Source organism: Patagioenas fasciata, chromosome 5 (genome assembly GCF_037038585.1).
Source record: "Patagioenas fasciata isolate bPatFas1 chromosome 5, bPatFas1.hap1, whole genome shotgun sequence".
NCBI classification, from domain to species: domain Eukaryota; kingdom Metazoa; phylum Chordata; class Aves; order Columbiformes; family Columbidae; genus Patagioenas; species Patagioenas fasciata.
Window position 1 is genome coordinate 58,923,231 of NC_092524.1, and position 243,793 is coordinate 59,167,023.

General features: G+C 38.9%; 2 long non-coding RNA genes across 5 annotated transcripts; both read right to left on the reverse strand.

The window, feature by feature from the left end:
• Positions 1 to 21,296: 21,296 nt before the first annotated feature.
• Positions 21,297 to 233,213, reverse strand: LOC139828137 (uncharacterized). Of its 4 annotated transcripts, XR_011739443.1 has the most exons (5): positions 232,582 to 233,213; positions 232,046 to 232,153; positions 165,701 to 165,727; positions 158,221 to 158,334; positions 157,178 to 157,236 (listed from the first exon to the last, which is right to left on the reverse strand). It is a non-coding gene; the product is annotated as an uncharacterized lncRNA (long non-coding RNA). The 4 variants fall into 4 exon arrangements; XR_011739444.1 differs by lacking the exons at positions 157,178 to 157,236; positions 158,221 to 158,334; positions 165,701 to 165,727 and adding exons at positions 21,297 to 21,444; positions 21,770 to 21,835; XR_011739442.1 differs by lacking the exons at positions 157,178 to 157,236; positions 158,221 to 158,334; positions 165,701 to 165,727 and adding exons at positions 51,139 to 51,588; positions 199,966 to 200,118.
• Positions 86,577 to 92,367, reverse strand: LOC139828025 (uncharacterized). The gene is made up of 3 exons (XR_011739191.1): positions 92,264 to 92,367; positions 88,424 to 88,526; positions 86,577 to 86,728 (listed from the first exon to the last, which is right to left on the reverse strand). It is a non-coding gene; the product is annotated as an uncharacterized lncRNA (long non-coding RNA).
• Positions 233,214 to 243,793: the final 10,580 nt, after the last annotated feature.

Consider the following 243,793-nt stretch of genomic DNA (forward strand, 5'->3'; position numbering starts at 1 on the left):
GGTTCTTTCTTGGTTCCATTTTACTCTTATCCTGTTCCTCCAAGATGCCAGGTAACTTCTGCTTGTATCATTTCCCATTTTTCCATTTTTACCTGATTTCTGAATATTGCTTCTTAATTGTAGCATAGCATTATCTGTACGACTCAACCAAGATCAGGGCACTATTGTGACACACTATATAGAACAGAGCAGAAGACAAATTACTGTCCCAAAAGCATGTAGACAAACCATAACAAAGTGAAGAGTAAGAAAGTGGGAAGATCTTTACAAGGTAGATCAGATTTGGTTAAGAGACAATCATGACTCAGGAAACAAGTCTGAGCTGGATAATAAGACCTGTTGTTTTACACCCAGAGTCTTGTGGCACAACCCCAGCCTTATCTGCTAATGTGATGTGGTAGGTTTATAAGCATCCCCAGGCTTGGCTGCATGCAGCATTATTGGAACCAAGTTTGTGAATATGCCAGCACTGACTCCAGGATTCCTCTATAACACTCCTCTGTGATTGTTTCCTCAAAAGCAGAACTGAAAGAATTCAGTTTGATAGAAACTATTTTATTCTGTTTCATATGTTTGCAGTTCCTACCTCCCAAGAATCTGTTCAGCTTGCTAAAAAAAAAAAAATGAAATTGCTACAGATGGATATTTCTTTCAATTACTGTAAAAACATGTAACAAAGCCTGTGGCATGCCAAGAACCAGGCATCAAAGCTCAAGAGCTTACATATTCTATTAAGTGGTTTAATATTGTAGAGAAGAACAGAAAAAATACAGTGTTTTGTCCCTCATGGCCTTCTTTAGAAGATCTCAGGGGACCAAAAGGTTGAAGTTTTCTTGGTCTCCCTACTCTAATATTAAACCACTTAATAGAATATGTAAGCTCTTGAGCTTTGATGCCTGGTTCTTGGCATAGCAATTACAGTTCATACTGGTTTGATGGTTTGGGGTGGTCTGTGGGAGATTATTTTCACCTCCTGTTGAGAAACCACAGGAAACACAGGCCTGGCACAGAGACGTCTTCCTTTTTGTCTTGGGGTATAGCTTGCTGCTACTTTCCCTTGCACTACTACTTGTTATCTGAAAAAACTTTTCATTCAAAGGGAATAGCTGCAGCAAAGGTAGGTGGATGGGCTCAGAGTTCGTACTCTACAACAGGGAATTTCTACTACATGGACCCATTTGGGGCTGCAGACTGAGCTACATGTACCACCAGAACTGCAAAGAGAGCTGAGCATCATCACAGACCTGAGATGTCCTGTGGCTCAGTGAAAACAGACCATCCTATATCTCAGCATGAGCTGAGCAAGAGGCCTTTTCATCATGTTCCCATCTACTAACTGACTGCTGTGCTAGGTGTACATGCTTTAGAACTGAAGGAGGGAAAAGGCACCTCAAAAACTACATTATTTTAATATATTTTTTCCAGGGACACATGTATCTAAGTTGGAACTGAGCAAGAGTAGGAAGTCCTGCTCCATGGGAAATTGTTTCAGATTTTATGGGAAAACCAGAGATGAAAAAAAATACTGAATTTGGAAATATTAGTTTTTGTTTTCTTCAGAGTCTAGCTCATTTAGGTTCATTTAAACACCAAATTGTGTTTTGCAAATGACTTTGTTGTCTTGAAGGTCTGGGACCCAGTGCTCAGATTCCACAGGATGGATCTCCAGCCATGCACCAGCCATGTGACTCCCATGTTGTGCCATATGACTCAGAAGTAAATTAGCATATTGTCAAAGGAAAAAACACTGTGTCGTGAACAGAAAAGGAGAAGCCTGGATAGTAGTCCCCAACTGTACTTCAGCAAAAATAATGTACCAATGCACTTGATTAATATGACAGAAAGGGAAATAGGGCTGCAGCCTTTACAACACATTGGCCAAGAGGGAAATCAGATATAGCAATTTATTGGTATTAAATATGGCAGATCAGATTGAAGAGGGACAGAGGAAGAGTGAAAAATAGATTGATTTGGGTAAATAAAATATTTAGTCATCAATAATTTGAGGCAGCATCTGCTATTCTCACAGAATCATCTTTACTGAAATTTCATCTCACTTTGACTGAAATTTTTTTACCCACCTCTTTCCCAAAACCAAGCTCAAGAGACTTGCTCTTAGAAGTTCTCATAATGATTTCAATACTGTGTCTTTGGACCACCTCTCCTTTTAAGGTTGGATTCTTCTCTTACTGCTTTTATATCAGTACAACTTTAGGCACTTGGACACCTAACAAAGACACAAACTGGTCTATGGCCTGAAAATATGCCAATCTCTTACAATTTTAACAGCAGGAATAGCAAGCATTTCTTAAGTTCTGCACGCCACCTTGTCTTGGTTTCAGCTGGGGTAGAGTTAATTTTCTTCCTAGTAGCTGATATAGTGCTGTTTGTTGGATATCAGCATTCTGTACAAGAATGTTAATAATACACTGATGTTTTGGTTGTTGCTAAGTAATGTTTATACCAAGTCAAGGACTTTTCAGGGAGGAGGCTGGAGATGCACAAGAGGCTGGATGGGGGCACAGCCAGGACAGCTGACCCAAACTGGCCAAAGAGATATGCCATAGCATATGGTGTCAGGTGCAGCATATAAACTAGGGAAAAGTTGGCTGGGGAAGTCATGCTCAGGAACTGGATGGATGTTGGTTGATGGGTGGTGAGACACTGCATTGTGCATCATTTGTTTTATATATTCTATTATTGTTGTTGTTATTGTCATTATTGTTATTTTCCCCTTCTGTCTTACTAAACTGTCTTTTTTTTAACTCATGAGGTTTAACTTTATTTTTCCAATTCGCTCCCCCATCACACTGGGCAGAGGGAGTGAGCAAATGGCTGTGTGTGGTGTTTAGCTGCCTGCTGGGTTAAATCACAACACCGCTCCACCAGCTCAACACTGGACTAAATGAATCTCTCTTCAAATGCTTTGTGATTGCTATAATGAAATACTCTGGCTGTGTGCTAGACATGGAAACAGGCTCTTAAGCCTTGTTTCTAATTTTGGAATGAATATTATGAGGGATTTCTATTGCTTGTTCATTTAAAATCTGATTTAATAGCAGTAGAAGAGGCTATTGAAGGAGGTCACCAAAATACTCAGCTGAGCTTTGTTAAGCCTGTTTCCCTCATTAACATGAGGGGAATTAATTGTTGTGAAGTTTCTTTCCTTTCTTCTCCCAGCTGCAGTTTAGGCCAGTTGTTAGCTTCAGTATGTATTGACTTGGAAGAGTTCTTAGCTACAGTATCGATTATATCCCACAATAAATTACATTCAGAGCTCCACACATCATCTTTAGAGCTCTTAAAAAGCTTATAGTCACATTTTCACCTGTGCCAGAAAATCTGTGTTAAAATCACAGATCACAGAATATCTGAGGTTGGAAGGAACCTCTGGAAGTCATCCAGTCCAACTTCCCTGCTCAAACAGGGCCATTTAAAACCAGTTGCCTAGGACCATGTCCAGACAGATTTTTAATATATGCAAGGTAGGAGACTCCGTAACTTCCCTGGGCAACCTGTATCAGTCATCCTCACAGTAATAATACTTCCTCATCTACAGGAGGAACCTCCTATGTTTCAGCTTGTGTCCATTGCTTCTTATCCTGTCACTAAGCATCACTGAAAAGAGTCTGGCTCTGTCCTCCATGCAACTTCCCTTCAGGTATTTACATACATTGATAAGAACTCTCTGGAGCTCTCTCTTCTTCAGGCTAAACACTCCTAGCTCTCTTGGCCTTTCTTCATAACAGAGATGCTCTAAATCTTCAACTAACTTTGTGGCCCTTTGTTGGACTGTCTCCAGTGTGTCCATGTGCCTCTTATACTGGGGAGCCCAGAACCAGGCACAGTGCTCCAGGTGTGGCCACACCAGTGCTGAATAGAGAGAAAGGACCAACTCCCTTGACCTGCTGACAATGCTTTGCTTAATGGATCTCAGGATATTGTTAACTTTCTTTGGAGCAAGGGCACACTACTGCTTCACATTCAACTTGGTGTTCATCAGCATTCCAGGTCCTTTTCTGCAAAGCTGTTTTCAGATGTGTGGGCCCCAGCATAAATTGATTCATGGGGCTGTTCCCCAAGTGCAAGACTTCACATTTCTCCTTGTTGAACTTCATGAGGTTCCTGTCAGCCCATTTTTCCAAATTGTCAGGGTCCCTCTGGATGGCAGCACAACCTTTTGCTGTTTCAGCCACCCCTCCCAGTTCTGCATCATCTGCAAACTTGCTGAGGGTACCTTCTGCCCCATTATCCAAACCATTAATGAACATGTAAAACAGGATCACAAGCTGACCTGATGCATCTATATGAATATAACCTAGTCTCCAGAAGGTCTTATTTTCCCAGGCTTACCAGCAACTGCCATGGTGACAAGGCTTCAGAAACTGGCTTACATGCACATGGCAGGTAATCCACATGGTGACTTCTGGGAAGATGTGAACCTCAGAAGATTAGGGGCACAGTCACAGTCATGCTTGGTACAAATACTTTCATGGGGTGGCTGGCAGTAGACAAATCTTTAAGCTGTCAGAAGAAGTCATAACTATTCAGAAGTTGGAAGATGAAGCCAGCTGAACAAACAGGAATCTATTTTCTTTTTTATAAATGAAGGAAATAATCTCTGAAACAACGTTGTTTGCATTAAAATGTATTTATTATACCTTTAGTTCTTCACACAAAGGTTAAATATCTGGTTAAAGGGACACTATATCTTGTTTACTTGTCACAGTATGTGTTTATATTAAGATTCAAAGAAGGGAGTTTTTCAAAGCACAGATCAATTTGGCTTTTTATCAATCTAGTTAACACACCACTGATACACAAAATATCCAAAGAGTCCTCAATGATAATGACCTATATTGTAAAATAGGAACATGAAAAAATAAAAGCTATTAGTCTGGTAGAACCTTATTCTGAAAGTTTAAAATGTTGTACAGTAAATAACAAGGATTCTTTAAACAACAAGTTTTTCTGGTTTTCAAGATAATTTAAAGTTTGACAGTGCTAAGTATGGTCATGCTGTACTAGAAGAAAAATGGAAATGAGACATTAAACGTCAGAAAAAATATTCAGTGTACACTGCAGAGTGCACTGTATTTTAATATGTTTTCTCAAGTATATCTTAAAAACCAGAAAGTTCTATGTTGTTGAGTGCTAGTACAGGTTATGATCTACTGGAAGTCTTCTAGCCATTCATGAACACTATCTCATTGTAATTACTGCTTCAGTATGTTAATGATTGAGCATAAACATTTAAAATCATAACTTAGCAGCTTTTATGCTTGCTTTACCTGCTTCTTAGACAAACTAATACCTTTTAATAAAGCTTTGCAATTCAAGATTATAGGAATTTCATGGAGAAGCCCTCAAAGCACTTTACAAATTCCATTCACAAAACCCTGTGGATAAAGATTATCCTCATTGTAGAAGATCAGTAAATTAAGAAACAGGGTTTCAATAATCCGCTTAAGGTAACTGTGGAGTACAACCCACAGTTCTTAATTTTAGCCCTTGCTCTAATCATTTCCTTTCAGATCCTCATTTATTTTTCCTAAAATAACATTTCTAACAGCAAGCGATGTTAATTTGTAAAATCTATAGAGGTAGGTTTGAAAGAAGAACCTTTGGCAAGGCAGTGTAAGATTTTCAAATAAAAGGTGAGGTTTTCAGAAACTCCTTCTGACATGCATTGGCATTTCCTAAGTAAACTGCTCCAGTTCTCTTTTCTTTCACTGTTGTATGAATAACCAACTGGACTTGTCTTGGACACTCAGTGCCACATCTGAACAGTGTGATACTGAGAAGTGCTGTCTTCCACAGCCTTCAGCAGGGTGTCCCTTCAGGTGCTGTTCAAACTGGTCAAAGATCTCTTGCAGATCCTTATCTGTCATTTCAAGTTGTGCTTTTGGCACACTTTTCTTCACTAGTTTAATAAAGAGAGGAAATGCAGCCTGTAATGTGTGCCCTTCTGTAGTGATGTCTTCATGTTCAGATCTGCTCTGCTGCAGACCTAACTTCTTACAACGGTCATTTAGCCTCAGAACTGGTATACCTTCACGAATGCAGCTCCATAGGGTAATTGCTTACCTTGTCTATGATGGGAGTCCAAACTAGTCAGCCTATACTGATGTACTCAGATGAATGAACAAAGGTTATGTTCCAGCCAGAAATACTGTTTGGTTATATGTAAGTCCCTGTCCCTTTTTGTACTCTGCTTGCTCTCCAGGCACAGATCTCATGCTCATCACCTGTCAGCTGCTACTAATTAATCCTTCTCCTGTCTCTCCTTTCAGACAGTTATTCTTAATTCAATTTATTCCATTCATGAGCATGTCTTCCACTTTTTTTGCATATCTGAGGAGAGACAATCAAGATTAAAGTCTGGCAATGTTTTACTGTCATTAAAAGTGGATTGGAGGATGGAATATCACCTTGTCTTTCCACAGCGGATCTCAGCCAACCATATATTTAAACTCACTATAGCACAATCACAGTTCAGTAATATTACCAGAGAAAAAAACTTGTGTTACGATTTGATGAGACGTAATATGCTGATCATAACACGTTTAAAAGTGTTGCAGTAGCCATACTCTGAATTATTTGCTAAGATTACACAGATATGCCAACCATAACACTGGAGATGTGGCCATTGTATTAATGCCCTAGAGTACTGTAACTTTAAGGTGTCCTCAAATAACTTGCAAAACCAGCCTAGAAAGAATAAAGATCAGATAGTGAAAAAATTTATATTACGTAAGACATCAGTATTCTTTTAGTCTAGCCTTTTTTTGTGGTTAAGCTGAAACAAAAGAATACATATTTCCAGAGAAAGGATGTAAAAGAGCAGATTTTAATGTAGAAATCCAGCAAGACTAAATGGTCCTCTTTTTTTTTTTTCTTTTTTCTTTTTTTTTTTTTTTTTGTTAGTTGCTGAAGACTTGTGCATGAATTTTTGCAGCTAATACCACATGTCCAGGAACTATCATGGGCTGAAAGACTTCAAGATTTTCTATTTAAATATCGATAGATTGCAAAATTGGTAAGGTGTTACTGAGCACTCTAAATCTGTATAGAAACCCCTAACAGCCTTATCCTACTGTTGTTGTTGCTGTTATTAGACAAAATGCTCCAAGTTCATAAGGGAATGTAGGAAAAAATAGCATTATATTCCAAGACATATCCTTTAGGAGAGGGATTCTGTCACCTACACTCTATGTAGTACCTCGCTCTCCAAATATTCCTTCTAAAATCAATCGAAATATCATATGGCCCTGACTTGACAAAACACAGAAAAGCAGTTTAAGTTAGTTAGTTTGGTTTGCCATCTTCCAGTGAGGATTTCTGGTTACATCATCAGAAGAACAATTCTGTGCTACCTCTGTGTCTGACCTCTCACATCCACACCCCCAGAGCAAAGCATATTACAGTACTGGAGTAAACACTAGTCATAACTCTGCAATCTTCACAGTCTGTATTGGTCTCATAACTTTTGAATTTTTTTCTAGTTTCTTGGGTCAGGAACGTGTTTAGTGCTGTGATACGGAGCAGCAGCAAAGTGTCCTGTTGATGATTAAAAGAACAATCCTCTGTTCATTATGTACCCTGACTCAATAACTTGCTATATCTGGTCTCCTTGACCTTGTATGAACATGTGCAAGGCTATCCTCAGTAAAGATAAGCTCACTCTGATGTCATGAACTGTACAGTAGACAAGGCATTTAAATGGTATATTCAAAACACAGATTTTTGTTGGTAGCAATATACCTGGCAGAAAGAGGACATTAGTATTTAGAAGATCTGAAAGAGGGAGACTGCATCTCTAGCAGGAGATGAAGTGCTTTGGCAGAAGGTAAATGAAGAAAGGAAATCTTTTCTTACATTAAAGATAAACTTGGGAGTTGGGAAGGAACAGAATATTGAGACCACCTAAGCTACACTAAACTGTTCTCTTGTAATTCCTCCACCCTCTAAGATGGACTGCTCGAAAATCCAATTAGTCTCTTAATAATCATGACTGTTATCTAATGATGAACAAACCATCTGCAGAAAATATTGCAATCACAGACACAGCTGTTACCATATGCTGAAACTTTCTTATGTGACCTTGGTTGCTACAGTACCCAAGAGCTGAAATAAGACTTGGAAATATTGCCAGCTTCAATTAGACTAGCAAGCTGTTCCTTTCCCAAGGCTGTTTAGGCACTTCAGCCATTAACATAAAACACAAACTAAGGAGTTATTACAAGTTTTGACTACCCATTCCTAAGCTGAAGAGGTGAGATTCTGGAAAGAATTTCAGTTCATCGTTATTAATGTGGCTAAAAATAGAAAATTCAAGTACTTTATTTCAAAAGATCCCCAATTATCTGTTGCTTCTAGAGATGGAATCTTAAGCCAGGGATGGGGGGGGGGGAGGAGGGTGGGAGCAGGAAGCAGAAAAGCCCTGGAAATGAGCTGCCTTAGGTTTATTTAGAACAAAGGCACAAAAAGGGATTTTTGGTAAAGAAGTCCAGCATGCTTTTCTTTATTTAACAGGTAGGAAGTATGTGACCTTGTGTGGGGTTTACTGTTTGTGTATCATGAAGTCTATTTCTAGCAACCTGAGACATTTTAATAAAACTAATCTTTTAAAATCTTTCCAAAATTAAACTTTCAAACATGCATTTGTAGTAAAGAGGTGCCAGCTTAATTATGTATGCCTTTGTCAAGCAGTAAATATTTTAATCATTTGGACATTTTATGGTAGCCTTTCTAATCCATGTAACCCTTTTGATATTACACCAACATCAAAATGCTGATTTCCTTGTATAAACCTTAAAAAGTCTAACAAAATAAATGTGATTTCTTAAGCCAAAAAAATATTTTGGCTTTTAATTGCTTAAATTATCTATTCAGTTTAATATAATGCAATAAAGGAATAAAAGAGATTAAGAGAATGAAGAGTATGGGTTGAATTACAATGCCTGCAAGCATTCCCAGAACTGTTTTGTTTTATAGATTGCTCATTAGCAGTTCACTGTGTGGTATCAGTATTTAAAATCCAGTTCGTCCAGTAATTTTTGTAGGGTGACTGGGCCACATGTCCTTTTTCTACTGTCAGAAACCTGAAACTAATGCAATCAGGATAATGACGCTTCTGAGTCATTTTCCATGGACATTCTCTAATATTGATTTTAAAAGTAATCTTTCTGCAAACACTTCAGTTGCTGAAATTATTCATTGCAATAGGGATACTAGACTTGCTCGTGAGATAGCCTGGTCATGATTTGTGGTTTTTTATTCCTTCTTCTATCTGCTAACAGAATTACCTTAAGTTAAAAGGACACTAAATGTATTATCACTACAACCATTTCCATGATCCACAAACATTTTATGCCACTTTGAAGGAGAAAAGGGATGGTCAATATTGAGATATGATCCGGTTTCTCAGTAAGCAGGGAAGGAAGGGAAAAATAGAAGTAACCAGTCACAGAAGTTGTGTGGCTTCTACCTCCATGACAATCTCCTTTTTGATTCAGCACATTTGTAATTCTCTTCTTTTCCTCACCTACTCAATAAACTCCCATTCTCTATTTCAGTACCCCTTTAAAGCATGTTTCAAGCCTCGCACTAAAGAAGTGCAAAACGTCTGAGCCATTCCAGACTAAGAGCTCATTCACACAATGTGGTATCTGACCTACACTTTCCAGGCCTGTGGTCCAGGGACACACTGAAAGCACTGAAGTCTGACTTACCAAAGTGTTTAACCACCTTCTTGTGTGTCCTGCTAAACAAAATAGTCCCACTCAATAAACAATTAACACAATGCTGCTAATAATATTTTATAGCAAGAGAAACCCTGACTTAGCGAGGACAATGGGAGTTTTGCTACTGCCTTTGCAAAAGGCAAGACTTTCCTCACTACAATCACAATGGAATTATGATGGCATATGCTTTAGAATGCTTGTAATTATCACTAGCTCGTATGATTAAAAAGCTCGACATATAAATCAAATTATTTACAGAGCAGTTAGAATAGTTTGTGTGTTTGCACATATGCCCACATATAACCAAGTCTACTAACACTATAATATTAAATCAACTATATATTAACCTTAAAGCTATACAAATTGGTAGTAATCTCTTACTAATACAGCAAACTCAAACTGCAGTTACTTTGTGATTGCAATTTGAGAACTCTATATCCTTACTGCACACTTTACTTACCCTGTTTGTTAGGCCTTTGCAGATATTGGTCCATGCCTTCCTCAACAGGGTCAATAAACTTCTAAATTAATAGCCATGTGAGACAGCCTAAAGTGACTTTTAATTAGAAGGGAAAGTAGTCTTGTATAATTGATTTGTATCTTCTTATGTTTTCAGGAAGGCACAAAGGAGAAAAAAGTCCCAAACTAGTTTCTAGATATAGATAGACTAGCTTTTGCCAGCACTTAGAATACAGCTGTTTAGGCTATCACAGGACTGGCATCTGAGACTAGGTAGGCCTTTTCTGACTTACGTTGCTAATTACTGTCAGTAAATATGTGTTTACTGTTGACATAAAATCTTTTTGTAATTGTTTTACACATGTGCACCTTATCAAATTCCTTTCAACAGTCTCCTAGGAGAGGAAAAAATCAAGATTGATCTATTTATTTACATTGTATGTAAAGAGTTAGGACCCTTGCTGGATGTCACTTATTTCAACAAGTAGATTTGTAGCCCTTCACGTTAGCACGTTAGAAGATAGAGATGAGAATTACAAAAGTGTTTTTTTGTTTACTTCTTTAAAACTCTTGAATGGTCTTTCTTAATAGTGTGTTCCCATCGCAATGGCACCCAATTGTTTACTCTCTGAACCTGGCATCTATGCTGCTGCCTCAGCAATCTTTCCTGTTTGGCTGTATCACAAATTTATTTCTATTTGGGTGAAAAATTGTTTCCAAATTATGTTCAGGATCTACCTTTCCTTTTTGCATATTCCCTCAAGTTCAAACATCTGTGCAAATTAGCAATGCTGAATGCTCATTAGAGCTTTCCTGCACCACCACCCCCCCCCATCCTGATTAAAACTTCTTGCATTTAGTGAAGTCTCTTATAAATTGTGGATCAAATATTCAGACCACCTATGCCACCTGGACCCAGGTCTAAGAAGAAACTTAGGCATGATGATGCTGAGGTTTGCGCCACTTAAAATCTGGGACTCCGGAGCACCGAAAACACTGAGTTAAGGGGAGACATCCGATACCAGTGTGTGACCTGGCAGGCTGCATAAAACAGTATGTCTGGAAAAGGTAAAAAATTCTGGAGCCATGTCTCAAATCCTGCCTGTCTCAGGGTGTTAAGTCTCTAACTATAAGTATAGGTTGAGTGACACCATGAAACCTGGATTCATAAATCTGAGTTTTTTAGGAATGCATGCAGGCATGAAGAGATTTAGGCTGAGAAGAGGTGTGAACATAAAGAAACCACTTTATGTGGTTCCACCTTTGCAGGGAGCACCTCTGTCATCAAAGCTGAGTGTGGAGCTGGACCAGCGCTTACAGCTCCTGTGAGGGAGCTACAACACGTTCCATCAGGGACATCTGGAAAAGGAGGCCTCAGAATCAGAGGTCAGGGAGCAAGGGCCAGGGTCCAGTACCCTCTAATAGAACAGCCCACAATGTGATTTTTTCGTTGGAGGTTGGGTGGTCTGTTCAGACGTGGTACACTTTGAGCAGCAGATTCATTTACTTTCTAAAACTACCTAGTCAAATAAAACTTTTAACACTTCAAATTGTGAAAATTAAAGTTTAAGGAAAATGTGATCAAACTTGAGTTGTGTTGTGATGCCAGATGCTTGAAATATCCCTGAATCTTTCCTTCCTTCTTTTCCCTCTGTGTGGAGACGGAAGGAATAAATGGGTTCAGAATAATACTGTAGGAGAGGTGTTATAGGCAATATAGGGGGACCGCATTCATAATTGGTTTTATATTTACCTCTAAGTTTGGAGAACAATCCCAAGAAATTTTTTGGGTGCAAATGTAGTCAATGTCAAGCAACGGGAAAGATCTATTTCACTTTTTATATGAAAAATCTCTTTAGACTCATTTTTCATCTATAAACCTAACACCTTAGACAATCTGACCTAAAAAACATACGTCTTTTAGTTCCAGGTGGCATCATTTTTCTTGACAGCCTGATTCTCACGATCCACTCTGTAGGCCACTGTTTCTTCATTTCATTTAACTGAGTGACCCTAAGGATGTTTTTAGGAAAAAAAAAAAAAAACAATTTTTAAAAAACCACAGACCATCTCTACAATATTCCCACAACTGTCTTCATTTACAAGCAACTAAAAATTAGGCTAAAGTTTGAATGTTTAATTATTACAAAATGAAAGTAAGTCTTTTCACTTGGAAGTATGGGGAGTATGTGTGGTTTCTCTCTCATTTCACAGACTAATGTATTAAACTCTACCGGTAATACATGAAGAACAATTTGAGAAACATAACCCAAAAGAACTACTGGAGATACTGTATTGGATGCAGACTGCATATCTTGGTTGCTAGGATGGATGTCTAATTTATTAATGTGTTGGAAATGTCCATGCTTCATCATTTGACTGCTCTTCCTTGGCATATCTGTTAAAAACTGAACAGAGCTGATTGTAACAGATAAGAAGCTTGTTGCTGTTACATACATGAAATTTGTCTATTAGCTGTCTTGTAGCTGAACAGACAACTGCAGTCAACATTGACTAAACTGTGAAGGTTGGCAAGGCTGCCATTGCCAGCTTAGAGGACAGAGGAAGAGACTTTTATAGGCACAATGTGAGGGAGTATTCAGATTTATTTCTTTCTTGCCACTCTGCCCATAGAGGAAAAATGGCTCTTCATTGAAAAATGAAAGTAAGAAGTGGTGATACAGTACCAGTGTAAAACCAAGAACCCAACACAAACTCTATACCTTTCTGAATCCACAAACATTTCAAGTTTAAATTCAGATGACGGTCTACTAAAAAAAGCATTTGACAGATGAAGATACTCCTATGCTGAGTCTGGCAAAGATATTGCATTGATATAATTCCTTCTTAAGGTTCTAAAGTTCAAATACTGTCCTCTTGGAAGAAAATAAGAACTCAGATATCTTTCGTTGCTCTCTTGTATTACTTGTTTCATTTTACCCTGCTCATTCAGAAACGGATTACAGTTTTCCTTCCCTTGCTTAGGAAACAGACATCTGGAACTTTAATCTTCAGCTTTGTTGTTTCAGTCTTGTCAATGAATCTCAATGAATTTTACTTTCTAGAAATATTGGTAATGCACTAGAAGTGCATCTTATTAGAACCTATTTAAAATCCTTGGGCAGTTGTTTCAGAACATATTTCCTAGAAAATAATTTTCAGACTGAAATGTAGGATTAATTAGCTTTGCAATGACCTACATAGATTGTTCAAAGTGCCTGATTGCTATCAACCACCCAAGGAAAAAACTAAGCAAATGGCACTTAGTTGATCTCATATAGGGGGCATGGAAAAAGAAAGCACAGTATTTACAAGGGAAATAAATAACATGCTATTGACATCATCTGGCAACTAATTTGAATTCATACTCAAGGGAAGAAAAAAAAAAGTATTAGAACCTGAGCATCAAGGCAACAGCAGAAAGTAAGATAACTGTCATTATTATAAACAGTAACTGTTGACAGTCTCTGTCTTATGATGATTTTATTGCTACCCCTCTGTCAAGAAATGGTACACAACTGCTGCATTTTTAGTTTATTTCTGGTCATATAGCATCTCAAATTTTTTCTCTGGCATTCTTCATATGGTTTGTAACTTTGTAAGTATTCTGAAATCTGGTCTTTTCAGTGTATTTTTATGCTATGTTGTACATTAAATAGATACTTGACTGTGTCTGGGATTCTACAATAGTATTTGTAAGTGAAGATCCCAGTATATGCAACACCTGTCCATTTTCCTTCAGCAGTGAACAATAATGGCAAAATTGCACAGTGTGGAAATGGTACGATATATGAGGATAAGGTATATCAAGTCTTTGTGTGGACTGGACTTTAGTCTCTGGTGCTGCAGGATCCTAGGAAGAAACCCTAGATAGGGTCATACTAGAAGATCGACTGTCAGGGTAGCTCTCATTGCTGCTCAGTAATAGACACAGGGCCAGAAAAATTTGTCCTTCCACCACTCAGATCAATGGCTGATGTAGCACCAGGAGGGAACAAGAAAAACCCGTGAAGGAAGAAATGGGTTTCAGAACAAACTGAATGCAAAGGTCTGAAAATCCTGCATGAGAGTGGCCACAGGCAAGCTCACAGGCTCCTTGGACAGAGACCCTCTTCAGAGTTTTTTCTTCACTATATTTGTCTCCACAATATTCTTCTCTTCACATTGAAGAGTCTCACTCCATACAGCAGCTTCTCCATCCTCCTAGTAATTTTAATTGCTCTTCTCTGTACCTTCTCTAACTCCACTATGTCCTTCTTGAGATGCAGAGTCCAGAACTGTACACAATACTCAATTCTCCTTCCTGTTGATGCCTAATTTCCTAATTTTTTTTTTTTTTTTCTTTTTCCCCCAGACTTCTGCTACACACTGAGGTGTTGGTTCTGGAGTATTTTCAGTGATGACTCCAAGAAGTCCTTCCAGAGTTGCAATCGCCTGTTCAGAGCTCACCATCATGTAAACATGGATTAGATTGCTGTTCCTTTGATGCCTAATGTGATGTTGCCAACACTGCTGAGTTGAAAACCACCACATCTTGCCTGCCCACTCATTCAGTTTGGCGAGGTCTTTCTCAGGTTCTTTACTACCAGTGGAGCATCTGATGGTCTGAGTAAAGTTTAATATCAGCTTCAAACTTGCCAATTTTCCTAGGCATTTCCTACTCCATGTCATTGATTAAGATGTTGTACAAAACTGGTATCACTCCTTTAGGGACTCTTTTTTCAATAATGAAAAACATTAGAATTGACATCTACTAAGTGCCATGTAAGATGGGCAATTCTAAGGCAGCTAGACCAGAATCTGGAGATTTTATCTAATTCTTATTGAATCCAACACGTGTGCTCCATGTGCAGCAGTGAGAAATAGTATGATACAGAACAGATCTTAGTCAGCACTGTTCAGAAGGCAATGGCTCATCTAAACAGACAATCTGAGAATTTGCAGTACATCTGTCTTCTTCCCTCATGCAGTCTGCATAACTTACTTGTTAGCATCATCACGTCCAGGACCTGAAGTTTTTTCAGATGATTGGAAGGTGCTTACAGAGTGCAGAAGATGGGCTTTGTCTAGTGACTAAATTAACAGGGAGAGTCCACGTTAGGATGGACTCTATCACCAAATTCCTTTCATTATTTTATCCTTTAACTCCACTGTACATGAAGCGTTGCTAATGCTGCACCTCTTGGGAAGTTGGAAAGCTTTGCTCCTTAACATTTGCAGAGTTCAGAGCTGAATATAAAAATGGTATTAAGTTACAAAGTAAAATCATAACACTAAATGTTTCCCTAAGAAGCCAAGTTTAAACCATATCCAAAATATGTCATCTCTCTTGAGCTTAGTGTTACATCTGTGATACCAGATACAAAAACCTTGGTAAAGCCTCTCTGAGTAACTAAGAGGCAAGCTGAAAAAGCCAAGGCCAAAGAAGATGCAAAAATTACCCAGACAAATACACAGTCTGCCTGCAATATCACAGAGACTACAAGTACTGAAAGCCTTAAGGTTGTTTTTTTGCAGCTGTTACAGGCATACAACCTGGGCAATTACTTGAAAAAGTTAGGTGGGGCATGAGAGCTTCTGTCCCAGCTGTACCTGCCTCCTTTATGACTAAAGCAAACTTTGTCTTCCTGGAAAAAAAGAGGGCAATTACCAAGAGAGAGTCACTCTGAAGTGCCAGACCCAAGGCAGTATCTGAAAGGCACCAGAATTGAGATTCTGCATTAAACACCATTAATTGGTTAGGGTTCAGAGCAGCAAACTTATTTCTGCAGGTAGGCAACAGGAGTAGCCAGCTTTTGTACACCAGCCCAGCTGAAGAAGGAACTAGGTTCTGGGTTACAGCCAACTGATCCCATTTCAAAACTGGTGTGGATGGGGGAGGTAATAATCATGAGAACAGCTATTTTTTCAGGAAGCCTGAGCACAGGCTATGAGGAAAATAAGGTCTGGCAGCAATTTAGACAACCAATGATCTCCCTAGCCTTGCAGACCAGATTTGCAGATAAAGAAAAGCTTTTAATCAATGGCAGTACAAAACTTCCTCCTACTTGGTTACAGTCTTGGAAAAACAACAGCTCAATCAGGTAGAACGCCTCTTATCTTGGAGCAGGAGGATACACAAGGACAAGCTTTATTCCAGCTCCATTTTCTGCGGTACTAATTTAGAGGACTTGAAAAAGATCTTAAAAGTTCACTCAGGAAAGCTAAGTGTTTCTGTACAATGTGTTAAATTTCGTAATAAGATGACAGGCAAGAAGAAACTGCAACTTTGTGTGGTAGAAGGAAGGCTAACTGAATGTTGTTCATTGGGAAATGTCCTAGAGGGCATGCTATGATATAAATTGTTTTATGGTATTAATAAGGAGAGAATTCAAAGGGTGATTGTTGGCAGAGGAGAACTTAACCTGGCCCAAAACTTTGAAATTAACAAAAAGTAATAGAAGCAGTACTGAAAAATTACAAGATATGTGAGCATAACACAGAGACAATCAAACTGCTTCAGTAAACAAAATATGAAGCCAGTTGGAAAGAACTTGCTCTCCTGAGGGTTGTTTCCATGTGGAGGAGCTCATTTTACATCAGGTTGTCAGCATAAAATGGCCCAATGTTGTAAGTGCCTGAAGATACAACGCTAGGCCAGAAAATGTAATGGTGACTGTCAAGCAATGTCTCAAACTGAGGGTACAGACCCTGTCAAAGCAGAGGACAACAAGGTAAATGGAGGAGGAGAAAAAGGATTAATCCTGACAGGAAGGTACATGTTCTAATACATTAAAAATTAAAGCCAGTGTTTAGACACTATGAATGGCACTGTTTAAAATAGATCTAGAGACATCGGCTGCAGCAATGAGTTTATATCTCTGACCCTGGCAAATGCCCTACCAGGTGGAGGGCTCTCTGCTTCCCCCCCACAAATACGTAAGTCTCAGTGGTCTGAAGTCCAAAGCAAAGTCTGTTATGCAGTGAGCACCCCAAAGAATTATAAGTTAATGCCTGTTATTTTATGAGCACAAGGGCACTTTTTGAAGATGCAGAACTCGTCCAGCTGCTTGTAGATTAACAATGGGAAACTGGCTGGTGTGCAAGGCCTGAGCTGAGATGGTACTAGTTCTACTAATGTTGAGGGTAGCATACGGGTGTTGGCCCTAAGTTCCCGCTGGAAGAGATTGTTACAAGCTAACTCAGCTAGATGCCAGACAAAGTTTTCTAGACAAGGAAATGAATTAACTCAAGCAGTATACAGAAATTCAAGGTAAAATGCCCATTTGAATCAAGGAGCATGGAAGAAAGCAAAGAACAAGTCAAATCCTGGGAGTTTCATGAAGCATTGTTGGCATTTCTGAATTAAATCTTCGTATTTATGGCAAAACATGGAGGAAGAGAAGGAAAAAGGAGGGGGTGAAGGACAGGAACACCATCAGTATTTAATCAAGTATCAAATACTCCAAACTTGGCAACATCCGGAACACCAAAAATAGCCGTAACAATTTTTATTGATGTATATATTGATCAACAAATGTACAGGAGAACAGCCAAGCTGATCACTGAGAGTCCTGCTGCTGTTAATGATAATGAAATGGACAATTTGCTATAGGAACATAAAAAGAAGAGGTTTTGTAGACTGTTTCAGCTATTAGCATACGTCGGTTACTGCATTTCCCCTGCTATACTGTCAAGGTTTAATTGCAAGGTGACAATAAACAGTGGCAGATGCTCTCTGTTAATCCCCACACCCTCTCCACATAGGGAAAAAAAAGTCCTTGCTAAGGAAAGGTGATAGGAAGGAAAAAGGAAGAGACACTTCAAGTTGGAAAGGTTTTAAAGGTTTTACTAATGCTACTAATAAATAGAGAAGACAATACAAAATATACAAAGCCAATCTTGAACATCCTGGGGTAGAGTTGCCCAGTGTGGAGTTGGCGTCACTCCAGTGGTGGCAGAGCTGGGAGCTGGCATGGGTCCAGCAGCTGCAGGGCAGGCACCCATAAGTCCTGGGTGCGACTTCATAGCAAACCGGAACTGGCTTCAGGGTTGCAGGGTCTCAGGCTTTGGATTTGAAGGGACAACAACCAGGGTGCTCTTCAGATGTTGACCATGGTCAAAGAGCACAAGAGCCTCGTGATCTCCCTCTTCTATAGGGTGTATGACATGTATGGGATGGAATACCCCGTCAGTTTTAGTCACCTGTCCTATCAGCCCCTCCTCGCAAATATGCCCCTCTCACAATGGAACGTGTGAAATCTTATCAGTCTTCTTGGTTGTTATAGCAATAAATCTAAACATGAGCTTCTTCAGCATTCCATTGGTCACTCTTATCAGTCTGGAACGCAGTGTCTGAAAAACATGCAGTTACCTAGAAGGTACTTAGAAGAACTTAGCTGAAAGGAAAATCCACTGAAAGAGAACTGGTCTTGTTCTTAACAAAACCAGGACATTTACTTACCCTACTTCTTTAAGTTCATCGACTTCCTGAACTGATGTTTTGATCCAGACTGACACGTTTAATTATTGTATGCCCTGTGAAGATGTTTATTAGCTTATTTTGTTTGGTTTTGAACTTATGTGAACTTTTTACCTCTACATTATCTGCCAATGAATTGTATAATGTAAGTATTTAAGATTGTGGAAGGTAATTTTAAAAACTACTTTTTTTCCATTGCTTTGAAATCTCTATGTCTCCACGCTCCTACATAGAAGGAAACGCTCCGTGGTTTTCCTACTTATTACTTCAGTGTTAATGTTTTTATAGATCTTTCCTTTCCAAACTGAAAAGTCCTTTTTTTTTGTTCTTTCTCTGTGTGAAAGTTGTTCCAAATATCTGGTTATTCTTGTTTTTCTCTATACCTTTCCTAGGTCTACTTTATCTTCATTAGTTCTAGTTCTACTGTATGGAATGACCACATCTACACACTGTATTCAAGACATGAGGCATTCAAAGCAGCATATTGATATCTCGTCTGCTCTCACAAAGTCTCTAAAGCATTTCCTCTATCATGGAAGTCAATGCCAAAATTTCAGATTACTTTTCTCCTATGCCTTCATTCTACTTAAGAGTTCCTGTTGCATCTTGATCATTTGTAAAACAGAGAAATTATCTGGCCGATACCCTCTTCACAACTTCCAAAAATTCTACAATTTATTTTTTTTCCACCTTTGCCATACTTTGCTCTTTCTTTGGTAGAATTTCTGCCCTTTTCTATGTCCCCCAATTGAATATGACTTCCACCTTTCTGGGAGGGTGTCTTTTTTAGAGCTACTTTACTCTTTAATTTGGTTATTTTATGAAGCTGTATCCATTTCTTTTTGTAGTTGGGTTTTCATTAAATGGTTCTGCTTAATTAACACTGTTTATTAACTGAAATCCTCTGATGTGGTGGTTTTAAACATTGTCCATGCAAACTATAAAACATTTGTCCTTCTAGCTCTTAGGTTCCTTTTAACTAGTTTTCTCATGGTAATGTAGTTATATTTTTAAAAAATAAAATGCTATCACGCTGCATTTTAATTTCCTAGAGTCCAGTTCAGCATATTCATATGAGAGCATATCATGGTCATTTTGCAGTATCTCTTCCATAGAAATATTTTTTTATAAATTCAGATAAAAACTAATTAGCTATAAAAAGAAGGACTTCAAGAAGAACACTTTCTATCAGAAACAAACTCCTATCTGGGTAAAGACACAGTCTACCTTTGTACAATAAGGAGTCTGTTTTTTCACTACAGGATGTAAAGATTCAGTTGTTGGTCTGTGCTCTCATTTTTGTACCTTGGGTTGACCTTAAGAAAAATAAAAAACAAAACAAAACATAACAAACAAAAAAAACCAAAAAAGACTGGCTCCAACTGCCTTAAAAATGTAAAAACATTTGGAAAAGATTCAAATATTCGAAGGCATATGACCGCAGAGAACCACTGCTGCCCCTAGACAGTAGCTGGTGAGCTACTGCCACAATGCATCAGCTGCTCTACCATAAGTTAGTCAAGAACCCAGGTGAAACAGCCCATGTAAGTTATGTCAGTCAGAATGATTGAAATAGCTAAATGTAGTTCTTTTGACTTGCAATAGTGGAGGTAGATATGTTTACCTAAAGTCAACCACCTGTACTTACTATTTTCTTACTGTCAAGGCAAAAAACTAGGTATGTCTCATCCCTGCAATCTTTTCTGGACAAAACTTTATACTCCAGCATTCCCTTTAATTTGCAGTGCAATGGTACAGAAGTAAAATTACGTGGCATACTCCCTGTCCTGATTTCAGATTTGTCACATAAAATTACATATTGGATTTTTGCCAAGGTCTCCCCTTACAGACCAAAATAAACCACAGTCTGCTATGAGTACATATTGTTCATCACTCATGATGTATTTTCTTCTTGAGTCCTGATTTTGCTGTATTGGAAAACATTGGTAACAAAGTCCATAATAAATGGAAATAATGCCTGAGTAAAAACTGCAGGAGTGCAACTTTTTCACAAGTTATATCATATACTCATTTTACATTGTCTCTCCACACAAAATGTTTCCTGACAATCTATGACATCAGGGCCAAAACTAACTTGTTTTATGGCAGCAACTGAAGCATATAATTAAAATTAAAGTCAGAAGGCTTGCAGGGACTGTCTGTTTGGAAGGAAAAAGAGACCAAGAGGTATTTGAAGATCTCCGCAAATCCATACAATGCACATCTGTGATGAAGTAAACACAGCAAGGAGCTTTTGCTCGTGACCTAAGTAGGATCAGATATGAAGGATCTGGATCTTGATGTTCTTGGTACTTGGAAATATAAGCAGAGGAAAGACTTAGTCTGTAATTCATATAATTTGAATGCTATTTAAAATATAGAACTGAAGTAAATTATAAAATTCACTGCAAATTCAATATTTTTTAAAATTCCACTTATTAACATGTTATTCAATAATTACACTGAAAACTTCGCTTTATTTATGATTAGCTAACAATTTTCTGTAACTGTCAGGTATTCATTTCATTAAAGGTGATATATCTCAGAACTTGATGGTCTAAATAAGGAATCAGCAAAACTTATAGGATTACCAAATCAAACATTTTGATCAGTGTGAATAACATGGACAATTCTTGACAAACTTCAACTTTTATTACTTGTTCTGTTGTGCAGTGGCTATAGTAGAGGGTGAGAGAAAGAAATAACCGCTCTTTACGCTGTACTACAGGATGGTTTGCACAGTGTCTTATACTGTCTTCTCTCTAGGTTCCTTCTCACCTGTTTATAAGATAAGACAAGATGTCAAGAACTTGGTCAGCTGGTGATTCAAGAAAACTTAGGTGCCTAAGTGCAAATCAAAGCCCTTCTTTGCTACTAAAAAAAAATCTGATGTTTGCCTAAATTTTACAAATCAGAAAACATATAGGATTGTACCTGTGAACATACTGAATACCTTGGCACTATACTTGATCTTTCTAGATCTCACCCAAGCATCAGTAGGGAAGCAAAAGTCCTCCAGAAAGTTCAGTCCAAATGTTAAATTCAGAATAATGTGCTAACTAGTTCTGTTTCTTCAGAAAATGCAGTTCTGGCTGCTACTTACCTGTAAAATTGAGAGAAGCGTCCTTCGATACTGATCTTCAGAACATTTATTCAGGAGGTGGGAAAGCTAGGAGCAAGCGGAATAGGAAAGAATATGAAGAACAATCGAATGTGCAAACACAGACTGGGTTAGTGAAAAGCCAGGTAGCAATTCTGTAGAATAAGAGCTAAGGGTGGGTTTGGATTACATCTGCCAGAGAAGAGAGTGAATGTGATCAGAGTAATTAGTTGTTACATATACTTCCTTGTTTCTCACAAAATCACTCTGCTGGGATAGCATCTGGTGGAATGAGACCTGAAATCTCATCTCTGAGAACAATTTAATAGGCAACTTCATATTAAACAAATGTGTAGTTCATAAGACTAACCAGCAGAGAGCAACACTATTTAAATTTGAGCTGAGCGTGATATCTTGACAAACTAATTATTACATTACTGTGCATAAAACTGTATAATGCAGTATGTTAAACGTAAGGCTCTGTTACATTAGTCACAGCCACTCAGTGCCAATGCATTCCACTGTAATGTCTAACCCAGAAAAACATGTATGCAAATCATCTGAATACTTGTTTTTAATTTGCATGATGTTGAGGAGTTCTTCTGAGGTCATAATGTATGGTAAACTTGTAAAATTAAACACAGATGTACTTTTATTTCATGCACAAAATTGAACTGCAAAGCTTTAACAGAGAATTTGCACAATTAAATTATTCCTTCTAGCCACCTGAAGTGGTCAACTGATTCAGAATAAACTCAGCTTGTGTAAGGCATACTAGGCACATAAAAACTATTTGTTTTATCTACAAGTGTTTCAATATCTGTTGGTAGAAGAAGCTTATCATTTCCATTACATGGCAGCCCCTGAAATTTCCCAGTCTGGAATTACACCAGCCGCTCTCTTGGTGTAGCCACTGGACAACAGCCATGAAAACTGTCTGTACATTTTATGCTGAGAGGATTGGTGAGGTGACCTTCTGAGCCCAGTCAGAGAGATGTAGCAGGAATGTGCCCTTCAGTGAAACTGGCATCTTAGGCAATTACTTTTCTCATACTTGCCTCAGTTTCTTTCAGCTTCCTAAAGATGTAGGGACCACCTTAAAAGCAAGTCTCCAAGCTGTATAAAGAAGGGCAGAGTAACAGGCTTTCCCAGATGATGGGAGACTCTGGCACCATGCCTATCCCAAACCACAGCGTTATACTGGAAGATAATGTGTCTGACAAGGAGTATCAGCATGTCTCAATGCTGCCAGTGAGGATTCTCTGCCATTCTCTGCCTGGGTATACATGGCAGATATTATTATATAGGGAACTGTCTTGGAACAGTTTTCAAATTTAGAATAAGAGATGTTGTCAGATGGCAGTGAATTCCCTGGCAAATGTGAAATAAGTTCTGAAGGGGGAAATCCTGAACTTTCCAAGTCACATAATACCTCAAATGTACCTTTCCCATCTCTGTTATAATTTTTTTTTGTTGTGACTCAAACAAAAGGTTAAAAAAAGGGACAGCTTATCCCTTTCAGTTTCTTTAGGAAGAAATTTGAAATTTTATATTTGCTCAGGTTCCAGAAAACAACAAAACATTGAAAAAAAAATGTGTTTAACCCACAGTGTGGTCTTCCATATACTTAGACAATTAACTTACTGCGTACCTTATATTAACACAGCACATACATCATGGTGAAGTAGAGGTAGGCAACAAACTTTCCATGAAAATCTCTCTGGTTGGCCAAATGAAATTATTTGTTCTGTTTCCATGCAGTTTCACTCACAAAGTATTTTCATAGTCTGGCTTGCAAAAAGAGATATTCACTGTAAATTTTAAATAAATATTGCTAAATATTTCCAGAAAGTAAATTAGAAATTAACACAGAGGCTTCACAGCAGCAGTCTGATCCAAGAAATTGTGCTCAGCTAGTCAGGGAAAAGGAACTGTACCACGTGTCTAGGCAAAATATTGGATCAGTTACAAATTATCAGAGTTCAAAACAAGTAGTGTACAGAAGATGTAGAGGTCAAGCACAAGTCATTTTGGTTTGTCAGATTAATTTCCCAAATCATCTGAAAGAGTATGGAGATCTTTGCAACACAAAAATGTGGTAATATCACTGAGTAAATTAGTTGCTTCTAAAGGTCCTTCAAACCTGCCTGTACTCCTGAAGTCACAGGCATGCATCACAGTGGAGAGGATGTAATACAAAGATTTAAAGCAAGAATATGGGACTTCAGTTCTCAGAGCTATCAAGACATGTAACAGCATGGAAAAGAGCTGAAGAAGTACTAATTCCTCTCTGCTTTTGTGGTCAAAGTCTGCTTGTCCTGGCATGGTTGAACACTGAAAGCTGACTGAGCTCAGGTAGTTTCCTCTCTGATCTAAAGTGCAGCAAATTATGCTTGTGGTACAAAGAGTGAGTCATATATCTTGAACATTTGCATTTATCAAACAGTTTAAAACACAACAAGTATCATATAATGCCAGAAGTCTCCTACATTGTGTATGCATGGTATAGAATACTATTAAACCAGCTTTCTCTTATAGCATCTTAATACAACATATCTTAAGTCATTCACTTCACTTGGACAATATAGTCAGTACATTTCTGTCAATACTAAATGTCACTGGCATTTGTGTCACCAGCATCCATGGAGCTGCATACTCATGAGAAAGATGACAAAGCTCCAACTGGAAACTCAAGTCAAAAGAGCAATATTCCTTGTGGAGAATGCGTGTGAGGGAACCCTCAGAAAGTAAGGTCTTCTGGCAAGAGAAGTTATGGATTAGGGACAATAGCTAAAATCACATAATTTTGAGAATGGAGACACTGTATAAGAGGCAAAAGACCCCTTTGACCTCTGGGAAGATTACTTAATCCCATCATGCCTGTTCTTGCTGGTACTCTGGCTAGTCAGATTTGTCCTTCCCAATAACAAGAAGGACTAAGGATAATGCAAAGTGAAGTGCATTTTTTCCATCTCATGCAATATCTCCTCTTGTGTTTATCCTCTTATTTTTGTAAGAGAATTATTTAAAGTAAAGAAGCAAGCACAAAACAGGCTGTGGATTCACTTCTGTGCCACATGGTGAAGTGCATTTAGCACTCCCTCCTACTTGTGCCTGAGCGCAGCACTATCCCAGCTTGCTTGATAGCTCTGTGTTGTGTCTGCTTATAAGGTAAAAATTGCTGTTAAGATCCAGCAGATTGAGTCTAGAGTATATTTATTGAACTAGCACCTCTGGGGCTAGAGAAACATTAGGTTTGCATGAGAGCATACAAAATGAAGGCATAGCCTCTCCCACATTACAGCCTGAAGATTCCAAATATGTTTTGTGATAACATGGACTTCCTACTAACCTGCATCACTGTCAGTTGCTCCTATAACATTCAGCACAGTCAAATAGATACATGTCCTCAATGGGTGCAGATGTGAGCTGAGATGAACTGTGTGAGAAAATGCATGTAGTACTAGGACATAAGAATGAGCTCCTCTGCTCCCACCATTTCACACTACATTTTTTTTCCCCTTCAGCTATTTGCTGTTCCAGGATGACTGCAAAGCCTTAGAACAACATATGCATGTCTGCATGTTAGCAATGCTACAGTATCAGCAGTTTTCACTAGAGGTGTATGCTGGCTTTCCTGCTTCCAGTAAATTGCCAGCAATTTAGAATAGTGATACTTCTGTTTCTCATACCATAACCTGTTACTAACTGGTCATTTCTATGGCTTTTAATACCATCAAGGTCTCAAGAACCACATTTGAGGAAGACATTCTGGTCCTGACAGACACACACAAGGAGATAGAATCATAGAAACATAGAATCATACAAACATTTTGGTTGTAAGAGACCCTCTAGATCATCAAGTCCAACTATAACTGTCCTGGTTTTGTTAAAAAACAAGTTTCTCTTTTAGTGAATTTGCCTGTCAGCTAAAGCCTTCCTATTAGCTGCATTTTCCTGGAGAACCAGATACATGTTTTGGTAAACATAGAAATGGAATGCAAACTTATTGATAAGCACAGATGAACATCTCGCGAGAGGGGCAACCAGAAACTGGTGACCAAGAAACTGACCAACTGTGTATAACACTCCATTCACGTGAATACCTCATATAAAAGTGGGAGATCACGAGAATCTTGTCCCTTTTCCCTTATTCCCTTCTGCTTATGACCGATATTAGGAGAGGACCTTGCTGGTCGTCCCTGCGAACCGAGCCCTAGTGAGAGACTGAATCCAGCTCTGGTTGGCTACAGAGTCTAATCCAGGACTTTGGGTGCTGGCTCTGCAGTTGCTGAGACTTACAAGATTGGTTTTGTATATTTTGTATTATTTTCTCTATTCTTATCAGTAGCATTAGTAAAACATCTTTAACTTTTCCAACTCTCTTCTCTCTGTCCTTCTTTCCCTCCCGATCGCCTGTCCTGAGTGGGAAGTGGGGAGAGGGAGGGGCAAAAGGGGGAAGTGGAGGGGAGAGGAGGTTAACAATACATCTGCCAGGGTTTTATTGTCACCCCACAATCTAAACCCTCTACAATAACCTAACTCTGGTGTGAAACCATGTTACTAAGAACCTAATCTATACAACTTTTAAACACCTCCAGGGATGGTGACTCCAACCACTTCTGTAGGCAACTTGTTCCAGTGCTTCACAACTCTTTCTGTGAAGAAATATTTCTTAATATCCAATCTGAACCTCCCCTCGTGAAACTTGAGGCCATTTCCTCTCATCCTATCATTCCTTACTTGGGAGAGGAGACCAATACCCTACAATCTCCTTTCAACAATCTTCTACAACACCTACAATCTTCTTTCACGTAGTTGTAGACACCAATAAGATCTCCCCTCAGCCTCCTTTTCTCCAGGCTAAATAGCCCCAGTTCCCTCAGCCACTCCTCATAAGACCTGTGCTCCAGATCCCTCACCAGCTTTGTTGCCCTTGTCTGAACTCACTCCAATACCTCAATGTCTTTCTGTAGTGAGGGGCACAAAAGTGAACACAGGATTCAAGGTTTGGTCTCACCAGTGCTGAGTACAGACAGACGATCTCTTCTGTGGTCCTGCTGGCCACATTATTCCTGATACACTCCAGGATGCTGTTGGCCTTTTTGGTCACCTGGGGACACTGCTGGCCCATGTTCACCCCCAGGTCCTTTACCACCAAGCAGTTTTTCAGCCACTCTTCTCCAAGCCTGTAGCATTGTCGGGGGTTGTTGTGACTCAAGTGCAGGACCTGGTAGTTGGTCTCGTTGAACCTCATAAAATTGGCCTTAGCCCATCGATCCAGCAGGCACAAATCCCTGTTGTAGAGTCTTCCTACTTTTGACCAGATCAACACTCCCACCCAGTTTGGTGTCATCACAGAATCACAGATTCACAGAATGTCAGGGATTGGAAGGGATCTCCAAGATCTTCTAGTCCAATCCCCCCGCCGGAGCAGGAACACCTAGATGAGATTACATAGGAAGGCGTCCAGGTGGGTTCTGAATGTCTCCAGAGAAGGAGACTCCACAACCCCCCTAGGCAGCCTGTTCCAGTGTTCTGTCACCCTCACTGAGAAGAATTTTCTTCTCATATTTAAGTGGAACGTCCTGTGTTCCAGTTTGTACCCATTGCCCCTTGTCTTATCACTGGTTGTCACTGAGGAGAGCCTGGCTCTATCCTCATGACACTTACCCTTTACATATTTATAAACATTAATGAGGTGACCCCTCAGTCTCCTATTCTCCAAGCTAGAGACCCAGCTCCCTCAGCCTTTCCTCATAAGGGAGATGCTCCACTCCCTTAATCATCTTTGTTGCCCTGCGCTGGACTCTCTCCAGCAGTTCCCTGTCCTTCTTGAACTGAGGGGCCCAGAACTGGACATAATATTCCAGATGTGGTCTCACCATGGCAGAGTAGAGGGGAAGGAGGACCTCTCTCGACCTACTAACCACCCCGCTTCTAGTACACCCCAGGATGCCATTGGCCTTCCTGGCCACAAGGTCACAGTGCTGGCTCACGGTCATCCTGCCATCCACCAGGACCCCCAGGTCGCTTTCCCCTACACTGCTCTCTAACAGGTCATTCCCCAACTTATACTGGTACCTGGGGTTGTTCCTGCCCTCTACACTTTCCCTTGTTAAATTTCATCAGGTTATTCCCCGCCCAGCTCTCCAGCCTGTCCAGGTCTCGCTGGATGGCAGCACAGCCTTCTGGTGTGTCAGCTACTCCTCCCAGTTTGGTGTCCTCAACAAACTTGCTGACAGTCCACTCTATGCCATCATCCAAGTAATTGATGAATATATTGAATAGTACTGGTCCCAGTACCAACCCTTGAGGGACTCCACTAGATACAGGCCTCCAACTGGATTCTGCCCCATTGACCACAACAGTATCACCCCTGCCAGCCCACCCCTTAATTCTCACCAACAGTCTCTCAACTCGCTCCTCATCCACACCTGAAGAGTACTCAATACATTGTAGTTGCCCTCTCACATAAAGAGCAACCCCACCGCCTCATGTTGCTGGTCTGTTTTTCCTGAGGGTCTACTCAATCTCATCTTCCATATCATTGATAAAGAGATTAAACAGAATTAGCCTCAATAATGAGCCCTGGGGAGCATCACTCGTGACCAGCTGCCGACTGAATTTGACTCCAGCATAACTCTTTGGGCCCAGCCATCCAGTCAGTTCTTCACCCATCAAAGAGTATACCTGTCCAAACCATGAGCTGCCAGTTTCTCCTGGAGAATGCTGTGGAAAATGGTGTCAAAGGCTCCACGGAAGCCTAGGTGCACAACATCCACAAATTTTCCCTCATCTGCTAAGCAGATCATAGACAGAGACCAGGTTGGTTAAGCAGGACCTGCCTTTCATAAACCCATGTTGACTGGGTCTGACAGCATGGTTTTCTTGTATGTACCATGTGATTGCACTCAGGATGGTCTGTTCCATGACTTTCCCTGGCACCAAGGTCAGACTGAGAGGCCTGTAATTCCCACAATCCTCCTTCCAGCCCTTCTTGTACGTGGACATCACATTTGCCAACTTTCAGTTGACTGGGACCTCCCCAGTTAGCCATGACTGCTGATAAATAATTGAAAGAAGCTTGATAAGCACCTCTGCCAGCTTCCTCAGTACCCTTGAATAGATCCCATCTGGCCCCATAGGTCTGTGTGTGTCTAAGTCATGTAGTAGGTCACTAACCATTTCTCCCTGGATTATTGGGGCTTTATTTTGCTCCCCACCCCCATCTTCCAGCTCAAGGGCCTGGGTACCCAGGTCACAACTGGTCTTACTATTAAAGACTGAGGCAAAGAAGGCATTAAGTACCTCGGCCTTTCCCTCATCCTCTGTCACCATGTTACCCCCCGCATCCACCAGAGAATGGAGATTCTCCTTACCCATCCTTTTGTTTCTGATGCATTTATAGAAGCATTTTCTGCTCCCTTTTACAGCAGTAGTCAGACTTAGTTCTAGTTGGGCTTCAGCCCTTCTAATTTTCTCCCTGCATAACTTCATGGTGTCCTTGTAGTCCTCTTGTGTAGCCTGCCCCTTCTTCCAATGGTTATAAATTCTCCTTTTATTCCCAAATTCCAGATGAAGCTCTCTATACAGCCATGTCAGTCTTCTTCCCTGCTGGCTTGTCTTCCAGCACACGGGGACAGCCTGCTCCTGCGCCTCTGAGATTTTCTTCTTGAAAAGTGACCAGCCTTCCTGGACTTTTTTGTCTTTCAGGACTGCATCCCAAGGGACTCTGCCAATCAGACTCCTAAACAGGTCAAAGTCTGCCAGCTTTCTGCTGGGTGGATACCATTACTGCCTGGTCAAGCTGTCAGAACTTCCCCACCCTTCCTGCATGCCCTTCAATGCCAAATACCTCGTCCCAGTCTGCTTGCCCACTCTGTTCAGAGAACTTGGGATGCCAGTGCTCCCCAGGCTACCTTTTATAGGTGTGGTAACCGTTGCCTCGGCAATGCCCAGGTCTCATCAGCAACTCTTGTGAAAGCTGGTGGCTCCTAGAACTGCCCTGGTGCTCCCCTGCCTCCGGAAAAGCCTCCCTGCACTGAGATCTGCTACTTTGATGCTGATCTGCTGCAGACTGGGTTGGCTCCAGAGCAGCTCCCCTCGGTGACTGACATGATTGTCATCATAGATCATCCCTCCCTGCAGGGATCTGGCAAAATCTTGACTCAGACAATCACTACTCTCAGCAGCTCAGGTCAGCTGAGTCTGGAGTGCTTGCCTGGTGGCTGAGGATGACAGCTAATCATGGTTGACCTTTTCTTTGCACATATTACAATCCAGACTCCTATATTATCTGTATAGCTATCTTTCTGCCACTCATGTCTTTCCTGGCTGCTAGATGGGATGAACTGAGGATCAGCTAGGATGAACTGGGGTATCCAGATGCAGAGATAGAGGGAAGGACTGCTGCAGTATTCTTATTTCCAGGGGAAGGCATGGACAAATCTTCTGTGAACACCTCAAAAAACACTGCTCATTACTGCTCTCTCCTGACCAACCTGCAGAAGTTCTGGGCTTTTTCTTCTTTAGGGCTACACCACCTATTTCTCGGATCTTGACCTTCACCCTGAAAGGCACCCATGCCTTAAACATAAGAGCCAAAAATACCTAAAATTAGCTATGTAAGGGAGACTATAATAGCAGGACAAGCATACAGCAATATTACCAAGAAAACTCGCTCAGCCTCCAGCAAGTTGCAGAAGCTTCCTGATCCTGATTTAGCATGGTTGTATAGCAATAAATGGGCTATTTTCCCATGAATTTGTCTAGAAGTCTTGCAGATGCATTTTCATGACTTGGGGAAGGCTCACCTGCACTTGGCCTTTTCTTGTTGAGCATGAGAAGAGGACATAAGTATAATCATATCTTCCTTGACAACACATTTCTAAGTTCTGACATTTCTAAGTTGTAGGTGAGTGAATTCTTTGGGAAATTTTCCCAGTTACACATTAGAGAAAATTTTTGAGCTGTGAGCTTTGATTTGGGAAAATTAATAGGTAAGTATCCATTATGTGAACATCCATGTAGCAAGGTAATGACCCTCGCCTGCAGAAGGGATGCTAGGCCCCAAATGAATCCACAGGAGGGCTAGAGGGCTAGTCTTCTGGAATTATGACTGTTTCAAGCTATAAAATGAAAGCATAAATTTTAAAAGTGCTTTTAATAATTTAAATAACCCCTCTTTTGGAGATTTGCTTTAACAAACATGAAAGAGTTATGAAAGCTCTCTTTGGAAGATGGCATAATTTTCAAAATCATCTCAGTGAGTACATTTCCAACAAGTTATTTTAACAGAGTTTCTAATCCATCATGTATGTTTCATGAAAAGATCTTCATCTATTATCAGATCTGTCGGGCTGAAAGCTAGCCATGGTATGCTGTGTCTTCACTGATATTCTTCAGCTGAAAGACTCAAGATAAAAGATATTATCCATACTATACGCCAAGTTCTTGAATGTCAGGGATAAAAATATAGTTTAGAAGCTACTTATTGTTACATTATGCACTCACTTTTGAAATAGTTACAACTCAAAACCCCCAAGTTAGGTAAGTTGGAATACCATCTGCTGAAAAATTTCTAAATGTTTGCCTACAAGGGAGAGAGAAGTCACTTTATGTATTTATTGAACAGAAAATGTGGCATCGCAAAGCCTATGAATTACATAGTGTTCTCCCTGAAAAATAGAATTGCATAATATGTTGTTTTACTACTGCACGTAGTAAAAAAATCATTCTTGGGTCCCAAAGCCAGAAAAAACAACACATGAAAGGACAAACTGACTACAAGTTCACTGCTTTGGATATAAAAAGGTATCTGGCATGATGAAGTCTTTTTTTGATCCATGTGTTTTTCATTTGAATTGGTTCATGTAAGGTTCTTTCAAGAAGAGGAAAAAAATGCGATAAATCTCCTTAGGAATAGAGCTGTGCAAGCTTGGGAAACTCGCTGGGCAAGCCAGCTTCTTTTGTCCGCCAAATTCTAGGGGCACAAGAGCTTAATGAGAGCTTCATTTAAATTGATGTGAAAAAATTAAACACTTTAAAGTATTGTTTTGGGACTTGCAAATCTCATGCCAGTGAAAGTCGATTATTTTGTGGCTTTGGAATTCAGCTCAATTAATTTTTTTTTTTTCTTTTCATCTGCAGGCCTCTTTTGCTATCTCTTATCTTTCTATCTGAAAAGAAACAAACTAGGAAAAACGCTGATAAGGTAGAACCCATTCCATCTGTTTTCCTCAATTTCCCTGAGTCTAGGGGAATGAACATTTAAGTGTTCACATCAGAGTTTAGATACTCTTCCCCTTTCGGGACATTTTTCTACGTGGTCTTTTGCAGGCAAGCATGAAATCATTCTGTTTGCACTCTGAGCATATGTGCATTCACTGTACGCATCCTTGGATAGAGCATGCTGCTGAGCACAAATTGATATTTTCTGTCTTTCAGCAGGGGCTTTAGTCTGGGCTCTGCACTGTGAATGCAGTAACATGGCTTCCAGTTCAGGGCTGTCATACATCCAGCTGGCTCAAGTCATGGGCAGAAAAACTTGTATTCTGCCTGCAAAAGACTATGGAGACATACTCTGATGCTCATTCACACTGGGCTTGATCTGATGCCTGCTGGAATGAATGATAGTCTTTATACTTCAATAGGTTTTGCAATAATCTTTTTTCAATGCCTTGCATGAAGTATTTATCACTCAGAACTTCTAGGGACATTAGTGGGCCTCAGGACCCTCAATATCTAGAGGCATTAATTTTTGCCATTTCAGTTCAGACACCCCTTTCACACAAAAATCAACACTCTTGTTCCAAGCAAATTTCCACTTTGGTGACAGATTTAGTGAGCATGAGCATCATCTGTCATGTCAGCGATTCTGTTGGTACCTCTACTTGGAGAACTTTGAACTCTGGTAAGTTCAAGGATGCAATTGGAGCTCACTTTGTTCGTAGTATTGCCCAATTGGAGATTACTGTACAGCAGTGCAAATAGGGCTGGCAAACAATCGGTGTGTTACATCAACCTGATGAACAGGAATATTCAGGCTTTATAAGGATAATGGTTGCTTGAAAGAGAAATGGCATCAGAAGTTAATGTATTTTTTCATAAAACAGTTTTCTCTAGTCCATTAGACGTAACACTCTCCATATGTGCTCTAACAAGGTTTAAATGACAGGCAATTAATTCTCTGTTTATTTTTACATCAAACATATGTACTCAAGCTAGAACAGAAAAGTTTAGCCTATCAGCAATGATTTTGGGGGGTTGTCAATTTTTTCATTTGGCAAAGGAAATTAAAATAAACGTCAATTGTTTTGTTTGTTTAACAACAAACAAGCAAACAAACAAACAAAACAACCCCACAAAACAAAACAAAAAACCCCTGGGATTCTGGGTTTGGGAGGAAAAAACTCACTTCCTGAAGTGGTTAATCTTGGTTTATGTTATAAACCAAGTAGAAAAACAGAACAATCTGAGCGGTAGAGGAATAGGATCAGCTGGGGTTTTTTTTGCTAAATTAAGCCTTTCTATGAGATAGGCCAATGGATATCAGCTATCTCTGGACATGAACGTGTTTGTGTCTCAAGGGAATACTATGGGTATTTTGGTGAATAAGTCAAGCTTCTGGACAGCACAACACAGACTATTTCCTACATATCGTTCCCAGGGAAACCAAACTGAAAGCCGAACTTTCCAAAGAGGAAGCAGCCATCACAAAACACTGACCAGACGTACGTGAATGTGCTTCACAGAAATACCACTTACATTTTTTTCTTTTTCTTTTTTTTTTTTTTTTAAACAGTGAATTGGTCTTTCAATCTCATTGCTTCTGCAGGTGAATTTGCCTGAATAATAAAGAACCTGCTTTTGCAACCAAATCAATTTTACATTTCTATAAACTCCACTGCAGCCAGTTCAGTAAACACAAAAATCTGTTCCCTGGATGGAGAGGCATGATGACACTGTATAAAAAGCCCAACCACACGCATTTGTCCAACTGAATTTTTACAATGAAGACATTTCTTCAAGTGAATGGCAACAAAGCAATCAAGTTCAAGCACTGTAAATTAATGTATAAATTTATTTTGTAATAACCATCCCTACCTCTGCATTAAAGCTAGCTTCTTAGATTGTATGCACTCTTACTTGTGGTACTTTCTTTTACACCACTACAAATAACTTTGAAAGCCAAGTTACGGCACTATTAGAGTCAACTCAGAATCTTTTGATCAAATAATCAAATTAAATATCAAAATGCAATTAAAAATGAAAATATTTCAGTCTACTTCCACTTTTCAGTTGAGCACGATGAAAGCATTATTATTATTTTATTTCCTCCCACTTTCTTGGGTCCTGCCATATGGCTCAGCTGATATGGATACACAATTATTGAAGCAGGTTTAACTTAGATCAAAGCATCGTGGAATTCAGGGTTTTACCACTTTCTCTGAATTTCAGAGATACTGATCCATGTTTTCTTTTCTGACCAATTGCCTTATAGTAAATTCTCAGTTTGCACAGCACTTCTTACATCCCCAAAGACATCCAACACATCACAAAGAATTACTATGCCACTTAAATTTTTCATACCCTGTCAATTCTTCATTTTCAATTAAGTTCTTATCAAGAGGCAAATAGATATTTTTTATAACCACAGTATCTAGTATTCTAGTATGTAAAGTGAACAGTAAGCTGCTGTTGCTGTTATTATTAGTTCTGTTATGTCCTAGGTACTGTGTACTTTACACAACCTTCCAAAAGAGCAGGTTCCTGTGCCCAGAGTATTTATGATTTAAAGCACAAGTTGCACCAGTTGCACCTGGAGGAACTGGAATGCCGAAGAACAGAAGAGTGGCCTTGAGAGCTCAAACATGTTGTGAGTGGGATGAATATGTATTCCTCTGCGTGACTAGCTAATTCTGTTGGCCCCAAAGTGAACAACCGGTCCCATAAGCTCTTATATTGTCCAGAAGGACTTCAGTTTGACCTGAAGTCCACAGCATACAGGCCTGCATTAAGAGGCTGACCTCCCTAGTTTGCCCTCCAAATGTACAGTGAATGGAAAGACATGGATTCCTTATGAGGAATTCAAAGCAGAATATGTCCTGAAGCACCGTCTGCAAAAGCTTTTTTGTCTTTCTGGCGATTTTAAGAGGAGTCAAGGAAAGATCCTAACTTGGGCACTTAGTGGTAAGACATTGGGGCAATGTGAATGCTGCAATGGTAAAGGGACAGGCTAGCTCTGTTGCTTCTTTGATGGCTCAGCCCATTTTTTCTATTGTACTTCCACAATCTTTACAGCAAGAGCTGTGGTCTCTCCACACCCTTCACATTTTCCAAAACTCAGGGCAGCAGAGAGTTCCGGCACCAAGGGAATAGAGGGAAGCAAAAAAAAAAAAAGAGAAAGCATGGAGAGATAACTTGAGAGGCAACTTGTGACGTTAGTGTGTGTGTTTGTCATGAGAGTTTAAATGCGGTTTGGTGTTGATATGTCTGTAGGAAGGAAGAGGCAAAATAATTGCAAAAAGGTATAACAGCAATAAGGTGATTGTGAGGGAACATAACTAAACACACATGAGGCTGCAAGTGTTGATAAAACATCGTGGAAAGGGGAAGAAAATCAGAGACATGGGAAAATGCTGGCTGATGTAGGAAGTTGAAACCAAGAATTTGACTACATAAAAAGCACATTGGGGGCTCAAGGATGTGCTGTCCTCCAGCAGGCAAAAGCCAGACACAATGGGCCTTGCTACTCAGCTTTGTGTTGCTATTACATGCTGGTTGCATTATTTCTGGCTTCATCAAGTGTTATTAACTCATCATCACCAGAGGCTGTCTTTTGGTCATGTAAAGCTTTGTTCTCTGAGCAAAGTCATTCATTGCTCATAGTTTGCCCCAAGCAGAAGAGTAATACCTTTGTGGCTGGAAGGAAGGTGCCTTTGTTGAGGAAAATGGAGCAACAACTCCATGTTAATCCTGTTGGCTCTTCTCTTATACCCCTAAGATACGTAAGTGTATATAGCTGAAAACTGAGGTCGAATGATTTCATCATTTCAAAAACTACTAGAGTTTAGGACCCAGATAAAACAACAACCCATCAGAACCTTAATTTGGTTTAAAGTGAAAAGACTGTTTAATCCTTAATTTTTCAATAAAGTTATGACCAGGATTTTTTCAACCTAAATATTTGAAATGTGTCACCAAATTGAAAAGCTTGTTCTTCACAACAGATTCTTAAGCTTTTGGAAGAGCTGCAGTTGGCATTTGGGCTAAGTTTCTGTACAGATGCACATTAAGGGTGGATTTCATTAGATGAATTAGGTGTCACTCTTTACACAAGTATTTAGAAATTAGGTATTTGTTACCTGTGATGGGGAGTGAGAAGGGGACAGCTGACACTTTGCTGGAGGAAATTCCTGGTTGACTTGTTCTGGTGCCTTTTTTTTTTTCCCCTTAATTACGTAGCAGTGCTGTTCATTTCTTGGTAAGATCCTAATGAGGAAATCAGCCTTTCATACTTCAGATGGCTCTGTGCTTTGGTCTGCCTCTTGCACTGAGTTTAGTTTCCTGTGACTCTTCTGAGAAAGCAGGTATTATCTCTTTGTGAATAAATTTTGCTTCCCTGAGATTATTTAGTTTTGTGAAGTCACTGTGCAAACTGATGGCACTCAGAAAGGATGGTCTCCAGTTTTCCTTTGTAACTTGCTCTGTACTAAACAAGACACCTTCTAGGAAGCTCATCTGTGCCCTGGGAAATATGTGAAATCTCTACCTGCTCAGATTCTTCTCACTTTCTATGAAAGGCAAGGCAGAGTCTTCTGATGGTTGTAGTTTCTCCCTTCTTACCTTGCTCCCACCCAAGGTTATTGGTAGGCTGAGCAGAGCTTGTTTCTCCTGGCTTACAGAAGTGTAGCATCAGTTCACCCTCAGAAGTTGTATGGCATGAGTGTGAGGTCCCTGTTCCAGCAAGTCAACCACAAAAGATCTGTTCAGGACATGACCACATCAGCCACTTTGCTTTGTCATAAACAGAAGAGACTGGCATCAGCTGGATGGGTGGCACAGCAGATAATGGCAGCTGCAAGCTGAATCAGAAGTACCTAGCTCTACTTTAGGCATGAAGCTGAACACAGAGCCTGACACAGTGCCACAGTCATGGTTAGTCCCCAAATGCTTTGCTCCAATTAAAAATCTCTGTCCCAGTCTCAAAGTCCATTTATTTTAGTGAATATCTGTTATGACGGGCAACTAGAGGGCACATTGTGCTGGTGTAAACAAGCCCAAGGGAAGTTTCATGCCGTGTTCCCACTATGCCCTCTTTGTTCTGCTCCCTTCTCATCTCAGGGACAGCTGTGTCCCGGGCAAAGCTTGACATTTATGTGGAAAAGCGTGGTAATTTTAGATTTCCTCATAATACGAGAATGTTGAGATCATGTCCTCCATATGACCATAAGTGTTTGTGGAGAGCAAGGCCATGGTATATGTATCCAACAGCCACTCACCCTTCCTGGTATTTTTTTACCCTGTTTATGAGTTTCAACAAAATATACCAGAAGTTTGAAGGACTCTGAAATGTCAAATGTCTCGTATGTTCTCTGAGAAAAAGGTGTTGTTAAAAGAAAAGTACTAACCATGTTAATAGCAGAACACCAAATACTAGACATCAGAAAACTTGCAGGGTTTCTCTTTCCCCTCTCCTCTATCGATGAGAGAAAAATGTACGTACGGGAAACAAAACTTCAGTCCCGCTGCTGGTTGAATTACTTTTTTCTGTAAGGCTCAGTGTAAACAAGGGTTATCTCACTGAATGCCCCTTTCAGTCTCACTTTGATATACAGACAATACTGACAGAAAAGAACTGACTGTGCAATCACCGAAACATGGGGAAAAGCATGTCAGAATGGCACCATTTTATGTCTTCTGCTCTGTTTACCAAAGCTTCAATACTATGAAGGCTCAAGACTTACACTCTTGCATATATTAATATTTTAGATTTGCATTTTCTAGAGTTTATCTTTCTGTTTCCACACCTTCTGATATACATGGTAGCAGAGGTATGAACTGAGAGTAATTTCACCTGCAGATCTCCATATATAACAGGTCACCTGGCCTTACACAGGTAACCTGACCTCCACTCTTTTGTATTCACTATTTAGAAAACTTTAGTAAGAAAGTGCATCTATCAGACCAGACAGTCATCACTGACAAATGCTAAATAGATAATATACTAAAGAACCAATAATGTTAATAATGAGTAATAGGACAATTCAGAAATAAATTAGGACTCCCACTAGATTCAGTTTGAAGCCTTAACTTGACACTGTCTCTTCTCCAGCTTGTTAAGTTGTGTCCTATTAAACGCCTAAATTTCAGTAAACTAAGAGTGACCTGGATGTTAAATTAAATATCCTACTGTCGTAAAAGGAATAGCCTTGCTCCACACTGTAAATTCTGGAAATTTCATTAATGCCTGTAGACAATATGCTTAGGTTTCACACTACGAAAAACCCAAAAAACAGACTGGAGGGTAATAGGCAACTTAATCCTTTTGTAAACTTTTATACTTTTCTAAGCCATGCTTGTGTTGCAAAACTAAATTGACCCTGAATGTAAATTTTCAAAGCATTGTAAAAATATTTGCATTTTTTTCTCCTTGTCCTTACTTTGAAGTTAACTTTAGCTTTGATCAACTCAGAGACTTATTTGCTAATAGCTGCTGGCGATAACAATGTAACATTGTCATGAATTTCCATCTTGGTCCAGTATATTGCATCAAAAATACTGCAAAGGTGATACTTTTGTATTATGCTAGATTTCTTCAAACAGGTCATGGACTTTCTGAAAGATTCTCAGTAAATAATGATCTAATTTCAGGGTAAAACTTTTAAAGATAATAGTTACACAACTTTTCACAGAGAAACAGCATCCCAGCAGCACAAATTATAACAAGTTGGTCTCAGTGCCATGCTACTCTGATTTTACAGCTCGTGGATTAGAGTTCTGGCAGATAGGTCAGCACTGGTAGTAACTCGAGCCACAGACAGAGGAAAGTGATGCTTTTCTGCAAAAGATTGTGGCTATAAAAAGGATGGAGTTCTTTGTTCACCACCATTGGGAGAAAGGGGAAAGGTTGGCTATTGAAATGATGTTTCCTTACTGCCTGACAGTAATGTGGACTCTGGCAATTCAGAAAGGTAGGGGAAAATGCATCTTGTAGAGCATGAGGAGATCTGGTCTTGAAGCACTAACTTCAGCTGCAAAGATAAATGGAAAGAGACTTTTTACAGGGGCACATACTGATAGGACAAGGGATAATGGCTTTAAACTGAAAGGGGGTAGATTTACATTAGATGTAAGGAAGAAATTCTTCATCATGAGGGTGATGAGGCATTGGAATAGGTTACCCAGAGAAGCTGTGGTTACCCTATCTCTGGAAGTGTTCAAGGCCAGGTTGGGTGGGGCTTTGAGCAACCTGGTCTAGTGGAAGGTGCCCCTGTCCATGGCAGGGGGTTGGAACTAGGTGATCTTTAAAGTACCTTCCAACCCAAACCATTATTTTATTCTGTGATTCTGGAAAAACTTCCTCTTCCTGTACCCAAATAGATCTACTAGAGAAAATACCAGAGTACAATCTCACTTTCAGATGTCTGAATGTTCTTCCTGAAGCCTTTTCTGTTTTCTTCAGACTTGTGTAGCCTTACTTTATTCAATAAAAATAGGGTAACTTATAGTCTACCCCCTGTTAAGGTCCAGGGAGAGACTTAAAAGAAGTGGGGTTGAAAAACAGCCCTTGTCCATACTGCATTGTTTGAATGGTTACTCAGCTTCCCATCTTTGACATTTGTTTCAAACATACAAGTATTTTTTAATTAAAAGAGTAAACTGAAATGTCAGATCCTTTAGATTTTCTTTTATCTTGAGTAAGCACAACTGAAATAGAAAATAGCTCTAAAAAGTTGCATAGATCTGTTACAGAGAAAGATTTCTTTATAAGGAAATTTAGAGAAAGTGAAGAATGGTAAAAAACTGTGAAGAGTAACAGTATCAAACTTTTCTATGAGACAGGAGCATGAAGAGGGAATATTAGTTAAGGAGAAAAGACAAAAATTATGTGGAGGTTTTGTTAGTGTGCAATCTCATTACAATGAGTCACAGTTGAGAAATTTTGCCTTAGAGGAGTTCTTTTGATTCATGGTAAGAAACTGGCAGGCTCTGGAATTGAAGAAAACCAAGAATTAGTAATGGAAAATACCAAAAGTTTAGAATTTCAAGTCTAGGTGATTATTCCAAATGTTCTGAATCTTGTAGCATTGTACTGTTAGGTTTCATATTAAGATGTAGGGGCGGACGGTCTGTCCCAAGAACACTGAGGTCTTTACTCCAGTACTGGAGGAAGGTGAATTATACAAGGTTGCTTTCTCAGACATATTTGTCTACCCTGTTCTTAAAAATTTGCAAGGAAGGATGTTCCATGCTGTCTCTCGTATTTTACTATGTGTTCTGATATGGGTCACTAATAAACTGTGGGGATTCTGTTAACCAGTTGCACATCCACCTTGAATGAAAAACTGCTAGACTACACTTTCATAGCTTCCTTATGTCTCATTTTCCAGCTTTGTGGATTTCTAAAATCACTCTCGCTGTCCCAAAGGTTGTCCCCCTGTTGTCACTGGGGCTAGATAAAGACAAGTGCCAGTTGCTACATCAATGGCATTGGCATTATTTTTCTTTAATTAAGGGATTGCTGACACAGGGAAATAAAAAATGAAACAAAATGTAAATAGACTAGTATGTAAACCTCAGGGAAGTAGGATGCCCTCTGAAATTAATGCAAGCATGCAGAATTGGAATGGGAACACTTGTAGCCAAAGATCCTTTCCTACTCTGGGAGGAAGTTGGGTAGCAAGGGACAACAGGGCTGGACCTTGTGTCAAGGCAATGTTGTGGGACGCAGCAGGGAGTTGCCAGTCCAAAATATCTGCCTTCTCCTACCACCCTTCCCACTAGTACTCCAGATTCCCCAAATTTAAACCTCCAAGATGCCTTGACATGTAGTTCGCAATACAGCTGAGAGTTCACACTGTACCAGCAAGTAGCACAAACACAGGGCCATGAGAAAATTACTGCTGAATTGCATGATCTACGCAAGTGTGGTATGCCCACCAACACCCAGGCGTGTGACATTCGCTTGTCATCTTTCCAGGAAAATATTTCCAACACTTTAAAGTTTCCTGCACTTATTGGAGATGCTGTTTTTTTGTGGCATTTATGTCCACTTACATAACTTCTGTAAATATGTTGCTAATTGTTGGTTTTGCTTCTTTATTCCATTTATCCAGTGCCCTTTGAGTGGTTTTAATAAAATCACATATTATGACTAACGTTCACTTGTCCCCATCAGAAAGTCCTTTTATGTGTCAAATAAAAAGTGTCTGCAAACTAGAGCCCAAGCCTTTGTTCCTTACACATCCAAGTCTCCCATCCCTCTCACTGGTATCTTGGGATTCCTTCAGGATGGGGCAAGGTGATGCTCACACTGTGCAGGCCAGGAAGGCATTGCATCCACATGGTAGCCAAATTTCTCACTCAGCTGGAACAATAATGAAGCACGGAATCCCAGTCTTCAAGATTTGCAAAGGAAATGCACTCAGAACACGCTCAGAAGCTAGAGCGTATTTGTGCATGTTTACACTGATGTAAGAAATGTATGAGAGAGGGAAAACCATGAATGGTGGATGGCTTACAGTAAACACTACTGCAGGGTTTTACAAAGAAACTACCCTTACAGATAGATTACTGCATAACTCAGCTATGTCCAAAGATCTAATTCACAAAAAATTGTATCTAACATTTTTAGTGGTAATCATTACAAAAGCAATTCTACTGAATGGTGCTAGTTTAGTGGGACCAGAAATGGCTCTGTACTGAAAAAGGCTGTTCCAGGAAAAGTTAGTCTACAAGTAGCTGATCTTTTTCATTTCCTTCATTCTCCTCTGTCTGAAGCCAAATTTGCTTGGCACTGCAGCAGCTGGCTTCCAAGATAAAGCTGTAAGATCACACACAGTCATGTCGTGGTCTTTGCGTGTTCACCAATGTCCGCAGCTTCTGTGTAATGCAGGGTTCTCTCCATAACAGCTGACAGTGACTTGACAATGCCGTGTACTTACAAAGCCTCCCCTTACACAAACCCAGACTAATTGCAGAAAGGTCACAAAGAGGAATGTATAAGTTTTAAAGACTGATGCCACCAAATCCAAGAAGTTCCTAGTACCACCCTGAGCAGTGACTGTATGTTGATCTCAGCAATGAGTTTGGCATTCTGGTCCACAGTAGAGTATTCTTATTCCAAAGAGTATCACTGCAATGTTTATATACTGATTCAAAGATGAATTGGTAACATTAGTGGACAAATTATTCTAAAATGGCTATTTCCAGCAGTTTATGTACAACATAATTCAACATATCCATCTTCTGTAGCCAATATCTATCTCACTCAACTAAATTTATAAACATCTCTGTTCACATATATACAAGGCATTTTTATATAGTTATAAAAGATTAAAATACTGAACAATACTGTACTTTTGATAAAATATTGGTGGTTGCTTTATAGAGCAATACACATTATAATGTGGAAATACACATTTTGGGGTAATTATATCTGTTTTTCCTGTGATTCATTTGAAAGATGATGCTTTAAAAACCCCGATTCTGATATTTTTGAAAAAGCAATTTAAAATACACCTCTCTGCAGAAGAGATGCAAGTTTTTTGAGTATTTGAATAAAAGGAGGTTAAAAATCAAAAGGGAAACAAAAAACATAAGGTGATTAAAAAAGAATACATACGTCTACGACAAATGTACTACTTTTGCGGCCTAGATCTCTATCTAAATACGTGGCACCTTGGAAGAAGGAGATTTCTTTCAGAAGGAAGTTTGCATGCAGGTGTGAGTCTTTCCCCAAATGCCTAATTCCCAATTTCCTTAAATGTTGTAGCATGTTTTACTTTAAAATAATGCTTGGAGGCAATAAGTAGTTCTAAAGCTAGTTAAAAGTCTGTGCTTTAGCTATTTCATTTTTAGTATTTACCCTTGTATATTCAGAAAAAATACAACAGTAAAAAGCAATCTGAAGTCAGGATGTGCTTACTATGGTATCAGAAGAAATGTAGTGAAAAGAACATAATCAGGAAGGCAAAAAGAAAAGATATAGCTTAATCCTCTGGAGAAAAAAAAAAGTAAGGGGTGGTGGGGTGAGGAGGAAAGGTGAATTCCTAGCACTCTATCAAATGAATTGTGCTTTGGGTAAGTAAGAAAACAGAGGAAAAAAAGTAAGCTGCCTTTCTTTCTCTGTTGCTGGAGTGGAAAATAACAATATCCAGGCCAGGTTTTCTGCATGGCTTTGACAGCCACCTGCACCAAAAGGAAGATGTTCTCTTTGTCTTGGCCCCAGGTAAGCTGCAAAGGCTATTTAGTTAACCTCACAAGCTAGCTTAGGAATTGGAAGAGCTAAAGAGCATCTGGAATATTATCTTATTGCTCACTTTTATTCATAACTTTGTTTCATAACTTTGTTGCAAATGCCACATTTGCATTTTTCAAGTAAATGTATTTAAGTTTTCTCTAATGTGAAACCAATTTCAAGTCGTATGACAGACATTGGCGAGACAGTCTTTCATAATTAAACTGTGCTAGTCTCACTCTTGTAATGTCCTGGACAAGGTCCAGTGTGTTAAGAGAAAAAGAGTGTGCCCCTGGCTGTGCTGTAAAGGCCAGTATGGACAGTAGCAATGTGGGTGTCTTGTGTTGAGGGTGTCAGGGCCACCAGTGAGTATGTGGCACCCATGAGTCCTCTTCACATCTGTTACTGACTGGCTGTTCAAGGCCTCTTCATGAAACAGGAGAAAATAGGAAGAACAGAGCAACTAGCCCCACAAGAAGAAAGGGAGAAATGGGGAAAAGGCCTGAAGTCAACAGGGAACACAGACAATTTACAAGAGATTATGAGAGAGCAGAGGAAAACATGAGAAGGGCAGAAGGGAAGGGTCATCCTGCACTCAGACAGGTTTGCATGAAGACAATCTAGAAAAGATTCAGAGGACATGTGGGAGACCCCTGCAGGACCAGTGTATGAGGGGTGAATATGAGGCTGACAAGCACAAATAAAGCAAAGTAGTGAAAGAAATGAAGCTCAGGTCATCTGCAGTGAAATTTTGTTGCTTTGCAGAGGATGGCATACCTTAGAAAATTTGGAGAGTTCGAGAAGTGTCTAAAAATAGGCATCAGTAATAAATTTTGGGATACATTCACAGAGAGAAGACTTATCTTGCAGGGTAGCACGTGCAACTAAGCAAATAGTTTTCTGAGGTACAGCATAATTGCTTAGAGGAGCTTGTAAAAATGTGAATAGAGATAAATGGGACAAGCTCATGCAATTTCTTCACTAGATTTCAATGTGCAGGGAAGTCACACAAAAAAGGAAGTGGAGATTGCTAAGAAACAATGAGATGATGGAAGATTTCCAGCAGAAAGAAATCATTGATATTGATTAGAATTACTATACAAGTACATAGACTGCCTCAGGAAGCATGTATAAGAATTAAAAAAAAAAAAAAAAAAAAAAATTTGAAACATACAGATAAGAAATGCAAGTAGCTTGGACAACAAAATAGAAGAGCTTTAATAATAGCATGGACTGACAAACTGGATATTAGAAAATTGGGCTAACAGTCATTACTAGAATGCAGGTTCTGGAGAATATGCACTATTCAGTGAGCATATGATCAAATTGGTAAAAACAGTAGTTAGAATTTTAAGTTAATTATGTGGTATTCTGCACTAGAACGGATGAAACAATCCCTTGGGGTCAAAAACAAACAAGAGAAGGAGGGCGAATAAGATTGTACTGCCCATGGGCCAGTACAGTGAGAGGTGTGAGAGCTCACATTAACATTACTAAAGGCAGAATTCTGACAGGGAACAGTCTCATTTTGGAAGACCTTAATTTCAAGGTAGGGTTTGGAAAGCAAGCACAGCTTTCTGCCAGGTACAGTAAAAAGGTCTGCAGTCAATTTCAAGAGGCTCTAAAGAAATATAATAAAAGCAAACACAATGCAAGCTTTTAATGACCATAGCTGAGCTCCCTCCCACAAATTTGTGAAACTAATTAGCCATTTGAGCACTCAAGAATGAGCAAGACTTCCTCAATCACAAGCCCTGACTTTCAGGGGGGAAAAAAAGTATTTAAAGAAACTGATATTTCTTAACAGAAAAAGTGAAAAGTACTAAAATGATGACTTTGCAAACCCCAGTAATTCATGGTACAGAGAGTTATCTCTTCAAGAAGCACTGTAGTAGTCATTGCCTTCAGGGGTGGGCAGCTGTTGAGGTGAAGAGCCAGAAGTCCCTTACCTTTCTCATGCCCTCCCTCAGTTCTCATTGCTCTTAGCTCACACAGCAGATACCTGGGTTGTTCAGCCTCAGTGGACACAGTGCTTGGCAGAGGCCTAATAGTCATCCCAAATAAAATAAACAGGCCTCTGTGTTGGGTGAGTAGGACAAGATTCAGCTGCTTCCTCTAAGGTGCTGCTCCTAGTGATCTTCAGACTGCCTTCATTTTTCACTATTTTTGGAGCAGGGCACTACCGTCATCCTGGTGCTCAGTGTAGAAAATGCATTTCTAAGAAAAACCATGGAGTGGCAAGACCTAAGGAAGGACTCTTTGGAAATGGAATTTTATTGAAGTAGAAAACTCTATTGACAGGAAAAATAAGGAACAGTTTAAAAATCCTTGAAAATTACATAATGCTTTCATTGTTTACTGGTTGAAGGAGGAAAATGAAAACCTTTAGGTTCCATTTTCTTTTTTTTTTTGTCTGTTCAAAGTAAAAATTAACTGCAATCTGAACTGAAGAAGGTTTGAGTAGAAAAAAAAAACAAATATAGAGATCAAAATTTTTAACCACTGGTCATACTCTGTCCTTTCCTGATTATCTGGAGGCACATCTGAAAAGAACATGGGATCTTTTTGGACTTGACTCATTTCAAGTTTGAGATGGTTGTTCAGTGATATCAGTGACTAGTTGTGCTCCTCTGTGCCAGTTACCCACTACAAAGTCAGTGAAATCAGCTGAAGTAACATTGAGATTTATCAAAGTAAAAGCTTTTAAATCACAATGCTTTACTCTTACGAAAAAAAAATGTTGGGAGAAAACTTAGTCCTTTGAAGTCGGCAGGAACTTTTGCCATGACCCTGAGTGGCAGGCTTTTATTTTTTCTCTTTTCACTGTTTCTTTTTCCTTCGTTACAGTGCCAGACCCTTCAGGTGTGCCACTGTTCTTTGTATCATCGCTCTTGCAATGAGTGTGCAACAACATCTGCAGGACACTGCCTTGCTACAACACACAAGATACAGCCTCTCCTTAGAGAAGATTACAAAGGCTTTTCAGGTGTCCTATCCTTAGTTAAGATTGCACTCCATTCACAACAAATACTCCTACACAATAAAAACATAAAAAAAGAAACTGTTATCTTCAGTGGTATACTCAGATACCATATACTGTTAATACACCTGGATGGAGGGAGGGAGCTTGCTACATTTTAAAATTAAACCAGTAACTTACCAATGGGAGGCACACCAGCAGCTCCTCAGGGAAAAGATGAGAAAACAAAACAAATATGAAATGAGGACAACAAGAATTAAACCCAAATCACTTCAGTAGGCTCATATTTCTTTCTAAAATATTTCCAAAGGCAAATATTACATATTCCTTAGACTTCTATAGCTGGTGGAGGGTGAGTCCTTTCATGGAGCTGACTGACATGGGAGTCCTATTGCTCTGTGCTGTCCGTTGAGTCACTCGTCTGTCTTACCAAATTCCTCAATTCATGACTGTCACTGATCTTACAATTACTCCTGTATGGCTAAGAGGCACAAATTCATGGGTCTTCTTTATTGTGTTTGGTCATCTTCAAATGATTTCCAGGTGAGTATCAAATTACATCCATAGATATTTATCTAGAAGATGTTCCCATACTATTTTGTGAAAGTGTTTCTTGATCCTTATCATGCAGCAAACACGTATCCGAAAGAAATGCTTTATGTTGTCTTCTGTGGTGCCCACCACACTCAACACATTCTTATTCAGTTGAAAAATAAGTGTATATAAATCCATTTTAGATTATGATCGCCATTGTAGAACCTTTAAATACCTCTGTAACTCTTTATCTCAGATTTGGCATTGTTTTCATTATTCTGAAAAAACTTTTCTCATCAGAAATTAATTTTGAAAAAGTCACGGACTTTCTGGGACTGATGTTTAAATTCCTATGTGATGAAGTTTAAAAGTTATATGATGTCTTAGAGATCACAACTGTTAAGGGAAGGGAAGGGAAGGGAAGGGAAGGGAAGGGAAGGGAAGGGAAGGGAAGGGAAGGGAAGGGAAGGGAAGGGAAGGGAAGGGAAGGGAAGGGAAGAGAAGAGAAGAGAAGAGAAGAGAAGAGAAGAGAAGAGAAGAGAAGAGAAGAGAAGAGAAGAGAAGAGAAGAGAAGAGAAGAGAAGAGAAGAGAAGAGAAGAGAAGAGAAGAGAAGAGAAGAGAAGAGAAGAGAAGAGAAGAGAAGAGAAGAGAAGAGAAGAGAAGAGGAGAAGAGAAGAGAAGAGAAGAGAAGAGAAGAGAAGAGAAGAGAAGAGAAGAGAAGAGAAGAGAAGAGAAGAGAAGAGAAGAGAAGAGAAGAGAAGAGAAGAGAAGAGAAGAGAAGAGAAGAGAAGAGAAGAGAAGAGAAGAGAAGAGAAGAGAAGAAAAGAAAAGAAAAGAAAAGAAAAGAAAAGAAAAGAAAAGAAAAGAAAAGAAAAGAAAAGAAAAGAAAAGCCCACAACAACAAAAAAAACCCACTTCACTTTAACTGGATACTTTTTCATACCAGAAAGTTTGATCACTGTGCTAATGTATTTGCTAGTGGTGGAAAATCAGGTCCTATATTCTTAGATGTGTGCTGAAGTTCCCTGAACATTTTATCTTTGGGCATTTATTTGCTTCTAAGTTTGGGCATTCTCTTGAGAATTTTTTTCTTTTTGCTTACTTCCTGGAATAAAATTGAAATTTTGACCCAGTAAGAAAGGGAAGAAATAGAGGGTTTAAAGTTTGTTATATGACAAAAGATATTACTAAAGCACAGAAATAAATGATACTCAGCTAAGTCAATCTCAATATCCCAAAGATTTATTAATGGAACATAAAGGCCAAACACATTAACTGTCCTTGAGCAAGTACTCTGAACAATCCTGTTTTCAGTTCCTGAGAAAATCAAGATGGGAATTTGTTTCTTTGCTTGAGGTAATTACATGCAAGTTTCCTACATAGAGGTTTCCTCCAGGCTATAAAACAGGCCTAAAACTGTACCTTGAACACAAAGTTTGTATGGAGTCATGTCCCTTTGTCACACAAGTCTAGAAATTTCTTAGGGTCAAGGTTTTCATGTCATGCCATCCCTATATTTAAAGTCTTGAGTTATTTAACTGTTATTTTTAATACATTCCACTTGATATGCATTTATTATATGGACGAGAGCTGACTGGCACTTCTGCTGAAAATTGTTTTGTCAGGAAATGCCCAATTAATACAAAGAAAAGCCCTTCAGTGGGAATGCCTTGTTTTCAGTAAATAAGATGTCTAGGTCATGATAGCATCCAGTTTTTCCTTCCACTTTTTGACCTGATTCATGTTGACAACAACAAAACAATAATTTGAGAATTGTCATGAAATGGGAAAATGTGGATTCTTGCCCAGCTGTAATGAACAAATTTCTCTGTTGTCATTGCCAAAATTGACAACTTTGATAATTAGGAAGGCTGTTGTATAATTTGCTGTTGGGAGTATCTGGCATCCTATCTCTACTGAAACAGGGAGAAACAAATTTCTCTCTCCAGTGGATTTGGTGGCATAAGTGTGATGACTTCAAGAATGTCAAGCATGACTGCCATAATCAAAAGTAAAGTCTTGTGGCCTTATCAAAACTAACTTTTCAGGAAGAGATCAAGCTCCACCTTACCACCAATTAAGCTTTTTGTCACAATTATGCTGCTGCAGAACTTCATTCTTCTGGTGCTGAGACAGTTCTCTCGTAATTTCAAATCTAAGTTTATAAAGCATCAATTTTTTACTTATTTTTTCTTGTTCCAAGATACAGTTTTTAAATTGTTTCTTTTCCCACCCTTTTGTTTCCCCACTCTATTGAATCACAAGAAAGCAACCTCTCCTATTGTGCTGGTTTGGGCTAGGGTAGAGTTAATTTTCTTCATTTATTAATTATTATTACTTATAGTATAATAACAATAGCATAATCCTATTAATATTATTTGTTTTGTTTTGTTTTATTCAATTATTAAACTGGTTTTATCTCAACCCACAAGTCTTCTCACTTTTACACTTTCAAATTGCCCTCCCACCTCCCTTGAGGTGGGGAGTGAATGAGTGACTGTGTGGTGCTTACTTACCAGCTGGGTTTAAACCATGACACCTATAAAATGGGATTTCCATTCCCTCAGTTACCCTTGATAATCCTTTTCTTCATTGTTTCTCTTCATCTTTCTTGAACAAAATTCTTCAGAATTGAACACAGCACTCAAACTAAGGTTTCCACAGTTGTTTCATCAATTACTTCTATATTTCTCTAACTTTTTGCAAATTCCCAATGCACCATGGTACTTTTGTCTTTTTAGTAACTGTTTTGCAGTGACAGTACACAGACCTCTTGTATTGGACTAATAATGATAAGTCTTTCTCAATATTTCTAACTGCTAAGCTCCTAGTTGCTACCAGATGTTATTATTACTGTTTCTTTACGCTATTCACTTTCATCCCATCTCTGCAGGTTCTCAAGGTCCTCTTACTCTTGAATGTGATACCATGCTGTATTTGTGATGTCTCAGCTTTGGATGATTGGGATTCTTTTTTAATACCAACCTCATATTTGTTCAAATGGAGAACCCAAACTGACAAGTTTAAACAAGATAAATTCCCAAATACACAACGTAAAACCCCAAACTTCTGTCAATGGAACTACATTTGTAACTCTTGTCAGTTTAATTGTCAACCTTTCACACGTAGCTATTATTGTCCCTCTGCAAACCAGCTTCTTACCTGCCCTACGGTTTTTGCAAAGATGCTTAAAGCCAAGGTGAGGTAGAAGACATATAGATAAAATAAATACGATACACAATGCATTAAAGTATTAGGCTAGTTTAGCGTATCCACCTTGAGTAAACTTAAATCACGTTTTATACCTTGTGCTGTTTTTTTCCAACTCTTTCAGTCCCAAAACCAATTCAAAATAGTGAATCTGCTTAGGCTAAGCAGCACATTGATGCAAATATATTCCTTCCAGAAATTAAAGAAATATCTTCGAACAGTGTTGTACTGTACTTTGTTATGTGAACACAGTGGTCCATTCAGAACTCAAGGCTCTTTCCACCTGTGGAGAGTGCATTTACATTTAGACACTTCATAGGAGAAGAATGTGGCAGTTAGGTATGTAAGTAAAAAACTGAGAGCCAAAAAGCTCAGCTTCGCTACTAGATAACTCTGGAACCATGTAAGTAGCTTGAATTAAATGGTAATTCAATAACATACCAGAAGAATTTTTAAAGTTGCACCTTTAATTCAGGACACCTTGCTCCCAAAGGAGACCTGCTAGCATTGTAATGCAAAGTCTAATGGTGCCGTGTATCCATTCTCTGGAAGAATCAACCAGAATTTATTTTCTGTTCACTTTCCCTGTGTTATATTTTTAACAGAAATTTTTCCTAGGTAGCATAATGCCATCATTTGCCTTAATTTCAAAGTATGTCTTATAAGGAGCTTTCGTTTGTTTGGAGGGGTAAGCTATGGCTGATGTGAGTTTTCCTTCACTGTACACGTTATGTTGCTAAGTGACATTTGGGAATTAATACTGCATGTTGCTCCTGTTTCTCTGAGCCAGCAGCATTTCGTTGCTATGTTCCAGATGTCAGTGTAATGAGATGTCATCCTTATAAAGATCCGCATTTGAACTGTAGGAGAATGAATGAGAGCAGTATCTTCAACAGCTTTATTGGTATCAAAACTGATACATTATTAGTTGTGAAATTCACTGGAAGCTTCTAAACAGAATTTCTCAAAGCCTTTAAGGTTTTCAGATGTTTTGAATAACAAGACCAATATAAATCTACTTTTAAAGACATATTTTCTGAAATAAACAAAAAGGGAAACTTCTCTGTCCTTTTCTTAAACTTCCTCTTTTCTTTATGAAAAATCGGTTAGTAATTCATAAAAGACATAGAATCATAGAATGGTTTGGCTTGGATGGGACATTAAAGATCATCTAGTTCTAGCTTCTTTACTATGGACAGGCACACGTTCCACTAGACCAGGTTGCTCAAAGCCCCATCCAACCTGACCTTGGACACTTCCTTGGATGGGGCATCCACAGCTTCTCTGGGCAGCCTGTTCCAGTGCCTCACCACCGTCATGACGGAGTTTCTTCCTTATATCTAAAGTAAATCTACCCTCTTGCAGTTTAAAGCCATTATCCCTTGTCCTGTCATTACATACCCTTATCAAAAGTCCCTCTCCATCTTTCCTGTAGGTCCCCTTTAGGTACTGGAAGGCTGCTATAAGGTCTCCCTGGAACCTTCTCTTCTCCAGGCTGAAGAACCCCAACTCTCTCAGCCCGTGTTCACATGAGAGGTGCTCCAGCCCTCTGATCATCTTTGAGACCCTCTCCTGGACTCACTCCAACAGGTCCATTTACTCCTTATGTTGGGGACCCCAGAGATCACACACTGCAACATAAAAATGGTATTGAGGTCAGTTACTATTTCATAACTGTGCTCTGAAAATAAGTAAGTGGTTAGATATTTTGGTCTCTCTGAAATTTCTTATATGATAACTATCTCATACTGTAAATTTGGCTTTTTACCCAGATGCAAAATATTCAATTTTTCCAACTCTTAATCAGCTTGGGACATGTATTATATCTTGTGCAATGAGCATATCCTTATATGTATTAAAAAACGTGCCTAGAGCCCAGGAACTCCAACATGTATGCTGTGATTTTTAAAATGCTCTTGTGCCAACATCATGACATAAATGTTAAATCAAACAGATGTAATTCTCCAGTATCAGTCTTTGTTTCCATTACAGCTATGATGCTACCAGAGACCCTGAATAAAGAAAAGCAAGTATCATAGAATCATAGAAAAGTCTGGGTTGAACAGGACCTTCAAAGGTCATCTAGTCCAATCCCAAGCAGAAGGGTAACCCAAAAGCAGACCAAGAGATCAAAGCATCACTCAGAGTCTTAACTGAATCTTTAGTTCCTATCGTGATATAGGAAGGGAAAAGAACTTCAAAAAGTGCCATCCTACACTCCAGTAGGTCACTTCATCCTCCTAAATACATACTGGTAATCCAGAGTCTCCTTGCTCTCAAAGTTCTGCATTAACACTATCCATTCACCATTTCACAAGAGGAGGTTCAGCTTCTCTCGGGCTTTCATATGCCATACTCCCAGTGCTTATATTCCAATATTTGCTTTTTGTCATCCACAGGTGTGTCACAGGTGTCAAAACTTTTGCTGAACTTTAGGTTCAATGCAAGAATCAGGACACTTGAATAAGTCTCAGTGAAGTTTTATGGACTTCAAAGTTTAAAATGTATGCTTAGCTTGACACCTGGAGAACAGGCCTTGTGAAGTTCATCTTACTAGTCATAAAATTCAGTATACGAATATATCACTTTTGCCAGATCAGGGCCCCTTAGCTGTAAACTAGCCGAGAATACATAACTGGGCGGAAACGTCTTCATGTGAAATGCATTGGGGAGCTTTTTTTTTCCTTGTATTGCTCTAGATCTATAACAGATGACAAACATATCCATATCTTTTTGATCACTAAAAAAAACAAATTTGTTTGTCCAAAATGTATTATAGGGCAATAAAAGTGTATTTTAAGTGTACTTCATCCAAAATCTTATCAGTAAGGAAAGTGGAATGAACCATTTGCTTCATCCTCTTTTTCTATAAAAAGTCTTGGTTTTGGAAATAAACTATGATTAAGAGAGCAAAAAGGTACATAAATTGACCAATGTAGCAGCACTGGTCAGGTTAGGGATATAGTAACAAATTCTTATTCTCCTGATCCAGTAAGAGATAAATGTTCTGTTTCCCTGGAAAAGCAACAACATAACTAAGTTCAGAGAATACAAATTAACGGTTTAGGAAGAGAGAGGGAAGAAAAGGGATTACTGAAACTGTGCTTGCAGATTAAAATACTTTTTAGTAAGGGATTGACATTGCACGGCTCACTGTATGGAGCACATCATAATTTGGTGTTACAATGCAAAGATCCAGGCTGTCTGGAGACAGTTTTTGCTTGACCTACTCTTAGGTGACTGCTAAAGCTTACTTGTTGAACACACACTAGTGAAAGTCACTGGCCAGTGTCTACTTGTTCTTATGCACAGATGTGTGTAGAGTTTCTCATGAAAAGCCTGGTTTCTTTTCTCCAGTTGCCGAGATTCTTTCCTTCTTCTAAAGGCTTCATCTTTTTAGTTACTGGTATCAACCGAAAGGTGATTTAAGTCTGGAAGTTGACCATTCTGAAGGAAATCTGAATTAACTTCTTTCCCATTGCAGGCAAGATTGGTCCCTACTTCACCCTGTTGGAGAATGAGCTCTGTTTCTTTTGAGTTTTCTGGTTTAGTGTCAATTTAATTTTGCTATTTTGTCAAAATTTCTACTTTACAACTCATTAATTGCAAGCCACAGTGCAAATAACTAACAGGTCTTGGCCAACCTCTTTGAAATATTGTGTTCTGCTGTATGGATTACCTTCTCACAGCAGTGAAGCAAACTATTAAATATGTGTAAATGCCTGTAGGCAATGACCAAGGCAGTAACGTTAGCCTATAACTGTGTTGGGTTGCTTATTTCTCTCCATGTTGCTATTTTTACAAAGGAAATGTTTAGATCTAAATCCTGACCCTTCTGTAGAGTGACTCTTGAGACTGTGGAGCTAATATGGTTCTAAGTATACTGCAAGGATTGGATGGGATAAGCAAACTATGGATGTCCTATGAAGAAACAGCATATCTTGTATATCTCGAAGGCTTAGCTCTATTAAGGTTTTGAAGAGGAAATGGTAGTCAAGAACTATCTTTTGAAAATAGCCATGGTAGACTAAAGTGACCTACACATAAATGAAACTTAAATTTATTCAGATTTTCGCACCCACTTGGAAATCTCACAAGTAACTGAGAGACTTTGGATCAGTGTTTAAGAACTGTTGCAAGCTGAACTCTGGCTAATGTGTTTTCTAGGTATAAGAGCTAATATATCATACTATATTTGAATTTTATTAATGTTATTTAAATAACCATTGGAAGAAAACACTTATAACTTGTAACTGCTATAAATATTGTTGCATTGTAAACAAATGCCCTGTTCCTAAGTATAGATGTAAATCAAGCAAGGCCCATATGAGTCAATGCAATAATAATGCCTCCACCAAACTCTAGATGGTCATTATTTTTAGAATTAAAGTTTTCCATCCCTTGAGAACCTTATTCCTACATCCTAAATCAAAATCACCAAACACATCACAACAGTTTGTTCTTTAAATATACCCTTCATTCCTTCAATACTGACAAAAAGAACATTGCTTCAAAGCTGAGCCAAAAACCAAAACAGTACATATTCCAAAAGTGAAGTGAAGGAAATAGATTCTTGTTCAGGAATTTGTCCAAGTAGAATTGAGTGCAGTACAGCTGCAACATAATAAAAAGCAACGCTGGAATCCATGACCAGCCTTCCCTCTGTGCTACAAACAATGCCAGAGCTCTTAACTCTTCAGAGACTCCTTGGGAGATGTAGCACAATGGTCAACTGGCCATTAGATCCTAGAATGCTATGTATGTGGCTATGTAAATCCTATGCAAAGCAGCTCTGCAAGAATTCCAGATGAGATCCATAGGCTGAATAAGTTGCAATAACTTAAATAAATTCAAAGATAAGGGAGATGGTCAAAGAGAGATGTAGACATCATTTTGTTTGAGTTTACAGTTCTGAAAGATAACTGTTTGGCATGTTTAGCCATAGTGCATGTCACTACACAGAACGAAATAAGATAGGCTTTCTCACTGTGAGTCTTCATAATTTATTCCTCATTTGGTGAAAATTCCCTTGAGTCATTTTAGTGTGTAATGGTAGTTATGTTCTAAGCCATTTTGAAGTAGTAAAAGAGCAAAGGAGGAAAGCAAAAGAATTTGAGGTGGAACAGCATGTTGGGTTGTTTGTTCTGTCCTTTGATTGTGCCCATTTAGTTAAGGCATCAGATGCTTTGGTTTGCTTTTCTGTAGCATGCAAATATTATGGGACAGCTACATCAAATAGGTGAATGTTTTCCTTTTATCAAAAAGACAATTAAATATGTGGCCACTCTGATATGTTCTGGGGCTAAGCTCCCCAGCACAGCTGCTGATCAAAGTCTCATGAGTGCCACAGATAATTCAGATCCCTGGTACAAGGTTGTTTTAAGTAAAATCCATTAGTTCAGTTGGTTGAATTGTTCTTAGAATTCACTTCATCTGAGGGAATGCCATATCCTTAATTTCATTTAGAAGATATTTACTGACACCTGCAACAACCTTTGGCTGCAATTTCAAGGTCCTGGTTTTGACAAGGTTTCAGGGTTTTTTTTATAAATATTTACCACAAAGGCACTTGAATGAAAGAACTTCATCATGAGGACTAAATGACTGAAGCCACATATTTAAACAATATACACTGAATGAAGGGAAGTGAGAGATGTTTTTACTACAGGCATTTATTACTCAGGTGTTCAACATAGATCTGTCATAGACAAGATAGTGTCAAAACACAGAACGCTTTCAAGTCTAGTATACATAAATGCATGGTCTTTAAATTTCAGTGGCTGGTTTTGAGCAGTTTTAATTATTTGGAAATTAGTGAAAATTTGGAGTAACATCTTTCAGCAGTTGATCACGGAAATGAAGGAATATGAAAAAAATCTTGCCTGGAGTTTATGTATCTCTGTTCATGATAAAGACAAGGCAAGATAAAACTTTGGTTTATCATTTGTTGTAGAATAGAAGTGTGATGATAGGACAAAGGGATACTAGGCTTCCTGGGAATTTGAACAGATTTCTTTTGGAACTGGTATTCATTTCTTATCCTTGAAGTGGGTTTTTGAACAGAACTCAGACCATCAAATATGTAACTCTTGCATGCAGTAACCTTACAGTTTTGTGCTTCAGAAATGTCCCTGAGTGTTGTACCTCCTACTGGTTAGACTTCTTAGATTGTCCACTCCATGGTAGCAGCCTGGAGCCGTTGCTACATGACTGCAGAGGTAAATTACATAGTTCTTAGACTAATAATGGAAGAAATATTTGAGGATGAAATAGATTGAAGTACATGAAGCTCAGCTTTAGCAGAAAATGAAGAAGTGTCCCATGTCTGCTCATTGCAATTAATACCTATCAGGTATATCTCTATTACTGTTGCTCCTGTTATTACTATTATTAATTTCATAACTATGGTTCAAAGTGATCAAAGTCACATTGTGTTTGACACAGTACCAATGAGTAACAAAGACAGCCATCCTTGTCCAAGAGAATCTATAATGTAGGACATAGTGTTCAGTAACACATTGACAAATAGACTAAATTACCTGTTGGGTGCAACGAAGTCATGGATCTAGCTGAGGGCAAGATTATGCCAGAGTGAATTGTAATTGCAAGATCAGGAGTCCAGATGATATAAAGATGTCTACATAAAGAACTCTGGTTCATGAACTTAGTTCTTTCCAAACAGGGAAAACACTTAGGCCTGAGCTTGAGGTTAACGCAACACAGAACATGTTCTGAAATTGATGGTACACCTGTGTGCTGACTTGAATTGGGAAACTCTTCTAAAGACAGACTCTGCGATTCCAATCTGAAGACAGGACAGGGACAACAGTAACAAGAAATAAATATACTGAAGGCATACTGTTTCTCTCTTTGTCAAGTGGTTCTAATTGTTAAGTTTTACCTCTGATTTTCCTGTGGCCTAGAGCAATACCAAAGACATGTTAGTAACCAATAGGTCAAGACTTCTGCCATACAGGATTTGATGATAGAATTGTCCTGGACGACAAAGAAGTCCAGGAAGGTTGGTCTCTCTTCAAGAAGGTAATCTTAGAGGCACAGAAATTGGCTGTTCCTGTGTGTCAGAAGGCAAGCCAGTCAGGAAAAAGGGCAGTCTGGCTGAACAGAGAGCTTCAGCTGGAATTCAGGAATAAAAGGAGAACTTATAACCTTTGGAATAAGGGACAGGCTACTCAAGAGGACTACAAGGATGCCATTGCCATGAAGTTATGCAAGGAGAAAACTAGAAGGGCGAAAGACCAACTAGAGCTAAGTCTTGCTACTGCTGTTAAAAACAACAAGAAATGTTTCTATACATCATCGTGCCACTGTACTCAGTGCTGGTAAGGCCCCACCTTGAATATTGTGTTTAGTTTTGGGCCCTCATAATAAGAAAGACATTGAGGTACTGGAGAGAGTGCAGAGAAGCATGATGAAGTTGATGAGGGGCTTGGAGCACAAATCTTATGAGGTAGTTGGGGCTGCTCAGCCTGGAGAAAAGGAAGCTGAGGGGAGACATCACTGTCTACAACTACTTGAAAGGAGGGTATATCATGGCCAAGTAGCAAGTGATAGGACAAGAGGAAATGGTCTCAAGTTGTGCCAGGGGATGTTCAGATTGGATATTAGGAAAAAATTCTTCATGGAAAGGCTTGTCAGGCATTGGAACTGGCTGCTCAGGGAAGTGGTGGAGTCACTATTCCTGGAGGTGTTTAAAAGGTGTTTAGACAACAGAAAGAGCTTCTTCAAATACATGGCAGATAAAACTAACACCAGAGGCAATGTTGGCCCACTTATGAAAGAGGTGGGTGCCCTGGTGACAGAAGATACAGAGAAGGCAGAGTTACTGAATGCCTTCTTTGTCTCTGTCTACACTGCCGGCAGCTGTGTTGAGGAGCCCCATACCCCTGAGATTCCAGAGGAAGTCAGGACAATGGAGGAGTTTGCCTTGGTTGTTGAGGATTGGGTTAGGGACCAATTAAGCAACCTGGACATCCTTAAATCCATGGGTCCTGATGGGATGCACCCACGGGTGCTGAGGGAGCTGGCTGAAGTCATTGCTAGGCCACTCTCCATCATCTTTGCCAAGTGTTGGGAAATGGGAGAGGTGTCTGAGGATTGCAGGAAAACAAATGTCACTCCAGTCTTCAAAAAGGGCAAGAAGGAGGACCTGGGTAACTATAGACTGGTCATCCTCACCTCCATCTCTGGAAAGGTGATAGAACAACTCATCCTTGGTGCCATCTCAAGGTATATCAAGGATAAGAGGGTCATTAGGGGCAGTCAACATGGCTTCACCAAGGGGAAGTCGTGCTTGACCAACGTCATAGCCTTTTATGAGGACATAACCAGGTGGATAGATGATGGCAAAGCAGTAGATGTGGTCTACCTTGATTTCAGTAAAGCATTTGACACAGTCTCCCACAGCATCCTCGCTGTTAAACTGAGGAAGTGTGGACTGGATGATCGGGTAGTGAGGTGGACTGCGAACTGGCTGAAGGAAAGAAGTCAGAGAGTTGTGGTCAATGAGGTAGAGTCTAGTCGGAGGCCAGTATCTAGTGGAGACCCTCAACGGTCGGTACTTGTATCAGTATTATTCAATATATTCATCAATGACTTGGAGGAGGGAGTAGAGTGCACTGTCATCAAGTTTGCTGATGACACCAAGCTGGGAGAAGTGGCTGACTCACCAGAAGGCTGTGCTGCCATCCAGCAAGATCCAGACAGGTTGGAGAATTGGGTGGGGAAAAATTTAATTAAATATAACAAGGGCAAGTGTAGAGTCTTACATCTGGGCATGAACAACCCCAGCTACCAGTATAAGTTGGCAAACAACCTGTTGGAGAGCAGTGTAGGGGAAAGGGACCTGGGGGTCCTGGTGGATGGCAGGATGATCATGAGCCAGCACTGTGCCTTTGTGGCCAGGAAAGCCACTGGCAGGGAGCGGAGCATCTTCCTTATGAGGAAAGGCTAAAGGAGCTGGGGCTCTTTAGCTTGGAGAAGAGGAGACTGAGGGGTCATCTCATTAATGTTTATAAATATGTAAAGGGTGAGTGTCACGAGGATGGAGCCAGGCTCTTCTCGGTGACAACCAATGATAAGACAAGGAGCAATGGGTGCAAACTGGAACACAAGAGGTTCCACTTAAATTTGAGAAGAAACTTCTTCACAGTGAGGGTGACAGAACACTAGAGCAGGTTTCCCAGGGGAGTTGTGGGGTCTCCTTCTCTGAAGACATTCAAAACCCGCCTGGACACATTCCTGTGTAACCTCATCTGGGTGTTCGTGCTCTGGCGGGAGGATTGGACTAGATGATCTTTTGAGGTCCCTTCCAATCCCTAACATTGTGTGATTCTGTGTGATTCTGTGATAGACAAGGTTCTTAGGGACATGGTTTAGTAGTAGAGTTAGATTATGGTTGGATTCGATGATCCTGAAGGTCTCTTCCAACCAAAATGATTCTATGATTCTACCAGAGTTAGATACAAACTGTAGGTATGACAGGCAAAGAAGGAAAGAAAGGAGGAAAAATCAGAACCCTCTTTCTCTTCAATCATGCTACACCAAATCCTATCTTGCTGTAGTACTTTGAAAGCTAGTATAAATTAGCTATAACTGTTTATGCAGCTACAGTCTACAAAACTGTTACCTTATTTAACACTTTCTGTAAAAGGTGCTGCATCATTTCTCACTTCTCTTAAGAACATTTGAAGCTGATTAAACATTTCCCTTGAGAAGCTACTTTATTTTGTATTTTAATTTATTTCACTGCATGATTAATTTGTAATCAAGACTTGTTTTGATTTTCCAAACTGTATTTTAAAACCAAACGTGAAGTAATAACTTGTGGATGGTTTGCAAAATAGTAAAAATGTGTTCCATTAAGAAAAGGGACTTATTGTGCAAATTTAATGCACCACAGAATTAACTACTCTTTGGTAAGCCTTCTGAAAGTAAAATGATCCAATCATCCCATAGTTCAAGTGTTGTGGGATGATGGTGAATATTTAGGCCCTACAAAGTCAAGAGAAATGAATGACTGTATAGGTGCAAACAATCATCTTATCTTACATAATTACCTCATACAAATCTTGACTGCAGATTTAATGTAGTTGTGCTCGCCAAATTTTTAACTTTTGGTAAATTAATCTCCTCCAAGAACACATTCTTCTTGCTTTGTTTTTAATAAAAATATATGTAAATCTCATTCCATTTAAAATTATGCAACAAAATGTCATCACATTTCTCATGGCCCTTGTCCTCTTTGGGGCTGTACACAGGCAGTGCCAAAAGTTAAAATCTCTTTTGAGATAAAAATAACGTTTATTTCATCTCATGTTAAAACAAACAAACAAACAAACAAAAACAAAAACCCCAAACAAATGAAAAACCAATAACAACTTTCAACTCTAACACTCTAACTTTTGTACAGAACTGATTCTCACCAGAAATCTAAAATCTTGGCAAGTGCATGTCTTCCAAGAATACATATTCAGTGCCATTTGTCCATTAGCCTTGCTAGAAGTGCACAAATATCGTCCCACTGAGTCACTGGGCCAACACAACATTTCAAACTGCTCCGAAGAGATAATTGACCAGCTGAAAGTGTAAGGTAATACTAGAACTGAGATTGCTCAGTAATGTGATCTCATCCTGAATGTGGGTGTTTTATTTGTCTGCTTTTTGGGGGTGGGTTGGAATGTATATAAGCCAAGATTTGATTACCAAGAACCAAGACTGGGGAGAGGGAGTAGGGAGAGAGGCCCAAAAGAGTATGTTTAAACAGAGATGAGCTGAGATCAGCCATTTTATATGACTTTCCTGTAGAGAAATCAGGAGGTTGAAAGTAGAAGAGACAGGATAGAAAAAGGTCAAGTACCCCAGTAGTATGTTTTAAACTTTTTCATTTTCTCCCATAGTATTTGGGAAGCTGAGCAAGGGCAAAGTCTTCACTGCCTTTATTTAGGTTCTCCCTGGCTTCAAAGATTGGCAAGTTCTTACTATATTTTTACAAAGCAGACTGCTTTTCAGGCAGGTTTTCTCAAGTTCTTGCTTTATGAGTTTTGGAGAAAGATTCTGGCCAGAGAAGTTCAGAAGAAAAAGTGTTTGCAGTCTTTGGAGGTTGTTAATTCCTGGAAAAACTTCTGGCAAACTCCAGCTCACCAAAATTTCACAGAAAATGTTTGTTATAATTTGACCAGTTTAAATGAGTTTCTTGTGTTGGTGTCTTTACCTAGTGGAAGTTCGAATCGTGCTTGGTTTTACACACAAAGTCAAGCAATGCTGCCAACATATACAGCCCTCTTCTCTCTGAAATATTTTATTTATTTACTCTGGAGTCTGAAGACAGCTTGGAGACAAATCTCTTGCCAGTGGTATTTGCAGTGGTATTCACAGAGTTGTCCTCTAATTTTTAGAGTCAGTTTGCACTTCTTTCTTAGACTCATGCAGAGATTCAATTTTTGGTAATAACTCTCCTAACCATGTCTGAGGTTGCCACCATTGTTCTGCATGGTCATTGACCTGGCCACCAGCCTCCTACTTTAGAAGGTTTACTAGACTGCCATGTCAAACTGCTTCATACCTAGAAAGTAAAGAGAACATAGATACTGTGAAGTCTTTCTTGAAAAATACAGATCAAGGACCTACTGCTTCACATGTCATAAGTTATTAAAAGCATGGAGGACTGGAAGAGGCATTTTGGAACATCAAATCCTCATGGGTGTTACAGAAGCAAGTTGTACATATTTCCAGGACTGCAACGGGTAACATCATGAAACTAATTAGAGTTTTGACATGGGTTGTGATCTTTTCCTTCCTACTACTGACATCTGAAAGCTCTGATCACTAGCACCGTCTTGCAGATCCCAGCTGAAATACTGCCACAGCTGGCACATTCTCATCTCTCCTTCTGTGTAGAAATAGCCTAAAGTACCTTCTTCCCTTGAGCACTGACAGAGAGGTATTAGGTCCCTCCCTCAGTCTCCATCGTACTATGATAAACATACCAATCTCATTCTTCCCACAGAGAGGCTCTCCATATAATCAACCTAACAGCCCCTTTCTGTGTGTCTTTCACTTTGAGTGGGATTTTCAGAACTGCAGTGTTTTCCAGCTGTGGCAGATTTAGTTTCTGCGCATAAAAATGAAACTATTGGTGAATTCTACATTGCAGCTATGAACCCCATAGTTTTTCATTTAGGATATGAGGAAAAATCTTCCAATTTGCCCCAGTCTGTGTGCAGCATCTAAGACAGTGCCCTTGGATGTGTTCGCAGGGCAAATGAACCATAAACAGAATCAAGAAATGGCATTCAAATCTGGCAGTTTGGCATGACCATTCTGTAACTAAGGTCCCACCCTCAAGTTCAGACCAGACCTCTATACTTCAAAAAATAATATTCATCTGCAAAAGGATGGTACAGATGTTTTGTGTGTATTTTTCTGTGTGAAGTCTAATATATGTCATATTCTGAAAAGCTCCCTATAAGGTATATTTGGATCATAAGTGGAATTGGAACTACACAAATTTCTAGAAGTAATTTGTGAAAATTAGTTAAACTGAAAAAAATCAATTTTTCTCCAAAAATTATTTAAGAACTTAAATAATAATTTTCTCTTGGCTTATAATTTCTATGAAATAAGTACCATGGCAAACAGTTTTAAATAAGCCTCACATTCAAAATAGCCTTGCCAATTTATAACAGTTGAGGATCTCCTTCTCAAACACATAATACGTTTAAAAACTTATAATCCACAACACAACAGTTCTGTACCAAGAAAATTAACTATCCACCAAAACGGAAAATAAGAAATAAGGAAAGAAAAACAAATCTGCTCTACAAGAAGAAAATGAGACATTCCTAAAGCATTTCAGGATGACCACACACCAAGTGAATTTTTTAAAAAAAAAAAAGAAAAAAGAAAAAAAAAGATGGTTGAAAATGCTGCCCCACACAAAGGATAACTCTGCTTGGCAGAATACACGACTATCTCCTTTTACTAAGAACAACTCACCAATCAGTCAACACCACTTTAACTACTTTAAGTATTTTTCCACCTTTCACAGAGTACATCAAAAGTTCAACACATACTACTAGCCAAGTAGAATATCCAGTTAGCTATATATATCCACGTATATATATATATACACACGTACAAAAACAAATGCGTATAGCATCAGTTGTTCCGTTTGACAAAAATAAAATCCAGTCATTGACAGCAGCTATATTACAATGTCCATCCCGTCCTTCATTAAATTTCTCACTTTTAAAAAGTTTCAGGTAGAAAGCTATGGAATATTTGCCTTTCCACTCTCATGTTGCCAACCACATTCATATACATCCACAAAAAATCTTCAGGCAGTTTCAGAATCATCAAAATGTACTACTGTGCAATGGTGACTGATTTGTTAGTATTTCATTTTCCCATAGATGTTCTAGTTATAATCAGAATGTAGTGAATACAGATGATATAAAAAAGGTGAAAGGATCTGGGAAAATATATATTCCTTTTCTTGAGTAAGCAAAGAAACTGAAAGAAAAAATGGGGGGGGGGGGCGGGGAGGAAAACCTGAAATATTAGAGTCATCATCTTATGCTGATTAACAGGATTTGAAGCAAAGCAATGAGACAGATTTACAGATACTTTAAAGGAAGTTCCCTCTAATTTTGGCATTCGAAAAACACACTGACTCTTTTTTGGGTATTTAACAAGAGATAGTGGGAATTTACGCTATGTGGCAAATGGAAGTAGGCATAAAGAGTTCCGACTCTGAAAGCAGGCAGTTATTTTATTTGATGAAATAAAGGAGGAAGATGTAGCAGAAGAGTATCAAGGCAGAGATACATAAAGAGATACATGAAATATCCCTATACTATGAAGTAGGGTTATTGTCTTGCTGCTGTTTCCTGAATAAACATTAGCAGAGCAAGGATGCCTTTATAGGGTCTGAGAAAAGGATACGGTATAATTTGTCAGGAAAATACAAGAGTCTGAGGAACAGACAGACTTTCTAGTAGGGTCTATGGCAATAGTACAAAGGGTAATGGTTTTAAACTAACAGAGTGTAGATTCAGACTAGATATAAGGAAGAAATTTTTTGCAATGAGGATGGTGAAGCACTGGAACAGTTTGCCTCATCCCTGGAAATATTCAAGGCCAGGCTGGACAGGGATGCAAGCAAATTCATCTAGTTGAAGGTGAACCTCCTCATTGCATGGGGGATGGACTAGCTGACTTTTCAAGGTCCCTTCCAACTCAAAAGATTCTATGATTCTATGTTAAGAGTTTCAGCAACCTGCATGGCTAGGAGGCACTATGTGTTGGAGATGCCATGTTTGTCAAATTTAGACATTGCCTGGATGTGAGGATTTAGATGATAATCAGATTAGGGATGTCAACCACATGGAAGAGTTCACAGTTAATGAGAAGAACATAGTGAGAAGGTCTGTGATGGAAATATCTATGATTCAGCCAAACAAAGTTTGAAGGATTAGTAAGTCATTCATAAAGCTGTCAGACTAAAAAGTTTATTGAGGACAAAAGGAGATAGGACAGAAATACATTGGTAGATCTGTGAATCTTCAGCAAAGAGATTACATGGGAAATTTTCATTGTAGGTGCACTTACACAAAGTCAGATGTCTTCAAATTCCTTAGCAAGCGCTGGAGTATCCTCCAGAGGATGTGTTAAAGGAATTATTAGAGAGGTAAGAGAAGCAGCCAAGGGAAGACAAACATAAGGAATCCCAGAGAGATTTTAAGGAGAGCAGAAGCAGAGAGGCCAAGAGAAGTTACAGTTACAGCAATGAGTCTTAGATCTGGCAAAGCAGATGCCATTAGATGTTGTGGAAAGAATGGTTTCATTTAAGGGCAGAGGAAGGAAGCCAGATTGGAAGAGCTCTAGGAAGAAAAAGTGTAAACAGCACATTCAGAAACCTTAGAGATGAAAGAGTGACTGCGAATGGGCCAGTAGCTAGAGATGCAAGAAGGAGTCAAAAGTGTTTTATTTATGATGTGAGAGACTTAACATATGGTAAAGTGAGCAGAACAAAGTAGAAACAGTGAAAACAACAAACCAGAGGAGACCAAGAGGTTAAGGACAGGAGTGAGGGAGAGGAGGAGAATGGACATACGGGAGATAAAGAGATAGGAAGAGAAAGGGTAAGAGGAGGCAGGCAGAATAAAGGAACTGAAAACGATAGACAAAGCATATCTGTGTCTGTGACCAGGGAGAAGAAGGAGAAATTTTTAGAATAGGGAAAGACCCCAAGCTAGCAGGAAGAGGAAAGAGAGAAAGCAGAGAGAAAGAGAGAGCAAGAAAGAAAGAAAGAAAGGAAGATCAAAGGAAAAACTTGCTAAGAACTTATTTCAAGAGAAGTTTAAGTAGGGACTTAGAGGTTGCGAGGAGATGGGTAGAACCACAGGATTAGGGTACAATTAAAATTGAGGCAGCGCAGCTGTGCAGCTAGACTGACAGCAGAACGGAAAAAGTAGTAAGTTGAGTGGTAACGAGGTAAGCATAATATGCTTCTCAGATGCACTAAAAATGATGGTCTTCATACTCCTTTATTTCAAATCTCTCCTCCTAGAGTTAAAAGGCCTATATGAGAAGTGGAATCCTTCAGACAGAAGAGATGCTTCATGATAGTTTGAGAACACAATGATAAAGCTTGTTAAAAGGCAATGCTATATGAGAATATGTAGATTTATAGTAGTCATGAAATCATAGAAAAGTCTGAAATTAGCACGTAGATTTTTATTACATACATATTTTAGTCACTGAGTTATTTTGTGTAAGCTTAGTCTGAACTAAGGCAACAGACACATTTCCAGTGAAATATTTCCAGTTGAATGCAGTGATATTTCCCCACATGGAAGATCCAGCCCTCTCTTTCCATAGCACAGTGTTCCTTAGCAAGGTCTGAGAGTCTTACGACGCACACGTGCAGCAGCTGCAAGGCTAATGCAAATCACAGAAGGCAGAGACTACGACCATAGAGTGAGATATAGACACCATTAGCCATGTTGTCTGCATTACGAACCACATCAGGAAACCAATCCAGGATAAAATTAACCCAGCAGAAGGTTTGTTTTCAAACTGATTCATTTTCCAACCATCTTCATGGACTAGCTCCACAAAGGCTTGCACTTGCAGAGGAAAGAGGATGGATGGACTGGTAGCAGAAGGGAAAGGAAGGGATAATCTTCTTTTAGGGTAGTCTTGGCTTTTTTGTCTCTCCTCAAGGACTAAACTATGTTGCAGAGAGGGGCTGAATAACTAATTGATTTTAGTCCAGTCTTAAATGTGTAAAATTATGTTGTACATAAGGTTTCCAAAACTTCCAAGACACAATGGGTTCTCATTGTGTGACACCTTAGAATTATTACCTGCACCAGAGGAGACAATTAATACCTGACACAAGTGGAAGTGAGTCCAAGTCTCTTAAATACCCAGCTTATGATCAGCCAATTTTTATTTAATTCAATTTTTCTTTTATTTCCTGAGGTTGCTTACATTATTCTTTCTCATATGTCCTTAAATAATTCCTCTCCTTCCTCAAGGTTTTGTCCATCTCTTCCGAATTTTAGATTGCAGCCATGCCTTCATGCTATCAGTCTTGTGTAAGCACCAGCACTGTTACTCTCCACTGAAATGGTGACCTTATAACACAAAGGCACTCAGGAGCAAACACAGTTTTATCTAGCTTGCTGTATATAAGCTCCTCTGTATCCCATCTCATCTATTATTTCTTGTCTCCAAGTATCAGTTCCCTGTTGAGTTATCTGAATTTATAAGCTACCCATTAGCCTTTGTTTGTAGGGAAAGTAGGAATCAAAAATGATCATTTAACTCACGCCTTCCAGCAGGTTTAGGGTCAAAAGTTGTTCTAACTCACTGCCAGTGAGAACAGGCAGTGGGACTATTAGCACACACACAGTCTGCACCACTGGAGAATGTCTGTTGAAACATGCACTGGTAGAATCACCTTTTGAGTTCTGTACAGCATGACCTGTAGAAATACACTGTTTTGAATGTGAAACCATCCCAGAGCCAGGGTCTAATTTGAAGAGAGGAGAAAGAACAGTTGCCCTGTAGTCTCCAGAACCCACTGGTCTGAATGGTTTGATCTCAAAACAGTTCTCACACTTCCTAGATATATCTAGATTAACTGTGTCTCCCTTTTTTTTTTTTCCTTCTTCAATCAACACTGAATTGTTTACATGAACACTAACGGCTACAGAGGAGAGACTGCAAGAATTGTTTGGTAATTCAGTGGACAAGGCAGGTACTACAAAGATCTCCTAGGTCCAAGGTCAAACCATTTCTCTGGTGGGCCTTCTCGGATAGCACCTTTGCTCTAAATCATTTTCTCAGAAAACAAAAATGGGATGGCATCATTTTTCCTCTGAGTTCAGACAAAAATAGATGTCAGAACTTCTAAATCTTTCACAGGAAAAGGGACTAATTGTGTTTTAGCAAGACCTGCCTGGAGTCCTCAGTTTGGAACCTTGTTTGAAAATGCTGACCTATAAATTGTGTCTGGTTCATGAGCGAGACAATCTGCCCAGCAGATGAGCTTTCTAGACAACGTCAATTATTGCTGAACTAGTTGTGGGTTTTTTTTCTAACTTGTTTAATAAACCTTTAAAAAGGAGATAATTTTGCACTTTCTGTAATTTAAAGTCAAGAATCTTAACTTTCACATGAGAAATGGTTTAGATAGTTCATATTTCTTACAGATCTCATTTCCTTTCTCAGTTTGCAGCTCCAAAAAGCCCAATGACTTCTCTGTGCCTTCACATATACATTGACAAGTGAGGTGTAACTCTTGCAGACTGTGAAGAGCAGATATATAGGTCTGGAGGGCCTTTTTCCTAAAAAAGACTACAGGGAAATGGCCTGAAATTAATGAACAGACAGAATGATTTGTGAAAAACAACTGTTTTATGGGACCACCACCTGCAGTATGGGTTGGATCCCACAATGTGGAAGAAATCCAGAACATCATTTCATATTAATTTCTTGACATTTCAACCTTGTCCTGCACCCCATCCACCAACGCAGAACATATTCAAGAGTAACGAAGATATTTCTGGCGACACACTACAGGCATAGGAAACTGGAACGCAAGTCATGTCATATCTACTGACAGCTCATAAAGTACTCCACAACAGTGCAAAAGATGTATTTTCAATGCCTGAAGATCGTGTAGCTTGGTCTGGGTTTTACTAAATAGTACTGAACTTTTGGCTGTTTATTCCCAACTCTGTGATGTAAGCTGGCCTCCCTGGAAGCCAGACTCCAAGTGCCGCAACCATCCTGTACACATACACTGCATGGAAAGAGTTACCTAGTAATAAAAAACATATGAAGCTCTGAGATCAGTTCCCCTTCCTCCCTCCCCAGGTGTTCCTTTGTGGTTGTGATTTGTGCACAAGCCTATAGAAAATACTGCATATACAAGCCAAGACATACAAAGACTTTCAGGCTCCCAATCCCAATTTAAGCATCTAACTTTGGGTTCCTAAAAAAGAATGGGGGACCTAAATACCTTTGTAGGTCTAGCCTGCAGGATCTAATTTGAAAGTTGGGAAGGGAGTGAGGTTTTATATTGCTGCTCACTGGCTAACAAGCACCCTGAACTTTCAGCCCAAATGGTTTCTGGAATCACTTGGCATTCAGCTAGCTCTGACTTTATTACACAGATGCATTCATTTATTTCATGTATAATTAACATCTTAACACTCACAAAACTGACCGTTGGTTTTGCATCCGCTGTATTTCAGAAGTTCTTATATCTCAAGATACTCTTTAAAATGTTTCACCCAACAACCTTGTCACAGAATTTCTTTTCTTAAACTTTATCTTACGGTCTACATTTTTTCTTTTGTAAAACAAAACAAACACAGACACAAGATCTTTAACTGGTGGTGGACTTTGGCCTTATTCCATGGGCAAAAGTGTAGCTGTACTGTTATGCACCAGTTCAGGATTAAAACCATTCAACACACAGTTACAAGTTCTTTTCTGAGATAAGGGGGTTGCTGCATCAGAAACAGATCTGAGAATTAAGACTATTTATATCTTGGAAATTCTGTCATGAAGTCCTTATTCAAACTTTAATTTCCATTGGAACTTTATGAATCTACTTTTCACAATTTTTATTTAAATATTAACACATTCAGTGACACTTGCAATTCTTTCACCCTTCAATGTCACAAGCAATTTTTGCAAGAGTGCTATTCACTCCTTCAATATGTGTAGCATCATTCATCTTAATAAAAATGTCAAATAAACCCAGTAGCCTTACAGACTCCTATCAAAACTGCCTCCCTATTTTGTTAGCAAGCAATGTATAGTAATTTTTTCACCTCTGTCTATATAGAGTTTATTTCCTTAAAACTACGTAAAAGTCACATGGGCAACATCCAGCACTTCCTAAAATCAAAGTACACTATCTCATCTACTTTTTCCTTAATTACTGGAAGAGTTCTGTCAGCAAAGGAAACAGGATTGGCTTTCTGACTTTATTTTCCTATCAATCTGTGCAAATCATTTTGGTTTGGTTTTTTTGTCCTTATCTTACATGGTTCCTGACAGAACCTGTACTTCAGATGTGGAACTCCTTGCTGCAGGATTGTGTGCAACCTAAAAGGCTACAGGCATCCAAGAGGAGACCAGACATCATAATGAGAGAAATCCACTGTGGGCTACTTAACACAAAGCAATACCAGAGCCACAAATTGCTGAAGACTGTAGGAGCATTCTGGAAAACTGTCATTGTATATATTCTCTGTTTTTATTCTCTTCTTGAGATACCCATTATCAGCTGTTGCAGGGGAAAAGATAGGCAGTTCAATGGACCTTTGGTCTAACTCGGAAAAGCTCTAGTCTCATCATATGTATTGGTTATTTAATAATATGTCCTGATATTTTCTTGGAGGCAAATTTAAGCTAAGCAGCTAGTAAGATGGACGTCTTTGCCCTTTTCCAGTTTATATTCCCTATAAATTCTCAGAATAATCACTGATCTTTCACAGATTGCTTTTGCTAGAGCTTTGAGAACCTGGAGATGAATTTTACCAGTTTTGGCTGATTTGAGCACATATATACCTTCCTTAGCCTGATCTTTATTTTGGTCTGTTTATCTATTCTCTCATGTAAATTTCCTTTATCATCTTCTTCTAATTTACTTATTTAGCTTTTCTTGATGTTGTTTAGGTCCTCCTTTTTAAAAATCATATTTCATCCTAGCTATTGTTCCTTTTATTCCTACAGATTCATATAATGTCCTACATTCATCCTTATTCATATTTTTTTACTTCTACTTTACAATCAATTTCTTTCTGACTTTCTGGTCCTCAAAGTCTTCTCAATGCATTCAGTTTTGTCTCTTCATGTATTTCTTAGATCGGTTTTGGAATTTCCTGTTCTATTTTTCCTTGAAACCACAGAACAATTTTTTATTGCCTTTTAGATTAATGGGATCTTTTCTCATTGATTTTGGAGAGCAGGAGGAGACATTGGTCCTTTGTCCTTATGCATGTATGCAACATGTGTATGTGCCTACAGAACCTGAGTTCTCTTTGGGGGAAGTAAGGGCAGACCTTTGTGTCCAGGGATCATGGCTGGCACACACGCTTGGCTAACCCAGACTACCATGACCACTGCCAGAGCCATCTATCTGACAATATCTCAAAAGATCTTTGCTCACATGCTGCCTTTCATCAGCCTTAGATTTCAGCGGTGTTGTACTAGGTCACCAGCAAATAGCTGAGCCCTATGTTTATTTTAAAACCTTTCTTCTCTAGACTACCATGTTGCAGTACAAAATGTACCTGGCAGATACAAGCATTAATTGGAAAGGTGAAAAGAAGTCACAAATGAATTTGAAATAGAATTTCATAACATAGTAGTTTGATTGTCAGTAGTTGTTGACCATTATGTGACTATATAAAAGTTTATAACACACAATTGTTCGTAAGTACTTTGGAAGATAACTGTATCTCTCTTTATGAGTTCAATGGCATTCTATGAAAGGATTAGTGTTTGCAAAGGTTACATAAAAGGTGTACACTAATCAATTCTGTGTACTGTACTTGTATGTGTATATAAGAGATGCAAGATACTTCAAAGAAGATGTGATTTAGATTCCAGTCCAAACAACTGTTAAGCATGAGAGTACTGCCTTTAAAATGCTTGGCAGATCAAGGCCATCACAAAAAAAAAAAAAAAAAAAAATCAAATTAATTCTTTAGACATCTATGGAATGTAGAAAAAAAAAAACAGAATTTTATCCCTTTAATTTGCCATATTTTACTGATTATATTTCTTCCTATTGCAATGTAACTAGGTGCCCAAGATAAAGGAAAAAAAATATGCTAAGGAAAGTATATGTTTTCAATATTATTTATGTGTATTATGGTAGTGCTTCAGTAGCCCCTCTGTTCAGTGATCAGTATATCATGTTTGGCACTATGCAAACAGAGAAGCACAAGGCATCCCCAGGCCCAGAAAATTCCCATCTTGGAAGCAGTCTTTCTCTATGGTTTCTTATATTCTAGTGCAATGAAATGCGTAGAAAGATCAGGTATCTCAGAAAGATACCTGATACAGATTGTCAGGTCTGGTCTTCAGCAAGGTAAAGTCAGAGGAAAATATCTAAGTTTTGCCTCCTAAAACAGGAGGTTTCGAACTCTGTCATGACAGGACTGTTTTAGAGATTTCCCTACAACTGCTGAGAGTCAAAATTGCTGCAATTCTTATCAAAAAGAACAGTAGCTTCCTAACAATAGCAGCTTTTTGCGTCATTTGTTCCCAGTGACCACACAAAAAAATGGCTGAAGAAAGGATGAGAGCCACTCTCCTCACTTCAAAAGCATCTTAAAGAGCCAACTGAAGACTAGGCAAATCTTCTAGGCTGCTCTTCTAGCTGATGGAGGAGACAGGAAGCTCCATGCGGTGTCTGGGGTGGATGGATCAAAGCAAAAAGCTTTGCCTTCCTGTGTAAGGGCTGCTCCAGGTTGGGGGCTGAGCAGTGCTGAAGAACCGGGTGCTCTTGACGCCTGCTCAGAAGAAAACCAGCATTTAGCCAGGATTTACTATGCTATTTTCAAGGCAGGAACCCAAGCCAAAGGTTTGAATCAGACATGTTCTATGTTCTGTGTTTCCAATTAAAGCTTGCAGTTTTTATGTTTTGTTTCCAGTGTTTATTTTTAGCTAGATGATGTCTCCTTTTATTGTTAGAGAAGATAATTTTGATTAATTTTTTTTAAATTCTGAGAACAAACAAAAAAGGATGTTTCAGTGGAGCTCTGTGTTCTCGGTGAGCGTGGGAGACTGTCAGGGCATGCCGCTCTTCTCCACAAATAATTTTCAGTGTCACCAAATGCTGGCCAACATGCAGGGGAGGGAAGAGGGACATTTACAGCAACTAATGTGAGCTGTTCCAGGTTAAATACAAGAGTCTAGTCCTGCTATTTTAAAGCCAACAAACTTCTTTCATATACAGAGAAGTCCAAAGACCCAATCAATTACACTTGGGATATTTTAATCTCATGATCCATGAAAACCTGTCAAAGATATTATTTGTTTCAGGAAATAAGTTCATCTAATTTGTTGAAATCAGTCAGATTTTTCTCATTTTCTTCTGTGGGAGACAAGTTAGTATACTATTCCTCACAATTAGCTACTGTATCCTTGCGGTTTTCCAAAGCGTATTTTCAAACACTTCAGCTCATTAAAAGAAATTAACAGAATCTAAAATTCTCTGCTAGAGGCAATGGTGTCAATCAAAGGTGATTCATTGCTACTACTACTTGGGAGCTACTTCTACTGTTTTTTCATTCTGCAAATCCCTTTAGTCCATTTTCATGTTGCTTGACAGTTCAGAAGTCATTTCTGAATCAACCTGCTGGAAGACACATTGGTGATGGTTATACAAGTTCATGGTGCTCTGCCTGGCTGCCATGTGAGCTGATTTGATATTTCGAACACCTGCAGTGTTTTATTACCCATTGTTCCACATTAAATATCTTTGCTTTACGAGCTATTTATCAGCCTCTAAATGCAGCTACAGAAGTTTTAATCACTTCTGAGTATTCTCAATGCTATTGTTGCACTAACAGTGCCTGTTTCATGTCTTTATTCTTTTGTTACAATTACAAAATAAAGGCTCAGTCTTCGAAAGGATCTGTATGGGTACAAGGTCCTTCTGACTACGGAGCATCACTGAAACAACATGCCTGTCTACCTAGGATGGGAGTATGGAACAATCAGATGAAAAATGGAAGGCACTGTTTTAGAGAAAGAACATAGCTTTTTTCCTATCTTTTTTTCAAACACCCTTAAGCATACAATTAAACCCTCAAACATGCAGTTAAATTATTAGATGCTTGAATTTACCTCTGAAATTGTGCTTATTGGTCTATATAATTTCCATACATAATTGTTTTAAATCAATTCATTAAACTCTTTGTTGTGCATGGCTTAAATTAATTTTAAACTGCAGCTCAGGCACATCAGAATCAATATCAAATATCTTCCGCTTGTATGTCCATCTATGGAAGGAGAACATTCTTTTGATTACAACATTGAGGTAAGAAGGGAGATGAAGAACTCCAGAAGCTTCTAATAACTGAAAGCACTATAACTGGAAGGTAGAATGTTTAAATTTTTATGGTATAATACTCTAGAACCATCCAAATGTGCTACCTGATCTCTCTGTGCACAGTCCCTCATACGGATAAATCGTACTCAGCCTTTTTTGAGGCTTCAGTCTCTCAGTGATGCACATGATTTCCAGAAACATCTTCCCCCCCTCCCCCCCGCCCCCGAAACAGTTATGCAAATCTGAATATGAAGTCAGATACTTGTGAGCTTGGATACACTACTGAGTGAAATCCCTTCCTTACCATCCTTACCTTCTTTACTCCTGTACTTTATGTTTATATCTATGAGTAAAGAATTTGTCATGAATTTAACCTTTGGTTATTGCACTGTCTTACACTTTATCATGTTCAAGATCATTATTCTACCTTTATGCAAAAGCTGGTGCATTGTCAAAGTTTTAACCACTGACTGCAGCACACCTTTTATCTTATAATATTCTTGTTGCAGTTTTTCTCCCATCTTGAAAATTATTATCCATTCTTCCTCTTTCAACTGTGTAATAACAAGTTATTACATTGTTGACTACACACAGCTTTTCTATTATGAAGATGTATTATTTTTCTGTGAGACAACTTCAGAAAACAGAACTGGTTTAAGTTGTCATTAAATGATAAAATGTAGAGTTTTCTTGTTTTTTAAAACAGTCATCTATTTTTCTATGCCTTTACATTTCTTAAAAAAAAAAAATCTGCTTATTTCTTAGCAACTATGCTAGAATTCCTATTATAATTTCAATCTGAGTGATTAAAAAACTTTTTTGCTTTAGTTGCAGTAAATCTTGTGGTAATTATTGTGCTCTTTCCTGGTACTTAACAAATAATTTCTTCAGCAAATAAAATACATAAATTCACATTAATGAGTTAGATTTTATTTATTCTTAATATTTTATCTATTCTATATGTCATGTGTGTGGGGATTACAGTCCAATATATTTGCCTGTACACACACACACTGCTTATCCAGGAAAAAAAAATCTTTGAACAATTGAAGCCTGGGTACATTGTAGCTGCAGGTCCTTTAGAAAGACTTCAGCTATTTTGCAAATGCATTTCCCACTTACCCTTTTGCATTTTAGCAGTGTTTGAAATCTTTGCCATGCAAATTGTGAAAGAGTCTTTGGAAACTTTGATTTGAAAGGTGCTGCACAAATGCAATTCGGTACTGCTTGATCTCACTTGTCTTTATTTTCAGACAGGACTTAGGGAAATGAAGACACCTTTAGCAAAGAGGCTTTAGATTCAGTCACTCATCAAATTTCCCTTTGAGAAGAAAATGCTCTCACATTTGCATTAATCAATACCAATCCCAGGTTCTCTCCCTCACTTTTACCAAATAAAAAAGAAACATACTTTTCAAGCAGTGATCATTTCGGAGCTGGTGGGTTTCCACTCCATTTTTTTTGAGACAAATCTTTAATTTCCTTCTGCTTCAAAGCCTCACCCCGTCGTGCCTAGAGCCCAGAGAAAATCCTTTTGCAGTATCTCCCACTCAGCTGGGAAGCTCCCTCTTCTGCAGTTCCACCAGCAGCTCAGAAAGCACTGGCATGTTGCACGTCCCAATCCTGCACGCTACTCATCGAAAGTCTGTCATAAACATGGCAGCATTCATGGGTAGCAAACATTTGCTGTTTACAGAGCCATTAACAAAAGGTGTCCAGAAATGTTCTTTCATGCTTTTTACCTGAGTCATGCATATAAAATTAAAGATCTGGATTAATAAACTTTTGTCGCTTTTTGTTTGTTTGTGGTTTTTTTTTGGTTTTGTTTGTTTGTTTAACAGGAGAAATTTAAAATTAAGCCAAATGGATGATTTCCTATTTCAGGTTTGCAAGACAGTGAAATCTTCAGACAATCCAAAAGAAGATGCTATTTTCTTGAAGGAATGAGTTCTGTGGATAGGTTTTACTTAAAGATTAGATTTCTTTTGGTTGAATTCTACAGTGAAAACAAAGTTAAATTAAAAGTTTTGTTATTTAGTGTCTGTGCAAAGCACTGGTTTGATGACTCAGTGTTTCTTTTATTCTGGTAACTAAAGAATGAATAACACGAAATCCCTCTGAAATAAGGAATGGATGGTCTCCCTGTCTGGATGTACTGATACTTTGGCCTTAACACAACCAACAGCAGCCATAACAAAGAAGGTCAAGTAAGATGTTGCATACATCCTATCCAGCTCATTTCAGACCCAAGTCTAAAGCCACTTAACACTCCTGCACAATTTTCTAGATTAAAATGTACCTACGAATCCATGATCTACAGACCCAGATTCACTCAGCTTTCTGAAACTTTGTACCTTTGCTCAGCTATAGCTCTTTAGTCATGTCTTCCTTCAAGAATTACATTCAAAAGCAATAAAAGACAAATTAAATAAAAATAAATTTTATATTACGCTCTTTGCCTGGCAAATCTTCTGAAAGAAATACTTGAAAGTTTACCAAATAGATCAAGTAATGATATTTTCCAGACTCTGGTTTTATCATCATGTAGTTTATACCATGATAGATGGCTTTTGGCCATTATTGGTCAGATAAGTACCAGTCAAAGTACTGGAAGACTGTGGTGGTGGTGTTGATATTGCTGTTGTTGTTTTACTCCTAGTCTAAGTTGATCTGTGTATCTTGAGATGGTTTCCAGTTGTTGAAAAATTACTCTATTTGTCTTCCTTCTACTGGTAACAACAGATGGGCTTGATTCTTCTCCTAGAAAGAAAGGAATTGAAGACTATCTAAGGGCAAAATGAAACCTGCGTGACTTTACAAATTAGCTTAGACATTCCTTGAGATTTTAGAATACACATTTTATGTTTTTTCATAAAAACATGCCAAGAAGTGCATTAGACATTTTAAAGTTGCAAACATGCCAAAAAAAAGATGGCTAGGACTTTCTGTGTGTCCTTTGTACACACAATGTAAGATTTCCCTTTGAATTTTCTGAGGTCACTCATTAAAAAATAGAATAATCGGTGATGATACTTAATATTTTTAACAGATGTTACTGATATGAACGGTCCTCCATAGAACACATAGCTGCTGGTTTGTGGATTTTTTTCTGAAATTTCAGTATTCATCCTATGGCTGTTCTAGTTTATGATTACAAGAACAGGATAATACTACTTGTCTTGGTTTAATCTCAGCTGGCAACTGAGCACCAGGTAGCCCCTTGCTCACTCCCCTCAGTGGGATGCAGGAGAGAACTGGAGGGATGAAAGTGACAAAACTCATGGGTTGAGATAAAGACAGTTTAACAAGTAAAGGAGAACAAGGAATTCATTCACAACTTCTCATGGGCAGACAGGTTTTCAACCATGTCCAGGAAAGCCAGGCTCCATCCCATGTAACAGTGACTTGGGAAGATAAAAGACATCAGTCTGAATGTTCCCCCCTTCCTTCTTCTTCCCCCAGCTTTATATACTGAGCATGGTGTCATATGGTAGGGAATATCCCTTTGGTCAGTTGGTGTCAGCTGTCCTGGCTGTGTTTCCTCCCTTTTGTGCATTCCCCACCTTCTCATTGGCAGGCCAGTATGAGATGCTGAAAAGTCTTTGCTTAGCAACAACTAAAACATCAGTGTGTTATCAGTTATCCAAAACACAGCACTATACCAGCTACTAGGAAGAAAATTATCTCTATCCTAGCTGAAACCAGGACACTAGCACTTAAGTTCTCATTCTACCCCCAAAAGAATGAATGTTCTGGATGTGATTCGAAATATACCTATGTCTTGGGCTTCTCTTGTATTTACTAAAACTACAATGAATCATAATAGTGTATATTTTCTCTAGAGTTTGGCTATACCTCAAGGTTCTCCGATAGCTCCTTCTTTTTTCTTCTTCCCTGCCCATTAGTGACACTGAAGTCCCTTTACTCTGGTAGTGGAGTCAAGTGTCAGTGAAGAGTTAATTTTGCACCACACTCAGATATGAGTATTCTTTATCAAGTACTTTCAAGTAAGATCCTCTGAGCAAAGACTCCATAACTTAGTACATTCTTGAGGTTCTGGCTTCTTGTACAATACATTAAAAATAAGACACAAAGAAAATGAAACAAACAAAAGATCATTGCATTTAAGGCAGCAAGTGTTATTTATACCTGGTCATAGAGACAGTGTTCTGCTAGTTGGCTGTTTAATTTCTGAAATTATGCCATTATTTTAGATTTTGTAGTGTTGAATTCAAATTCAGAGTCTAGTCCTGCTTTGGTTTCATATCAGTCTAAGTGCATTCCAGAAACAGTGTTTCCACACCCATTTTCTATGGATATAGATGGTGAATATCAATACTAAAACAAGAAGAAGTGATGCTTCCAGGAACCAACAAGGGTATGTACAATGAGTAATTTGCTGTGCTCTAGCATTTTCAGCTATTGGCAGGAGCATGTCTGCAGATCTATGTTTGCAATGAGCCATTATGATGTATGTCATAGTATTTCCAGGAATCTCAGCCACTTAAAGGAGATTGTTTTGAAGGAGCTATTATTTGGTGCCTTTGGGAGCCAAACCAATTAGCTGCCTTAGTATTCAAACTTTTCAACATTCTGAGCTTATATTTATAGCAGAATATCCTGATGACACTCCCTAGGAAAAAAAAAAAAAAAAAAGGAAGAAAAGGAAAAGGGAAAGGGAAAGGAAGAGGAAGAGGAAAAGAAAGAGGAAAAGGAAAAGCAAAAGGAAAAGAAATAAACTTTCCTCCATTAACTAGAATGATGCCTTCAATCTGAAGTGTGTGAGCAAAATTCTAGTTATCGTTCAAAAAAAAATATCCGGGCACAAATTATCTCAGGCTCATAACACTCTTCAAAAATAATATTCTTGCTGAAATATGCTCTGTCAAATTGAATGTATCACTTCTGTTCTTCATTTGCTGTCACTTAGATGTCTAGGAAAACTGATTTATTATTACATGCATGTCCAAGTCATACACAACATGGGGCAAATGAATGTTTGCATTTTGGAAAGGCAATAAAAGGGATTTAGTTAAGTTTTGGATCCTAATACTGTTAATATTGTAACACAGATATGATCAATTTGGATATTCTATTTGAAAGTAGTGTTAAATACTAGAATCCATGGAAACTATCTCTTGCTGCTAACTAAATCATTGACAATAATCAGAGTGCACTTGTCGATTGCATTTTTAGACCTTTTTATATATTCACAGTATTATTAAAAGCTATTTTACTGGGGCTCATTTCACTTATGAAGCTTTCAGGAACAGTTCAATGGAGTCACGGAACCCAGTCTTGGCTTCAGCAGGAACTTTCCCAGAGTAAATCTTGTGGCGCCCATCCTGCCCTGGACCCCGCTCACACAGACACCCTGGTTGGGCTGCTAGCACCCTGCTCCAAACCCGGCTGCAAGATCAAAGCTTTGGTAGCTCGCTGCCGTTGGATTCAGACTTCACAAGTTTCAGTCTTCCAGCACTGGAGATGAGCGCTGCCATCCTTGCAAGTAAGGAAAACCAATCTGTGGCCCGGCTGGTTTATTTGCACATGGCCACACAGCAAGTCGGTGATAGAGCAGGGCAGGAGCTGGGGAGTTGTTGGCCTGTGCGAGGCCACGAGCACACCGTGGTGCTGTAGTGGTCAGGCCATGCGCCAGTACAAGCCGAGACATTCTAGGATAAATTGGCAGTACGGTCTCTGCAAAGTTTTACTCCATTTATTTTATTATGTAGTGAGTGATACAGCAAAATACCCTATCGTAAAAGGATATAAAATAGCCATACACATTCACTGAATCTTTATACCATTGAATGCCAGCCTGAAGAAATGGAAACTGGATTAAACTACTAAAAAAGTCAAAAGATAAATTAACATTTTTAAAAATAGGTCCTTTTGTCATCAGAAATCACTATAACAAACATGTATGTTCATAATTTTCGTATTTTAGGTCAGATTTTTAAAGCATTTTTACTGTGCATAATACGTGTACACAATCTGTGCTAAAATGCTCAACAAAACATTCAGCTGATAGGTTGGATAGCAAAGAAAGTTATATTTTTCAAAGAGAGAAGGAAGAGACTTAAGGAATTTTGACATGGTCTTTAGCCTCTAGGATGAAAACAATTCATTGATATCTATTCCACGTGTTAGCGTCTGGGCCTCAGGGAGAGAACAGGACAGTGCAACTTCAAGAAAACAAGATTTGGAAAAAAAAAAAGGACTTGAAAAAATTTCCCCGGAAAATCTGCTTAATGCTGGCAACATGAGGTCATGGGCATAACTCTGTGGCTTGGGACTCTTGGAGCACTGTGCAAAATCTTGAAACTGGGCCTCTGGGTCCCTGGTGACAGCGTCGGTGTAATGTTACAGGAATGCTCGTGTTTTTTGAACACAGGGAAGACTTCAGCAGTTGATCCCTGCTCCTTTTCTCTCCCCATTCTTCTTCCCTTTGCAGAAATGTCATTTATTTAATTGGAATAAATGGGCCACACTAAGTATTTGAACCAAATCTGGGATGTAGCAATATTTGGATGTGCCCTCAACCACAAACTCAGCATGCCCGTGCCTGTACAATGTTGACTTTGGACTCTTGAGAACCCAAGCACAACTGGGGCACTTGAGGCAGGACAACTGGATAAGAAGAAGAAATTTGTGGGCCAAGGAGCTTGACTAAACATTGTGTTCCAAAAGGCAGCTCTGTACACAAAGAATAAGGGGAGCAACAGTTTATTCAAGTGGCTCAACACAAAACAGATGGTAAGATTTAAAAAGAGCAAAGGACTCATGGGTAGTTAAAGCAGGCAGGCATACTCAGGCAGGCACTCTCAGACAACTGAGACCTCAAAACTGATATGCTTAATTAGTATATCCTATGAGACTTAAATTTCTAAAGCCAATTTGAGAGTTTTGGTATTTAAATGGACAAGTAGTGTTTCCTCAAAGGAATCTGACCTTTTTCTAGAAACACAGTTTCATGGGTCAGAAGTTGCCTTTCAGGTAACTTTTTGTTCTGTTTTGTCAGTTTCTTCTGTGAGACTTTACCACCTCCAGGCAGGCTTCCTCTCCTAGGAGGGACCTTTTCCTCTAAAGATTAGACAATTAGTATCTATTGACTTAATGTACTGCCCTTGTTTTCACATTCCCGAGAAGTACCTCAGAATGTCCCTTAGGTACAGAGAAGGAAAAAGTAAACTAGTAAGCCACAAAGAAAAAAAAAAAAACCAAACAGAGGTACAACTTCGGCTTTTGATGACAGGAGTGATGAGATTTTTCATTTTGTAAAATTTAGAATAAACTGTAAAATCATGGTTTTTGGAGACAGAATAGAACACAAAACTATTGAGCCTAAATTTCCTTGTGCTTCTGGTAAAAATCAAGTTCTAGGCTGTAGCAGGTTTTTCTCGTTTGTTTTGCTATAATTTTATTCCCCTGGTAATCCCAGAAGCAAGACGAGAATGAATTTAAAACAAGGATCTTTATTGTTTGCATAGCTCAGTATTCTGTTTAATTACAAAAACATGTTTGTTGTTTTTTTAATTTAATTTTCTTTGAGAAAATGATGCTTCAAATTAAAGGGGAAAATGTTTTGCAAAACTCAACAGTTTTGTGAAACCTTAAACTGTTTTTCTTTATGTTGTCTAGAGTTTTGAAAAAGCCCAAGTGCTACCAGGTTTTCTACTGTTATTTTTTTAAAGGATCAAAGGCCTAAATCAGTCACTGATTATGTTCAATTAAGACTAGACAAGTAGAAAAGGATAAATTTCCTAATCTCATTATCACATTAATATACACATATATATTTGCAATCACTGTGCGTGAAATTGCTCTGAACATGAAGGGCAACGATTGGATTATTAGTCACCAAAATTTCACTTAGAGCTCAGGCTTCCATATTGCAATGAACAGTGTGTAGGTTCTTACTAAAGAAGACAAACATCTGTTGAGCAGGGAAGGAAGGGTCAGTCAGCATTCTTCAAGAAATTAGAATGCAAATTACAGTCGAAATAATCTGCAAATTTACTTCACAGTCCTGAAAGTGAGGACACGTTCAGAATCACAAAAGATCCAGTCAAAGCTTGGATGTCACATGAAACTTAACATTAATTGGAAGAAGGATATCACAAGATGCAAGTTTATTTCTATGTGAACTATGCTGCCACTCTTTGCAGATCACTGGAGAGTCTCCTACCAGGTATTGGCGAAAAGTCTGTGAAATCCCAGAATGATCTTGAACTTTAACAGAAATTACCTGATTTGAAAATTCAGTCAAGAATATTTTATTTGCTACTAATCTTTTAAAACATTTCAGTCTTCCAATAATGAAAAATTAACAGTAATTTGTTATCAGCATTTGAAGAGTCCATAAGATTTTTCTCCACCGTCTGTGCTAATTCCATCTCTAGCTGTGGTGCATTGAAGAAAAGTGAGAGATATTCAACAGCTTAGATTAGCTTTTGTTTTTTGATGATCGTACGAAAATGTTCTCTTTGGATTCAGGAAAAAATAAAAACATTTGGCAATACTGTTATGTGGGCATATAAGATCTCTTGGTTTTTTTACAAAAACAGAAATGCCCGATAAAACTCAGCTACATACACACCTAATCTACAGAGCTCCATCAAAATCAGTAAAAATCAGAGAAGGCAGAAAATTATATTGCTCTGAGTGCTGCCCTTTGGAAACATATCTCATTTGGTCCCATCACCTCATTCCAGAATTTGATTTTCGTATGGCCCAGTGTGTTTCTATATCCCAGAAATAAGTTATTTCTAGCCAGTGTAATCTTCCAGAATCCAAAGTTTAAAGTTGCGCCATGAGACACAAGAGAAGTACCAAAAACTTCTTCAATTTATGCTGTGTATAATCCATTCCTTCTGCTCATTTCTACTGTGGATTTCAAAAATATAACATTTAATAAATGGAACAGAAATAAACTGAAGCAGAACTTGAAGGACAGACAACAAAATTAATGCAATGCAGATTTTGACGACCTATGTACAACTGACCATGTCCAAGCTAGTGATTCACTAAGCATCAATCTTTTGTACTTGAAAATCAAATATAATAGAGGTGAAATCTCAACTTTGTTGAATAGAGTGGGGCTTTTCTCTTTGAATTCTAGGGGCCTGGATTTTACCCTAGGCACATTTTCTCTTCTAAAAGCACATTTCACATGGAATTAATTGAAAAGATAAGTTATATTAAAATTAGTCTATTGTCTTTCTGTCTTTAGAAATACACCACTTACTGTAGACCTCAGGTGGTACCAGAGACAGACTAACTTGAATGAAAGACTTCATTGACTTCAAAGAGTCAGTGATGCAAACTCAAATCGTCCATTTATACATATTTAAGATATTCAGGAAACTGATCACTTAGATAACTTCATCCAATAATGTCCTGCGACATGTATTTTTTATTTCAGAAACAAAATTAACCAACCCTCTATAAGAGGATTTTATTATGAGGAATACTTTGGTACTTTATTTGAAGAATATCATAGAAATAGTTGAAAAACTTATTTGGTCAGATCTGCGAATTATATTCACAGAAATATTTGTGAATTCTGTATTCTGGTTACTTTAACCAGAGAACTAAATGTGAAGATGGGGAATCTTTAAATAATTTACTCATTGTATATATCTAAAATTTGTTTGAATAAGTGTTTAGCCAAGTAGCATGAAGGCATCATTTCTGTAGCACCAATATTAGGATCTTGCTCAGATGGGTCCTCAACTACATGCTTTCCTGAAAAAAACTGAGGTATGCCTGCCTGCAAAAACAGGAGTATTTCTGTCAGCATCAGCACCAGTTCTTGTGTCTTAAATTAGATGTATCCTCAAACACTTGCTGAATTCTTAGTTTTATGATTAACTATTCAAAGCCTGATGTTTGAATTTTGAAGTCTTTGACGTGGAGAACATCCCTTAGTTTCTTTTAACTTCTCAGAGCAATTTGTTAATTCTTTCATGAGCTTCCCTTCCCTTGGTGACCTGAGATGACCTGAATTAACTATGAGGCAGTATGTGGAAAACGTTCTCTCCAATCCATCCTCCCCTATTTCTCACTTTTAATTTATTGGCCACCCACCCCTCTTTTTTCTTTTTGTTGTTCTCCAATTTTTCCTATTTCCAGCATATGTTTTAAGATTAAAAAACTCTTATTTGGCAGACTGTATAAACACTGTACCTCAACAGATGTTTTTAGTGTCAGTGCAAGAAACGGCCACACGCTGATGCGGTTCTGCTTGGCACTGTTTCTTGTCTGGAGAGAAAATAAAATGAATATATTCATTTTACTGCTGGGTTCTTTTTGTCATCTTTTTTTTCCTTTATTCCCCTCTCATGGCACTGTGGCAAATTTGGTGTTTCTGTGACTTCTTCCCTCTTTGCATATGACTTTGTTTTGTAAGTCATCTTTTTTTTTTCAAAACACCAACTGACCTGAATTTACCTTTGAGCACCTCTCCCAACCCTTTAACTGCGTTACCGGGAATATGTTTTCAGTTTAACTTTTAGCCTTTACCAGCTGTTTTCATGTGTCTCAATATCACTATTTATCTCCAAAATGTACTTCTATGCAGGCACATGTATCAAAATAGTTAGGGCCTCGGTAAGTACTATCCACAAATTCAACAGTTTTTTCTATTTACTCAGCTGGTCATGTTCTTGTACGAAAGAGTTTTTTTCAAGCTGTATTTGAAACAGGGGACAGGTTATGTAAGGGCATCATAAAAATATGGCTTTTGTGAAGGCACAGGCATGATCCAAAAGAGCCTCTCTTTCTAAATCTTCCATCTCCTAATCTGAAAGGATTTTTCTGGCTTTCCAATGACAGGGGAGGTTCTTCTGTGGAAATTCATGCCAGGTAACAGCTGGAACAGTGGACAAGAGCAAAACAAATTTGAAGCTAAAAGCTATGATTTTAGAGCTCACTCTGACCATAAAAATCTCTACGGGCTAAGTGTTACCAAATGGTGCCATATGAGACACCACAACATTTCCCTAAGCTTGCGAAAGGCCATAATTGTGGTGCTCCAGATAATCTCATGTGGTAACTGCTTATAAAAATTGACTCTTTGATGGCAATCTCTGTGCCTGATGGCCTAGTACAAAATATCTTCTCTTTTATTGCTCTTCTGCAGGAAAAGGGAATACAGTTAAATGAAGCAGATGGTGGAAGAAAAAGATAAACAAGTGATAGGGCACTTGACTTTCAAAGATCAAGCACATCTGCCACATGCACAACCTCACTATGAGGATGCTCACCTGCCTGCCAAACAGTGCTCAGTCTGGAGTCCAGGAAAAAGGGATCAGAGAAGTCTCTCCCAGCTGACTGCCTTAGCTAGCAACAGTGCTCTGCTGTCTCCTTCACTGTGTGTTTGTTGCCTTCCCAGCTGCTCAGCCATTTTCCAGAAAATGGAAAATTGGAGTGTAAACACACTCAATCTGTGAGTGGAAGGAGGATGTAACCAACATGATCTACTTTCTAGTCAATGCTTCTAACTGCTAAGCCACTACACAAAGCTTAGGTCTTCAATACTGTTTTATTTAAAGAATGAGCCCTGCTCAGAAAGGCATGGATCCTCTGTAGGTCAGCATCCAGAAGGTCAGAGTGGACACAGTCCCTGTACTCCAGGAAGCAATGGGAGTTCACCTCCATTCCTTTCCCGTTCATGCAAGCCATCTCCTGCAGCCTTCCCAGACACTGGCAGTGAGCTCCCTGCTGGGCTTGGGCACCTCATTTAGGTACAGATATCTTTATACTGAAGTTACCTCTTTGCAGCTCATTCCAGCAGACAATCACCAAATGGTGCTGCACAGAGGTGCATGTTGTGTCCTCCTACACAGTGGCTTCAGGGGAAATGCTGCTGCTGTTGGGAAGAAGCAGTGCAGGCAGCAGCTCCAAGGGGCAACCCCACTGCTCATTTTGCATTTCGGTTGTTACAGATCCCTGCCGGACTCTCCATGCGTTCCTCTTTTCTCTGTTTTGTGCAAGTAGTTGAAGACATTACTTCGAAAGCTAAGGTGATGGAGCTCAGGTTGACCTTAGATAGCACTCAGTGGACTATCATATCTCTATTGAAGCTGGCACAAACACACAAGCCTTTAGTGTCAGGGGTACATGTCTCATTCTTCCGGCTGCTTTTCTCACAAACAAATATTTATTTTGGAGAAAGCAGGGGAAATCCAATTCTCTACTTGTGGTTTCGATTCCTTTTGTCTGCAACATGTTCTGCTAGGGAAGTGATGCACAGTGGTTTCTTTTTCAAATTTGCTTCTGGCTCAGTGAGAAGGTGGGTGGCAGGGAAGTTGGAAGTCAACATGCACAAGTAATAATGTTTAGTAACCTTTTGTATAACTCTACCCTCCAACCATCACAACAACTTCCTTTTACTGCTCCTACAAGGGGACAGGTCCCAAGAGGTCCTGAGTAGCTTTGAATTTAGCTGAGAAATTCGAAGTCCTGACCTAAACATAGCACAGAAAACCATCACAAAACCTTCCTTTTCCATGCTGCAAAAACGAAGCGAGCCACCGGAGTGAGGTAAAGTGAAGCAAATCTCTTCAGGGCATTAGAAGAAGGCAGCAACAGGGCAATTAACATGGGCAGGCCAAAATAACCCCCTCCTGCTAAGAGTAAAATGCTAATCTCCTGGGCACAAGCTGGAATATTTATATCCAGGATGGAGCAGGTGTCAGGTTTTTCTCACCCCAGGGGCAAGCATAGCTGACTTATTGCCACCAATTAAGTACATCAACATGAAAGACATGTTCAGAAAAAAAAAAAATGCCTCTAGATCCCAGTAGTTGCAACTGTTACTTGCTAATGACAAACAGTGATGACTGGTGATATTTATTCATGTGGTAGACTTTCAAAGCAAGGAGTGGAGCTTAGCATCCCTGGCTAATGCTTTCCCAAAAGCAATATGACCACCCTTTCAATTTGCTAATACTCAGTTCCACTGGCATTTTTTATGCATAGATTTTGGAAAGGAAGAGAGACAACTTACCAAGAATTTAAGCTTTATTAATATATGTACTGTACAAATATATTCACACCATAGAAGAAGGTAGAAGAAATACTTGCTTCCTGACCATGTAATTTTTCCTTCTACAGTAGCTTCCATTCCTTTCTTTCTCTGTCTTCTTTGATGTCCACTGTGAGGAGAAAAGGAAAGAAATCTATATGTGTTCTTACTTTTTTACTTTCTAACATTCTTACTTTTAAAGAAGCTGTTCTTCTATATTGACACCATGTGAGCACAGAGGAGGGCTGCATATTTACCACCGAGAGGTAGTGGAAGTTCTTCATACCAACCAAGATTGTAAGAACACTGCCAAGTGCAGCACCATTCCCGGATACGTCTGGGATGTCCCAGGGTCTCATGAAACTGAAAAGAGCTCCACATGAATGCTCAGCAGACGACAGGAGAGATGAAATTTCTCAGCATTACTACTCACTTAGCTGATGAGCTAGTGGTGTTTGCTGCAATCATGCATGCAGCCTTGACTGCAGTCTCTAAACAGGACATGGCAGTCTCTTATCTACATGAACAATCTGCACACAGAGATGACAATAACTCCAGGTCACTCAGCTGTCCATTGAAAGAGTTCAGAAAACTTCTGGACTTTCTGATTCTGTCAGAAATCAGGAAAAAAAAAAAAAAAGAAATAAGAAATAAGAAATAAGGTAGAGCCTTACTGGCATTCATAGTGTGGAAGAAAGACATGAAGATTAGACAAAATGTAAGTTACTAAATGAGATGGGATCCTAAGCCAGAAATAATAACGGCTCTTAAAAAAAAAAAAAAAAGTAAAAATAAATAAATAAACACATCCCATGAAGAATGGGTAGGATACAGAGAAAACTACAGTCTTACTATCCAAAAGATAATATTCAATAATGAACACATCTTTTTTGGTAGATGTATCAGTGAGGAAATTGATGCAGGTTCACAGGAAGGATGTGAGAGGGTCATTGGCTCCACTTGCAAGTCTCAAGGAGGAGAATACACCTTAACAGATGGAAAAAATTTGATCAATCCTTTCAGAAATTTGAGGACCAGGATCCAAAGTTCATTTGCAAGAAATGGACATTACTGCTCATTTTGCAAGCAGATTCCCCCTTACCATGGCCCAATAGATCAAAGGAAAAAAAAAAAATAGTAACTCAATTAATCAGATCTCAAAAGGCACACTATTCTTTTCAATGGCATCCAGGGTTGGCCTTGCCCCTGGAGAATGATAACAAAACAGCCACAGAAGCAGAACAAGCCAACACTGATGTCTGGAAGAAGAAAGAGAATTCATCTTGAGGCTCTCCACACACTTCTAGAAATGAATACAACACAGTTATCACTAAAGGCTGAGAACTCCTTTTTGTGTGCTCTCACTCTCTGAAGTCTATCAAAGGACCCAGCAACAACCCAGAAAAGCACTGTCTCTATTGAAGAATGAGCTCTCTCTGTCTTCCAACAGACTTCTGCCTACCCCATGGTTATTTGCATTTATTACCTCTCATAAAATGCATATTTTATTCAAAGAGAAACAAAGAAACTTCTGCTCGTACTTGAGCTCAATCTCAGGGCTAACGAGGGAAATGTGCTCCTAACACCTCAACTTCAGACAGCTGCTTCTGGAGATAAATACCAGAAGGGTTGAGAATACTTGCAGTGTCTGTGATGAAGGGTCTCAGTTGGTGTCATGTCCCAGCAATTGTGACAACAAGACATTCTCAGAGGAATGGCCATCAACAAGATGTTCAATAGACTGCTTCCAGCCACCTGGCACTGCTAATAAAAATCGCATTACTCACAGTGGACTTGTTACTAGGACAAGAGTGACACAGCTAACCTCTTTGGATCCCAGAGACCTGCTGGAATAAAACCATAGAAGATGGCAAGTACCACTTTTTCTTGGACTTCTTTTCCTGGCAGGTTTAATGGGCACCTGGAATCTGGGAATAATGGCATAAAAAACAAGAAATGGTGTAAGAAAGATTTTCAGAGCATAGGAACATCCTCTAAAGAACTTGTAAATTTTGGTGCATGAGCTATTCATTACTGTTAAAGTAGAACAGCACAATCTGACCTAGCATATGTGGCTTCTGAAGACCCAAATAGGGTCAAAGCAGGACCACTAGCAGAGATATTTCTAGAGGTTAGGTTCTTCCTGTCTTTAAACCTGAAGCTTGAAAGGTGGGCACTTTAGAATAGTCTGGAACATGCCTGGCAAGACAAATTTTAATATTCAATCTGTGAAAAGAGCAAACAAAGGCTTTGTGAATTCTAAGAGTCTTCGTTTATATTACTGCAACTTGGAAACCTAATTTTTGTAATTGATATTATGTTGGAAGTCATGATCTTACAAATATTGAAGCACTTGTTTATAGTTTGGTGTTTAATAACCAAGTGCATTAAACACTTTCTGCTCTAAATTTACCAGTTCTTGGATCTTAACCAAATTCTCTGCAGAGTGCTGCTCCAGGAAAACACTGTCCCAGCTCTGATGACAGCTTAAATTGCTTTATATTTTTAAAGCATTAGTAATTTGCAATATTAGAAATACACTGAAAAGAGGTGATTAATTACTATCATGGAGCAAAGCCTCAAACAGGCACTAATTACTGTTGTTGAGCTACTCCCAGATTTGTGTTTCATATTTACTTCTCTCCTTTATTATCTGCTTTTATTTTTGACTTGTTGGATATACCCAACAGAACTGTTTTTGATGCATGCATTGTCAACCATTCCCAGAGTGACTGATAAATGCACACCCATATAGATGTAGTCATGATACTAGGCTATGTTTACCATATTCAGCTGTGGCTGTACTAAAATTAGGCACAAGTATTACCATTTAGCCCCTTGAGTCATTCGCATCACCAGAAAAAAGGCCACTTGTTTGGGTGCCTTTAGTTTAAGTGACTAAATTGAGACCCCATGTGGCATGCATATTACAAAATAACAAGAGCTTGCTCCTTAATAGGCTCCCATGAAAGCCAACGGGAGTTTAGCCATGGAATTCAAAGGGGACAGACTGCACCCAACTAGTGGATTGTGTAATAGCTTTTATTTTTATGTTAAGTTTTTGGTACTTTTTCTCAGTAAAAATATTGAAAACACAAGTTAATAAATCTTCTAATTAAACCACTTACCAATATTACAACATTAGTGTTGGGATAAAAACAAGCAAGAAGAAAGGCAGTTATAGAAGCGGAAAGGAAACAAAGACAAAAGAAAAAAAGGGACAAGTAGGTGGACTCTGTCTTTGGCTGTCAGTTTGGCTCCTTCACTCTCTCCAAGGAGTTCTTTGGGGAACCAGGCGAGGCGGCAGATTTCAAAGGTGTTGACAAGCCTGGCAGACCAGCGATTTCAATTCGTCCCTCAGCAACAATGCCAGGCAGCTGTAAATGACTCTAACATTCTCTGTTTCATGACGATTCCAGGATTAGGGAAAGGTTTTTGCTTAAAGTCCAGTATGGACTCCCTGCTAAGAGGCTCAAGCTTGCTTAGACAGTGAACGCTTTCAGTGTACAAGCCACAAGTCTAGTTTCTTTTGACAAGATAAAAGGGGCAGAAATCTTTTAAAAGATGGAAAAGCACTTCAGGAAGTAAATAAGAGAAGCATGAAAGGGACCCCACTCAACCATTTTTGTTTCAAGGGGATGTATGTTCTGAAATCCTTTCAGTAGTTTGGAAGTCTCCCATCATTAATTTGGAGGCACGTTACAAATTTTGTTCTAGTACAGCAGATAGCACCATTCAATGTTGCACAAAAATAATAATAAATTACTTTGATTTTTAACAAAGGGTGGGCACGTCTCCTGAAATGCCTCCTTCATAGCTTGGGTAGGCCTCTTCCAAAACAACCAAAAATAGTCTATACTTTTGCTACCTGAGCTCAGCATCAGGCTATGAACAGTATCAGAAGTAGGACAGTATCCGTGGCAACAGCAGGGGCGTCAATGGACAGGACCTGCCCCTCCAACCCAAAGAAGCTATAAGGCACTCACATAGCCATCCTGTGGGATGACCAGAAACTCTGAACACTCCAGATTCCCTTTTCTTTATAACCTGTCTGCCTGGGGTTACTGAACTTCGACTTGTAGTATAAGGAAACAGGAGGGATAAGAAAGACTGAAAAACAGACTCTATTTTTTATATGTCTCTCCATTAAAAAAAGTGGGGGGAGGAGTGAGGACTGTTCACCTGCATTTTCAGCATTGCAAACCTGCAGAAGGGAAGAGGAGGTTTTGGCTCAAAACCAAAAATTCTTAACTTGTAGTTGTGATTATTACACACTTCACCCTGAACCACCGAAATAAATGGAGTTTTGCTGTTGGTTTCACTGGAAACTGGGACCAAGCCTTAATTTGGTAGTTTAAATTCTGCTTTGCAGCTGTAAGCCAATGCACAAAGCATATGGTTTCTAATGCATCAGAAGTTAGAACTGCCTAATGAACATCATCTTAGAAGATCACTCCCTTTTATGTATAATTTGTTATGTCTTCAGCAGGAAAACCAACCCAAAGCACAAACACAAAGCAAATATACTGGGGCTGAAGTTAGAACTAAAACAGAATACACAATGGTAAATGTGCAAAACATTTTATCTTCTTTCAGTAGTTCTAATGGAAGCCTTCAAAAATTTGAAGAAGAGTCTATTCTAAACAAATACTGACTTCTTTCAGCAGACTTTGCAAAGTTAAGATAGCTGGAAAAGTACGCTAGTTTCAATTAGTTTTAGTTTAAAAAAAGCCCAAACCCTAAAGCATCTTCCCTTCCAGGCTTGTCCTTGAATAAAATCAAAATGGATGTTTATGTCAGTACCTCAGGGGAAAAAAACATTGCCACTCTGGACAATATCAAGAGAATTAACATTTTTATACTAATCTTTTCCACTGCCACTTTTCTGTCTTCCCAGCAGGTGCTAATAACAAAAACTGCATCCAATGATTTTAAAACACAATGTGTTATGAAACACATATGGCTGACTGACAAGAAGGAATCCTTTTTTATCTTATTCATTCTTTCATGGCCTAAATTATTAACTTGCAGTGTGCCACACATCTCAATGCATAAAATTATCTCTGGGTGTAGCATTTCCAAACTGTTGCCAAACTGGTCACTTAAGGTTGTTCATCATCTCACTATTTAATCTGAGTAGAGTTAAAAAGACACAGAGGGTTTTCTGTATACATACAAATATGGGGTGGGAGAATAATATAAATGGAGTATTTCTTAGCCTTCCTAGTTACGCTTCTTGTTTTTGTCTAAGCATCTTCTTGCCAACCTTAAAATGCATTAATATGGGAAATATTGAGCTCATTGGCTGCCACACCTCCATGGTAGAAATCAGACTACTGCTATCCACCACATGTTCTGGCATAATACCAGGTTCATTCCCTTCCTCTTTAGTGTTCTTCTCCCTCAACCTCATTAAAGCCCCACAAAATTACCTGAGGAAACAAACACTTTAGAAAAAGTCATGTCAAGGACAATCCCTAATACCACCACTTCACAGACAGAGCCATGGCAGGAGAGCAGAGAACCTCTGGGAGGCCACAGGGTCTCTGTCTGGGTGCAGGGACGTTCCCACATGGAAGAGATTATAGAATAGGAGAATGAGGCCAAGTAATTTGTTAATCCTTCACATGATCATGTATTTTGCATATGTTGTGCAGCAACGTACCTTTCAGTTGGGACTGGTTATGTTATGCTGAAGTTCATCTTACGTAATGCTGATCAGTTAGACCACAGATGCTGAATTAAGTAGGCCTTCAGGAGTTGGCCTTCTTGCCCCTGAGTGATTACAGAACCAAGAGTAAAGTGTACCAGGAGTAAAATAAATCAAGGACTGAAGAACAACAGTTAAAACAGAGCTCTGTATGGACTCTATATCCCAAACTTCTCTTGTTTTTCTTTGTCATCTGAGCAGATTTTTGATTACTGCAGCCTGTGTCCAGGTTTTATTGGAGTTCTGCTAGAAACAAGAGCCGGGGCATGTGTATTTCTGAGGGCAGATCCAAGAGCGGGGATAAGTTCAGCCAGCTAGCAGGCACTAGCATCCAAGGGAGTGAAAGAGGACGTGGGGAGGGTTCATAAATCCATAGTTTTAGAAACAGAAATGGACTTGTCCATAATTGTTCCTACAGACATGCAGGCTTGGAGTGGGGACAGAGGTTGATGGGATGAATGCACAAGTGGGAAAGTATTTGAATGTAGGCAGAAATGAGCAGCTTACACAGATGAGTGTCCAGGACATAGTGGCAAGTAGACACTTCGGTAAGTGTTAAACCAAGAAAATCTAACATGTCATAAATCCACAACTACTTGCCAATAGACCCAATTCAGAGATTGCTCACAATTCAAACTGGAGACTAATGTTGTATGTCATAGGTATGTCTCTCATGAGATCATTGTATCATGTTATAAGCGACAGTGCTTTGGGAGCCTTGTTCATATTCATGTGTATGTACACACATATCACACATACTGCACATAGTCCCTATAGCTAGCATATAACAGCAAAGTCTAGTTTTGGTTTTTTGAGTAACTGTAACTTCAAGAATGGATGTAATTAGAGCACAGAAAACCTCCTGTAGCTTGCCCTCCATCACCCAGACTTATTCGGCAAGGACTGTTTGATCACCAGCTAGCACCTAAACCCTTGGATGCCAGCTTGTATGTCAGGTTTCATCTACTTGGCAGCTGCCTGACTTGGGGTAGCTGTTCCCAAGGGGAGAGCTGCCACCCAGGCAGGGAATTGGGAAGCTTCTCTGGAGGTAGAAGGGCACGTATGGCACATGTTGATGAGACAGGACCTGCAGCTTGTGCTGAAGGGTGCATGGTACTGGTTGTCTCAAGCAGCTGAGGGATTGTAACTGCTGCAGGAGGAACTGAGCAGTTGCTTGCACTAGAAGGACGAAGGCATGAGAGGCTGCTCAGTCTGTGGTGCAAAGGTACAGGGGCATCAGTTTCTATGCGGGACAGCACAAGAGTGTTGTGTTGATTTGCAGCAGTTTGGGGACACATCTGTCTGGTTCACATCAAATTTTAATTCATTTTCTGTAGCTGAACCATCCTGGCTTTCAATATCAGCTCTGGCCAACCACAGAAACCTTTGAGATCTGGTTGCTAAACATGACAGTGAGTGCTCCATGCAATCCGGAAAACTAACATGCACATTTGCTGTAAGCTTCATGTTCTGACAACATTGCATACACTGGTGTAATTTCAGGATGGCGGGTGGTGGGAACCCAGTGAAACTTTGGGAACTTAGAGATGTTTGAATTCAGAAATAAATCTGTTTCTCCTCTTTTTGTTCTCTTCATTTTCAGCTAGATGTAGATCTACCTACACCAAGAGAAGTTATATTAATAACTTAATTATTACTACTACTATAGCTAACAAAACATTTTAAGTGCTTTAAAAACTGCTTTAGGTCAGTTCTTATTAGGGGGAGGAAATCTCATGTCCAAGATCTGGCGGTGCTGTCCCTCTCATCATGGCTAAGTATGGGAAGGCAGTGACTGTCTTCCCACTCCTCTCTGGATGTCTCCTAAGAAAGCCCTTCAGAGTTTGTGATTTAATCCTTTACCATTAGGTGCAGCAAGCACTAATTTCTTCATCCTACAGCAGCTGGGTTTTATTGGTCAGTGTTCATTTTCAGGAAAATTTTGCACTGTGTTTTTTTTGTTTTGCTTCAGTTGTAAAAGAAAATGGCTGTCAGATTCCAGAACAAAACTAACTTTGGTGATGAATACTGTAGAAGAAATATGCAGGAATCATTTTTTTTAATCAAATGGAGGTAGAAAATCAGCATTTATGCAGCCTACTTTTAGGAGTTTGTAAAGATGCCCAACTCACACTCAGAGAGACTGGTCATGAGTATTACATAAAGCTTAAACTTTGGTAGTGAGATATTAACTGTTGTATATTCCCTTGAAATGTCCTAAGTATCCAGGGTGAACATCTGATTTTTGAGAAAACTCTATTGTTTTTATCACAGCACAAAAATAAAAGAACAATAAATTTTCCTTTTTAATTGCACAAACAAATTTTAATCCAAAATAATCTATCCTTAAAGAGGATAGAATAAAACTGGAAAGCAATCAATTTATACTTAGATGCAATGTCAAAATCTGCATTTGCCTTCTTTCTCCATTCTTTCCCTAGTTCAGCCTTCTGAAGTTTATCTTGCAATGTAAAAAATCCAAATGGATTCATGCTGGAATTTTTAGACAACTGCCATTAGCTAGTTAGTTAGTTTGTTTGTTTTTCTAACGGAAAAATATAACAGTTACTAATTGATACCAGCTAGAAAACTGCACTTGTTTTTCATAGGACTGAAGAAGATCTGGGCAAAGATTCCGTAATTGAAGCTCAGAAAAGTGATACTGTTTGATTTAAGTGAACTACATAGTTTTATAGAAATCTCTTGTGTAAAGAGTGCGTTGTGCAATCAGCACTAGTAGTGTGTGACAGGAGCACCTCTCCCCCACTCCCCAAAGCATCAGAAACTTCTAGACTGATGGACCACTATGGTCATGTACACACCCCTTGGTCAACAGACAGAGCCCTTAGCCAAGGAAAGGCTTCAACTGAGAGAAGTTTCTAGACGACTGACCATAGATGACCACAGGTCACATTCAACTAGGGTATAAATGGAGTCCACTGGGGACCCCATTTTGAGTTGATCTTCCTTGAAGCAACAGTTTGCCATCTGTCTGGCTTGATTTTTTTGTGTGCTTCTGTGAAACAGTATTACATATTCAAGCATTCCTATGAGGACAGGCTGAGAGAGTTGGGGTTGTTCAGCCTGAAGAAGACTCTAGGTAGAAGTTATTGCAGCCTTTCAGTACTTAAAAGGTGCCTATAAGAAAGATGGAGACAGACTTTTTAGCAGGGTTTGTTGCCATAGGACAAAGGGTAATCATTTTAAACTAAAAGAGGGGCAAATCAGGCTGGACATGAGGAAGAATTTTTTTACAGTGAGGGTGGAACACTGGCTCAGGTTGTCCAGAGAGGTGGCACATGCCCCACCCCTGGAAACATTCAAGGCCAGGCTGGACGGGGCTCTGAGCAACCTGATCTGGTTGAAGATGTCCCTGCTCATTGCAGGGGGGTTGGACTAGGTGACCTATGAATGTCCCTTTCAACACAAACTATTCTATGATTAAGTCAAAGTCAGAGTTTTCAAAATTAGTTTGGTGTAGGTACTTCTGGTGTTGTGCTCTGTGAGATGGACAAAAAGGATGCCCTTCAGAATGGCTTTGATCCACTGCTCTGGGTATTTTACAAGATTCCCAACCCAATATCTGAGTTAGCTACCTAAATTAGCTACTTAGCCTTCTGTAACTGGTTAAGAGAAGCAGGTTTCTTCAGCAGAAGAGAGATTCAATGCATCTTGGTTAGATTTTAGATTGAACTGCTCCAAGGGAAACCTCTCACCCTCCATTGTTCAGAGAGTTTGGTACTTAGTCCAAGGCCTCATTTGAAGCAAAGTCCTTAACAGGTTTTGAGTTGAAACAAGGGATCTACCTCATTCAAAATATTGCCATTCCAAGGAACTTGAATTTTTCTGATGTCTCTAATTACACCAAGTTTGGAGCAAGTGCTGGAACACTTGAGCATAAGCAGAAGGTGTTTCAGGCAATGCCTGTAAACATGCAGAAGATGCTGACTGTGAGACCCTGCCATGGATTCTTCACCTCTTCACATTCTTAAATCAAGACTGGATACCTTTCCAAAATACAAAATCCAAACAAATCTAATTCGCTTGGCTCTGTCCATGAGTAACTGGTTTAAACAATGTGAATTTGGTTGCATAGGAGCTTGGAATAAATTATATAAAGATAATTTCCTGGGAAATGCTGATATTAAAAATAAGTCTTTGAATTTCAGCTCATGTTCAGTGGTTTCCTATGGATGTTAACAGAAATTTGTGACATCTATTTGAACAACTAGTTAAATCTTGAATATGAAAGACAGACAAACTTAGCAAATAGCATATGAATTTAGAAAGACAGCCAGTTATGAAAAGTCAGGCTCAGCAACAACACAACTACTTGAAGACAAAAGAAAATACATGCTTTTGCAACTGTCCTGGATTCTTGCCCCAAGTTGTTTGTTTCAAATAAACTATATGGTTATGGAAAATGCTACTGAGCTGAGAGGCATCAAAACTAGGATATGCTGAATTCTGAGCATTTGGTGACATGCAGTTAAGGAAGCAAACACACCTGTGCAGTTAGAAATGTCATTTGCAAAGATCAGTCTTTAAGTGCTTTGATAATTGTGTTAGACTTTTCTTGTTTACTTTCTAAAAACTCCCATGGCACTGAAGAAGTGACACTGTGATGGAAATAAGGCTCAGGTTATCTATTTGTATGATACTAATAACCAATAACTTTCTCTACCCTAAGTAAAAGTATATAAAATATTTAATGTGCAATTAAGGAAATTGGCATACTTGTAATGGCAGAGCTTATTTCAAATGTGGAGTTGCGTATATAATTAAAAAGAAATAAAAGAGAAATATAATTTATAAAATATATACTTTTCATTAATGTCTTAGTTAGTTCAATCATTTTATGTTTAGTTTTTCAGCAACAGGAAGCTGCTTAACGCACTCTAAATCATCACAAATAATAACCAATACAGGCTAGACTCTTCCCCAGAAAATGTTTTGTGCAAATGCATTTTTATTAGGAATGGGGTGTGAACATTGCAGGAACAATAATATGCTGCCTTTTTCACCATATCAAAATAAATTACAAATGAACAACTTGGTTTTCAAAATTCAAGGTAAAAGCACGTGAAAGGTACTCTAAAGGATACCTGTCACTTTAGAATACCTATAATAAAAACATATTTTAGTCCCATAGCAACAGGCAAGAAAACTACCAGAAGAGTGTTTTCAATCAAGGCATTCATTTCTGTCCCCAGATGTTCTGCATTTAGTTTTTTACTTCACATTACTCCTATCTGTCTGTCCAGGGCTCATTCAGACTGAGAAGAAGCTGTATGTCACTCACTAAACAACAGTATAATTAAAAGTTCTACTGCTACAGCTGGTTTGAAACATTTGAGAGCTTGGCAATTGCAAGAAACTCATATTAAAAATAAAAAGGATGTAATCACAGTCTCCCGTACAGTTTAATGGGCAAGAGTAATTTCATGATTGCAGTTGGTTTGAAAGAAGCACATTGCTCTAATTATGTATATCATGTGTATACACGCAAAGACTAGAATCTGTCTCTATAATCAGGGTGATTTAAAATATTCCTGACTTTCATGATTATAAATAATCTGGGCAAATTAATTACAAATCATGAGATCATTTCATATCATGGCATAAAACAAAACTATCTTAAAGATGGACCCCAGCCACATATTAAACTATCTGGTTTTGTGTGGTGTCCAGTCTCCTGGATGGATGTAGGGAAGTACACTCATGTCTGTAGTGGTTTCTTTTTTAAACATTGAACAGCCAAGCCTCATGTTTCATTGTTCAGCGTGCCGCTGCTGAGGATGCCTACACATGTTACCCTTTTCTGAGCCATACTATTCTTTCTGGAAAAGTCATTCCAGACTGATGTCAGTTTGGGTATATGAAGGCTGCAGACTTATTCTGATCATAGTACTAAAACAAAATGTGCTTGTGCTAATACTTTCCATATTGCATTTCAGTCCACAGTAATTTTTGCTTACTTTTGTGCAAAATCAGTTCTGTCAGTTTTTTTGTTACTAGAAGAACTGTACTTTTCCCATGTATTTGCTACACTGAAGTGCTTCAGGTAAAGCTGAAACTAGAAACATCAAAAGCTATTTTGTAGATCACGGCAATGATTCAGGAAACAACCCAAGGCTGAACCTCACCAGGTTTGTATTTCTAAACTAGAACTATTTTATATTAGCATGTTTTACTACTAGATCTTAGAGCAATACTTGCTCTAGAAGGGCTTTTGCAGATTAGGACATGATGTTTCTTTTGAGATTTTTCTTTTTTTCAAAAAAGCCTCAGTTAAGAATTTTGTCATCACGCAAATAACACTGTAAAAATGTATTTGTGAAGAAAACTTCAAGTTTTATGTCTCCTGTCTCTCTTCATCTCTCTTAATTCAAATAACTCTGGAAAATAAAAATATTCATTCTACAAAGTTCTGATTGCCTCCTGCAAAAGCAAAACCAATGGAAGGTAATCATGGTCAGCGCCTGTATAAACAGGCTGACCTGCCAAATCAAGAGAAATACTAAGAAATATTGAGAAATCAAAAACATAAAAAAGCTAGTGGAAAACCTGGTTTAAATTTAGTGGAAACACTTTTATTTTAGCACTTTGAGTTAAACTTTGGAACTGAGTAAATGAAAGTATTTATTTTATGCCAGTATACAGGGTGTACAGTTGAAATTGTTCCTGCTGTCCAGAAGAGGGGACACAGAGTTCCTAATAGAAGCCAGGAGCATTCATTATGCAGCAATTTGAATCACGGAAGTTATCTGAATGATACACTAACTATATGAATGGTACATACCTCAGAACTTTGGGGTAGTTTGGATTACCGTACAAATTGCATTGATTCAAACATGTCTTCCCGATATACTTGATCAGAGACTTCTGAATATTTCTCTTATCACAAGGTTGGCAATCTTATTCCTTATTCAGTGTTGCTTCAAATTGTGCAACTTCATTTTCATCAATTGGGAACTGCCTCATTCTCCCTCTAGTAATATTATTGAAATTTGTTTCATTATTCACACTGGAATTATATGATTGATTCACAGAATATGTTTTGCACTCATTTTGCTTTCTATAACTTCAGAAACTAAGTCCTAGGTGTTGCCATATTACTAAGATTTTATTTCAGTTCACACTAACATTTCATATTTCAGTTAAGAAAATATTTCTTAGCACAAGCAAAAACACATGATATTAATTTTGAGTATTTTTCATCTGCTTCGTCTACATCAGTTCAGGTAGCTGCATAGCCAAATGCTTTATAAAAGTATTGTGTTTAATTTACAAAGAACTCTATTCAATGAAACAGCAGAATACCCTTTTGGCTTGCCCGACTGGACACATAACAGACACATCTGGAAAAATGGTCTAATTTTGCATTGTAAATAGTGCAGAAAAGTAAGAATATCTTCCCTTGTTTTCTTTTACTGAGTGAGAATTATATCATGTAGGCAACCAGAATGCAAAGGAACATCATTCCACACACTGCTGAGGTTCTTTTTTCACTTACACCTGACATATCCCTGTTGTTATTCCGACATTTCCAATGAATTCTCTCCTCCAAACCAAGGAGAGCCTCTCAGGTCAGCTTTCAGTTGTTCATTTTCTATTTATTTAGAGATAGAGAAAATAGGTCTGCTATGGTTTTCTTTCCTCTCAAGCTGTCTTGGGCTAATTCTTTTCCTATCATGGGGCCACTCTGTCTTTATTTAACTTGGTTATATTTATATTTTGTCCTGTAACCTTTGCCATTATTTTTTCCTTAATAGAAAAAAGATGGTGCACTATTAATGTGGCTAAATTTTCCATTTAAACAATTCTAACTTGGTGTGCTTCAATACTGAATATATTTGAGATTGCCTAAGTTTTTCCCCCCACCAAGACCAAAGAGAAATATATTGGTAAAAAGAGCAACTTAAAGATTACAAGCTTACTGTCAGTACTCTGCTCAGCATGTAAAGTTGGCAGCTGCTTAATGCTTATTCCACTTCCATAATGATGAACACTGGAAAATGAAGTATTTTTCTCTCTTAGCCTTCCCTGATTCATTCCATATGTAAGCAGAACTTACCTCATGCACCCAGATTTCTAGCACCCCCTTCCCAGTACAGGCAGGGTCTGCAAAGCAAACAACCAAACAAACAAATACTACCTTGGTGGTGTGTGGCTTTTAAAGACACTCTCAGTCACATCTATTCAGAACTACTAAAAATCACCAATTCCCTAAAACGACAAGATTTAATTTCTGTCACACATTACAAGCCAGACTAGAGAGAACCTTCAAAATAACTATGTTCACTTATATTCACGAACAGATAGCAAAACACACAGGGAGAAATGCTTGAAGAAAAGTGAGCAGTTTTTCACAGAAATAATAGTCACACCAGGTATAGATTGTCAAAAAAAGTAAATCAGATATGCACAGGATATTCTTCCACAAATACATCTTGGGTTTTCAAATCACACTACAGATCAGAAATTTCTTCTTTATTTGTCTGATTCAAAATCGAAAGTCAGGTTTATACTGTGCCTCTCTGATTCTTTGTTCAATGCTTATTTACTATGCAAGACAGAAACCAGAAACACAGCACTAGTATGAGATTTGACATATGCAGCAGAAACCAGAACACTTTCTTTTTAGAGATGTTTCCAAAGAGCTGACTTCACTGGCCATAGTTACATGTGGCCTTGTGTAGAAATAACAGAGAAGGACACAAATGCCAAAGCATAACCTGACTTCCATAACTATTTAGCTATTTTTTATATAGTCATCACATTTATTTGAAATAGTTGCATGACTAACATAGTTTTTACTATGGTTTGTTTCTCTCTACCTAAAAAAGAAAAAAAAAAAAAAAGAAAAAGTATTATCTCAGATTAATATATATTTTTCTCCATTTTTAATAAGTCTGATTTATATTGGGTTATCCTCTTCAATTATACTAATGTGCCCAAGTTCCTTCAAATCCTAGTGTATAAGCTGGCTGTTCAAATCGGTTTCTCAGTGGACTTCTATTTTATACACAATCATCTGCCTTGAGATAAAGAAATACAAACTACTCTCCTGCCACACATACATATTTTGCAAGATATTTCGATGAAAAAAGCATTCTTTTGTAATTTAGATTTCCTCAATATCTCTCAGCATAACACAGCTCTCCTTCGCTATCAGTAAGATAGCTGTAGCCTCTACTACTCTGCAGAAAAAGGTAAAGGAATAATTGAAAAGGAACAATTATTTATGCAGCTTGGAGAGGGAAGCCTGCAAGAACTGCTGCTACATGAGCCATTATTCAGATAAAAGGCAATTTTCTCATTAAATTACATCAGATAATGCGAAAGTTAAATTCAGGCTGCAAAAGTCACCTAGAGTTAATATTTATAATACAGAAACCTTAACCATCAACCACTTGCTGGAAAATTGTCCAAGTGACACTCTCTGGCACATATACTTTTACCGTTTTTCTATTTCATAGCATTTCATCCATTCATAGGATCCTCAGACACAGAAGATAGCCTGCCAAAATGGTGGCAGAAGACTTATTGAAACCAGAAGATCTTACTAAAATATTTTCAATGTCTTTTACTTGCTGAACTATAACACATAAAACCACTTTTTTCCTGTGATCAACTGTAACAGTAATCTTTTTCACGACTCATCAGCTGACCCTAACCATGCTACTAAAAGACAATCCAGTTCTTTTGAGTCAATGTTCCTTAGGACAATTTACTACAGATGTGGAAGGAAACCTCAGCCCAGCATGAAAACAAAGACTTCTTTAATAATTATTTTAAGAATTCATGTGAAATTATAGAGCACATTTCTGTTTGTAAACCATGCAAAACTTTATTTGCAAGATACCTGAATGTTTAAGTATATATTCTGTTTCTGACTGATTGCACATTCAAATTGTCAAGTGGCCAAAAATACATCAAAAAATAAGATATAGCAAATGAAGTCTACTGTGATCATTGTTGCAATGTGTGTGTTTACCTGGCAGACCTCACCGGAGAGGACAGACTGCTACTTGCTACAAACTAAGAGTTCAGTCGCACAGTTTAGCTGCAGCAACAGAGAGTTCTGGGTAGGTTAATTCAAATTATTTTTGTAACCATGTTATAGACATGCGCTATCTAAAAGTAACCTGTAAAAAAAAAAAATGCTGAGCAAAAACCTGGTCTGATATAACTCCTGAACTACTGGATGTCAAAATTTCAATGTTGCATAAACAAACAGGCAAATTTTTCTGCTGTCTGTCTTGTCTCTTAAGGCTGTGAGCAAGACATCTGTCTACACACTGGGGCTTCTAGGCAGAACAATAGTACTTTTTTTAATTTCTTGTACTTCTTTTTTCTTCCATCCTACTGACTTTTCCTGCCATCAGTATATTGGCTAGTAACTGACTGGAGCTCTTCATTCTTAAAATACAGACAAAAAATACATTGGTATCTACATTATCATAACATTCAACACTTTTTTACTGTAATACAAGTGGGTCTTTGCTTATATTTTTTACCTGGGCCACTGCTTGTCCTAACAAATGAAGTTACCCTTGAAACTAGCAGGCGTCAGCCTCAAAGCAAGCAAAATGAGGCAGCTTGACCATAATATGCAATTATGCAGTGGAACACTGTGCCCCAGGTGCTGTGAATGCCAGCAGTTGACATGGGTTCAAGAGAAAACTAGACAAGTTTATGGAAGAGGAAGCCACTGAGGCAAAAAAACCTCAATATCACGTATCTCAGTATCTCTGGTTCAGGAAGTCCCTGACCTGCAAACTGTTGACTGGGAGAATATTCTGAGGAAACACCACTTGTCTGCTTCCCTGCCCTCACATGTCTCTGTAGACACAGACTTCTATGTCACTGTTGGAGGCAGGATACAGTGGTAGCAACACAGCCAGTCTTGCAGTAAACATCCAAGAGTACATGTAGATGAGTGCTGCTGGTGTTCAATGTTTGCTTCAGTGAAAGCTCTAATGGATTGTTGACAGAAAGCAACCTTCTGAGATTTATTGTGGACAGTTGCTGCTAAAAGAAGCTGTAAATCAGAAAATAAGCTTTTCAGGACACGAGACAGCTTTTTTGTTACGTGTTTGTACGGTGCCCACAAAGAGGTCCTATGATGAGGACAACAGGTTTACTGGCACAGTAAGTCCCGAACATTTCCAGTCACAGCCTCACTTTAAAGGACATCATGACCTCTCTTTCTCTAATGTTACTGGGATTGTGTCAAAATTCCCAGTTCCTGTGCCTTTTATATTTCTCTGATTATAACCCCAAGCAGGAATTACAAGCCCATGTTTGGGAACTAGTGTCCATGACTGCTACCATAATACAACAAATACAAAAACCCAAAGAGTAGTTTGTTAGCAAACAGAAATAAACTTCATAGAGACTGAATCATAATTCTCTCCAGCAAAATGTCTGCAACTGTAATTGCAAAGAAACAGAAAAAATAGACTAAACAAAGAGAAGAGTTAACCAGAGTTTTTTCTTTCTTTAAAAGAACAAGCAGTGTAGCCACAGATTCTTGCCAGCTTCTGTTGCCATTGAAATAGTACTAAAGACATGAGTGCTTGGAAGAGGAAGGGTGAATACAAACTAGCCAAGCTGCAACAACAGCACTCTTATCGGTGGTGCAATAATACGAACAAATGGGTACGACAAAATTAGTTTATAAGGGCAAAAATAGCAACTTGCCATAACACTTAAGCTCTTTCTCCCTTTAAAAATTTCTAGCAAATAAAATACAAAGATGTTAAGACTTATCCTTTCCCTGTTTTCTTTTGTACATCTGTTATCTTCTTGCAGCCAATTTTCTCTGAAAAGTTGATGTTTTGTTGAAGCGAATCCAGTAACTGTACAGCTGTGCTGCTGTGCAGAACAGCAACCCATTACTCACTATCTTGAGAGCCATACAAACTTTGGGAAGAATAATTGTCTCCGAATTTCAAGGCTCTCCAGACTTTCTTCCCTCTTACAGTATTCCAGAGAGTAAGGGGTGAAATACAGCAGTAATTTTATAGTACATCAGCTACTCCTGCTGTGAATGCAAGGTACCTCCTTCTACCTTCCATCAAGGAGAAGTTACTTTTCATTTAGCTTAGATTTTCTGCTGGGTAACAGCCTAGATATGAACAACCACATTACCATAGCTGACATACTATAAATTGATATTCTAGCTTATGTCATTCATACATACTCACCCTCAGAAAAAGAAAAGGGAGGGTCAGCCATTTTCAACAGCAAAAAGATGCAATTTTAGACTGTTTTTCAACCTTACATACAACCCAGCAAAACCAGGCCACCAGTCATCTTAAAGTAAATTTAATACTAATCATTGTCTATATGTCAAATAAATTTATTTTCTGATCGTATGGTACAGTGTTTACACATATCTTCAATATCCAAATTTGAATTTTAACCATCTTTTATGCAATTAAATCTAAAACAATATCACTTCCAAGCAGCCCTTCACATGGGAGATAAGTGTCTTGAAGAATTTGGACCCCAAAATTTCTATTTCTGCTCAGTAAATTTTTCTCTTTCCTGACCAGCATTTCTATGTATGTTTACCAGCTATACTGGTCCAAGCAATGTTCACTGGTGAAAAATTATGGGTGTATCAAACGGATATTGAAAAAGGTTCACTACTTATTCTGAATATACGTTCAGTCTTCTAGAGGGAGAAGTTATTCTTGAGTGTTTAGAAATGCAAATATGGACACTTTATTGCTACTGTTCATGGATTCTAGGAATGCAGTATCAACAGACCTATTCATAATATCTGTTGGAGCAAAGACGATGATTTTTAGTTGGAATGGTTTCTGCTTTCTTACTTCCAAACAATCTCCAAACACTGCAAACTTCCCTGACATGAAGTTTCAATGTATTGCTGTGTGAGAGCTCCTTGGGCTATCTCATGCTTCTGTTTATTAAAGAGGCCCACAGATGGCTCTTAACGACTATCCTTTTGTTTCATATATGAAACCAATGTTCTTTTCTAAAGAAAATGAAACTGTGGAGATGAGCAATGTTCCAGTTAGTCTTAAATTAGAACCAAAGTGTTCAAAAATGCCTAAGTGTTCCTGCCGTCATATGTTGGCAAACTCTGTAGAATACTTGCATAGCTTGTTCATCTTGAGTGTTCCTTTAGGAGGTACTGTATAAACCACCATTACATCAGAGGCAGTAGGAAGAAAACCTCGTTATGGGAAAATAATGGTACACAAAACAGGTCCATGACATCCCACCAGCAAATTTTCCCCTCATGGAATAAAATATTCTGACTTCCAATTATCAGAAAGTTAGAAGTTCTGAAGGGCAATAAACTCTGAAACATATTGCAGAAAATGTGTGTGTCAGTGTGAAAACTGTTTCCGCAGTGAGACACCATCTAATGCAATCTTTTTTTTATCTGATTTCCTCTGAGCTTTTCCCTCACTTTTCCTTGTATGCTATTCAGTCCACAATAACAGAATTACTATGTAACTATCGCAATTCACTCATATATAATCCCTAGTGAAGTATTACTTTCACTTCCTCACCACCACTGTCTCCTCTTAATACCCCTCACTACCTTGACTTCACCACTCATCCTTTTTACACTAATTTCTGCTTTTTTAATTTTGTATCTTCATTTACTTTCTATTTAGCCTCTTTTTAAAAAATACCTAAGAAAATATATTGGGCTATTTTTCACAACTAAGAACTGATATTCCTCCTAATGTGAATACATCATGTTTTGCATGATATCTTCCAAGCACTCATGCCCCTGACATGCATTTGGGTAGCTGGAATCTGTCCTGCTTAGGTATTCTTCATCCCCTACTCACAGTCAAATAACTCCATGCTTACTGTTCCACTCCAAAGCACAGTCTTCGCTAGCAGCTCCCTCACAATTTATGAAGATACCTACTTTTATAGTTATTTTCACAAGTGGATGCTAGTCAGGGGTGACTTTCATGTAAATAATAGCCAGGCTGATATGCCTCGTATCTTAAATTGGAAGTCCAAACTGGAGGCAGATTTTCCCAAGGGACACGTGAAGTTTTATTCAGACTGCCTTAACAAAATGAAGCTACCAAAGACCAATCAGTTTGGAACTGCATGAAAACTGATGACAGCTAATGCTGTATATATATAGTTATGCACAGCATTACACCACATAAATAAATACACATGAATTTACTTACTTCAAGACAAGATGATCTTATGTTGTTTTCAAAGAAAGTGGTAATGATAGGATTGCACCAGCAAAGAAACACTGTTATGAAACTGGTGGCTGAAAAGTTGGAAAAGTCCTATTTCCCTTCAAAACATGCATGCTTAGTCTCCAGTATTTTGGACTAAAAAATCTGATTAAAGAAGAGTTTTATTAAATCTGCTTCAAGTCTGTGTCTCCTTTCAAAATAGACATCTAAATATGTGTAAAAATATATACATATATACATATATATATATAGGCATTCATACCTACATAAATGGTACAGCAGCAGAGAAAGCAAAACCATAGGAGATAAAACCTCTAGATTCCCTCTGCTGATTAACCACAATAAGAAATTTCAAAGGCTATCCATCCACTTTATCCCTTAGTTCTCCACCTGTAAAATAAGAACATGTGTCTGTCTCAAAGGACAGAACTTGATGAGCATTGCATTACTAGGAGTGTTTACTAAAGCTGATCACTAGGAAATGGCCACCTACTTTCAGCACAAAGGAAAACTTCAAGCAATAATGTAAAGCTACAGTGAAGTATGCTAAGGAGAGGATTATTATGAATGTTTATAGGATCTGGAGTGAGAGAGATCCAAGGATGTTTTACAAATAATTTATTTTCACTCATATTAAAACTGTTTCCATTAATATATTGGTCCCAATAAATGAAATGCATGGTACAAAGAATTAAGATAGAAAGTACTTCTTGGGCAGGTATAGGCTTGTAGTACTGCCAGGTTTGGCCTTACTATAATGCAAATGCATCACTTTTGCAAAAACAGAAGGCAAATAAGGTGCTTTCGGACTATATCTACCTTCCTGAAGTAATCTGTTGTGTTCCCAATAGAAAGATATTCTTTAAGCATTTTTTAAGTCTTTTTTTTTTTTTTTACCTGTAACATAAGTTGCATGCACGTGCATCTTCTTTCAACTGATATAATTTACTATTTGTGGCATCCCAAGAGTATTTTTACACTATTTAGATTTTAGAGTAACATTAAGAGGAGAAAAGAAATTGTGTGTCTTTTATGTATATCTTACCTTTACAAAAGTAGAAAGAGGGTAGAGTTCCTAATGTGTGATACTCCATGTTTTTGAAATTACAGCCCTTAGAGATTTGTTTGGCATTAAATTAAAACCACTAACAAATCACTAGTGGTAAAACATTGCATGAACATTGTTTCTTGCAAAATATTGGAAATAACTATTGTAGCATTACTCAACAATTAAGCAACCTCTGTTTACTGTAAGTATCAGCTCCTCGAACAATGTGTCCTGCATACGTAAATTCATTCCCTTTGGATCCAAACTCCCAACTCCTAACACTTGGATAACAAAAGTAAAACAAAAATATATGAACAAGTCCTCTAACTGGTCTAATGTTCATAGCTAGAAGAATCTGCTTACTTCAAACAAATAAATAAAACATGCTAAACAGAACCATGCTTATTTTTCAAATTATTCCATGCAAACTGTTCTAAAGGATACATTTCATTTAGTGAGAAATGTGATTCTGTTTTTGTTGTCATATACATCTGACAATCAAACTACATAGTCATTTCTCTTAGAACGTTGTCGATCATACATCCCAGCATCTCTTTTTGGTCAATGCAATTCCTATTTGAGCACAAAAGGGTTAACATGTTCCTATTCTCTCTCCATCAATGATGTAAATAATATACTGGGCAAGTAACTGAAAAACTTGAAGAATATCTTCAATCATGAATTAATTCAATACTGTGATAGGTGAATATAAACTCACTAAATTTCTTTCCTTTTCCTCTATATAGAACTAGATTCAGCAAGCTAAACTTTGGCTCTTCTTGGAGGGCAGGATCAAAACTAGGTTTGGTTCCATACTCCCTCTAGCATACTTCTGTAGTTACGTACAGTAAATGGAGACAAGCTTGACTGGTAACCTTAGTCCAACTTTCTCATTTTCCTCTCTCAGGTTTTTGTAAAGATAGTTTTCATAAAGATGGATTGGAAGAAGTCTTCTGGACTGAAGTCTTTCTAGTTCAAATCCAGCCTTACAAAGAGGTGATACTAGCTCTACTCTGAGTTTCATGTTCATTTCTAATGATTCTTTCCCATTTAATTCCAAATGTGTATTGTGACAAATAAACAAAAAAGAAAAGAGGTGACATTTTATACAGATGTCTTCACATTTTTCCCTTTTTTTCTCTCTTTTAAACCATGACTACATGTGACTTATCAAATACAAAAGCACAAATCTTAGAGGAGAGCTTGTTATTTAATTACTTCTCCTGTGGTTGAAAACTAACATACAGAAAATTAATTTAGATCCTACACTAATCCCAGAAGCTTAACAAAACTGGAATTTGGAAGGGAGCACAACCATCTTCATTGTAAACTGAGAGCAAAGAATGTCACAACACATTTAGCACATACTATGCCAGCAGTAGTAAAGCAGAGATGGGAGTTAGCACCTGCTTAAGAAGAGAACAAGCATACTAACTCTGGGAGTTAGGAGAATTTCCCACTAAACTACACCATATAGAAAGTAGGTCACTTTTACTCTTTTGAGAATGAGGAAAAGAAATAAAATTCTGAATTATATATGAACCATTACATTTAATTTTCTTCATCTCCAGCAGCTCCCAGGAGCCTTGCAGATGGAAAAATCTGGATTTTACGACTCTGGCAATTATAGAAGTTAATACCATAGTTCTCTGTAACTATTTGCATTACAGCTAATGTCTGTCAACCTTTCTATTTTACTCCCCTTTACATTTCTTCCTGTACCCCTTGAACCTGATTTAGCATTTGCCTGTAAAAGTTTACTGCAGATATAACTTGGCGCACAAACATCTTACAAACAGGCTTTAGCTAAAGTAAATCTTGAATATATCTGCAATTTAACTTATTTTAACTCTCTTGACAGGTGTTACTGGCAGGAAAAGAAGTTAAGTTCAAATATCTGAGGGGTCTTCTTAAAATTAATAAATATGATTGGCTCAACTGCTGCAACCAGAAACCTAGGAAAACTAAATATCTTCCCTGAGTGACCTTAACAGTCAATTGTATTCTATTCTGAAACATGTCTATACACAAAACTAGCAAAATTTATGTGGGGAAAAGTAGAACTGCAACTTGATAACTTAAACCAAAAAACACTGCCATCTGTAAACAGGAATAGCAAAGATATCTGATAGTACCATTGAATTTAGGAGTTGCATTTTATTGAGTGTCAAGTAGTAGGTGAAATGTAAAAAACTGATTACAACACTTTCATGGAACAGAAGAAACACTGGAGGTCAGCACCCAAAACAGAGGCCTAGAAAAAGAACCAATTACTGCAATTTTCCTTGGGGACTAAGAGCAAATTCAGGGCAATGACCGTTGCTCAGTGGAGCTACGCACAAAGGACAAGAAAGGGCAAAAATAAAAGCACACACACAGCAGGCAGCAGGAAAGTCCCAGGGACAACCAGCGAGCATGTAGAATTATTTTGGTAAAGAAATTAAAAAAGAAAGAAGTGGTTCAGGTAGACCATTGTCTGAGGAAAGTATTAAAGCAGTGATCCTCTCATGTTTGTTTCTTATGGTATTCAGGTAACAGGAATTCATAAATGTAGATGGAATTGCAACAAAGAATGATTACATTTCATCATCAATTTGCAAAAGCCTTCCCTTCAGATATCAACTCATCAATCAGGGTTAAAAAGAGTGAAAAGCCCTCAAAACAGTTCAGTGGCCTTGCACCTGAGGCCCACCTCTCTCAGCGCAAACACCTTTGTAACAGCACCTCCCTTTCACCTCTGAGTACCACATTACTGCCAGCATAGCACTAGAGTCTAAAGGCATATTTTGGCAAGTCTATTCCCATGGGAAGTGCTTCCATGGCATGGTGTTGAGGCTCTGCTCCACAGTGAAGCCAGAGAGAAGTCAGTGGCACTGGTGCTGAGAGGGGCACCAGTGTAGCGCAGCAGCCTTGATGCCCACTGCAACCCTGTCAGCCATCAGGGCTCACTCCCACTTTCTCTACTCCTTGCAACCTTTAAAAGTTAATAGTACCAAAGCCCTTAAACGTAGTCTTTGCCATCTGGGGACACTGGTTTGCCACAAGGCTTCAGTTCTGTTACCGTTCTCTCAGTCTAAAGTCATTTTACTTAAGAAATGCGGTATTTTCTCATGTTACTACTCAGCATGTGGCATATGGAAGATGACAGCAGAGGTTAATCCTGTGAGATCCACAATAATAAAGAGAACACAATTTACAGAGGCAAAATATGGTCAAGAAACAAAGGAAATCATCAGCATGAAGTGATGCCAGCTACCAGGAATGGTGGATTTCCATTCAAAATCCTTATGCAGGCATTAAAACTGTGAAAGTAAAAACTGAGCCTCCATGCAGAATTTATCACAGAATCACAGAATGGTTGGTGTTGGACGGGACCTCTGGAGATCATCTTGTCCAACCCATCTGCTAAAGCAGGTTCACCAGAGCAGATCACACAGGAATGTGTCCAGGGTGGTTTTGAATGTCTCCAGAGAAGGAAACTCCACAACCTCTCTGGGCAGCCTGGTCTGCAGCTCTGGCACCCTCAAAGTAGTTTCTCCTCATATTCAGATGGAACCTCCTGTGCTTCAGTCTGTGCCCACTGCCTCTCATCCTATGAAAAGAGTCTGGTCACCACTGAAAAGAGTCTGGTCTAGACATCCTCCCTTCAGATATTTGTAAGCACTGATAAGATCCCCCCTCAGCCTTCTCTTCTCGAGGCTGAACAGACTCAGCTCCCTCAGTCTCTCCTCATAAGAAAGATGCTCCAGACCCCTAATCATTTTCGTAGCCTGCCGCTGGACTCCCTCTAGTAAGTCCTTGTCCTTCTTGAACTGGGGAGCCCAGAACTGGACACAGTACTGCAGATGTTGCCTCACCAGGGCAGATTATAATGTCAGATGAGAAAAATCATTGTTATAACATTGGGCCCGGGATAGGGGGGCAGATAATCAGGACACTTCTCTTGGATTAATGCCCCAAATGCTGGAACAGATCATCAAAATATTCAATAAGCCAAGAAAGAACAGTAGACACCAAAGTGTTTTATTTTGCCCTTACCTGAATAAATGTTTCTAGGGAACAGTGAGAAAAAAAATGTTTATACTGCAGAGCTCACATTCTTGGCACCCATATGCAATCTCACAAGGATTATTTTTAAGGCAACAGACCTAGGCTTAGGAACATGCCACTCATTGAAAGGCCAGCTAAAGTGAGCAGTGAAAGGAATGTAACAATAATGTATTGGTACAGAACAAGTTCCCAGACTCCAAGATCAAGCAAACAGTATGAAGAATGCAAGTACCATATACTCTAGATGTCACCAAACACATGGGCTACAGACAGCAATTTGACAGAAAAATTAATGGCCAGCCTATAAGCTGCGGTGACAGAAACAGAGGAAGTAGAACCAATATATCTTCATGTTCCACTGAAATGCCAGGAAAAAACACCAGCAACTATAATTGCTGTTTCTGAGATCATTTGGAAAGACCTCCTCTGAAGGGAAAGCAATCTGCAGTGTCAGTTAGCAGATGCAGAGATTCTTTATGTACATTTTTTACACAGAAAAGCAGACAGACACTCAGCTACCATTTTTTGCTGTTATTATTAAATCAGTAATCAATCCAAATCAAACTAGACCACAAGAGCCACCTGCATTTCAATTCCAGCCACAGAACGGATTAACAAGACCAGATGCAGATGAGGTGCAATAAAACTGTTTCAAGACAAATAGACCAAAGAAAGCTGTTGATAAGAAGCTCATGAAATAAGTGATAATACCTCTTGGATTCAGTAGCAGATGACAAGACTGCATTTTATTTAAAAGGGATTGGATTCAGTAGCTGACACTAGGAAATGGATAAATACTTCACAACTGAGAACAGGCATGCCAGACATAATTCAGGAAGCACAGTTCTTGCCAGAGATAAATTCCAGTTCTCAGTGTATATGATGTAGCATGAGGTGTGCAAAAATGATTGTGATCTTTGTAACAGAGGGAGACTTTGCAGCTTTCCTCAATCCCAGCTTCAACTGGAAACAGATCAGAACAGACCCACTCAATGCTTTTGATACAGGCTCCATGGGCCAACTACACCATTGCAACCTCTGGGAGAAAGACCATCTAAAGGACATTCAGACAAGAAGTCTGATTTGGAAACTGAAAGTTTGGCAGAACTAGCAGACTGTGCTGAAACTGCTAGTTTGTTAAATCTCTTATGCTGTAGTCCTTAAAATTCACATTTTCAAATCTTATTATGCAACTACTGTAGTTGGGAAGCTGACATTAAAAGAAAGGCATGGTCCATATACTTTACATGGCCCCAAAAGATCAGACTTTGAAGGCAACACATATCACACAACTCACAATAAAGATAATAAGTTTGCAGCTGTAAAATCTCAAACTTGTTCCGCCTTGATCCTCATTTAATGTTGAAATCCTGCACCACTTCCTGTATATTAATATTGTTTTTAAAAAAAACCCTGTTTGTGATACAATCCTTTGTTCTTGAAGGTACCTTCATGTTTTCAGTCACTACTTGTGCAAGACAGGAAGCAGAAGCAACATACCTTTACTTTCCTATAGGTACAAGCATATAGGAAAGGGTCAAGATATAAAGTTGTGCTCTTGTTTTCCTCACATAATTATCTGTGACAGATGACCACCATGTGAAAACAATGAATAATTCACTTAGAGCTTAACTGCTGTTCAAATATTACTTAAGTAGTACTCAACTGATTTATATCAGCTAAGCCCCACAAGTGATAAATGTTGCATATTACAAGCAGACCAGATCGGCCAGATCACAAGCTCTTAAAGAAACTCCAGTTTTCCCCCAATAGCCTCAGAGGTTTGGAAGATTAGTAATACTTGCATATTATACATAATATTTTCTCCTGAAGAATTTCAGTAGCTCCTCAGCACAGACTAAACCCTTCAGTCAAGCCAGCAAGCACAGCAGGACAGTGTAAAGAGAGGTGAACGCTTCTGTCCAAGCACATTCCACTGTCATTTGGTTTGTGAGTTCTTTGGTCAAAATGACACCCCCTATGAAATGATATGCTCTATACTTCTGGTGATGGGCTTTCATTAGCTTCATGTATTGAAAAAAATGAAAAACATGTATTAGCTGTTTAAAATTAGTAATAACAATTCTGCCTTCTCCCAATCTGCTGAACACTGTATAAAGGTCACAGCCCTGCTGACATCCACATTTTTTGTTGCCTGTTTTACACAGCTGAGTACAGATAGAGTGACTCATGACAGCCAAATTCTGAGATCAGGCTCTAAGCAACTATGACATCAGATGCTGCCAAAAGACATTCGATTCTTCTATTGTGAAATGTCAGGTTGGTTCTGGGACATGGTGAGAAGCCAACTCCAGTTTGGAAAATTCTATAGTGAGCTATTGTTTGATACTAAATACAAGATCATCACTCCTGTGCTGCTGCAAATCACAGGGCATCCAAGGACACATCTAACACTATCACCACTTTCTACTGTGTTTGCAAAATACTGCAATGAAGCTTCATGCATCCAAAATATAAAAAACTCCTATGAGAGAACAGAGACCTAGAACTCATTGTCAGGAGTTGGAAGTAAGAAGGAAAAGGAATGTTGCAAGGAAAAACAGCCTTTAGATATTCTTAAGAAGAGTTTTGTGCTCTGCTGTCTTCAACAATTTGGTTCCCCCAAACCAAGTAATCATCATGTCTTCAAAGTATTTTCGCCTGCAAACTTCCAACATTAGAAAAGCCAAAAGACATTGTAATATGAAGGTGTCATTATCATCAAAGTAATCCTAGTGCACAGGTGCTTCCTATTTGCTCAAAAAAGCATGTGGCAGAAGATATAATGGCTTTGTTCTTCAACGGTGGTCCAGACAATAAAATAATCAAACTGAGACATCAAAATCAAATTTATCTGAAGTAAAAAGGTGACAGTGAACATAATCTGGGATTCACTGGAACAAGAATCTGCTGAGATTCTTTTCTACAATTCACTTCAGTCTTGCGGTCTTTCCAGATTCAGACTTACCAAGCATGTCTGACTTGTTATCCCACAGATAAAGCTATCTTCCACAAGTAAAGACAGAGGTCTGGGTGGAATTAAATTTGCCATGGTATAACAAGGACAGGGTAACACTGAGGCATGGAATAAATTCTCACCTGTACCAAGGGGTACCCCTACATCTTTCATGAAAAAGGAAGAACAGAGTTAAGAGACTACAGATGTCATCTGTCTGGACTTCTGTAAGGGCTTTGTCGTGGTCCCCCACAACATCCTTCTCATGAAACCGGAGAGATACGGATTCGATGGACTGTTCAGTGGATGAGGAGTTGGCTGGACAGTCACATCTAGAGGATAGCAGTCAATGGCTCAATGTCCAGCTGGAAATCAGTGACAAGTGGTGTCCATCGGGGGTCCATATTGGGACCAGTAGTGTTTCATATCTTCACCAATGACACAGGCGGTGGAATTGCGTGCACCCTCAGCAAGTTTTCAGATGATAACAAGTTGAATGGTGTTGCTGACATGCCCGAAGGATGGGATGCCATCCAGAGGGACCTGGACTAGCTCAAGAGGCATGCCTGTGTGAACTTCATGAGGTTCAACAAGGCCAAGGGTAAAGTCCTGCACATGGGTTGGGGCAACCTGCAGTATCATTACAGGCTAGGGGATGAAAGGATTGAGAGCAGCCCTACCAAGAAGGACATGAGGGTGTTGGTTGATGAGAAGCTCAACGTGACCTGGCAATGTGTGCTTGCAGCCCAGAAAGTGAACTGTATCCTTAGCTGCATCAAAGGAATTGTGTCCAGCGGGTCAAGGGAGATGATTCTGCCCCTCTGTCCTTGTAACACTCCACCTGCAGTACTGCATCCAGCTCTGGAGTTCTCAGATCAGGTAAGGACCTCAGAAAGATAAGGACCTATTGGAGCAGGTCCAGGACCATGAAAATGATCAGGGTGCTGGAACACCTCTCCTACGAGGAAAGGCTGAGACAGTTGGGGTTCTTCAGCCTCAGGAAGGCTCCAGGAAGACCTTAGTGTTGCCTTTCAATACTTAAAGGGGGTTTATAAGAAAGATCAGGACAGACTTTTAGCAGGGCCTGTTGTGATAGGACAAGCGGCAATGGTTGTAAACTAAAAGAGAGGAGATTTAGACTAGACATGAGGAAGAAATTTTTTATTATGAGGGTGTTAAAATACTGGAACAGGTTGCACAGATAGGTGGTAGATGCCCCATCCCTGGAAACAATCAAGGCCAGGCTGGATGGGGCTCTCAGTAACCTGATCTAGCTGAAGATGTCCCTGCTCATTACAGAGTGTTGGACTAGATGAACTTTAAAGATCCCTTCCAATCCAAAGAATTCTGTGATTCTGTGATTCTATGATTCTGTTCAAAAAAATTTAGTATTGCCAGCAAACGAAGATACTTCAAGATTTTCTTCCTCTCATTTCCAGACCATTTATTAATATTGGCAACATTGCAGGCCCCAAGATAAATCCCACTGAAATTTCACTGGTAACCTCCTTCCTCTGTGAAAACTGACCATTTATTGCTGACTTCTGTCTTTTTCTTTATCTTCTGACTTCTTAGATTCTTTAAAATATTTTGGAAAGTTTTAAACCAAGTAGGTTACATCAATCATAATCCCTTTATCCACAAGCTTATTGGCTTCTCCGAAGAATGCTACTAGATTTGTGAGGCATGACTCCAGCTTTACAAATCCATGTTGATTCTCTGCCACCATACAATATTCATTCCTGTGTCCACTTGTTCTTCAGAACAAATTTTTACACAGAACAGTAATCCAGCTCCCAAGTTTCTCTAGAATCCTTTGGTGAATATCATATATTGCTGTTCATTATTTCTTCTGTAAGCAACTATACCAAAACCAGCACTATGGAATCTAATAGCTTCTTCAAAACAATCAGCTTTGAGTTCCCAAGTCCTTACACAATCACAGTTATGATTACAGCCATGTAACCAATAGCTACAGCAAAACCTATCACAAATTTAGTGAAACAGGTGTTCTTATCCCTGATGATCATGAAGAACCCAACAGGACATTGACTTCTTCAAGTTTTATTTTCTGTGCTCACAAGTTAAATTAGTTCTACCTAACCTGAAATGTAATTGTAAAACTAATCCTTACAGGAAACTGTGAACACGAAATATCATCTGTTTGTATCATTCATCATCTAAACCTTCAGGTCAAACCTTTTCCTTCCCTAAACATGAGATAAACCTCAACTATAACTCTACTTAATATATGAGCTGTGAACTAGTTCTTGCTGCTAAAATGCATTTAGGGCACCAGCTGTATCATCACCAACAGTCTTTCTAAACTTCCACCCTTCCCACTCAGGTGAACAAACTCCATTAGAAATCTGAATAACAGCATCTGCCCTTCATAATACTAACGTGCTTCTTACTCTTGAAGTCATTGCAGACCCAGAGACAAGCTAGGCTCTGTTGAGCATTTTCCCCTCAATTCTACTCATGTTTTTAACCAAAAACTGAAATGTAACCAAGTGACTATTTCATGAAGAAAAATGGATTGAGATTCATTAGCAAAGAACATTCTTTCTATTCTCTGTTGGTCCTAAATAACCCAACAATTTGCTTGGGTGACAAAGCCTCCCTCTTTTACATCATGATGATACCATAAACCTATCCCTAATAATTATTAATTCCAAGTGACCAATTTATATAGTAAATCCAAATACAACGCATTTGTTCCCAATTATGCAAATTTTCATCCTAGCTCTGCCAGCCTCGCAGGATGCAAGAATAAAAAGGCTTTCTACCTTCTTTTCTGAAAACCTGACTCAAACCCTAGCCCTAAAATTATCATGCACTGTAGAGTGAGGATGAATCTGTACTGGAATACCTAATATGAAGCATATGCTTCTGCCTACGCCATACTACTCTCTCTGACACATTTTTTTCCAGTTCCTTAGCCTTACCCCAAACCTTCCTTAAATGGAAGGTGTGTCCAGGAATACTGAAAATAAAACATTTGTTTATGACTATACCAGCCACCTTCTGAATTCCGCAATACATCGGACTTCATACAGCCTTCCTTTCTAAAACCCTAGCCCTATTTTTTGCCAGTTCCTACAGAAAATTAAAGATATTCAGCATTCTTATTCTTGATAGTCATATGGATCTGATATTAAAAAACGTTCTCAAGACTTTTTTTTTCACATTTCAAATCTAACCATAAGGTTACCTATACACAAGAGCCCTACAGGTAAAGTGAATGCATTCCCTCTTCCACTCCTGATGGCCAGGCAAGTATCTTACTATAAGATGAGCTTTTCAAACCTTAAAAAAACAAAACAAAAGAAAAAAAATTAAACCAAATTTTAATCCAGTCTACTGTCTGAAAACCAGCACTCCAGAATAAAGTTAAAGAATTGGTGAATTAAACAGTAGTGGCTATTAAAAGGACTCTTCCAAAAGATTAAAGAGAAGTTAAAGAACAGTATTAAGGCACCAGGCCAGGCAAAACTCGTATTATAAACACTTTGTCCAATGTTTATGACTAACCTTTAAACACTGAAATAGCGTTAAGTACGGAACAAGCCATAAATAAAGATAATGGTTGCCCCATGAAACTCACCATCTAAACGAGGGTCTTGAAGGAGACAGGATGCTGCGGAAGGCTTAAAAGATGACACTAGCAATGTGATTTCATTGGAAGTCTGCCTCACCCACTTGATTAAATAAACATTGGGAGTAAAGAGAGTATTTGACTGATATTGCTAAGTATTAATGTGCCTTAAAAAGACTTGGTTTGAATGAGATACTAGGATCTGGTATATCAAATGCAGAGGCTAGTTTGCACTTTGAGCGCTCGGCAGGCAATCAAAAGATGAGATACAGTGGGATGTGAGAACCTCAAGTGTTATCTGTGTCTTTACTCCTTAGATGGAAAAAAGGTATATTATGTTCAGCAACAGAGTTGTGGCACATAGACAGCCAGATTCAGCTATGTTGCCACATTATTCTGCCCTGTACATCCCACAGTGATGATGGAAACAACTGACAAGGTGGTTGTCAAAGACTAACCAGTCTTTGACTGGATAACACCAACTAAGTATCTCTGCCATCCTAGAAGTGTCTGCTTTCAAAGGGATTTTTAAAAGCACTAAAGACTGCACTACGCATTGTCTGTAGGTAAAACTGCAAGCAAAATTTTGGAAATTTCTTGTTGAAACTATCGCTACCAGGATGCCATCTAGCAATTACTCCATGCTAACTCAGGTGGCAATGTAACTTTAAAATGTGGATGAATTACAGAGAAATATAAATATAAATATAAATATATATATATATATAAAATGTTATCTTTGCATCAGCCTCTTTCTCTGTAGAATTAACATTTTTCCCTAAGATGTGTGTGTGCACTTTATCACACATACAATAATTTATAATAGTAGAAAAAAACTAAAGCCAGATTCAACTGGAAAGACAAAAATCCATCCAAACCACTTACACTGAAACACTCAGCATGCCCTACAAGAACACATTCCAGGGTCTTGTCAGGAAGAGAAGCAATTTGTCACTGTATCCAGCCCTTAGGTATCTGAACAGAACTTCAGATTTCAGAAGTGAGTTCTATGACTTTCTTTCACAGGTTAAAAATACTTTCTAAAGCCATCTATACCGTTGCTAAGAGAAATGACACATTTGGCAAGAAAATGTGAGTGATAGCTGGAGATTCTTGAAGATAAAGTAGATTTGTCTTACAGGTTGTTTTTTTTAATTTACTTCAGAACCTTTAGTAATAGTTACCACTAAAATTCAAAGTCTTATAGAACACAAATTCAGTATACACTCACCAAAAGTACTTCCATATCTTCTTCTGAATCTTCCTATGAAGCCCCAGCAGATGAGATAGAAATACATGATTTAGATCTAACTTTTTAAATCCTTTACAGAAATGTAAAACAAGAATCTTCCATTTCACATATGGATTTAAATACAGCTTTCCTCCCACAACAGGGAACATCGAGACAGATTTTCAGCTCTTCACAGCTCTCTATGCCAGTGTGCTTTGTGTGTTAGTCATTCAGATTGCTCTCAACATACACTGGAATAAGTGAGCTGGGATTTAGGTCTTATCGGGCTCAGCTGATGGAAGAACATTACTAGAAACCAATTCCACAGGTCATGAATTTCTATGAAATCCTTAAGAAAATGAAAAGTATGTCTTTTCTGCACTGTTTGGAAGAGAAACGTGATGTTATTGAAATATTTTGTATTGTTAAACGGTACTATAGAAATATACAGACAATAACTCAATAGAAATGAAATCATTATTTCAAAACTCTAAGCTGTGAAACAGTGAAGTTCTAAACTGTTCCTTGACTAGAAAATCATTACTATTCCCATCAGCTTCTCCTGAGTTTCCTCAATGGCTTATGAGTTGCCTGTTGGACTAGACCATGGTTATGTACAGTACTCAGAAGCTCAAGAGCAGTCCTGTAACTGGGTTCTTAGCACTTACGCCTCAGAGAGCATTTCGCCTTCTTTAAGTGTTATATATTTTTCTAAAAGAAAAAATAAAAAGGCCTTTATATACTTTTAATAGAAAAAGTGGAGTATTGTCTGGGATTTTCATGCACTCAGATGCAAAACTTCTTTAAGAACCTGTGCACTAGTTGTAGACATGACCTCAGCTAACCCAAAGAAAGCCACAAGCACGTCTCTTTTCCTTATTGGCAGCTAATTTAATTGGCAGGTTTACAATGAGCACTTTTGTTTGCATCCTAAACATGCAGAGCACAATTAAAATGTTTAATACTTTCATCCTGAAAGTGTGTCAATTAATATGTTGGGGTTTGATTTTTGGTTTTGGTTTTGTTATTTAATAGGCCAAGTCATTACACATTTAAATAACATCATTCAAACACTTAAGGAATTTGTTTTACAAGGACTCAAAAGGTTCCCCATTTAACATTATATGGATTTAGCTCGGTTTAAAAATAGACATTTTGTTTGTTTTCCATTCAGTTGATCTACTATTTGGTGCTCTCTCCTTGCACATGTAGTCTCTGAGTATTTTACTACCCCCTACCGTATGGAAAGAAAACTGTGCAATACTCTGCTGTGGACTATATGCTGCTAACACTTTTTTAGAGCTCCTCATCAGCTGGAACACCAACAGGATGGATTCAGAGCCTTTGGAGCTAGAGGATCCTGCTTGGGTTGTCACATGAAGTTCCTAGTGGCTATGGTGTGGATAACTGAGAACAAAGTTTTCTTGACAACTCTGCAATAGTAAAACGTTCCTGGAGTAGCGTGGTTACTGGGTTTGTATAGTGCATATCATCATGTTTCCAAAGCAACCAAAAGTGCTTTGCGAAGCAATGAGTCAGATCCTGGTTGTGCAGTAACCACACACACGGATTTATGTTTTCAGGAACTATGTGTCCAAGAGCAGCATACTGTTATATAGGTCTCTGGCACTAAACAGGTTGGGTAGCCACTGAATAATCAGACTGAACACCTCTAAAGCCATATGAGCAACATTCAGTGTACTACCATGTACCAGCACAACACACATAATATTTATTCACTTGGACTGCTATGTGATGGGAAGAAACTCCCCACTCTCACCTCAGCTGAACCTCACTGCCTCTCTTGGTAAAGGGCATAACACTAAACTGCCTACCATACTTGCAAAAGAAAATGCACATCCCACTTAGAGTTCGTAGGTCAAATAAAGTGCACACTCAAATCTTGCTTGCCCACCATCAGAAACCAGAGCTGATCGTTTCTCTTTCATTTTCTTCACAAAGTGTTTTGCCATCAAATCTCCTTGTTTTTCTACCATCAGTCCCCTGTTCTGGAAGAAAAGGGATTTAAATTTGTGCTCAGTGGTATTTCCTCTCCTACTGCAGTTCACACTGGGTTAACCTGATGTTCACACTGGGTAAACCTGTTTTAGATTGGGCATTCCCTGATGTTGATGGTTGGTGGCTGGTCCACCACAGCCCTGCCCCACCTGCCCTGCTGAGAAGCAAGGTGGTCTGCTCCCTGGAATCCACAGCTATTTGTCCCAGCCATGACACCTGGGAGGTAAACCTGGCTTCTTCAGTGTTTCCAAATTCACTGGGACTCTCCCAGAACAAGTTATGGGATTTTTAGCCCATATCTTGTTGAAGACATCACATACCTGTTTTCTTTTCTGATTTGGGATGCAAAATATAATAATTAGAAATTGCAAAATTGTCTATGAAAGAGGAAGTGCATTTCCAACACAGCTATTTACCATTGACTGAAAGGGTGGTTTGTACAGCTTGGCTGATAGTCTTGAGAATAATATTTTAGGAATACTTTTCCCACATTAACTGCAGCACCCTTGAAAAACTGGGTTTTTAAAGGCAGTACATGTTGGACTGTAATCTACCGTTAGGCTCAAATAATGGTCATTTAATATGTGGATTCCCAGCAGCAGAACAACTCCTAAATGGGAAGTCCCAGAGTTTCAATCCAATCCCTTGGTCCACTGGGGAAATGACCTGCTCCAAAACTTTTGCTGGCACCACTCATTTCCTGCTCTGTGCCAATGCTGATGCATGGGCCAACATTTTGCAGTGATTTTTCCAGCTCTATTTGCAGTCTAACACTTGCCTGCACATGCGGCAGCCAGCGGTTTGGCATCCCCTGTTCTGCCCCTCCACCTTTGACAACAGACTTAGGTAGAAATCAAAAGGAGCCACTTACAATCACTTGTTCCTTTGGGTGAGCGCGGACCTCAGTCCATAAATCATTTATATTGCTTTGGCACAGTGTTCCTGGCTCTGATCAAACCACCACTCTACCACCATCTCTTCAGCACAAGCCATTAGTAAAGGGTAACCAGCAGTACTGGTATGTTGATTCAACCACTGCAGCAAAATGACCTCAGCACATAGAGACAGACAGCACTCCAAATTCCATTTCGGTCCCCAAAAAAGAACTGATAATCCTTGGCTCTTGGGTCTTCCAATGACATTCAACACTCAGTGATGGCAGTGGATGATAAAGGTACAACAGACAGAGGCTATGTAACATATACTATGAAAGAGATTAATTAGCCAGACAGTTTTACACAGGCAGCTCTTTGTAACTCTAATCATATCCAGAACAATCTACTTCTCTGAATTTCTATTAACAACTCTTTTGAGAAATAATGCATTTGCCCATATTTTGTTATTATGTATTTGACAATTATGTATTTGACTTTTTTTTTTTTTTTCAAATTTTCAGCTATCTCTAATAATTAAGTTGCCTTATTCTATCTTCATTTAATTCACTTCCCATTTCAGGAAAAAAAAAAAATCAAGACTAAACATCTACCAAATGCAATTCCTCTGCAACTGAATGTGATGGATGGTCTGAGAAACACATAAAAATTAAACAAAAAGTGCATTGTTCCCTTCCAGATTTTTCAGCTGGTGTAAATCAGCATAGTTTCATTGATGCCAAGTTACAGAGATGTACATCAATTGAGAATTCTGCCCTTCATCTTTAGAGAGAGAGATTTTCCTTGCTGTTTAGGTTCTCTGCCTTTTCAGGCTCATGAAAACTCCAGCCCACTTTCCTCACATGCTTTGCATATCACCATATATCATCTCCATTTTGGTAAAGTTCACTACTGCTCCTAATCTGAGAAGAGGTCCTGTAGAGAAGGCACAGAACAGATGTAACTTGTCAGCCACTCTGTCCCAGACTCTGCCTGGCTGAGATCCAGACATTGTAATTACTCTGTTTCAATTTCGGATTTGTGAAATACATCCTTAACAAAGAAGAATATGGATAGGCTTTGTGCACCCCTGCTTGTCAGTTGATCAGATGTCATGATACTATGAAACTATAAAAACATAGTATCAAAACTAATTTATTCAAATTTAATTTAAAATGCAGTCTTGAAAGGACTAGATAATCATTCCATTCAGTTTGATCTTTCTAGCCCCTTTATTTCCTCTCCCACCAACAGGAGGGATTTGGTATCCTCTTCCTACCACCTGGGAAACTGCAAGTCTGAGAGGGAAGGAGCCTTTACAGGGTTAAACCCCAAGCCTGCCAGGCTCCTAAAGCCTCTTGCTCAGGCTACTCAGCCTCATGCGCAGGCAGAAAAGTACCTGCAGCCCAGACTGCAGAACACGTCTGGATCACCAATTCACTTCTTGACTTCTCCAAAGAAACTGGGAGAGAGCCAGCTCTTAATCATTCATCTCTGAAATGCTGCCTCCGGAATTTTTCCCCTCACTTGCTGTAGCACCATTGGTTGTTTGTCTTCCTTCATCCCGCCCTGCTTCCCTCCCCATGATCCTTTTCTGTCATTCCTCTCCCCCATCTTCAACCACAGCCCCTCCCAAACCAGACTAATGAAAGCTTTGTTTTCATTATATAAGCCCAGTGTATAATCAAATACATTTAAAAAATAACAAAACTGTGGAACTGACAAGACATGTGTCTACCATCACCCCATATCCAAACACTGAGGTTTGAGCTTGGCTCAGGCATCTCTGAAAATGCCAAATGCGGATTTCCACAAACACAGAGAAATGGATCTGTAGCTGCTGTAAACAGAATAAAGGTGCATTGTTTAAAGCTGCTTAGCAAACGCACACAGTAAATTGAAGATGCCTTGACAAGAAATTTGCAGACTTCAGCCTGACAAACACACACATGTTTAACATTAAGCAAGTGAGAGTCCCACCTTTAAACAGGATACTCACAAGCTCAAAGTCAAGTAGCAGCCCAAGTTCTTGAAGAAGTCTCAGTCTTGTGGGCTCTTTTTATACTGGAAACTGGTCCACATTTAGCACTGAGATATCTCTGTAATGATTCAGATCAGGCATTGCCAGACAGGCTTCTTTTTCTGTTTTAATTGTTTTTGAGGGTGACAGTATAAACACATTACGCTCCCCTGTAACTGAATTTGACTGGTTTACGTTAGGTCTACCACTGCAAGCAAAAACAGAACAGAACCTAAAGGATCATCCAGTCTATGCTACAAGAAGGAAAAAAAAAAAAAAGAAAAAGAAAAAAAAAAAGACGACGTAAAGTTTCAGGATTTCTTGCAGACAGTTTTGAAAAGGAGGGTTAGCAAGTACTCAGTCCTGCTCCTGCTCAGACCACACACAAAACAAATGTCAAGTCACCTCTTGTCCTGAGGATCAGGCAGTTGGGCAACAAAACACACTGGCAGCCCCCAGGAAGCCTTTCTCAGTTGCCTTCACACCACAGTGATGTAACATCCAGTTTGTGAATTAGCAGAAGCACTAAAGTTGCATTCCCACCTGCAGAAGTGTCTGGCATATGCTGAGCTCTGGCTTGGTGCAGCTGCACTGGTCACGGCAAGTGAGCTGAGGAGTTTGTAGCTAGCCAGGGTATGTTTTCATCAGAGCACAAGACTGAACTGTAGACATGTCAGGATGAGAAAAAGCAATGTAAAATAAATGAATGGTGGTGGTGGTGGGAAAATGAAAAGAGAAATATGGAAACAAATTAATAGAGAACAGGAGAAGTTTAAAACATCAGCCTTCTTCAATTTCTTAATTAGCACAATTCTCTCTGGGTTTGAGGTGTCACTCTTGGTTTTTCTTTTGGCTGTTTTTTTTTTTTTTAATCTTCTTACATCTAATTTTGTTTCCAGAACAATCTTCTATATGGTAATAAAACACTTCTCCATTGTTCATTCCTGAAAATGGTAACTTGATTTTTACGGAAGGAAGGGTACAGCAAGAAGCATAACTCTCATTTCACAACAAGTAAAACTCTCCCACTGGGTCTCTGTTCATGATAATATACTATGTGAAAAAAAAGGACTACAAACACATTGCTAGCAGCATAATAAATAGCATGTGCAAAATGTACAGTTTAGTAAATACACTACAGGGACTACTTAGAGAGTCTCTTCCACTCCATAACCATCATCAACCGTCTTCTGTGGTTTGGCACATCAGATATTTGCTATGTGCTTTACCATTTTAAAAGCACTGCAAATCCTTGGCTGGACACCAAACAAATGCTGTACATTACTTTGTCAATTGTTGCCTTGTATATTCAACTTCTGACCTTACCTCCCCCTACAGTTCAATGTGTAGAAATGCCAATAAAATAAATGATGTTTATTTCCAGTGGCTTTTATTATTAAATAGGTCTGTCACACTGACAAACCAAATAATTTCTCTTTAAGGGGAAGTTCCAAAGGAAATCTACACCATTAGGAGACAAGGACTTTGGAATTATATTTGAGAATCACTTCTGTTGAAGAACTGTTTTGCAAGTTGTGCTAGCATATACAGATCCACTGTCTGAAGAATAATAGGGTACTATCTGCACTGCTGTGGAAGGGCACACATACAAGAGATCCTTAAATAGATCATTGAGGAAAACCATGCTACATACCAATTAGTAAATGTGACATCACTACATATACATACCCCAGATAGAGCCATTTGTGCAGGTAAGGGGAGAGAGAGAAGAAATCATAGGCAGGCAAGATGGAGACACTCATCCTTGCCAGAGGCTTGGCTGGACCAGAAGATCTCATAAGCCAAATTTCAGACCAGCTACCAATACTGATGATGGATCAGTCTGTCTCCTAGCAGGCTGGACAACCTGCAAGGACTTTTTCACTCCTGCCTGCCTCAGACCCACTAAAGGAATTAGCACCACTATAAATTACAGTATACTACATTTTATTCAAGAACAAGTAGAGGAAACAAATAAAAGGAGTCCAGGTGAATGGCAATACAGAAGCAAAAGAGGATGACCATGAGCCAGCACTGTGCCCATGTGGCCAAGAAGGCCAATGGCATCCTGGGGTGTATTAGAAATGGGGTGGTCAGTAGGTCGAGAGAGGTTCTCCTCCCGCTCTACTCTGCCCTGGTGAGACCACATCTGGAATATTGTGTCCAGTTCTGGGCCCCTCAGTTCAAGAGGCACAGGGAACTGCTGGAGAGAGTCCAGCACAGGGCAACAAAAGTGATTAAGGGAATGGAGCATCTCCCTTATGAGGAAAGGCTGAGGGAGCTGGGTCTCTTGAGCTTGGAGGAGACTGAGGGGTGACCTCATTAATGTTTATAAACATGTAAAGGATGAGTGTCACGAGGATGAAGCCAGGCTCTTCTCGGTGACAACCAATGATAGGACAATGGGCAATGGGTTCAAACTGGAACACAAGAGGTTCCACTTAAATTTGAGAAGAAACTTCTTCACAGTGAGGGTAACAGAACACTGGAACAGGCTGCCCAAGGAGGTTGTGGAGTCTCCTTCTCTGGAGACATTCAAAACCCGCCTGGACACATTCCTGTGTAACCTTATCTAGGTGTTCCTGCTCCAGCAGGGGGATTGGACTGGATGACCTTTCAAGGTCCCTTCCAATCTCTAAAATTCTGTGATTAGAAATGAGACTGCTAACAAGGCTGCAAATTGTGATATCATGCATGTGCTGGCAGAATGAAGAATAATTGCCAGCTTACTGAGTACAATCTAGAAGTCAGGAGTGATCCATCATAAGTAGGAACTAGATACTGAGATGATGTCAAGTGTCCCAGGCTCTGATCAGTAATAGGTGATTGGAAAAGGTACTGGAGGGTGATCATGGTTCCATCCAAACATCCAATTTCTTATCAGCACATCTGAAGTTTTCTTACCAGCTCTAAAAGACTTCTTCTGCTGGCCTGACCTGGATTCAAGCTGGAATCAGCAACAAGAAGACTCTTTGCTGGTAAAAGCAAATCTCGAATTTTTCAGTCCGTAATTCTTTTTAAGAAAATTTATGTAAATAATAAGAATGAATTATCAAAAATTTAAGGGGTTGGTACGAAGAGGTATATTTGAAATTAAAAAATACAATACAGATTTTAATCTGAAAATTATATCAGGAAATCAAAACACACACAGCATACATAAGGATGATACAAGAACTATTATTATTGCTATTACATGTCGGTCATAATGTCCTTAAAAAACCTTGTCAGTTCTTGTGCATTTGAGTTCCTATGGAAACCATTTTTATTAAGTATTGGTTTTAAAAAACTGTTGTTTAGCATATTCCAGTTCCTCCTAGGTTGTTCGTTTTGGGGTTTGGTTTTGCTTTTTGTTTTGTTTTTTTTTCTGAGCTACATTATCATCTAGTAATAACAGCTTCAATAGTTCAGCACAAACATTTAGAATTTTGCACTCACTTACGAAAGAGGGCATCTCTAAGTATTACATTAGCAAAGCCTTTTACTTCACCATCTTGAAATGGCATTAGTGCAGAATGCATGCTCTAGGGCATCTATCTGTTTTTATAGTCAATCCCAATCTTTCATCAGAAAGTGCATCCATACTTAATGCATTTCTGGAGCATTTAAATTATCCCTACCCTATGTGACATAACCTTTTTCCTAAAGGTCAGGAGAAATGTAAAGTCTCTCCTTTCCTTCCCCTCAGACTGTATTTAGATCTGCACAGACAACTGTATATTTGTAGAAATGTGGTCAACTCTATTTATAGATCGATGCATACGCACTAAGGACTGACCCTAAGTCTTGGTTTCAATTATTTAACTCAAGGAAAGTAGCCACTCTATCACTGTTTCGTTAGCAGATTGGTTACAAATGGTCTCTAGCCAATGCTGAACTGATCCAGTTTGAGAATGGATGTTAAGTCCAGACATTTCTTTCAGGAGGCTGTTTTCTTCTGTGCCAGCAACTAAGCTTTCATCTCCAAAAAAATATGTGAAAGTCAAGTTCAGTATTGCAAGGATAAGTTATAAATTCAGAACCAACTATTACCTGACACTGCAATGCATGACTGAAACTGCAAAAAAAAAAAAAAAAAGTCACAAATAGCTTTTGAGAAGTAGAACTTGAAAGTCGCCTCAGACTGTTAGCACTGAACACTAACGATGCTCCACGTCTAATGAATATTGCCTGTTATGTCTCCTACAATTAAATATGTCTTAAGCATGTTACAGTGATGTCCACATTCTTTTGAGAATGACTTCTTGTTTCAGTGCCTCAGTATGTAAATAACTATTCAGTATTACTGTCAGCTGGAAGGTAGCCCTCAACCACTTACTAGCTTCTCTACAGTCCTTCTGCAGGCAATTTTCTAGAAAGGCTTTTGGCTCCCCAAAAGTCTACAGTCTTAGTTAAGAAGTAGCAAATATAACAAACAGCATGAGAATTCAAAAAGTAAGAAAAAGAAAACTTTGAAGACCACTAGATTTTGACATGCAAAAAGACATCTGACTGTATAACACAGGCCACAGAGTTTCATCCAGGTACTTTTGCACTGAGCCATAACATTTCTGTTTGAATAAAATATATCTTCCATAAAGGCATTTAGTCTTATTTAGAAATGTCAAGAAAGAGAGAGAGAATTCACTTCTCTCCTCAGTAGTTTGTTCCAGTGGTTTACGCCAACAACATTTCCAGAGCCTACAGAATGAAGAGACATTTTCTGCACTTATATAATTCCAACTCTCATCTACACAGACATAAATTCATTAAAGTCAACAGACCTCAGTCATCACTGATTTAAGCCAAAAACTTTAAGTTCCATTGACTGACTCTACTTTTAATATCACAGAATATTTTTTTCAAGACAAGAACCCCAAAGATGTTTTCTTGTTTGACACGGAAGAGGAAGATGTGTACCAATTTCTCACCCTACACTGACTCTACTACATAAGGACTCAAGAGGTTTGGGCATGTAGACAGCATGGCAAATGTGAATGCTCAAAAAATGACCCAAAAAGATATGGCTGTCCCTCACTGGCAAACAAACTCAGGATGGGTCAAGTACAGCTGGGAAAGAAAGTCAAACACTTGTTAAAGAACTGGATGATCTATATGTGGAGGTTAGCATGGAGAAGGAAATACAGTGGATGGTTGTTCTCAGTGCAAGATCATCCCTTTCCTCTGCTTTGAAAATAACTTCCCATCAACCCGCTCATCTAGGTGAACTGATTTTGCATTGTCTTCAACATTTTCTTACTACCGCAGTCTTCATTCATTGCATTGTAAATATGGATTTCACAGTCTCTGCGGATGTTCGCAATAAAGCTGTTCCAGTTAATGGATGTATGGGGTGAGATCATCACAATCACAGTCAGCAAGAAGCATTAGACAACAACTCAGAGCTGTTGTTACTGCAAGTACCTCCTGCCACAAAAACTGTTACAGTGGCAGTCAAGTTCTGCTTATCTTTCACAGATGGTCTTCTGAAAACAAGTGGAAATGGCACTGCTTTCCTGTAGAGAAGCCCAGAGTAACAGCCCTTCCCATCGGCCAAAAGCTTTAGTTCAGCTGAGAAGGGGAAAAATTGCCTGGTACTTGAAGGATATAAGAATAGCAACAGAGGGAAGCAAAGGCTCAAGAGCAAGAACAGGTGGAATGAAGAAGAGGACTGTAAGGGAAATTAATCTAAAACTTAGGTAGCAGGCAATGTCATCTTCATCTAAGTTAGCCACCCTGTAAAGTACCCTCTTATAGGCTACAATATTTTTCCTATTGAATTATGTACAACAGGGGTCTTTCTGGAGTACAACACTGCTAGAAGGTGTACTACGTCTGAGTTCATGGAGAAAATTAATAGGGATACCAATATTGCAAACACAGGCTCCACCCTGTCTACCATGGAAGTAATATTATTAAGCATTTCTTCTGGCACCTCATAAAACTCTTCTGCTGGGAATGGGCCTGGGGAGAGCAACTTTTAACAGCTTAGCTGCCATTCTGCAGAGTACTTCTAACCAAAAATTCAAAGAATCTCTTGCACAAGCTAAATCACACTTTCCCATTCTTCTGAAGGGAAAACCTTAAAAATCTTCATATTAGGACTGGCCTTTGTCTACACTTTGGCATTAAGCGGAATAGGAGGAAAATCCTGATGTTGACTGTAAAATCGGTACTTAGACCTCTAGAAATTTCCTTGCCATTTTGCCTTTAGACACAAGATGGCAGCAAGAAATTCATATCAAGCATTTGCTCCCATTAACTCAGCATTACCTGGCAGTAAATGTTAAGTATGAGAGCTTTATTATTGCAACTGTTTGATGGTAGTGCCCACAAACACACCTACCCTCACACTGTTCTCGTGTCACCCATGACCCTGAACTCTGCTGTTAGCTCTAGTCATAATGCCCAAATACTTATTGCGTTGGATATGCAGCCAGACAAAAAGTACTTCTGTGGCCAATGCAGAGGTGGAAGGTGTGCTAAAAACAGCCCTTCTATTGGCCATATGTCAGTGGAAAACTCATTCATTAAGTCCTACTTTATTATGTCGCCTTTTCTTCCTATTTGTTCTGGGTTTTTTTCTAGTACCTTTATTCTTCCCTAATGTGATCTTTTTCCTTTCCTATAGTTACAGCCTTTATGATCTGCGGTCTTTAGTAGCCAAAACCAATTCCTTCTTTTTTCATTTCCCCCAACTATGCTGTTTTAGTATTCATCTGGTTCAAAGTACTTTACTTTAGAACTGTTCAAGGAAGACTTTGCAAGTTCCTAAATGTTCTTTGTCAGGATTTTCTGCCCTTTAAATTCAAGGGAAAAGTGGTTTTTGTCATTACAGAGAAACTTTATCTAATTTTCCCTGTTGATAAGAGAACAGTGGCAAAATTCAGATCCTTATTCTACATCTCCAAAGTTCCTTAGTATTTTTGGAACATTCACAATTTATGCTGATATGAGAAACTGTTCCAAAGATTCCTGAGACCAAAGCAGTACTCTAAAATTAGAGGTTATGAACCAAGCTTGCCATGTACAACCTACATCAGACTCAGATACTTCACAGATAAAAGGAAAACACATATAATACATACAGACCACAGTGCCTCATATGAATTTGAAGGACAAAACAAGCTAAAGAGGACCCAGACCATACCATCAGAGCTGGTACACTTCTGGAGTAACACTCATCATGTTCCAAGCACAACAGAGCTGCAATGGCATCACTCCATCTAATGTTGAAGTAACACGACTAAAGCACAATGAGTAAAAAAATCTGAGAAACTGTAATAAAGGTACCCATATATCCATCTATTTTTATCCATCCACCTCCTATATGGATTAAACTTCCTGACAGAGAACACACGAATTTTATTATAATTATACAGTCCTTAAAGTGATGTATGCCTATCTATTTTATTGCATATTTACATTTGTCTTTTTAAAAATGATTTTCTTCAGACTGTTACCAACTGATTTTTTTTAAGTCTCTTGTTAAAACAAAACTGTTCAGATCGGTCCAAAAATGCACACTTAATGCTCTCACATCTCAGAACAAATATATTCTGCTTTATAGGAGCAAGACATTGCACTTAACACCGTAAGAACACACAGGTATTATAACATCTTGTTTGGGACACATGCACATATAAGTATACAGAAAATTTGGCCATCTAGGTAAAGCTTGTTACTCTTTTTCCCCTTAGAAATACATATATTAAAAAAAAAAAAAAACTCATAAGATTAATGAATATTCTCTTTGTTAAAAACTTCCATATTCTCTGTTCAAAAGGAACAATTTCCTGCTAGTAATTAATCTTCATTACAGTTCAAGGACATGAATTATTTACTTACAATCTTGGTACGCTGGAGATTGAAAACACATTTTCATCAGGATAAAAACAATAATAAGAGGGGTGGTGTGGTCTAAAAAACTCAGGTGAAATTCTTAAAATAGCCACAAAAAATGTGTTTGACTATTTTCTCTTATTAACATTGAAGTTTTCACTGGACTTTAGTATGTCTGTGTCACCCTAAATAAACCTGCAATTACCCCAAATATTCCCTTTTGTTGTTGTTTTTGGAAGCAGTCTCAATGTTCCCATTAGCACTTAGAAAAGGTGCTGCATCACTTTGTTTGTTTTGATGGAAATCTGTTCTTCTTTTCCTCGGGAATATTATTTCTAGCACAGTATTTTAGAGATTCTGCACTTACTCTATTCACTAAATTCTCAAGTGCTTCTCATTTGACCTGCTTCTGAATAGCTGAAGCCTGAATTGCATGTCTAACTTTACCAGATAGCAACTCCTATTTTAAGAACATTTGTTTTTAACTGCTATGTACAGCAATCAAACACTGCCGGAGCGAAAGTCCCTCTCAGCAATCTAATTACAGCAAACAAATTCCCAGGTCCAAGGATTCATGCTCCTATTGTCTTCCTGGCAGGACAGGCAGATGTTCTCATGACCTTAAACTTTCACACCTTCCTCTGGTAAACTACAGGCAAAAGATGGAAGCACAGATGTCTATTTTTATTTGTCATCAACGGGAGACAAATCCTAGCAGTTCCCATAAATTGCTGCCCAGTTCTGGTGACACCAAGATTTTTGATTAACCTCCTTAAGCTGCAGACCATGCAAGGAGAAGCACAGACCTGCTGCAGGGATGCCTCACCCAGGATAACTCTCAGACAGTCAGTTCTCCCCTGCTAAAGCACAAAGCAATGGGACAGAGGAGAAGAACCAGAGCCAAAAGGTTCAGCCAGTATCACATCTGCTCGGAGAGATGCCCAACCAATTCTGCACTTGGTACAAAGCCTTCCTCCACTGGACTGAGTAGATTTGAACTGGAACAGGATGAAGCTATAAATTACATAATTCATAAGCTCAGCCAAACAATGTAAAGTGGACAGTCTCTTTCCCTTCACACATATTTTTAAATAAATTCACCTTGGATATTCTCATATATTGTTTATATGTGCTTTCCATGAACACTCAAGCAATAATATGGTACAAATGCTGCAAATAATTGAGCTTCTGACCTTATGCACAAGTGTTCACAGGAACTACATGATGAAGAACAGTGTCAGGCACTCAAAAGTTAGTAGCAGCAATGATGTTTACTGTCTACCAGAAATTAACCAGAGTTAAACTCCAGTTTCAAATTAATCCAAGTCAATATTCCCAGGGAAATGATCAATACCAATCAATTTTACAGTAATTTTCTGATTATAAAAATTTGTTAAATCTGAATAATGAATAATTCAAAGTAATTGCTTTGTTCTACTGAAGTGAGAATCTACATTTATCAAATAAATTATTCATTGCAAAATTACTCATTCTCTTCTGCCAATACATATCACACAAACAGACTCAATTACTAGAATTATGGCTTGAGAAGAAACCTTTCCTGATCTTAGCTTCCAGTTTCAGCAAAATCACTTAGTCAAATACAGGACCTCAGCATAGATACTATCAAAGAGAAGAAATGTAATCTGAAGAAACCACTTAACCTAACAATACATCTTAAAATAAAAACAATTAGGCAGCTTTAAAAAAAAAAAAAAAAGTGATATGACACCATTGAAATAATAGGCTGTTCTGGAGATATTTATTATAGAGTATAAATATTGTAGGCACAACATTTTTGAAAACTGGTAAGAAATGTTGCAAGAAGTAAGAGCCTCTAATTTGGACTACAGTCTGAGTTACTTTAAAAACTATGACACGAAGAATCTTGTAATATTAACTCTTCGAGTTCTTTTGTCCTATTCAAGTACATCTAGTGAACCAGATTCCTCAGGAGAGATGACCTGCTACAGGGCTGATATAACACTAGTTTGCTAGAAAACAGCAATTTCAATCAACTCAATAAATAGTGAATATGGAAAAAAACCCAAATCGTTTTGAAACCATGAGACATCATTAAAGATTTATGATACTTTATGCTGGAGTAAGCCCTTACTTATTTGGTGTTTGATATAACTCACAAATGTGGTTCGTTTAATTTTGCCTAGACCTTTCTAAATTCAAGGGGTATAAAGACTGTTCAAAATCAAATAAAGACTGAGTTGCAGACACAAAAGTAAAATACAAAGACCAAACAGGTATTAGTTTCAGAAAATGCAAGTATATCCTACCAGGAGACTTGGCAATGAGATAACAGTAGAAACTATTATGGCCATGGAATGATTCACAAACATTTCATGTGTTCCCTCAATTTCCAGCTCTTAAGAGTCCTGTTGTTACTAAAGAATAGGAAATTTCATTTTAAATAGAATAACTAAATCATTAGCTTTTACAACTATGAAACAAGCTTCACATGAAGAGAATGTGTTTTAAAGAACTGGAAACAAGAATGCAAGGAAAATTAAATAAAACATAGAGTTAAGAGAAATATCCTCATTTTTGTATTGAGACTAACTTGATTAATGATTTTTAATGTCTGCTTCACAGGTTGCTTTCAACTGACTGAGCAGTTTTCATTTCATACAATATCAGATTTTTAATATAGTATTTCTTGAAAGCAAATGTTTAACAAAAAGTAGAACACATAGTAGGCAGTGGCTTTATTTTCACTATAGTATGAAGGTTCTTCTCATTATATGCCTAATGTCCAGCGCATTTTCACTGAGTTATTAATGCAGCCACTGTGAAAGTATTTTTTTGATGCATCAGAAAAGTTTCATTAAAAGTAGGAGATGAAAAAAATACTATGCATTACAGCATTTTTGCATGATTGTCTTTATATTAACAGCCTTATCCCATTATTCAAACCCTTACATAGTAATGCCTTACTCTACAAAAGTACCACAAAAATTATTACATATATCTACAAAACTGGAAAATACTCTAGCACTACTGAAGCCAACAGCTGTTTATCCAGAACCCTAAATGAACCAGGGAAAGTAAAATTTATAAAAAAGCAATAGATAGATTCCCCTGTATTACACATAATTTAATATCACACTTTCTTCTGGAACTTTACTAAAATCTGAAACTTTGCTGTTGCTAGGGAAGAAAAGCCATATCAGCTCCATCTTATCTGAAATGACTAAAATAAATAAATAAGTAGAGAGAAATAAATAAATCAATAAATAAATGCTCAAACATTACTAGCCAGCTCATATCAAGCAAAATCCAGAAGCTATTCTGATAAATATGAAAGTGTACATATTTCAATCTACAATGACCATTTTAAAAATAAGGAGTTCAAGTGCTAGGCTTGAAGAAACAGAAAGTTAGCAGCGAAAAACATCAGATGAAGGAAATGCAATTTAAAAAAATATTGTAAACCAGCCAAAATTATATAATCCTAATTGAACAAGCACAGGAAAGATATTGTAACAGATACACATGAACTATTAGAAGCAACACACTTCATTTTGTACAAAGTGTTCCCATGGTTTGTCAGTGCATAAAGAACAAACACCAACCGGGAGTCTAATTCACCAGATAAGGACTTGTGTTATAGTTGAACTGAATTAACCGCCATCTGAAGAATTTGATCCAGGAAGCTGAAGATGGTTGGAAAAATGAGAGGAACCATTTTAAAACATTTTAGAATAAGTATGCTCAAGGAAATAAAATGAACAAGGATAAAGGGAAATACTAAAATTATTTATATTCTCTCAAAACCATTTTATTCACTAAGAAAATTAGTGGAACATTATCTAGATAGTATTGTTATAGGATAGGTATACAACTGTGTGGAAAAAAGTGACTGCCAATGGCTAATCTTCAAACTAGAAGAATATGTCTGAGAAGCTCTCATCACGGTTGAAGTCATTACTAAATCGGTAAAACAGGAAATACTCCTAAAATCCAAGCAAAGCACAGAAGTGGAAGAGACATGGTAAGCAATTTGAAAAAAACACTTCAAAGTAACTGTGATAAATTAGGGGGTGGGGGGGAAGGAACAAAATAATTTAGATGAAATTCTATAAAGTGCAAAGTTCTCCATTAGAAAAGAAACTCAAATATACAGTATCAAAATGGGAAGGCTGGAAAAAAAAAGGAGTTGGATCACAGACCGAATATGAGTCAACTGCAGATGAAGGTTTCAAAACAGAACAATATAATTCTGTGTTTATTAAAAAGAAAGCTCTACATAAAACATGGAAGGAAATTATCCCACTCTGCTAATGACTGGTAAAGCCTCTGCTGCATCTATTTTTGTCTCTCAGTTTTAAGAAAGATGTGGTAAACTGGAAAGATTCCTGAGGACAACAAAGAACAAGGGGAAATTTATGAAATGTGACCTATCAGGAAAAAATAGAAGACTGAACACAGAATAATAAACATCAGCCAATGTTGACTTTAAAAATTTTAAAGTCATCACTTATCCTGTTTCCATCAAGGGATGGCAAGAAGTAATCTGCTTCACATGTGACAGAAGACTCAGATTAGGCATTAGGAAAAGCCTTTCTAGCTGTTACAATAAAGCTTACACAGGGAGACAAGGCCCCTTAAGGTGGGTGCAAGAAGTCTGGTAGGGGAAGTAACCACAGCATTACTGTGTTATGAAGCAAAAATGTTCAGCTGAAAATGAAATAAATAAAATTAATACAATGTGAATAGGAGGAGGGGGACACTGCCTTTCTAGCAAACAGCCTCTTTCACCCACAGTCTCAGTCTGCCATGTCAAATACTCATGGTCAATTCCTTTGCTGGTTAAAATCAGTACAGCCACAATAGCTTTAAAGTTTTTCTTGATCTCTGTCATCAGGTGGCATAAGACCTTGTCCTTTGTCTATGAAATAAAAAGTGGGAAATGCTTTTAACAAGGGACAGCTGTGTACTACTTCATATGAGAGCCTTGCACCACTGGCTGATTCCCTTCCATCTTAACACAGCATCACAGGAGGCTGTGCTTCTTTTACCTCATGCTACAGCAATGGTAACAATCTTCCCTTCCTCCTTCCAGTACACAGACCATCCAGGTTTATGGTTGGTCCATAGCAATCAAATGCATCAGACAAGAACATGACAGCAGACGAAAAAGTCACGCCAAAACTCGCCACATGAGGCATAAGAATATTAAATCTGTAACCCTGCAACTGCATGAGAAATATTTATTTGCCTCCATCTTGGTATTCTGATCAAGCAGATCTGTTTGGATTTGTAAATAGTCTGTTTAAAATGAGCTGTTTTTCTTAGTAGCTGATTTTAAAGTTTCCTCTTGTGAGGAAATTTTCATGTTGTTTTGCAGATAAAAATCAGATACATTTTGAAAAGACTGTCTACATCCATGGGGGCAGAATAATATTTTGAGAGAGGAAATGCCAATATTTCTCTGCTTCATTCTTGGCCAAAGTCACTCACCAAGGTATGGGAGGTGGTGGAGGAAGGTCAGGACTTTGGACTTACGTGCATTTTGGCCAAGTTTCTTCCTGGCTTGAGGTTATTTGGGAACGGCTGGCTTCAATAAATACAGATATTATCTATTATTCTCTTTGGGTAATCAGTTTGCTTAGTGCTCTTACCAACGTGAAAAAACTTTTTTGCAAAGACATAATGGGTGACAATCTGGCCAGTGCTCCTGTCTTTTCAGCCTCTTGCTCTGAGTTACAGTCACTGTTGAAGTGCATTATAATGAGCACACTGTAGTGCAGGACACTCTTCGAGTGACAGAAGCTGACTGCTCCAGTCCAGGATCTCCCCCAAAGTAAACATATAATCCAGTCTACACACAGCAAGTACTATCATCATGAGGTGACTCACGTTCTACACAAGAACTATTGATAAGATTGATTTTCATGTCACTGTTCCACTCTTAAAATGTAGAGTATGGTATTGGTCAGCTGCTTCTCAGCCTCAAACCTGAGGTGCCCCGGGGTGGCACCTGGCTAGTTCTTCTTCTGACGTGTGACAGGATCTGAGTGTCTGAACTGCTGGACTATAAAAGCCTTACTCACAAAGTCAGCTGCTGTCATACAGTCCCACCCTGCCCTGACACAAAACCTCTCTCTGTCCCCATTCGACCCAGTACATTAGAGAGGATGAGAGAGGTTTTGTCAGATCCTCACCAGATGCTGCCAGATGTTGTCAGATGCCTTGGCAGAGTTTACCCTGCAGCTGTTGGGCTACGGCAGCTCCTTCTCTAACCTGTTCTTGACACAGTGCAGTTTCATCCCACCCCTCTCGTGGAGCAACTTCACCAGTTCAAGCCAAAGAAGCAGCTTTGAGTAACAGACAGTAAAACTTTGGGCATCAGAGTGCAACACAGGCACAACAGCAACAGGCAAAACAGACTGACAATTTCTTAAAGCATTCTATCCAAGTGCAGTAAATTACTATAAAAAAGCTCTGAAGCACTCCATCAGCAAAAGGATCAGAGATAAAATAAACACTGTAAACACAATACAGCCTTTCAGAGTAGGAGAAAGACCGAGGGAGGAGGAACAGTACAGCCTTTGCTGTTTTGACTGGCATCACTGCTTGTCTCACTCTGACGGGTTTCCAGGTTAAGGTTTTGTTTTGAATCAGTGATTTCCCTTTGAACAGTGGCAACTGTTACCATTGTTACCCTGTTACACTGAATATAAAACAAAATTTCCACCAGCAGCTTTCCTACCATATGTTTATTCTAGGAGGCAGCAGGCATCTAGGATTTGGTAGCAATCACAGCTAGGAAACATTTGCAGGACCTGTCTCGACAAATTAATTACCACGATCACAGTAATATCATACAGAAGACACTGAATTCACAACTGTTGTCCATGAGATCTAACCTATGAAATCTAAGAATGTCAGGATTTTTTTTTCTTTAATTGAAAGGATATTATTTAAAGAATCATCCCTCTCAAGTGTAAAGCATATACTTAAGTATTAGTCCTCAAATGCGGATGAGCATATTTTAACTGCAAAATTATTTAACACGTTTTCTTGAAATACTTTCTGCTTTATCTCCACAATAAACCTAGCCACCTTTTTCCTGGTGAAAGCAGTTTCACATTAAAAAGTGACATGACGGGCTTAAAACAATGTTTCATAAGCATTTTTTATTACCACAGCTTTAATTATGAAGGCAATTTTAATGACTCCAAAACTATAATGATTTCATAATTACTTATGGAAAACATTTTATAGTGAGGTGATATGACTCCTATTTACTTACGATGTAGTTTTTACTTGCTAATGCTTCAGATATGGTGAACTAGATATACTGAAATCATTGAAGTCTCTCTTTATGAGAAAACCTTTACAGTTAAATCAGGTTATTGCTACAGTTCTTAGTAGTTCAATAAAGTAGATCAATAAATAATGAGTGTTCCCTCTTTGCTTAAATTCCTAGAATGAACAGCAAAGTACCAGTGAGCTCTCACTCCTAGACAGATTTACTTAAATATTGGGCAAAATAGCTAGAAGTTACCAGAAGTGGTGGAGAACACACTACCCATATGGTCTCCTGGACTTTAAAGAGCTGAAGTCTGATGTAATGTTACAGGCATCAGATGATAGTTTATTAATAACAGCTTGTATTTTTGAAAGAACCTAGAAGAGTTAGACTCCCAAATCCAACTGCCCTTTAAAGGGAAATTCTTTTTAAATCCCATAGGTTATTTTGAAATCCCAGATATCATTAAAAAATAGGAGAGGAGAAAGATACATTATTTTGACCTTAAAAGGAATCTACTGTCAATAATATCAGCTGTTTGATATTGGACTAATGAACTATTTTTTAACGAATGACAATGCATGGTCTTCTCCAACTCTAGGAATTAGCTAACATTCACATTCAGCTTCTTGTAGGTAAAATAAACCTCTTATATCAAAATCATATAGTTTGTTTATTTATTTTTCTGCAGGTAGTTAGTCACCTTTGACTTGTTTAGCTGCAATTCATTATTTGAACATTAATAGGAAGAATTTTTCTATATATGAGAGATTTATATAATGCTGAGATTAAGAGACCAGAATGTGAAGAAAGCAGATGTTTTTGAAGGTAAGACAAATGAGGCAAGGAAGAAGGAGTTGAGCCTTTCATCAAATATAGATGTAGGGTATTGTTAAAAAATAAATAAAATTTTCAAAAAAATTATAATTGGCCACAATTCTTTGTTACAGCAATGGATCTGCCCCCGTACTGTTTACCTGTCCTTGTTTAAACAAGTAATTGGTCATTTTTGAGTGCCAAGTGATTTCTCTGGGCATGGAAGCTGATGCCTTCGGTGTTTCAACTGAAGGGAACTAGCTATTAAGAAAACGACTAGGAAAACGGATTAAAAAAATAAATGAAAAGATTGTATCAGAAAGGGGACAGTCTACACTTTGCATGGAAAATCATACAAGGTAAGAACCCTTTTTTCCACATTTACCTCCCCTCCTCTCGACCCATTTGTTTTCAAGCTCCCAGAGTACATCAGGGAAAGCAACACAGAAAAAAAAAGAAAAGAGGAAAAAAAGAAAAAGAGGATGTAAGAGAGGAAGAACACGTAATAGATGTTAAGATATGCACAGAAAAACACGCAAGTGAAAAACACACAGATTATACTCAAGGTTTTAGAGCTGTTTTCTTTTGTTGACTTGTGCTGAAGACTAACAAGCTTTTAATTACATCATGTGTAATTAAAGCGTGTTACATTCGCAGATTCTGAACAACTGATATGGTGAAACAAGTTGGAAAATATGGATAAAGGTGTTTGGACTGAAGTATTTGTATCTTTTCACTTAATAATATTCAGTTAAATAGAATCCGACAGCTTTCTTATTAAAACTATGAAGTGATGTAGGAGATCCTGCCCCAAGAGCTCCTCAAATGTAAAATAAACAGTACGTAAAGAGGACACACTTCACTCTCTCAACAAAATGTTCCCATCTTCTGGCTGAAACAAGGAAGCTCTATAAAGTTAGTTACATGTCCCAGTACTCAAGGGAAGCCTTTGGAAAATAACCTTGCCAACTGAAACGGCAGGAGTTCTTTTGGCTGGTGTGTCAACACAGTGTCACTTTGGCCAACCAAATGGGCTATTGGAACAGAAGAAAAAAAAAAAAAAAGGAAAAAAGTATAGTTGTTGTTGAAAGTGCCCGTGAATAGATAGCGCCAAATTTTCCAAAGGCAGAAACCCTCTTCAAGCAGACAAAAGAATCAGCATGAATCATACACCTGTATTTGCCAAAATGCCAGATGCAAATGTCTGAGGGTAAGTGGATGGTAAGAAAAACAAAAAACAAACCAGTGGAAAATGTCCAGTCCCTGCTTTTTTTCACAGAAGGAAGTATAAGAGGAATGTTATGTTCTCCAGTGTTCTGGAGGTCAAAACTTTCAAATATACAAGAAGCAAAACTCTGACCAAATGTCATCAATGATATGAACTCTCAGCTTGGATCTGCACTGGCAGTTTGCACATAAGGAAATCTAATCTCTCTGTTCAGTGGTGATAGTTGCACTTTCAAATCTGAGCACAACTTTTTGTATGAACAAACCAATCATTAAAGACAGAGAGTCAAAAGTAACCATGAAGTGCCAGAATCTTCTATGGTAGAATTATTCTAAAAGTTGATTGCCTGCTGCTAACATTGGGGAGAAGTAACTTCTATTTAAGCCAGCAACCCATCTTGTTGGGAGGGCACCCATCCAAATATTACAGATATTTGGGGTAGTAAAGTTTCTGGAGACTCGCCCAAATTTAGGGGGTGAAACCAAACATGACCGTAATCTTTTATTTCAAATTTATTCCTACTTTGGTGGACCTCCCATACCTTCCCAAGCCCCTTAAATGAAATAGAGAATTGTTGACTAAGTCAGAAGACATCTGGCAGACTTAACGGAGTGCACTGATGGTGTTCAACGACATGTGCTCTGCAGAGAAGCATTACCTAGCTCTGTGCAGAATGAGCCAGCTGTTCAGTCAGCTGGAATAAGCAGTCAGAGGTGTCTAAAGAAATCAGAAATACAACATATACATATTGCCCTCAGATGAATCAAAAATGGTCTTTCCTGGCAAAAAGCCAGGCATCCAAAGAAAAAGGATAGCCAGCTGAAGCTTGTATGTCTCTCTAGAAATATTTTCGTAGGGACATTTCTTTGGATCAGGATGATGGGAAGGAGATTCGTCAGCATAAACTCTACATCCACAAGCATCTTTCTGAGAAGTGGCAGCCAAAATGGCTTTGTGGCTTGCATGAGATTTACATTGAATAACTCTGCTGCCAAATCAAGATTCTTGACTTTGTACAGTCTCTACAGGGGCTGTTTCTATAACTGGCAAGAATCAGTTCCTTACATCCTCCTATGGTAAATGACAATATTTCTACAAATAATTTAATGTCTTGGTAGAGGAGAAAAAATGTCAGTGTTACCATTCAGGCCTGACAATTATTATAAATAAAATAATATAATAAAATAAATATACAAGGAAGTATTGGGAAAAAATGGTCACTTAAAATGGCCTCTACCTGAGTGCCTGAGGGACTGATTTTGCAAGGTTCAAACTGGCATAACCATTCAGAAGAGCTTTAAACTAAGAGGCCCAACGAAGAAGACTGGAAGAGTCACGTTCAACTCTCCAAACCTGATTTTATTACACACACAAAAGAAAAGTAGTTTAAAGGTTTCAGTAAAAGGAAAAAAAAAATCTGCAGAAGCAGCAAAGAGAAAAGTATAAGCAGAGAATACAGGAGTAGTCATGAAGACAGTTCAGTTACTGAAAGGATTATACATGATCGAGTTGAGGTGGGTGAGGTAAGAAAGAAGCAACTTAGCTGTTTGCAAACCAATGAAAAGTAGGAAGTTACAAACCAGAGGAAGTGGAACCAACAGAGCAGGACATGAAATCAAACAGTAGAACCATAACAAGACATGGTGCAGTATCAGTCAAGATTAGAATGTAATGTACTCCTGAAGTAAAATCAGGAGTAGAATACTGCCACAATTTAATGAAGACCACTTCTCCAAGTGAAAATTTGCAGTAACATGGATAAAACTGAAGTTCTTTAGGTCAAAATCAATTTGAATGAAGGGCTGTAATTGAACTAGGGTCAGAAGTTTGCCATTGCCTCACATGGGTCAAATTTGAACCTAGATGAGGACCTCATTAATATTTTGTTGGAAAGAAAATTGTATCACTCTGTGGACGCACAAATATTTTAGACATGGACTGGAAAAAAACACGCTACCAAATACGGTAGTACTCATTTATTCCTGAATGTGATAGTCAACATATTTCTTTACCAAGTGTACTCTGACTAATAAGCTCTATTATTAAAAAAATGGTTCTGGTCAGCTGAAAATGACAGATCAAGCAAAAGACCTGGGCATAGAACTTAATCACAAGATTACTGAGTCACCAGTACAATGATAAAGTGCATTATGATGCTAGTCAGCAGCAAAAGTAAATTTTTTCCTATAGAAATAGGAATGTATTAATAACATTCTACAAGGTAACAGTAAACTGCAGACAGTGCTCTGTGTTATGTTGTGTACAAAGAAGAACTCAGACCAGAACTGGTAGAAAGAAGTCATACTATAGATAACTGAGGGTCAACTTTGGGAGGAGAGACAAAAATGGAAACACAGAAAAAATGTGGTTGCTCTCTATGAATTGTGTTAGTATGAGGTAAGAACTGGAGGACTAAATAGAGGATCATGTTGGGAGAGGAATAAAGTGGCCTGAATTTATTTAGGAAAGAAAAATATGTTTCCTTACAATCACCTGCGTAAAGTCTTGAAACAGCTTCCTGAAAGAAGCGCAGGAGCAAAAATTCATTCACCGACTAATTATAACAGGATAGAAATGGGATTGTATGGTTCAGTTTACCCTCAGTACAGAAGACTGAAGATAGTGATCCAGTAAAACCCTTCCCTTTTTCAGTGTCCACATATAATCATTATACATGTCTGAGATGCAGCTTTTCATCAATAGATACCAAACTATTCAAACAGGATAATTAACCTGAGTGAAATTTAGCATATACTTAACTCTTAATACTTAATCTCTACATGCTTCACAAAGCTGTACTGATTTATATCAGTGTAAGATACTGTTTCATATGTTGGGGTTTTGATTTTTTTTTTTTTTACTATATTTAAAAATATTCAAAACACCTACACTACAGAAAATGTGAGAATGTGAACCATACAAATGTAGTACCAAGTAATACCAAATAGAACTGGTTTTTCATGATGCGAATTACATTTTTTAGTCCGTTCTTTCTTTCTTTCTCCCATCCTCTGTTTAAAACATGAACAATAAATTTAAAAAAACGATCACATTTAGAAAGCAGAGATGGAAAATACTGTTTGCTTTAACATATATAGCTTAAGCGCTGTTTAAAAGGTAACAGCAAACTACATATTATGTGCTTCTTTCTTCTCTTTCTCAAAGTCAAGTCCAATACTCAATGCAACTCTGTATGTGGATAAAGTTTTCTTTTAGATCTTATTGTCACAAAACGTTACAAAGTTTAAAAACACTAAAGACTTCTTTATGTTACCTATGGTGCACCTGCGGAATGCACCGCTGCGAGTTCCCACTGAGTCAGTGGACTTCTAAAAGGAATTAATCATTTTATGACCACCGATCATTTCTGTATCTATGCAAGATGCAGCATCAAAATGGCATTTTTCAGGAAATAAGTTAACTGTTTGTGAGCATGGGGTCAGAAAGGAATCTCTTCACAATTTCAGCTATTCACTTTGTCACATATGCTTGGGGATATTTCAGCTGTCCCTGACTGTAGTAACAGTAGTCCCTTCCACAGGGAATATGAGTCCTCCTTTCTAGTCCATATATTAGGACTAAAATCAGCAAAGAAAATGATGTAAAACTGACATAACCATAAGAAAACTCAGGCTTGAGTTCATAGAGAAATAGGAAAGATATTCTCTAATATTCAAGTAGCTATTTGTATACTATTTTCATTAGTAATATAAAAATTATATAAAATAATGACATTTCATGACTAGTGCTAGAATCTCAGTGCTTGCCTCTATGCCTTTCTGACTTCAGTTAAAATAAATATTGTCATCTTGATATAAACTTCTTCTCAGCCTTACCAAAAAAAAAAAAAAAAGCTTGACCATTCTAGGTAACGAGGGGAGCTACAGAGCTTGTGTAACTCATTCAGAAAGAGTTAATATGGAATTTGCACAGTATTTCTGTATTTATACTAAATAAGCACATGAGATACACAGTCAGATAGGAAGGAATGAGGAAGGGAAAAAGATGCATAAATTGATTACACTTTCCACTTCCAGGTATCTACACTTCTAAGGTCCATTCCTGAGACTTTAAGTATCTGTAAACCACATCTCTCAAACCACTACAACTATCATACTTAATTTCAGACTGCACTTTGAAGCACATGAAATCACAAAGACAACAACTGGAGGGCACATATAACTTTCCCGGAAAAATCAAGCTTTGGGCATTCAGGTTGCTTCTCATTGTACTCATGGAAAAGTATAAGTTTAGAAGATAAGTCACAGGAAATGTACTCAACAGCATTCTTCCTCATTTCACCAGAACAAGAATACATCAGACCCTCACTGCCAAGGACAGTTTAGGTTTATCTGCCTGTGTTGGGCTCATCCGTAAACATTTTGTACTGTTTTTGTCTGGCAGAGCATCTAAGACAATATGGAAAACTACATAAGATCAGATCCACCAAAATCAAAATACATAACCTACCTGACTAAACACTAAGTTTGTTTTCATGATTACAGCAAGTCTGCTGTGATACAAGTCCTAATATTTTGAGATGCTTGTACTGTAACAAGTGATTTAAAGCATTTTCAAACTGGAATCATGGGTAGATTTCTTGCAGTACAGCTGTCCATCTGGAAATTTCAGACTTTGTTTATCTATTTTCACAGGAATTTTGACACATCAGACACTTAGGGTTGCAGAAAATTACACTGTGCATTTTGACTACACACTGTCTAGGTAAACACTTGTCAAATGAGGAATACTGAAATCAAAACAAGCCTGTGTGTGTATCTCTCCATAAGTTACAATCTTCCTGGCTACTGGACCAGATTTTAGTTACTGCTTCAATACTGTTCAATAAGAAAGGCAGCACTCACAATATTCCCAGTCCTGTGCCATGAAGAGTTGCATTTTGAATGTCATTATATTTATATAACAATAATAATCTTTCTACCCTATCCAAAAATAGAAGGAGCAACTGTTAGAGCATCTTCACTGGTAATCATCACATTGGGGATGACGGTAGACTGGGCTCACTGTGAAATGATTCAAGCAAAGTGTTTGAAAAGAGATTTAGTTGGATACTGGAGAATGTAGCAGAACTGAGGTGTGGGTTGAGAAAAAAAAGCCTTTAGGCATCTGTATACACTGGGTTCAGCTTAGAAGTCAAGGTTCAAGTTGAGAAACAAATGAGTTCTCATGAATTATCCACTCAAACAACTGGAAATCCCTTGTGACCATCTGTTCCCACTATCTTAGACTTACACAATGCATACTAAAGAACCAAAGAGGAATTTAAAAGCAATCAAAAGCCAGAACAGTAGGAGAAAGTTTGGATCCCAACCTGCCTGAACTTGGAAAGGCTTCACACACCATACTTTTCAGCTTGAGCCCATCTGCAGTTTTAAGTGTGCTTGTCAATTTAAATTAGATCTTTATAAGTAAAAATAAAAAATTATTTTACCACTAACTCTTGAAGTGTTATCTTAACAGCTGGGTAAAACATTTGCACTGAAATTCAGACCCATTCAAATGGCCCCAGCATTCCAGGCTACACAGGTTTATGAACCCAAGCCCAGTCAAATGAAATCTGCGATGTAGTTGTCCATAAACACAAGATCCAAAATTTCCCTCCTCCACCCACCTCTCTTAATACATGCTTCAAATTCCTTTTCTTCTGCCTTCTCTAATCCTCTCAAGCACTTCATACTTCACAAAGTCAACTAATGTAAATGGAGACCTGAAATGTAGTGGAGACAGAGGACAAGATAATACGGTGTTAGTCTGATTCCCTTCCAAGACCTGAAAACCAAGAATAAAGGTTCTTTTACCCTGTGGAAACTAACAATTTTCAGGATTAAAACAAGCCTAAACAGCAGCCTTTACCAACCGTGGGTAAGAAACAGGCTTCACATATATTTATCCATATTTACTTTTCAGGTCGACAAAATGTATGCATCGCAGTTCTCTGCGAACTTCACAAAATATATCACACCACAAAGAGCAGCCCTCAGAGAATGACCAGGATAGTCAAAGGAGTAAATCAACCTAAAAAAATAAAACACTCTGTACATTATTTGCTGGAAAATGTAGCTGGGGTGACAGCAGAGAGGGACATAGAAGCCTTGAAAATACTTAAATATTCTGTTTGAATATTGTTTTCAACAAAATTATTTGTTTTTCTTCTCAAAATATTTTTTTCTTCTAAAATGTGTCTAAATTTAATAACTCAATGTTAAAGATGGGATTAAAAAAGTATGTGAAATTAAGTATTTTGGTACCTAAAATGTGTAATTTAAGCAGAAACATAATTTTACTTGCATTGCATTTGGATTTTTCATTACAATGGGATAAACAATTTTTTTTCACTTTGAGTCAATCTGAAATATTTTTTAAATATTTAGTTCAGCAAGTAAAGTAAAAAATTAATTATTTATACATACCTAAAGGCAAATTTTTCACTGGAAAGTGGCTGGAACTTTCTACCAAGTACAAATAAAGACTTATTTGTTTATTTAAATGCACATTAAAATTCAGTAAGTTACTGAGTTCAAGTAGATACATAAAGAATAGAACTGAGACTAACTTCTGACTTTGTATGTCTTAGGAAGTATGATTCTCCCTACATGCAACATTCACACATATTTTCCAGCTCCCATATGCATGTGCATATCAGGTTGCCTGTACACCTATGCATCACTTTACAACCCTATCTGAACCTTATCTGATCTATCAGGTCAGATAGGAATGCAAGTGTTAATGAAGTTATGAATTTATATCATATTGCCACTCATTAACACCATCTTTCAGCCTTCTCTTTAGTCTGTGGGCTTCTGCATTTTTTCATTAGTTCACTGTAGCCTGATGCCAGACAAAACTTACTAAAACATAACAGAATAATATTTTTCCTGTCTAATGATTGGCACTGAAAGGAACATTAAAGTTCTGGAAACTCTGAAGGTCTTCATAAAGCTGATGAGCTTCTCAGCATTCTTCAGACACATTTGTAAAATTACCTAGTCAAGCGTGATCCTAGCCAAAACCAAGATTAACTAAAACCAGAAAAAATGGAATCCAAAGAAACAGTTTCCTGAATAGCAGTGAACTTAACACTTCAGTGAACCAGGATTTCTACAATGGCACATGGCAGAGGTGGGATCAGAACCGTAACTTCAGGTAGTTCCCAAAATAAGGGTACCTAATACATATGTCACACCTTTCATTCTCAACTGAAAACACATTCAAGAACTCACATTGCTATAAAATATCACAGTCACAAAATTCTTGCTGTTTATTCTAAATACTTTTAATGATACACAAAGTAAAACCCAGTATCAGATTTCAGAAGAGCATATCCCGCATATCGCAACATCCACACAATGCAGATAGTTAAACAACTTTGTGTTCTGTCTTTCAACTTAATAAATCATTAACAATAATTTTAAAAAAATTAGTTAATTTACATTACTGCAGACATCACCGGAACAACTGACATAAAAGCTTTCATCACATTAGAGTTTCTGTTTCTTTCCAGTTCCATCATTTCTCTTAGTAAAAGGCACTAGCTCTCTATACAAAATTTTGCCCTACCTTTGCTTGCTTAAATACCTCAGAGACATCAAAAGTTCAAAGTATCTTCTACATAGTTTCTCCTACTGTAAGTCCCATGTATAGATAAAAGAGAAGGAAAGTGCAAAGATTAAATTGTCACTAACCTTACTAATCACGCCAAAGACTGTATGCAATAGAAACAGTCAGAGATCCTAGCTTTACAGCACAGTAAGATTTTCAAGGCCATGTCTTATAAGGTCACTGGTGCTGAGCTGAGCCAGCTCTGTGTCATCTCCCTGATATTTCCTGAACTGGATGATATCTGCCCACAGCAGGAAAGTGAAGGTCAATGTCCACTACTGCAGATGTGCTGGAAAATGACTGGATTTTGAAGACAGACATGCCATGTCCAGTCTCCAATGGAAAGTTAGAGAATAAGCTGTTTCTGGACCAAACATTTCTTAGACTGTGGGAAATGGGAAGGAAATCTATACAATAGAATACATTAATGGTAAATGAAACAAAGTTATACAGCTTAAAATACTGTTCTTGAATATCCCTCAGGTAGTCATTGCCTCCATGTGTTTAAATAAGAAGATATATTGAATTCTATATCTTTTGCTGTACATGCTTTCATCAAAGTGACTCCATTATAACTATTTTCACTGGAGTTAGACACAGGCTGGATAGTTTCCAGTACAGTCTTATTCTTTGTCATCTTTCTTATTCTTAGCTCTGAAATTAAGGCCTTGTTTTAATAAGTGAAGAAGATACAAGATACATTACTTCCACGATCCAAGAGGTTTGGGGTTTTTTTAGGTACAGTCACACTGGGCTGAGTCTTTGTTTACAGAATGGTTAAGGTTTCTACTTATTAAAAGAGATTAAATATATACTGAACTCCACTTTATCCATTGCAGAAATTAGCTTCAGACATTTGTTATGAAGCTGTAAAACACAGCACCAAGTAGAACCACAGATTCCAAAACTCTGTCAGAGAATCCCTTGGGCACTTCAGGAGAGATTAAATCTACAGATTATTCAGGACAAAATAACTTGGCTTGCTTTTTGGCACCAGTAAAAAAAATATCACCATTTCTAAGACCTCAGTTTCAGTTTGCTCCTGATTTCCCAAACATCTCAAATTCTCACTGTTGGAATTCCTTCCAGTTTTTGTTGAAGAGCCTTCTTTACAGAAATATCACAAAATTATCTGATGGCAAAAATGGGTATTTTCTAAACCCACATCTTAACTATCTAATCCCTGCATTTAAGTCCTCGTCTTCATTTCAGTCATAACTGAAGGCTCCAAATCTGATTTAGGGAAGTTAGGGGATATAGTCCCTTCGTTTAGACAAGGAGTAGACAGAACAGCAGCAATATTGTACTCTAACCTTCTGCAACGCAGGCTCTGTAAAGGTGTGCCTACAATCTACCAAGACAAGAATAAAGACGAGAATAAAGAAAACACCAGAACACTTCCTCCGTCTAGGGAATGCAACACAGACTGGCAAAAAAAAAGATCCATGCAGTCTCTACAGGAAGTGAATGACTTCGGAAGGCATAAATCTAGGTTGAAGATACACATCTGTACCCTCAACTTCACAACCTCTTTCACTCATCCCTAAGTAAGATTCAGGATCAGGGCTGTCATTTCATGCTGACCTGCCAAAACATCCAATAAAATACACTATCCAGCAGGAAAAGTCCAAAACATGTTTTCAAACAGAACTGCCCCATACAAATGAACGTAATCTCATGCACCTAACACCACTGCACTGCAATTTTGAAGCAATATAAATTCATGCTTCAACCAAAATATGTGGTCTTTGTTACTTTTTCATTCCACTCCCTCAGGCCCACATTAACTTTCCATTTTTCTAGTTATTACTTTTTACTTGGCAAATTTTCCTCATTTGACACCTTTTGCACCTACATGAACACCCAAGCAATCACAAGGGAGGAGTATGAAAGGGGCAGCTCACCCCTTTTGGCAATAGTACGGATTGTTTAGGCAACCACAACCTCTCTTCCTCAGTGATTGGCATCATTGGCAATAACCCATAATGGTATTCGCAATGATGCAGTGGCAGAAACACTAATCTGTGCTTGCGATTAAGTGGAAGTGTGAGCCTAATATATTGGCGCTGATTGGTGCTGCAGCAGGCAAAAACTCAAAGACTGTAAAGCTTATTTTAACTTAAAAATTTCATGATATAACAGCTGTACTTCTATATACTTTTGTATTCTTTTTCTTGTCAGGAATGTGAAAAAAAGCAGTGCTAGAAAGAAAATGGGTATTTTTCATTATGGAAAGTATTGCCTTTCCTTCAGAAAAGCCAACTATTCAACCTTTTTGAAATTTGGTAAGAGAAAACCAAATAATTTTTGGCCAAAGCCACATAAAAATAGTTTGGGGGTTTCCCACAAAAAGCCCTGCAAGCTTCTAAGAAATGTAGATACTATCTGGAAGTACATTCAAAAAAATCCCTTTTTCCCATTCAAATAAAGATTCAGGCTGAAAGGTCATTTTGGGTAATCTCCTCCTCCTTATTTCATCAATTATGTTATTGAATCTAATTTCAACAGAAGGAAGTCTCTCAGCCTGGCACAGGAAAAAAACAGCCATTTTATTTGTGTCTGTTGTAGTGGGAATCTCTGAAAAACAAATCAACCCAGCATCACTGGTAAGGTTTGTTGCACATAAGCCCAACTGCTGATTATAAATTCTGACAATACTAAAATGTTCAGTTCTATCTCAGATGAAGCTAAAACCAGGATAGAGGTACTTAAGAGAAAGATAGTGACAAATTTCAACTAAGTATCAAAACATCTTAAACTGACCAAGAGGATTTATGAGCATGAAAGAATTTGACTCCAATTTGAAGAGCTTCAGAAAATTTTAGTGTTGATTTTTTCTGTAGTATTTGATGAACAAGAATAAAATGCATAATCATCTGTTATCTATGTGTGACAACATATCTAAACAGCTGACTATACAAATAAGGGTTGTTCTATCATCCAAGAAAAACAGTAGCATATTTGATCAAAAGAGAATTTTATTCACTTTGTTGTTCTCTATGTCTCAAACAGGTTTTAAATTCACAAAGAGGTATAAGATTTATATTCAGAGAAAAATGGAGAAGAAGAAAGAGAGACATGGGGGAAAAAAAAAAGGCACAGAGAAAAAAACAGGCTTCACATATGCTCTTAAATAATGCACATTCAGATAACAGAAAGTGAAGCGAAATTTCAGGAACAGTGCACTTAGAACCTATTATTTCACTTCCCAATACCACAGATATAGGCAGAATCAGAGCATGTGAATTAGTTCACTTAAGTCTAAGATTCCTGATATTTTTCCAACACTCATTTCAGATTCATTTTGAAAAACACACCCAAGACAGATTTTTTTCTAGTGTTTGCCTGCATGGCACTCTTGCCTCTGCATAAGAATGCCGCACTGTTTTCAGATCCATTTCAATACTTCTCCCAGTGTTCCATTTCAAACTGAAGAAAATAAGAATTCTGAAGGTGCACGCTTTTAAAGAAGAGAGTCACATCAGGTCACAATGATTTGGCTTAGACAGCTACATAAAACAGTGCAGTTGGCACAGATCTATTACAAACAGCTTGGTAGTGATTTTGAATGAAAATGTGTATACTTGGAAGCTTGCTGAAAGATGAACATGGAGATGTTGATTTCCAGTTCTCAGTCCTATTCTTTATGCTGGCAAAGCACCTGCATGTTGTAACAGGCAAATGCCAGACTCTTTGTTTGGAGGCAAGAGTTTGTCCCCTCCCTTATTTATACCCACTTCCATTGCAGTCTCATGCAGGCTTTGTTTATTCTCAGTTTAGTGTTGTGACAGCCTCTGGTGTTCCATCCCAACAGTAAATCCTATTTTCTAAGTGCCTTACTTCTTGAGAACCACACTGTAAGATTCATGTATCTTCATCAGAAAACTTTTTATGGATTAGCTGGCAAACCCAGGGTTCAGAAATTTCTGCCAGTACCAGGATTATACCCCAACCCCTCTCAGCAACCTTGAGAGACTTCCAGCTCCCACCTTGTAACAGCTGGGCCCTGAAGAGGTCAGAACTGAAAGTATCGATATGGCTCTGTGGAAGCAATTCATGCAGGATGCAAGAGAGATAAGGCACTGTTTTTCCCCAGTTTTACCCTAGGATAAATTAACTGACTTGAATAGAGTCACCCTGGAGTAGAATATAATACAGTGATTAATCAAGTCTACTGATTCACTGACAGTGCCCCTGTAGGACCTTCTTGAGAAGCCAGCCTAGTAAACATTGCTCACAGAATTGTCTTCCCAAGAACTGTGCCAATGCCATTTCCACAGACAAATTGTTTCCTGACACAGCAGAGATTGATCTTCATGCTTCCTGCTTCGTTCATGCACTATAACCACATTGTTTTGCGCTGGTTGCCTTCTAATTTGTGTGCAAAAGGATTTTTGAGTCTAACACACAGCCCTCAGCTGTGGCAAATCCATGTGGAGTTTTGACTCCTGAAGCACCCAAAGATCACAAGATTTACACATGCAAAATGTATTTCCCAGCCTACTTCTACGATTTGATTATTTGAGAAACCAGGAGAGAAAAGATGGATCAGACTAGTGGAGCCAAGAATGCTTTCTAAGGAGGCAATGACAGCCAAACTACTGGCCTTGAATTCCAAGGTAGCAAAAGGATGCCCCAAGGAAATATTCATTCATCTCTTGGCCTCTTTTGAACTCCTAAAAATTTTTCTGCCTTTTGTTTTCAGTCAGATATTAAACCCACGAGGCAACTTTGGACAGTGAAAAATTTTGTCTGGTCATAATTGCTTGGCAATTAGCAGCTCTCAGTGCCAGCAAGCCAAATAATAAACCTTTCTTTAAAGTATATCTAGCCATTGCATTGATGACACCTTTCCAATTCAAGGCTTGTCATTTCTGGCCAATGTTAAAATTGCCACAGGGGTGGGACAATCTAAATTGAAAATTAGACTTCTCTTTGGAAATCAGATAGGAGGAAAAAGACTTCAAGAAAAGAAAGTGCAAGAACCAGGACTGTTCCAGTCTGTTTTCAACAATTCTGAGACCTTTGCTGGTAGAAACATTCTGGTTTTCTGCTGGAGTTCCAAAATATCAGTAGATTATGTGGCATCCCAGGCAAAGCTACAATGGGAAAAATCAAAATTTATATTCAGCAGACTTACTTCATTCTTGCCCTGAAATGTCCTGTCAATATTTAGAGGAAAGAAGGAGGGCAACCTGACAGGAAAGATGAAATACAGACCACCACTTCTCTAAACTGCTCCAGCACTGTGAGAAGAAGACAAAGAATCTGTGTGTGTTCATCTTGCCTCAGTATCCCATCTAGCACTGTTATGGCCAGAGTCCATCTGACACTTCACACATCTGCTTTAGGATAACTAGAGCCAGTACCTACAGTTCATTCACTATATTGAGTGCATATCCATAGATCACAAAGGGACGCTCAGGGACTACCATAATAGCAGACTTTTACATTTCAGATGCATTTACGTTTAGTTAGATAAATTCCACCTGCTTTCTCTAATCATAGATGCCTACTGCTCTTGTAGGCTCAGATAAAGAAGGTTTCAGAAAAAACGACTTCCAGCAAGGGAAAAAAACATGGCTGCTTGTCAACAATCGTCATGAAAGAGTCAGGGATGTCAAAGACAGAGAATTACTGGTCAAAAATCTGAGAGATGCTCTAATCCAAGAGGAAGAAAAATAGAGGCAGCTCTAATAGAAAAGGAGTAGTTCCAACATACCTACAGCTGTTATCTTTCAGACATCTGCCCCACCTTTTCTAACAGGCTGAATATATCTCCTTTTCCTCTTCAGTCTTGCTGAGGAAGGGACATTTGATCTAACTGTGAATTGGCTGACAAATTACCTGGCCTCAGTCCAGATGTCCCTTCCTCCTCAGGACTAGGAAACTCCATCAAGAGGATGGGCAGGAGAGTTAAGGAATAGGGGGACGTACCTATTCTTTAAGCAATTCCAGACTCCATGGAGCCACTCTTCTAGAGCCCTCTACAAGCTGAAGAGAATGTTTTGAAGGTTCAACTTATATTCTGGTATTCACTTCCATTCATTTGTAGAACAAAGCACCCTTCACAAACCAGGAAAGACAGAGGCTCAGGGGAAAAAGAAAGCACAGATTAAGTAGAGATCTCATGTTTTTACTGTATACTTCAGTGCTAGTCATGGTTTCTATGTGAATAAAACAAACTAGCATATTGACAAAGTAACCAAGCTGGAAGGGATAACAAGAGTTAAAATTATTGCAATTACACAATGTGCACAGAAATGCCAAACTGAAGTTCTCTGAATCACAAATGAGACCTGAGGGTCAGGTTCTGTCCCGTGAAACACATCAGAAACTTCACCCAAATAAGTGAATTAGCATTGAGAGTAATCCAGTGCAGGGCTGTGTGGCCTGTCTCTTCCCTGGAGAACTTTTCCCACCCTTTGGGCTCTGAGTCTTTGGCTTCAGCATTAAAAGTGCTGTCTTCTTACAAGATCAGTCATTAAACCTTCTTTCTCCTTTACCGCTTGTTTCTTGAAGGAAAAAATGAGCTTCAATCATGAGAACAAATCATCCTGGACAGCCTGACCTGCACTCATTGAGCTCCCTGACTTCTTCACAGGGCAAGAGGTGCCTGCTTTAAACAACTTTTATTCTGAGACAGCTCAAAAGGGATATACCTCACTGCAGCTTTAGGTCCATGGTTTAAGCTCAGTTCTGGTCTAGCAGCAGATACAGTAGGAAGGAGAAAAAGTAAAGTAGAATCTCCCTAAATCTAAATAATGCCATATTTGCTCAGTCAAAAGGCACAACAGACCCCTTTAGACATAATTACCCGTGGCTGTCAGAATTCCCAATACCTTGGGGAGGATTTCTCGGATGGCCCCTAGCCCAGGATAACCAGCGGGCACTTCATATATTCCTCCGCTTGCCCTTAGCCTCCTGCAACACTTTGGCCACTGGACTATTCTGACCTTACATACCTTCTTCACATCACCAGCATGATCAAGAGGGATTGTTCCATCTACTTCCCATTTCCATCTGATATGAAATTGGTGTAAATTACAAATACTTTTCCTAAGGTATAAGTTGGCAGAGAGTTTAGCTGGTGATCTTCCAACAAGGCTTATTTTATTCCTGATCTTCACACTAGATGATAAAATCTGATTATTTAACACTTTTTATGTAACTTACCTTCATTAGTTAAATTGATGCTGATGATATCCCATAGATTTGCAGGGGGATTGCACCTACTTATACACGACCCTGGAAGCCTTTTTAATGGGATGTCATGGAGTATACTTTGGCAGGCCACTGAAAACAAGTTTATTTTACTTGCAAGATCACATAGTCAGCTCAGCAGTGCTGAAATGTGGCAATGAATTCCTCTCATCGCGTAGAGATGATGATCAGCAATACTACCAATAGATAGGAAAAACTAACCAAGTCGTCCTAGTCAGTGGATCTTCCTTGGGTTTAAGACTGACACATACATAGCAATTTGCCTCTGTTCTACAGCAGCTGCAAACTATTAACTATGACAATGAAGTTGATTTTTAAACCAACAAATATGACGACTATTATGAAAGTTTTACCATTGTCACATGGTGTGCAGTATTTAAATTCATCCCTTGCTGTGTGGCTGAACTTTTATTGAATTTTTTTTTAATTAAAAGAAGGTCATGCGAGGACAGAAAACCTCTTTGTCAATCAGACTATGCAGTGAACAAAACTCTTCCAGAACTCTCATAAAAGCCAAGACCAGCATACTGTACTTAAAGCACAGTGTTGCAGAGATGCTACAACTGTATTTGACAGTTAAAAAGATACTCCCCCTCACTCCCCATTGCTTCTTTCCACCTCCAAAATGCCATCATCTTTGCTGGGTTCCCAGAAAATCTAGCACTGAATGATCCATTTGCCAACTGAGGGAGTTTTCAATATAAGAAACCTTCAAAATTGTACCTGTGGCCCAGAGCACATATCTTTGCCGTAATGCACTGACAGAAACAAACCATACAAAAACCAGCCACCAATCCAAGAGCTACACACTGAAGAAAAATGAAGGATTTTAGCTGCTTCTAACAGCATGGGGATGCATGTGGGGAATACTTACAGTGTGATATCACACGACGTATCTCTCATCATGCACAATTAAATTGTGGGCAAATTATTCTGTAAAAATCAAGATGTAACCTTTAGATAATGTTCATTTTTTCTCCTACAGGTCTAGTGACACAGGATGACCGATTTTTGAATGCTAGAATCCCTTATAAATACTCAGCTGAAGATCTGATTCCTCCTGGTTTCTATTTCCATTCGTCTTCTTTCTCACCTCATCATATGAGCTACCCTTCAAAAGAACTGTGCAGAAACCCACAAGAGGGCAGAGAAGGGGGTGAGCCTCACTGTTTTACATAACAAAATCATATGCATCAAAACACACACACACACACAACTTCCCAAATGTCTGAGGTTAGTTATCCTTCATGTCCTGACAAGTTACACCCACCTTTCCCAGAGGAACTAACTCGCTCCATAACAAGTACCAGACTTCTGTTTAAACAGCCAATAAAGTAGGACCACCTACTACCCAATCCTGCAAACACTTACTGGTAGACAATCCTGCATGCCTACCACTATGCACAGTCTTGGAGTTTCAGCTGGTCTGCCCATGTTACTAAGTGCCATATCTCCAGAAAATGTTCCCAGAGTTATGCTCTACTGCTAGGTTAAAATCAGGCCAATTCTGCAACCCCTGTTTACAGTCAGCCTCCAGCACTGACTTATGATGGAATAACTCATAAGAATTGAAACGCAAGTTTGGATTTCAGGATAAGGCCCCCAGTCAACATGTGGGAGCATTTATGGTTCTGTGAGACCTACGTTAAAAAATAACTTAAAACCAGACAGTGTTTCCCTATGAGCGGCCTGTTTTCCCATGTTCCAGTTTGCTCTTTCAAAAACACTAGTAGGCTGAGATATCGGTCACTATGTGAAAATGACAACATTCAATTAAAACAATAGCAATTTTCAAGTGACGCTTTTTTATTTCAATAGATGTATGACATTCCTAGACATTCTATTAATTAGCGGGCCCCAGGCAACACATTTGGTAAAACAGAACAATCTGGGCTTTGAATTTTATCCAGGCCTTACCCAAGATCACACAGAGGTAGCCAGGCTGCTGATAGATCCCCCACACAGAGCGCACACCCCCAGCAAGCAGTTGTGCTAAGAACTCCATGTAAACCACTTTGAAGAATTCTCAGACTGTAGAGAAAGAGAGAATGATTTATTAATTAATAAAAAAACTGCTTGTGTTGGACTGGGCAGGCGGAATCTCTTAAATGGACTTTACTAGTCAGCCTCAAATTTGTTTCTGCATCCTTTTTTCCATTTACCTGTATCAATTTCACCTTAAAAGCCATCCTGGTTGAAAAACATACCCTGAATGTTTCCTATATTTCAGGACCAGGAACTCAAATAAGCCCATTACTTTCAAAGTGAGGAGGCTATTAATATCCTGATGAGCATCTGAAATTAGCAGCATCTTATGTTCTACACCTACATGATGGTTATCTAGGAAACTGGCATCCATGTTAAATCTTTTCTGGGCAGCTATAGTTACATCTCTGGATGAAAACCACCATCTCAACAGAAGTTGTTGTAAGATGCCAGCTGAAACACTCAAGCTTTTGATGCTCCCACCTGCATTAATAATCTCTGGTTTCATTGGATAAAGATCTGTGAGTTCCTTCACATTTAGGAACTTATTAAGGTAACCAAAATTTAGGAGTCTTTCTTACTTGTATTATTCATTTCATGTGTAAACAATAATGGTCCTCTTACATTAAGGATAATTAGGGCCTTAGATGGGCTTTCAAAGACATTTCCACATTTTTCAGTGATGTAGCTCTAAGTAAAACAAAATCCAAAGGGAAAAGGGGAGGAGTATTCAATCCTGAAAGCAGCCAGACTGTCTGGAGGAGATATATTTTGAAGATTTTATTGGTGGCCCTCAGAGAAAGGCAGCTATGACCTAAGCTTGAAGGCTAGCAAGGACTATGTGGGTTTGTGTGGGAGGGGGTTAAATCTAATTTGTAAATGCTGAGTTATTAGCCCTGACATTTGAGAATAGACACTGCATTGTGTCAATGATGAGAGCAACCCTAGTTTTCTTGTTAATGGCAGTGATTCATTCTTTCCCACTCCACTATTGTTCCCATTTACCTGGCAAAGAGAATTACTTCTTATGTGTTCCCAGTTAGTGATTTCTGGAGAGACTGTTCTGGAGAGAATGAAGAGCAAAAGCACAGGAGAAGAAATGCACCTAACAGGCAGACTTCTGGGAACATCACTAGTGGATCTCTGAAAGGGTTGGTTATTACCAAGTGGCCTTTTCCCCGTCCTCTACTTGCCTTTGCACCTGAGAAAACCCTGGCTCTCTTCTGCTTTGTTCAGGCTTTCAATCTCCCTTTCTATTCAGGATTATTCCCTTGAACTCATGCTTTCAAAAATATTTAAAATATCCTAAGATTGGATTTGGAAGCTTTAAATTACTTCAAACCTATGTGTAGCCATACATTTGGTAACATAGAGCAACCAGCCCTGGATTTTCCACTACAGCCTTACCCAACTGCACAAAAGCAGCTATGCAGTCAACTGGCCTCTTATGCCACACAAGACCACCCACAAGCTGCACAAGGGGTCTCACCCAGTTACCCTCACAGAAGCCCACATATTAAGCATTTTTAAAAATTTGTCTTAAAAACATGGAATATCAGGACAATGACCAGGATTAAATCAATACTCAAGCCTCCACATAGAGCTGTCTCTCCAACAGGCTGTTTTATAACATGTCTGGCTACTGCACTCAGACTCTGCTTGTCACTTGGCGAAGTACAAACCCCACACTTCTCAGGCTGCCTTCCCTCCTCCCCAGCAGACTTGGGCACTGGAAGACAAGCTGATTCCTTGCAAATGTGAAGTGGCAGAGCTGCATTGACGTCAGTGATGATACTTGTCTTTCTTACAACTACCAATCTGGCCCTCCCATTTTTACAAATGCCCCTGAGGGGACAACATGAAACAGAAAGCTTGGAAAAGTACAGAACTAGGACTTGAGAACAGCCCATGGCACAGATTAGGGGACAGCAGCCATAAACAGTGTGAATCCAGATGTGAAATCCTCCAAGTCTGGGCCTATTCAAACCCTATCTCATATGTGAAGCAAACAAGCTCAATTAACTATTGGGTCAACCTTGCCCGTAAGACACAGCTTTCTGTGCATAACTCCACCCAAAGTTCTTTGGGAGCTATTTACTTTGGGGCGCGCAAACAGCTATATATCTGTCAAAAGGCTGAAGCACAGGCTACCCTTCGTGTGGCCAGCCAGGGCCACTGCAGCGGGCAGGGCAGGCAAGCCGACAGACACATTGGGACTTGCTCTGTGCAAACAGTTCTTTTGCCCAGTGAGCATGGAAACCACAGCTGCAACTTTGCCAGTGAGGCAGAAGGTGTCATGTCCAGAGAGAGCAGAGGGCATTCAGCTGACCTCAAACAAACAAAGCTTAAGTGGAATGTGGTATCCTCAATTCCATCTTGGGTTTCAAGTGACTAAGTGAAGAGATGCATGAAATTCATATTGGGTCCCCAAGCTATTACAAGCCTACTGCACAGAGCGACATCTCCCTCTGAGCTACCACAGCCAGCCATAAAGGTAGCTGGGCTTTGGCCATGCCGAATTCCCACAGATTTCAATGGGAATTTCAGTGTTCCAGTCTTGACTCCAAGAATGCAGTGCTGGACCCAGAGCTCTGACGGTTGGAGCCGTATTCAATATCGGTGTCTGGCAACACCCATTTGTAAAACAGTGACTCATTCACAGGCGCAACTTTAGAGGGACAGACAGGATGACTTTAATCATACATTTCCATTTCATTAACAAAGCTCAGTAAAAACAGATGAGCATCCTGGAAGATAATAGTTGATATTAATCTAATGACTGCAGTGATCCACTGCCACAGTTAGGAAGTTTTACATCCTACAGAATGCATTGTTTTAATTTGCTTCAAGAACGTAGCAACTAATAGACTCCTGATGCAAAGGACAAAATAATTGTTAAATGCCTATGAATTTTATTTAGAAACAGGTTTTCTTCTGAAAATCAGAGGCATGGAAATGAATCACAGAAAGCAACTTGAAAGAGAATATCTTCAAAAGCACCTAAGGAATTTAGGAGTCTGGGACATCAGATAAATAAGCTGTCATTAGCACTTTTCATTAATTGTAAACAAGGAAGCAAGTGGTTTCTGTAATGGACTGTATAGGGAGCGACATTTAATTCAGGTAGATATTACAGCAAGGTGCTCATTTGTCATGGCTACACTGAGCAGTTGGGCTTCAATTCAAACAGTCCAGTTTTTTTTTAAAAGAATAGGAAGTTTGGGCACCATTTTTCCAGATCATCATGCCTGGCTAACCATTCTAACATACTCAGTACCTTCCCATGGCAGATTTGCAAGCAGATACAATTCCCACTGCAAGTGCTCCAAGATGCCCAGATAGAAGCTACCTCTGATCCTAAAGTCATGTATTAATAATTGCAGCCCTGTAATGCTGATTCCAAGCTAATATATTCTGCTTCCCAGCAGGACTTATTAGTTCAGGCTCAGCCACATGCTAATGATGGCTACACAGCTTCCCATTCACAGCCAGCTTTCAACCAGCCAGCTTGGAGCTGGGACAGAGTGAGTTCATATCTGCCTGCCAAACCGGAGTAGACCTACCTTCAGTGACTCAAGCAGTTAGGAGCAGAAATGCAGGATGAATCTTGTGTAATATTCTCACAGTTCAGTAAAGGCTGGCCTTCCTCACTAATTTGAAGAGCCTGTCAGAGCATAGTAGTTTCCTTTGCTTTCTGGATTGATAGGATTATTGCGTACTTTGTGTACCAAAACTCCTCCTTTGTTGACAGTTTCCCAGCTTCACACTGGGCCTTGCTCCTCTAAGAAAGCTGAGTACCCTCCTGCTCAGAGGCCCATGTTCCTTCAGGATTCACCTCCTCATGAAAATATGAAACATTTGCTATACCAAACTCCTTTTACTGATGTAATTTCCCAGACTCTGTAAGGCGACAGGTCCCCAGGGAAAACCAGTATGTCACAAAGTATCACTGAATGGATGAGACACATAGATGTAAACTCAGCATTGCAATTTGAATGCCCCTTGGTTAGGGTCATGGCAATCAGCCAACCCATGAGATTTCCTACAGCTGCATCAGTTTTAGACGTGAGATAAACATCAGATGCTTTGATAGAACTAAATTTTCTACAATGTACACAAATCCTATTGCTCTACCTTTCTAGAGTAAAAAGCAGAAGTGAGAACTAAAAACTGGCTTGCTTCTGTTCACTTTCACCTCCGGCTCCAGCCTCCTGTGCAGTTCCACCATCTTAGCTAATTTTCTAAACCTTAGGCTGTTTTCCATCCATAATTTTTTATAGCAAAACAGCAAATAGGATGTTTGTCTGCCATCTCCATTCAGTGGATACCTAGGCTAATGCACTAAATTAAGTGAAAACTATCTGCTTGAAGATCTGCAGCACTTCTGATCTCAGTTTGCATCAGGAGTTAAGTGTAACACAAAGAAACTTCATACAAGCCAAGAGAGCTTCCCCTACCCTTCCAAACAGGTTTTCTGCTTTCTTATCTGTTTTATCTTCCACTGTCCACACACATCCAGGAAAAAATTTCCCCCCGTCACAGCAGAACTTCATCATGGTTACAGTATATGATCTAAAACAAACAAAAAAACCCTTGTTCAACATTTAAACACAATTCATCTAAATTTTCTGTTTGATGACCCCAATAGATCATTCATTTAAAAATAATCTTAATAATCAAACATTGGTTTTTTCAATAGTATATTTGTCCAGATTCATTATTGTCCACACTAGTATTTGTAGTTCATTTATTATTGATATTTTAAAATCATAGCTTATACAACATTTCTAGCTAGGCAACACCAACCTGTCAACACTTTCTTCTCATGACTGCAGCCTCCACACATATTCCAACTTTTGCATAACCTTGTCCACTAAGTCTCTAATATTCACTTAAACTTTAGTTTACAATTTCCAATCTGCTTTAGACAGAGCCTGTAGTGGCCCATCCAATTCAGTAAGATCCTTCTGGGCTTTGGAACCAGCAATGATATTAAGGCATTGTATTTCTGTGCCTTCCTTAATGTGTTTTCTTGTGTATGTCTTGATTTCAGTCAGTTTCTGATAATACTTTCCCACCAACCTGGGCAGCAAGGTAGTTTCAGGTCTTGTTGCAGCAGTATAAAAATGTCACTCATTCAGCCTTGCACGGTGACAATATACTAAGAGGTGGGAAAATCTAGGTGTGCAGACTCTTCACATACATTTTATATGTACCTATTCTTCATATTTTTTGAGGAAGCCATCTAGGATCCCTAATCAAAAAATGTGAAAGAAATGTAAAAACAAAACACTCAAAACTCTTAATATCCTACAAATATATGCTTACTGATTGGGGAAAATAGCAATACTGCCTCCTTCCTTCACTGTCCTATTTAGTTCTCTCCTTTCTCCTGCCTCAGTCAATACTAAAAGACGTATGATGATCAAAGCGTGGAGTCTCTGACACTCTCATCTGTGGTCCAGGTGCAATACAGACTGATATCCTGCATGTGAGCATGTCTTCCCCTGTTGCACAGTCTGAGAAACCATCTAGCCTATTACTACCTTGCCAAAGAAACTTTCTTTACTCAGCGCCTGTCTTAATAACCATGATGTCACTCAGCATCTGTAATCATGGTTTGTTGTATGTAGCACATTGGTTATGTGCAGCACTATAAGGTAACATACACTGCCTCACTTATTTTCATAAGCTGAACCTAATTAATGACATTTCATATGCCAGGGATAAGAGGACAGCTGGAAATCATCAAGAGAAAATGGGAGCAGTACATGAGCTGTTTCTTCAGTCAGCTGTTTCACTGCCCAAGGCACACACACGCACACTCACAGCTTCCTCTCTTGGGTCCAGTCCTACTCTAGCTCTAATATCCTACTGGCACTTGAAACATTCCTCTTTTATCAAAACTTGATACTTAAGCCTTCTGGGGTCATATACAATCAAGATAAAATAGCAATTAATACAACAGAATTGCCTTAGACTATACTCCAAAATCTCTTTCAACTCACAAATAAAAGTCCGTGCACTGAAGCCACAAGTCTTAGCCTACATACTCCATCAATAGACATATCTTTGTCAGATCTGCTGGAGGCAAAACACAGGGTTTGTCCTAACCATGAGGAACAGAAGCAAAGAACTGAGGTTCACTGCAAATGCCATATTGCTGGTCTTCAACTTCTGTGATTGTACTCAGGCCTGGGAACAGTTATCCAGAATGCTTCTGCTGACCTCAGTTTCTGGGATAGTTCTCCCTTGCTTAACCCTGAACCTTTCACATTCACATGAAGATAAGCACCCAAAGTTCTACATGCTAAGACTTATGCAAACACATTTTGTGCCAGAGGGCATAGGCCAATAACCTGCAAGGATCCACACCCACACAGAATTGCACAATGGACCACACATATTTTGGAGTATGCCATTTGCCTATCACTAAGAATTATCAAGCACCAGTCATTTCCAGAAACAGTTTGCTGGTCCCAGTGGATCAGTTACACTGCATTTATTTTTGCTCTAAGCAATACCTTCTATGCCAGTCATTCATACCACTTTGGGAGCTCACCCAGATCCTTCCCTCACCCTTTTCCAGGTCCTCAAGCTCAATAAAATTTAATTCACCAAATGTAATTCCTCTGGCTCTTCTCTGAAATCCTAATTTCAACTTTATCCTGACAAGCTGCCAGAGGCATAGAGAGCCTACTCCACAGGGATCCCAAATTCCACAGTCCACTGCAGCCCAACACTACATGACAGCAAATCTTTCAAAAGAAAGAAAAGGCTCCATAAAACCTCATCAGAGCCCTAATACTTCAAAATGCCAATTTATACATCAGTTGTATCATGTTCAAGCCTGGACACTGAGCTAATACACAGACCTCTTCTGAGTCAATGCTTTTCAAAGGCAGAGCACGAGTTACCTCGTAGGTGCCTTGGGTCTCAGCTCTGATCCACTGTGTGGCACATGGATTGAGCCCAGGAAGACGAGTACTCCAGGCAAGAGCAACAGAACTTTCCTCCTAGTTTCACCACTTGCACAGTAAGCAATACACCATTTAGCTGATTCCTAAGCGATTCTTGCAGAAGAGATACGAAGAACAGAAGTGAATTTCCAGGAAGTAGCTCCTGAACTCATCCAGAATATTAAATTACAAGATATTTTATAGATTTTTCAGCTGCCATTGGAAGAGCCCAACTAACAATCCGATTAATCTCAAAACAATAACAGCCCTTAATCTAACATATATCAGCAAATTCCTGTTTCTCCCTTTTCTAACAAAAATAACAACACTGTAGTTGCCAGTGGATTAATAAGATCCTATTTCTGCTCTGGAGACTGAATCGAACCTTTGTTCTTCACAGCAAAGATTAAGAAGGTTGCTATTTTGGTAATGAGATGTGGAGAGGTACTTACTTTGCAGCTGAGATCCAGGCTGGATGCCTGAGAAAGGAATAAACACTGTTACCTCAGATGAACTTTATTCTTATAATCAGTACATCAAACTCTGTTTGTGTGATGTCTATCATTAACAATGAAGAGAGACTATTCATAAATAATTACAATTTGATAGTGTTTAATCTCATTTACAAAATATGCCCTATGTTGTAGATAAAGTCATAAATGTAGATTTTAAGATAGCAACACACATACACATAAGAAATTTTAAAAAATAAAAAAAAAAAAAAAAACAACAAACAAAAAACCCTCCATACTTTCTAGGTAGTTTATTGGTCAGTTCCTTCTTTTATTTCACACTAAGTCTAATTTTTTTTCTCGGTATCTCACCTCTTTTAACAGCACATCATGGAGAAAAACTGTCATAAAGTGGCACAAAAAGAAAAAAGTGTCAGAAAAACAGCACATGGACAGGGACAAATGAGAGAACACTCTGAAAAGATCAAATCATAGGACACAGATCCAAGTGCTGAGGCACCAACTCAGTGCCCAAGATGATTGAGAAAACTGTTTGTGAGGCTGGAAAAGGAAGCAGTGACCTGTGAAAATGAAAGCGACTTCATGAAAACATTAGTCATATTAAAAATATGTTGTTTATAGTTATCATAACAACATTTTTATTAAACAAACATGTTTGGTGTATAAAGTTGTTGCAAGTAAAACATTTCCAAAGGACTAGGGTAGGTAAGGTAGTGTGGTTAGAACCTGGCACCAGTTTATAATTACATAGGGATCAACTTTTTGCACTTAGAAATGGAAATGTTTGGGGCTCACATCAGAGGAGGTCCAAATTTCTAGATGAAAAGTATTATTGTATCAAAATCTAGGAGCATCTTCAGATAGAGCAAATACAAACAGAATTTCAGGCAAACAGAGCCTCAGTATTTCACTTGCATCCTGCCTATTGGCTGTTTACATGACAAAGTACTTTGAAAATATTAAAAAATTAAACTATTTACTAACTCTCATCTCCAGTGTATTTGTAACATATTTTTTAAAGACCCACCATGATGAAAAGCAACCCCAGAAATGAGCAGGATGTCAGAAAGGCATTAGTCCACTGGTCATTGCTTATATCCTCTGGGAATGCTGGTTTACATGTGATGAAACTCTCTTATCTCTGCTTCTATAATTAATAGTAAGAAAAGAACAATAAAAATCCACAGGGGTTCAGATATCTCTGGTAGTACAGGTGCCAGATTTCCTAGGGAAACAAATCTTATGAAGCTTTGCCTGCATGAGTGGTCACATGCATTTTGTCCCTTCAATAATTTTTGGACACAATCACCAATTCCAACCATATCTGATAAAAGCAGACACCTCAAACATCATTAAATTCCAAACACAAGGCTGATAAAAGCAGACAACTTGTGATGGTTTGACTGAAATTGAGTTAATTTTCCAGGCAGTTAAAAGCTTTCCTTCTTCTTAGTTAGCACAGTCTTTTGTTTTGGATTTAGTAAATGATCAGATAAAATTGCTTCTCCCTGGGATAGAGCTAATGCTTCTCTTTCAGCAGCTAGCTGTGTTTTTGAATCAATATGAAAGGAATGTAAGAACTTACTGATATCTTGGAGGTTGTTAGGGAAACTGAAGTCTTTCTACCTGCAGGTACAAACTGGTAGGAGGGGGCCATAGGCAGGACAGTACTTAGACTGTCATCTACACTGATCAACAAAATATTTCGTACCATTAGCATCATGCTCCATACAGTCACCTTTTCTGGTTTATGTGATTGGTTTCGGTTCAACTCCATTCTGGTTCAGTTCCATTCAGGAACTCCATTAATTTGGTTAGTTTCATTAGTTAGGCCTTTCGCTGTTCTGCCATTTTGCAGTTGGCCTTTGGGCCCTTCTGCCTTTTGCCCTCACTGGGATCGGCTGTTTGGGACCACAGTGCTCCCCTATCTAGGCCTGATTGGAGTCTCCTGAAGAATTGCACAGAGTATCACATTATTATTATTATTATTATTATTATTATTGTTGTTGTTGTTGTTGTTGTTGTTGTTGTTGTTGTTGTTGTTGTTGTTGTTGTTGTTTTTGTTGTTGTTGTTGTTGTTGTTGTTTTGTTATTGTTGTTATTATTATTATTATTATTATTATGTTGCATTATTAAACTGGTTTTATTTCAAACCACAAGATTCTCTCTTCCAGTTTGATTTTCTCCCTGACTTGGAGGGTAGGGAAGGAGGGAGGGAGCAAGCAGCTATCGTGGTTTTCATCGCTAGCTGGGATTAAACCATGATACACCTCAAAAAAAATTAAATTCCTAAAACAATGTAGGAAAACAGTTGTATGGGTGAGTAGGATGGCCTTAATAGTGCTGCCAATAAATGAAAGACTTCGATGTGAATGTAGCCTACCAGGCTTGGGAGAACCCACTAGTACTGAGCTGTCAGGAATTTCCTAGCCACTGGAAAAGCTCCATTTGGAGCTTGTGCCTTATTAGAAAAACAGAGAATCCAGTGCCATAGGAAACAAGACTTTATTCATTCCGAGCTCAGGGAATGACAGTTTTTCAAAGTGAACAACAATAGAAAAGAAATTGTGCTCACAAGTTTATATGTTCAGGTAACACTTAAATCAAACATTGAAGGACTTGGGCTCAACCAGGAAGTGACAAAGCAATATCTGTTGGCCCATAATATGCAGGAGGTCAGAATGTACAAATAAACAGTCCCCACTCTTTGAGTCTACAGAACATGTTGATTTCCTTTTAAACCCCCCAGCAGGTTAACTAAACAAAACATCTATTTACAGCAGAAAAAGGGATTGAATTTTCAAGGACTGCCATCTGAGTATCAGTGGGAAGTTATAACAGGAAGATCTACTCACTGAAGATTTCCACAATTATTCTCTCCAGAACCATCAGGATTGAGGATAATCGCAGATTATAAAATAACTCCCTCTTTGAGTACTTTAAGAATTTTCAGCATGGATTTATTTTCATATCATAGTAGAAACACTTCATTACTCAAGTGATACCTTTCACTAATAAGTCTTAAAGCCCCTGACACTGGGGCTTGATTCACCTTGGTGCAACTCCGACACATCTCAGAGACAGATATGCTTACAGAAAGAAAAAAAAAAAAAAAAAAAAAGAGAAAAATAAGTGAATCCCAAACATTTAGGTACTCAGCACTCAGCCACCTAATGGAAATCTGGATGCAGCAGTTTCACTATACATATATATATATATATATGCATGAATTTTGGCTGTCATTTTTACCGTGAAGAACTCAGACGGAAAAAAGTACCTTCCATGCATTAGCTGAGCTCTGATAGTTGACTACTCCTGGCTTGCAGGCCTGTAGACAATGAATGGCCTGAATGGAGAACTCTAGGAGGAGCGAGATATTCAGTTGGATGACAGTTTTAACATCTGGCTTCAGTTTCTAAAAACACAGTCTGAGTTCGGATGGATGGATGGATGGATGGATGGATGGATGGATGGATACACATACACACATTTTTCTTTCACAATATGCAAATCTTTTTACAATCACCTGAAATGCACTCTCTGTGCATAATATAGCTACAAAATCAGGCATTTCTATGACAATAGCCTTCAATGTTTTAATTATGTATTGTCTCAGACTTGAAGACTTCATAGAAGCGTAAAAAACTTACACATCTGCATTTAAATGAGACAGTTCAGTCAACAGCAGTTCTCTCTGCAGCATAGTTAGGCAGGTCCCCCAAGTCTGTCTTTGTCCAATATGTAAGACAATGCCAAATTGAGTCAAATGTTAGAGAATATTACTGGTGCATCATTTTAGGTATCAGAGAAAGGCTTGGAGTTCCAGACACCAGCTAGAGGTTATACTACTTTAAGAGCAAAGAAAATGCAAGCTGGCCATACAAGAACCATGGCTTTGTGGCCTTTCATACAAGCTGCAGAAGCAACACACTAGTGCTCACAGGGCGACAGAGGGAGAGGGACAGACCAAGGCACTGGGTGCCCTGTGCACTTGCAGTAGTTTGGGAGACTGGCAGGTGGCATCCTAGGTCCTTCTTCCATTGAACAGTCACAGCAACATCAACAGGTGTCAAGAGTGCCCAGACTTGCTGAAAATGAAGCCATGGTTGTTTCAACTTGGGCAACCAGACTTAGAAACAATTTTTGAAAACAGTGCCTGCAGGGAAATGAGGGTTAGAGTGACGCTGTCCTAGCTCCCAGGCCTCACACAGAGGCAGCTCTTTGATGGCAGGACTCCTTTTTCCCTCACTTCCCCGAGCCCTTTGCAGTGAGGTGGGGCCAAAGGGAGGCATTTTCAGCCTTCAGAGGACCTTTATACTGTATTAAAAACATGGTTTCTTTAATGTTTCCTTTTTCAAAAGTAGTAATATAAACTAACTGAGTGTGCTCTTAGGAGAGCTTTTGGCAAGGGTATGGGAAAATCCTGTGCCAAACCTCATCTTTGGCATGAAGAAATAAACAGACTGTGGTTCTGCATAAAGACAAAACTTTTGGAAAGCCTTTAAAATATTTCTCATAATGAAATGGGGGCGGGGGGAGGTAGTTTTCTTGAAATTCATCATACTCTCCAGAATACGGATGCAACCTTTAAGTGTTTTGATCTCTTGAATTATGAACTGAGTTCATTCATTTACCCAAAAAAAAAAAAAAAGAAAAGGATTTTGAACAATCCTCCTTCAAGCTATTTCCATACCATTTCATCTGTCTATAGCAAACAAAAATATTGTGTCAGATACGAATGAAATTATTCTCATCACCCTGTATTACAGAATGGGAATTTGAGATTGAAAGATCATGTACTTCGTCTGCCTAAGGCCACAAAGGATCCACTGTCCGGAACAGCAGTGCCAGATTAGTTTGCTCTAGACTCTGGGTGCTGAGCCTTATGGTTCTTGATGAAGTTCCCATTCAGGATATTTGAATAAGGATATTGCCAAAGACACGGGAAAGTCCCTATCTTGGATTTTACTCTGGGTGCTCCAAGTAGTTTTCCATAGCAAACTGAATGGCAATGCAGATTATATGGAGCATTAAGGAAAAAGCAATCACAACGTTTTAGAAATATTTCAGTTAAAGAATACTGACAATGAGACTTCTCGTTAACATCACACTTCAGAGAAGAATGCAACAAGCCAACTAAAAGCCAAGAAGCCCGACACCTTTATCTCATTTTAGCTTATTACCTGAAAAACAACTGCTGTGTTGTTGAGTAGATCAACCTACCCTATTTAGCAAATAAAGTTTATCACACATAGATCTGAAACACACTTAGACGAAGATTAAGTATCCAAAAGGCTACTATGCTTTGCCAATACACACAGAATCATGTTGGACTGCCCAATGTATCATAAGTGTTATTAAAAGAAACTAAATACTGTAAGAATATTTTAATAGTGTTCCTTTTTGATTTTGGGTGGAAAGGGGGGTTGTTCTCTTCCTTCTCAGGATTATTTTTTCTAAGTACATTTCTAAAACCTACTTAGTTTTGTTTAACTCCAGCCTTGTAAAGCCCTTTCTGTGCTTCTTTCTCTCTCAAGCCTCTTTGAGCACTTTTATCTCTCTCCTTCCAACAAGGATTTTGCTGTCTTGTTCCTTTTTGTTCTCTCAGAAATCAAGTCTCTTTGCCCACAATTTGGAGAACTTCTCCAATACACACCCAAATCCACTGTGGAAGGTGACACAAAGGTTTCAGAATTAATAACCTATGAAAACTGAATCAGACAATTTCCAACTCACAAAGCTTCAAAGTTCTCTGCTTACTCCAGCAGGTATCTCTGTAGTGGATTTGTTCATGCCAAATCTTCAGCTTTTTTTCTGCAATAATGACAATTAAAAACTCTTTAAATATAGATACCAAAATTCTGATGTCACCAAGGGATTGTTTTGAGCTGGAGCCAGGACCCTGCCTCAATCTAGACCTTGACACCAGTCTGTCACTTCGAGAAAAAGGGCATACCTCAACTGCACAGCCAACCAGTTCAGCTACATAGTTGACATTTTTTCAAGCACATCACTGGAAGAAGCAGTGGTTAAACCCAAAGCTTCAGGAATTTCACTAAAGAATGTACCAGTATCTGGTTATGTAAAGGTCTTTGGTTAAAGAATACATAAACTCCAAATACCACTGGGGCTTGTGGGTTGAATTTTTTGGGGTTTTGAGTTTAGGAATTTAAGTCACATCTTACTGTGAGAAAAGAGAAAGCAAAAACAACTGAGAAATGGTATTAGTTCACAAAAAACTCAGAGCCGTATGCTGTCATGCCACAAAAATAAATAAGAGGCTAGTGCAGGACAGAAAGACAAGCTGTAACCTCCTTTCAACTAATTATCACAAACCTATTTTGCTACATTTTTATAAGCACTTTCCTATCTTCAGGCTTAGTACACTTTGTCCCAATGTAGCTCCCCCTCATTATCTAGGTCTAAGGTAGATAACTGATCAGTCCAAGTTCCATTGTATATCCAAGTGCTTCCCATGAGAGTAAAGTACTTCATGTGCAAGGAGGTGACAGGTTTCTCTTTAAAAACATTCTTCTTATTTTCATCACAACTCACTGCAGCATCTATATACATGATGCTACTATACAGAATAGGGCAGGACAGGATTCTTTAAGATGCATACTGCAACATTTTAGAATGTGATTCTGAGGCATTACTGGAGAGAGATTTCCTGCAAGTAGCACTATAAGAAATTGGTTATTTAAAAGAGATTAACAAAACAATGGAGTAGAAGAGGCTGACTTACTGGGAGGTATAAAATGAAGATGGCATGAAGCCAAGAGTGCAAGACAGCTGCAGAGCACATTAAGAATCGGGACGCTGAGGATCAGGCTGGATTTATATAATAAAACCAGAGACAAGGTTCAGTTGTGAAGAACTTCTCCTGCATGGGTGAGAAAGCTAAAGGCAGTGTTGTCAACTGAGTAAGTACTAGGTGATGGAGAAAAATTCCAAGGCCTGATCCAAGTTAATGAACAGGCTTTACTGACCAGGCTTCATGTTACATGATGGAGAGCCCAAGCTCTACAGTGAAATCTGACCCAAATAGTCAAGGAAGTTCTGCTCCTATCAATAGAAGCGCTGCTGGTGTTCAACGGAAATGCAAATGTGAAAGGAATGGTTCTTTCACAAACGCTTGTTAGAGGAAGATTCATGGCCTATTGTGCATACACACAGAAATACACAGACAAATACAGACATCCGTTGGGTAAACATCTTTAAGATAATGTGCATGCACATTAGCTCTGAAGGGTACAGCTTGCGTTCACTCCACTGACCTCATTCTCATCCATCTATGTTTAATGTAGCCCACCACAACAACTGAGTTCTTTATTTGTTAAATACACAATGTAGATAAATTTTGCTTTTTTCTAAATTGCCACAGAAGGTAAATTCACAATCTTTCAGGATGAAAAAAGGTTATTTTATGTAAACTTATTTTCTCAGCAGGCAATTAAAACCACATTTTAAATATCTTTGTCTTCTACTTAAAAAAAAAATCAGCAGATGTTTTTTGGATGAGCTATGTTGTTTACTATTTTCCTAAGATGTCCAAAACATGAAACTCATTTAACCCCTAGAGGAGTGACACAGAAATAACGTGATGTGCATCATACATCAAATAATGGTCACTCCTGCTGCTTTTTAGACATCTGGGGCTTAATTTGCAATTACTTGCATTTATAGAGCAAGGCTATACAATATAAATGGGAACACATCTCCTAAGTTGATGTAGAATTAATTTTCAAAGGGTGACATGCACCGTAAATCCTATTGTGTGATTACTATAAACATGTAAACAAAAGAATAAGGAACAGTGTTGTCTGCTAATGGATCTTCAGTTATAAATTTCAATTGTTATAACATGTGATTAATTTATGTGTTCAAATTAAGTCTCCATTTTTGCATGTTTAATTATTAGATATTTAAAATTGTGGATGGGTGCGTTTGATCATAAGCAGCATTCAGGAAAAAAATTAGCACTTGCAATTTGCTTGTTCTTGTTTAAAATGTTCTCATTATATTAAGGAATGAAAAAGTTGGAAAAAGGAATGTCTCTGTTCCCAGCTAGCAATGCACACAAGTCAAGAGCTCTCCTCTTTCTAATATTTCCCACAAGGATGTGCATCAGAGGTATCTTTTTGATGACCAAATGACAGTAGGAATCTGTGAAAATAATAATGTGTCTTTGGAGAGTCCAGTAGTACACATACCACGGATGCCATCATTTAATCCCATTTTAGAGATCCCTCATTTCCAAAAACATCAGATACCCCTAAATTTTAGAGAGATTTCCATCTCATGCCTCTGTGCCATGGATTAATAGCTCCAGGGACTATGGTACAATTTTCCTAGTAAAACACAGGGGTCCAACTGCAAAAGAGGGCTTAGGGCTGTGCAAATAACTTTTTTTTTTTCAGTTCAGCTGCCAAGTCAAACAGTTGAAAAAGAATGCTGGTTCGAACTGAACCAAATTCAAAATTTTTCCAGGTTTCCACACCAAAACCACTACCATTCCCACTCAGCCCACTGTACTTCCTTTAAAATGAAATGTTCCATATGTCTCAAGAAGAACCAGTTTTGGAAAATGAAAACATTTGGCAAATGCAAACATAAAAGGCGAGGAAACACAAGGCAAGATTTACAAAATCATTGCAAAAGGATTGTTCTCTGTGACTTTTTATATACAATTCATTCCTTTGCTAAACTGAGGTAGTTTTGTCCCCACTGTGTTGACTGTAACAGTGTTTGCCCCACCTTCCCAAGTGAGTACCATTAACATCATATTGCAGAGTAATTCTTACTCTGTTGCTCATTGAATCCCAACTATTATTGAAGTGCTTTGTATGAGTGGCTTATTGGGCCTGTTCCATTGTGGAATGATCCACACAATACAAACTTCGGAATAAAAGGAGAATTTATAACCTTTGGAAGAAGGGGCAGGCTACTCAAGAGGAATACATGAACACTATGAAATTATGCAGGGAGAAAATTAGAAGGGACGAAGCCAAACTAGAGCTGACCCTAGCTGCTACTGTAACAGGGAACAAAAAATGCTTCTATAAATACATTGGCAACAAAAGAATGGCTAAGAATCTCCAGCCTCTGGTGGATGCGAGGGGAAACATAGTGACAAAGGATGAGGAAAAGGCTGAGGTACTACATGCATTCTTTGCCTCAGTCTTTAATACTAAGACCAGTTCTGCTCCAGGTGTAAAGCCTCCTGAGCCAGAAGACAGGGACAGGAAGCAGAATGAATCACAGAATCATAGAATGGTGAGGGTTGGAAAGGACATCTGGAGATCATCTAGTCCAACCCAACTGCTAAAGCAGGTACACCTAGAGCAGCTTGCATGGGAATGTGTCCAGGCGAGTTTTGAATGTCTCCAGAGAAGAAGACTCCACAATCTCTCTGGGCAGCCTGTTCCAGTGCTCTGGGACTCTCAAAGTAAAGAAGTTTTTCCTCATATTCAGATCAAACCTCCTGTGCTTCAGTCTGTGCCTATTGCCCCTCATCCTATCGTTGGGCACCACTGAAAGGAGGTGCCATCCTCTTGACATCCACCTTTGAGATATTTATAGACTTTGATGAGATCCCCTCTCAGCCTTCTCTTCTCCAGGCCAAACAGACCCAGCTCTCTTAGTCTCTCCTCATAAGAAAGATGCTCCAGGCCCCTAATCATCTTTGTAGCCCACCACTGGAATCCCTCCTGTAATTCCTTGTCCTTCTTAAACTGGGGAGCCCAGAACTGGACACAGTACTCCAGATGCAGCCTCACCCAGGCAAAGCAGAGGGGGAGGAGAACCTCCCTCAAGCTGCTGGTCACACTTTTCTTAATGCACCCCAGGATACCATTGGCCTTCTTGGCCACAAGGGCACGTTGTTTACTCATTGTCAACCTGTTGTTGACCAGAACTCCCAAGTCCTCCTCTGCAATGCTGCTCTCCAGCAGATCCACCCCTAACCTGTACTGATGCCTGGGGTTATTCGTCCCCAGGTGCAGGACCCTGTACTTGTGCTTGTTGAACTTCATTAGGTTATTCTCTGCCCAGTCCTCCAGCCTGTCCAGGTCTTGCTGAATGGCAGCACAGCCTTCTGGTGTGTCAACCCTTCCTCCCAGTTTGGTATCATCAGTAAACTTGCTGAGGGTGCACTCAGTCTCTTCATCCAGGTCATTGATGAACAGGTTGAACAAGACTGGACACAGTACTAACCCCTGGGGAACCCCACTAACTACAGGCGTCCAACCAGACTATGCACCATTGATCTCAATTCTCTTGAGCTTTGCCATCCAGCCAGTTCACAGTTCATCTCACCATGCATTCATCCAGCTCATGCTTCCTGAGCTTGCCTATGAGGATGTTGTGAGATACGGTGTCAAAAGCCCCAGTAATTAAATGGGAAATACTTAGCAACCTGTTACACCACTTAGGTCAGATAGGATCCATCCAAGGGTATTGAGGGAGCTGGCGGAGGTGCTCACCAAGCCACTTTCAATTATCTATAGGCAGTCACGGCTAATTGGGGAGGTCCCAGTCAACTGGAAGTTAGCAAACATGACAGAAGGAGGATCTGGGGAATTAAAGGGCTGTCAGCCTGACCCTGGTGCCAGGAAAGGTCACGGAACAGATCATCCTGAGTGCAATCACGTGGCACATACAAAACAAACAAGTGATCAGGCCCAGTCAGTATGGGTTTATGAAAGGTAGGTCCTGCTTGACCAATCTGATCTCCTGCTATGACAAGGTGACCCACTTAGTGGATGAGGGAAAGACCGCAGATGTTGTCTACCTAGGCTTCAGTAAAGCCTTTGACACTGTTTCCCACAGCGTTCTCCCAGAGAAACCAGCATCTCATGACTTGTATGGGCGTACAAAGAGTTGTGCTGAATGTCGGTAGCCAGTCATGAATGGTGTTCCCCAGAGTTCGGTACTGGGGCTCGTTCTGTTTAATCTCTTTATCAATGATCCAGATGATGAGATTGAGTGCACCTTCAGTAAGTTTGCAAATGAAACCAAGCTGGGTGGGAGTGTTGATCTGCTAGAAGGCAGGAAGGTCCAGAGGGATCTGGACCAGCTGGATCTTTGGGCTGAGGCCAACAGAGGCTCAATAAGGCCAAGTGCCAAGCCCTCCACTTGGGTCACAATAACCCCATACAATGCTGAAGGCTTAAGGAAAGAGTAGCTGGAAAGTTGCTTGGTGGAAAAGGACCTGAGGGTGTTGATTGATAGCCAGCTGAACATGAGCCAGCAGTGTGCCCAGGTGGCCAAAAAGGCCAACAGCATCCTGGTGTGCATTAAGAATACTGTGGCCAGCAGGGAAGTGATTGTTCACCTGTACTCAGCACTGGTGAAGCTGCGCCTCGAATACTGTGTTCAGTTTCTGGTCCCTCACTACGACAAAGACATTGAGGTGGGGGAGCGAGTTCAGAGAAGCCAATGAAGCTGGTGACAGGTGTAGAGAACAAATCTTATGAGGAGCAGACAAGACAACTGGGGGTCTAGCCTGGAGAAAAGGAGGAATTGGGGAGACCTCGTTGTTGCCTACAACTATCTGAAAGGTGGTTGTAGCATGGAGGTTGTTGGTCTCTTCTCCCAAGTAGCAAGTGACGAGAGGAAATGGCCTCAAGTCAAGCCAGGAGAGGTTTAGACTGGATACTAGGAAAAATTTATTCACAGAAAGAGTTGTGAAGCACTGGAACGGGCTGCCCAGGGAAGTGGTTGAATCATCATCCCTGGAGGTGTTTAAAAGATGTATAGATGAGGTTCTTAGAGACATGGTTTAGTGCCAGAGTTAGGTTATGGTTGGACTCGATGATCTTGAGGGTGTCTTCCAACCAAAATGATGCTATGATTCTAATAATTCCTGGGACATTCATATGAGGAGTTAGGGATCCAAATTCAAACTACAGTCTTGATCAGACCGAGCGTGGGTTTGAACACTCACCTGACTTTGCTTCTGTAACTAGATACTGGAGGATTGTGAGGTAGGTTCTCACTCCTTGTGTTGGAAGGGGTTTGCTTTGCATGCAGTGCTTAAGTGGCCACGACCAAAACTGAGAACATCTTTATAATGTGGTGATTACCACACTCACCTAGCAGAGAGAGCATCAGTCCCACAGACTGCTCCACTGAAACAAAAAAGTGTAAACATGAACAACTGAGAACACATCACAGTAGACCTCACTGCTGCTAATTGCTCATGTCCTGTCCTAAGAGACAGGGCAGCAAGACCTAAATATCCAACTCAGAGGACAGAATTAAACTGTGGTATCCACCATCACAGATGAACAGCTTAACAACCAAGATAGGCGGTAGAAGAGAATACACCCCTGGTGAGGTCAGCCTGCTTCCCATCACCACCAGTATTCTCCTCAGATTAAATTTTCCATTAAGGATCAAATTACCCCAAATAATTTGCTCAATGCCAGAAGTGACTTTTTTTTGATACTATGAGTTTTTTTCTTATTGTCTTACAAGATGTACACACACTTCTGAAACAGAACAGTTCTTCAAACAGGAATATCCTGCCATCTAGCAAAGCAAAAAGTCTGGTAATTATAATACTGAGCTGTTATAGACAAAATTAGTAGATATTATGAACAAAGTCGACCACACATACACTCATGGCAGTATACACACTTGGAAATGCTTACACATCTGAAGATTCAAGGCACCAGAGCTCAGATCAACTGCCCAGTTTACAGAAGATGCTGGAGAAAAACTTGGCATACAGCAGCCTTCACACCATTTCTACAATCTATGCCCTTTTCTGCATCTTATAAATATTTGCACAAGGGAGATGCCGGACAAGCCAAAATGTAGTTTCAAATGTCTGAATTCATGAAGGTTTGTGAAGGAATGGCCTTTCTGTTTGTTAAGTATTATACATATAGAGAGGTGTCATAAGGGCAGAGAGAGCAGTAGGAAAATATATCGCAAAAATATATATCAGCAGCAATTAAGCAAGTCCAGAGAAAGGCAATGAAGGTTGTGAAGTGTCTAGAGAACAAGTCTTAATGAGGAGCTGTTGAGGGGACTGGGGCTCTTTAGCCTGGAGAAAAGGAGGCTGAGGGGAGACCTTATTGCTTTCTACAACTATCTGAAAGGAGGTTGTAGCATGGACGTTGTTCATCTCTTCTGCCAAATAGAAAGTCATAGGACAAGAGGAAATAGCCTCAAGTTGTGCCAGGGGAGGTTTAGACTGGATATCAGGATTTTTTTTATTTCCAGAAAGGATTGTCAGGCATTGGAACAGGCTACCTGAGAACGTGGTTGAGTCACCATCCCTGGAGGTGTTTAAAAGACACATAGATGAGGTTCTTAGGGACATGGTTTAGTGCCAGTGTCAGGTTAGCTGTTGGCCTTTATGATCTTGAGGGCCTCTTCCAACCAAAATGATTTTATGATTTCTAATATTGAGCATTTTCAGGTACTACATTTTCTGAATAATTGGATGAATCAAAACAATCCCTGCCTCAAAAGAAACAGATTGCAACTTAGGAAAAAATGCACAATGTAGGTATATATCTGAGCCCACTGAAATATTCATTCCAAATATGCTTTATTCTGAGTGCATGAAGAGACAGAGGAAAATGGATCATCTGCAAAACACTTGAGTCTATCTTTTTCTTTTTCTTCCTAATTGAGGAAAATAAAACTGAAAAATATTTAGTTGATTGGGATTCCAGTCACAATTCTAAAGTATTTGCAAATTTTAGCAAAAGAACCAGTTAAAAGCCAGCACTAACAGCCATATATCTTGGCAACATTTTCTTTGAAGGTAACAAATATCTAGGAGGTGACAAATCATGCCTGACAAATTTGGTGGCCTTCTACAATGGGGTTACAGCATTGGTGGATAAAGGAAGAGCAACCGACATCATCCATCTGGACTTGTGCAAAGCATTTGACACCATCCCTCATGACAACCTTGTGTCTAAATTGGAGATAAATAGATTTGACAGATGGATCACTCAGTGGATAGGAAATTGGCCACACTCAAAGAGTTGTAGTCAATGGCTCGATGTCCAAGTGGAGACCAGTGATGAGTGGCATTCCTCAGGGTTCAGTATTGGGACCAGCGCTGTTTAACATCTTTGTCAGTGACATGGACAGTGGGAATGAGTCCATCCTCAGAACTTTGCCAACTAAACTAAGCTATCTGGTGCACTGGAGGGAAGGGCTGCCATCCAGAGGGACCTTGACAGGCTTGAGAGGCGAGCCTGTGTGAATCTCATGAAGTTCAACACGGTTAAGTGCGAAGTCCTGCACATAGGTCATGGCAATCCCAAGCACAAATACAGGCTGGGCAGAGAGACAGATCGAAAGCAGCCCTGAGGAGAAGGACTTTGTGGTGTTGGTTGATGAGGGGCACACCATGACCTGGCAATGTGCACCTGTAGCCCAGAAAGCCAACTGTATCCTGGGCTGAATCAAAAGAAGTGTGGCCAGCAGGTCAAGGGAGGTGATTCTGTCCCTCTGCTCCACTCTCATGAGACCCCACCTGGCATACTGCATCCAGTTCTGGAGCCTCCAACATAAGAAGGACATGGACCTGTTGGAGCAAGTCCAGAGGAGGGCCATGAAGATGATCAGAGGGCTGGGGCACCTCTCCTGTGAATACAGGCTGAGAGAGTTGGGGTTGTTCAGCCTGGCGAAGAGACCTTATAGCAGCCTTCCAGTACTTAAAGAGGATCTACAAAAAAAGCTGGAGAGGGACTTTTGACAAGGGCACATAGTGACAGGACAAGGGGTAATGGCTTTAAACTGAAAGAGGGTAGACTGAGATTGTATATGAGAAATAAATTTTTCACCATAAGGGGGGTGAGGCTCTGGAACAGGCTGCCCAGAGAAGTTATGAGTACCCATCCGTGGAAGTGTGCAAGGACAGGTTGGATGGGGCTTTGAGCAACCTGGTCTAGTGAAAGGTGCTTCTGCCCGTGGCGGAGGGGTGGAACTAGGTGATCTTTAAGGTCTCTTCCAACCCAAACCGTTCTATGATTCAATGATTCCATGGCAGTCTACTTTCAGCATCACAGTTTGGAAGTACAACAGACAGAAATGTTGAGAAGTAGTAAAGTTTTCACAAATTATCTTTTAAAAAATGAGGCACTGGATTAAACTATTTTTGCTCAAATAGTGGAAATGAGAAAAAATGTGAAAGCAGTGTTATTTTTTGCTTGAAATTACTAATACATAGAAACATTGCTTTTACTTTATTTTATTTTTAAAATATTAGTGAAGACACTTTAATTTCCTTTGTTCTCTTTTTCTGTGCAGGCTTAACTGACAGTCTCCTGCAGTTATCATCATAGTTGAAGCCTGCACCTATTGCTCTGGGGCAAGTAGCTATCTGCTGAAGCTTATTAGGTTTATCACTAAACAGTAACTAAATGAAAAAAACCCTATAGCTTTGAAAGAAGACCTGGCATGCAGATAACATTTATGACTGAATAAATTCCACTAATATTTCTCTAAGCAATTGTTGTTGTTTTCTGCCATGTTTTTGTGACTTCTAATGCACTCTTCACTTCACTTTAGGCATTCAAGATACACTGGCTAGTTTCTTGACCGAGGACTAATTTTAATTTCCCAACATTGCACATGCAGCTGGTATTCTCACTATTGCTTTACCTACTGCAGGAACCCAGATATGGCTGAGGGCAGAATTTATAGCAAGCGATACAAGATCAGAGTGCACAGAACTTCAGCCATTTTCTAGGAGTCACAAACAGCTTCACTCACTGAGCTACATTCACAATATACTGGATAAAGACATACAAGCTATTAGGGTAACAAGCAACAACAGTTACACTAGTTACAATATCACACTGGCATAGCCATAATATTTCTTGTTCCATGCTACCTTGTACAGTGCCATCTGAAGACATTGCCTCTCACTGAACTGTGGTACGCTGACCTCTCCAAAAACCCAAGCAGATAATGAGAATGCCTTATAGCACAGCTGGATTGCTCACAGGCAGAGTAATACATTCAGCAAGCACTGCAAGATCTCTAGTTTGCACAGCATCACTGTGGGAGGGCTCTAGTTGGAGCTTTTAAATATTAGCCAAGGAAAAGGGCTGTTTTCATCATTTCAGCACAATATTCATTCCATTTATATTTTTAACAGTTGCATTGCTCTTGTTCAACTAGGGGACTATCAGAAATTAGCAATATTCTGGACACTTTCAAACGTTTCACATATTTTGTGTCAGAACTGTGGTGAGTCACATGACATGCAGCTGTGTTAATATATTTAGGGTTTGAATACTTATAAACTCTTGCACTCTGGAGTATTATTTTTCTACTTGTTTACATTTGAGAACTACTGGATTTTGTTGGGGTTTTTTAACCACAAGGCTAGAATTTATGGGGAAAAAATTAAGCAATAAATAGGTACAGTGTCTTACCTTCATTTTTCATGTCGTGCCTGCCCACAGAAGGATTAGAGAGATAAAGCTGGTTTTCTTCTGTGAAACTGCAACTAGTCCAGTCACAAATTGACAAACACTCCTTTCCATGTCAGCTATACTTTGACCGCACAAGTATGGTTTACAGATTATGGGAGTCACAAAAACACATGGCAAAGAGCTCTCAGCAGCCTCACTTATGTATCAGCAGGAAGAGCTTCCAAAGCTTCCAAAGGACCTCTCCATCCCTGCAGTGCTGAAAACCTTCCAGGGAAAATCTGCCTGGATACCAATGATCTCGTTTCATTTGGGGGAAACTGTAATCTCAGACAGCTGTTTCATTGTGGGAAAGTACCAGTTCACGGAAAAAAAATTAATCATAAACACAAAGCTTCACCTTTGAAATACAGAGCTTTACCTGAATAAATTCTAATAACAAGTCTGTACCAGAGATCACAGACAAGCTTCATCACTTAATCACATAGACAGACTAATAGACCCCATAATTGTTTCTAAAGGTGCATGGCAGTGACCACAAATAAACGAAATGTGCAGTATCTTACTTGAGACTATTTCATTCCTTCTTAACTATGCAGCTTTTTAAAAATGCTGACAGCCTCGGTGGTGGAATCTGAGGCACACCTGATACCGTATGGACGGTGGCAACTTGATTTTTTACAGATAAATTTGCAATTAGACATATTAAAAAGAAAGTGACTACACTATCTTTGAGGAAAATATCTGAAGTTATATATGGCAACACTTCATAAATGGAAAATTTACAATGGATTTTGTTCACAGAGATTGTTGAAAGTGATCTGAGAAAAACAAGATGTGTCTGTCAGCTGGCAGCAGATGACTTAATGGATAGTTCTTCAAAAGCATGACTGTGAAGTTTGGAGAAATGATGGCAAATTTTATGGGTGGAGAGCTAGTAAGGTTAAGTATGTCAGTTGCAGTCTCACACAGAAGTGCTTCAGAACAGACTCCATAAAGGAATGTGTTCCACCTGTCCTTTAGCTTCTGCTACAGGCATCTCAGAGTTGTTAGCTTATACTTGCCAGTCTCAACCTCAGACACACTTCAAATACCATCTTCAATCCAATTTCAGAGACTGAAAAAAATAAGATTTTGAAATGCAAAAACCATTTAGATCACTACCTCAAGCCTTCTCTCATCTTAAGCAGAGTAATACAAGTCATTGTTCTTAAGATTGCCTTAACTGACAACAAGAAGCACACATCTGTTATAGAATAAATTACTTACATCAGTTAATCTATTGCTGAACACTTAGAAGTAAATTAGAGAAGGTTAACACAATACTGGGGCATAAATCTGATTTCACCTAACTACTTGCAAATATTTCAGCCACCTTGTTTCTGTTTGGAATGCCACAGCAAGATAATTATTGTATGGTTATTAACTTGACTCAGGAAGGGAAAAAAACTCTGAATTTTAAAAAGGCAATCAGGTGTCAAAGAAGACCAAGCATAGAGGATAAACTGTAACTTGATGATGTCTTTCTCTTGCCCTTGAGGTATTGATCTGGCATAAAGTCTCCAATGACAGAGAGAGCCACAGCTCTATAAACAGCTGGTAAAAGCTTGGACACTCTCTTCTGTGGGGAGGAAATCCCAACATTTCCAAACAAGTCTTCATTCTAAACACGAGTCAAAACACGGCATCTCAAAGATTCCTGCAAGAAGGAAAATTCAATATATTCAGTTTTAGAAAAAGAAGTTATTTTTATTGTTTAGTTGGTTGTTTTTTTCCTAAATGAAATTGGACAACAAGCTGCTTCAGGGGAATCCTGAGATTGCTCCAAGCCCTAGAAGTGTTGAGGAACACCCCTTGGGAGTAGGCTGTACCCAATCAGGGTAGATTTTCAATGTCCTCAGAAGCAGAGTTGTTTCTGCTACAAACCCATCTGGTTTCACACACAGCCAGATTTTATGCACCACACATTCCCAATATTGCCTGAGTTTTGCTCATATATATCAAATAGAACCTGCATTTGAGCTCTATTTTTTCCCAATATACAGTCTTGCTTACCATTTTGTTTCCCATAACCTAGACAGCACTATCCGCCTGCATAAATTCCTGTAAAGAACTCAATATTGAGCAGATATGACCAACAGAAATTTTTTGTCTGAGCCAAGGCAGAGGTCTGTCTAGTCTTCCCTTCAGCCATAGTGATAATGGATGACTTTGTTGAAAAAAATAAACAGCCCTGTGTGTTCACATGAAACTAGACTGAACTGGTTCCCTGACAAATGCAAAGTCTCCATCAGGATCAAAGCTTTGCCATCAGATGCCATTTTGGCACAGAAATGCATTCATGAGCTCCTGTATTTTTTCTACTTATTTACATTAAAATTTTTAAACAAAAAAAAAAAAAAAAGAAGCCTATCTGATCCAAGTTTTACCATTTCAAGACCATTTAATAGCAACTATTAATGTTAAACACACTGCACTTCTCATCCCAATCCAAGAGGATGCCAAACAATGCAATAACAAGCTAAACCCTTCAATTGATATTTTCTGATCCTCTACCTAGACATAGAGAATCCCTTACTATTAGTACAAGTACAACCCATCACAGATCAGGTTGTCATGGTACTACACTGACATAATTCCCACTACATGCTCAGCTATCCAGTTACACTGACTTTGCTTCTGCTTTGCATTTCTGCTTCATTGCCTGATAAGGGTCCAGATGCCTCTTCTGATTCTGGACAGACAAGAAAACAACACCTTCCCCTAATACCAGAACCCTAATTAACACCATTGAACAAGGACAGGGAAACAATGTGACTACAAATGGACAACAGGACTACAGATGGGAAGCAACGATGCAAGCAGCTTTAAACTGAAGGGTTATGTCCAAAAGGAAGGTTTTCTGTTCAGAAATGGGTCATTCTCAGAACATATTTGAAAATCTTGCAGCACAATTAAATGATTTAATTCATCTCAGAAATGTCTAATTGTCTATACAAAACAGTGGACTTCCTGGAGCTATAGCAGGTCACATAATATCAGTCGCATTCACTTTGAATAAGGCAAGTTACAGAAAGAACCCTGGATGATACAAATGCCAGAAATGTACCCTCTGGATGTCAAGCACCAAAACAAGTGACAGGGTGAATGTCCAAATTAATTCTTTTGTATCCTGTATTACATCTGTATTCAACATTATGTTCTATACTACCCACTAACCAACTGGAAGTCAACTCAGTTTCAGTATAGGTGAAAAGGTTTGGAACAACTATCTATCTAGAGATGACAAGGATAGCCATGGCTTGCAGAGTCAGTGTACAATTTGCTTTGCTTTCAGGAATACAGCCTACTGGAATCAGTCATCAGAAACAAAGCAGTCTGGGTTTTGTAAGCCATTATCTTGACTGAAGATTAGAAGTGTGTGCAATGTAGTCAAGTCTGCCAATCAGTATTCTCCTCTGTGATTCCCCTTCACAAGATTGCATAGTTCTCACCTAGATTCACCATCTCCTGGAAAGCAAGGGTGCTTTTTTCACCTGGAAGGTGTAGCTATTAGTGTAGCATCTACAAAGGCAAGCCAGAAACCATAGAGCACTATCTCATAGTAACAGAGAGTCTAAACTGGTTCAGTGGCCAAGTGTCAAGCATTTTCACTGCATTAAATGAATCAAATATCCACAAGTCACATCAGCTGCAGTCAACACACTAGTAAATACGCAAGTGGTATTGCATATTGCCTCAATGTTATCAGCTATACTGCCGCTTCCTGTCTTCATACCTATAGTCTGTGCCTCTAGGAGGCACTATGGAACTACAGTCCAGGGCACTTAAAGCATTTAGAAAAGCAGCCACAGCCATCCATACATTTTTCATATGTTATTCTTCATCTGCTCTCTATGAGGAGATGATTTATTTCTGTGGTAGGGACCTACTCAAAAGAAAGCCTCAAAATGTCCTAACAAGGCTAAGCGTGACATATGTGTTACGTCAGCCACTACCCATCGGAAATCCTATTTCCTAGAACTGGCATAGATGCAAGTATTTTCTGTAAAACAACTGAAGTGCTGACACCTTTTCTGATATTATGATGGTAATTGTGAACTAGGAAATGCAACTTCCACAGATCTTCTTGTTTAGCCTAATTTTTCAGAACATTCTTCTTGGAACATGTTGTGTCAAGATATATCATGTTGTATACATGATACTCATATCATGTGATATACATCCTCCATCACAGTTCTCTGGGCCAAGTTTTTCTTCATAGTCTTGATTCTTCATGACATTCAGCCATTACAGCCATAAAAAAGGATTCCCATGGACAGTAATTCTCCCTCCACTGTGAACGAGCAAGGTTTATTCTCTGCAAACCAGAATTCTGTTGAGGGGCAGAATGAGACCTTTTCTCCTCAGATTGCGTGGGTGGTAAAGCTCCATCCTTGTTTAGTTGAACCAATCTGGTGCAGAACTGGAGTAACATCATGGTGAGTCAAGTTTGCCCATGGAGCATTTGTGTTCTTTTTGTTTGTGGCTCATGCACATAATCTAAAAGTCCATTCAACACTGAAAGCAGTTGTTTTGCTTTTTTAATGGAGAAACAATTCCCCATTTCACGATCCATAACAACAAAAGTAAGAACAAAACCCCACCCACATGAAAAAACAAGCCAGCAAGAACATCCCATTGCACAACATCTGCCCATCTCATATAGGCCAACACTTCCCAGTTCTCCCTAGATATCTGTTGAAGAAGTTGGGTTATAAAGCAGGCCCTGAAGGTGAACAGCTCCAAGAGTTCTTGGTCCTTTGCATGATCCAAGCAATTACTGTGACTCGCTGTTCTTATTTCATGAGTGACATAATTTAAGGTCAGTTTGACAATAGGTTGTCATGCCTGCACAGTAGATGATAATAGAAAACAGATGTTAACAGGTGTCTGCATACTACTCCCAGTTGCCACTGGACTTACATGTTTACTGTATGTTATGGTGCAGGCAAAACTGGACTCTGAGCTATGTAATTTGTCCTCAAAAGTTCCTCTTCAGAATTGTTCTGTTGGAAGTGTACTTTTATGTCAACTGGTGGTACACAGTAAAACTTTATTGCTTTTTTTTTGTAAAAAGGTCAAATATGCATAAAACATATACTTTAATTGAAACACATATCTCTCAACTGAAAAAGAAATAGTTTCTCAGTAGCTTTTAACAGAAATTTGGGGTTCACAGTTCTCTTGTGATTTTTCTTCTGTTTTGCTTTTGTTTTTAAATAAAACTTAGTCCACAATCTTCTGAAAGGGAGAAAAAACAAAACAAAACAAAAAACAACAACAAAACAAACAAACCCACATCATTACCTGGAGATGAGTTGGGAAGTAAAAAAAGAAGTCCATTCTTTTTTACCAGCTTGGGAGCAAAATTTCAATATGTTTTCCCCTCTTCCCCCTAAATCTTCCATGTATGAGTCTAACAGAGCTGACACACAGCACTACCAGTAAAGCTTAATCTCTTTGGTGAAACACTTTAAGTCTTTATCAACACACTGTCAAAATCAGCACTACCTCCTGTGAGGGAGCTCACAAGAGAGAGAGTCCAGGGTGAAGTCCAAACACAGCATGGAAATTACTCTGTATCAGGGGTCTGAATTACTGCTTGTTCACACCGAATTCTGCAACCCCTCCATGGCATGTCTCTTTTCCTTTCCTCCAGCAATGAATGTTTTGCCATGACACAAATCAAACTCCTGAATTCCTCATTGCAAATAAAAAAATTAAGGCAGCTTAAGGCATATAATTTGGGTTATGATTTGCAATATTCATCAAGAGAACGGCCATTTCTGGCAAAGAAAAAATGCCCTGAGCTACGATAATGAATACAAGCTTTGTTAGAGCAACAAGACTGATGGTCTCATCTATAATGATCTGACAGTGGCTGCCTTTATATGGTACCTTGTTTTGATTTTCATATCAATAATTACATTATGTGCCTCAAAACACATGGCTGTCTAGCTGACTTGATGCATGTTAAAACCATCCTGTCTGTGGATATGCATTGGAATAGGAGCTATTACAGGATCACATAACAGATGTGTGGAGCAGTAGTGATTATTCCAAATTTTGTGCTACACCTGGCCCAGAGAGCACTCACTGTGGTCCCTTCTGCCCTTAGAAGTTATGACTTGAATACATGAAATGAGCCTCCAAATGCCAAAAGAATGCATTAGTGCTAAAACTCCCCCTCATGCTTTTCTCCAACAGCTTCCCCAAGGCACAGAGTCAACTCCTGAGTTAGCACTCACTGCATGGTGCCACCTTGTCACCATATACAGAGTAGAGAAAGAATTTCTGCTGCGTGTTATCCTGGCATTGTTTGGCTAGTAAGGCCATGCTGGGTTTTAACTTTCAAATAAATTGCACGTGTCTTTTGGCTGTAAGGGTGTACATGGCTGCCCATTCACAGGAATGTTGCATTTACCGCTTCTTGTGGGGTCTCATGCATATATGAGCTAGACTTTAACTAGATCAGCCAGTCTAAAACACTAGCATGGATTTGGGTGGCTTTTTCACCTCTTGGTACTAAACAGATTCAAACAGCTTAGTGTACTAATGGATATCTCTCTATTTGACTAGAAAAAATTATAAACTGTTTCTTCATATGCGGAGCTACAAAAATCCCACTGTGAGTTAATGTACAAGGTAACTTTAAATGAAACATTATGAAGTCTGTCCTTCCTTCTACAGTTTCCTTACTTCCTAGACTCCAACCTATACTCTGAGAACAGCTTCTTTTGTTTGGTGTTTCAGTATTTCCCATGTGTCTTACTTGCTAGTTCTAGGATCAAAGCACATGTTTGTGTAGCACCAACTTTGAGTGTTTCCTGACCTAAGGGCAAAATGTAAATTTGCAAAACAGGGGCCACAAGTAAATCATTATGTTATTTGCTCTTCTCTTGCAAGAACCATTTCTTCTTAAAATTGTCAAATTTGCCAGACCAACAATTCAAATTCTCTTCACATTTCATAGGGGAGCTAAAAGTGAATGAGAAAGAAGTAAAATTATCTCTATCTACCTTACAAGATGCTTTTTAAGATGTTTTCAACATATCTTCTACATTTACAGCAGAAGTGCTCTGAATATGCAGCCACGTGGTGCATTTTCTGGCATTTCCATTAAAACAAATACAAGCAATTACACAGCCCAGTATAGTGTATATGATCATTCATGTTTGCCTGAGGTTGTTGTCAAGAAGACTGTACAACATGTTACCTCAGAGCACATGATGGCTGACCTGCTTCCAACAGCCTCTCTCCATGCCTAGGCTATTTCACAGGACATGGGCAGGAGAAGCACACTTTAGGCTCACAGAGGCAGCTTAGACAGGATTGAGCAAAGGCTGGGTTTAAGTTGAAACCATGAAGACCTGCAGCCCTGAGCTGATACACTGGGGGAAGAGATCATTTGATTGGAACATATCCCATTCCTCTCTACAGCAAGAGCAGAAGCCAGGGGCTTCACCACTAGATCCCTGTTCTGGCACTCATGACACCAAGCTATTTGGGCACAATGCAAAGAGACACACTAGCTCTAAAGGGAAGCATTTGATTTTTTGCAGAGACTTCTCTGGATACATCATTCAGCTGGTAGGCCAACAAATCGGGTATCTTTAAATATAAGCTCGTTGCTAGTTCCAAAGTTAACTCCTGGCCTGAGTTCTGATTTTCAGAGTAATTTTACAACATGGGGCTTGAAGAGTTGGTATTTTATTAAAGAACAGTTTGTAGCTCACAGATTAAGAAAATGGTTTATAGCCATTTGAATCAAGATTCTTTCCACTTATTTTTTTTTTTTTTTAAAGACACACTGCTTTTTGCAAATTCACAAGCTTCTGCCATAGCCTCTCGGGTTCAAATCTCTACTACTCTTCCAGCACATTTCCCACTGTCTATCCCCCACTTTTCCCTGTGTCCTCAGGCCAAATTATACAAATGAATGTCTCAGGGTGTATGACAGGGACACTGTTGTGTTAACCCAAAGTCACTTTAAGTTTTACGTGTTTCAAGTTCCCTTTACAAATGTGAAACACAGATTAAGTTTTTCAAAAACTGCAGTAAGAAACAAGGATCTTCCAAATAAACTCTGATGCCTAATAAGGCAAAGCCAAAACAATATACGATTTTGTACAGAGAACTGTGGAAGTTATGACTTCACAATGATCATTTATATTTTTTTTATTATATTTAATTCTGGAAGGGTCTGGTTGAGCATGTAGAGGCAAAAATGCCTCTTCATTTAAACTCCTTAACATAAGAAATTTGTCAGCTGTCACGGATGAAGTTTTGAGAGCCTGATTTAGTAGGCCTTAATGTTCAAAGGAAAAGGTAGGTCCTGAGCCCAGAGATTAAAACCAAATAAAACCCTAAGCCAGCACCCTCCTGTGAAACTACAGAAGACCAAAGGACATATCACCTTGTCAATATTTGCAGGGCTACATGTACCCACCTGACTTTGTTCTGCAAATCACTGATGTAAATTCACAACCTCTATCAGACACCTGCATGAAAATAAGTGTTTACACACATACCTATAATATACATCACCGGGGAGGGAGAGGGGGGATTAAAAAATGTGGAAAAAAAAAAAAAAAAAAAAAAAGAATAAGGCTAGCAGAGCTACCAGGGATTTGGATATGCACTTAGAAAGAAACTAAATGTCATACACAAGTTATAACTGAATCTTGGCTTGTTCAAAGGCACAATGCTGCTGAATTGAGCACTTGTGCTGCCTACTGTAGCCCTCTTATTATCACGTTTTTAAATGTGGTTTTCTTTAAAAGGTATTTTAACTTCATAGAAGGACTTTCCATTCCAGACCTTGTTCAGTGAGTAGCTTCAATGAAATCAGTTTGACCTATATTTGCAAAACTTAGAGCAAGAGCCTGCTTCAGTATTTAAAATTCAGAAATACCTGCACAGACAACCTGACTGTGCTTGCCTCCTGCATGCAAACAGCTTAATTAGGAACACTGAAACCACTGATACAGCAGAGGCAAGAAATTCTCACCTGTGAGGAATTAGAAGGAAATCAGAGGAAAAAAAAACAGTTTAGAAAATCCATTCATAATGTTCAAGGTATGAGATTACTGTATACTGTCATCAAGACCATTAAGAGCAGCAACCAAAGACACTTGATATGCTCTAATCCAGTTGCAGATTCCTAATTGCAATTGGCACGCTGTTCCATAAGCCAGGAAAGAAGGCCATAAAAGTTATCATCTCTGATCTTAAATATAGCTGAAATCTCTTGAATTATTATGGGCAGTTGTTTTTCTCACAATCTGCATTAGCAATAGGAAATACATTTCAGGTTACCCCTATTTCTCTTGAGCAATTTTTGTCAGTTCCTACCTGGCTGCCTCATTGAAAATGCCTCCTTCTTGCACTCTTCAGATTACACAAGGAAATAGCACAAGTGGTATCCGACTACAGGCGGGTATCTTCCAGGATTCAGGAGGACCGCAGTTACAGACTTTATATTGAAGAAAATTCTAACAGATAAGTTGCATGTATCATTCTTTATGGTCATTACTTTAAAATTGCATTCTGGAGTTGATCAGTTAACCTTCTGTCTGGTCACTCTCAGCTAGAGATGTTTGATTAACAGCAATGCTTGTCATGGTAAAGAGAAAAGATTTATCAGTCCTCCAGGATGAAGGTCATGAGGTTTGGGCTTGAAGAATTTGGGTTTTTTTCTTTTTAATTTTTTGAGACAAACAAATTGGGCCACTATATAAATACAATGTCAATAATAAGTAATAACAACTCCTCTCATTTGTTCTTCACTGTGATGTTTTACGGGGTACTACACTGCATTAGGGCAATTTTGTTGCTTTTCCAATTCCAAAGTAGAACAATAATGACAGTAGCTTCCAAAAAAGTTTCTTACAATTGCCTAAATTGTGTAACACCTTACCAGGATGTCAGGAAAACAGCCAAAGAATTTCACATTATAAAACTGGGCATATCATCTGATATAGCAATTTTGAGCACATTTTAAGACCAGCCAGAGTTTACAAGCTTTCCCAACACTAGTTTAGCCAAAAGTCTTTCATGGACCACCTGGTTCTAATGATACAAAACTGGAATATTTGGTGTCCTTTTCACTATGCTACGTTAAATTAAAGCTTAAAACATCAGTAAGGCAAAATCCATTCTTTTTATATTATGCTTTTTAAATTAAATGTTAAGTATTTTGGCTAAGTACATGTGTTTATTTTTGTAAAACTGTACAGCATATACTATATGATACAGTCAGCGGAATCCTCAGTTCAGTTACTCTTGCATGCTCCTGGTCCACAGCCCACTGAGGCAAAGGGAAGTGTTTCCATTGACATCAAACGAGGCTCCTACTGTGAGCGAGACCAGATCCTTACTCATCCTAAAACATGTATGAGGTTTCAACACTTCTCCCAAGAGAAAAGGTTCAAATTATGCTTACAGTAGCTCTTCCTATATTAAGTAATAAAAGGGCTCAAATGTGCATTCCATGCACACTTGGTAACTCAATTGAAATTCAGTGAAGTCAAAATATTAAGGATGTGATAAGAGGTTTTACTGTAGAAACTATATTGTGAACTATATAGTCTTTGTATGTACTGTAGCGAGCTATAAATAGGCTCTCTGGGTGCAACTTCCACAAGTACCTGAAAGACTTCACCTTCCAGCAGTTCTGAAGAGCAATGGAGTTTTAAAAATCCCACCCTAAATGCAGCTCACTGCTTCTGAACTCAGTCACAACAGGTTACAATTCCCTACATTTCATCACCAGTCTTAGAAGCTGGATTTCAGATGATGTGTAGGAGAAAAGTCCATTCTTAATAATAGAAGTGCCAAGCTTCTGTAGGTCCAAGGAGGGCAAACAAATCTGGAGATTTACAGGCCTTACTGTAGCAAGTGGTCATCACCTTTTTCTCTATGTTTTGTTTTCCTTTGTAGTTCCTACCATTATAACCCTCATTGTGAAGCTTCATCCCTCTCGTAGCAAAGCCAATAGCTACTATCTCACCTATTTCACTGAGGTTAACTGAGGTACAGGTATTATCCAAAGAGGATATCACAGCCTGTTCTCTTCTATACACTTCCCTGAATCCAAATACACTAGTAGGGTAGACTTCATTTTTTATCTCCTTTCTTTCTGCTTGTTTCTTCTCTCACCATAGTAGCTTCCATGTCACTATTACAAAATTTTTAGAACATATAGTTCTAACCCTGAATTCCTTACAAAGCCCTCTGAACAGGAGTTTTTCTGGAGTAAGAAAGGACTGAGAGAGGACTGCATGAATTGGCCCATACAGAGTTACATGCTAACTGTTGTTATTGTTCTTGGAGAGTGCATTTAAGGTTTTGGGAACAAACAATAAAATGAACAGCTGAACAATTTTCATCATGGCCCAGTTCCTAGTTACAATTATTTTTAAGCTGTCTCACCATTAACTAGACTCTGACTTTTTTTCCCCAATGAAAAAGAATATATTATGTAAAACTTAGAGAAATACTGTTTTTAAATGACAGGGGAAAAAAATATTCTCAAATGTAACATGCTATGACTTCTGCTCTTAGCCCAGTATTTGTGTATGAGTTACACATAATTTTTAAAATGTTCCATATACTTCATGCACAAGTCAGTTCTCTAGGAAAATATGCTTTCCTAGATAAGTTAAAAGCGTAGCTTCTGAGCTCTATGACTAGACAGAGAATATCAGATTTTGACCACAGACATGTCTAAGCAAAACCAGAATGCATGTTCATATGAAAGGCATATTTCATGCATTCTGTATTTCACAATACTACGACAGGGACACATCAAATCAGAATAAGATGACAGCTCACACAAGCACCTGAAACAGGAGAATAAGATGGTACAAGGACACAAAGACATTTGGAGATAATACTGATGAAGAATATTCTTTTAAGATCCCTTCTTCTTTCATTGAAGGCCTGATTCAATTACTTCTCCTGGAGTCAACAGGAAGACTTGTGGTCTTCAGTGTCTGCTATTGTGGCTCATCACTTATGTTACAGTAGCACATCGAAGATTCAATTAAGCTCAGGGACTGTAACACCAGGACCTATATAAACACCCACAGTGCCGTAATCTCTTCTTACAAGAACTTGCATCAAGCATGACCTTGAATCATGCAGGGGAAAAAATATATGGCAAAATAAACATGGGAAATAATCCAATGTAGGCCAAAGGGTTACAGAAAGCTGGGTTACAGAAAAGAAGACTTCAGTTGTGCGACTGTAACCAGTGCCCTATCTAACCATTCTGCCTGCTGGGGGACTTTGGGTCAAACCCGTACTGCACAACATGAATGATAATTGACTGAATGAAGTAAAAAACCTACCTGCTAAATACAATGCACAGCTGTCACTGTTTCTACCTCATGCCCTGCAGTGATATACTTCGTGTGCACAACACAAGAATCACTAGCACTCCACTTGCAACTCGTTTTTAGTACGAGCTCTGCAGGAAAATGTCATAAACAGAGACACAGAATGACTCCAGAGGTTACCCATTTCCCTTCCTCCCACACTACAGCGGGCTCGGTTATAACCGTATCATTCCTAACAGATGTTTGTCTCATCTGTTGATGGATGTTTGAACCTATCATTAGGCAATCTCTTCCAGAACTTCACCCTCCTTGCCAATGGAACTGTTTTCCTTACTCCTAATCAGAACCTTTCTCACTACAGCTAATGCTTTTCATACTTCTCTTACCCTGTCGTCTCTTTGGTCTTCTTTAGGCTAGTCAACCCAAAGATACTGAAATTTCTCTTTTTAGATCACCTTATTGATTAACATTCGGCTTGAGATCCACCGTAAGCTTAGTGCTTTTTCCACAGTACTCTTACTTGGGTTGTCCATCTTGCATTTACAGAGTTCATTATTCCTCTGTAGATGCCATAACATGCACTTGTTTGTCAAACAGCCCTTGAACTTTATTTTTAAATATAATTTGGAATTCTAGTTATTTTCTTTAGTGTATATAGAGTTAGTGTTGACTGCAAATTTTATAAGCCCACTCAATACATCCTGAAGGACACTACTGAAAATCTTGAATAATGGCAGGCCTCAGCAGATACTCATTCAATACATCAAAGAACTACTGAAAAGTACTGTTTAGATACAGTTAGTAAGCCCTTTTTGCACCCACTCTAGTTTAGTTGAGAACATTTGCCTTGGTTTCTTATTAGAATGTCATATAAAGTAATACCAAAGATCTTACTAAAATCAGCATAGATTTGCAAACTCTCCTGTATCCAGAACCTGCTGCTCTGTTGTAGATTGGCTTGACATGGTTTAACAAGTGACACAATTTATTTCTGACCATTTTTCATGTGTTGGATATTATTTAACTCTTTATCTTCTATACATTTTAAATTAGGTTGGTTTTAATTTGTTCCAGCATTTTGCAGGGAATTGTATTTATATTGATCACTCTTCTCTTTCTAACTGTTCTTTTTCCCCCTTTCTAAAGGGAATCACTACCGTTTTTCCCTTTCCTTACTTGTGTTCAATCAGTTTAAAAAATATCTCTAAATGTGGTTCATAAATTCCAGACAATCTCAAACAATTATCTTAGTTAAATAGCATGCAGTTAAAATCTGTACCTTAATAAAAGTACACAGGGAAGCTTGAAGGCTCATTTTACAATTTTACAATTTTCTGAGTTATTTCAGTGTTTTACTTTGCAATGTTAATTCCTCCTGCAATAAAACCTTTTCCCCTTTTTAAACAATTGGGGGAATTCACTGGGGTTTTTTTTAGCAACATGTGTTATTGCCTAGGAACAAAGCTGGATCATTCACATACAGATTTGGTCTTATGGCTACAAGGAATAAATGTCCTGTTTGGATTCTCTGACAACTAAAAAGGGAGGAGTTCACATCTTCACTATCTAGTACAGTACTATGCAGAAATAGCTGCTGAATTCTGGGATCAGTGTAGATGCATCAGAGAAATGCTGCATCTAAAGTAATTAAACCTATTATTCTGCAGTTAGTTATCCCAGACACAAAACAATGTCATAAGCATCAGTGCTTTCAGACGGGGAATAAAGTTCTTCACAGATAGTTCAGTTGTCTTTTGGTTTTGTTTTTCTGCAGAGTGCTGCATCATTGATTTTAGCCAGGGCCAGACCAGATCTTAAAATTGCATTTCTTTCCATCTACTCCTTTCCTCACCAAGTATATTCTTGAACATGTTGCTTAAACACTTGTATACAGCCTTGACACCAGTTTAATACTAAATTCTATTAACTGTGCTATTATAAGAGTCCAAAATTTCCTAGCTACCTTTTTAATAAAACTCATACATTTGAACTGGAAAAAGAATCAGTAGAAATAGTCATAATCATCCTGGTCCTCATCTTGTACTCAGTTCCTTTTTCACCCTACATTCTATGTGGAGACAGTAATTTGACAGGTCACTTCTTATAACTTAGTGACATTTCCAAGAATTTTAACAAAACCAGTGTTTGTTGTGAAAACATAAATTATTGCCATACTGCATGGTAAGAATACTGAATGGGAGTATTTATGTGGAATTGTCTCATTTGCTTTATTCCTTTTTAACTGTTGATAAACACGTCTAATGATTCTAAGTTCTGTGAATCTTCTGCCCACTAACCACAACCTTTCAATGCAAAGCCCAAACTACTTAATAGCATCCCTGTAAGTACAGTTGTTTTCAAAATAGGAGATCATGGAATAAACTCTGGGCAGGAGGACAACCCTATAAACAACTCAGACAGTTCTTTATACAAAGATTGGTTGGAATATGAAACGAACTGCCAGAAGTTATGCAGCCAGTAGTTAAACTGACTTGTGCACATTAATTCAAGAAAAAGTTGGATTAGGCTTTGGAAAAGAAGGAAATACTACAATGCAGCAGCCACTGACTTTTTCTTTTTTTTCCTTTTTTTTTTTTCTTTTTTTTTTTCTTTTTTTGAGTTGGGATTATGGTTAGACTGTTTCACACAGTTAACAAATATACTACAGTTAGTAAACTTTCTCATTTCATCTTCTGTAATCTGCAAGAAAGTTTCCCATAGTTATACAAGACAGACCACTATGTTCCTTTTGCAAGACTACATTTGCATCTTTACTTGATGAAGTAAACATCTTCTGTTGTTGTTGTTTGTCTAGCAGTATTTTAAAAAGAAATATAAATCTAAAAAAAAAAAATCAAAAAGACAAGATAAAATAAGATATCTTAACAAGTACACAGATTACTAGATAATTCAATAGATACCTGGAGAACAGAAAAATTGAAACAAAAAGCATCTTCATCTATTACATGTTTCTGTCATGGTCAACCCTTTTGTGGTCATCAGGACTTTTTACCCAGCAGGAGAAACAATCAAACACAGGAGGGAGGAAAAAAACATGAGAAGTCAAATGCAAATTAATTTTTCATCAAACTTTTGTGTCACAATAAAACTGATAATAAATTGTTTTTGTTGGAGAAAAAGTGATTGCTACAGTTTGCCAGAAAACTAAAACACCAAGATAATCACCAAGACGGTACACAGGAAAGACACAAAAGAAAAAAAAAAAAAAATTAAATTAAAAAAAAAAAAAAAGAAACAAAAGGGAAAAAAAGGTTTCATCAAGCTTCTAACATTTTATTGGCAAAGGAAAAAATCAGAAGGCTCAAAGATTGCTGTTATCAGTAAAGTCCCTTCATTCACCCAAGCTGTCATCCTGATGCCACAAACAGAAGTAATAGTAATGATGAATGTTGCTGTTGCAACAGGAAAGACAAAAAGAAAATGAATTAAAAAATATCACCCAGTCCCTTTCATGTCCAATGTTGGCTTGTTTCCTGTGGCACATCTCCTAACTGTCTGTCCAGTATATTTTTGAAGTTTCCAAAGGATTGAGTTTCTATTGTCTCCATTCAAATATGTTTTTGTGACTCAGGAACAACTAGAAATGGTACAGCTATGAGCTAACAGGTAAAGTATCAGGGCTGATCAACATGGGCCACATCAGTAACTGCTACTGACTACCTGATCAGGAAGAAGTGTATGAGGCCTTCTTCAGACAACTTGGCCTTGGTCCTCATTTGGAACTTTAACCACCCCAATATCTGCTAGAGGAAGAACACAGCTGGGCTAGGAAGGTAAAGATGAAGAAAGCAGAACCCTTGTTACTACATTCACACCAATAAGTAAATAACCGAAAGTCAGAACAGGACAAAGTCTGTCAAGTAGTTGTAGTATTATATCAGCAGATGATGTTCCACATGCTGGAGGTAAAATCTATGAGGTTTAAATTAAGACACAGAGTAGATTTACTAGAAAGCTTTTGTTTTCTTGATCCAAGCATTTATCATCATTTTAGACTAACAGCTGAAGTTCATCATTTGTAATGATAAATTATGGCTGGATGAAACTTGTCTGGGCCTGCCCTTTATTTCATTCTTAGTAGCACTGCCTTGGTCTTTGAGGAACAAGCAGTCAAATTAGGAAGTCCTCTTACAAAATGGTTTGCAAGAAAGCAGGGCTATTTCGGTAAACAATGGGAAAGCCCAGTTGTTGAATCTCTGTTCATGAGAGAGGGAACTAAAATGGTTCTATTTGACCAAAAAATACCCAAAATCATACCAAAGGTTCTTCACAGTGATGGAGATGCCACAAGTGACAGTTGTGATCTGCCCTGGCATGAGGTAAAAAATTATACTTTGAAGTCACAGGGAGTAAAAGCTTCACAGTTACTCATGCAGGATGCCACTAGAAGCAAAGTCTTGGAAGAAAGTAAAGATCAAATACTGAACTGCTGATGAAGGTCATAGAGAAAGACAGCACTCCTAAAAGAGAAAGCCTGAGATAATATCTGTAAGCAATGCTAGTGACAAGGGAGAAAGGGAGGAGAATTGTGCCTGTACATATTAATTATTGCCAAATAGGCTGAAAAAAAAAACAACGTCACTGCTACGGTATTTTCTTCACAAGATCTAAAGGACAGCAGCAGTGGAATCTGCTGTTTGTGTTGAAGTGTCAGGAGAGAAAAGAACAAAGACATGGAAACATCTGCTTTAGAAAGCCACTTGAAAAATAATTATGCAATAGCCTGTGAAAAACATCTGTTAAAAATGCTGCTGTCCACCCATCACATAGAAAGAAGACGCTTAAGGAAAATGTAAGCAAAAACAGGAGAAGATTGCGGCTCATTTTTCACTTAGAATACCCATTACCCCAAATCTAAACTGAAACCCAAGGGCAGGTTTAGCAAGAGAAATATACGATAGAATCAAGCAGGATGATATAACACTGGCAAACAGATGGTACAACCTGCTGTTAGATTATCAATACAACTTGAACCAGAAACCACGCTTAGCATGTGTACTCTTTCTGAATACAAACAAATTCTTCCTGGGAATTTTCAGCCCTCCCATTCACAGAATCCAAAGCATTGCAACCAGCCATGGAGCTCTCTGTTCCACACCAGCGAGAGTATTACAGCACAGGGCCTCCCTGCCCATCACGCAGAGGAACTTGAGTTTTCTGTAAATCTTGTCACACCACATCTCATCTCGTTATACACAATGACTTTAACATCCAAACCTTGTCAGTGGCCTAGTGAGCCCAGTGCAGTGTTGTGTCAACATGGTGCTACCTCAATCCTAAAGAATGCTCTTCCCTTATCACTTTGATGTGCTGTACGCAGTTAATAGCTCATTTGGTACTGATTTACATTTCCTGATGTAGGTGATCTAATATAAAACATTTTAACCAGCAATTGAGATAGACAATGTGCATGTATTTAATTTTGTACCTGCTGTTTCTGCTGCTGTCCTCAAGTGTTTGCTTGAAATCCACAGACTTCCAGTAGTGTTCCAGAACAAGATCAGTGAGCCAAATCTTAAACCTTCTCTTGCATACAGAGGACCTCTCATCTAATTTCCATGGAAGAATACGTTTTGGAGATCTGGGAAGAGAGTTTATGAAAATACAGCTACACAGTGAGAGCTTTGTTATATTCCCCAGGTTAAAATGATATAGAGGAAGAGCTCTGCCTATCACTGTACCTCAAATTCACTAGAAAGATGATATTGAACTAGAGTGCTCACTGAATATTTTGTTCAATTAAAGACTGCAAAATTCGGGTCAAGTAAACCCTCTTCAAATCCCTGTGTCCTGCAGCTGAAATGCAGTGAAGCCACCACAATGAAGACGAAGATATTTATTTTAACCGAGGAAGATACATTCTGGTTTTGTGCTCCAAACTACATTGAAGTCTGTATTATGAAATGGGATTATAGCATTAGAGTAAGTTTGCTTCTGGCATCTGCAAAGTGTGGCAGTTGCCTTCAGTATGGAATATCCCCTAGTAACACAGGTGCCCTGGTTTCAGCTGGGATAGAGTTAATTTTCTTCCTAGTAGCTGGTATAGTGCTGTGTTTTGGATTTAGTATGAGAATAATGTTGATAACACACTGATATTTCAGTTGTTGCTAAGTAGTGCTTATACTAAGTCAAGGACTTTTAAGCTTCTCATGCTCTGCCAGTGGCGAGGTGTGCAAGAAGCTGAGAGGGAGCATGGTCATGACAGCTGATCCAAGCTGACAAAATGGATATTCAATACCATATGACATCATTCTGAGTATATAAACTGGGGGAACTCGGCTGGGGAGGCTGGGATCACAGCTCGGGGATGGGCTGGGAACTGGTCAATGGGTGGTGAGCAACTGCACTGTGCATCACTTATTTTTAACATTCTATTAATATTATTACTATTATTATTAATAAATACTATATTCAACAAGGCCAAGTGCAAGGTCCTGCACCTGGGTCAGGGTAAGCCCCAGTATCAATACAGGCTGGGGGATGAAGGGATTGAGAGCAGCCCTGCCAAGAAGGACTTGAGAATACTGGTGGATGGAAGATTGGACATGAACTGGCAACATGCACTTGCAGCCCAGCAGGCCAACTGTATCTTGGGCTGCATCAAAAGGAGTGTGGCCAGCAGGTCAAGGGAGGTGATTCTGCCCCTCTGCTCTGCTCTCCTGAGACGCAAGCTGGAGTCCTGCGTCCAGCTCTGGAGTCCTCAGTACAGGACAGACATGGACCTGTTGGAGAGGGGCCAGAGGAGACCACAAAAATGACCAAAGGGATGAAACACCTCTCCTACGAGGACAGGCTGAGAGAGTTTGGGTTGTTCAGACTGGAGGAGAGAAGGCTCCAGGGAGACCTTATTGTGGCCTTCCCTTACTTAAAAGGGGCCTATATGAATGATTGGGACAGACTTTTTAGGAGGGCCTGTTGCAACAGGACAAGGGCTGATAGTTTTATACTAAAGGAGGGGAGATTCAGGCCAGGCATGAGGAAGAAATTTTTTACAATGAGGGTGGTAAGACACTGGCCCAGGTTGCCCAGAGAGGTGGCAGATGCCCCATCCCTGGAAACATTCAAGGCCAGGCTGGACGGGGCTCTGAGCAACCTGATCTGGTTGAAGATGTCCCTGCTCATTGCAGGGGGGTTGGACTAGATGACCTTTGAAGGTCCATTCTAACCCAGACTATTCTAGGGGTCTCTGATTGTTTTCTCTTCCTTTGCTGTCCTATTAAACTGCCTTTATCTCAATCCACATGTTTTACTTTTTTTTCAGCTCTCCTTCCCATTCCACTGTGAGGTGGAAGAGTGAGCGAGTGGCTGTGTGGTGCTTGTTGCCAACTGGTGTTAAATATGACACACAGGTCATATGGGTCAGACCAATTTCCATGTCACTGCAGGACCAGCATATGCATGCAAATGCTTTAAGGTTGCTGCCTGACTGTAAATGATCTAGTAACAGTTCATTACAATAGTGCCAATTGCCAATTAATTTAACATTCAGTGCAACTTAATCAAAACCTTGGGTCCCATATAATCTGTATTAAAACCAGAAATCTCCCTCTCTAATGACTATTTCCTATTGCCTTGGATGAGGGCAAGGGAATAAGTATACTTACTAATTTATTTAATTTTTTAGGGAAAATAAACTAGAAAAGGAAATTCAAGGGTCTTGGAAGATATAAATTCTCACCTATACAGAGAAGATAATTTGGATTAAGGTAGAGTATTAATTTAAATGTAAATCTTCCTGATTAACCCCTGATGAGACAGCACTTCTGGTATCATCTGTCTTGCACAGTCTTACCTGAGAATCTGTGCAGGAAATTAATCCAGGACAACCTGTGTGTAGGAGCCACTTCGGAACAATTTCCTGTAAGAAAATCCCTGGGCCTAATTGTTTAAATGCTGTTAAGCTCTACACTGAAGTCCTCTTCTATACCCAGAGATTTGGGTGAGGAAAATACAATCCCTTGCTCTTTTGAAATGTATAAAGTTGTTCAGAGAAAGCAATAATCCACTTGTATTATGTCATGTACTGCAAGCAGCACCTGATAGTTGGTTAAATGTACATAGAAAAAATGAAATCAGGTCTGATTTCTGTCAGCTTCCTCATAAATCCTCTAGTCCATCTAAATGTTCTCAAAAATCATTTTCAGTTAATCAGCCTTCAATTAATATTATGCCCACTTCCACTCAGAAATCCTCCAGGTTTTCCCAGCTTGTCCAGGTATGCTCCAAACTATCCGCCTTACAGTAGAAGAAGGAAATAGCTCGTCAGCTAAATAATAATGACTACGTCATCAAATGTTCTCATTACATTTTTGTTACTAGACACCATATAGATTTAGGGGTTTTAGCTACAAATCCAGCTATAATACACAAAAATATGCAGTTCCCTGCCTGGGGCACTAAAGGTGTGAACACAAATGTTTCGTAACACTGTAACACTTAGAATTTTGTGGAAACTATTATAGGTTAGAATAAAACTGTATGCATGAATGGAACCTTGCCAAGGCACTTCATTTCCCCAAGTGCACATGTAAAATTTAAAATAACAGCATTCAGAATTCATAGACAAAACTTAAATCTCATTGTAGTTTTTGAAACACTTTTGCTGCTGTTTCCTAGTTCCACACACAGTTTTCAAGCATCTTTCCACTGATAGTGCATATGAACAGCACTTTTCCAGATATTGTAAGTAACCTGATTATTGAATTTTAGTTTCTTTGCACACCATGAACTTAGTCTTGCTAATGGGAGGGTAAAAACATTAAGAATTTATCGATTTCTTGTTTCCCTCAAAATTCTCCCTCTATCCCTTTTTCATTAAGGCTGAAATAGAGCTTGTAACAACAAAAGCACAAGCCTCTGCAACTTGAAATAAAGCCATAACTGCACTCAGTTGTACCAGTATCAAACTCCTGTCCCCTTTGGAGGACATAATGTGTTATCCAGCCTCAGAGGTCTGTCTGAGCAAAATTATTATAAGCTAATTGTATCAGATCTTATACACTTCATTAGCTATAGCAGTTCATTTCATAATACCTGTGTTACTCCTACACCTGGACACTGCTACCATCTACACTATAGATCTCTTTTAGAAAGCAACTCGCTCTTGATTTAAAGATAGAAAATGCACCACAAATCTAGGTAAATTGCTCCTTCACTATTAATTACTATTGATCTTAGCACTCTAGGCTGTTTGTCTAATCGACAGAGGAAACAAAACCTTTAACGACATGGTTAAATTCACAAAGCTAATCTCTAAGCGATGTGTGTTTTAGAATATTTTAGGCCATTTTGCATATGTTGGTTCAACTCCTTCCAACCTCTCTATGAAAATAACGATGATAGGACTGGACACAGTTTTTTATTAATGGTCTCCCTTATGTCACACCCAGAGGTAATTTAGTCTTATACTGTTTGATAAACCCCTTTACATATATCCAAGCATCATTTTTAGCCCTTTCAGTAGCACGACTACAGAGGATGCTCATGTTCAATTAGTTATATACTATTTGTCGTGAATATTATTCAAGAATATTTAATACAGAGTTCTACCTTATAAGAATAGTGACATTTGTTGTGTTCAGAAATATGACCCCTGGTTTACCTATTAATATACTGATCTACGTTGTTCAGAGAGGTGTATTTATTAAACTTTCAGGTTGTACAGATAGGTAAACTATCTCCACTATCACCATAGTTCCTTGTACTAATGGCAGCATACTGTGACTGGGTCCATGCTCCACAGACGTACACAATGGTTCAGTCAGCATTTTCAAGTCAGAGTGTGGAAGAAAATCTAAGACAACCGCAATTATAAATCACATTTCCTTCTCTGCCCTTTTTTTGTTACATCTGCTGTAACATTATATTTTATTCCAAAGTCTTGATAAAGAATTTGAACACCAGGCTGCACTAGAAACATTCTCCTCAGGGAAAAATTCCATTATTCCTTTTTATGACCTATCAGCTAATCAGTTTTTAATTCATACAATATGGACTACATTGATTTTGCATAGTGCTAATCTTTTTTAAATCAGAATGCCATGTGGAACTTAGTAGAGTGCCTCGGAGAGGCCTGAGTACATCATGGCAACTGTCCGTTGAATTTGCTGTTATTCATTCACCCTGCCAATGGAAATCCATTCTGTGTGGCTGTAGGAATTCAAGCAGTATTGCAACTTTCTCTTTCCAGAAAGCAGCAGCATGCACAGTGTGAAGAAGAGAGTAGCTCTGGATGTTCACTTCCACACCCTGCCCTCTGAGCTGAGAGACCAGCCACAATATATTTCTTTGCCATAGAGCAGCTCTTCTCACTTCTTCATGGCTACAGACAGTTGTCATAAACAATCTGATTATTAAATATGCAGCTGGGCTGAAGTGGATTCAGTTCATGCTGTTCACTGTCACAGACACTTTACAGGATGTTTCAAAAAGATGGACACAATTTCAAAGATACAGTGATTTCAAATTGGGTCCATCATTTTGAAACACCATGTAGATCGTTCTGTCTGGTGGATAGTGTATACTAGGAGCAGAAGCAGCCTGCCCAATGATATTATACTCTCGTGATGATAGTATACTCTCACGATACGTTGAAGAAAGGTCCCATTACTTTACTACCTACAAGCACTGTTGTTCCCTTCCTAGTACTACTCATTAAATCTTAGCACTACTAGCACCATCTCAGTACCATCTTGCCTCCTTCCTGACTGCCTTTATTTGGTTTTGTACCAACTAAAACCTCTGTGAACCCATGGATTGCATAAATAAGGCTTGCAGAAAACTATTTCCAACTTACATGAAAAATGCACATGGGTTTGAAACTCCAAGGTGTTTTAAGCTTTGTGGTGTCCGTCCACTTTCCTGTCTACTGTCTGTAAGAGAAAGGTGGGCACGAGAGCAGATATTTTTATGAAGGATTTATTTTGCAGACATACTTGTGCCAGCTGCTCTCCTAAACCACTGAAAATAGGCTCCGTTTCTATAAAATACCAGCATTCACAACAGTGAAAATACAATAATCTGAGGCTGCCTGTAATACTGCAGAGCAGACTCAGTGGGTACTTTGTCATGAAACACACTTATAAAGTTCTGGTTATAAAAATGGCAGCCTGTATCTTCCAATTTATTCTAGCAAGCCCTGATATACTACAGAACTAATTGACCCATCCTGCAAAATTATCCATGCTGAACCCTCTCTTTTGAAGACCACTAGATGGGAACGTTACATATTCAAGGATGGGGATATAGCAATTGTTTCATACCACTGCACCTTCAAGAATGGATTAGAAGCATAGAGGATCATTTCATTCCATTTTCATTGACCAGAAGATGAGGTCAATAAGAAGGGATTCACTATGTCTTTTCAGTTTTATGAAAATCAGCTGAATACTACAAGGTAAATATAATCCTGAATGTAAGTGTATTGATAGGAGATCCTCAAGGAGATCAGGGAATTAACTTGTTCCTTCATCTGGCTGGTGGAGCAAAATATTTAATCAAAGCTTCATTCCTTTACAACCATCTCATGTCTACAGCAGAAAGAAGCCATAAAAAGAAGAGGCATCTTTGCAGAGACTTGGAAGTTAAAGCAGAATAAGAGAAGATGGAGATGGAAGTAAGAGGTGACAGATTTTTAAGTTTTTTTCCAGTGTCAAAATCAGAAAACGAAAAGGGTCCTCCATTGAGATAGACCAGTTCAGTCCAATCTTAAGTTAACATTAATAACGAATAATTCAACTACTTTCAATAAAAACACCTGAATATCATCAACAGGATCAAAACAAAGTCAGGGACAGGCAGCACACCAAAGAAATCTCTTACAACCACTTTCAATTTGTTAAATTATTTAGCTCTGGTATGGATAGACGATGTGGTTGTTATTGTTGTTACAGAGATACAGTATATATCTTTAATCAATAACAAATGAAACCAGCAATCCTGCTATATTACAGCATCAACACAGAGGCCTCCATTTTGAACAAAAATGAAGATTGCGTTTTGTGAATTCCATACTGTCAGCACATAGGTGACAAGTTGATGAGCAGCAACTAGATTTAAATTCTGAAAAGGGGTGTAGGTAGCAGGACAAATAGTTTATGACTATCATGTTATCTTAGAAAGTGGAAACACAGGTCAGTATTCAGCTCCACAGAGACAACACCAGCACATAGCACATGCATTATCAGAACACTGGGTTCTCAGCAACCTAAGCAGCCTCAGAAGGGTAGAGTTGTCTCTGTATAGTGTTTGAATCACTCCTGTTGATTGGGGTACCTAGATTCTATCTAAATTTTTCTTGAGGTGCTTTTTGGATCTAACTCTAAATCCTTATTTATCATAGATCGTTTTCCAAAAACTTCACTAATTTCTCCAAATTGCAAAAAAACTCCAGATCTTTGCAATGTGCTCCATACTACTGGGAAACAACACAGCAATGCATGAAAACACACTTCCTCTGCAAGAGAACACAGCATTAAATAATGACTGTATGATCTAGAAACAGCAGGACATCTAATCCAGGCAAGTATAATGACTTTGTTGTGTCTTCATAGAAAACACAGAGTCTCTTTCCTCCTTTCAAGAACTTCAGGACTGAGATAACCAGTATCATTTCACAAGGCTGGTGTAATGGCCATAACATCAACTAAAACCGCTAAGAACTGTATGCTAATTTTAAACAAATCTGCATGTTGGAATGAGAAGGAATCCATACCACCAGGGTTTAATCAGGCCATCCTTCCCTTCTCTTTACTATGTAAAATAAGAGAACTCAGAAGGAAATTGCAACTCATCACCCTTACAGGAAGTATCTTTTATTCCTCCTGGCAGACTTTTAGTATTCAAGCCGAAAGATGTGGGTTCTACTTTCATCTTCTTTTGATTTACATAATGATCCTGTTTGTTTGTGTTGAGCCCAGATTCTTTATGAGCTCAATACACTGTCAACAACAACGGGACTCTCAGCTGGGCTTTGTGGATGCTGATGGTGAGTTGCAATTGAATTTATATGGCTCTGAAGTTTGTCTGAACCACAACCTTCAGATTCATGACCAAACTTAGGATGGAATTAGACCCATGTTCTGCCCCAGAGCCATTCTTCTTCTACATGGTTGCTTAATTCGCTTGAAACTCCAAGGAGAATGTCCCACAGGCGGGATGGAGACTTCTCTCAACAGCAGAAAATATATACTACTGGGAGAAAAATGTTCCTTGGGGTTGTAAAAGGACAGCTATACAGACAGTATCAACCCATGTTTCTGGCCTTTTCAAGAAAGCAACAAAGGTATCTGAGCATGTCATATCTCTAACCACAAAATTCAATGTTAGCATTTTGCATGAGTATTCTAATTAAAGGATGCATAAAAGGTAAACTTGAAACAGAAAAAAATAAGGTCACATACAAGATCTGTAAAAAGTGTCCTCTTAGATGAAAATATCCTTAAAATATTTTTCTGTCTTAGCTCAGGCTCACTTTTCAAGATGAAGTCCTGTAAATGCAGAAAACATTTGAAAAAAATTACCACAAAACAGGGAAGTGCATCAAGCAGCTCTTGAAATGATACAACATTCAGGTACAGACCTCAGAAACTATGAACATAACTAACTGCTAACAAAGCTAAACTGTTACTTGCACTAACTATAACAGAAGACTTTTGAAGACCCTTTTACTCTCAGAACACCTACAGTCCCATGAGGAAACCACCAGCATTCTAAATAAAATTACGACTGTAATTCAACGTAGTGATAATGTTGTGGCAAACTCCACTGTGATTGTATTAATGGCTGTGGTTACATTTGTTAAAGGAGGAATGTAAAATACTTTTCAAGAGCAGGTGCAATAACAGCAAATGTAGTTCTATGCTCTTCCAGATTGTGGCACCTGAATTAAAAAAAGGTCTCTTCTTATTCTTTTGCTAAAGAACTTTTCAAGAACAGATTCATCCTATATATGCCTTTCTCCAAGTCGGGGGCCACCTCCCACAGAATTCAGTAACACCAACAGCTAGACCTTCATAATGAAAAGAAAGGTTTATTTATTACATTACAAAATGCTTCATCTATCACAGGACATTTTATGTCCATGTAAAATCAAAGGTTTTAGCTCTATTCCACATCCAGCTCTGGCATCTCTCTAGCATGCTGTTTACTCTCATCCTCTAATATGTATTATTTTTTAATATGAGGGGTGTGGGGGAAGCAGATAAACAGGGCAGGCCAGGCTAAATTAAGATCACAAAATCATGCCACGTTTTCAGCAATTAGGTGATCTCCCATGAAACAGGATTTCAAAATTTCTTTGGATTCCTTAATAAAAAAATTCCTGGGATCTTCCTGTGTATGATGATAGTCAACTTTCCTTTTTTAAAAATGATTCTTCAGAAAGGGCGCAAACTGATTCCTTGGAGAGATAGTGCTTTTATCTACAGAGACTTTGTAAGCAAATTGATCCAGATGTTTCACTTTAGAACTCTCCAGACATAGTAAATTATTCCTTATTACATCAACACTTTGTTTCCTCTATTTGCAACTAACATCTCAAAACAGACCACTTTTCAAAAGACAAATAATTGCAATGTTGTATTAGCATTAACAAGATTATTTGGACACCGTCTTAAATAAAATCTGTCTTCTATATAGGGATGCATTTAGTGCCATATAACAGTTTCCACAAAGGATCAAGATCAAATATATTAAGAATGTATTTGGAACCTTTTCCTAAGCCACTGAAAATTTATCACAGAAATCTTAAGAATTTAATTTTTCCTTTCCTTCATTACATGATTTCCCGCATTTATCTTTCAAAAAAAAACCAAACCTAGACATGTGGGATGGTAATGAATTCCAAAGTCTGAGTTAAAAACTCAGACAACAACTAATCTCTCCCATTAGGATGAAACTGAAGTGGGAAAAAGTAAGAAAGAGAAGGAATAGGTCTATGGGCTAGGTAAAAGGATATTTAACAATATTTGACAACATAGGTATATATAGATTCAAAAACTAATGAAGAAAGAAACCTGCTCCCTATGTTTCTTAGTGGTATGCCCAACAAGTTGTTCTTCAGAAATGCATATATAGATATTTTTAATTTTGATTTTTTTAATGCCAATATTAAAATGTTAATCCACTTCAAAGACATAAGGGAATTTCAGAATTAAGAACAAGATAAATATATACCTGTAAAAATAGCACTATCAGATATACCCCAGCTGAATATACTGTATGAAAACACATTTTACCTGATCTCCCTAACTTTCTTTGGATGTTTTGCTTCCATTTTACAATGATGTGACCAGTTTCTCCATAGCACTGAAGCAATCTTTCCTAATCACAGGCTTTATGAAGGTCACATGCTGACAAATAGAGCAGCCAGCTTTCCATTCTGTGCTTCCTGAATCAGAATATTTCCTTTAAAATGAAATCATTGGTAGCTTTCCAGTTACTACAAGGACAGCAGGATCAATCGAGTGCACAGCAACAGATTACTAAGCAGGTGGCTTGAGGCTAAACCTAAACAGTTTCCTCACATACCTTTGTAAAGTGGGGTGCAGGTAGCTCCTAATGAGTGTTAAAGGCTGTCTGGTCACTTATTTGTATACAAGGTCTACACAGGTCAAGGTCTAAGGATCAGAGCTTCTAATTACATTCTATTAAATACTCATTAGTTGTAAAAGATGTCATCAGAAAACCCCCCCAGACCTGTAGTGTCTGATTATTAAACAGTAGTGCCCTTATAAGACCCCCAGGACTTGAAAAATTATGATAAGATACTGAAAGAGAAACAGACAGCTGAAAAAGAGGTGAATCTGAGGACACAGCTGAAAATTGAGGTCATTGTTCTATATCACATTCCCCATGTAAAAGAGGAATTTGAAACTCATCGTCTATTGAATCAGTTGGTATTTGGCAGCATCAATTCTAATGTTGAGTTAAACCATTTAGGAGGCAGATTTGGAGAGCCTTTCATTGCAAAATGAGCAAATAATGAAATACACTTATTTCATAACCTGTATTTGCTACAGACACAACTCACTGAGCTGTTGCTCATTCCCTAAAAGCTAATAAAAAGGAGAAATTAATATGACTAAAGCCAGCATATTTTTACTTCCTTTAAATGAAAGCCTCGTATAAAAGCTCTTGTGGTTTGGTGATACTGTGCTCTTGCTGACTGGCAGGGCAGGATTTGGCAATGCAACCCTCTGAAAACTGTTGTTATGCTGCTTTTCTCCCAGTACTCATACTGGGAGAATACACCAAATCAGACAGCCAAAAGGGCAGAGCACCTGGTAAGTATTAATTCAGCAATGACAGATTTTAAACCATCAACAACCCAAGTGGGTAGTAAAGAGATAACAGGCTCAAGCTTTGGCTAATGAAGAGGGCCACCCACATGCATGCAGCCAAGAATGGGAGCACTCAGCTGGGTTGTAAGAAAATGTAATGCTTATATCTCAGGACAAGCAATGCTAATATGCAGTACTAAGGACTGATCTTGCCCAGCCGGGAGGATGATCTTAGGAGCCAGAAATATGGTCCCCAGAGTCAGGAGACAAATTCCTGAGGTTCCCTTTAAAGGCAAGTGCTGGAATTACTCCAAAGTATTCTGACATTTCTCTTCTTGTCTGTCTTTGAGCACCCCAAAACATGGCACCATTCAAACCTTTAGGACCTACAAAACATTTTGGGGAATGAAAGATTCCAGGTTTTATCATGAACTTTCTGGTGTTTCTCAGCCTCCTGAAAGCCCTTAAATTACCTGGACTGCAGCCTTCTTTGCAATATCTTGGCTCTGCTGTTCCCAGTCTGCCTGGAACCAATTAATGCATTAGCACCAAAAAAAAAAAAAAAAAAAAAAAAAAGAATTAATCATCCTTTTCTGAACCTCAAAAGATTGAAGTTTTGGATTGGCTTTTATGGAGATGGGGTAAGATCTGAACTCAGTTACCCCTTCCTAGCTGGCTGAAAGTCTTTCTGTTTATTTCCCTTTTTTACCAACTGGAACTCACAATAAGTTGTGGAGCTGCATGTATCAGGCTTACTTTCCTTAACTCTGTCCTCTATAGCACACTGGTAGAAGCACCACCTTCTACCCACACTCTTCCCTTTTCCCTTCCAGGATGCAAACTCTCCAGTACTAGGTGGCAAGAATGCCTACTTTGTCATCCCAACTTTTCATGGACCTTTTTGGCCCCAAACCTCAACATACCAATGCAAATAGGAACACACAACCTTTTTTTACCTCGTTCAAATTCATTACCTTCTTTCTGCCACCTAGGAGAATCTCAGAAGCTCACAAACCTCTCTAATACCCTATAATCCTATCTATCCAGAGAAACACTTCATTTTGTCCAACTTCTTCCTTGTGCCACAATTAACTTGCTTATTCTCGCATCTCTGAGGCACAGTCTAGTGCCTCATTCTCCCTGGGACTCACAACCACTCCTCCTGCCCTGTCAACCCTCCACCAACCCCTCCCATAGGCTCAAGGCATCCCTAAGCACATATGAAGGATCAAAGAGTCCTTAAACTCAAAACATGAGGATATCCTCAGTCCTGACAAGCTTCTGTCACCTCTTCCTCCTGCCTTCTTGTTTCTTGCCCTTGAAAAGCAGAAATTGAGATTGCAGAGAAAGCCTGTAAGAGCAACTCACACCAGCAGTGCACCAAACACTACCTTTGCTTTACAGAATTGTTCTGTAGATGCTCCTCAGGGCCAGCATCATGTCATAAACTCACTCTGTGTGCCCATGGCAAGCAGACAGCAACACAGGCAAGGCATGATGGGCTTCAGTCACACCTGATGCCAGGAACAGATAGCTCAGCCTCAAGAAGCTCAAGACACTCTGCAGGCCTCCATGCCCTGCAATCCCGGAACAACCAGATGTCCCTAATCCTGACTACACCTTCTTCTCATTTTTGTCCTTCTACCAGATTTCTATTTCTGTCCCAAAACACTCCTGTATTTCTTTTCTTACCCTTAAAAACACAAGCGTTGGCTTTTCAAAATGCCAATTAAGCAAGAACAGAGGGGAAATGACACATCAGGAGTAAAATGGAGCACTCAATCCTCTGGTTCACTAATTAGGATTTATGTACTGGAAAAATCCAACTGCTGGCACCGGTGAGTTAATAAAGAAATGAAAAAATGTCTGGAAAATTGGAAAAACTGATATAATTGTCTAAGAAAACTAGCACATCTGGTCTTTTCCCCACACATTGTTATTAGCACCACAATTATTTCAGCAGGAGTCAAACTGGGAAGAAGTAATACCAATGAAGAAAAGCAGTAGCAGGATAACCTACCATTCAGACACTGACTCCTGAGAGAAAGCAGACCTGCCACTAAACAGGCAATCTACCTTAGCATACACTTCTTTAAACTGTGATTTATGGTGTTTAAACTGGAGATAATTGTTACCACTAGGGGTATCACTAGTGCAAAAGTACCCAGTTCCTTCTGTGCAGTCATTTACTTTGGTATATTAATTCCTAATATTCTGATACTTTCATGCTTTTCCTAGTGGTAGGAAAGGAAATACGAGGTGCAAGTCAAGAGAAAACAGATCTCCAGACAGCAGTTCATACAGCATGCTTGTGCATATGAAGAGGATTCACTTGCATGCTCGAGACTCAAATGCTCACCGTAAAGATTTCCCAGAGCATATCAGTCAATCTGGTAAGCTACTTGTCCTTCTTTCACAATTGTTTTTCTGAGGAAGGGAAGAAAAAAAATATCCCAGGAAAAATGCCAATAACAGTTGTGTTTTGTTGATTTTCCTTTGCGTTTTTTGCTTTTATATTTTTGCATGATGATATTTCATGATATGAACAGTTTGACAGTTTAATGGGGTTCTCTTGCTGCTTCTGCAGCGTAATCCTTCAGGAATCTTATGCAGGACAAGCCTCTTGCTAATATATTGATTACTAGGACCGTTTTCTTTTCCAAAATGTGCATAAAAATTATCAGCCATGCTTCACTGTGGAGAGTCTCTGGCTGTGTGCTGTGAACAAGCCAGGGCTTGATGCGGCTGTGCTACACGGAAGGATTTCCCTGAGACACCAGAGACAAAAGGAAAGTAAACAGAAGCCGCTCTGCCCTCGACCCAGGCTGCAGGAGGGGCGTTGCCGCTGCGCATGAACAGTCTGTGAACAGTGCCCTGCAGCCAATCACCATAGTGGGGGGGATGAGTGACTGTGAGTGTAACCAATTGTAGCCTGCACTTGCCGCATGGCCTTTTGGTATAGAGTATATAAGGCTTGGAAAAACGTGGTCTCGGGGACATTGATATTCAGTGTTGTTTAAGAGTTCATTAAAGAGTACGGATGGTAAATTCACATTGAATTAGACTCCTTACTCTCGCCCGGCCCGCCCGTTCGATCAAAGAGCTTATGCCGGCGTCTGGATTCGTCGAATTTGCTACCACTACATTTGGTAGCAGAGGATGGTTCGTTAGCAGAGCATAACGCTTCGGATCTACATATGGTAGCAGAAGGATGGATCGTTAGCAAAGCATAACGCTCCGGATCGAAATTACTGCGGTGAGCAGCGTTCATAAAAACGGAGCCAAGCCGGGGTGTGGGATAGTGTGCTTAGTCCGATATCAAAAGACGGGCACCAGTCGAGCTGGCCACTCGCATCCTACGTTAAGACCGCGCTGATAAGATAATGGATATTGAAACAGCCGCGGCACTGCTGACGACTATTCTCTCTAAGAGAGGTATTGAATCGTCACAGGAAAAGCTAATCACATTGATTTTTTTAGCTCAGAAGTGGGGACACTTTGGAGAAGTTCCACTTTCGTTTTCCCCAATGGAATGGAGATCAGTGGGGGACACTATGTGGGACAAAACTATCAGAGGGGAAGAAGAGAAAGAAATTAAATCTGTGAGAGAATTGTGGAAAACCGTATTAGAATCATTAGAAATTATGAAATCGGAACAACGTGCCGCCCTAAGAGCCGCGGAGGCGCTTGTCCAAGAACAAACCTGGACTGATAAAACTTGTCGTCCAAAAGAAAAGAGGGGCCTGTGGGCTACTCTGTGGGGTCTGCCTGCCGTTCGGGGTGGTCGCGGGGTCCCGGCTAAGCCAATACTTTCACAATCCGATCTGCAACGCGGATTAGAAACTGCGCGGCTCGTAAACAAAGAACCGGAAGTTTCCCCCTCCGAGTCTCTGGGGCAATGTGCCAAGAAGGCGGAAGTGCAACTAGTCGACTGTCCGGATGTGGGAGGCCCTGAGTGCCGCCCTCCTCCTACCGCTCCGCCTCTGCCCTGCCCCGAGCCGGACGCCCCCCCTCCCTCCGAGAAAAGCGTGGAGGCCGGGCCGGCGCCGTCGCCGGGGCCGGGGCCGCCTCAAACTTTGCCTCCGCAAGCACCCGCGGAAGTTTTTTGTGAGCCTCCTCCTACATCATTGGGCTCACCCCAAGCAGTAGAGCAGTTACTGCAAGTCATTACCAACAAGCTTGAACAACTTAACTTAAGAGTGTCAAATGTAGAGAAAAATAAGGAACAAACTGAGTTTCAAAAACCAGCTTGCCCTTCACAAACAACGCAGTCAAAAGTACCTATAGATTCTACTGACCAGCCGCAGCCCCGACGTGGCAGATGGTCAGGGGTCATCAAAGATGCCATTCTAGAAGGTGATTGGTCTCCAGCAAAATTAGCCCTACCGGTAATTCAAAATATGAACACTCAGACAGCGGTATGGGAACCACACAATTGGAAAATTTTGCAGCAAGCAAAACAAACAACCACAAGCTATGGTATACGTTCAGCAGCTACCAGACACAAGGAACATCTCCGAACCTGTATCCCAATCAGCGACCAACCGTGAACCAGGCTTCTTTCACCTCAACAAGCCAAGCACCGCAGGAAGCCTCGGAGTTGATGTGGAGACAGCAGTAGATATAACATTGACCAATACTGCAATTCATAGAATACCAACGAATGCTAAAGGACCTTTATTTCGACAAGATAGTCTCATTGGAGGCCTATTGATTGGCCGTTCTTCTGCTAGTATCAAAGGTCTTATAGTAATAACAGGTATAATTGATGCAGATTTCACAGGAACTGTTCAAATCCTGGCCTACACTCTGCATCCGCCAATTTTTATTCCTTCTGGGAGTAGAATAGCTCAGGTAGTAGCACTGGAAAACTGCCTACCAATGCTTCCAGGAGTTCCTCCAGCATCCTCAACACAAAGGCATGATAAAGGATTTGGATCGACAGGTCCTGCAGTTTGCTTCACCTCATCAATGACTCAGCGTCCCATGTTACGTGTGCAACTATTTCAGTCTGATTCTACTGTTGTTGTAGATGTAAATGCAATGCTTGATACTGGAGCTGATGTCTCCATCATTAGTCAATTCAAATGGCCACGAAATTGGAAACTTCAAAAATCAATCTCTTCCACTGTTGCTGGAGTAGGGGGTCAAACTACTCCAAATATAAGTGTTGATCCCATTTCGATTAGTTTCCCTGAAGGTCAATGTGTTACCCTTAGGGTGTATGTAATGGAATTGCCAAGCAGCCTTGAGGCGCTTATTGGCCGTGACGTCTTGGGGCAACTTGGTGCCGTGTTAACTACTTCACCTTTTCGTTAGTGGTCACTGGAAAGCAGTTGCCCAACCCTCCATTGACCTGGTTAACAGATAGCCCAGTTTGGGTTGACCAGTGGCCATTAACAGAAGAGCGACTGCAAAAGGCACGTGAATTAGTAGAAGAGCAATTAGTTGCAGGCCATATCAAGCCTTCTACTAGTCCATGGAATACCCCAATTTTTGTAATACCAAAAAAGAGTGGAAAGTGGCGATTATTACATGACTTGCGAAAGGTAAATGATCAAATGCAAGCCATGGGTGCTTTACAGCCTGGATTACCATCACCTGTAATGTTACCAGAAAATTGGCATATTCTAATTATAGATTTAAAGGATTGTTTCTTTACCATTCCTTTACATGAGCAAGATACACAGCGTTTTGCATTTACACTGCCTTCAGTAAACAAAGCGGAACCAGCTAAAAGGTATGAGTGGGTAGTGCTACCGCAAGGTATGAAAAATTCTCCTACACTGTGCCAGATGTATGTTGCATGGGCACTTCAACCTATTCGTGCATCATGGAAACAAACAATTATTTATCATTATATGGATGATATTCTGTTCTGTCAACAAGCTGAGTTCACAGAAAATTCCATAGTCCAAATTACTATCAAACTCAAAGAAAAGGGGTTGGTTATAGCTCCAGAGAAAGTTCAAAAGTCTGCACCTTGGAAATACCTTGGTTGGTCCATTTGTGATGCACAGATTCGTCCACAAAAAATTGAATTACATACTGATTTACAAACATTAAATGATGTCCAAAAATTGTTAGGGGACATACAATGGATTAGAAATTGCGTAGGCATTACTAACAATGATATAGCACCTCTTACTTCACTTCTAAAAGGAGGTGATCCAGCTAAGAAAATAAGCTTAGAGTCCGTGCATCTCAAATGTCTTTCTGATATTACACAAAAAGTACAGACAAATTGGTCTAGCCGAAGACTTTCTGATCGACCAATTTCCCTCCTTATTAGCAATCTAGAACATCCGTGTGCAATCATCTGCCAGTGGCAAAACAAAAACGGGGAATTCCCCATAGATGTTGCTACAGATTCTTCCTTTTGTGCCACTGTCAGATTGAAAACAGAAAATGATTTGCGATTATTAGAGTGGATTTTTCTTAGTGTCCAACCAAAATTCAGTATTCAAACGAGACCAGAAGCAATTGGAGAATTGATTCGAAAAGGAAGATCTCGAATATTAGAAATTAGCGGTCAGGAACCAGATGACATCAGTATTCCGATAAATGGAGCCGATTTAGAATGGTGGCTGAGACATTCGATGCCTATACAGAATGCATTATTAGGATTTATAGGCAAGGTACATTCACGACAACCAAAAGGTAAACTATGGCAATTCCTTAGAACAAATCAGTGGTTAGAGAGAAGCAAAGTAAAAGCAAAACCTGTTGAAGGCCTTACAGTATATACAGATGCAGGAAAACGAAGACACCAGGCAGCATGTGTCTGGCAAGAGAATAGTCAATGGAAACGGCATTTAATTGAAGGTTCAAAAGAGGATTCATTGCAGACTTTAGAGCTCACGGCAGTAATATGGGCCTTAAATAATTGGCTGAAATCTGCTTTAAATGTTGTCACAGATTCTTTGTATGTAGCAGGTGTAATACCCAGAATGGAAAATGCCCTGTTAAGACAATCGAATAATCCTCGATTAGGAAAATTGTTTGTACAATTGAGAGCTATTTTAAATCAAAGAAAAGAACCCTGTTGTGTGATTCACATCCGCAGTCATCAATGGAATCTTGGTCTAGGTGAAGGAAATCAAATTGCAGATAGTTTAGTAAGTTCAGTACAGCACATGCCTCCAACAGATAAATTCCAACAAGCGAGACAAAGTCATGAGAGCTTTTATCAGAATGCCAGAGGTCTCCAAAGACAATTCGATTTGACTTTAAATGAAGCAAGAAGTATTGTACAGGCTTGTCCTCAGTGTGGAAGCCAGATGTTAGGTATAGGAATCGGTGTCAATCCTCGAGGTTTAAAAGCCTTAGAAGTATGGCAAATGGATGTGACACATGTGCCAGAATTTGGAAGACTTAAATATGTGCATGTCACAATTGATACTTTTTCAAAAATGATATGGGCTACTGCTTTACCAGGGGAAAAAGCACTACATGTATGTAAACATCTTACAGCTTGTTTTGCTGTAATGGGTGTCCCAGAAAAGATTAAGACAGACAATGGCCCTGCCTATGTTAGCCAGAAAGTTAGAACTTTTCTAATGAAATGGGGAGTGAAACACGTTACAGGTATACCTCATTCCCCAACAGGCCAAGGAATCATCGAGAGAGCACATCAAATGATTAAAGGGTATTTGAGCAAACAGAAGCAGGAAGAGTCAGATTGTCAACAGCGTTTAGCAAAGGTGTTGTTTACCTTGAATTATTTATGTCTAACTGGAGATCATGAGGAGCCTCCTGTGATCATTCATCATTATCAGATCAGACTAGGAAGGAAAAACACTTTACCGGAATTCATGGTGAGATATCGTGATCCCACCACTGGATTGTGGAAGGGACCAGTACCTGTTATTTTTAATGGTAGAGGGTATATGTGTCTCTCCACAGATCAAGGTCCATTGTGGGTTCCAAGCCGAGCAGTAAAGCCGGAGTTGAAACAAACTCAACCAAGTCAACTCCCTGCAGCAGAACCCTCGGAGGTCACAGAGTGAGGTGTAACCTTTGCATTGATTTAGCTGTGACATGTATGCGTACTATAGTTATATAAGTAGAGCTTTAAACACCACTACCTCTTGAGTAAGTTTATCAACACCCAGCACATCGTTTGTTATAAGTTGAGTATCTTTAAACCAAAGTTCTTGGAATTTGTTTAATCAATCCATTGCGATATTTAAACGGCAATGGAATACCTCAGGTTTATTGCAAAGTGCACTGTTTACGTTGATTGTTGTTGTTATTTATATGTTATGTATAAGTTGTTTTTTATCACATATCAAAGAAGGATTAGTACACACAGCTAATCAATCCTGGCTTGTCCAAAAAGAAAAAAAAAAGGAGGAATTGTGGAGAGTCTCTGGCTGTGTGCTGTGAACAAGCCAGGGCTTGATGCGGCTGTGCTACACGGAAGGATTTCCCTGAGACACCAGAGACAAAAGGAAAGTAAACAGAAGCCGCTCTGCCCTCGACCCAGGCTGCAGGAGGGGCGTTGCCGCTGCGCATGAACAGTCTGTGAACAGTGCCCTGCAGCCAATCACCATAGTGGGGGGGATGAGTGACTGTGAGTGTAACCAATTGTAGCCTGCACTTGCCGCATGGCCTTTTGGTATAGAGTATATAAGGCTTGGAAAAACGTGGTCTCGGGGACATTGATATTCAGTGTTGTTTAAGAGTTCATTAAAGAGTACGGATGGTAAATTCACATTGAATTAGACTCCTTACTCTCGCCCGGCCCGCCCGTTCGATCAAAGAGCTTATGCCGGCGTCTGGATTCGTCGAATTTGCTACCGCCACACTTCACAAGTATGTTAATTTGTATTGTAGCTAAATTAGACAAGATCCAGTAAAAGATTTAGATACTTCAGTGCTAGGCAGTATAGCATCTATCTTTCAGTATCTCAAATTCCACAGGAAAATTCAAAAAGGGAATGGAATCCCAGGCACTCTATTCAATTCACAGGATAAATTGGTGCCTCAGAATTTAATCCAAAGGAGACAACACACCATGCAAGCACCTGATGGCAACATATTCAGGAGGCAACCACCTAGAACTGGCCATAGGCAAATGTTAAGAAGCAGAGTATGCCTTAAATCCTGTTCATTCAGGAAGGCAGATTGATTTACAGGGTATCTGGAGCCCAGCAGCCTCTACTCATGTTACATATCTTTCCCTGCAAAAAAAAAATAAGCTTGGTTCACACTTTTCTATTAAAAACAGGCTGGGAAAGCAGATGAATTTCTGTCTTCATATAATCACCCAGTGGCTGCCCAGGCAGTAAAGATCTCATTTCTTCCCTTAGCTCAAGGGAGCTCAAAGTCACATCTCCAAAGAAAAGTTTCCTACTCACAAGTATGCTCAAAGCCTCAAGCACAATCAAGAAGCTCTGGGCCCAAAACAGACCTCAAAAACTGAAGCACAGCAAGATAAGGAAGTAGCTTATTTGGAAGTCACAAAGCACCCCTTTTTCCCCTTCTACCAGGATTTTTTTGGTACTGTATCAAGCAGCAATTTCATGTAAAATAAGCAATACATCCTGGGAGCAGAGAGAAGGAACACAGGTCTCTGTGGAATCTGAGTGTCCAAGGAGTCCTTCTTCCTCATTTGCACTCTGTTCCTCTGAAAAAGTGAATAGTCAACTACTGCATACACAGAGGCAAAGTTTCATGGAGTAAGATGAAGAATGCCCTGCCACACAAACCAAGACTAGTTTTACAGCCTAGAGGCTAAGTACAGCTCAGTGGGTAGAAGACAAGGGATTTCATCCCACTAAACACACAGAACTGAACATTTTTCACTCTTCCTACATAAGTACCTCAACCAGTAGGGTGAATGTAAACATTTGCAGTGTTTTTTAGAAATAAATCACCAGCTGCCACTCTGTTGTTTCGCAAAATGACCTGTAAAATGACAGCATGTGAACATCCCTAATAGACTAAGTCCATTCTGAAATTCACATATCTGCCAGCTTTGCCCTTTCCCACACCAACGCATCATCTACCTCTTTAATTTAAACCTTGTTACGTGTCTTCTGATGTTACCAACTACCCAATATGAGGAGAAACTACTTTGAGGGTGCCAGAGCTGAAGGTGTCTATCATTTCAACATCTCTGTTTAATCTATGTGCGTTCATAAATCAATGCTCACAAAACATAGGAACCTCCAGTTTCAGCTAAGGGTAGAGAGGAGGAAAGAGTTTGAGATCTCTTCAACTTGGACAATTCTTACCTAAGTCCTACTTTAGGAACTCAGCCTTTTTTTAATAGTATATAGCTTGTTTGAATTACAATGGATTTGATCTTTATCTTAGTAAAGATCATGAAACAATATGCTGCATTTGCCTTCATGTCTGCAGTGCTTACAATGAACCTTTGGCCTCAGACATAATACAGTGAGTTTTGGAATCCCGAGGCATTAATTACACAGTAGTTATGCTACAATTAGTTTGAAAGTAGGCTCTTTGAGACACAAGTACTAAAAACTCATGCCATTGAAGAGTATCCATACAATTGAACCACCACATTTTATGAAGGATCTTTTTGTTTTTTGGCCTCCAGTGGTGACCGCTGTCCCACTCAGCATTTACAGATTCTCATCAGCTTGTACTAAAAAACCAGCATTGTCAATATTCAAAAATACTCTTTGCCCTGCACTACCGTTCCTACCGTGCCCACTCTCATACACAACTGATTATTGGCCAAGATTTCCATAACTGATCATTGATACGCTCTTCCTCAGAGGTGCAACTGAAAATACCTTTCTTTATTTGCCACCCCTCCAGTAACTCATGAAAAGGAGATGCTTTACAGGGACAAGATAGTGATATCTAGGGGATTTTTATTTGTATCACTAAAATTAAACCAGATTACCTACGGGACACGATTTTAAATTATCAGATTTGGTTTTCTACATTGATATTATTTGCTTATTCTGTGTATTTCAGATGCCAAAGAAGAGAAATAGGGCTCACATACAAACACAATCAAATGCCTCTTCTTAACACACAGGAAGAATAATTTGTGAAGAATTTTACATCCTTGTATCTCAGTGCACTTTGACAAGGAATAGTGTAAGTGTTCTCATCCTCACTTTGCCTAACAAGGAACTGAAGTACAAAAGGGTCACAAAGCATGTTACATGCAAAGCTGGAAGCAAAACGAACAGCTGCTCTCCAAATACCAGCCTTCCTTGTATGTTTTTCTTTCCCCTTACTTTTCTCCTTTTGTATTAGAAAGTCTGCTGTCAATGACTCTCTTGATTGACCACATGATATTACAAAAGTTAAGAGAGTGAAAACAGAACAACTCCAAAGTGAGACTATTCTAAAGTCTTTGTTTCTTTTGGGGGGTTTAAATTACTCTTTATTTTCAGCAGCTAACACACACTTTGATTAAGATGTTCTTTGTTAAAGAATCAATATTTTCACTCCTCCTGTTCTGTTGAGAAAGAAATAAATACCTATCCTCTGAGATATCCAGGAAATCACTGGGAAAGCCATAACAGAGCAGACTCGACATTTATTAAATTTCTAAGTAAAAATCAAACAGGAAAAAAAAATCATTCAACACTCTTCATAGAACATAAAGCAGCAAAAAAATACTTATGCCAAAGCTTTAAAAAAAATTTCTCAAATCTTTCTAAAAAAAAGTGTGGGGGGGAGCATCATTAAGCTGGAATCCATGGAAAGAGAGTTGTTGTGCTTTGGGGTTTTTTTGGTTTGGACTTTTTTTTTTTAAGAGCTAAAAGAAATTTCAAGGCTTACACTTGCCTTGGAGCCTCACTGCCAATTCTTGTGGTTTTACAACCACAGACTCTTATTGCCTTTTTTTCTTCTTTTTTTTTCTTTTTCTTTTTTCTTTTTTTTTTTTTTTTTTTTGAGAGAAAGAGAGGGAGGAGTTGTTTGTTTGTTTTTCTAAAGTATTTCTCTCTTTCCCATTGTCATGCATGATACCCACACACTAATCAAGGGAAACTAACACCAAAGGGCATGCAGAGAAACTGCCTACTCAAACCAAATACCATTTTCCCTTCTTTATCACCAAAACCTAAAGGGTCTACCTGGCAGGACTGCTAAAGTGACTGGGAGATTTCACCTGTCTTCCCAACACAATACCCAAAGTCCTGCAGGACCTTAACTCCTCCACCAGTTTCTTTTCTAGCCCACAGGCTGAGACAGCGGCTGTGCCCAGTATGAAGGAGTTAAAGCTAGTAGTCAAACTCTGCCTTTGGGCATGGTATGCTCTTCCCAGTAGCAAAGGATTGAACGTTCATATGATTCCAGCACAGTTAGGCCTGGGATAAGCAGGTCTCAGGTATTTAGCCCTGTCTATCTCATGGAGTCCACAAAGAGCAGACAAGACAAACACAAAGGCTTGTGATGATATGGACTGTGAAATAAGGGAGATGTCTATGACCCCGATGATGTTTTGTGGGCTGCCACATTGAAGCCAGAAGGACTGTAAGGCTGGCCTCTTGGACGTGCCAAGTGACAGACTCTTTTGGGGCACCCAAGCTAACACACAATCCAGACTTAAGTATTGACTGTGGTCTTGCCTGCAGAGATTATTAAATAATATGTACATGGAATGACCACACCCCTATCCAGCCCTGTTTTCTGCCATATCCAGTCTTGTTTTGCCCATATTACTGCTGCTGTATCATTGCCAAGAAGGAATTCTACCCAAAATGCATACAAATGCACAAAACAAACAGGCTGGGGGGGGGGGGGGGGGGCGCGCGGAAAAAGAATACTAGTTTCTTCCTCCTTTCATTTCACGCGCAGTCAGTCTAGTACTACAGGCACATGATGTCTACTATGAAGGAGAATGTGTAAATTACCATTGTCAGATTAGAAGTAGTAGTCCACTACTGGCTGGTACTGAATAAAACCAGACATTGCATGCACAAGTCTTCCCTTGATCCAAATTGAAAAGCTTTACTATGAGGGCAGTCAAGGGAAAGCCGGGTTCTGACAGTTACTCTGTGAGCTCCTTCATCTACTGTCCTGGCAGTTTCAATATTTATGAGTTTTATTCTTAAAAACCTGTGAATAAAAAGCAAAGGTTTGGGTTTTTCTGATCGCTGCAGGCCTCTGCTAATTTGTCATACTGTGGTTTATGTTATGGTGCGGGAAAGAGCACGTCCTTTGCTGATTCTTGTGCTTATGATTTTGTAACTTTGCTTGAAGTTTTAAATAACAACTTCTTAACAGTAGCTTGAAATAAACCATGAGTTTGTCCCTGGCCTTAGTATAGTATTTCTTGGGTTTTGTGGTGGGGTTTGGCAAGGGGAGGGAGGCTAGAGCAAGATGTTTCCCTCTGCCATTTTCCTTCTTGCACACTGCTAGAAAACCTAGTCTTATATGCGAAACATCCTTAAGGTTGCAAGGACTACTCCCTTTTATTTTCTGGTCATCTCAGTGGACTCAAAACAGGTTCAAGGGGAGACAGACCTAAAAAATACAGCTTTAGAGGTACGTCTGCTTCAGTCATGAGACCTACCTGGACTCATTGCCTGCAATCTCTTTGGGCTAAGGATCTCCAAGATACCCGTCCTTTCCAAAGGCCAGTATAGAGACAATGTGATTCCATACCACATTGCATGAATTGCCTGTGATTCAGACTTCCATGACAGGCTGCAATGTTCTCACAAGCAACATACCAAAGGAAAAATGAGTTGTTTCTGGTTTCTAGTGACTAATTTTTGACAACACTAATAAAGCATTTTACAATTTGTTGGGATTTCTTTCACAAATATTTGATTCTTTACACTTTAAAGTAAATTCTAACACTTTCCACCACAGGAGGCATTCAGGCTAATTCAACTGACGTTCACTACATCACAAACTGATAACCAGCAGGGCTGTCGGTTTCCCTCTGTATTGTAAGGACTGCTCATCCTTTTCATAGCTAACTCAAGGTGCCAATCTCAGAAGAGCAGTTTACAAAGACTTGGTTGTTTTAAGATTTGTTGTTTAATTCTGTAGCCCATGAAAAAAAATATCATCACTCTAATATAAAGTGAGTGTAAATAAGTAAAAGGAGCTCTAAATTAAAGGAGCTTAAGTTTTACAAGACTGTTATAAACCAGAAAAGATGCAAAGGCTTTTCAAGTCCTAAGGAAAGGGTGTTTTCTTTTGTATTTTACAGTAATTTTAAGTTTCTTGAATATAAGCAATCTGTTTTATTCTGCAAAATTCTTTGTTCCACAGTTTGGAAAAACAAATTCCCCTTTTAGTCATTGCTTTTCCTGACCACAGGAAAATACACAGAGTAAATTTAAGATTCATGTTCCTAAAGAGGTATACATGTTGTTATGATCTCAAGTAAACTACTGCATGAGAGCTTGAATAAGCAGTTCATGACTGCATATGAGAACAGTGACATTCTTATGAATTTTTCCCTAAAAATGAGGATTTACTAAAAGTGAAATAGCTTGACTTGAAGCAGTTTACCCAAAACATAAGTTATTAGAGCATTGAAAAGCTATAAAAAGACATTTCAGGAGAAAAAAAAAAAAAAAGAACAATATTATCCCCTTTCTCTCTCCCATCATCATCCATTCCCATCTTCTGTAACAACTAGCCACCTGTATTCAAGTTCCTGTTTTGCTCCCTCTCTTCAGAAAACCAATCTCTCAACTTATCAGCCTTTCTAGCTTAAGTTTTCCATCTTCTGTTTCCTCATCTCGGCATCCTTTGCCCATCCCTTCTGTTCTCAGTATCTCACCTCTGCATTTCTCATGGAACTGCCTTTGTGTTTCAGGCTCCTGAGTCAGTTTTCTCTTAACACTAGAGAGGTTTCACGCCCAGGTGAGCACTTGTCTGGGTGGTGCAAAACCACCAAACCTGGGCATGGAAGCACCAATTATTTATAAAAACAAAGTTGACCTGCAGGTAACATTCTTCTTATAAAGTCCTGGAGTTCTGTTCTGCAACAACTATCAGTCTGATAGTTTATAAGACTCTTCTGCCTTCATTGTAAAGTATAAAACTTCTACTATTCTCATCATTGCTACTTTCATTTCATGACAATATCAAGAGGAAATAAAAAAGATTAAGTCTGCTGAAAAGACTAGTCAGTGGTCTCAGTAAGGGAGATGTTGCAAATGAGAAGCAAGGCATAAATTGGCAGAGCTTCACTGATTCTAAGGGAAACCTGCCAAGCTGCATCCTAGTATCAGCTTCTTTCTATGCTTCTAAATAAATGAAGTGTTTCTGACCCATAGGTTAACTCTGATCTTTGCAGTATTCCTACAAATTATTGATATCCTGGCTTTCTCTATGTCTAGATATGTATGACATGTCACAGAAATGTAGTACAGATGATAAGTGGCCAGCCGGATAGCATCTGGAGAAACCAGACAGTTCCAGAAGCTTTCAATGGCTTCTGTTCTTTTTCTCTGTTCAAAATACCTGCCAGGATGTATGGGAGAGAACAGAAGCTACTTACAGTAATGGGCAAAGATGGTGAATCATCTGGGAAAAATCTGGGGTTTTTTTCTTCTTTAACACATACTGCTTCAGAGATCAAAAAGTGTTCCATCTAAACAGAAGAGAAGCAATTCCAGTATACTTGGTTCTGGTGTTGATATCCTTCCAAAAAGCTGTAAAGCTAGTTTTTCTTGCAGTGCTGGCATTTTGAAGCTGTTACCTTGTGAATGATCAATGGAACAGTGGGGAACAAAAAATGAGTGATTCTTTTTTACCCATTATATACTGAACAGTGAATATGTTTCCCTTCAATTTACTTAAATAATAGGGTTCTTCTACTCAGATAATCCAACTGAACAATGAGTTAACTGAAGAGTAAGTTTCATTTATCTCTCAGAATTAATGGCCTTGTTCAGAGCATATCATGCAGTGGTTTGAGTGGTTTGGAAGAAACACAGCTGAACTATACATTACTAGCCAAACATGAAAAGTTGTCAAAAAGATCTACCAAGTGATAAATATTATGGCAGGGTGATTTGCAATAATTTATGAACAATGTGAATCCGATACTTCACAATCCTGCATGTCCTGCAGTTGTCCACATCCCTGCAAAAAGATTGCAAAATAAGATCACTCTACACTGACACCAATTACTATACAGAATGTAAAGCAGCAAATAATCAAGCCTTCTGTCTGCCAGTCACCCAGTGAGGATGACCAGTGGTGTTTACTCATAGACTACTCTCCCTAAAACTTCAATATATTTGTAAGAGGACTATATGAAAAACACATTCCCTGATGGCATTACACTTTAAAAGGCTCAAAAACAAATAAATTAATTTAGTATGTTATGAAAGAATTAAACAATACCAATACATTTTTACTGTTCCCATGGGGACTACTTTTTTCTTATGGGCTTGCTCTTTGCCTCTTGCCAAAATTCAAGACAGCCCCAGAGACTGGCATGATAAACCTGCTAGTCATTTACATGAATGACAATTGCCATTTCTGAGCTTACATCTGGTAGAGGCCACCTTCCTAAAAAGGAAAATACAGAGTAGCATTTTTTCTGACACCAAGTCTTCTGGGAGTTAACTACAAACACATTTCCACCTTGTTTTAATACTGTTTTAACAATCAGAAGCAAAGCTTTAATCTTTTTGAAAATATATTTCCTTAATAAAATTAAAATTATTTTGTGATTGTTCTGGCATTTAAAACAATACCAGCAACTAAAAAAAGAAGTATTTAGACCATCCTACAAGATTTTAAAGGGTTTTGTTCCGCAGATTCATGCAAGATAATAAAATGTGACTGTATTACTTCTAAACCAATGTGGTGATGTGTCACTTAAAGAATTGGCATATTTAGGAATACATTTTTAAATTCTTAATTAGAAATTATAAGATACACCAGATAACATGATGCATCTTCTTATTTGTATTCTCAGGAATGCCTGTCCATTTTTAGGGTCCAGAAAGGGAGTTTTCAATGAACTGCTCCTGGCCCCTACATGAAGCATACCATCCCAAAGTCCAGAGGGCCACAGTGCTGCTGGAGAAGAGACCCATTTGCACATAATGCTCTGAGAAAGTAGATACTAGGACATATAGAAACATTTTTTACAAATTCTAAAGCCATTACAGTCAGTAACAAAACCATCTTCGACTTGAACAGGGTCAGGTTTTGCCTCTTTCAAGTCTCTTTACAGCAACCTTGCTAGCTCACCAGAGGTGACTTCCGTGAGATGGCCAACTTGACTGCCATGGTCACATTGGCCAACACACTAGGTACTCATAGATAAGTGGAATTCTAATGTTTTTAATTGTATATGTTATTGAAACAGGGTAATTAGACTTAAAATAGGCAGAAATTAGTTGGGCTAGAACATGATTCCCTTTCCCTTATCCACTCAGCATGTATACATCAATCAAGTGTCAGAGCGGCATTCCATAAGTACATACTGAAATGTGAATTATCTTATGGAAATGCTGGTTGCAAACACATTTGTACTTTGTTCTCTAATTCACTTAAATTTGCCTGTTGTGTTGGCAAGAAGATAGCCTTGACTTGATAGTTAAATTTTTACTCGGTGTGATCCTGATAAATAAAGGGTCTGATACAGGGTTGGTTTTGGGGTTTGGTTTGGTTTTTTAACTGGAGACAATGCCAGAGCTACATTTGTAATATACTTTATTGCAAACTAATGACAGAACCACAAGAAACGTCCTGTTCGCTATTCATGGCATACTGAAACTATGAATACCACATTTTCTTACTTTGATTAGAGAAAACAGTGGCTTTCATAGCTAAATACAAATCACAGTGGTAGGAGGGAGGTAGAAAAGGGGAGCACAGTGGAAAAGCACATGAGTATTAATTGATGCATATGTCCTGTAGCTGCTATGAACGGGACTAATAACAAGTTTTACTGTGATTAATGTGTTTTTAAAGAGCCTTTGGCCTTCCATTGCACTGAATACACAACAATAATCAGAACTAAGTGCATGAATAGGAAGAATATAATCATACAAAGACCTGAATTTCTAAAACTTAAATATGAAACGTCACTGTAAGATAACATCAGTAATAGCAGTAAGTGTATTTCCTATGCAATAAGAAGATGTATATGATACAGTTAGAAGCAAAACAAAAGGAAATATTTATATTTGTAATTATATGAAACACCAAAGTAAGAATATTTGCATTTAGAACAAAAATTAGCTACTTTGGGCTACACAGTCACTAAACTTCTCTTTCCAAACATGTTTAAACCAGCTTATTTCTGCACACTAGCAGCTGAGCTCACCTTAGCTTGTAGATTTTACTTTTTAGATATTTTTCTTTTGAGATTGCATAGCTGTAAAGCTTCGAGTATTACTTACAGCGCTGGAGAACTCATGGAAGAAAAATCAGTAATCCATCTGCACACATTTGCAAATATGAAAGAGCATAGAAATGCAGAATGTTTACACCAGATGGACACAAGGGAAGAAACAGAATGTATGAAGTACATCAGAGTGCCCACCCCTCTCCTAGACATTCCTTCACTACAGGAACAATAGCAGAAGAATAGAGAAAGTGTTCTGACTGTAGCTGGAGAAAAGGCAGAAAATTGCCAAAGTTTCAAAAATGTGAACATTGCTTACTGGACAAAATGTAAGAAATGTGTGCCATATTCTTGAACACACACTTCTCATGCACTGCGGGTTATTTCTTGCGCAGAGGAAAGAGGAATCATAATCAAAGTCTGGTAAACCATAAATTAGTAAAATCTGAGCACAAACAATTTGATAAGCACAGAATCAAGGTGTGTTATGGAGCCAGAAGAACATTTGCATTTGAAAAAACATGCAAGACGTGGACACTGCTCTTGAAGAAAAAAAGAACCTTGGAAAAACTTCTGTAAACTGTGTGATACACCAAAACTCCAAGAATTTGTTAGAAGTTGACCTTCTGAGTTCCTGCAAACACTAGCAGCTATAAATTTGGCTAGATAGTCTCTGTATTGTTGCAAAAGAGTGTATAAAGCATACCACAAATATCTGTGAAATAAATTTTAGTAACAAGAGTAAGGGTTTATATCTGAAAATTTTGGAAATCAGGATAGCTTGGGCACTTCTGAACCAGGAAATAAGTTACCATTAGAACATCTAATGGAGTTTTGATTCAAATCTTAACTAGTTTTTACAGGTTTTGAAATACTCCTGGTGCTAAAAAAAATCGCTCGCTGCATTAAGCAGAAACACTATAAAGTAAATAAATGCATACCATTTGATACCAGCATTTATGTCACTTCCCAGAGAGCTTTGCACCAGTTTAATCAGCCAGACTTTAAGTAGGCATAATCTAAACACATAAAATCATAAATGAAACAAAAAAAAAAAAAAGGGCAATATGATGTTGAATGTAGTGACCTGAGGAGGTAAGTTGCCATTAACAAAAATTTTGTCACCAGATTTAACAAGAAGGTGGTTACTAAGTACAAAATTCACTGGAATACTGTTCTTTTCCTGCAGTGGCTACATTTTTGTTATTAATTCAACAATCCAACCACACAAAAAGTAAACAATTTAAAATATTCTTTTGAAAAAAGTCATCAGAGAAGAGAGATGTAGTAATTATTGCAGACTTCTGCCTCATCCATAGATGTGGCTGCATGATTGAATCCAGCCCAGCACAAGGAAAAATAAAGAGTGCAAATGAAAGGCAGGAGAGCTGGGCTTGGCTTCATGCCCACCCTCATCACAGTCAAACTCCATTTCCAAGACCCACAACACTTTCCCCTTAAGCTTCCTCTGGGTCACTATGACCTTTGTTAAATGCTACAACAAGTGATAAAAATGAAGACTGGGAGTACATTTGTTGCACAGCTTAAATTGAAAGGAACCAAGGGATCTGAACCAGATTGCAGTTAAATGTAATATATTGCTCAGCTACATTCCTCTTTGTTCCAGATGCGTGATTTGTTACTAGTTATAACAGAATGCAAGCTGTATTTTGTAGAGACTAAAACCAACACTTTACAGAATGCAGAAGCACCATCTATCAATTTTCTAAAAGGAAATTGCACCTGCCTGCAAACTTGTCCTCATTTGACTGAGCCCTCTGGGTAGCACAATGGTTCAATACAACAGCCCTTCACATTTGAAGGGTGTGGTTCAGCTCTGGCTTCACATAAACGAGTTTAAGAGCTTCAATTTAGTAGACAGTGAAAGTTTATCCATTAAATAAAAAAACAAAATTAAAAAAAAACACCCACACCTCTTCACATATCTGCATACATCACTGTAATTCACAGACTGTGCTCTGCCACTTTTATTCTTTCAGTCTTGCATTTTTCCCAGGCAAAGTGGGCAGTGTATCCACTGCTTTGCACCAGCACCACCCTTCCCACACTTTCAAAAACGCTGACCCTCAAATTGTTAAAAGGAGCATGGGAGTTTGGCCATGTAGCTATAGCCCTGAGTACTGGCCCTGACCACTGCAAAAGTAAACATTTAAAGTTAGTCTGTTAAAATGTTCCAGTTTATCTTCAAGCAAAAATGTAAAGCAAAGCTTTGTTTTTATTTGCTTTTTCCAAAAGACAAAGATAAAGGATGCAGTAAAAATAGTGGGATTGCAAAAGGAAACCAGATCTGCCATCGACAACATCACAACATGAGGAAAAGCAAACCAGGTGACTTGGAGCAAAAACTGTTTTCAGTTGTGGTTACTGTGGACACTGTTACAATTTTCATCCTTATCTGGTCTCAGCTTCTGAAATTTTTCATAATTTATCACAGTCCTCACCCAAGCTAAATTTCTGTGGGGTTCAGTGACATTTTTGTGAGAGGAAAATTAAGTCAAGCAAGGAAGAGCCTCATAGTCAGATGACTATACTCTGGCAGCTGGGTTATACTCAGAGCCCTCTTTTGAAGTGATGTAGGTGATTTATGCAGCAAGGAACTGTTCAGAAACCTGTGTTGGCATATTACTCTGCATCCTCAAGTAAATTTCAAACATACACATGTTGTCTCAAGACACAGCAGGAACTACGTGCAACACCATCACAGTTCAGTTCCTATCCATCACAACAGCCCTCCCGTTCTGCACAGTGCTCACACCAGGACAGGACCTTCTATTTTGTGTCCCAGCATCCTGTCACTTTGCAGGGAGAAGTGCAGCACACGAAAAAACTCATAGGAACTCAGCAGAAATCACTGCCTCGCGCAAAGTCAAGAGCCTGGCGAATGGTGGGGCTCGCTGAGCAGAGCCTTGCACAGCCCTCTTGCAACAGCCTACCTGTCTCTTTCTGCAGATGTGGAGGAGCAGAGTGGTTCATGAGGAAACTCGGAGCCAGATTTTTAATTCCTGTTTTCTTCAGGATGTGTAATTTTTCCAAATGCTTTGCTGTGGGGAGAAAAAAAAAAAAAAGAAAAAACACCACAGCGGATGGCATATTAGGTCAAGCAATTTGCAGGAAGACTATTGTAGAACTATTTATTGGGGACACCTGTTGACTGCCCCCAAAGAGGGCTTCCAGGGAAAATGACACAGAATTGCTCACATGCTACATAGAACAGATGCTTGAATAGAAACTAGAGAAAGAGACAGTAACTCTGAGAGAACGTGCAAGTCTGTCTTAATCACCAGAGATCAGCTGACTGCTAGCATCATATCTTGGTATCAGTGAAGGTCACCCAACTCTCACCAAACAAAAATCTCAGCAGGAACACACAGGCAGGAACCCCTACATTGAAGAACAAGACACTATGTTCCATTAAGATCCCACAGGGGCAGAAGTTGCTACATTATATAATAGTGAGTTTGGCTCCTACCTCTCTTCATGGTAGGGATTCTCGGCTCCCGAGGAGTTCACAACTTGGAGGAGCTGTGAGCTGTTGCCTCTGGCCATGGGTGTGGCATTAGTACTGCCATAATTTCCTGGCTCTTCTGCTTCTGTTGTCCATGTCAAGCGTTTTGAAGTGGCACAGTTACTTATTTCTATGTGCAGTTGCCATTGATGCTGAACAGTGATCCATTGTTCCTATTGTTGCTTCCGCGCTCAGTGGTTCATAAAAACAATGGTTAAGATGCAACTTCAGCACAGGGGGTCCCAAAACTGCTGACTGTCAGAAGCTGGGAAAGTATACAAGCAGGAAGAATCACTTGGCACTTGCCCGGCTTCTTACCCTTCTCCATTAGCATCTTCTGCTGGCTGCTATCAGGTACAAGGTGCTGGGACCTTTGGTACAAGCGTGTGTTGCTCCCCTTATACTCTTCCTCTGAGATCTCCCCGTTCAACACTAATAATTAAGGTTCAGTTATTTCAGCTAACAATGCCAATGGCCTTTCTACTGTTGTTTAAAAACTGCTCTCAAAGTGTAATGCTTTGATTTTCCACGTCAATGTACTTTCCAGACTGGACTGTGTTGACTGAAGTATCCACACCACAGGAGTGAAGCAATCTTTGCTTAACAACAAAGAAAAGCCTGAAATAAATATTGGAACATATTGATATACTCTGGTTTGGACAAACTACCTCAAAAAAAAAAAAAAGAGAAAAAGAAAACCTGCATTCTATCACCTGGTCCTCATGAGGATTTAAAATTTCAAAAATAACAAAGGGAGTGTTTGAAGAAGGGAAGAGTTAGGGAAGATGAGGAGATTTAAATTTCACCAGCATTTTCCAGCTTTTGATAAAATGTTAAATAGATGTTTATTTAAGCAATTTTTTTTTCCATTTTGAAATCCTAATTTCACCAGCTGTTTTATTTTTTCCCAAAGGAAAATGAGATAAATGTTTCAAAAACCATAAGAAAGTAACATTGTTTTCTACCATCAAAATTCTCCAGTTCATTAAGAAAATCTGGATCAAAGGGGGGAAAAAAAAAAAAAAAACAGAAATTATATATTTAAAAAAAAAAAAAACACACAAGTAAACAAGCATTTTTAATGCCCTTTACTCATAAAACCTAAGAGTATGATGTTCTGTATGTGAAATAGAATAATTAAAGATCAGAACTGCACAGTACCTCTGAATTTTAAACATATGGCAGAAGAGTATGCAGATTCCAAAGTGAAATAAAGCTTGCTAAAATTGACTGTTAATTTTGAAGGGAGAGATTTAAGATGAGAGAAATCAATGCCCACAGGACACAAACATGCACACCAGACAACATGAGGGATATGGGAAAAAGCCTGCATGGTTTCCAACGGGAACTGTTCTTTAAGCTATTTAATAAAACAATTGTTTAACAGATGCTTGCGTTTCTGTTGAGTAAAGAGCTACTCCCAAAGGAAACAGAGTTCAATAGGATTCAACATCTTAATGGATTTACCTGTTTAGACATATAGAGGTATGAGTTTCCCAGAGAATGGGTAACTTATCTATAAGGAACAACTCATGGAATCTGCTGTATCATTTGTTATCACAATAAATTACAATATTTGAATATAAAGTATATTCATATGCTTCGTCACAGTAATTTCATTAATGTAACTGTAAACTGCAAATTCCACACCAAATTGACCAAAAAAGAAAGTTACCTGTGTTACTCAAACTAGAAAAGAATGTTCACTAAAAATACATGAAATTAATGACAAACTAAATCTTAGAACTTATATAAAGGAGGAATTCATAAATAGCTCGCATTAATTTCAGATTTTTTTAAACAATAAGCCTTTGTAAAAAAAAGATACTTTCAAACAGATATTACATTCAAGATTATATCAGTGAAGTTGTCTCTACATCTTTAAACATTTGGAGAGGTTAGTTTCTGGCCAACAACTCAAATCATATGTCATACCACAGTTTTGGATAAACAACGATCAAAACAGACTAGGAGAGCAATCGTGAAAGGGCTAAACAACAGAGAGAAACGATAATGATGAAATGTTGATTTGCCCCTGTGCTGCAGATTGAGGAAGCTGTACAAAGCGGATGTCATATTTTTTTAGCAATGCATGTACCCAAATTTGCTTTTGGCAAACATTGCTTAACTGCTGCTGTTTTTCATGAAGTCAATGAAGACCGAGTTAGATAATGAGCTGGCATGCACTTCTGAAATGTTTACTGTGTTCCTTAAAGTAAGGAGAACACTCTGGTTCTTAAACTAATTTGTTTTTTGTTGTTGGCTTCCCCCATCTCTCCCCTACTACTCTGTTCTCCCCATCTTTAGAATAAAGAGAAAATGATTTAATCTTCTGATACTTTCTTTTTTACAGCTATACAACTGAACAATGGTAGTTTCCAAATGGCAAACAACTGAGCCATGTCAAGAGCCACGTTAATCTCATGTGTTCACTGCATTGTTAACAATTAAGAAAGCGGGGGTGGGGAGGAAAAAATAAAATCTGTCTATTCTGGCCTAACTGCAGGTCATGTGGTTCCAGCAGTTTGCAACGGCACTGTCAGAGGTGACAAACCAATTCCCACCCTTCCACCCCTACTCAGTCCTTAGTCCCCATCCGATCATGAGCAAATGGGAAATTTACTCCAGCAATACAAAGCAAGTACTGTAGGATGTGGCCTCATTTGGCTAGGATCCACAGATCCCAGTCTTTATTACTTTTAAGGCATTATTAATAGATCAGAATTCTTCAGAAATGTTTGGAGAAAAACAGGGTCAGTTATTTTTGAGGCTTTTACATGCTTCACTTCACTCAGATATCCACAACCCTCATTATGACTAGAGATCCTACTGATAAGCTTAAATTTCATTCTCTTCCAACCTATACTCTGAGGACATAGTATTCAAAGATGGAAATTCTAAAATATTATCAACAATAACAACAATTTATGGATAGATAAATGCAGAATTCTGTTTCACATGAAAGAACAATGTGGCTTTATTGTTTTGTTGATTTAATGAATATATTAGCATTTGCAATACATTCTGACTCAAGCGAAAAGCCTAGTTACAGCTCTGCTAAAGAAACCAGCAAAACACCTTCACTGAGTCAGAGATCACATCTCATTATTTAGGACCTTTTTCTAAATAGTCCTTTGGAAAAAAAAAAAAAAATCTAGCTTTGAATATTCTGAGACCTTGAAGGACAAGCTGGGAGGGTGATTTTTCTGGTTTTTAAAATATTATTTGGATTGATGTCTTTACAATGTCTAACATGCTTAGGTTCACTACAAAGGATTTCACTTCAACATACAGTAGAAATAACATATTATGCAAATTGAATTAAGGACTTCACAAGTCTATCCAGTTCATGTGAATACTAGCTAGTAAAGAAAGCTGTTGTTGGTTTTTGAAAAATCTGTCAACAATTAAGCTCATCAAAAGGAAATTCATAAGCCGATTTAGCTGAAACGTCTCACAAAGCCTGAATCCTGTGAGGTACATTCATGTATTCAGCTCTGTTACAGTTCTATTCATGAATTAAATTATTTACCAAAGATTCATATATTTGCACTAAAAGATTGCTGAATGTGCCAATCCAAATCTAGAAAGAACCTCAAGATTTCTAAATTCCTAAAATTTGGAGTCATTTGCAGAATGATTTTCCAACAGGAATAAACCAATGTTACGAGCCATCTCACATCATTCTGAGAAATACCATCTTTCAAAAACCAGCACTAAAAAAAATGAAGGATATGGAACAGCTACACTCAGTGTCCATTTACCAACTTATATCTCATGTACTTCTGAAAAAAAAACAGATCTCTGTTACTGCATTTAGAACATTCTATAGTCTTTTTTTAAGCCAGAGGACAAGCTCTTAAGAGGGGTTTACAGAGCATGAGAGTTATTCAATCCTGACACCAAAGCAAGTAAGTCAACAAAAGAATATGTCTGCACTGCAGACTGTCCATCTCCCAAAATCCTGTTACAGGGCACACAGAACTCTGAAAAAAAAAAAAAAAGTTATTATTTTGTTTTGTGATTTGTCCAAATCATAGTTAGCAATCTAGAGAAGTCTCTCCAGGAAATTACAGGCTTCATTATGGAAATTCTGCCTTCACTGCCTGTTACTTTGATTAGCAGACTCCAGTTTATTCAGAATTTTGCACGTATACACCCCTTGACCAGATTTGACTCATCAGACATGCTCTGATTTGAAGACTTTATTCTGACTTCTTCCAGTAACAAATTTGTGTTGATTTTGTAAGATCTTGTTCATGACCTTAAAGCTAGTTCATAGGGTCAGACCGTTCATTTCTCTTTGTTCACTTATTACTTTCTGCCACTGCTCTTTCATTATTCAACCTCCAGTCTTACAGGAATAGGACTTGGCTGCTACTTATTTGTGAAATTCTTTGCCTTCTGATCTCAGGAATTTTGAAACTCTGTGCTTCAGAGTGTCTGATTAAGTCTGGATTAGGATTCTGTCCTTAATCTAGCATTCAGCAAGTGTTCCATCTTTGGTCTGAGACACCTCATGAGACCAGCGCCAAACAAATTTACATGGTATTGGAAGAAATCTATCGGGGAAACAACTGCTACACTCTCTTCCCCCATTTCTAGATGACACTTACTGAGTGGCTACTGTTTGTTTCCTTTTACATATGAGCACAGTGCAGATATTGCCAGAAAAATTCAATGTTGAAATAAACTTAAGGTTGCAAGACTGTACTAGAAGTTTTAAAACACAGTAGTGATTGAACCATTACTCCCCAAATAATCCTATACTTAACTCTAGAGTATTCTGGACTGAGTTTAAAAAGAAATGCAAATATTAAGGTAAAAGCCCTGTAGGTTTGAAACAAGTAATTTCCACCCTGTAGAGATACTGCACATTAACTGTACAGCTATGATTAATCATAATACTGTTCATCGTTCCAAATCAGACTCAGTGATTTTTATAGACATCTGTTTTGTTTCACATTTACCACATACATAGATGTAGTGTCACAATTACAGAGATTTGACTCATCCAAAAACATCACAAGTTAACCACTAAATCAGTGAGGAATATGCAGCCCATTAGAAGCCATGGATAACAGAAGATCCATACAGCCTTGGGGAAAATTACTGAAGCTGTCAAGCCATCAAGCTCCTTGCTTACTGCCTTGCTGGAGATGAGGTGGTGCTCAGTAAGCAGACATTCTGATCAGTGGGCAGCTACAAAGTTCATGGAAGGTAGTGGACATAACTATCTTCCACTCAGCACAAGCTAAGGAGCAAGAAAATACTCCTTTTGTTTAGCAATAAACACAACAATAGAAGCTACAGGCTAAATCACGAATCAGCATGACAAGGCTGGAGGAGGAGCTGGGCTGTGCAGCCTAAGGAATCTTCCCCAGAGTCAAATGCAGAAGTGGGAGTTGGACTTTGCTTGTCAGAAGCAAAAAACCATGAAGGAGCATAAGAAGACAGTCCAGAGATGGGTCCATAGAGGCTAGTGAAGACAGCAGTGTAGCCTTCAAAGAAAAGCAGAAAGCTTTTTGGGCAAAGTGCTGGCTGCTGAAGGAGTTGGAACCAAATGAAGAAACACTTGAGGCTGTTCAGAGAAATTCAGACTAATGGAATACTGTTTTAATTAAACCGGAGTGTATCAAGGTCAGATCTGACGGTTATCACAATCTCCTTCCTGCAGAAGTAACCAGTGAGGCCCATGCACTGGGTTGCTACTAGGGCTATGGGGAATAATAAGGAGGGCAAGACCCCAGAGGTCTTCCTCACAAAGCTGATGGAGTCAGCAAGGCAGAGACGAGTCCCTGCCACACTTTCCTCTAAATGATCCCTTAGCGTGTTAGATAAGGCGTTCTCCAGGGAACAGAGTTACACGACTGTACCTGCTGTGCCTGAAAACACAGAATGGAGAGGATATTTCAAACCCATGCAGGGAGAGCATGCTCACCACCAGCCATGCACTGAAGACCTCAGAAGGTGCTTAAAAGTAACAAACCAACTTCTAACTCCAAACCCCTATTTCACAGAATCACAGAGTGTTAGGGATTGGAAGGGACCTCAAAAGATCATCTAGTCCAAACCCCCTGCCAGAGCAGGAACCCCTGGATGAGGCTACACAGGAATGTGTCCAGGCAGGATTTGAATGTCTCCAGAGTAGGAGACTCCACAACCTCCCTGGGCAGCCTGTTCCAGTGTTCTGTCACCCTCACTGAGAAGTATCTTCTCAAATTTAAGTGGAACCTCTTGTGTTCCAATTTGAACCCATCACCCCTTGTCCTACCACTGGTTGTCACCAAGAAGAGCCTGGCTCCATCCTCATGACACTCACCCTTTATATATTTATAAACATTAATGAGGTCACCCCTCTGTCTCCTCTTCTCCAAGCTCAAGAGACCCAGCTCCCTCAGCCTTTCCTCATAAGGGAGATGCTCCACTCCCTTCATCATCTTTGTTGCCCTGCGCTGGACTCTCTCCAGTAGTTCCCTGTGCTTCTTGAACTGAGGGGCCCAAAACTGGACACAATGTTCCAGATGTGGTCTCACCAGAGCAACCTACTAACCACCCCGCTTCTAATACACCCCAGGATGCCATTGGCCTTCTTGGCCACCAGGGCACAGTGCTGGCTCATGGTCCTCCTGCTGTCCACCAGGACCCCCAGGTCCCTTTCCTCTACACTGCTCTCTCAGGTCATTTCCCAACCTATAATGGAACCTGGGGTTGTTCCTGCCCAGATGTAAGACTCTACACTTACCCTTGTTACATTTCATCAAATTTTTCCCTGCTCAACTCTTCAGCCTGTGCAGGTCTCTGGATGGTAGCACAGCCTTCTGGCATGTCAGCCACTCCTCCCAGTTTGGTATCATTAGCAAACCTGCTGATAGTACACTCTATTGTGGGAACAGCAGTTCCAGCTAAAGGGCCTTGGACAGATTATACAGAAGTATGGTTTTTATGAGTGTAAGAAGTGATAGCCTAGGCCAGTAAGAATGATATCTCGAGTCAGAAAACTGCCCCCATATGTATGATGTGTGAATGTCCTTGGGCCTGGTCTGTGAATGACTGGGAATGTAACTGAAACAAAGATAACATCAGTGTGGTGTGTTTTTAATAACTATTATTGGAAAAACATCTTATGTAACATCTTAGTCCAGGTCCGTATCTATAAATCCTATAAATTGTCACTGGCTAATAAAGAAGGCCTCAGCCTGGCTCAGCTCTCTGCTCCGCCCGGCTCTGCGCTCCTTCCTGAACAAGATCTCTGTCTGTGCATGAATCTTTGTCTGCATCCTGGTGTGCGTCATTTCTAATTGCTGCATTCTATTCCTGCATCCAAATCATTGATGAATATATTGAATAATACTGGTCCCAGTACTGACCCTTGAGGCACTCCACTAGACACAGGCCTCCAACTAGACTCTGCCCCATTGACCATGACTCTCTGGCTTCTTTCCTTCAGCCAGTTCCCCGTCCACCTCACTACCCGATCATCCAGTCCACACTTCCTCAGTTTAGTAGCATTACTGAAGTCAAGGTAGACCACATCCACCGCTCTGCCATCATCTATCCACCTTGTTATATCCTCAAAAAAGGCAATGAGGTTGGTCAAGCACGACTTCCCCTTGGTGAAGCCATGTTGACTGTCCCTAATGACCCTCTTATCCTTGATATACCTTGAGATGGCACCAAGGATAAGTCGTTCCATTACTTTCCCAGGGATGGAGTTGAGGCTGACCAATCTATAGTTACCCAGGTCCTCCTTCTTGCCCTTTTTGAAGACTGGAGTGACATTTGCTTTCCTCCAGTCCTCAGGCACCTCTCCTGTTTCCCAAGACTTGGCAAAGATGATGGAGAGTGGTCTAGCAATTCATGTCTGAATTTAGGTATCTTAACCCAAGTGACAGAAAGTGAGCTTGAATTTATTTTCTTTAGCTTTTCTGACTGACTTTTCTCTGAATTTCTCTACTATGCATGCCATGTTATGGTTTCTCTCCCCACAGTCAGAAAGAGGGAGCTGGATATTTAATTTTAAGTCATTACCTTTGTGATGCTTTAGTGCAATAAGTTTCCTTCCAAACGAGTTAGGTTAATGTACTTACATTAGTACAATAGTATTCAGTTTTTACCAAACACCTATTTGACATTTAAGCTGTGTGCAATTGTTGGCAGCCTACTGGCATAGTAGAGAGACCAGATTTGCAGAAAACTGTCTCCTCCTGCAAATTTTCTAAGAAATATCTCATATTGAGCATATTAAAAAAAATACATAAAAAAATAAAAAGAAGCATTGAACATCTTCTAAAAGCTTAGCACTTATGAAGGAAAAGGAAAACAGATTGGAGTAACTAAAGAACACAAAGGCAAGTAATTTGTGCTAAGGCAGTCAGGAAATCACAAGCCTAGAAAGAGCATGCAGAAAACTGGTTGTGCTCTGCCAGTGCTACTGAACAATACCCTACTGCACAGCTTTTTAAATAGTTTTTAACATTTAGCCCCTTTTAAACATGTAATTGTGCTGTGGATACTAATTTCCTCAGATCCAAGTATAATTATTCTTCTAAATATTTGGTCCATCTCTATTGTAAGTTCTTCTTAAGACAGCTACATAATATTGCTAATATTTTTTAGTTAATAGTGTGTTTAGAAGGTCATGTCAGGTTATTGCTGGGAGGATTAAAAGATTTTCTTTCCCCCAGAGCCCTTTGTTATAAGAAACCAAGGAAATTTAAAACAGGATTTATTCCTTCGAACTGGGACAAACCAACAGAGTACCGTGGCAAGAGCATGAAGCAAGAACACTCTGGGCCAGAAAATTTACAAAGCAAGATTTCTTCAAACTCAAAAGTTAAGCTGAGATTTTAAAACTCTCAAAGGTTCTACATTAAGGGCAGCAAAAGACAGCTGGTTTCACAGTCATTCATACTTCAAGTCCTCTTCCAAAAGGTCCTGGTACAATATCTGGTAAGCTACCAGCTGTCACTGACACAGGTAGGCATTTCTGGCTCATATATGCTTCATTTGGTACTTGTCAAGCCAAGCCCTGCTGGCCGCTCCCACTGTCACAGTCAGGAAGAAAGGACAGTGATGAGCATCAGCAATGACTGCAATGTGGCTCAGGGGAGAAGCAGGAAAGACAGGCAGGAAGGAAGAAGAGAAAAAGGAAAACCCAAGAAAGTTTGGTCTCAGATGTCAAAACAATTCTACTGCCAGATATTATGAGTTTTCCCAACAGATGTTACTTAGAAACAAACGAGACTCTCAAGCCTTAGATCACGCCTGTAGAAAGTTCTAAGTCCAGTCTGCATCTTTATACGAGTGCTATCATTTTACTAGCCAACTGTTAATATAGAGTAATGATGAGATCAGGGTGAACAGTAGGTCAATTGAAGTGGATGTGCCCTCTGACTTAGTTTAAAATGGTAATGCATCAGCCTTATGAAGTGATTATGGATGTCCCAAAATTCATTGTTCAGAATGCAGTTTATTTGGAATACATCAAAACCCAGTAAATCCTACCCCTACCAAAGCATTAGGTATTGTAGTGTTTTCTGTCCTTAATCTTTCAGACTGATCTCCCAAATGCACACAGCTTAGACCTTGCCTTCTACATGCACCTTATCCTGAAAAAAATTCTACTTAGATTTTTTTTCTCTCTGTTATTAAAGTGACCTTCGCATGGCATTCACTTCTAAACGTTGCATCAAACTGTTTTTTTGAGCAACTGAAAGCAAGAGCATTGATCACATGCTCATATTCTGCTGGAACTGGGCCTATAAATATTCTGACCATTTCCAAATGAGTGTGTCATGCCATAATAGATATCCTGATAAAGAACAGATGCAATGGCACTGACAGAAATACTTGTATATATCTTTAAAAGACTTCATCAACAGGTGGCTTTCATCTACTACACAATATTACTCGCTTAGCTACTGCAACATTGTGAACAGATGTTTTTAAGAATCATCAATAGGGTTACTCTAGAATTTACTCATCATAAATCAGCACACTGCTGTGTCCTTTCTGGTGGGCAGTTAATATATCCTGCTTCCCTCAGTTCATCTATATAATAGTTCACGTGAGGATGAATGAGCTCACTTCTATTTGAGATGACAGCTTGATGCAGCATTTCAAGGCTTAGCCTAACTTGACCTAACTTGAGGTCAGGCAGCAACCAGTCTCAGAAAACGTTTGTTAGATGTGACTGAAAACAGTTTAGCACTTGCATTAAAGTAATAATTAAACATGAACAGTGTGCCTTGATGTTGTTTAAATGAATGACATATTCCATGCCCAGAGGAGTTTCCAGTCCAGTTCTGTGACAGACAAAACATAATAATTGATCCAAGAATAAATTAATGAAAAGATTGCCAAGAGATTAAGTAGGCTATCATGCTGACTGAACCATATTTTATGGTGTTACTAATATAATATACCTTGACAAAGAAAGTGGAGCTCAGTCAAATTCAGCACACCTTCACTAAAACAGCTGGCAGGAAATATCAGATGGGTTTGTTAGCAGCTTCCTCTTGAGAGCTGTTATATAATCACGGGACTGTAAATAAGGATGGAAAAAGAAAAAGAAAAAAAAAAGAAAAAAAAGAGAGAAAAATAAATGGAAAATAACTAGATAAAAATTTCAAGGAAAAAATATTTATGTGCATCTACCTTTGTAATTCTAACCCGGACAGAAAACGGAAACTTGAGTTTCCCCTCAGCTATGTAAACTCTCTAATTTAAAATAGCTTTTCACAGCAGATTTTTTTTCACAGTTTATACGAGCTAGACATTTCCCAGAAACGTAGAGCAATTGATATTGTTGACATCTCTACCCAGAAGTTTCTCCTCTCTCTCTAAATCATAATGCTGAGCTGAGAACCCTAAGCCAAGTGACTCTAGATACACATCACAAAAAAAAAAAAAAAAAACAACACCGGGTAGCAGGCGAGCACTTAGAGAAACATTACTTTTATTTGGGTGCCTAAGAGGAACCATCTCTTCTTCTGTGTGGCCTGGAGGCAGCTGCAAAGACAAGGCAGGTAGGGGCAAGCTAAGACACTCAATTAGGAGACCAGAGTGCACTTCACATTGTGAGATATTCAAAATGTGGAGGGCAAAAGAGAAGCTGAGGGGCAGAGCCCACATCCTTGTTCAGCCCTAATGCCTCATCATATGGGTCCAAGAA